Genomic DNA, 263,988 nt, shown 5'->3' with positions numbered 1-263,988 from the left:
TAACCAATAATTAAATAAAATTAAGAGTTATTTGGATAATAAATAACAAAATTAAAGGTAAAATTAGAGGTTTTATTTTATATATATACTTAGATTTTTAATTCTATCAATTTTTCAATTTTAAAATTCCTAATTTTGTTTTAAAAATCGTTTTTTTTTTTAATATATAAAAAAAGAATAAAAGGATCAAAAGAATATGGAAAAATATCGAATTCTGATTCGTTAACCGTATGGTCAAATTGAATTTTCAGATAGTATTTGCGATTCGTTGCTCTTTCAATACAACGGTGAGTTTTGCAATCGGATGTTTGTAGTTCGAACAAAATTTTACAGAACGTGACATATTTTTTTAGATCGTTTTATTAATCTTATTTTTTCTTAAATTTGTAATTTTCGTTGGTTGATATAATGGTAATTGAGGTGTGTATACATGCATTATTGAAGGACTCTTATATACAATTGATTATCATAGATTTTCTTATTTAGTCTGACTGACCGTGATTTTTTTTTTCATCTTAAAAAGGTTTTTCACGTTAAAATTTATCGTATCTTTTTCATATTTTATTTGCGAATATAGTTTATTATCGTTTCTCATATTTTTTCAAGGGGATTTTGTTTTTTTAATTATATTTATAGTAGAATTCTTATAATAAAATTATTTGTTTAATTTTTTAAATTTTAAATTTGATTATGCATAAATTAACTATCCTATTATATTGATTATATATTATTTTATTACTATGTTCTTTTTATGAATCAATTCTAATATTCATATTGTGATAAAAAAAAAAAAAATCGCAAAAAAAAGAAAAAGTAAAGAAAAAATATTTATTGTACTATTTTATTTTACTAATCATTTTTTTTTTCATTCTTATTGTATATGCAATTTTTTTTTTTCAAATTAATTTTATTTTTAGTATAATACTATTTAAATAAAATTTTCAATTTTGTAGACTATATTCAAATTTTAAATCTTTTGATTTCAAAGAATATTTGAGAAATTCATACATAAAATTATGATAAATTTTAAGGTATAAAAATATTATTTTTGTTATAGTAGTTCCATTCTTATTGTCTATGTAATTTTTTAATTATTTATTATAATCTTATTTTTCTATAAATTAATTTACTTTCATTTTTACTGTGTATATTTTTTTCAAATTGATTTGATTCTAGTTTATATATTATATTTTTTTTATATATAATATTAAATCAATATATATAATATAAATATTATTTGAGTTCGGTTGGTTACACATGACCACATTTTTTTTAAATAAAAATAATTATATTAATGGATATAATAAAAGCTTACCATTAACATTATATAGTTATTATTAATATAACTAATAAATACATTTATTAAAATTTAAAAATTATTATTATTATTATTATTATTATTATTATTAGAGCATATCTTACAGTCAACTTCATCGTTATTTAATTACATCTTCAATTTTTATTATAACAATATTTATTATCTTTACAATTAAATACACTTAATATGCAATTTATTACTTTTGTAAAGAATTAGTTACCTCTAAAAAAAAATTATAAAAAATACTATTATTTAATTAATTATATCCAAATTTCGATACTAAAAATTTTAAAAATTTAAATTATCAATAATTATTTATACAAATACAATTTAAATTTATTTTAAAATATTATGTTCACCTATATATTTTTTAAATATATCTTTTATATATTCAATTTCAACATTTATTATTATTTTTTCTAAATTTTCATATTAATCTTTTTTCAACTAGCTTTTTAATAAAATTGTTGGAAATAATTTTTTTTATTTGGACAATGTATTAGTCCAAGTTCATTTTAATCATTTAGGTTTTTAAATTTATAAATTTCACAAATTCAAATAATTTTAGTATTTGAAAATAAAATAATAAAAATTATATAATATTACTACTATTACGAGAGAAAATTGAGAGAATCAAGAAGAAGACAAACAAGGACACAAGAATATAACAATTTGGTTATCTAGTTCGATCAAAATGATCTACGTTTGGGGCACAGCAAAACCAAAAATTTTACTATGGAATACGCAAACATATGTTAAAATGAGAATACATGGATATTTATAGCCTAAGTTTATGGCAATAATATTCAAATCATATAACTAAATATACGATATAATATCTAAATCACATCCCTTATATTTTAAGATGTAATCCGTCTTCGTATTCCAACAATCTTTCACTTGAAGACTGATTGCATTTTTCACTTCAATACTTTACTTCATCAGTAGTGACAGCGCCAAGCCACTTTCTCCACTCATCGAGGCCCATTGAGGTTGAATACAACCTCAATTCATCCAAGATCACCACCTTATGTTATCCTCTAGGATTGGTCATAAACCGGCTTACTGCTCCCACTGCACGTGTTTTCCACCTCATAAAGGTATTAAAAACATCATATTTACGTTTAATAAAATATACCAATACCTTATTTGTAGCGTCGTCAATGAACGCAGTGTAGTACTGTGAGCCTCCAAAGATCGATACAGAAGCTGGTTTCCATAAGTCCGTATAGACCAACTCTAACTTTTTCTTTTTCAGGTCTCTCCCATCATCTGAGAACATCACCTTTCATTGCTTCCTAAAGATACAATCATCGAGTACTCCAATATCGACAAAATTACGACATGACAATCTTCTCTTTAAAACAAGCCCCCCTATCCTCTTCTCGCTCATGTGTCCGATATGAGAATGTCATGCATTTGTGTCATTATTTATGACCACAGAACCGATTGCGTCTCGCATGCCTTTCGTAATGTAGAGAGTTCCATATTTTCTCTCTCAAGCCACCACATTGGATCTATTGATTACCTTTCACGACTTAGTTTAGAAAACTGTCGAGTAACCTGCATCATCCAATTATCTCATGGAAATCAGATTCCGTTTCAGACCATTCGGTGTTTTGATTCGAACCATCCTTTTACCTACAATTTTCAGTGGCTTGTCATCTGCAAGATAGACAAGACCAAAACTACATGAGTTATAGGATTCCATGATTCCCATATCACTGCATGAGTAATGACGCTCTTGAGTCCAAGATTCATGACTCCGTTGGACCGCGGACCTCAGAATCAGCATATTGGATATCTCATCTGTTGCATTTGTCGAAACCCTTATCCTTCCCTACCTACCTTGCACCATTTATCAAAAAGGAACCCACTGCCTGATCTACAACAATTGTTGGGACCGACCCAACACTGCTATGAGACTTTCGACACAAGACACCTCCGCAGGTCACGAGGGATTCCCACAACCACAACCAATGCCCGATGCTGTAGAGAGTTCCATCTCTTTTCCTTTGAGCCACCACAATGGATTCCTTGGTTACCTTCCACGACCTAGTTTAAAAAATTGTCGAGTAACCTGCCTCATCCAATCGTCCTATGGAAATCAAATTCCGTTTCAGATTTGGACAAGCCTCACATCATTCAGTCTTCACTCCCTATCATTCGGTATTCTGATTCGAACCATCCATTTACCTAGAATTTTCAGTGTCTCATCATTTGCAAGATAGACAATACCAAAATTACCTGCGGTATAAGATTTCATGATTCCCGAATCACTAGTTGAGTGGAATGACGCTCCTAAGACCAAGATCCATGACTCAATTGGACCGCTGACGTTCAGAATCAGCTCATTGGATATCTCATCCGCTGCGTTTGCCGAATTCTAATCTTTCTCCGAAGCCTAGCACTGTTGTTTCAAGTGCCTCGTGCAGTTCCAACATATCACCTGACTTGCATCTTTCTTGTCCTTGTTTTTCGACTTCGACTTTGACCATTCTTGATTTTGACCATTTCCTTTCGCCTTAGATCTACCCTTATTTTTGGCACTAAGGGCAGATCCAGATCCAAATTCAGTCGAGACATTCTCCGGAAAGGTTAGTCGAACCACACTCATCGTCTTCTTGTCGATCTTTTTGTATTCGGCGTCATCCATGTTTTCGGGTTTCTCCTTGAACACCGCCTTTAGATATTTACCATACATGTAATTTTCTATCTGCATCTTCTATAAATCGAATATTGACAGCACGACGATCACCCATCTTAACTCCCACAAATGAATCTAAGACTCTTATGCCACTTGTTACGGAAATTTCAGAAAATCAATAAGAGACAAACAAGGACACAAGAACACAATAATTTGGTTACCCAATTCGATTAGAATGATCTACGTCTTGGGGCGTTGTCAAACCATAAATTTTATTATAGAATATGCAAATATATACTAAAGTGAGAATACATGTCTATACCAATAATATTTAAATTATATCTAAATTATATCCAAATTATATCCCTAAATTTTAAGATATAATCATAATTTATATCCCAACAATTACATTTTTATATAAATTAATAAATTAAAATATAATATTATGTAATACATGGAGTATTATTTATATATTACTCCCTCCGTCCCGCATACCATGTCTACGTTGTCGTTTCTGTCCGTTCCACATATCATGTCACTTTCCTTTTTTGGAAAATGATTACACACTTTAATCTCATTTAAACTTTTTAATTTTAATTAAACTAATTAGTTATCTTAATCTTAATTTATAATTATTTATATTATCCGATAATTATTTTCACTAATACATTCTTAATTATCTACTAATTACACCCCTCCTAAAATACCGTGTCTACAGTGTAACAGACACGGTATGTGTGGGATGGAGGGAGTATTAGACAATAAAATATATAGAAACAGATAATTATTATGAACTTATAAAATTATAAAGGTAACTAAGTGGAGGTAACGATTCTATAACGAATATTAAAAGAAAATAATTTGAATGTTTATGTGGATATAATGTTGACATAAGAGATAAAAAAAAGTAATATAATAGAAACACTCACCGTAGCCGATGTTTTTATTATATATAAAAGATGTGGATCCCATTATTTCGATTTTTTTGCATTTTTTCATATTTTAAAAATTAACTTAATATTTTTTAATTCTCATTTAAATACATCATTAATGATGATATAATACTAGTTAATGAAACTAAAAATGAATTATTACAATTTCTAAATTTTATAAGTATTTTTAAAAATTCTACCTCTTTTATAAAATCAATTTATATTAATTACAAATAAATAATTATAAAAAAATCGTTCTCTATAAAATGATATTCATATTGTATAGATTTTTTATTGCAATAAGTTTTAAAATATTTAAATATTTATTTTAATTTTTTAAATTATTTATATTAATTTATTTTAAAATTATCAATATTATTAATTATATAAAAAATAATAAAATAATATAACAATTCACTATTATTAATTAATTAAATATTATTATATATTAATAAGATGTTCTTAATAAAAATATGTCAACTATGTTGGGACGAAATGAGTATATTATATTCTCTCGGTCATTTAAATATATTCAAATATTTGAGTACAAATTTTAATAAAAGAATAATAATTGTTAATATTTTTTATCTCTATAGCAAAAAAAAAATACAACAAAAATAATGTATCCTTTTATTAAAAAAAAAAAAAAATACTCCCTCCGTCCCATAACAAAGTATTCATTTTTTCATTTTAGTCCGTCCCATAACAAAGTATCAATTTTTTTTTTTTAGTAAATTTAGTATCTACTTAACATTACAAATACCCTTACAAATTATAATATATTACACAAATGCCATTACACACATACCAGTAAGATTATTTTAGTCATTTCTACTTTATTTCTACCATATCCCAATATAATACTAATATTTTTAAAACTATATGTAAAAAGTAAATGGATAATTACTTTGGGACGGAGAAGTACTTTCGTATGAAAAAATACAAATTTATTATTATTATTTTTTTGTTTAGAAAAAATAAGTTTGTTTGTTTAAGTAGGAATTATAGCGTTAAGATTTTGTTTTTATATTTTGTTTTTTAGTAGTAAAATAAGTACCAAAAGAAATTGTCAGATCTTTTATAATTGACAAAAAAGGGAAAACGAATACTTTTAGACGAGGGATGGATCCGATTATTAAATGTATTTAGGTAAAACCTATTTAATTATTTTTAATACTTTCAGATTATGAAATAAAATTGATTCACGCGCCACGCGCTATATATATATATATCATACTGTGCGTACGTTCAGAGAGAGTGTTCTGAAGAATACGTACGGACCCATGAAGAGTTGAAGGATGAAGAGTTGAAGGATTGCAGCTAGAAATCGAATCGGAATGGCTAGTACATTGACCGGCGACGATCTGGCGAGGCTAAACGCCGGCAGGAAAAGTTTGGCGAAGTCATCGGGGCGGCGGAGCTTCGCGGAGGTGTTGCAGCGGCAGTCGGATGTGTTCTACAGTTTCCGAGCTAGTGTAGATGGGGAGGAGGAGGAGGAGGAGCTGCGTTCGGCGGCGATCGAGCGTCTTCCGACCTACGATAGGAATGGCGAGAGCACAATCGCCAAGGCGCTCGACGACGGCATGGTTAAAGCCAGTGAGATCGACGTTAAGAAGCTTTGCGGCAAAGATAGGAAGGAGCTGCTGGAGAAGGTATTCAAACTAGTCGATGAGGACAATGAGAAGTTTCTTCAGAGGATAAAAAGCCGCGCGTATAGGTACGGTGATGGATGAATCGAACGATTTTGCGACGCACAGTTGTGAATCTACTGTGTGATTGAGCAGCTTATTTGATTGTTCTCGTGTTGTCATTTCTGCAGGGTTGGGATCGAGATCCCCAAAATCGAAGTACGATACGAGAAGCTATCGGTTGAAGGATATGTGCACGTCGGGAGCAGAGCACTTCCCACTCTGCTCAATGCTACAATAAATGCAATTGAGGTATCTCCCGCCATTTTCTATCTAAGGGAAATTTTTTATGAAATGTTTTGGTACTTGATTACGGCAAATGCGATTATCTTCATAAGAAACCCTAATATTTGTGGCAATGAAATCTGTGATTGTTTAACTATAAGGAAAACATAGAGCAGAATTAACATTTTATCTTCAAGATGTTGAATTGTAATCCATCCCTTTGAATGGTAATCAATGGCACTGGCAGGGTTTTCTTGAAGCAATTAGGATAGTTCCTTCTAAGAAACGAAAGATCACGATACTTAACAAGCTCAGTGGCATTGTCAAACCATCGAGGTTTGTGTTTTTTCAGATTTGAGGAATCATCTTATGTTATTTAAAGTTAATTCATTCGTGATTCTTGTTTTTCTACTGAATGTAAATCATTTTAGTGCACTTGTTGTATGTCAGGTTAACCCTACTGTTGGGTCCACCTGGTGGAGGGAAATCTTCATTTCTCCTTGCACTTGCAGGGAAGCTTGATGGTAGTTTAAAAGTATGCTTTCTTTGTTATGTCTTGAATTATGCAGCATTGTGGTTTCGGATTTTCTGCTGTTAACAATAAGTTTATTGTACAGAAATCTGGAAAGATCATGTATTGTGGGCATGAATTTAGCGAGTTTGTTCCTCAAAGGACGGGTGCTTATATAAGTCAGCATGATCTTCATTATGGAGAGATGACGGTGAGGGAGACACTTGGTTTCTCGGGCAGGTGTTTGGGTGTTGGGTCACGATATGATATGTTGAAAGAACTCTCAAGGCGGGAGGCAGTGGCTGGAATCTTACCTGATGCTGAGCTTGATGCATTTATGAAATCAGCATCAATCTCAGGACAGGAAACCAGTTTGGTCACGGATTATATTCTCAAGGTTGCAATTTTTTCATCATGTACTGTTTCATTGGATCTTGCCCTTCAGTTAAGTGACTAACTGTTTCTAGTCCTTATTACAGATACTTGGTTTAGATATATGTGCAGATACTATGGTTGGTGACGATATGAGAAGAGGGATTTCAGGAGGACAAAAGAAAAGAGTAACTACTGGTATGATTTGATCACCACAGAGTAACTTTATAACCTAAAATTAATCAGTTCAAAATGTTTTAGTTTTGCTTGTGTTAATCCTATTTGATTTTCATCATATGAAATCTGCTTCATTTGCTTAAATTCGTTGTTCAAAGTGATTTATCATTACACTTTTTAGGCAAGTAATTCCATTTTTGGAGTTTTCGTGGTAATTACAATATTGAGTGCTTTTGGTTACCAATTGAATTCTTGAGTTGAGTTGAAAGTTGGGTTGGAGTTGATTTATTTAATTAATATTTGGTATATGATGTAATATGTATAATATTAAAAAAAATTAAAATGTGCATTTAATTATTTTAATAATTATATATTAATAAAATATATACAATATAGATATCATTTTATAAAGAATAAAATTTTATCTAATACAAATAAATATAAAATATAAATATCTATTTATAATTAATATAAATTATTTTTACTAATAAATATTGAGTTTTGAATGTATATTAATATAAATATTTATTTATAATTTATATAAATTATTTTACTAATAAATATTGAGTTTTGAATGTATATTAATATAAATATTTATTTATAATTAATATAAATTAATTTTACTAATAAATAAGACGTTTTGAATGCATATAAATATATTTATTTATTAAAAATACTGATAAAAATAGAAAATTTTGAATGGCCCCTTAGGAAAAAAGAATTAGGCACATGGTGCCGACTGGGCCTAAATGGTAACCAAATTTTGGTATTTCAGTGAATAAGAACTTCAAGAACCAACTACATTCTCCCAAATTGATTCTTTATGTGCTTCTATTCTTAATCAAACTGAATGACAGGGGAAATGCTTGTTGGACCTGCGAGAGCACTTTTCATGGATGAAATATCTACTGGGTTGGACAGTTCCACCACTTTCCAGATTGTCAAATGCATGAGACAAATGGTTCACATATTGGATGTGACCATGATCATTTCACTACTGCAACCTGCTCCAGAGACCTATAACCTTTTTGACGACATTATCTTACTGGCAGAAGGTCACATTGTCTATCAAGGTCCCAGAGAAACAGCCTTAGATTTCTTCAAGGGCTTGGGCTTCAAATGCCCTGATCGAAAAGGAGTTGCTGATTTTCTTCAGGAAGTGACATCAAAGAAGGATCAAGAGCAGTATTGGTACCAGAAGGACAAGCCATATAGATATATATCTGTTCAAGAAATGGCAGAAACCTTCAAGTCTTTTCACGTTGGCAAGACCATCAGTGAAGAGCTCAGAATTCCTTATGACAAATCTAAGACTCATCCAGCAGCTTTGGTGAAGAAAACCTATGGAATTCCCAACAGGCAACTCTTTCGCGCTTGCTTTTCAAGGGAATGGTTGCTGATGAAACGAAACTCTTTTCTTTATGTATTCAAGACTGTTCAGATAACAATCATGTCCATAATATGCTTCACAGTGTTCTTTAGAACACAGATGCCATATGGTCAATTAACCAATGGAGGCAAATATTTCGGAGCTCTTTTCTACAGTCTTGTCAATCTCATGTTTAATGGGATGGCTGAACAAGCACTGACAGTATTCAGATTGCCAGTCTTTTACAAACAAAGAGATTATTTGTTCTATCCTGCTTGGGCCTTTGCATTACCCATATGGATCTTAAGAATCCCTATATCACTCCTGGAATCCACAATATGGATTGTGCTAACATACTACACAGTTGGATTTGCTCCTTCTGCTGGAAGGTATGACATTCAACTAGCTTTTGTTTCTCTGTCATAATTTTCATACTATTTTAACAAGTTTTTCTTCACCAACAGCCTGTAAAATATAATTTCCTAATAGCTTTATTACTCCAGGTTTTTCCGGCAATACTTGGCATTATTTAGCATACATCAGATGTCTCTTGGTTTGTTCCGATTCATTGCTTCAGTTGGAAGAACTCAAGTTGTTACTTCAACACTAGGGACCTTTTCCTTGCTTGTGATCTTCGTCCTCGGTGGTTTTATAATTTCCAAAAGTAAGCTTTCAAAAATGCCTTTTGCATTGGATAACTTTGATGTGAAATATGTAATAGCTCACCAAAAAAGCTTAAGATATTCCTCAGATGCCATGCAATATTGATATTTATTTCTCCAATGATAGATGACTTAGAACCATGGATGAAATGGGCATACTATATTTCTCCCATGAGCTACGGACAGAATGCTATTGCAATAAATGAATTTCTTGATGAAAGATGGAACAAAGTATGCTTCTCCTTTGCATTCCAGTGATCTTGAATTTCAAATTATTTTCATTTTTTGTGTCGACTTTCAATTTCTTTGTCCATGATTTTGAGACCCTTCAATTAATACTTGTATTGTTTCTCCATGCAGCCTATGGATCCCAACAACAAGCTGCCTACAGTAGGGAAAATCCTCCTCCAGGAAAGGGGTTTCTATACAGATGAAAAGTGGTTTTGGATTTGTGTTGCTGCACTCCTGGGATTTTCTATTCTCTTTAACATATTATTCATTGCAGCACTGACTTTCTTGAATCGTATGTCCAGATCATTCCATCATTCACTATTTTACACCTGTTAAATGGAAATTATGGTGCTGATCTTATTCTAATACATTTCCAGCTTTGACTGAATCAAACACAATGCTGGAGGATGATGACAGCAAAAATAAGAATAATTCAGCTAAAGGTACTACTCATTTTCATATTCAGTATCCAGGAGAAATTGAAACTTAAATTTAAGAATTTTCTGATTATCTGGCTTGTAAGCCTTTTCACCTCATGTGTGATCTTCTGAACATCGAAAGAAATTTCTGCAATAAAGTTGGTCTCTTACTGTTTTAACAAATTGCTTGCCTACATTTGTAGATGAGGAAATGAAAGAAATAAGTTTGGACGGCTCTCCTATGCACACAGCCCCAAAAGTGATGGCTTTACCTTTTCGACCTCTGTCACTTGTGTTTGATAATGTTAACTACTTTGTCGATATGCCAGCTGTAAGTTGCTGCTTCACATTCAATGTGTACTGTTAAGTTCACTTAGTAATGATAACTATGAGTTTTTGTGAACTGAAGTGTAGAATTGTGATGACTTAGGCTAAAATGTTTTTTTTTTATATTTTTTAAAAGTAGTAACAAATATAAAAAGAATCACTCGAATGCATTTGGCATGTGTCGATTTAATCAGGAAATGAAAGCTAAAGGCGCGCAAGATGATCGTCTCCAACTACTTCATCATGTGAATGGTACTTTCAGGCCAGGAGTATTAACAGCGCTTGTCGGTGTCAGTGGTGCTGGCAAAACAACCTTAATGGATGTTTTAGCCGGAAGAAAGACAGGTGGATACATTGAGGGGAATATCAACATTTCAGGTTACCCGAAGAAGCAGGAAACATTTGCTCGAATCAGTGGATACTGCGAACAGAATGATATTCATTCACCTCATGTCACAGTTTTCGAATCTGTTTTATATTCTGCCTGGTTACGACTTCCAAAAGAAGTGGAGGAAGCATCAAGAAAGGTTGTAGTTCCTTTAAAGCATCCCTTTCTTATATAAATACAATAAATTGAATGATCTTTTTGCTATTAACCAAACTATTTTCCTTCGATGAGTAGGCTTTTGTCAATGAAGTAATGGCATTGGTGGAGCTTACATCATTAAGAAATTCTTTAGTCGGGATTCCTGGAGTCAGTGGCCTTTCAACTGAACAGAGAAAGAGGCTAACAATTGCTGTGGAGTTGGTTGCAAATCCATCAATAATTTTCATGGATGAACCAACTTCCGGTCTCGATGCCAGAGCTGCTGCCATTGTAATGCGTACAGTGAGAAATACAGTCGATACAGGCCGGACTGTAGTCTGCACAATTCATCAGCCTAGCATAGATATATTTGAAGCTTTCGATGAAGTATAGTGCCAAATCTATATATGCTTTCTTGAACTAACACAATTTCTACTTCATCATTCTCTTGTCTAGTTCAATAAACACTTGAGACTAATAATTTAGCTTGGTGCAGCTACTATTGTTGAAAAGAGGAGGGAGGGTCATCTATGCCGGGCCTATCGGTTGGCGATCTCAGAACCTGATAGAATATTTTGAGGTTAGTAAGATCCTCCTACAGTTCGTTCATCTTTAATTGAGAACATCAAGCAAGCTATTGTGATCATTCTTATCGATGTTTTGCTCCATTTCAAACACGGTTATTTTGTTGTGTGACAGGCTATTCCCGGGATCCGAAAAATCGAAGATGGATACAATCCAGCTACATGGATGTTGGAAGTAACTACAACTGCAATTGAGAATCAACTTGGAGTTGATTTTGCAGATATTTATGCCAATTCATCTCTTTATAAGTAACGCAAAAGTCTTGAATTCTTTACAGTGTCATATATTATGGTTCATTATTCTCTAAAAAGTATGATCATTGTCCATCAAATTATTTTTTCAGGAGGAATAAAGATCTTATAGAAGAACTCAGTACTCCTCCACCAGGTTCAAAGGATCTCAGTTTCCCTACAAAGTACTCTCAGCCATTTATCACTCAGTTCAGAGCTTGCTTCTGGAAGCAGTTTTGGTCGTACTGGCGCAATCCCAAATACAATGCCGTACGATTCTTCATGACAGTCGTCATTGGTACAATGTTCGGCATCATTTTCTGGCAGAAGGGACAGAAAACGTAAGTCTGAGTATTGTTTAGATTGAGTTTACTCTAAGAACTTGCTTTGTTTTTGTCGAATTCGTTATATTTTCTTCGACAGCGCAAAACAACAAGATCTTCAGAACCTCGTTGGAGCTATTTATTCGGCAATCCTCTTCCTCGGCGCCACGAACTGTGATAGCGTGCAAAGCGTCGTTTCTGTAGAGAAGACAGTGTTCTATCGCGAAAGGGCAGCTGGAATGTACGCAGCCTTGTCTTATGCAATCGCGCAGGTACCATAATTTATTCGCCGAGCAATTTCCTTAACTACGACAAAGATGAAAATGCAGCCATTTTTCTACACACACTTAACATTTGCAGGTGGCTATAGAGATCATATATGTCGCAATACAAACACTGGCGTATGATCTACTGCTGTATTCGATGATCGGATTCGACTGGAAGATCGACAAATTCCTATGGTTCTACTACTTAATCTTCATGTGCTTTGTCTACTTCACTCTATTCGGAATGATGCTCATTGCGATCACCCCCGGCCTACAATTCGGCGTCGTTATGGTCGGGTTCTTCCTCAGCTTATGGAACTTGTTCTCCGGCTTCCTTATCCCCCGAACGGTATGTTAATTTTGTTAAAATATATTTAGAAGCAATATATTACATTTATGGTAGTTATCTTATTTAACAGATTCGTAGGATTTTTGTCTTATATTCTTATGATTGGAATAAAGAATTTTCATATTCTCATAAATTTAAGTGTTTCCGTATGGAAAAATAATTATATGTTTGTGTATTGTATCGCAGAAAATCCCGATATGGTGGAGATGGTACTATTGGGGTTCTCCGATGGCCTGGACGATATATGGCCTTGTAGTCTGTCAAGTTGGCGACGTGACATCTCCGATGGAGGTCACCGGAGTTGGCCAAATTCCGGTGAGGGAGTTCCTCAAACAGTACTTCGGATATGATCACGACTTCCTGCCGGTAATCGGCTTCATGCATCTGGTTTTCGTCGTCTTCTTCGCATTGATCTTTGCCATGGGGATCAAGAATCTCAACTTCCAGAGGAGATAATCGATCGTATTATGGTACATTATGTTGAAATGAGTTGCAGATGTTACTTTGAAGCTTCGCTGTACAGGTACGTAAACACCCCTTTGCTTTTTGGCTGTAGTTTTGGTTAGGGAAAAAAAAAAAAAGGAATTTTATTAAAAATCATAATAGTAACGATAAATAATGTGGACAAAGATGTTGCAGAAAAATTTACTGGAAGTGATTGGAAATTGTTGAATAGGAGATGACCATAATTGGAACAAAGGATAATAAAAAATATATACGCTCCACAGCAATTAGTTTGGGTTTGACCTAGAATTAAAGAAAATGAATATTTTATTAAAACATTCAAAGGGTGTGTTTGTTTGGGGGTTAGGATTTTGGGCTGGAAAAAACAGGTGTTGACAGTAATGTTATAAAAAATAGGTGTTTAATTTGATACTTTTTTTGTGTGGGGGATTGGGGGAAAAAAAAATTGGATAAACAGTGTAAATTCAATCCAATCTCCCAAACAAACACACCCAAAATGTATTTAGGGTATTTTGAAAATTTAGTTAGTAATTATAAAGGATGAATTTTATTTTTTAATAAAGGTAATGATATTTGTAGTAAATAAATATTCAACGAAGGATATTAATTAAATATTAACTTTTTGATTTTTTTTTAAATATAATAATAAGATAAATTTAACCATTGAAAGAGAATAAATATTTATTGAATTTGAAAACTTTAGAAAAGAAAGTATAAAACATTTACAATTTCTCACCTCTCAAAATTAGTATATCAAATATTATAAATATTAAATAAATATACTATAAAAATATAAATAAACAAATAATTAGTAAATTAATAAAAAATAAATTAATATCATAAATGCTAAAAAAAATTAATATTAATATTAATATGTATATGTATATGTATATGTATATACATATATAAATAAATACATGTTGGGCCAACATGGACTCTCTTTTCATGATGGGCCTTGGGCAAAGGCCTCTATCGCCAGCCTAGGACATGCACTGCGTTTAAATAAATTTAGACACAACTCATAAGTAATTAAAATCATTATCATAATTATAAAATATAATATATAAATATCGTAACAAAAAATAATTTATTGAAAATTTATTTAAGTTTATTTAGCTAGTATACAAATTAGAGCTATTTTACCTTAATGTTAAGCCATGTATTAAAAAAAAATATATATAAATGGATCGAGTCTTCTATATTATAGATACGAGAGTTTTTTTTTATAAAATTATATTCCAAAAATACACAAGTGTATTTCGAGTTTCAAATATGCAAATATATGAGAACTTTTTATTGTAAATTGTGAAATTTTTTATTTATGCACAATAAAATATTTTTATCTTGATAAAAATTTGGATCATATATAAATATATGCTCCCTCCTTGTCATATCTATCTATTTGTTTACTTTTTGTATGGAGTTTTAAAATATTAATATTATATTGGGATGTAGTAGAAATAAATGTAAAAAGACTAAACTAACATTATTAGTATTGTATGATATAAAAGTAAAGACATTTGTGTAATACTCCCTTCCTCCCATATCTATATATCCATTTACTTTTTGCACGGAGTTTTAGAAAAATCAGTATATTGGAATGTAGTAGAAATAAATGTAAAAAGACTAAATTGCCCTTATTAGTATTGTATGATATAAAAGTAATGACATTTGTGTAATATATTGTAAATTATAAGGGTAATTCTAATATTAGGTTGATAGTACAATTACTAAAAAAGGAAGTAGATACTTTGTTATGAGACGGACCAAAATAAAGAAATGAATAGATTGTTAAGAGACAGAGAAAGTATGATTTACCGTTATCAATAAACTGCGAAATATATGTCTCATATATGTCTATGCTTCTTCACAATATCTTTAAAATGTTGTGACATTGTTCGATTCGAACACATGGTGTGATTATTGTTGCCATCAAGCACATCATGTGAATGGAAATCGACATAGAGGATTCACCTCATGTGGAGTGATATTCGAAACCATCATGCAACAATTCTTCAAGAATGTCTGGCATCGTACATCATTTGAAATTTCTATCGTCGATGACTCAGTCGAGAGCTTGCAAAAGAAAAAAAAAAAGAATTGAATTTAGGTGTATCGATGGATTCAAAAATTTTGTTCTTGTAACTGTTATTTTCAAATTTTCTACTATTTAAAATTGCAAAAGTATTCATGATTTCTTATAAGAATTATATTAATTTTTAAATACTCCCTTCATCCCATATCTACATGTTCATTTATTTTTTGCACGGAATTTTAGAAATATTAGTATTATATTGAGATATAATAAAAATAAAGTAGAAATAACTAAAATGACCTTATTAGTATTGTGTGTGATAGAAATGTAATGACATTTATGTAATATATTGTAAGTTATAAGAGTATTTGTAATGTTGGGTAAATAGTACAGTTACTACAAGAAAAAAAAAAAGAATACTTTGTTATGGGACGAAATAAAATAGAAAAATTGATAGTTTGTTAAAGGAAAAAAATGAATATAAAATATCGTATCAAAATTAGCATGCAAAATCTTTAAAAATAAATGACTAGCCATATACACCCTATAATTTTAAATTTTAAATTTTAATTTTAAATTTAAATGAAGAATTATATATTTTCCCATATTAATTAATTAATTAATTAATTAATAATTGATTAGTCATGTTTTTTCCCCCAAACATCATATTCTCTATTAATGTGATTTTGGGGTCATAAATAGGAGAATCTAGCTTGTGTTTAAATAGGGGAATCTAGCTTGTATTCAAATATTTTTTTGATTTTATTGAATGTTAGTGGATTTAATTATTTAATAAAGTAATATGGTTTCACACTTAAATGAAATAAATAAATAATCTCAATTTTTTTTCATTAGATTAGATCCCAAAATTAATTCAAAGCTTCATATTATATATATATACATATTTAAGAAAAAAAAAAGAAATTCAGCATGAGTGTAATTTGAATAATTTGAACTTTTTTATTATACAATCTCATTATTAATTTAGAAATTTATTAATTTATTTACAAAACATCACATTAAATTATTATTGAAACACATAATACAAAAACTTTTCGCTAAAATGGTCCTCCGGTACCGGAGTCGCCGCGCTGGCTGCCGTTACTGACGTGGCGCTAACGTGGCTGACACGTCATCGCCACGTAGATGCCACATCGAATGACCATTTTAGCGAAAAAAAATTACTTACGGGACTATTTTCAGACATGATTCACTTAAATTTCTAGAATGATAAATGAAGACTAAAAAAATAGTTTATCATACTTTTTAGAACATGTTTCAATGGATGAGATTCGGAATATTTGGTTTAAATTTATACCTTGGATATGTGTCTTTAAATTTTGCAATAACAACAACACTAATAATAATAATAATAAAAATATCAAATTAAATATATAATTTTTATTTATATAATACAAAAAAATATTTTAAATGTTACATCAAACATCTATCCATATTGCATCAAGTACTATTTTAATTTATTGTATTTTACATGTATATTTGATCCATATATACTTTGAATAAATTTCTAGGTTTTGTAATGTTTTAAGCAAAACCCAAAGCAAATATGAAAAAAAAATAAAAAATTTAAAATTAAAAGAAAATTATGAAAGTATTGCATTAAATAAATTGGTTCAATTTCCTATTATTTATTTTGCTATATATATATATATATTACTCCCTCCGGCCATCTAACATGTAAAGTATAATTAGTAAGTAATTAAAAAATATATTAATAAAAATAATTATTATTTAGTAAAAATAATTATAGATTAAGATCAAGATAAGTAAATAGTTTAATTTAAATTAAGAAAATTATAAAATTTAAAATTTAAAATGCTATTAAAGTGCATAATTATATTTCCAAAAATAGAAAGGACAAGTTACGTGGAACGGACAAAAATAGAAAATAAGAACAAATTATGTGGGACGGAGTGAGTATTAAATTCTATTCTATCATGAGTAGTTAATACTCATTTCGTTTCACATAATTTCTCTATATTTTCTATTTTCGTTCGTTCTCATAACTTGTCATTTCTTTTTTTGGAAATATGATTATCCACTTTAATCCTATTTTAAGTTTTAAATTTTATAATTTTTTTAATCTTAATTAAACTATTTACTTATCTTAATCCTAATCTATAATTATTTTTACTAAATAATAATTATTTCTACTAATACACTTCTTAATTACGTACTATACTTTACCTAAATTCTCCTATCTACAGTAACACATTTAAAATATATGGGACGGAGGGAGTAAGTCTTTACTTGTGGTCCAAAATGAGCAATTGAGGATTTGAGTTTTTATAGATTTGTGAAATTGATTCTTAATTGTTAAATTCTATTATATTTGTTGGTATTTATAAGATTTTTGTGAGGAATGCTTTGGGCTATTGTTTAGATATTTTTATATGAAAAAATATTTAGATTGAGTGATAATTTATTTATTATTAATTCAATAATTGCATTTATAATTGTATAGTTGCTCAATACTGACTTATTTTAAAAAATTTACCATAAAATTTCAAAAAGTTTGCATAGAAATTAGTGAGTTATAATTAAACCTTTTCAGAATTTATTGCAATTGAGATGTTCAAGTATCTACCTAACTTTTATTATTATTATTATTTGTTGTTTTTTCAATAAGACAATAATAAAATAAATAAAGATTAGAATTTATTTATTTGTACAATCAATTTAATGGAATAAAATATATAATCGATAATAATAAAGCACATGAGTACATTTTTGGAAATCTGTGTGTTTCATTCGATTAGTTTGGAAAGAAATTTGGTTTGAGTTTGATATTAAAATAATGTTTGACGAGATATTAATGAAAAAAAAAAAAATTCGAAAAATGTAAATACTAAATAGTTAAAAATTGGGAATTTTGAGGTAAAGAAACAAACCCGACCCCATTGGAGTTTTGGAGTGTTTGTTTGAGGGATTGGATTTTATTCATCTCATTTTTTCTCCTAAAAAAATATCAAATCGAACATTTATTTTTCATTTTTTATATTATACTAAAAATTAATTTTACATTCAAAACATCACGTCAACACCTATTTATATCACATCGTACAATTATTCAAATTCAAAATTTTTACTATTCAAATCCCAATTCAAAATCCAAACCCTGACAAACACACCCTTAGTGTAAAGTGAGGGAAATTATTCAATTGATCCTTATAGATACTTGCTATATGGACGACTGTAAATTAGGGTGATAAAAATGTTTTATTACACTATTTGAGGACTGTTAAATTTAATTTAAATTTTACTATTTACAAACTCAAAATTCAAATTTAAACATCAAAGAAACACACATTTAGATTTTATTTGTTTTTTAATTGAGATGGTTGATATTTTGTGTTTTCAAACTGAAATCAATATTGTTATATTGTGTATATTTTTTTGTTAATAAAAATATACTTCATACTTGATTAGAAATTAAATATTTTTTATGTTTAATTAATTTAAAATTTATATTACAAAAATATAATCAATATGTGTGTTATTTTACAATAAAATAAATTTATACACAATACAATATATATATATGTAATTAATGTAATCAATTTAATTAAAAATAGGAATAGAGTGAGTATATTAATTTATTACTTTTAATGTTAAATTTAATACTTCCTTCATCCCGCCATAAATAACCTAATTTTTTCTGATACATCCCATAAAAATGATCCCTTTCCATTTTTTTTTAAGTTTATCGCTCTTAAATATACTTAACAAATATAAATCAATTTTATTAAACTTCTAACATCTTATAAGTAGGACCCACTCAAAACCCCTTTATTTCTATCTCTCTTCAATTAACAAATATTTTTATCTACTTTTAAAACTCCTTATTTTTTATAAAACTAATTTATGGTAACGATAAATAAATAAATATATTTTTTTATTCATTTGTATTATATAAAATTTTATTATCTACAAAATGATATCAATATTGCATATATTTTATTGAGATATAATTTTAAAAATATTTAAAATACCAACAACACTATACGTATAAAAATAATAAAATATTATCTTAACTTATTATTAATAACTTAATAACCTACACTACCTAAAATACCGTGTCCCTAACAAAAAGCTTCATATTTGGCGGGATAGAGGGAGTAGTAAATATTGAGATATTTTAGATATTCGTTTAAATTTAGATTTAATTATTTTCGATTTGGTTTTATCCATTAGATTAATTGTTACAATTATGACTCTATTTTCATTATGAATAATAACTCAATTTTTTAGTAGATAAAATATACTAATTTGTATTTATTTGGGTACATTGAAATGTACCCCTAGTCTTCAAATTTTGTTAGTATTTCTATTTAGAATCTTGATTTCCATCTGCATTTGAAATTTGAGTATTGTCTGCGTATCTCTATTTGATTCTGTCATATTTCTCAAGAGCTATGTGTCTGATTGTCTGCATATTTGTCTACGAGTCATGTTTCTCCAGAGCTATATATTTGAATGTATTGAAGAGTTCCGTTATTTTCGACTCCGATGAGAGTTCTTTTGTTTTTGATTTCGTTGAAAGCCCGGTTGTTTCCATCTCTAATTCAGTTGAGAACAGTGATTTTGGTTTTGATGCGGTGGAGCGGCATAGGCAACAACAAATGCAATTGTTTGTCAAACTCAACTTGGTTTCTGCTATACCACTTGAATTTGAGATGAAATGTTCACATAGTTTAAATATTTAGTTTAGATTTATATTTAGTTGCTTTAGATTTGATTTTATCCATTTGATTAGGTTGTTATGATTTGAGTTTATCTATTTCATACCTATTTATAGGTCTATAACAATAACACAAATTTTGAATTTTCGTAAAATATTTTTACAATAAATAACAGTTGTTTGTAATATTTTTTTTCAATAAAAAAAATATTTTTCATATAATGCATAAATTAATACTCCCAATGTCCCTTTTCAATTTACTCACTTAAGATTTTATATTAGATTAAAAAATAATATTTAATGGTTAGGGAAAGTGTGCAATAAATTTTCATATTTTTTTTATTTATATTTATATATAAAATAATTGTATGTATAATTGTATGTTTCTAATTGAAGTAAAAGTCAACGGAATTTTTGGTATAATGTGTATAATACTTTTATTAAAATAGAAAACAAATACTTTTCAGCTGAACAAATAAAAATAATAAAAAAAATATTTTGAATTGGAATGCAAACAGTATAATAATATTTATATAAATAAATATAAATCTAAAAATATTTGTAATGAAATATTGTTCATATTTATTGAAAATAGAGATGAGTCATTTCACAATTACAGTAGACGATTTTTGTGAACGGAAATAAAAAGTATAATTAACTAGTATATTTATAAATATCAAAAGAGGAAAGAGAGTGAGAAATATATTTCATTTGGTTCCGGTTTGAATCGTTTTAAATGAAATATTGATTTGAATTTTTATTTAAATAATATTTTAATATGCTATTTTTTCGAAGAAATAATATTTTTTTCGTATTGGCACTGATGACCCTTTTTTTTTGTGTGTCTCACATGATTCATTTATATTTTTAGTAAATTTATTAATTTTAAATATACTTTAACAAATATAAATCAATTTAATTAAATTTTTAATCACCTCGGCATATGATCCACTCAAAACTCCATTGTTTCTATCTATTTCCTCAATTAACAAATATTTTTATTTATCTTTAAAACTTTCTATTTTTTTTATAAAACTAATCTATGATAATGATAAATAAATAAATATATTTTATTATTTATTTTTATTATATATAATTTATTTTCTATAAAATGATATTCATATTATATACTCCCTCCGTCCGCTTACAAAGTTTACATGTTTTTATTTTGGGACGTCCAATTATAAAGTTTACGTTTCATTAAATACCCTACTTTTTTCCACAATATCCTTACTTTACATCACATCATTACTTTTACACAAAAAGGTAAGGACAAACATGTCATTACATTACTTTTAACTAGTCACTATAATTAAAATACTATTATTTCTTAAATACCGCGCTAAAAGTAAATATAACCCTTGTAAATGGAAGGAAGGAGTATATTTTATTGAGATGTAATATTAAAAATATTTAAATACATCTTTTAATTGTTTTTTGAATCATTAAATAACTAATCTCACTATTTAAATAACTAATTTATACTACCCAATTTTCGTGTCCAAACAAAAGATTTCATTCTTATTGGACGGAGGGAGTATATTTTTATTGAAAATCTTATGAATCGAATAATGTTGATTTCAATTTGAAATTATAAAAAATAATTATTTAAATATATTTTGGAAAGAATTTTGGGTGTATTTACTTATACAATTTTTACATGATTTTACTATTCTAACTTTTTTTTTTCCTAAAAAAAATATCAAATCAAACACCAATTTTTTTATAGTTATTATATTACACTAAAATTTGATTTTATATACAAAATATCACATCACAGTAATATATATTTATATCATCAAACAACTATTTCTAACTCAAAATTTTACTATTAAAAACCAAAATAAAAAATCAAAATCATACAAATAAAGTCTTTTAACTCAAATTTTACTATGAATTAATGTCTTTTAACAATATTAAAGTAAATATTTATTTTTTTAATTTTTATATTATAATAAAAATTATTTGTATTTACTATATTACATAATTTTTTTTAAATAACTATTATTCTTCCTTCCGTCAGCCTTTAAAAGTTACATTTATCTTTTACGTTATTGTACTCAACATTTAAAATATCTTTATATTTGTATAATTTTGTTTTGTACGAATATCCTTCTATTAGTATTATAAGATACTAATTCAAGTATTTTTGCAATTTTTTTTTTTTTAATTTGTATTATATTTCGATATAATAATTATTATTTAAATATCAACGCATAAAAAGTAAATAAGATCCTTAGAGAGAAGTAGTATTTAAATGCAAAACTTCAAATCCAATTTTAAAACGCACAAACAAACACATCCCTCAATTTTAAAAAATAATAAAATGTTATAAAAAATAAATAAACATGTAATATAATATAAATAGAAAATATATTGACTTTTATACAATAGTTTAAATAAAATTAATTAATAAAAATGCGACATGTTCTAGAAGTTTCTTTTTGTGAAATGTATCTCAATATGTTCGAATATGTCCGTAAAAAGAGCTTAATTGTCTTAATCGTGTGGACATTTTGAAATTAACAGAACACATTCAATGGGATCATTTCTGAATTTAGAAAAAATCATAATGTCTTAAATAATTCCATAATAAAAAAAAAATATTATTTTATATGTAACAAAAATCCGATTTAGCAAACCAAAATAATCGGTCAAAAATTATTATTAAAATAAAGTAATATAATATCGTTACATTATTCCAAATTATAATAACTTTTTGATTACCAAAATATATCATATTACAAAAAAAAAATAATTGTTATATCAAATTTGTTATTATTATTATAAATAATACGCACATTTTAAAATACACGTATCTGGACACCAATTCTCTCTCCGCGCTTTTTCTGCAAACGATTCTGCCCACGCGCCTTTAGATCCGTGTGACGCACGCGCTGCACCGAATTTATATTACAAAAATGCGTAGAAATTGCCATAATGCTCTAAAGAGTACGTAAGGATCCATGAAAAGCTTGGGGAAGCTAATCCACACTCACACTGCACTCATTTCCTGCAGTTTGATGATAGTCTGATTGAATCGTCGGAATCGGAATCGGATTCAGATGGCGGCGAGTACCTTGGCCGGCGACGATGTGAGGAGGCTGAGCGCTCAGCTGAGTTTCGGATCGTCGGGGCGGAGGAGCTTCGCGGATGCTTGGCAGCAGCAGGAGCCGGACGCCTTCAGCCGCGTCGATCGGGAGAATACCGATGAGGAGGAGCTGGTATGGGCGGCGCTCGAGCGCCTCCCTACCTACGATCGAGTTGGCCGGAGTATGCTGTCGAAGGCGCTCGACGACGGAACGTTTAAGGCCAGTGAGATCGACGTTAGGAAGCTTCGTGGAGAAGATAGGAGAGAATTGCTGGAGAAGATCTTCAAATTGGTGGAGGATGACAACGAGAAGTTTCTCCAGGGTATGAAAAATCGCGTGGAAAGGTACGTGAGTAAAGTTAACTGATAGATCGATGGCGCCATGGATGATTTTGAGGAATCGATTAGCATTTGAATTTGATGGATTTTGGTAGGGTTGGAATGGAAATACCTAAAATCGAAGTGCGGTACGAGCAGCTATCAGTGGATGGATACGTGCACGTTGGGAGCAGAGCACTCCCCACTTTACTCAACGCCGCCATTAATACGGTTGAGGTAGAAACCGCCATTGTTAGCTCTTCTGATTGGGCAAAATTCTTCCATTTTCACAATAAATTTGCTTTGGAATTGATTGATTGATCGATATTGCTGTTGAACTTGATAATTGATGGCAGAGTGTTCTCGGATTGCTCCGAATAGTCCCTTCGAAGAAGAGAAAGATCAAAATACTTGATGAACTCAGTGGCATTATCAAACCGTCTAGGTAATTGATCTCTAATAACTCATTCCAATTTCCAATTGCTTGTTTAATCTCTACCTAGTTTCGTATTCGAGTCATGGTTTGTTGAATTGCAGGCTTACGCTTCTGTTGGGTCCTCCGGGCGGGGGGAAGACGACGTTCCTGGTTGCGCTTGCAGGGAAGCTTCATGATAGCTTAAAGGTATATATATATATGTATGTATGTATATGTTTCCTTCATTTTGCAGCTAGATATTATCGATTTCGCTGCAATTAACAGCTACTTGTGTACAGAAATCGGGGAGGATCACATATTGCGGCCATGAGTTCAGCGAATTTGTTCCTCAAAGAACATGTGCTTATATCAGTCAACATGATCTTCATCATGGAGAGATGACAGTTAGGGAAACATTCGATTTCTCAGGGAGGTGTTTAGGGGTCGGGCCTCGATATGAAATGTTAGCAGAGCTCTCAAGGCTTGAGAAAAAGTCCGGAGTTGTACCTGACTCTGAGATCGATGCTTTCATGAAAGCAGCAGCCATCTCTGGTCAGAAACACAGTTTGGTCACAGATTATGTTCTCAAGGTTGTATATTATCGATCATTTCTTTTCGTGTATGTGAAAGATAGCGAAAAGAACTAATTGTTCTAATCTTTTGAATCATCGACAGATACTTGGAATAGATATATGTGCAGAGACAATAGTTGGTGATCAAATGAGGAGAGGTATTTCAGGAGGACAAAAGAAACGTGTGACTACTGGTAAGATCTCTACTGACGGCATAAGGGCCTAAATTGTTTACCTATTGATCGATCATTCGGCTTTAAATGTTAAATGTCTACGTACTTGTTCTTCATCAAATTTGAGTTTCTAAATTGTTTGCCAATGTAAAATTTTCAATCTGTTTTGTTGTGCTATATATGTTCTTATCAGATAACTCTCTTTGTCAAGATTAATGTTGTCTGTTGAGCCAATTCTTAATCGAACTGAATGACAGGGGAAATGCTTGTCGGGTCAGCGAGAGTTCTTTTGATGGATGAAATATCTACTGGATTGGACAGCTCCACCACTTTCCAAATCGTCAAATGCATGAGGCAAATGGCTCACATATTGGATCTAACGATGATCATTTCTCTACTGCAACCAGCTCCCGAGACATATAACCTTTTCGACGACATTATCTTACTGTCCGAAGGTCAGATTGTCTATCAAGGTCCAAGAGAAACAGCTCTCGACTTCTTCATGCACTTGGGCTTCAAATGCCCTGCTCGAAAAGGAGTTGCTGATTTTCTCCAAGAAGTGACGTCGAAGAAGGACCAAGAGCAGTATTGGTATCAGAAGGACCAGCCGTATAGATTCATCACTGTTCGAGAAATGGCAGAAGCCTTTAAGTCCTTCGATGTCGGCAAAAGCATCCGTGACGAGCTCAACATTCCTTACGACAAATCTAAAACTCATCCGGCAGCTTTGGTTAAGAAAGCGTATGGAATTCCCAATTGGGAGCTCTTGCGCGCTTGCTTCTCTCGAGAATGGTTGTTGATGAAACGCAACTCGTTTATATACATATTCAAGACGGTTCAGCTAACGATCATGGCTGTTATATGCTTCTCTGTGTTCTTCAGAACACATATGCCGTATGGAAAGTTAACCGATGGAGGCAAATACTTCGGCGCGCTTTTCTTCAGTCTTACAAACGTTATGTTTAACGGTGTGGCTGAACAAGCCATGACCGTATTCAGGTTGCCAGTCTTTTACAAACAGAGAGACTATCTTTTTTACCCTGCTTGGGCTTTCGGCTTGCCTATATGGATCTTGAGAATCCCTCTCTCTTTCTTACTATCAACAATTTGGGTTTGTATAACATACTACACCATTGGATTTGCTCCTCCTATATCAAGGTATGAACATGAGAATTCTCAATTATTTTTTTGTCCTTAGTTCTCAAACTGTGATTCCCTGATTGTTTTGTAATCTTTTCTTGCAGGTTCTTCAAGCAATACCTTGCATTCTTCAGCATACATCAGATGGCTCTTGGTATGTTTCGATTAACAGGTTCCATTGGTAGAACACAAGTTATTACTTCAATGATCGGAAGCTTCACCTTGCTCATTGTCTTCGTTCTTGGTGGCTTTATAATCTCTAAGAGTAAGATCATAAGCATATCTTACATCCTTACAACATTTGCAGCCAAAAAGCACTATTTTTTGTTGATAATGATATCCTTTCTTCAATCTTAGATGATCTGGAACCATGGATGAAATGGGCCTACTATCTCTCTCCCATGAGCTACGGACAGAATGCCATCGCCGTAAATGAATTCCTTGATTCGAGATGGGACAAAGTAAGCTTCTTTAAAGTCCCTGCTCTCGAGTTTTCAAATCCATCAAACGAAATGTTTACATTCTTTCTCAATGCAGCCTATACTTCCCTTGGACAATGTTCATACTGTTGGTAAAGTCCTCCTCCAAGAAAGAGGCTTCTACACCGAGGAGAAATGGTACTGGATTTGTGTTGCTGCACTCCTCGGATTTTCGGTTGTCTTCAATGTTGGCTTCATTATTGCGCTCACTTACTTAAACCGTAAGCTTTCTTCAATGATCATCCCTTATCTTATTATATACACACCTGTTGATTCAATGGAACTTGATGTTGCTGATGATATATACAATGCATTTTCAGCTCTAACCAATGCAAACACTATTATCTTGGATGACGATGAAAGCGATAAGAAAGGTAGGTACTAGTGTTCTTCATGTTTAACATCTTCATTGAGCTCTTCATCTTCTTCTTCTTTCTCCTTAGTTTCTCTGTTAGTTTTCTTACTTACTACATTTGCAGACAAGGAAATGAAAGAAGGTTCGAATAGTCCTTCGCAGGGTGCACCTAAGAAAGGGATGGTTCTGCCATTTCAACCTCTGTCCCTTGTGTTCGATAGCATCAACTACTTCGTGGATATGCCGGCCGTAAGCTCCTTCTTTACATCTTCAACATATATACATTCGCTTCGGTTATTTATATCCTTGCGAAGGACGAAAAGCAGCTTGTGATTATTGAATGTGTTCTTCCATTGTATCAGAAAATGAAAGCTCAAGGAGCTGAGGGCGATCGTCTCCAACTCCTCCACAATGTCAGCGGCACTTTCAGACCGGGAGTACTAACAGCGCTGGTCGGAGAGAGTGGCGCCGGCAAGACAACCTTAATGGATGTCTTAGCCGGGAGAAAGACAGGCGGATACATCGAGGGGAGGATCAGCATCTCTGGGTACCCGAAGAAGCAGGAGACTTTCGCGCGAATCAGCGGATACTGTGAACAGAATGATATTCATTCGCCTAATGTCACCGTTTTCGAATCTGTTCTGTACTCGGCGTGGCTACGCCTCCCTGAAGAAGTGAATGAGGCGTCGCGAAAGGTGGCATCTTGATTTTACTTTTTACCTGAATCTGCATGGATGTTTAAATTTAACCATTTGCTTTGATGAATATGATAGGCCTTTATCGAAGAAGTAATGGAACTTGTGGAGCTTAATCCTCTGAGAAACTCTTTAGTCGGACTCCCCGGCGTCAGCGGCCTCTCGACTGAGCAAAGAAAGAGGCTAACGATCGCAGTCGAGCTGGTTGCGAATCCATCCATCATCTTCATGGACGAGCCGACCTCTGGACTCGACGCTAGAGCTGCTGCCATTGTCATGCGCACCGTGCGAAACACTGTCGATACCGGAAGAACTGTCGTCTGCACAATTCATCAACCCAGCATCGAAATCTTTGAAGCTTTCGACGAAGTATGAGATTCGCGAACTTAACTCTGTTCTTAAGTCTTAAAAACGATCGGGATTAATACTTCACCTTAATTGCTGCAGCTCCTGTTGCTGAAAAGAGGAGGCAGAGTCATCTATGCAGGGCCTCTCAGCCAGCAGTCTCAGAAGCTGATCGAATACTTCGAGGTTCGATAGTCTACTCGACTGCATCATCTATCCTCTTTTCATCGAATACCATCACCATTGTTTTCATCCTGTCGCAGGCAATCCCCGGGATCCCAAAAATCGAAGACGGATACAATCCAGCTACCTGGATGTTGGATGTCACCACAACAACAATGGAGAGGAAGCTAGGAGTCGATTTCGCAGACATTTACGCCAACTCGTCTCTTTATACGTAACAACCTCGAACTCTCTCAACCTAAAGTCCTCTGTTTTTTCATCGAAAAATACTTTCTTGCAGGAGGAATCAAGAACTTATAAAAGAACTAAGCCTGCCTCCACCAGGCTCCAAAGACCTCTCCTTCCCAACTCAGTATTCTCAGCCATTCTTCAGCCAGTGCAAAGCCTGTTTCTGGAAGCAGTTCTGGTCTTACTGGCGAAATCCGAACTACAACGCTACTCGATTCTTCATGACGATCGTCATTGGACTCATATTCGGCGTCATTTTCTGGGATAAGGGACAGCAGACGTAAGTTCGATTCGTCGAGGTGATCATAGCTTTGTTAGATCTTACAATGACCCTTCTTGTGATGTTGTCGACAGTTCGAAGCAGCAGGATTTTCAGAACCTCCTCGGAGCTATCTATTCGACGGTTCTCTTCCTCGGGGCGCAGAACTGCAACAGCGTGCAAGCAATTGTCGCCGTAGAGAGAACGGTTTATTATCGCGAACGAGCAGCTGGGATGTATGCGGCCTTTCCTTACGCATTCGCTCAGGTATCGGAAAAAAAACTTTATCAGCTGATATCCTTACATATGTGGTGTGTATATATATATTCATTCGGAATGTGCAGGTTGCGATAGAGATCATGTACGTCTTCTTCCAGACCCTAATCTATGATCTGATCCTGTACTCGATGATCGGATTCGAATGGTCGATCGCCAAATTCCTGTGGTTCTTCTACTTCATCTTCATGTGCTTCGTGTACTTCACATTGTACGGGATGATGCTCCTCGCGCTCACCCCGGGCCTCCAGTTCGGCACGGTCGTGAGCAGTTTCTTCGTTAGCTTTTGGAACTTGTTCTCCGGCTTCCTCATCCCCCGAACGGTTAGCAACTAACTAACGAACGATCGATCAATCGAACGAGATCGCATTACTCGTAGCTGAAATGATTCGATGTTGTGTGTTGCAGGAAATCCCGATATGGTGGCGATGGTGCTACTGGGCTTCTCCGGTTGCCTGGACGATATACGGGCTGGTGGCTTCTCAGGTTGGCGACATAACGTCTCCGGTGGAGATCACCGGAGTCGGGCCTGTGCCCGTCAACGTGTTCCTTAAGAAGATGTTAGGGTATGATCACAACTTCTTGCCGGTCGTCGGGGTGATGCACCTCGTATTCGTGGTGGTCTTCGGTATAATCTTCGCCTTGGCAATTAAGCATCTCAACTTCCAACGGAGATAACGAGCTCGTATCACATCGATTCGCCGTGTTGCGAAAGCATCGATTTCGGAAAAAATTTTCACTCCATATTTATAAGTTTTTGTTGTTCTTGTTTGTTTGGTGTGTTGTCGCATAAAACATCTCTATGGAGCAAATAATCTTATCCGGTCGGAAGGAAAATCGAATGAACTTCGATAGTTACAAGAAAGGAAGTTCACCTAAAAGTTTAAATTAATAGGAAAATAATACTTAATTAATTACATATTATATAGTCTTTCTTCGATATAAAATCCACATGCAAGTATCCTTTTGAGCATTTTCTTGAACTCGAAAAGATCGTCCATCCCATCTCATCTTCTTATAATCCTCGGCCTCATTCCTGTGGCCAAGAATCTCCAACATAAACTTTAACTCATCTGTGGCGAAGAATCCATCTCGGTTCTTATCAAAAACATCGAACGCTTCCTTCACAATCACCTCCATTTTGTTGCTTTTGTCGCTTATTTCCACAATGGATAGGTATAGTTGTTGGAACTTATCAGGAATTGGATTCTTTAGACCTATGACGCAACCCTTTTTGAGAAAATTGCTAAGTTTCTGCCGTTACTACCACGATGAGATATGAAAAGTAATGAATGTTGCGTCTAGAACTGGCGTTTAGAACTGAGATTAAATTATTGGTTTCTGCACATAGGAGACCTGCACTTAGTAAATACATATTAAACTTAATAAATTAATAGATCACTTAATATAAAGTTAATGTAGCTGATAGTCCATATAACTAACTCACTATTGGATTTTTAATCCAACAATAGCATTTTGAACTCGTCCATGGAGATGAGTCCATCTATCTTTTCCATCATGTTATCCAACTCCTCGTCTAAAATGAAAATTCCCATATTCGCCAAAGAGCTTCGAGCTCATATTTGGGGATCATTCCATCTTTGTTGCGATCGAACATTTGGAATGTGTTTTTGAGCTCATTTGTGTCTAGTTTTGGAATGATGCTCGATGACAATGTCGAGAAGGGCATAGTACATTTTCTTTTCTCTATCTTCTCGTTGTTGATGGCGATGCCAATTCTTGGGACGAAAGTAGTAAGAGAAATAATTTGAGATAAAACAACTCTAAACAACACAAAGCTTGACATTGTTGGAGACTTAGGATAGGGAAAGGATTTGATTCTAATTGCTCGATAAGGAGAGATACAAATGGTTTAAATAGGGTGTCAATTGGCGCCTTTTTGTTTATTTTTTTTCTTTTATATATGTATATACGGCTAAGAGAGTAGAAATATTTTTTGACAGTGGCGGTATTAGTTTAGTTTAGATGGTATATAATATGTACAAACACGACTTATGTTGGGTGGTGGGGTGTGAGTTGGCCAGAAATTATATAATAGGTCTGATTCTTTAGTAAAAATTTTTCAAAATTTACAATTTGGACTCTGCATTTCTCGAAATAAATATTTTTTTTTCTTACAAAATATTGCATCAAATATTATTTTCATATCAAATTCAAACTAATTTTTTTCCAAACTCATCAAATGGAAGGAAATGAACAAATAGTTTGTTTACTTTTAGGCAAATAAGCAAAAGAGTATAAGAGTGGTCTACGAAAATGGAGCAAAGAGTATTAAGAGTGGTTTACCAAAATGGCGCGAAACCTCCAGTTATTTTAAAATTGTGTTAGATTTTTTTTTATACTTTTAGGATTAGTTTGCGCTTAACATTCTCTTGTCATTAGTTAAAAGTGATATCATAGTTATGAATTGTTTGAATTATTTTCACAATTAGAATGTGTATATAACAATTATCATTAACTAATAATAGAACGAAATTACATACATGATTTCTCAAACTAGGTAATCATAAGACATCTCTTATTTTTTATTTTTTTGCTTTGTTATGTATATAATTGATTTGAGACTGATTGTGTTAGTTTAATGTTTTTGATTTGAATTATATTTTTATATTATTAGATATGACAAAATATGATGTCGTTAATACAAAAGAAAATATTATGTATTATATTGTTGATCTTTTGTGAATGAAGAAAGTATACGTATGTATATATTATCTGAGTGTAAATATATATTCTCCTCGTATGCGACACAGATGATCGATTTTTCTTTTTCGTCACATAAAAGATACCATTTTCTATTTTTTAGTAAATTCATTCATCTTAAATTTAATATATATATATATATATATCTAATTAAATTAGTATTAAATTATATATATATCATATGATATAGTATAATACTTAGTTCCTTTTATCCTAGATATTTTGTCCTTTAGATACGAGAATTTCGATAAAGTACAATTACAAAGTAATTAAAAAGTATATTAATTAAAAATAATTATAAACTAAAATTAAGATAGTTAAATACTCAACTATTATTTTCAACCGTCTCTAACTTTGAATTTTTTGGGTTTGTTTAGTTGTGATTTAAAATTTAATTTAAATTTTTGTTTAAATAGTATTTAATGTGATATTTTCTATATATATATATATATTAGAAATGAATAATTGTTGAAATTGACATTTGGATTTTGTGAGGTTTCAAGTTTTTTCGGAATATTATAAACTTCAAAAATCAAACCATCGGATTAGGTCTCAATAATGCTCCCCAAAGTCTGTTTATTAATAAATTTATATATTGAATTATTCATAATATAAATATTATACTAAACTTTTCAATCACAACTTAAAATTATTGAACAATTTTATATAGAAGTGTTGTCGACGTCTTGGATGTATGTGATGTCGGTTGGTTTCATATCAGGGTAAACTTAGTCCAAGTTGCTTGCCTTCGTAATAAATCGAAATTTTCTTTGAATTTTTATTTGATATTGATTTGGTTTGTAAGAATATAGCATTGTTGAGTTTGGATTGGAAATAGCAAGTGGTATCATAGCATAACAATAGCTATTTTTCTGTTTTTTGATAATTTTGAAATTGTGGTTTGTTCTTTGTTTTTTTCTAAAATATTGAAACCGTAATTTGTTCCAGTGTTCTCAATCTTGTAAACGAGGTTTGTTCTATGTTTTTTCAAAGATTGACACCCATATGCTCTTTGTTTTCTTAAAATTTGAAATCGATAGTCTGTTCAATTGTCTTGTAAAATCCTCAAAGATTTTTGAAAACAAACGTTCGAGTAAAGTGTGTTTCGGTTGTTCTAGATCAAATATTAGAATCTGCTTGAATACTGTAAATGAGAATACATGTTTTTGTGAGGATATTCACTTTGTATAGTTGATTTTCATTCAAACTATACAAACTTGTGTATTGAGTGCATAGTTTAGAAGGTCTAACAGACACACATCGAAAGGATTCATAGAAGACAGACAAAGAACTATTGCGGCGTTTGGAGTTGGTAAAATATATATTCGGTTAAATTCTGAAATCTTGAGCAATGGCTATTTTGTGTTTTTGCTCAAGTCTTCTGCTGTTTTTGTTGTGCAGTGGCTGTTTGTGCTTTTGCTTAATTTGTCTATTTTTTTTGTTGGTTGTGTCGTGGTTGTTTGTGATTCTTGCTCGAATTTCTGCTGTTTCAGTTGGGAATTTGTTTGAGAGTGATTTCTGCTTGTTGTATGCTCATTCTCTGTTGGAGTAGTTTATTAATTTGTTTGTTCAATAGGTTATTTGATCGTTTGGTGAGCATCTGGCTATATACTTGCATTGACAATTTTTTTTTTCTTGGTAAAATCTGATTTTTTTAGGAAATTTTTTTAAAATCAGTTTTTGTGAAAAATGGTCAGTCATGCGTAATAAAATATTCAACTTTTTTATAGTAAAATAGATTTTGCTATTTGAAAACAAAAAATGCATAATGTTCTAGTTCCGCAAAGATTGATTAAAGATGTTGAAGTTGAACATACAATTGTATCCCTCTAGCAAAGAGGACCGAATTGAATGAATTGGCCTCATCGTACATTATATTGAATCTTGCGGATCACATAATTAGGAAAATTGGAGTTTATGAATCGTCCAAAGATTTATGGGATAACTAAATCAAATGTAAACTGAAACTTCTCTTCCAAATTGCATTCATTTGTTAGCAAAACTTTTTAGTTATAGATTGAATCTTTCAAAATCTATAGATGAAAACTTCGATGTTTCTACCAAGCTTATAAAGTTATCAAACTAACTGGTGATAAGAATATCAATGACTATAGTTCTATAGTTCTATTAAATGCTATCCCTAATTCCTACTCAGATGTGAAATCGGCTATTAAGTATGGGGGACACTATAACACTAGATGTGGTTATATGATTTAGAAAGTAAGAAAATAGACTTACAACTTTATAAAGCTAATTAACAAAGCCATGAAGAGGTTATGCATGTTAAGGGTATATATCCGTTTAAACCTAGCAATGATGACTCTTCTTCCAATAACAATAAGCAACGAAATAATTCTTACCATAGTCAACATAAGAAAAAGTCTAAAAGTAAGTCAAAGAATAAATCTCAAACTTCCTCTAAGTATGTCAAACGGTGTTTTAATTGTGGTAATACTTCTCATTTTATTAGGAATTGTCCTAAGAAGAACATTAACTCCAATAATAACGGCAATAATGTGAGCGATCCGACTAACGAGCATGCCAACATGACTTTAACCGATAAATGTTTGGGTGATGCAGTTTGCGGTTTTTCCATTGTGTTAAGTGACTTCTTTTGATAAAAATAAATGATTATTATATTCAACATGCACTTATCACATAACACATTTTAAGAATATTTTTTCGAACTATAAAACTCTTACAAATTGATAATTTTGATTAGAAATATTTTTTTTAAACAGTAAAAACTGTAATTTAATCACCGTTTCTTGAAAATAAAATGCACTGTTTTTCTTTACTTTTTAGATACTGCATTGTTGCTGTTTTTCATATGTAGATAAATTTTTTGAATTTTAATTATGCTAATAAATCCACATGTATAAAAGATTGAAAGCAATGTTGGTTCAAACAGTGATGACATCCAATGAGAAATAATCTTCCATGCCCAAAAATGTGGAGACTTGTGATGAATTTTGGGCATATAATATATTGAGGCTCAATACACACAATTGACCCACCCGAATTGACTGCCAACCTGATCTTTGTGAGACCGTCAAATTGCTGAACCATTAACTTTGAACCAGTCTATTGATATATATATATATATTGCTGGATTTGTGAACCGGTTGGAGTAAAAACATTTAGAACACAATAGACCCTTCACTCGATTCGCTATTCTCTCAAGCCCTAGGCGATTCCGATTGATCATCTCATGCCTTCTCCGGTGAATCTGTCCGGCGAGTTGGGAGGTTCTCCTTCCCTGTAGATGTGTGATTCGAACCTTAATAGTTCTACGGTTTGGTTCGCTCGATTTATGCCTTATTGTTGGTTCGCAGTGTAACTTGTTTGCGATGTGGTTTTGGGCTTAACTTCGGCAATGTTTCCTTATGTTGGGTTTCGATTTAGCAAGATTGTTGTGTTTTTGTGGCGTGTCATTTGTGGCAGAGGTCTTGAACTGCTAGCTTGTGTAATAAATCAAAATTTTCTCTAAAATTTTGTTCAATATTGATTTGATTTGTGAAAATATAACATTATTAATTTTGGATTAGAAATAACAACGAACAACAAAAGAAATATTATAGTAAAGTATAATTAATCATAAAAATATTTATTGTGTGTTGAATTATAGTTTAAATTTTTTATAGTTACATATCAAATGATAAAATAAATTATTAAATCAATATAAAGTATACTTTATAGAACTTTTGTTGACAAACGCATTATTAAATAGTGTTACTCTATAATATTGAATATAATATTGAATAGTAGTGTTTAATATTGATAAATTTAGACAGAAGTTTTGGCTTTGATTACATAATTCATTTAGGAATATTTGGAACTTTCGGCTATAATTAATTTTTATTTAAATATTATATTAATTTTTTTATATAAAAGATATATTACATATTAATTTTCCTTTTTTTTTTTTAAATGTTTTAAAACTCTAAAATTTTCTAGCTACACAAAACTTTGTTCCTAAACCCTAAAACTTTTGCATTACTTCCGATAACAATATATTATGGTCTTATGTTGGGTTGAGATTTGGTGACTAAAAATTTTGAACGTAAATAGTTGTATAGATTAGATGTTAATGGGATGATTTAAATATAAAATTAAATGTTAATATAATATAAAAGATAAAAAATAAATATTTAATTTTATATTTTTGGTAAGTAGTAGAAGTTCGTGAAAATCCGCCAAAAGGAATACACCCTTAAAGTATTTACCTAAACAAAAAGAAAACAAATAAAAGAAACAAACAAACAAAAACTAAAACCTATTATGATATAAAAAAAATAAAAAATAAAAATTTAAAGCCTATATATTGTATTTGTCAGCCAAATTTATTCTACCTTTTCTTTTCTAATCTATCCACTAAATTTATCTTTTTACTAATTTTGGCAAAGTTAACAAATCAACATTTAATTATTATTCTTCGTTCAATACTTATTTCCAATCAATACCACTAACTTTATTACATTCTCTCTTCGTCTACTTTTATTTCTAACTAAATTTTCAAAAATATCTTCAACTACCTATCATTTTTTCAATAAATTATTCATTTTTCTGAAACTTCGTGCTGGACCCAAATTGACTATTTTTAGTAGACGAATTGAGTAATACGGAGAATACGATATATTATTCCGAACGCATTTCACTAAAAAATGTTTAACCGCCTCAATATTATTAAGATGTAATATTGGTATCAGCGGATTTGCTTGATTTTAATATGAATTTAAACTTTTAATATAAATAACATTTTAATGTAATAATTTATTAAATAAAATAATATATTTCAAATTAAGAGTCACACAAAAAAAAATGTATGAATATAGTATCAAAATATTTACTTTTATTATTATTTTAAATTATTTTATGAAAAAAATCATACTTCCTCCTTTTTCTACTTAAAAGAAGTAAATATTTATGTTATATGAAGTTTAATGAATATTGTATTTTAATAATAGTTGGTGATAATTTTATTTTAACAAAGGAGTAAAATTAATACGAATATATTGATGTAAATAAATATAAAAATAAATAAATAAATAGATGCTTTATGTTAGACAACAAAAATAAGAAAATGTAAACTTATCTAATAAGTAGAGAGAATATATAATTTTATTACAAACAATGCATAATATTTTCCAAATTACTCCTAATAATTACTTTATCCTACTTTTTAAAATTCTTCAAAGTAAGAACATTTTAATCTTTTACATTATATTTTATACCTATTTTTAATTAAATACTATTATTCTTTAATTCCGATGCTAACTCCCAACAAGACACTAGTTCTGGGACGGAGGGAATACAAACATGATCCCACTATCGCATAGGGATAAAATTAGTGATAGTATTTTTTGTGTTTATTTATTTATTTAATTAGTTAAATCTAAATTTGAGTTTTTCTACCCTAAATTATCTATCTTGTATCTCTAAACGATTTTATTTATTTATTTTCTGGATTGTCTCCAAAATGTTATAAACTTGTGTGTTTACTTGTGTAACTTGACTTTTCATTTTATTATTATAAATTTTTTTTTAAAAAAATATCAAATCAAAAACTTATTTTTTATTTATTATATTACACAAAATTTAAATTTTATATTCAAAATATTATGTCAATATATATTTATATCACATCAAACAACTATTTCACCAAAATCCTACACATAAACACACAAGTCCAGGGTTTTAACCGTTCTGTAAAAAATATTAAAAATAAATAATTATTTTTTATATTATATTAAAAATTAATTTTAAATTATTTAGACATAAATTTTCAAAATTTTAGAAGTTTTAAAAATAATAAAAAATAAATATTTGATTTGATATTTTATGGAAAAAAAATACTCCCTCCGTCCCAATATTCATTTTTCCATTTTGATTTTTTTTTTTTTTAAGTAAATGTACTATCTACCTAATATTACAAATACCTTGCATCTTCCAATATATTACACAAATACCGTTACCTTTATATCACACATTACTTTAATTATTCCTACTTTATTCTTACTATATCCCAATATAATATTAATATTTCTAAAATACCGTGTAAAAAACAAATAGATACATAATTATGTAACGAAAGAAATATATTTGATATAATATTTTAAAAAAAAATAAGTAATGCCAAATAAGTAAAAGTAAATTATATAAACATAAACGTTATGCTTGCTTGATCTGTTACAAATCTCTCTCCACTAACCTATTTTCCAAATAAGACACATCAAATCTAATACTCTCCACTAATTATAAATTAAGATTAAATAACTTGTTAATTTAATAAAAGTTAAAAAAATTATAAATTAAAAACTTTAAAATAAGATTAAAATGATACCTCAGCCTCTAAAAATCACATTTACATTATACATTGTATTTAACATTAAAAATATTATTCTATTATTATTATAAGACACTATGAAAGTATTTATACTATATTTTAATATAATACGACAAAGAATAAAAGTAAATGGGACCTTAGAGCCGAACAGAAATAGTATAATTTTTTTTTTCGAGAAAAAAAAAATGACAAAAGAAGTGAGAAAAAATGGACACAATAAATGGAAAAATGAAAAACTATTTAATCATATCACAGACATAATTTCAATTTACTTTTTACTATTTACAAACTAACCCAAAATATATCTAAACGAGGCGGTAAAAAATGGTATGTAACACAATATTAGTATTGTGGGTTTCAGCAGCAACTCCGGCTGTAAAAATACACACAAACGTTGCAAGAAATACACAATGCTGAGACACATAACAAGCCAAATACGAAACCGTGCCCCAAAATCAATGAAAAATTTTGAAGTAAAGAACAACTAGGATAGCAACAATAAGTGCAGCGATTACTGACCCGACAATCCATTTGTTCCTGCTCATCCTTCTCGACATCGAAGTCAGTACCCTTTTACTTTTGTCGATGGCGTTGTCCACATCAGAAAGCTGCAAGGAGAAAGAAAATGGTTTCATGAGTTACAATGGGAGTGAAGATACCGGGGCTGAATGAATACCTTCTTGTGAGAATGTAAGAGAGTTTCGCGCTGCTGGTGCAAATCTTCGAGGATTGATACGCCGAGCTCTTCCGTCTCTAGTGCAGCCCTTCGACTCTCTCTCAGTCTGTCAGTTGATTGATCCAGTCTCTCTGTGGACATGGCCAGTCGATCCCTTTGATTGGCAGAAGCCTGTCGATAATGTTAGGGAGAGTACTATTCTAAGAAACCCCACGGAAAGAGAAGTTGGGAATCAATGTGCATATAGTTCGATAAATGGAGATTCAAGAAATCGAGGTCGAAACTTGAGTATCGTGCTAAGATACCCAAAAATGGGAGGTAACAAAAAATACTACTATAACACAGATGTTGTATTTGAGATGTAGCTTTTTATATGTTAAGCCAAATTCAGAATTCCAGATCAAATATATATTTTTCATTTTTTGTACTCCCTCCGTCCACAAACGGAATGTCCAACAATTATTGTCCTATTTCTATTTTTATATACAAAATTTATTATTTTACCCTTACTTTATTTACTCTTTTCTTTTTTATATACGAAATAAGGACAAATTTGTTATTTTATAACAAAAACCCTAATGGCCCAAAAATGCATGTAAATATCAAATAGGACATTAGAAAATGAACGGAGGGAGTATTATACTAAAAGTCAATTTTACATTCAAAATATCACATCAACACCTCATTATATCACATCATACAACTATTCAAATTCAATTTTTTTATTATTCAAAGCCCAACTCAAAATCCAAAACCCCATAAAGAGTGCTACATATGCATATATAGATCGTATATTAGAGAAGCTAGAAGAATGAAGTGAATAATACATCACTCACCTTCCCCACTTAACTACGAACATCTAGTTTTTAGTTCAGCGCCGGATGGAAGTTTCAATTTTACTTTCTAACATGCCTCTTAGCTGTAAATCGGCATCCAATAATTTGCATCATTCATAGATGTATGTGTAATAACAATAAACAATTAAATATATGCTACAATGCTCATCAGGCAGACATATGCAGGCGTGAACATTCGTATTTCAGGGCTGAAAAAGAACATGCATGTATTCATGGTTCTATCCTCCTATCCACAGACAGATTAAAGTCTTTACTATGCATATGAAACATGTCACGTCTAATCCAAGCATACCTCATGCAGACCACCTGTCCCAGATTCTAAGTCTTCGGTTGTGTGGTTTGAATGAAGGGAAGTTAATTTCTTCACTTCTCTTTTCAACTTAGTAAGATCAGATTTATATTCCCTTAGCTTAGCAAGTAAAGTAGCTTTCAAGCTAGGTTGTAAGCTTCTAGCTTCAAGATCCATTTTCCGAATCTGGTATATAAAATCAAACATTCATTTCAGCTGCAAAATTAGAATTATCTGTGCAGTGCCTGAAGAAGGATCGAGCATTACCAAAACATCAGCTTCATCGAGTCCTGCTTGTAATTCTAAAACCTCTTGTTTCTTTTTCTCTACAGGCAATAAGAAAGTATGAACATTTGCCCCAACCACAACAATACGACTAAACACAAGAAATTTGTATATACAAAATGGCCCATAGATATCTTTTAACATGTCTACCGATACAAAATAAAGCTGCCAAATTTCAGATTTCTAAATATCACTTGGAAGAAACCATAACATAGCACATATGACATATCCTTTACAAGAAATTACAAAATTTGGACTGCTGCTAACAGAAGGCTTTAATTTACTTCGATCTACTATGGCTCTTTTAGATCAAGGTACAAATTAAATATTTATGTTGTAATGAGGCGTAGGAACACAAAAACTGTTGGATTTAGGCGAAGAAATCTATTTCATTCGAAGCACAATTCCTGAACAGGCAATACGTAGATTTTTAACAAATTTCCCCCCGGACAAAGCAACTTAAACGCTTAACTCGTCCATTATAGTCATCGGTACCAATAACAAACAATTAACTTATAACAAATTCCAACGGGTTTCTTCCAAGAAGAATCGAATGATTAGGGAGATTCAAATCCCTATTTTTAGCAGAGGAAAGGAAAAAAAAAAAAAAAAAAAAACGAACTAATCAGTTCATTCCACCACGCAATTGAATCCAACGCGTATCAAATTAAGCTCTGAATGGATGAAATAAATTCAGCTGTGAGTACCTCCATCCAAAAGAGAAGCAGCAGAATTGCATTTTCTCGACAAATTCGCCGATAACTCACAGTACTGCCTTTCATATCCTTCATAAACCTGACTCATCTTCCTCAACCCGCTGCGTTGGATTCACAAACCAGATGCATAAACCTCAGTAAAATAACAACCAAAACAGACAATTTTACTCTCGATTGAGCTTCGATTACTGCCGACAAACATAAGAAACACTTGCACCAAGCCAAAAGACATGCGTACTTACATGTAGGAGAACCTGGATTAAGCGATTTCACGCGGATCAGAGGAAGCAAGGTATAGAGAGAGAAAGTATATTCGACCTGCTTTCCGATTGAAGTTTCAACGCAAGGAAATGCAATAGAGCGGAGGCTTTTTTATTTTCCACATCGATCCCAAAAAACTATTTTATTTTCGGTTTGGCCCGTGAACTTCAACTAATATCAAATCACACTTAAGAGTTGGAATATGGCTATAAAATAATAAATCATTTTTAATATTTGGAAAATTATTATAGATATTACGTCTACGCTAAAATGTGAATGCTAAATAAAAAAAAAATGAATATACATCTTTGTTTGACCGACTCAATATGTATAAAAATGTATGTAAGGGCATTACTGATAATACATTCGTTTCAGTCAAATTATTTACAAATTTATGTTTAATTTGTATCCCTCATTTCTTGCACTTTATATATATATATATATATATATATACACGCGTGTATATATATATTATAGAGCTGGCAAAAATTTATCCGACACGATAATTTGATACGAACTCGATATGAAATAATTGGGTTTGAGTCAAAATTTTCAATTCGATTATGTATACGGGTTGACATGAACCCGACACGATAATAAACTGATCGGGTTAGGCTTTAGGCTCTCAACTCGAACCCGACATGAAAACCCGATTATAATATACTAATATTGATTAATATATTTATTATATTATTTAAAATAATTATAATTTAAAAATTTGCTCATAAATTAATTTAAACTAACTTCAATTTTAAATAATTTAACATAATTCATTGTACATACTACGTTAAAATCAATAAAAACCAACATAAAACAAAATATGACAAAATATAATTTAATTTGAATAAAAAAAATTAAATTAATTATGTATTCGAATCAACACGAATCCGACACCAGACTCGTCTTTGGGGCTGGGCCATGAGGCCGACCGCCCAAGCCCAGTCCAGGTTGGGGCCTCAAATTCTTAGATTATATATATATATAAAAGGGTATTATATATATACATAAGAGTAATAATAATATACTACAAGCTGTCTCCAGTCATTTTAATAGCAATGCGAGTATGCGACTATACCACTTTCAGTAATGATTCATTTCAATTTACCGTTAAATATTAAATTTTGTATATGTATACTTATACGGACGATTTTCTTTTTCTTACAATTTTTTCCACCAATATTTTTTTTTCTCTGCAATTTTTTTCCCACGGCCACATCCAAATTCTTCGAGTTAAATTGGAAAAAAAATACAAAACTGTGCAATTGAAAAATTGCGACATGTAGTTAGGATTTCAATGGATTTTTTAAATTAAATTTATTTGCTTAATCTTACAATATTTTAATTGAATTGATTTGTTCAGTTTTAGATTTTTTTCAGTGTTATAAGTTAACTTAATTGTTTGATTATATATATATATATATAAAGATAGATAATAGATGCAATTTTTATTTGAAAAATATTTGCAATTAATTTTTTTAATTGATTTTTTTTTTATGTGTGTTATAGATTAGCGTTTTTTTTTTCTTTTATATTCTTTACCGATAAAACAAAAAACTGAACAAGAATAATGAAACAATTGTGAATAAAATACAGGTGCTTTTGTTTCAATTCCTTAAATATATTTTGTTATTGTTTGATTTATTTCTATAGCAATGTTGCCAAGAAAATATCTTTCTGATAGTGAAAAAAAAAAAAACAAACGGATTGAGCAATTGGTAGAATCGCAAAAATGATCTCTTGATAAAAAATTTTCTAGAAATATAGGTTCAATGATGATTTGAATGCGGATGATGTTGATCAGTTGAAATCCAATGATGAATTAAATATTGAAAAGAAAAATAATATTGACGAATTTAATGATAATAATTTGGATGAACATGATAATGATGTAAATATAGTTGATGATGATATTTTAGATAAAAGTTTATGTATTTATGACTCGAGGTATTAGAATAAACTTGATAATAAAAAAATATTTTAATTGAAAATGGATCGAGAAAAGACTTAAATTTTATTTTTCCCTTTGATAGTATTTCTTGACATTTTTCAAATTTTTATTACACTAGAAAATTAAAAAATGATGAGATTTTAGATCGAAAATTGTTAGTTTATTCTAAATATGAAGATAAAGTAAATTGCTTTTGTTGCAAGTTATTTAAATCCAATAATAATAAAAATTATTTAGCATGTGATAAATTAAATGACTTTGGAAACATCATAGGGATAGACTTAGAACACATGAGAATAGTTTTGAACATATTAGTAATATGAATACTTGGAATGAAGTTAAAATAATATTTGCAAATAATCAAACAATTGATAAAGATTTGCAACAAGAAATTGGGAAAGAAAAAAAACGTTGGAGACAAGTGTTGATAAGAATTATTTATGTTGTCAAATGTCTTGCTAAAAATTATTTAGCTTTTCGATGATCAAATGCAAAACTTTATCAAAATAGCAATGACAATTTTTTAGAATTGATTGAAATGATTGCTGAATTTGATTTAGTAATGCAAGATCACGTTAGATGAATTCAAGATCAAGACATTCATTATCATTATCTCGGTTCTAAAATGCAAAATGAGTTAATTTTATTATTGGATATTGGTATTACAAATACAATTCTAAAAACTATTAAAGAATCAAAATATTTTTTTATTATTCTTTATTGTACTCCAAAGGTGAGTCGTCAGGACCAAATGACTTTGATTATACATTGTGTAAATATGTCAAATAGTATAAGAAAAATTGAAGAATATTTTTTAGAGTTCTTAAAAGTAGATGATACAAGTGAGTTAGAGCTTTTTAATGAATTAGTAAATACGCTTAGATCTCTTGATTTTGATATTGCTAATATTAGACGCCAAAGTTATAATAATGGTTTTACTGTGAAAGGTAAGCACCAAGGTAGTCAAATACGATTACTTAATATTGATCATAAGGCTTTGTATATGTCATGTGCTTGTCATAGTCTAAATCTTACTCTTTGCCATACGGCAAACTCTTGTATGAAAGCTATATCATTTTTTGGAGTTATACAACACATATATATACTATTTTCCAGTTCTACAAAAAGATGGAAATTTTTGCTTAACAATATATATGATTTAACATTAAAATCCTTGTCAAATACTCAATGGGAAAGTAGAATTAAAAGTGTTAAAGCTATTAAATTTCAAACTCCTCAAATTCGATTAGCTTTAATGGATTATATAATTCCTGTAGTGATGCAAAGTCAGAAACCAAAGCTAAAAGTTTATTAAATGCTCTCAAGTCCTATGATTTTCCACTTGGTGTGGTAATTTGGTATGATATTTAACTGTAATTAATATTGTAAATAAAACATTGCAATCTAAATCATTTTGATACGACCACACTTACACTATACTACTAACACCAATTTACATATACGTAAACGATAAACATGCTATAATCCTTAATTACTTACATCTATAACAACATGTTCACCTGCTATAAATTTTTTTTTCTTTCAGCAAAACATAACATAACTCAATAGTAACCTATTAACATTCATCAAAAGAATCTCAAACCATATCAAAACTACACAATCGACATACTATTTATAACAATACCATACAACTTCTAAACATACGTAATATAGCACAACGGAAGCAAAACAAGCCACGGTCTTGCCCGCAGGTCGTCATTTATGTACACGGTAACTCAAAATGCCTGTAAAAGTGCCATGGCTACTCCAGTCTGTCCACCAAGTCATATATCATCAGGATTATCTACAATGCATAAACTGAGTGAGATTTATAAATCTCCGTAAGTAGAAATTATGCATGATGTGAAGTTTATCTCAAAATTCTCACTATGCAGAATATGCTCTCGTTTGAAATCACCAATTTATTTATAAAATATTCTCCAGGGCCCCTAGACACACTGTTATACACCGGAAGAGCTCAATATCCATATATTCAAATCAAACGGTGGCCTACACCAGGTAGCCTACACCGGGTTTCCTCGTAAGGTTTCCCCGGGTCGCTTCTTCCCAGGTTGCCTCTTCTGAATGCATTGTTTAAGCATTGTATGTAAAGTCACAATAGACGGTGGCCTATGCTAGGTAGCCTACACCAGGTTTCCCCAGGTCGCCTCTCCCGCCCTCGGTGTATAATAAACGGTCTAATATAGTAAAACCATCTTATTTCATTTCAATGCATGATATGCATGCGTAAAGAAAATGCAATGCAACATATTTCACACTATACATATATTATTGAACTCACTGGTTCAAACTACATCAATTTTGGAGCTCACAGACTCCTTCATCATCAAATATAAGCTCAACCATATCACATACAGAGCTCACAAGCTGAAACCAATTTATATACGGAGCTCGCAGGCTCAAACCATATAATTACATAATATTAATCACATAGTACAATTTTCTGATATTCATATATTATCAATCAAACATAAATAACTCACAAAATAATATATTTATGCATTGTAGTTGCAAATGGACTTCTACTTACCCAAAATTCTCCAAAAACGTCAATAACCCTAACTCTTAAAGCCTTTTTCCTGATTCCAGTATCGTATCTAAAAATAATTAATTACAAATATTACCTCAATTTACTAAATAATTATTTCTACTCAAAACTTCATCTACTTAATAAAACAGCAATAATTCATGAACACAGAAAAATACATGAACTAGACTTTTAACAAATTCGGCGTAATTTTTTTTTTTTTTTCATCTTCTTCGCGTGGCCTTCTGCCTTTCTCCTTATCTTGTGCAATTCACAAGGGAAAGGATTTGATTGAGGTGGGGTGGGGATCATTACCCCGCCCCACCGCCTTTCTTTTTATTATTATTATTTTATTATTATTATTATTATTATTATTATTATTATTATTATTATTTTCATAATTATTATTTTATTTATTTTACTTTTTATTTAACTACTAAAATAAATTTTCAAGTGATCTATATTTACTTTACACCATTAATATCCAAATAATTTACCCAACATATTTGTATCCTACTAGAATCTCATATAAATTATGATAATATTTTCTTATTAATAAACGGGTAAGGCATATACCAAATTATAAACAATTTAACATATAAGTAATTTACCAGCACCTAAAATATGAAATATATATTGGTCAATGAGTAGTGAGAAACTCGGGTATCACACATTTTGTTTTGATACTACTGTCAAACAAATAGAAGATGTTATAAAATATTTTAAAAATTATAGAAATGTTGGATTTGACTCTAGTTTAAAAATAAAAAAAATAAAAAAAAACTAAAGTTGCTTTTAATATGGATGTTGAATGTAAATTTTCAGAAAAAGACATATTTATAGAAAAAAATAGTTTGATGAAAATGAAAATAAAGATGGAATACAATCTGATGAAGAAAAATTTAAGATTAATTATTTTTTGGTTATTTTTTATATGCCTATTACATCCTTACACGAGATATTTGAACAATTAAGTAAATTTAATAGTATTTTTAGGTTTTTGTTTACTTCTAAAAAGCTTAAATCTTTGAATGATGATGAACTTAGAAAATGGAGTGTTGTTTTTTCAAATAGTTTATCTCATAATGATTTATGTGATGTTGATTTAGAAGATTTTATTACTGAATTAAAAGTTTTACAAGTCACTTTACCGGATAACTTGAATTCGTCTATTTAAATTGTTGAATATGTTAGAGCTACTGATTGTTATCCAAATGTTTCAATTGCTTATCGAATTTTATTAACAATTCTTGTAACAGTAGCATCTGCTGAAAAATATTTTTCTAAATTAAAGTTACTAAAAACTTATTCGAGGGCATCTATGTCACAAGAAAGATTGAATGGTTTAACTATGCTATCTATTGGAAAAAAAAAATGCTAAAAATCATTGATGTTGATAATATTATTAATGATTTTGCATCAAAAAATGCTAGGAGGAGTAATTTTATGTAATACTTATGTACAAAATATGATAACATAGCGGCGGCAAAATGTATGAAGGTGGTGGAATAATCTAAAATATTAATAGTTGGCTTAAACCCTTTTAAGTTGTATTGTTTAATGTTTAATTTGTTTTGCATTAAGCATATTTTGTAAAACTGAAATATTGATATTTTTAATTTTTTAAAAATAATTATTTTTTATTTTTTTTTAAAAAAAATATATGGTAGGGCCTCTTTTTTAAGTTTTGTCCAAGGCCTTCAATATGTCAGAAACGGGCCTGTCCAACACGATAATAAACAGGTTAACACGAATCTGACACGATAATAAACAGGTCGGGTTAGGGTTGATTGATTTAACTCATTTAAAGTATTCAACCCGACGCGAATCCGACACGAATCGACCAATTGTCAGCTCTATATCAAACCTTCCTGCCACAGTGCTATGCCCAGTTGTGAGCTCTATTTCTCACCTTAACTTCCTCCGTCATATCATTCCAAGATGATGTTGATTACCATCCAATTGAGTGACTCCAATTATCTAATTTAGATTAGAGGAATTTTGCGAGCCTTGGCTGCCAAAGACAAAACTGGATTTGTCACATAAAACATCCCAAAGCCAGGCGAAGTAGTTGCTACTGCCATATAGGAAAGAACAAACAATATGATCCTACAATGGATCTTAAAGACCATCTTTCTCAACCTTGTTAATGCCTTTGGATATGTCGATACAAGCAGAGAACTGCAGGACATTCTAAATGAGAGGTATGGACAATACAATGGTGTTTTAATCTACCAGCTTCAAATAGATGTGTCAAACACAGTCCAAGGTAACATGAGTTTATCTTCTTACTTCAGGAAAATCAAAATAGTGTGGGATGAAGTACGATGTTTGGCTCCTATACCTGAAAACAAGAATAAAATGGAAGAATATATTCATAGGCAACAACTGAGTCAATTTTTTATGGGTTTAAGTGATTCTTATGACTCTTCGAAAGGTTATATCCTAATGTAGGACCCATTGTCTTTTATGAACAAAGTATATGCTATGCTTTATAGCATTGAGAAACAACATTGGAGTGTGTTTGTTTGGGGGTTTGGATTTTGAGTTGGGATTTGAATAGTAAAAATTTTTAATTTGAATAGTTGTATGATGTGATATAAATAGTTGTTGATGTGATGTTTTGAATGTAAAATTGATTTTTAGTATAATATAAAAAATGAAAAAGAGATGTTTGATTTGCTGTTTTGGGGGAGGGGGGAAATTGGATGAATAGTGTAAATCCAATCCAATCCCCCAAACAAACACACCCCAAGAAGTTCACGGCTTCATGCAAAAAGTATCATCTACTGTCTGATGAACACTCACAAGATGACTCTTAAGTAGAGCTGTTAATCATCCGAGTCAAGCCGAGCCGAGCCAAATTTTAAGTGTTCGTTAGGCTCGTGTTCGTTCGTTAAGCTTTCGAGCTCGTTCATAGTGTTCGAGCTCCGGTCGTTAAAATTTTTTATTGTTTGAGCTCGTGTTCGTGTTCGTCTCGTTTAGGCTCGATTAAGCTCGTTCAAGCTCGTTTGTCTTATTTTTTTAAATTTATATATAAATTATAAAGAAAATTTAAAATTATTTTATTTATATACTTTAAATTAATATTTTATTTATTTTTAAATTTTAATTTTATATGTATATATAATATTTGTAATAAATATATTATTTTAAACGAACGTTCGCGAACAAAGCTCGGGCTCGTTCCTTAACCAAATGAGTCTATTTATGTTGTTCGGCTCGGCTCGTTAACGTTCACGAACAAGCTTTAACCGAGTCGAATCAAGCCAAACCGAGCCGAGTTCACGAACGGCTTGATTCATTTTACAGCTCTATATTTAAGGCATTAGAAAAAAATAAAAAAAAAAGAAAAAAAAAAAAAAGAGAGAATTGACAAAAGAGACATGTTATGTGATCACTGTAAAAGACAGGATACACCAAGGAAACATGTTTCAAGTTGCATGGAACTCCTAAATGGTTTAAAGCTATGCAGGAAAAACGAAAGAACGAAGGAACGTAAAAACATATATTTTAAAATTATATTTATTTTAAAAACATGTTCTCTCGTTTTTTGTCTTTTATTTATCTCGTTGACAAAATATATTTTAGGCGTTTGCAAAAGTCGGCATTTTTGTTCTCCAGCAACGTGTTGAACAATAGTCATATAAATATGATACGCGGTTGAAGAACAAAAATGACGACTTTTGCAAATATATATGATATATTTTGTAAAAAAATAAAAATAAAAAATAAAAATAATAATTAAATATATGTACAATATATTTTTTTTTTTGGCAATTTTTTCTGAGATTAATTATTGTCTAATTTAAAAAATAAAAAGAACTTCATATACTCTGTAAAAATAGCAAGCTTAAAAATAAATATTTCATTAAGAATTGATAAGTAAAAATGTAATTGTTGGGATGATAAGTAAATAACTATTCAATAAAAAATAATAATTAAATATCGAGGGTTTGTTTGTCTCTTTTTTTTAAAACTTTTTTTTATATAATTTTAATATCGAAAAAATGATTGCAAAACAAACTCATTGATATTTCTACTTTTTTTATAATTAGTAATTGTATAATTTAATGACAGAAGTAAAAATAAAGAAAAAAAATTGACAAGTAATATTTTATTTAACAAAAAAATTATATTAAAATATTATTTAACTTGAAAAAAAAAATAAATAACGAACAAACTTGAATTCAATTATAAGCAAAACAAATAGACCGTACTGTTTTGAAGTATGGGACTAGAGTTGGAAATGGATCGATTCGTGTCGAGTTGAATACTTTAAACGGGTTAAATTATTCAACCCTAACCTGACCCGTTTATTATCGTATCGGGTTCGTGTTAATCCGGTTATTATCGTGTCGGGTTCAAGTTGACTCGTGTTGACCCGTATACATAATTAAGTCGAATTTTTTTATTCAAATTAAATAATTTTTTGTTATGTTGTCGTGTTAGTTTTTTATTGGTTTGAGCGTAAATTACGTTGAATTATTTGAAATTGAATTTAGTTTAAATTAATTTATGAAAAAATTATTAAATTATGATTATTTTATATATATATATATAATAAATATATTAATCAATATTAATATATTATAATCATATTGCCGTGTCAGGTTCGAGCTAAGAGTCTCAATTCTAACCCGACCAGTTTACTATCATGGCAGGTTCGTGTCAACCCGTATGCATAATCGAGTTGAAATTTTTGACCCAAACTTAATTATTTCGTATTGAATCATATTGATTGTCGTGTCGGGTCAATTTTTGCGGGCACTACATGGGACGAATATAGGCAAAGAAAAGCCGAGTTGAATTATCATTTATGATGCTCAACTCAAATATAGGAATAGGACTAATTCATTTGAGGGACGAAAACCATATGTCATTAGAACTTTAAATACTCCTCAATTAAGCTATTTTATAGAAATTTTTTTAAAATTTTTTCTTTTCACCGTACTTATTAATAATAATTTTTTTTAAAAAAAAAAAAACAATATTTCATACAATACTTTGTTCGTCCCCGAACAATATTAGTACGTTCTATAACAAATGATATATTTCTATATTTGATAAATTTAATTAATTTAATATATATTTAATAAATATAAATCAATTTAATTAAATTTAGAGTAAAAATTACAATGATCATTTTTTTGTCTGACTGAAATTTTTTTATCAATATTGATCTTATACAAACTACAATTTATCAAATTTTAATCTAATGGTAATTGACAAAACTGAAAATGATTATGTTGGCCTGAACACGACCGTATTAAATTATTAACAAATGTGACTGGCCTGGGCAATCCAGACAATCAACACCCGTGTTCATTATCATGTACTAAATATGTCTTGTTCATGCCCCTTTACGGTCGTGTTCTTGCGCGGATATATTCTCAACACAGCCATGTTCATGCCCATTTTTACGACCATATTCTCAACACACTCATGTTTTTTCCGATGTTCGCGACTCTATTCTTAATATGACCATATTTTGAACCATGTTGACTGTTTTGAATATGACATATTATAGGTCATATTCGTTATTTTTTTCACTTTTTTGTTTAAATTATTAGATATGTATGTTTATATTTTAATGAAAATATTTTATACAATTATTTAAAAATATTAAATTTTAATATTTAAAAAAAAATAATTGCAAAAACTTATAAAAATAATAAATTAATATATAGTTTTAATAATCATAATTATATATAAATTTTTAAATATAATAAAAATTTAAAAATAATTTAAATTTATAAATCTAAAAATAAAAAAATATAAATATTATTTTAAATAAATTTTATTGTAACTAGAAAATTTATAATCATTCATTAATTATATTAATTATTGATACATTTTCAAATTTTTCTAGTTACAATATTATAATTTTTTAAATAATATTATATTTTTTATATTTTAGATCATAAATTAAAATAATTCTAAAAATTTATTATAAATTTTGAAAAATATATAATTATAATTATTAAAATATAAATTTATTTTATTATCTTTATATATATTTTTCAGCTATACCATAAAATATTAAATTTTGATTATTTTATATTTTTAAACAATGTAAAAAATATTTTTTTAATTATAAATATACATATCTATCATATAATTTAAACAAAAAATAAACATGATAATGAATATAACCTAAAATATGGATATATTGAGAACAAGATCGTGAAATGGGCACAAACATATGTGTTGAGAACATATTCATGAACATCGCTGTTGAGAATATGGGAAGGAACATGACCTTTCTCATAACATGACCATGAACAGGGACATAAACACGATCATATTCAGTGCAGGATAATGAACACGACCTTATTATGTGAGTTACCCAATCACGTTTCTGAATCATCCAACATTGTTTTGTTCAATTCCGGCCATGGGATTAATATCATACATTACATAAAACTAACTTAAAACCTCTTTGTTTATATCTTTTTCATCCCTAAACAAATATTTTTATTTATAATTTAAATTTTTCATCTTTTATAAAATTAGTTTACGTTAATCATAAATAAATAAATATATTTTTTATTTATTTGTATTATATAACATTTTATTTTTTTACAAAATAATATACATATTGCATATATTTTATTAAAATATAATTTTTAAAATATTTAAAATACATATTTTAAACATTTTTTTAATCATATATATTATTTTTTATTTTAAAATTACTAGCTATACCCTTCATACAAATAATAATAATAATAATAAATTAATATCATAATATATTATTATTAATTAATTAAATATTATCATATTTAAAATTATATCCCTAATAAAAAAAAATATATCATTTACAACAAAAACGAAAGAGTAATTATTTGTCATTTAAAATATTATATTAATTTTTTATTTTTTTTTATGTGTATCCCAATTGATTGATTCAAATAAATAAATGATTTGATTATCATATATGATAAAAAATAAATAAATAACATATGTTTTTTTTTTTTTAATAACCGGACTCGTAGCCGCTGTCAAAATAAAAATGCGCACCAGATAAAACCCGACCAAACCTATGCAATAACAAATTGCATATTATATTATAATATGTTAGTGTGTATATAATATAAGTTGTCTATGCTAAATGTACTTCGATCCGCCAATTTTTTTTTTGATCAGTTCGTTAAATTTATCTTATTATTATATTTGAGAAAGTCAAATAGTCAAAATTTAATTATTATTTTTTATTTTATACTTATTTATAACAAATATTATTAATTTTATTACATTATTTTTTTATTCTCTTTGATTACTAGCTAAGTTTTTAAAAATACCTCTAACTATACTTTATGACAATAAAAATTGGATGAAATAAGTAATATAATTCAACAATTTATTCCCCAGCTACTGCAATTAACACTTTAATTTAGTATTCATACTTAGTTCATATAGCTATTAATCAAACCGAGCAGTTTGTGAACTCAGCTTGGTTAAAGTTCTTTTACGAATACTAATGAGCTGAGTCGAATAACATAAACAGACTCGTTTGATTAATGAACAAACCCGAACTTTGTTCGCTTAAAAATATTATATATACATATAAAATTATAATTTATAAATAAATAAAATATTAATTTAAAATAAATAGATAATACTCCATCAGTTAACCTCTAAGGTCGTATTTATCTTTTACATTATTGTACTTAATATTAAAAATATCCTTATATTTGTATATTTTTTTAAATAAATATTTTTTTATTAGTATTATAAGAAATACTTTTATAATTTTTTTTTTAATTTGTAGTACGTTTTGATATAATAATTAATATTAAAAAATCAAGATTACAAAAATTAAATTGAATCTTAGAGCCACTAGAGGTTGTATATTTTTAATTTTTTAAAAATTTATAAATAAATATTTTTTTAAAAAAAGAAACGAACTCGAACTAGTATAAACGAATCGAACACAAAGACGAGCTCAAACAATAAAAATCTTTAACGAGCCGAGCTCAAAAGCTTAATTAATAATTACGAGTCTTGTTTGCTAACATTAATAATAACCGAACACACACTTAAAATTCGGCTCGACTAGTTAACCGCTCTACTCGTTCATATAATTTCATTTTTTTTATATCCAAAACCCAAAACAAATCAAGAAAAAACAAAAAGCACAAGGAAATAGTAAAATATTTGTTCAGTCGAGTTTGTAAGTAACAGTGACGACCTCAGAATGTGTAGTTTGGCTTAAAGCCTTTGGGACCAACGACAGCAGCTTTCTCACCATTGTCGTCTTCTCCAATGGCCATGGCTTCTTCCCCTACTTCATCTTCTTCCTCTTCCTCGAACGCCGGATGGCTCAGAATGCTGCTCAGCAGCTGCGTCCCTCTCAGGGCGTTCGTCAGCGGCAGATGACCCTCCGGCGCCGGCGGCGACGCCTCCCACACGAACTCCGCCGGAAATGACCGGTAATTGTACTGCTCCACCTCCGACCCCTCAAGCTTCTTCATCCACCCGACTTTTATGAAGAATTTCGTGAAATCTCTCTTCGATTTCTCCCAGATCCGCTTCTGGACGGAGTATCCGTACCGGCCGCCGCTGTGGTCGCGCCAGAGGTCGTCGACGGCGCGGAGGTCGCCAGCGGGGATGAACTGGACTTCCGAGAAGAACACGTAGCCGCGCTTCTGGGCGGCGTCGCCGGCGAGGGCGATCAGGAGGCGGCGGGTCTCCTCGTCCGCCTGCCGGAAGTTTTCCGACGACAAATGCTGCCGGAGGAGGTCGAAGGAGACGACGTCGGAGGCGGAGGCCTCCGCCGCTGCGGAGGTGGATGGCGCGGCGGCGGAGAAGGAGGAGGAGGAGTGGGTGAAGAGGGCGCGGCGGGAGGCGGTGGAGGAGGGTTTGAGTGAGAGTGAGGTGGCGGCGGCGATGGGTGGGCAGTCGTGGTGGCGGCGGCGGAGGGAGTGGTGGTGGACGGGATTGAAGGCGTTGGCGGCGGCCATTGTTGAGGTGGCGGAATTGAAAAAAAAGATGGAATATTTGGGGAGTAAAGAATGGAGTTTGTTTTTGTGAAGATAAGAAATATGGATTTGTGGCGAGGAAGAGAGAAGGGTAAAGAAAAGGGGGGTTGGAGAAATAAATAGGCGGAATCTGATTGGCTGAGGGTCGATACTTGTGATCCTTTAATCCGTTCTTTCCGCTACACGACAAAATAGCATGTACGCAGTTCCACTTTCCTGCCTTGCCCCTTCTCCATCTTCTTTGCCTGCCATTCTTTGATTTGGTATTCTATTTCCGTTTTTGAATATCTCTATTATTTTTTATTATTTATATTATTTTTTTATTTTATATTTGTAACAAATATTTATCCTAATTTTTTAATAAATTTTTATTTTCCTATTATATATATATATATTATTTTTTAATTATAATTATAATTTTTAGTATTAATTATTTATTAATTATTATATTATATTATTATTTGTCAATATTTTGATTTATTAAAAAATTATGGAAAAAAGTTATATTATTTATTATTTAATTAAATTTAGTTTTAATTTATTTTTAAATTTTAATTTTAAGATCAAACTTGTATTTTTATTATTATAATTATTATTGGTTAATTAAAAAAATAAAATATAAAAATAATAATTAAAATAGAATTATATAATATTTGTATTTATATATTTTAAATTTTAAATTAATAAAATATATTCAATATTGGTATCATTTTGTAGAATACAAAATATTATGAATTATAAAAATATTACAAAATTTTTTTGCTAAATAGTAGAATTTTAGACAAAATCTTCCGAAAGAACATACTCGATAAATACTTATATTTGAACTAAAATTGATATATTTTAATTATATTATTATTATTATTATTATTTTTCATTTTAACTATATCAACTATTCTAAATTAAAAAAAAAATTAAAAATATAACAAAAAATTAAAATTTTAGACCGAAACAGAAAGATACACGGCCGTGTAGAATTATACATTGCTGTGTAACAACATGATCATGTATAATTATACACTGAAATATACATGGTCATGTAACAACATGGCCGTGTAACAACATAACTATGTATAATTATACACTGAAATATACATGGCCATGTAACAACATTGTCGTGTATAATTGTACATGGTCTTGTAACAACATGGTCATGTGTTAACTGCCACGTCACCTCCGTCATGTCCACGTCAGCAATTTCCGTTAGTTTTTTAACGGTGGGACCAAAATTGATAAAAAATTGTTTATAATGAGACCAAAATTGATTAAAATTGTTTATATTGGAACCAAATTTTATCAATTTTGGTTATATTAGAACCAAAATTGATGAATTTTTTATATTGGGACCAAAATTGATTAATTTTGATTATATTGAGATCAAAATTGATTTTTTCCCTAACAATAAATTAAATATAAATTACAAAAACAAAACATATATAATATATATCATATATATATATACATATATATACATAAATGTCATGTGTCCCAAGGCACATGACATTTGAACAATATCTTCCCAGCATCTCTGCAAAGATGTCCGGAAGCAAGCATCTATCATTTTTTATTTTTTATTTTTTAAAAAAAATTGTGACGTGAGGTGTCTCCTCACCATTGCGGATGATCTAAGGTTTTTTTTTTGGAATGTTAATTCAAATAATGTTTTCCAAATCCTCGTCAGTCTCGGTTACATTTACCTTTTTCGTCATTCTATTTAACATTAAAAATATTTATATTATTTGTATTTTACAAATATTTTTGCAATAATTTTTTAATTTATACTATATTTTGATATAATAATTAATATTAAAAGTCAGAACACAAAAAGTAAATAAGACTCTTAAGCAACAGCACAACACATAGGTAGTACTATATTTTAAGAGAAATTATTACTAACTTCGTTTTATTGTAATGTACTTTTTCCGTCTCACCTACCATATCCACATTGTCGTTTATGTCCGTCTCATATCTCATGTCACTTTTTTTTAAAGAAAATAATTAAACAACTTATTCTTATTTTAAATTTTTTAATTTTAATTTTTTAATTATAGTTAAACTAATTAATTATCTTGATCTTAATTTATAATTATTTATATTATAGTGTAATTATTTTTACTAATATATTCTTAATTATTTACTAATTATACTTATTCTAAATTTTTATGTCTACGGTAACGCAAATATCCAATGTGGAACGGCTAGAGTATTATTTTTGAATTTTATAGTAGGTTAAAAAAATGTTTCCTCTATCCCGTAAATTAGAGGATTAGTGTTCGGCACAAACATTAAAAAAATAAATATTTATTGAAAATTTGATAAAAATAAAAATATAGTTGGAGATTTTTTTTTGAAAATTTAGTTAGAATTAAAGAAAATGACGAAAATGACGAGAAATAATGTATTAAAGGTAGTGATATTAATAGTATTGAATAAAGGCGTTGGGGTTTGAACCCATGACCTTAAGTGCCACAATTCTTGCCGGTACAAAGTTGATACTTGGGGTGTGTTTGTTTGGAGGTTTGGATTTTGAGTTGAGATTTAAATAGTAAAAATTTTGAATTTGAATAGTTGTATGATGTGATATAAATAGATGTTGATGTAATGTTTTAAATGTAAAATTGATTTTTAGTATAATATAAAAAATAAAAAATTAAGTGTTTGATTTGATATTTTTTGGGAGAAAAAATTGGATAAATAGTGGAAATCTAATCCAATCCCCCAAACAAATATTATTATTATTAGTTTTTTCTTTTACTTTTTAGTCTAAAATTATAATTTATATTTTCCACCCCACCCCTTCCTCTATTTTTTAAGAATAGTGACGGAGTGTCTTGACGAAATACTCCTTCTATCCCAATACAATAGTCTTATTTATTATTTTTATCTGTCTCAAAACAATATTTTTATTTTGATAAATAATCATACTATAAAACTACATCTATTTTTTCATTTTTATTACACAATTGTCACTATTTTTTACACTAATACACTCACAAGGGCAAAAAAGTCTTTTATTCATACTTTTTATCAATTATCAATATAATATCAATATTCCTTAAATCTCGTACTCAAACCAATTAAGACTATAGTTATGGAAGGAGTATATATTATCTCCCAAACTTGATTTACAGCATCCAGTGCTATTCCTTATCGGTTAGAGTCTTTTTTATCGTCGTCTTGTCTGCCGGTGCCCTTCTTTCCCGTTTTCTTTGTTCAACTTGCTTGTATTTTTTATTTTTTTTATTCTACTGATTTTTTCCGCAAAACTTTCAGCTAGAACTCCGTCATCGTCATCCTCCTCGCCGGCCATCTTCATCTTCAGGTATGTGATTGTTAATTTTTTGAATAGTAAAATTTTGAATTAAAATATTTGTTTAATATGATATAAATATCTATTTATGTGATATTTTAAATATAAAATTTAATTTTAGAATAATATAATAAATAAAAAAATATATTTAATTTGATATTATTAGAGAAAAAAAAATTGAATAATAAAATTGAAAATCAAAAGTGACAAGTAAACACACATATTTCAACCATAGATCATAACTAATTTTTCTCTAGAATAAAATATTTTGAATATGTGGATAGTTATTGCATTGGTTATGATTGATTTGTCTATGCTAGTACAAGTAAAATAAGTATATTTTTATTTAATACAATATATATTAAGTTAAATAAAATTTATATGGATTGTTGAAATAAAAGCACGTGTTTTCATATTTACATAGTTTTGTGTGAATTTTTGTAATGAAATCAATAATAGTAAATGTTATGCTATGTGAATTATTTCATGTGTTGTTTAGTGTATTTGTTTTATGTTACTATATATTATATATTCTCTATTGAATCATGTAACATATTATATAATTATAATATATGCTACCAAGATATATGTAATTATATCATGAACGAGATGGGATCACCTGCCCCTCCCATTTACTTCCCTTCCTTATATTAATAATATTATATATATATATATGATATATGAATATAGATACATGTGTTCAGTTCCGATCAATCACCTTCTGTTATATGTATTTTTAAAACAAAACAAATAATAAAATAAAAAGCTTAAATACACATGACATAAGGTAATTAATCGATTCAAGAGAGAGAGAATTTTTTGAAATAGAATAACTGAATCCATATATATACATACTGTTGAAATGTAACTTGGATTTAGCGGTCTACCCGACCCGAAATCAAGGCGAAAAGACTGTTTCAATTGGCAGGGTTCCTTTTGAGCTTATCCTAATTAATAACAAATAGATTTAGGGTTTAAGGTGTTTTGGAGTGCTTATAAATAGATAGCTATGATTCCTAGTCGTATGACATAATTGTAAATCTCTGAATCAGTATAATAAAATCTCTCCGGTTCCTGCCCGTGGACGTAGGTTGACACACCGTCACCGAACCACGTAAAATCTTTGTGTTCTTTATTTGCTTTCTTTCTCGTTTTCTCATCACAAGTGGTATCAGAGCCATATCTCATTGATTGAAGATGTCCTCGTATAAGTTTGATCTGGAGAAGTTTAATGGGTCGAATGACTTCACGCTCTTGAAAGTTAAGATGAGGGCACTTCTGGTTCAACAAGAATGTGCGACTGCGTTGAAAGGAGAAGACAAATTTCCTAAAGACACGAAGGAGGAGATAAATAAAGAGATTTTGGCAATGGCTCATTTCGCAATATTACTGTCAGTTACTGATGAGGTGTTACGGGAGGTTGTAGATCAGACAATGGCTTTTAGGTTATGGAATAAACTGTGTGAGAAGTACCAAAACAACTCTCTCACGAACAGGCTATATCAGAAGCAACGTCTTTACACCCTCCGGATGTCCGAAAGTACTCAAGTAAAGGATCATCTTAATACTTTTAACCGTATCATTCTTGATCTTCAAGAGGTTAAAGTAGATGATGAAGATCAAGCCCTAATTTTACTATGTTCACTATCTGGTTCATATAAGAATTTTGTAGATACTATGCTATATGGTAAAACTACAATTTTTGTTAATGATGTGAAAGATGCCCTTATGTCCAAAGAATCAAAAAGAAATGTTTCTCTAGAAGAGAGTTCTGGTTCAGATTTGTTTGTAGGTAGGGGAAGAACACAGGAGAGAGGTAATGGGAATGAGAAGTCAAGTTCAAAATCAAAATCCTCTAACAAAGTTAAGTGTTATCTTTACAAGGAGAAGGGGCACGTTAAAAGAGATTGTCCACATAAGAAGAGAAATACAAAAGTTGATTCTAGTAACAGTGGCAGCAGCGCTGCTGTGGTACAAGACAGTTCTGATGATGGGGACTTTGGTGAAGTTCTTATAGCGTGTAGTGCTAGTACTGCTGATTCCTGGATTATGGATACTGGTGCTTCTCACCATATGACGTTTTCTCGTGATCTACTCACTTCTTTTAAGGAGTGGAATGGAACAGTGAAGTTAGGTGATGATGGGGTTCTAGCCATAAAGAGAAGTGGGATAGTGCAGATAAAATTGCATGACGATACTGTTAGGAAATTTGACTGTTGGTATGTTCTTGAACTCAGAAAGAATTTCATTTCTCTTGGCACCTTAGCCAAGAATGGTTTAAAATATCATTGTGAAGGTGAGTGGGTGAAAGTCCTGAAAGGTGCTTTGGTAATGATGAAGGGAAAACTGTAGCATGAAATTTATTTTATACAGGGCAGTTCAGTGGTGGGAACGGCGACGGTATCCTAGTCCTTGGATAAACATGATGACATGATAAATTTGTGGCACCGTCGATTAGGTCACATGAGTGAGCTTGGGTTGTCTGTGTTGAGCAAGCAAGGTTTATTTTGTGGGGATATGATAGGTAAAATTCAATTATGTGAGGCTTGTGTAAAAGGGAAGTAACGCAGGGTGAGGTTTAGTACCGGTCATCACACTTCAAAAGAAATTCTGGAGTATGTTCATTCAGATCTATGGGGTCCTTCTCCGGTGAAATCGCAGGGTGGGTGTTCTTACTTTGTCACTTTCATAGATGATTATTCGAGAAAAGTTTGGTTATACTCTTTGAAGACTAAAGATGAGGTGTTTAAGAAGTTTAAGGAGTGGAAGACCATGGTTGAAAAACGGACGGGTAAACAAGTCAAGACTCTAAGAACGATAATGGGTTAGAGTTTTGCAACGCTCCATTTGATGATTTCTGCAAGAAAGAAGGTATAGTGAGGCACCACACTGTACGACACACACCACAACAAAATGGAGTTGCAGAGCGAATGAACCAAACCCTCATGGCGCGTGCTAGGTATATGCGCATATTTGCTGGCTTATGTAAACAATTCTAGGCTGAAGCAGTTAACACTGCTAGTTATCTGATTAATAGATCTCCATCAACTTCAATTGACTTAAAGACTCCTTAAGAGTTATGGTCCGGTAAACCCTCTGATTACTCTAATATAAGAATATTTGGATGTCCTACATACGCTCATGTGAATGATGGTAAGTTGGAGCCGAGGACGGTAAAATGCATATTTCTAGGATATGCAACATGAGTAAAAGGTTATCGACTGTGGTGTACAGAAGGAAAAAATCCTGGTAAATTTTTTATTAGCACAGATGTAATCTTTGATGAATCTGTTATGCTTGATCAGCGTAGAGGTTGTGAAAGTATTGCAGGTATAAAAGATTGTGGTGCTGACCAGAGGGTGAAGTTTGAGACTCCTGATAGAGTTGTGTTAGAGGAAGAGCAGCAGGATAATATTATTGATCAATCCGATCAACCAGATCAGTCAAAACCTCAAGGGGACCTGGTTGAGGGTGGAGCTGATGACGCTGGTACTGGGGTTGAAGATTCCATAGCAGCAAGAAAGGGAAAGAGAAACATTCAGAAACTAGCTAGGTTTGCAGGATGTGTCAATACATGTGACATGAATTCTGTGGCTTATACACTGGCGGTTGGTGATGATCTTGGCTCTGATGAGCCAAAGACATATAAAGAAGTTGTGGCGAGTAAAGATGCAGAAACCTGAATTATGGCAATGAATGAAGAGATGCCGTCTCTTGTAAAAAACAAGACTTGGGATCTTGTTGCACTACCAAAATGGGTGAAGCCAATAAGATGCATGTGGGTCTTTAAAAGAAATGAGAGAATTCCTGGTGTTGAACCTGCTAGGTTCAAGGCGAGACTAGTGGCAAAAAGGTTCTCATAGAAGGAAGAAATAGATTACCATGAAATCTTTTCTCCTGTGGTGAAGCACAAAACCATTCGGGTTCTTTTGGCAATGGTGGGTGCTTTTGATCTGGAGCTGGAGCAGCTTGATATCAAAACAACATTCCTCCATGGTAATTTAGAATAATAGATTTACATGTCTCAACTGGAGGGGTTCTACAGTTCTAAAAGGGACCAGGTATGCTTGTTAAATAAATCTTTGTATGGCTTGAAGTAGTTTCCGAGGTAATGGTACAAGAGATTTGACTCTTTCATGGTGTCTAATAGTTATACTCGTAATCAGTTTGATAACTGTGTTTACTCGAAGAAAGTTTCCATTAATTCCTTAGTGTATCTGCTGTTGTATGTGGATGATATGTTAATTGCAGTTAAAAACATTTATGTAATTAATAACTTGAAGGCTCTACTAAAGGGTTATTTGAGATGAAGGATTTGAGTGCGGCAAAGAAAATACTTGGTATGGAGATCTGGCGTGATAGAAAAGCAAGACGGCTATGGGTTTCTCAAGAAAAGTATATTGAGAAAGTTTTGCAGGCATTCTCTATTGATCAGTCCAAACCGGTAAGTACCCCTTTGGCGGCACACTTTAAACTTGATCGAAGCACTATACCGGCTACAGATGAAGAGGTTAGCTACATAAAGACGGTTCCATATTCAAGTGCAATTTGAAGTCTTATGTATGCGATGGTATGTACGAGACCGGATCTCGCTTATGCGGTTAGTGTGGTGAGCAGATTTATGGCTAATCCGGGTAAAGTTCACTGGGAGCTGTAAAGTGCATCTTGTGATATTTGAAAGGAGCGTCTGATATTTGTCTAGTATATGATGATAAAGGCCAAGGTGATGGTCTTGTTGGCTATACAGACTCTGATTACGGGGGTGATTTGGTGAAACGAAGATCACTGACTTGCTTTATCTTTACTCCGTTTGGATGTGCAGTCAGTTGGAAATCTACTTTACAACCTACGGTTGCACTGTCGACGACTGAGGCGAAATACATGTCAATGACTTAAGGTATTAAGGAGGGCATCTGGTTACATGGTCTGGTGCAGAGTTTGGGTCTGAAGGTGGAGAAACCGGTGTTATTCTGTGATAGTCAAAGTGCTTTGAGTTTGGCTAAAAATCCAGTGTATCACGAGAGAACCAAACATATTGATGTAAGATTGAATTTTATCCGTGATGTTCTGGAGGAAGACAGGTTTTCTATTCAGAAAATAGCTACATAACACAATCCAACTGATATGTTGACAAAGGCGCTACCGACGGAGAAGTTTGAGCACTGCTTGAACTTGGTGAATATTCGCGGGAGGTAAAGTCCTCTCGGGGCATTTGGCAGGAAGGAGACGACTGATAGATACTAACAAACCTTTGGCGGTTGGAGAAACTCCAAGTCAAGGTGGAGATTGTTCAAAAGTAACTTGGATTTAGCGGTCTACCCGACCCGAAACCAAAGCGAAAGGGCTGTTTCAATTGGAAGGGTTCATTTTGGGCTTATCCTAATTAATAATAAATAGGCTTAGGGTTTAGGGTGTTTTGGGTGCTTATAAATAGATAGCTATGGTTCCTAGTCGTATGACATAATTGTAAATCTCTGAATCAATATAATAAAATCTCTCATGTTCCTGCCCGTGGACGTAGGTTGACACACCGTCACCGAACCACGTAAAATCTCTATGTCTTTTATTTGCTTTCTTTCTCGTTTTCTCATAACACATACACATACATATATATACATATATTATATGTATTTATATATCATATACATATATATATATATGGATGCCAACGTGACGGGTTCGGGACGTGTTTTGCAGGCCCCGAGATTCGCCCCGCCCCGCTTCAACCCGACCCCAGGACCCGTCCCGCCCCGAACCCCCTAACCCGGCAAACTTGGCTTTTTTTTTTTAATTATTATTTTTAAGAAAAGAATAAAATAATTTTTTTAAAAAAATAATTTAATACTAAAAAAAAAAGTATGCATGAAAGTACCAAAAAATTATAGTTCTAAAAATAAGAACAATCAAATATTGACGATAGTCCTAGTGATGACGGTCGACAGTAGTCCCAATTATAAAGAGAATTGGAGGATAAACAAATACATTTAGAATTAATATTCTATTTTATATTTAATTTTTTTAAATAAATAAATAATATAATTTATATTGTATAAAAATATAAATAAATGATAATAATTATTAAAATATTCGGGTTCGGGTCCGAATTCGAATCCGAATCTGGGTCCAAAGTAAGACAAATTTATGATAAAACTCGTAACCCGTCGTAACCCGTTCCGAACCCGGCTGGATCTAAGACTCAAATTCCATAACTTGCCCCAAATCAAATTTTTTAAACCCGAGTTAGAGGAAGCGTAGACTAGAGTTACAGGCCGTAATCCCATCCTTAGAGACTCGGGAATTTGAGAATTTAAAAAGGATATAATTAATAAATTATTATCTAACATCAATTGGCGATAATTTTCAAATTAAAGAAATGTACCAAACCAAACACATAAATGTCAACGGATAATCAATCTTATATCCGCTGGCCGGCCATCATTTTTCCAGCTGGTTTCTCTCCAAGGGAACACGTCGATCACACTGCGGAGTCCACAGAGAGAATGAGTGGAAGAGAGCAAGTGGTGTGCGTAACGGGAGCATCGGGTTACATCGCATCATGGCTGGTTAAGACGCTGCTGGAGCGCGGTTATACTGTTAAAGCCACTGTCCGCAATCTCCGTAAGTCATCTTCCTCGTATCTTTTATGATTATGGTGTTTACAATCGCGCGAGCATGTTTTGATATGGTTTTATGGATTGGATTGATTCGGTTTAGGAAGAACTAGAAGCGAATGATTAGGAGAGGTTTCCTGTGAAACTTGGGGGAGAAGACGTAGGTTTAAACGACTTTTTGTCGGCTAGCTAATTTAATTGTAGTTGTTGTCTGCCGGAATTTGAGATTTTTGACCTGAATTCGTTGAATTTTGAACTTGTGTCGGTGGTTTCAATGGTCACAGGGATAGTTGATTAAACAAAACAAAGAATAAGATCACAAAAGGTTTGGCACATTCTGCGAAGACGTATTGTCTTTCATGCGTAAAACGACCACCATCTTCACATAGGGTGTCAATTCTTGTTTTTGGGTCGTATTCGTGTCGGGTTGACTCATGAGGATAACGAAAAAACTGTCAACCCGAACCCGACCTAAACCCGAAATCTGACCTGAAACCCTAGATCCGAACACGACACGAATTCTTTCAGGTCGGGTTCAGGTTGACCCGAATTAGTTTCAGGTCACCCGAAATACGAATAAACCCGATACGAACCCTGCACGAAACAGACCTGAAAATTTTAAAAAAATTAAATTGACCTAAAAAATATCATTTTTATTTTAATTTTTATATTATTTTATATTTAAAATAATATAAATATTATAAATAAAATAATAATAATAAAAATTTCATGTCAACCCGAAACACTAAACACGAAACCCAAAACCTAACCTGATTTTGATATTTCAGGTTATCAGGTCAACCCGAAACACGACCCGAACACGACACGAATTTTTTTCGTTTCAGGTTTGGGTCGACCTGATTTTTTTCAAACCCGAAATACCAAAACCCGAACCTGAAAAATTTCAGGTCGAACGGGTTCGTTTTTCGGGTCGGGTTTACTTTTGACACCCCTATCTTCACAGTGAGGTGAACCTTGAAGTTAAAAATAAAACTGAAATTATGCATTGCTTTGTATGAACATTGATTGTTGTTATGTCTTTCCAAGAAGTGCAATGAAGTATGTGATTAAAGAGAATAGATGATGATTCTCTAATGTCATTCTTCTACTTTTGGCAACGTTGATCAATTACGACCACTGACAGTAAATAAATGCTCATTAAAAGAAATAAATAAATAAAGGCTGTTCTATCTAATTCATTCGGAGTAGCACAGGTGATCCAGCAAAAATTGATCACCTAAAGGCACTTGAAGGAGCTGAGGGAAGATTACACTTGTTCCAAGCTAGCTTAACTGAAGATGGATCATTTGATTCAGTAGTTGATGGTTGTCAAGGTGTATTCCACACAGCTTCGCCTTGCTTCGTTTCAGCTTCTGATCCACAGGTCTACAATCTTACTTTTGATTTTCATGCCTAAGTCATATATCCCTTCTCTATGAAATTAACTATTAGTATTAATTTAGCACGTGCAATAAGCTATAAGACATCACAGGCTGAGAAATAGATAAACCCACTGCCATTCTAGTAAGGATTGACTATAGTTAAGCCTGCATTATGCTCATCATCGCAGCATTTTAAAAGCATCTTCATGAATCCTTATTTACTTTATTTTTGCCATTAGCTCTTTGAACATACAAGTGAGCTACACATCAAATTGTGTGAGAAGCGCATATTTGTGCAAAACATGGTCCGAAACAATAATCATTTATGAAAATCCAATGAATTGTACTTCCTTTTATAATTGGATTAGTGAGGATTAATAATATAGAATCAGATACTCTACTGGACTCCCTATCCATTTTATAACTGTTTCATTTTGCTCAATTTTGTGCAAGTTTTAGTCAGAGTTGATAGAACCAGCAGTCAAAGGAACACTTAATGTTCTCCAATCATGCAGAAAAGCACCATCTGTTAGGCGAGTGGTTTTAACATCCTCTGTAGCTGCACTTTCATACAACAGAAACCCCAAAGGTGCCGATGTCCTAGTAGATGAAACTTGGTTTTCAGACCCGGAATACTGCAGAGAGATTGAGGTTAGATCAATCATGTCAGATTAGAGATCCACACTTTGACTTTTCATGAATTTAAATTACCTGTTTCCATTAACTTCAATCTTGGCCACCCTTCTATGCTGGTTTATTATATATTTTCATGCCAATAGGGAAATTGTTTCAGGTATAAAATCATAGCTATAATCTAGTTTTTACTGTAAGATAAACATGTCCATAGTTGGTTGTTAAAATGTTGATTAATCACTTCTAAAATTACTATGCTCTGAGTTCATGTACGTGCAAGAATGTATGTAATTCCTACGTGTATCTTTGATGTGCCATGGTACTAATAAGCTTAAAATGCTTCTTTCAGCAATGGTATCTGCTTTCAAAAACCTTGGCAGAGAGAGCTGCATGGGAATTTGCAGAACAAAATAGAATCGACTTAGTAGCATTGCTTCCTGGGCTGGTCCTTGGCCCTCTTCTTCAGCCTAGTCTTAATTTCACATCTCGTGTATTCATCGACATCACTGAAGGTAGCATCCGTTGGCAATGAGGTTTACTACATCCATTATTTTATATTACACATGCAGCCGACATGTTTGATCACAGATTTATATTGAATGCAGACTGAATCTTTATCATGCATATTTTACAGGGAATGAACAGGGCCCTCCATATCAATTCGTTGACATTAGAGACGTTGCATATGCCCACGTTGCTGCTTTTGAGAATCCTTCAGCTAACGGCAGATATTGTGTGGTTGGAACAGTGATAACACATTCAGACACAATGAAAATTTTGCAGAAGCTTTATCCTTCCATCAGTCCTCCCGCAGTGTAAGTTTTCCTTTTTCTATATTCATCATCTTCCTGACTGTTAATCTTATAGGCTGTGTTTGTTTGTGGGTTTTAGTTTTTGGGTTTGAATTTTTGAATAGTAAAATGTTAAATTTGAATAGTTGTTTGATATGATATAAATAGTGGTTGATGTAATGTTTTGAATGTAAAATAAATTTAGGGTGTGTTTGTTTGGGGGTTTGGATTTTGGATTGAGATTTGAATAGTAAAAATTTTGAATTGGAATAATTGTATGATGTGATATAAATATGGATTGATGTGATGTTTTGAATGTAAAATTGATTTTTAGTATAATATAAAAAAATAAAAAATAGGTGTTTGATTTGATATTTTTGGGGGAAATGTTTTTTGTAAATAGTGGAAGTCCACCAAAGTCCTTCAAACAAACACACCCTTATAGTATAATATAAGAAAAATAAAGTAATTGGTTGATGTGATATTCTTGAAGGAATAAAAAATTCTAAATAGTAGAAACCTGAGGTAAAACACACAAAAGAACACAACAATAATGTCTCATTAGAGTTTTTGCTAGAGAATTAAGCACTTCGAACGTATGTAGTATCTATGCTGCCAATTTATCAAATTACTCTGCATATATGTATGAACACAAACCTTCTATTTGCTTGCAATTAGAATTCCATGGAGGTATATATGGTACCAAACTTGCATTATGGATCATAGAGACTTAAGCACTGATTAAAACGCATATTTGCAAAAAAGTTTAGAAATTTCTTACAGTATATAGTACAATGTGTGTGTGTTATGCAGTAGAGGGACAGAGGAACCAGCTTTCCAGGTGTCCAAGAAGAAGGCAGAAAGCTTGGGCATAAGTTTCACACCATTGGAGGTAAGCCTTAGGGATACAGTTGAAAGTTTAAAGAAGAAAAATTATCTTATTCTATAAATCACGCTCATTATCTAATCCAATATAGCTTTCCTTAATTAGATTGTAAATCTTTTAAAAATTAGCTAGTTCCACTTCAAATTTGTGACTGTTTTACTCTTTCATAATAATTTGCTGATTATGATATCATTTCCTTAGAAATTTTGTGAAAGAAGGGAACATTCAAAATAGAAGATGAAAAATCAAACCTCATCTTGATTCCCTTCTCTTAAATCTGCTATTGCATTGAGTGTAGAAACAGGCATATGTATAGAAATGAAAATTGGAATCGAATTATTTCGCATCAACTGAAGGTCTAGTACTGTCCTTGAATAGCTTGAAGCTTAGAGCGCTGAGCATTTCCCTTGAGTACTGCCTTGAACTCATCTTCCAGTCTGTCCCAGTCGTCATCATCGCCTTAAACTCAGGATAACTGATACGCCCATCCTGCATACATGCATGCATGTACTTTAGGCACGCCCATCTCATTTAAATAGATATTTGATGCGATATGATATGCGTGTAAAAAAGAGTGTTACTTTGTCGAGGTCTGCATCGCCTATAATGTCGTGTAGGACTTGATGATAGTTGGCGTCTAAATGGTCGCCTTCCAGGCACTCCTGCAGCTCGTCGAACTCAATGTATCCATTGTTGTTCTTGTCGAAGTGCAGGAAGGCTTGTCGCAGAAGCTCCTCGCTTCCGACCATGATTTTTTTCATGTGCACAGCTAGCGTCATAAACTCTTCACAGTCGAGTCTCCCATTCCCATCCATATCCACCTATTTAGTCGATTAATTCCTCATTAATCAGCACAGAAGGTGCAGGATCAGACCTATCATATATTAGTTAGTATCTGTACTTACAGCCTCGAATAGTAACTGAACATCATGGTCCGGAACAGATTGTCCCAACATACGCAGACCGTCCTTGAGCTCCTGGAAATCCAAGTTTCCATTTTTGTCTGTGTCCATCATCAGGAACATTTGCTTGATCCCCTTCACTTGTTCATCAGGCAAGTTTCCTGCTACTATCTGTACATGTGTGAATAATATGTTAAGAAAAGGGACCCGTTATGGTGCTCACGGGCTGCTTGTTAGCCTTAGTTAGAACATTATAACGATATATGCAATTTGGGCTGCGTATATCATTAATTCGGCAGCGGTACTGAACAGTACATCGTGTGCTATTAGACATAACATAATATGTTAATATAATACAAACACAACACATGAACAAAACACACATGCTATAGTCTCAACAACACACAATATTACTACAGACAGCACATTGTATATGTTAATATAATACAAATACAACACATGAACTAACAACATATGCTATAGTCTCATACAGGACACACAATAGTTGATTTTAGCATATGACATACTTGTATACAACACACTTGTTATTATTGAAAAACAGCACATACCTTTATTATACACAGCATGTGCTGTGTATAATACTAATGTATGTTGTTTGCATATATGACGTGTGCTGAATATATATTGATTCAGCGTATTAACAGCAGCCTGTTAAAAAGTCGGAATCAGAATGTCAAGCATGGTGCTTAAAATGATTATACTCACTCCAAGAACCTTCTTCTTGAACTTGTTCATCAAGGAGAACTGCTTGATTCTAGCCTGGACGCCCTCGCCCAGAGAAATGTCCGGTGCACTGTCCGCAAGCTGTATCCATTCGCTTGCTAATTGGATAATCATAGAACCATGAGTAGAAGAAGTATAGTAGTATAATTTGGAGACAATATAACGAGATAAGATAGATAGAGACCTAAGACTTGATCGACAGTGAGACGTTGAGACGGGTTCTGCTGCAGCATGCCTCGGATAAGGTTCTTGGCGTCTTCACTGATTTTAGGCCACGGATCCCTTCTGAAATCAATCCGGCCTCGCACGATGGCGCGAGCTATTCCCTCTTCAGCTTCTGCATCACACTCAGACAAGATGTGATCATATGTTGTGATTAATTGGTGTTTTTCTTGTAGTTAGTAGATTGGTAGTAATTAAGATACCTGCCCAGAAAGGAGGAACACCACATAAGAGGATGTAGAGAATGACACCAATGCTCCAAACATCACATTCTGGTCCATAGTTGCGCCTTAGGACTTCAGGGGCCATGTAGTATGGGCTTCCTACTAATTCATTAAACCTTTGACCTGAATTTACATAGTATTATTGAGTAGCCCTAATCAACAGCATATATCATGATGAACTTAATTCAGCACAAGATGCATATTAATATGGTAACAATTTATGCAATACTTGTTGATTCAATTCAAGTCATGCATTGAAAACTAAGTGTGTGGATGTTTACTAAACCTAATTATTAAGATACTGATTAGGCCTATCCACTCTTAACAATTCCACATTCAATGTGGGTTTTGTTTGTTTTGTATTTTTATTTGAAGGGATATTATTTTACGTGAGTTATAGAAAATTGAACAGATAATATGAAATAATGAGTGTGTATAATATATTACTCCCTCCGTGTTTAAACTAATTAGTCATCTTAGTCATTTATATTATAAGTTAATTATTTTTACTAATACATTCTTAATTGTTTACTAATTATACTTATCATAAACTCTGGTGTCTACGGTAACCAAGACACCCAATGTAGGACGTTGGGAGTAATTTTTTGTAGAAAATGTATTTGGAAAATTTTGTGTAAAAACACACACCTTTAAGGTGTGTTCCTCTCAAGTCATTAAACCATATGTTTTATTTACTTCAACATATGATATGTATGTTGTTGTTCACGTTGAAAAAAAATATCTAGTCTGTGTTTAGATATGTTTTAATGTTTTTAAAATAGTAAAAAAAATATAATTGAATTATAAAAATATAAATCTTTATTTAGGAGGAAAATATTTATTAACTTTTTACATTAACATAAAAAATAATACTTCATTCGTCCGCTTCTAAGCGTCACATTTACCTTTTGTCACATTTTTCTTTTGCATCATGGTACACAATATTAAAAATATTTTTATATTTGTATAATATTTTTTGTACGAGAGTATTTCATATGAAAGATGGATAAAACATATATATATATATATATATAACATCAAATAAGACAAAACAAAGTACTTTCTTATGAACATTATGAATATTTGATAAAATATAAATTGGTGTGAAATATGATGTTTTATATAAACAATTAAGTTTTGATATAATTTTTTAAGTAAAAATTAATTATTTGATATATATAATAATCTTTAGCTTTAACAGTTGATATATATTAATAATAATTTTAAAAAATTGTGTAAAGAGAGTGATATAGTTAGCAAGAGCAAAGTACATATACATATAAATAGATATAGATATAGATACCTGGTTTGAAGAATATAGAAAGGCCAAAGTCGATAGCCTTTAGAGGGGCGGTTTCAGTGTTGTCTGCATATAAGAAGTTCTCCGGCTTAAGATCTCTATGCATAACGCCATGCTCGTGGCAAACCTGAACCCCCCACCCAATCAGTTATAACTACACTATCTGCTTCCTATGTAGTCAATAAAGCTTACTCGACTAACTAATTGAATTATATTACCTTGACGACCTCGAGCATCGTCTTGATGGCGGCGGCTGCGGCGCGCTCGCTGTAATGCCCTCTCTTAACAATCCTGTCGAAGAGCTCTCCGCCCTGGCAGAGCTCCATAATAAGATATATTGCGTCCTTATCCTCGTAGGCGTCTTTGTAGGCCACGATGTTGGGATGCTTAGGCAGGCGTTTCATGATCTCCACCTCCCGCCTAACGTCCTCCATGTCGACGTACGTCTTCAGCTTGCTCTTGGATATCTTCTTGCACGCCGCGCTCTCTCCCGTCTCGCGGTCGCGGCACCGGTATGTCACCCCGAACTCCCCCCTCCCCATCTCCTTCCCCAGCTCATACCTCTCCGAGATGTCATTTTGGTAGGGATTTTTGAGCACGTTGAAGGATGACCGGAGCTTGTTGCGGTTCGGGTTCTTGAGGTTGCATTTTTGAGTATGATTGTTAGGGCGTTTGTTGCGGGAGAAGGGCGATCTACGGGCGAGGGAAATGCAGATTCCCATGGGATTATTATTATTATTGATTTGATTTGATTCGATTCGATTCGATTATTATTTTGATGTGTTATGATATATATAGAATCAATCTTTTTTAGCTATTGGTATTTATAAGTTTGGTAATCCCATGGGATTGGGATTGGGATTGGGATTGATTTATGAGAGAGAAAGAGAAAAAACATGAACAAAGAGGAAGATGAAGAAGATGATGGTGATAATGAAGAAAAAGGGTAGTTGTTGTTTATGGTTTGTGTATTCCGCATTCATCTCTCTGTCTTTCAATCTATATTTTTGTCTCACTAATTACTACTATAATTAGTTAGGCTTTGTGGTTTTTCTATTCCAAGAATAGAATCTCTTGTGTTGTGTAGGGAAGACAAATATATTCCAATGGAATTTAACCAAATTGAATTTTAGGTTAATCAAGAAATTTTGGTCCAATTATAAATATTATATATTATCTCCGTCCGACTCTGAAGGTCACATTTATTTTTTTTTTATTTTGATATTTGGATATTAATTATTACTTCCTCCGTCCCATCTCTATATATTCATCTACTTTTAGAAATATTAGTATTATATTACGATAAAGTAAAAATAAATGTAAAAAAGACTAAATTAACTCTATTAGTATTGTATGATATAAATATAATGATATTTGTGTAATATATTGTAAATTGGAAAGGTATTTGTAATGTCATGTAGATAGTACAATTAGTAAAAAAGGAAATAGATATTTTTCTATGGAACGGACCAAAATAGAAAAATTGATAGATTGTTAAGGGACGGAAGGAGTATATCAAAATGTAGTACAAATTAAAAAAAATTGCAAAAATTAGTGTGTTATAGAGGGATATTAAAATATAAATACGATCTTTGAGGCCGACAAATGGAGTATTAAATAATTGTTTCAGTCCAATTCATAACCATTAGTACAAAAGATTTATATTTAAGTAATTTTTAATTATTTTATTTTATATACATTTGAAAAGAAAATATATTGAAAATAAAAAAAGGAAAAAAATAAACTACTATTATTATTATTATTTTATTATATTTATCAATTTTTATTATTAAATCAATTTTTTTTATTTATTATCCCATTTGAACATATAATCCACGGACATAAAAAAAATATTAAATTATGTATATTTAATTTAAATTTTTGTTACAAATAATATTCAGTTTTTATAATAAATATTTAAATATATATGATTCATTTTCATATATAAAAAAGGATAATTTAGAGATGTGATAAAATTAATACTATACTTGATAATTATTGGTGTTAGTTTTGTGTTTTTAGATGATTTTCTTTTATGTTATATATAAAATTTCATATTAGTAATTATTAATATAAAACAATATGAGTATTATCATATCTTTTTAATATTTTATTTGTAGTTATTAATTCTTTCATATATTTTGTCATGAATTTTTACTTTTTTTATATACTCTCCTTCTCATATTTATTTATCCGTTTATTTTTTCACAAAATTTAAAAATATCAGTATTACAGTGAGAGATGAAGTAGAAATAAAAGTAAAAAGATTAAATTAACTCGATTAGAATTGTACTCTCTCCGTCCTAAACACCGTGCAACATTTGTGTTTGGCATAAAAATTTAGGTAGGGAGTACTGAATAGATAATTTGGATATTAAGTTACGTGATTAGAGAGAGAAATGGTTATTTGTTTTTTTATTTGAGTGATGTGATGGGATAAAGTGTGAAATGTATATAAATATTATTAATTATTTCTAAATTTGAAAATATAGCAGTAAATTTGGAACAAACAAAAAATAAAATTTTGCACGGTGTTGAAACGGAGGGAGTATGATGCAAAGGTAATGACATTGGTAGATAGTACAATTACTTTTAAAAAAATAATAAAAAATACAAAAAAAAATTTGATAGATTGTTAAATTATGTATATTATAAAAAAAATAAAAAATTACAAAAAAAATGTTAATATTGTTCATAAATAAAAAATAACTTAATAATATATAACTTAATATTGAGAATGAGCGTGTACTCTACCCTTAACCCCTCCTTAATTTAGGGTTGTTTTTTTTACAAATTTTTTTTGATACAATTTTCAATATATAAAATATAGAATATTATTTTTATATTACCTATACAATTCTCTGTACCTCACATAATATATATATATATTAAATCAAAACACTAGATAATAAAACCCTTACATTTTACCAAACAATTAAATTTCAGCCCATATTTCTTACACTCAACCTCTTAATCAGACTACTTTTGAATTCTTGACATGAGAATTTAAAATAAGTATAATCAATAAATAATAATATATTAGTAAAAATAATTATTATTTAATAAAAATAATTTTAAATTAAAATAAAAATAATTAATTAGGATAATTAAATTTTTTAAAATAAAATTAAAATGTATAATATTTTTTCAAAAAAAGAAAAAAAAAATGACCGAAGACAAAAATAGAAAGATGAATGTAGTATAATAATAGCAGCATATGAGACTCTCCTCCCCTGTGTTTTCATCATCATCTTACCAAAGCAAAGAAATCCAAGAATTACCTGAAACCAACCTATGCAAAGCCCTTTCTTTCTAAATGAGTGTGTGTTTTTCATAGATGATGATATTTAAAGGGAATGGAGAAACACATGCACTTGGACTTGCACCCACAAAGTGTACCATCCCTCCTATTTACATACCATCCATTCGTTCGTTCTTTCTTTTTATGGAACACCACCCACCACCCATGCCCACTTTCAAGACTAGCAAATTCCAATGATCTATAACACAACACAACACATCTTTCAGGTTAATAATATCCAAGATACCACAACACAGCATAGTATTGATTAAAAAAAACAGAAGAAGAAGACTTGTCATGTTTTCCATGCAAACCATTATCAACGGCGGTGGTGACACATCTGGCATATAGTCGCAGCTCGAGCATTGAAGTAGGTGCACTGTTCGCACGCCCAATTACCTGAATCGTCTGTGTTTCTTGCTGATGTCCCCGTCTTAGACGACCCCTTACCCCTTCCACCACCTTTACCCTTGCTGCTGCTCCCTGCCGCCGCTGTCGTTTTTGTCGACTTGTTAGAGGATGCTTGCGGATCAACATCTGAAAGACCGTTCTCTAGTGCTCTAACCAGATTTTCAAAGTAATTTCTGGTCACGCTGTTACAGAATCATAAGAGTAAATGTCATTCACCTTCGCAGAACTGAAAACAGGCCACAACAGGCAGTTATAAGAATGATTTCCGCAGTTCCTACAATCGAAAGCCCTTGGTCAAGTAAAACATATTTATATTAGACTCCAATCCGCATAACATTCACAAATAATTTAGATGCATCAGAGCCCTCACCAATAATGGAATATATACTAACAATAATGTCGAGCATTTCAGAACCAGAAACATGACCATTGAATCTATCTTCGGCACTAATCAGCAATAGGTGTCTAACATGGAATCAAAGGTTAAATATATCATCCAACATCCTCATTGAGTTTAGGAAACCAGAATTAACACTGGTTTTAATATATTTTGCAATGAACTTCAGACACCAAAACCATCTCGGTTCAAAAACAAAATCGTGCAAGTGTCATCTCCTTTTCCAAATAGATATGCCTTCTCACTCTCTCCAATAGCTTTTGCTGACCACACACTATAGAAGTTCCAAATCACCAGACATGTATATATCTCACAGCATGCGTTAAACCAGATCAACAAGACAAAGGGATGTGAAGAAATAAAAGTAGCAATAAGTTCAAGACACTAATCAATTTGATAAGTTAATATTAGAACATGTTCATATGACTGCTGCAATTTGCTACTTAGGAAACAAGCACATAAATTCCTTGTCGGAATGTAAAACTACAAGGAAAGAATACATCCAGATGACGGAAGAAAGGAAATCGAATAACTACCAAGACAGAACACAGGTTTCCAAATGCACCGCTTTTTATCGATAAAAGCATCATGTACAGAATGGCTTGTAGGAGTATAAATATTTACCTTGTCAGACCAGCAAGCTTCGTACGGAACTCATTAAAATCCTTTGATGGACCTTCAGAATTAAGGTAGTTCATAAGCTCTTTTTCTGCACACTGATGGAGCCTTTCCAGCCCAGCTTCCGCCTCACCTAAAAATTACACAGTTAGACAGTTCACATATAACTTCAACAAACTAGAGAATGTAAACAAGTTAGGAGAGAATACAATACCCTGCAAATATTCAAAGAACTGTTTCTTAGCAACTTCATGCTCGGCTAGATAATAGCCATAGGCATATGTCCACTTTAGAACTCTCCTACATTCAACAATCTGCACAAGTTTCAAAATACATGAATGGTTATTTCATAACACAACAATTAAATACAATAATAGTTAATTGCCAAGAGAACCAGATATTTGCATGGGCAGTAAACCTGGACCACGCAGGTCATCCTATAACATAGCACAGGACACAAATACATTTAAGCAAAGTTTAATTGACAAGACAACAGAATTTTAGCAAGGAATAGGCCATAACTTGTAATTTTCCAACAATATAGTGCAAAACAGCAATGCAACCATGGCAATGTAGATACATATTGAAGAATATGGAAGAAAAGGATCTCTTTGTAGGTACACAAGCACAAAATAATGAGCCCATGGAAAACACAAAAGAAGGCAAATCATTATAGCTTCTAATTAAATAAACATATCTTAACACATGAAATTATGACACAGAAATCATAATCCAAAAGTTCTCCTTATGCTAGTCCTTGCGAAATAAGACCAGGTAAAACTATAATCACTAAGTCTGAAAGATTTCCCTTTATTTTCCTTTATTGCCCTTCATACATTGGGGGACAAATTGCCCTTATTTCTTGCTGAATAGAGCCTATTTTGATTTGCAGTTACACCTTAACTACAACATATTCGGCATTCATTTGAGGATAATAAACTGCACTTTGTTGCCAGTGAATTTAAATATATATATACATATATACATATATATATAGTCATCAAATCAACTTCTGGAAAAACAAACTGCAGGCTATGTTAACTCTAGGGAAGTGTAGGAGGGGTAAAAAGAACTACTACAGAGAATAATCAACAAGAAATAGATAAACAAAGTAATTTAAAGAATATTGTCATGGCACTCACCTGCTGCCAAGCTTCTATAATAAATTTCAATTGTGACTCGGGTTGGGATTGTACTTCACTTAGCTTCTCAAGCTGAAAAAGAACCAATATCAAATAGAAATTCATTTAAGGAAAAAAAAAAAAGTCCTGCTACGAAGAAATTACCCATCATCTTACACTTTAATTTTTAAAATACAGTAGTCTTGAGTTCTGATGTTTCCCTCTAATTATTTTCTAGTGAAATTCTAGGTACTTTAATGGATGAATCTCACAGGCGGACAGGTGACTATTAAACAGGGGATGCACATGGGGAGTGATGTGGGATGCCTTCAATGGGCATCAAGGGAGTTAAGAGCTTGTTTTTGGCGCATTCTGACTGTCTCAACTTGATAAAAATAAAATACTAAGGCTTAAGGCCTAGGACTTGAACTTTGAACAGAGGTTTCCTAAGATAAAATTTCAGTTTCGTGTTTAAAAGTAAATTTGTGTTCACATAAAACAGATAAAACTATCACCAAGTATAAATAAATTTGCAGCCGCTGCAATAAACTAAAATTCTGAAATAAATAGACTAGTTGTAACAGGTTGCTTTCATGACAAAAGTCCCCAACTATTTGCTACTTAAACATAAAATCAAGCATCTTGGAGATGCCAACAAACATTTTCACTAAAAAATTATTTTTAACTAAAATAAGATATAGCCTTGAATTTTATAACATACTCGTCATTAAGGAAAATTACCAATAGAGAGTATTGATCATTAATAGCCCTTCCATTTGAACAAATATCTTGGAGATGCCAACAAAACATGCCACAAATAATATTAATATATAGCAGCAACAGAAACTTACATGTATACTTTGCATTTGTTGCAGATCTGCTAGAGCTTTCTGCCTCGACTGCATTGAAATGTAAAAACTTGTGGGTCATGTTAGGCAACAACAATAAGTTGAATTCATAACTAGAGAAAATGCAAGCATGCCCAAGATGCCAGAGGCATGATAAATCAGACAGGATCTTACAGCTGGTTATATTATAAAATAAGACAGTCAAGCTCTTTGAAAAAGCATTAGAGTGAAGATGAACTGATCTTAGCAAATCTAGTTGAGAGCAGTTAATTAAGATAAACAAAACCACGATAGCTTATCTCTAGCTGAATACAATAATATACTAACCAGCTATAAATAGAACAGATGCATTTTGAAGAACATCCACTATGAATGCTCCATCATTGTTATGCTTGTTTATTAAGAGTTTAAGACTGTATAAGTTACTTCCGAGAATATCCTTCGTGCAGAGTGATCAAAAACTTAAATGACTTCTATTCACTTAATGAGGATGATCGGGAGAAGTTGAATGTTCCTTTCTTTTTAGTGTGATATCTAAAATTTGCAATCAATTAACCACACGAGGTTAGTTAGTTGGAAAAACTAGTGGCAAAAAGGGCTTTGTATAAAATATTCGGTTCCAAATAAAAGAATATGCAGGCACCGTAGATACCAAGCGTTGAAAAGCGTAAACGCAAAAGGGGATAAAAATAGGAAAAGAAACAGTGCTGCTTGACAATGTAATTTAACATTTAAAGTAAAAGAAACATACTGACTGATTGGATGCCCATCGTTCATAATAGTGAGTATATCTTTCTAGAGAGTTCTTGGCCATCTCTCTCCTCCTCTCAGCTTCATCATACTATCAACAGAATTAGCTAAATAAGTCAAACACAGTATACTTGAAATTATACACGAGAAACAATGGTGTGTAAGCAAGAGACAGAACATAAATCTCTCCCAATGACTGCATACCACTCCTTCTTGTTTTGCTGCTTCGTAGCGGTTGCATGCATAGAAACCGCCTGTTCTCTCACCATGGTCCGACCATGCACCAAGACACAGCCTACAAGATGGAAGAAAATACATATAGTGCTGGATTTCTCAGATTTAGAAGTACTATGTTGTACAATTCCATACCAGCAAAATTCAAACTTGCATGGCGGTGTGCAAGTCATGTGCATGCATCCCTGATTCTTTTCAATCGGGCGCTTGCACTTGGGACAAGGCTTGGAGTTGGCCAATATCCTACAAATGACAAAATCAACATTAGTGATGCATTAAAAATCCAAAATTGCAATCAAGTACAAAACCTCCATCTATTCCTAATGGGAGTCTTTTTTTCAAGGTTGATTATTAGTTTTTCGAACTTTGAATCCATTTAGATGGATGTATGTGTGGTTGGGCTCGGTGTAATCAAGTATGAATCACACAACCCAAGACTATATTTGAAACCAAGCACTTTTGCAATTTTGACGGTTCACACTAGAAGAAGCAAGTACCAAATTTAAACATTGAGCCTTCACCCACTTGGCATATATTAAAATATTCATAGATACTCAATGATCAAGCAGGGAGTTAACATACGCAAAAGTTAATTGGGAAACCCCATTCACATCATGGGAAAATGATAGAATCCAAACATCTCGATTACATAAAGCAGATAAAAACAGGAATTTCTATGTCATGCCATCTCTCCCAATTTCTCTCTCCTGCAGTATGGTTTTCTATCATTATAATAAATCCATTTACTTTTCTCAACAAGAAAAAAATAAAAATAATATACCACAATACCATCAAGTGAACCCCTCATCTATCACCTAAATGTACAACTTGACACAAAATGACATATAGCATGTTTTTCTAGTAGAGAACACATATAATCAGTCTCATCACAAAGTCAAAATTGCTTTATGTCAATCACAAAAATGATAAAAAAATTCCCACCATTTTTTGTATTATCTCCAGTAAGACAGATGTCAAGATATTGAAAGGCTGTAGCCTGTAAGCATCTTATAACCTGATATAACTAAATATTGCATTATGAAACCCAACAAACTTAACAATTAGTTCTCCAAAATCACCTTGCACAGTACCCCAAAACTTCAAATATCAAAATCTTGTAAACACCAAAAATATCAAATCCTTATGAACAAAATTGGAGAAATAATTCTCAAACAAAAGCTGAACCAATCTGTCAAATCATGAAAAAAAATAAAGAAATTCTTACAGAAAGGAATACATGAATACATAAATAGTACAAAGAGAAAGAAATATACACAGAAAACAAATAAATAAATAAAAGAGAAAAACACATTAGATCAAGACGTCAATCTACCAATTCATGTTTTCCGACTCAGCACTGTTCTTCAAAATCCACTTTGCCACAGTATCACAGTCTACTGGTCGATGCGCTTCTTCTGTGCACTGATAATTCACCAGATCATAATACTTAATTACGAATTCTGATCAAGAAAAGGGAAGCAGTTAAATACATCTAAATCCCAACTCACGTTCCAGCAGAAACTATACGAACAACTGCAAGAGACATCATAGCTTCCACTACCAACAACGTATTCCACAGCAGAATCACAACCAGGGGCAGGACACCACTTAATCTGTAAGAAGCATTAACTAGTAATCAACACATTAGATAATAGAGGCAGTCTACAGGGTAGAAAGAAAGAAACCAAGAAACACAAACACTGCTAGGTATCTTTCAACTTCTAAAACTTGGCCCAAATACAGATATGAAACCATTAACTGCTGTCAACTGATTTGTATTTCATTTACAGCAATATACGTCCAATTTGGTAAACATTTCCGATATATAATAGCATCACCATGAAATTAACTTCACCAAACTAAACGAAGAACTTCACATATACTTTTTATTACTAACAGAAAACAATACGAATATATCGTAACAAAGGGATCAAACACATAAAAACGAACAAATATACAAGATTTGATGCATCTTCCTAACTTGTAGACTAAGGCATCATCACATGTAATTCTTATCATAGTGATAGAATCAGTGACATCAGAGTAGTAGAAACACTGAAAACAATGAAATGAAGTCCAAGAGAAACCTCAACGTGTAGCACAAATATTACAGGCTTCTCTCATGCAACTATGCAACAAATAGAAATAGAAATTCTATAGCATGCCTAGGTCCTTACTACCCAACTATATTGAGACTTGAAAAACATATCAAGCATAATCGAATCTTCAAAATACAGAAAATAGAGAATAATCAGTTTGGATTTCAACAAAATAAATTATTTCATTTAAACAAAAGAGGAAAACATCTACAGTATAGAAGAGGAATATTCATTCAAATACAGTGTAGAATTTCAAGAAAGGAAGTCGACCTTGCGGCTGTCCTCAACATAAGATCTAAGAAGATAACGGTGATACTTTTCCTTATCCTCATGAGATGAGAGTTTATCAATCATATCTTGGCCAACAGCAGCACCACAGGAAGGATCAGGACACCTCAGCATCAAGCATCCAGGGCCATCATTGATGGATGTACTGATGTAAGCTAGAAGAACAAACAGGTACGACAAATTAGCTATAGCCAACTTTTAGAATTGAAAAATAGGCATTACCAAGTAGCAAAACTAAGCAGCGTAAAAAAGGAGAGACATCCAGATTAAAATCATAAATCATGGTACATCTTTTCACATAAACATAACAAAATCATAATTTTCTACATCATTTCAACATACCCACAATGAATCAATTCTCCAAGAAGGCCAAAAACATACCCGAAACAAAAAACAAACAAAAACAACGAAACACAACTCCTTCAACCTATCATACCTACTAATATTGATGGTGTACATTTCCAAAAGGTGTAATATATAAACCAACAACACCTTTCATCACCTTGAAAGAGGAATAGCAATAATATAACACATAAAATTTTCAACATTCAAAATTACATAAATAAACATCATCAAGATAAGCACATAGCACAATCATTTTATTATTTTTTCAAGAATTTGACAAACCTTTCCAACATGTGTCACAGAAAAGATGAGCACATGCAGCAGAACGTAACCATTCACAAGGAAAGTTCTCGAAGCAAATCCCGCAAGCCACCTAGTCAGACATAAAATTAAGTTATACTGCATAAAAATAACGGAAATTTTTTGAATGAGAAATAATAACATGCAACTGTGGGACCAATGTCCACAAATAGATACTTACTTCCTTGAAATTCAAATTCTTAACCGGGGGTTTCTCAAAAATACCAACAGCTTTGCGAACTTTCTCTTCATCAGCAAACCATTCTTCATGCACATTATTCACACTCCTCCATAAACAATTAAGTAATATATTTAGATAATAGAAGTGAATCAGATCAGAGTAAAAGGCCAAAATACTATAAATGCAGGCAAATTATCAGTTGTAGCATATGAAGGTTTCAAAGCATGCTTAACCTAATACAACTAAAATTAATAATGAGGATTAGCCACGTGTACATATAATTTTACCGTATTAGTAAGTATATCTATTATGGAAATTATAGTACAATAAATTTATGTAACATATATAATTATGCTAAAAATTAATATAAAATATGTGCGAGAGAAGGCTGGATAGGAAATCTGGGGTGGGGACAGATAACACTGAGAAAAGAGAGACGGCAAAAGGAAAGTTCGCCCAGTAAAGATTATCATCCAGTTCAGCTATGTTATCTCCTCACCATTAATGATGTAATATATACATGTAGAGTAATCTCAACTTAGCAGAAAATTTCCAGGGTTTTCCAAATGCCACACAAAGCTTACCAGTTATAGCGACGTAAGAGTATGCATGCTGCTTCCCTTGAAATTGAAAGGACAGTAGAGATTTTTGTGATGTCTTCCTCTTGCCGCTGCCGCATATCCTCTTCCTTTAATACAGTATAGTTCTTCTGGAACATATAGAAGAATATATCACAAAAACTGAGGAAAGCTAATGTATTTTCAAACAACTTTTGAAAGCACCACAGATTTTTGCACCACTTACTCTAGATTCAATTGTAAACTAGATTCTAAAACCATGATTTCGGTGACAAGCCATACCCATATTTCTCTGCATATACCTTTAAAACTGAACTGCTGATCTTAGAACCACACAATCAAATTCTGATTTGAAAAAAAAAAAAAAATTGCAAACGCAGTTGATCTGATAGATGCAAAATCTCCTCTACCTTAATCATCTACCTGTGAAATTACTCATTGCCTCACTAAAAGGATATTCTATAAACAATCTAACCTTCTTCAACCCTAAAGAGTCAAAATAGTAAAACCACAATAATCTAGTTCAGCAAACACAGCCAAAATCCCGTCTTCCGAGCAGCAACAATCGGCATTAATGCTGCCCAGTGCAACGGACGATTAAAAGTAACCAAACAAAAACGAGGTCGATCTCCCCCAACACAAACCATATCTTTGCACATCAGTGGTGCGCATATTAATCATCAACTTCCCCCCATTCAAAAAAACGAAAAACGACATACATACCTGCGACCGACTAGCTATCGCATCGTCACCCTCATCGGAGTAATTCGCGATGAAGTCGTAATCCCCTGCATCGTCCTCATCGGCGTAGTCATAGTTGTAATCATCGTCGTCGATTTCGTCATCCATAGCCTCTGCCTCATCTTCTTCTTCTTCATCTTCGTCTTCTTCTTCCTCCTCCTCGCCGCCGCTGTAGTAGTCATCCTCCTCGGCAGAGGCTACCTCGTTGGCGTCGTGCATATCGTCATCGGAATCCATGGAAACCCTAGCAGGATTGGGAGATTGCAGCCGGGAATCAAAGCAGTGCAGTGCGGTTGGGCACTCTAATCGATTTTAGGGTTCGAGAGGTATATAGTGATGGGGGATATGCCTTGCCTTAGCTTTGCCTTTGCCTTTGCCTTTGCCTGCCGAATGCGATGATCACCTCTCCATAAATGGTAAAGGGATTGGACTTGCGGGGACTCCAATACTAATAATAATAATTAGTAGTATAAAATATTATTATAATTTACCAATTACAAATTTTATTAATTTTTTTAATTATAATAATAATAATAATAATAATAATAATAATAATAATAATATCATATAGGGTGTGTTTCTCTGTCGGACATGTTCGCATTTTTTTTGCGGTTGATTTTGCAATTGTTTTCTTAGGTATTTCAATCAAATTATTTTATTATAATAAATTTATAACTTTCATCTATTCGTAATAAAGTATTTAATTTTTTCATTTAAATTTGTCCCATAATATCTAATTTTTTTATTTTAGTCTGTCTTAATTTTCTCTTTTTAGTAACAGTATACTATCTACTTAATATTACAAATATTCTTATAATTTATAATATATTGTACAAATGAAATGGACAAAAATGATAAATAAGACTATTGTATTGGAATAGGGAGTATATATTTTATATATTTAAAAAATAATAATTTAATATAAAAGATTATTTTTATATTATTAAAATGGTAACTAATATAAAAAATATATCAAATTAAAAAATGCAAAGAATATATTTGTTGATATTTTAAGGGTGTGTTTGTTTGGGAATTTGAATTTTGAATTGAGATTTGAATAGTAAAAATTTTGAATTAGAATAGTTATATGACGTGATATAAATAGGTATTGATGTGATGTTTTGAATGTAAAATTAATTTTTACTATTATATAAAAAATAAAAAATAGATTTTTGAATTAATGTTTTTGGAGGAAAAATAAATAAATGAATAGTGGATTCGGGGGAAAATCCCCAAACAAACACACCCTTAATTAGAAAATTTTCATTATTTAATAAAAATATATTTTTTTATAAAATATAATATTAAAAAATTATTAAAACTAAAAATTATTATTTTAATTTAAAATCAAAACTAAATAAATCTAAAATAAATACACCTTTGGTTTTTTTAAAACTATTTAATTTCTTACAAAATTAAATAATTATTTTTTTAGCAAAATACTATCTTTAAACAAATATTCACATAAAAATTTGATATAGTAAAAAAATTAAATATTTGATGTAGTATTTTTATATAAAATAATTATTACTGCCTCCGTTCCAGACAATGTGCAACATTTACTTTTGGCACGGGTTTTTAGGTTTGGTAGTATTAAGTAGGATAATTTAGAAATTATGTGATGTGATGAAGAGAGAAATATATATTTTATTTTTTTTATTTGGACGATGTGAGGGGATAAAGTGTGGGGTATAATTAATTATTTTTTATTTTAAAAATATTGCAGAGTATTTATGATATACCAAAAAAGGAAATATCGCAGAGTTTGGGACGACGGGAGTACAATATTTTAAATTAAAAGAATGTGTATATTTTTAGGGATACGTGTTTATCTGATGACATTTATTATATAAATATAAATATTTTGTAGCAAACTATAATGTTCTTTTTTTTTTTTTTTGAAAAATTCATTTCTTAACGAAAAATGATATATTGCATGTTTTTATTTTTTATTTTATTTCCGCAATTTTCACTTGATACTAAAAAAATATTCAAATTATTTTACAAAATAAACATTTTTTTTTTATTTTTTTATTTTTTGGAAAGTATTGGATAAAGATGGCATAGTCAAAATAAAAAATAAAAAATCAAATATTAGCCAAGCAAATTAAATACTTGCCTTTTTTAAAAAAGTATTTGACCAAAATATATACTATACACCTCACCATATTAACTTTGTTTTAATCATTTTATTATACTAATTAAATTTTCCATATTATTTTATGGCGTATTAAATTAGATAAAATATCCCAAAAATATGAAACTCAATGTTACATTCAAAACGTCACGTCAACATCCATTTATATCTCATCATACACTTATTCAAATTCAAAATTTTTACTATTCAAATCTCAACTCAAAAATCAATAAAAGAATTAATTTTTCAAAAATTTCAAAATTACAAAATTTATTTATACATATAAAAAGGACATATATTGTTGGAAAATTTTATTGTTCAAATTGCATATTTTAAAGAATTTGCAAAATAATGAACTACAATCATACTCTCTTTTTTATATATATAAGCTTTTTAACATTTTTATTGTTCTCTGAAAGTATTTCTTTTAATATTTTACTAATTTTGTTCGTCTCACTAAAAAAATATTAATTTTTTATTATAGTAAAAAGTTATATACGAATATCAAAATTCTCTTGCTTTTAACATAAATTATAAATATATCATTACATATGTATATAATAAAAAGGACAAAACCGTTAAAATCACCTTACACATTTTTATTAATTAATAAATTATTAATTTTTTACATTTACTATAAAAATTCATAAAATACATTCCAAATTGGAGTATTATACATAAATATTGTTTTTTAAAAAATAAGTGTAAAAATAAGAGTATATTTAGGATGTGTTTGTTTGAGGGATTTTATGGAATTTCTACTATTCCCACAAAATTTTTTCTTAAAAAACATCAAATCAAACATTTATTTGTTATTTTTATATTATACTAAAAATCAATTTTACATTCAGAACATCGCATCAATTTTTATTTATATCACATCATACAACTATTTAAATTCAAAATTTTTACTATTCAAATCCCAACCCAAAATCTAAACCCTCAAACAAACACACCCTAACCAAATCGGGAGGGTGGGCTAGTCCATCCTTACCTTATTCAAAATTCCAATTTTATTTAGATTTATGTATTGATTTGAATTATTTTTTATATTTTAAAATTTTGAATAGGTACGAATTGATATAATAAATTTTTGAATCAATCTAAAATTCAAAATTCAATATATAATAATATATTTTATTATATATATTAAATCTTTTAATTAAATTATAATATTTCTATAAAATATAAAATTCATAGTTATACTTCCTCCCGCCCAAACAAATATATTTTTATTCTCATTTTTTATTCGTCCAATGAATTTACTTTATTACTAAATTTGACAAAATTAAAAAAAATTAACACTTAAATATTACTCTATAGTTAATTTTTATTTACAAAAATATCACTAACTTTATTACATTATCTTTTCATAAATTTTAATTATTAACTAAAAAAAACCCAATTATCTTTTTATTTTTCTTATTTTTTCAATAAAATATTATTTTTTAATATTTGCACTGAATCCAAATATATAAATTTTACCGAACAGTAGGAAGAATTAGATAATTTTGACATTTTCACCTTTTATATTTATATATATATATGTAATAGTATATTTATTATTTATATAAAAACTAAAAGTATTTTGGTAATTCTGTTTAATTACTTTTATTTGTAACGTAAATAAATAATTTTTTAATGATACACAAAAAATAATAAAAATATTATTGTCAGTTAGGACGGGGAATATTAATATATATTTTTTATTTTATACATTTAATACTTTAATAAAAATATTTAAAAAGTAGAAATAAACAAAATTTATATTTTAAAATATATTGTGCAATTTTAAAATTTTTAGTTTGGTTTGGATTTTATAATTTGAATTTCGGACAATTAATTTGGTTCGGGCTGATATTTTTCAAAAAATTCAAATTTTCGAAGTAGTTCGGATTTAACAAAATCGGAATGCCCTAGTAGCCACTACCGTGATGATTTGTTTCCGTCTCTCGACTCTAGTTTATGGTAATTTTGTTTGAATCGTCGTGATTGACATATTATTACATACTATTATTTACTTTATTGCGTCAATAATTACAAAAATAATACTGAAATTGCAAACCAAATACTTTTACACGGGAAAATATGGCGCTCAGGAATATTACTTTTTCATTCAATACCATAATTATCAATTTGATCTCATTAAAAAAAAATTATCAATTTTGGTCCAACTCAAATAAAAATTTATCAATTTTAGTCCCAAATCGGTTGACTGTTACTGAACACGGCCGTGTTGAATGACTCAGAAGATAACCGGTCGTCCCAGGCAGCCAACACGGCCGTGTTGATTACCCTGCACTTCTAAACACGGCCGTGTTCCTGCCCGTGTTCTGAACACAGCCATGTTTCTGTCCATGTTCCTGTCCATGTTCTCAACACAGTCATATTCTATGCCATGTTTCTGCGCATATTCTCAACACAACCATGTTTTAGGCCATGTTCACGACCATGTTTCAATATAATCATATTGTAGGTCATATTTATTAATTTTCACTTTTTGGTTAAAATTATTTGATATAAATATATATATTTATAATTCAAAAAAAATATTTTTTACAATTATTTCATAATATAAAAAATAATCAATTTTTAATATTTTAAAAATATATAAAAATAATAATATATTAATATATTTTTAATAATCATTATATATTTTTAAAAAAATTTATAATAAAAATTTTAAAATATTATTTTAAATTAATTATTTCTATAAATTATAAATTAAATTTATTATTCAAAACAATATTTTAAAATAATACTACTTCCGTCTCACATTGGATGTCTGGCTCACGGTAGACACGAGAATTTATGATAAGTATAATTAGTAGATAATTAAAAATGTATTAGTGAAAATAATTATCATATAATATAAATAATTATAAATTAAGATTAAAATAACTAATTAAAATTTAAAAACATTAAATTAAAAAATAGTGTGTAATTATTTTCCAAAAAAGAAAGTGACATGGGATGTGGGACGGACATAAACTGCAATGTGGACATGGTAAGTGGGACGGAGAGAGTATTATTAAAAATATATATTAATATATTATTGTTTTTATATATTTTTAAAATATTAAAAATTGATTATTTTTTATATTATAAAATAATTGTAAAAAAATATTTTTGTTGAATTATAAATATATATATTTATATCAAATAATTTTAACTAAAAAGTAAAAATAATAATAAATATGACCTACAATATGATTATATTGAAAACATGGTCGTGAACATGACCTAGAACATGGCTGTGTTGAGAACATGCGCATGAACATAGCCTAGAACATGGCTGTGTTGAGAACATGGATAGGAACATGGGCAGGAACATGGTTGTGTTCAGAACACGGGCAAGAACACGGCCGTGTTCAAAAGTGCAAGGTAATCAACACGGCCGTATTGAGACCAACACGGCCGTGTTGGCTGCCTGGGACGCCCAGTACCTTCTGAGTCATTCAACACGACCGTGTTCAGTCCCAGTCAACCGATTTGGGACTAATTGATAAATTTTTATTTGAGTGAGACCAAAATTGATAATTTTTTTTTGAATAAAACCAAAATTGATAATTGTGATATTGAATGGGACCAAAAATGATTTTTACTCTATTGAGTTTTATGTCACAAAGATAAATGAATATAGTACATTATTTGACATCTTCATGAAGTTTGAAAAAGAACAAAAATACATTAACAAAGCTTTAATGTACATTGCCACTAAAAAAAAATTGTTTGGACTTTAGATAGTAATAGAATGTTTCAAATATGTGTATGCTTCACAATTTAAAATGGACAATGATTAACATAAAATAATATATTCCATTGTTTAGCAACAATAGTGTGTGTTTGTTTGGGAATTTTATTAAAAAATATTAAATGAAATATATTTTTTTAATATTTTTATCGTTCTAAAATAATAATCTTGTTTTGTATTTTATTTGTTTTAAAATAATAATTTTATTTACAATTTTAATAAATGATTCTCAATATACAACAAATTTATCTCACTTACACAATTATTGTGGAAAAGTGGGATATACCTACTATTTATTGATGAATAATAAAAATTCTAAAAAAATTATTGAAACAAAATTATTTCGGTTTGAATAATTTTATTTTATGTATTTATAAATGATATGGCTAAATATTTAAACAATGAAATGAGAAACTTACACGATTGTTATCGACATAACTTCTACTATTAATTAAAATGTGTTTGTTTGAGGGTTTTGGATTTTGGGTTGAGATTTGAACAGTAAAAGTTTTGAATTTGAATAGTTGTATGATGCGATATAAACAAGAATTGATGTGATGTTTTGAATGTAAAATTGAATTTTAGTATAATATAACAAATAGAAAATAAGTGTTTGATTTGATATTTTTTGGGATAAAATTTTGTAGGAATAATGAAAATCCCACAAAATCTTTCAAGCAAACACACGGAGGCCTATTTATTTACAATAAATCAAATATATATATATATATTATTTTACAAAGTACCAATTCAAATACTATTTTTTTAATATTTTAAAAAATTAAAAATTTCAAAACTTTTATTTAACTATATTTATTACACTACTGTTGGACATAGGCCCAATAGGACTCGAACAAGAAGGAATCGCAACAAAAAAACTGGAAAAGGCTAGAGCAAGACCTAGGACATCATAAACAACCAAAGCTTCTCGAATGTAATTTTTAGTAATTTTTATGCAATTACATCGATTTTCAATTAACATTCTTTGTCTCTTGTTAATTTCAATATATTTTAATATTATTTTAAATTTTTAATAGTTTTTATATGCAATTCCGTCGATTTAGTTATCAAGATTTGAAATCACCTAAAGGCTCTATGTTTAAAGTCATCAAAAGTATAGAATTTAATACGATGACAGACAAGCTTTGTGGAGCATTTTTGGGACCTGATCACATCGTTTGATTATCTAGCGCATAATATATTTGAACAAGGCTTGGAGCCTCACAGAAAATTCATTTTTCTAACAATTGGCACATATAGTGGGACAAAATTTGACTTTTACGAGATTATCTAGTGGAATATCAATGAACGATGTCAATGCTTACATGGAATTCATTTGTACCACCTGAAAATCACATCGGACCAAAAGTACCCTTTCAGAATGGTGGAAACTCGATGGCAAACAAAAATTATACCGTCGAAATAAACTATTGAATTATCGCAGGACCTCTTAGAGGTCAAACCTCAAGGCCAGAGCAATTGGAGTATGACCATACTACAATTCTGCCCCAGACGTTAGAAGAGTAGGGAAGATCAGGATTGGGCCCTTACGCCACAGTAGGCTTGGAAAGCAACGGCAAACCTCTATCAGAGGTGGATTTTTAACTTTTGCTATGACCCGCCAAAATAATTTGATGGAAAGTTTATGTGGAATGCACCGACACCGCCATGGGACATCCAGGTCCGTATGTTGTCAATACCCAAGGAATATGAGCGGTTCCAGTATGGGGATGATAAGGAAAATATAAAAGTTGAAGATATATATATATCATAAAATGTTTGGGATCTTGGCATATTGCAATGATCAGATATTGAATTAATAAAAAATGTTGATGTAGTTTCCAATTTTTTTTACATTTATATTTTTTTTACTAGTGAGTTTTTAAGGGTGTGTTTGTTTGGGGGTTTGGATTTTGAGTTGGGATTTGAATAGTAAAAATTTTAAATTTGAATAGTTGTATGATGTGATATAAATAGGTGGTGATGTGATGTTTTGAGTGTAAAATTAATTTTTAGTATAATATAAAAAATGAAAAATAGGTGTTTGATTTGATGTTTTTGGGGGGAAAAAATTGGATAAATAGTAGAATTTTAACAAAATTCTACAAACGAACACACCCTAAGTAGAACTCAAATATTTTAAATTATGAAATAAAGATCAAATAAATACTTACAATTAAGTCTGAGCAAACGAAGAATACAGTAAAAAAAACAATTATGTAAAGAAATTAGTAGAATGAGCGGAGCGGTAATGTTGTGCAGATCGAAGGTTTCTGATAAATGAATACAGTTAGGATGATGGTGAGCGGAGCAGAATGGTTGTGAGTGAGAGGTATATGTTTATAGTGAAGTGAACAAAGTAAATTGTAAGCATATATTATATCTAATGATAGGGTGAAATGAGGTATTTGTGCGTTGCTAAATGACTAAGTTTTTCTCAATGAGATGAGCGGATGATGATGATCAAATAACGAAACATATGTCTAATAATGAAATCAATGTAAGTAAAATGTGTGATCATACGTATTCATTTAAATCAATTTTTTTACTCGATTGATACTTGATCATAAAAGAGTTACAACGAGGCTTCAACGCACCCAATTAAGAATATTATTTAAAAGGAAAACCATTGTCACTGGATATTTCTATGACTCAATAGACAAACACTATTTTTGCTAATGACTCTACCTTTTTGATACCTCTCTTCTGCCAGGATTAAATTCAGATTACAACTAATTAGGTCAAGAAGGCTTTCGCATACTTAATTGCTACGAATTACTAACATCCGTTGGTTACACAATATCAGGCTTAAATTAGTTAATCTTTCTTTCGTTGTTCCATAGCTTTATCAAGAATCAAGACATCTTACAGTTTGGAGCTCTCAAAAGAACAAGTTAACAACAAAAAATAATCACATTGAACACTTGGATTAAATGTTTATTACATAATAGAATATGACCCTATTTAAAGAAGAATATGGACGACACAATTGAAAATTAGTTGGAATGATGTTGAAGATCAGTTGCAATTGTTAGACAGTTATGCGGTTAAGTTGTTGAAGTCCACTGGATTTGTCATAACTACCAACTTGCTCATTCTGTTGTGTTATTCAAAGGTAAGCACAGATTTTCTCCTTACTTTGACGCAGGAGAGCATCAACATCATTTAAACCTTGTTAGAATGAAATAGGTGCATCCACAACAATTTTTATTTAAATTTAAACTATTCTCAAAATAATTCAAAATATATTAATATTTTTACAGCATAGTTAAACAAATAAAAAATACAAATACAAATATGTTGTGTAATATAAAACAAGATATAATAATAAGTAATATATATATATATATATAGATAAACAAATATGTGTAATATATGCATATATATGTGTATCGATGTAGTATATGTAATAGAATGAAAATATTCTTATTCCGTCCCACCAAATTTATCCACCTTAGTCCGGTATATAGTTTTAGATATTATATAATTAGTAAGTAATTAAGAAGTGTATCAGTAAAATTAATTATAATATAATAAAAATAATTATAGTTTTAGATTAAGATGATTAAATAATTTAATTAAAATAAAAAAATTTAAATTATAAATTTTTAAAATATGATTAAAGTGTAATTATATTTAAAAAAAAATTAAATTATATGAAACATGCCGAATTTGTTGAGGGAATATATATTATTATATGTATATGTAAATGTGTACGGTAATATATATATATATCTATATATAAAGTACACTAAATAGAGAGAGATGGTGAGAGGAGATAGGTAATAGCTAAATGCAAGGAAAAATAAAGTGAAATCATTTTTATGGAAACTCAAAATAATGATACTTACATGATGTGTTACAATACTCCTCATTAGCTGTTATTAATTGTAATGAATATTTTTCGTTAAAATTTTATCAAGAAAAAATTCATTGGGACATAAATTCAAATGAAGAAAAAGAAATACGTAATTTATGCTTTCAAAATTGGCCCCCATAATATGGACATTACTTTTAATCCCGTAATCGATGCAAACTGTTTTTCTTCATCAATTTTTCGAATGGCAGTCAGTAAAATATTAGTAAATAAATCTGTTAAATTTCCTGAAGATCGTAAGTAAAGAAAATTTTTGGTGAAATATATTTTGTTCTATCTCTCTTGAAATATTCTCCTTTTATTTGATCTATACAAATTGCATTATCTTTATATAAAATAATATGAAGATTAACATTTTCAGATCTCAAACCAATTTTTTAAAAATGTGGTGAATTATTGATCTCAACCAAACACATTCTCGACTAGCCTCATGAATTACTATTATTTCAGCATAGTTCGAAGATGTGGTGGTTAATGTCTGTTTAGTGGATCTCTAGGATACCACAATACCGCTGCAAGTAAAGATATAGTCAGTCTGAGACTTGACTTTATACGGGTCAGAAAGAGACCCAACATTTGCCTATTCAATCAATTCATGTCCAAATTCTTTGAATATAATAAAATGAGATCAATTGTTCCTTAGATATAACAAAAAATATGTTTAATGCCTTTCCAATATCGTTATGTTCACATTGCACTAAATCGTACTAATAAATTTACAATAAATGCTAAATATGATATTGTATTGTTAGTCAAATACATTAGTGCGCCAATAACATTTAAATATGGTACTTCATGACAAATTATATAAATAACTTATGTGTATATACAGATTGGTGGATCAAATTCTATCTTTTAAACGTTCAATTTATAGACAAAGACAGAATTTCATTTTTCCAAAATCCTTGATTTAACTCAATTTTCAAATATTCAATAACTTCTTGACCTATTCACGAGTTTCAATTAAAATCAAATCATTCACATAAACAGTAATTATAACAAAACTTCTCCAACTTTTCCTTATAAAAACATATTGGCAAATAGAATTATTGACATATATTTCTTTAAAAAATGATTCACTAAGACGATTATACCACTTGCAATCAGATTGTTTAAGTCCATACAAAAAATTTTGTAATTTAATAGAACAATATTCTTTTGACTTCGATTTGCATGCTTCAGATATACTGAATCCTTCAAGGATACTCATATAGATATCAATATCTAATGAACCATAAAAATAGGCAATTACGACGTCCATCAGACGCATATCCAATTTTTTATGAACTACCAAACTGACAAGATATCGAAATGTTATTCTATCAATTATTGGAGATTAAATTTCATTAAAATCAATTTCAGGTCTTTGTAATTTTCAGGTGTTTGTGCAATGGAACCAAAAACTTTTCATTTTCGTAGTGAATTCAATTCAAACTGGATCGCATCTTTTTATTTTGGTCAATTTTTTCCTTGTCCACATTCATCAACTATTATAGTTCAGGATCCTAGTCATTTTCTATTAAGTTAAGTGCTAAATTATATGCAAAAGCATTTTCGATAATTATGTCAGTTCTAATACTTTCCATCAGTAACATAATTTATTAAATTTTCAATAACATCGTTCTCTTTAGGAAAATTATATTCAGCTCAACGTCTTCAGAAAGTTTATTATGATCAACTTTTTCAGTTACTACTTATTTCATAAGAATTTTGATTAACATTCAATTCATCAATCATTTCATATTGTTCTTCATTTTTTCCGAATATTTTTATCTTTATAATCTAAAGGCCTGTCACACTTTAGGTGTGCATTCGGCTCATTAGCACTTTGTATTTGTCCTTCAAGGACAAATTTTATCTGGTGCATTCTTTGTAGACCTTACTGTAACTTATTTGTTATTCGCTGCAAATGTATAATTTATTGCACTTCTAATTCACTTTGGCTATTACGAGGATCAAAAGAATTGAAAGGTATTTTCCAAGTAATTTTTCGATTGATCAGTTTGTTCCCCTATGGAAAATATGACTCATTAAAATGACAGTCAACAAATCGAACTATAAACAAATCATCAGTTAATTGTTCAAAATATTTACTAATAAATAGTGATTTGTACCCGATATATATCTCTAATCTTCATTGGGGGCCCATTTTTGTGTGTTAGAACAGTAATACTGGTACATAATTGCATACTCAAATGTTTGCAAATGAGATATATTGAGTTTTTCATTGTACACCAATTGTACTGGGGAGTAGCTATAATAACTTGTTGGTTTTAATCTTACTAGTGCTACTGCATGTAAAAATGTGTAACTTCAAACAGATACGAGAAATTTAGATTTCATCGGCATAGTTCTTGTAATTAATTGCAGCATTTTTTTATAATAATTTATTTAGACCATTTTGAATATGTATATACGAGACAAGATGTTCAATATCAATCATAATATACATACAATAAACATCAAATGTCTTGGATGAATATTCACAAGCGTTAATACAAATTTCTTTATTTGGTGATTAAGAAATTGTATCTGTAATTAATTATTTGAGCAAGCAACATCGCAAATGTCAAATTGCGGATAAATAATAAACATACATGCGACAATTGGGTAAATGCATCAATATGTACCATAAACTATTGAATGGTCCACACGATGGATCTAGATGTCCACATATGTCACCTTAAATTCGTTCTAAAAATGTTGGGATTCAATTATCACTTATGGTGGCTATGGTTTAGTTATTAACTTTTTTTTTTTTTTAGCAAACAACACAGTTAAGCTCTTTTATATTCAATAACTTTTGATTTTTCAAAGTATGATCATGAGTATTGCCTAAGCCCGTCATGTCAAATTATAAAATTTATAAACTTTTAGTCTACCAGATACATTTCAATTGCATTCACTTTATATAATATAAACCGAAAGACAGTGATAACAATTTTTCTAGTACATATTCATGTCCAACGAAGATTTTTTTAATCAACAAAAATTCGTTATTTGGCTAATTTGATATCTCAAATGATATCAATTTATACGAATATCGTTAAAATTTAGCAATTTTTTTTTTAAGATTTGCTAAAAAAAAAATGCATTTAGAATGTCAAGTTTTATTCATTCGATTAAAAATATTATAGTTCTTCCGGAGTCTTCAATCAATTTCGCTCTACCACCTCTGGTATTAACATAAATTTTTTCGAACTTCAAAGAGGGTAAGAGGAAATAGAGAGAGATAAAGAACCTAATGCTAAAAAAAAAAAAAAAACAAATGGAGTGAATTCATCTATTTAATTTAAACAAATCATGCTATTTATAAAGTTTCATAAAGTAATTAGTTGCATATTGATTTCATGGAAATTCTAAAAATGACACCTACACACTTAAATAATGTATCACAACAAAATAAGCATATTTATATTTTCTTTATGCTCGAAAATATAACAAAAAAAAACTTTGAAATGAGCTCCACGAAATATTCAAAAACAATAAAAAGTGTTATATGGATATTGCTCCCCCCTCGTCATGTAAATTTTATGCTCAAATAGTTGAACACAAATTTAAATAAAAATAAATAATAATTATTATGTGTTAATTATGAGTATGTTTCTTTTGTCCAAAAACTCTAAATTTTAATATTTGAACTCTGCATTTTTTCGAAAAAAATATATTTTTTTTCTCTCACAAAATATCATATCATATATTATTTTAATACCAAATACAAACTAAATTTTTTTCAAACTCATCAAAAGAAACATAACTTATATCTCTTTAGTTGGATAGAAAATTCAAAAATAATAATTATTATGTGTTAATTATGAGTATGTTTCTTTTGTCCAAAAACTCTAAATTTTAATATTTGAACTCTGCATTTTTTCGAAAAAAATATATTTTTCTCACAAAATATCATATCATATATTATTTTAATACCAAATACAAACTAAATTTTTTTCAAACTCATCAAAAGAAACATAACTTATATCTCTTTAGTTGGATAGAAAATTCAAAAATAATAATATTTTAATATAAAATAAAAATATTATAAATAAATATTACAACATTAATAAAAAAAATAATGTGATAAATAAAAAAATGACAAATTAATTATTATTTATTAAAATAAAAATAATAAAATTACCAATGATAAAATTGTCTATTTTGTACAAAAGTGTAATTATAGCATACCTAGAGAGAATTTCTTTGTCTTTTATAATAAAAATATACAAAATAGATAAATAAAAACGTTTTATTTTTCTTGTGATAACCCAAAAAACAACATAAATTTAGATAAATTTAGATAATGAAAGAGTAATTTTTAGAATCATGACTACCCAAACTTTCATACCCACGTAAAGAGTTACCTATTATAATTTATATATAAAATAAAAAAAATAAAAAAATAAAAAAAAGATGTGTTCGCCATATATATATATATTTTATCCATTCAAAACAATATATTTTTTATATATCTTAAGCAAGAAAGGACAAAATGTACTGACATGATCACTCGCAAAAAATAATTAAATCTAACAATGATAGCTTCAAAGAATAAAAGGCTGTTCATAGGAGATATTCTTAAAGGAAAAGCCAAAAGAATTGGATAACCAACATTGTTAGTGGTAGTATAGTATACATAAAGCCAAAATGAATTTCATTGGGAAAAAAGAAAAGAATTTCTTGAGTTGCAAATGAATCAACTAATTTCATACATTATAATGTAACTCTATATGGCAAGAATAAGAAGAAGATGGGTAAGGCATACATGTGGCGTTTTCCTTCTCGAACGCGCCAGCTCACAACATTGTCAGACAGAAATAATAACGCCAACCGTATTTTATGGGCGATGGATTGCTATTTGCTGTCTTATTTTCCCTAGTTTGCCAGCTGAATCCTCATGTCCCACACATTCGAGTAATTGAGCAGGAAGAAACCACCTGCAATGGAGTTTGAACAGGGATTTAGTTGTAATGATGTCTCGAACCAAAACAGTATTTCACATGCTTATTAAGGAGCTCAGGCAAATTTATTAGCATGTATTGCAGCTTCAAACAAGATATAGAATCATTGTTTCTGAAGAAAAGTTATGTCAGAAATCTCAGGAAACCAATTATTGGAATGCTAACCACTTCAATTCGACCATCCCGCCAATATAATCAACGTTGTACCAACTACATGTATATTGCCACCTTCTAAAACAATAAGAGAAAGATAACTTGGTTGCGAGGATGAAAATAGTGATCTCACCCGTTATATTCTATATGTTTCATTTGCCTGTCATCGAGTTTTCATTAAGGTTGAAACATGTAAAGGAAAATTCTTAAATTGCCACTATTTTATTTAAAGAAAACATGAATTGCATCATATACATGATATTTATATGTAAGAGATGCCGACATTTTGAGAGTGCCTTCAAATTGTCGGTGTCTCTAACATACCTGGACATGCACTGGCAGCAAGTTGGAGCATGAATTAGAAAAAATATTTATAATTAATAAGGCCTCAGTTACGTACTGCCAAAATCACTTTAAAGGGGAAGAAGTGGTTTTCTTTCATCCTCCACATGATGACTAGCCTGAGACAAGCAAAACAAAAATTTCAGTCATCCCTGCAAGAAAGAGCATTCGCGTATTGCACAATTGAGAGAGAGAAGTACAGAACATATTTTACCTCCTCATTGGCTCCGGCAGTCATGTTTATGAAGGATGAATTCTTCTCCCTGGTCATAGAACAGAAAATGTAGTGTATCAATAGCTTATATATCTTCAGAGGGAAGTATTAAAAAAAAAAAATTGGCGAGGAGCTTATGTTGTGTGAAATGCTAAACAGGCAATGACCAGAGGGCCCTTCATCATAAAAACACAAAAAATGTTGGTAACATACTACAGATTTGGAACAAAAAAAATTCTGAACAGAACCTCCATTGACACACATCAAACTTCTATATTTATTTTAATAACTATGTCCCAGAATTCAGGGATAGAATGTAATCACACTCTATAATGTGTCCAACCAGAGAAATAATAAGACCGGCATAGTCAATCATTCTAGTGATGGAAGTGGACCAACCAGCAGAGCGTACTGTTAAAATAGTCTTTCGAATAGGCGAGATGCATTTCCATGGATTGTAATCCAGTTGGAAAAATGAACACATTAAGATGGGAAGGCAATAAGGTAAAGCATATACCTGTGAGTATCCTGTACATCCATCATCTCAAGCACCCCATTTTGTTGTTCATCCTTGACTTTTGAAAGAGGTGAAAAGAACTGACAGATGGAATATGTACGACATTACTTCCAAAATATATCAGTATGTACATACAAATATGTTTATATATATTTATATATATATTATAATTCAGAATAGATAATTCACCAGCTTGATACCTGATGCATTGAGATAAAAACCACTGATATCCCTAACATAAAGTTTATGGTCAAAGTATGGCCAAACAAAGCAGCAGATGCTATGCCAGTAAAGATAGTGGCAACAGTTGATGAATACTTCTTCAAAATTGTATCTGCCAGCATAAGAGAAAAGAATGTATAAGCATTTAACAGAGTTATTTAGCATAGAATAACAGCGGTAAACATTTAGTACAATAAATCCACTATAAAAGAAACTAATCTCAAGTTCACAGCTCTGAATCTTCCTCTCACCAGCATATTTAAAGAAAAAAGAAGAGAGAATCCCTTGTGCAGCATTGTTACATATTAAAAGCATTGTTGCTTTTGAATGCCCTTCCAATATGTTAAAGCTGTCAGGACCTGGAACATTGGCACACTTAATTAATAATGCAATCAAGTGTGCAGTATCGACAATTTCACACTTTTGGAAATATAATAAGGGCAGCACAAACTAGGTACTGCTTCATTTTATAACAATAGAGAACCAAATATTTCCAAACTGTTGCATAAACATTGAAGGAAACCATTTCACAAGTACCTTTAATAATAGCTGTTCCTAGAATCCCAAGAAAGTTGAATATAGCTCCATACCCATACAAAAATAAGTTCTGCAAAAAGAGAATAAAAGACAAAATAATGTCAAGAGCTAAAGCATTAGAAATAGTGAAACTCAGGATACAGAAAGAATAACAACTGTCATACAGGGGAAAATAAAAAAGCATGCTATCAAGTCATAGTGGCAGCATTAAATTAGTCTTACTCAAACCAATTCAGTTGAACTTCATCATCACCAAACAATGTGTTAAACAGCATGATGGGCTAAGGCATTAATAAGGCAATCAAGCTATATTTCTCAATAACCCAGTGTTTGTTTATGTTTGTGTGGGGATTTTGATTTGAATAGTAAAATTTTGACTTTGAATAGTTGTTTGATGTCATATAAATAGGAATAGATATGATATTTTGTATGAAAAATTGATTTTTATTGTAAATAAAAAAAAAAAAAAAAATAGATACTCCTTCTGCCCGCCAAAATTATGTCACTGTTCTTATTCTAGTTGTCTGCTAAACATATGCACAATTCATTTAGCGTGTGTGTACTTTAGATCATTAGAATGGATAATATCATATTTACTATACCTGATTAAAACCCGGTAATGAATAAAGCCAGCTACACTAATTAAGCATAATTAATCCTATCTAGATGGGTAGGATTAATTTATCCACATAATATTTATACTAAAGTTTATGTTATCCTATATTTAATTAAACGAAGTAAACATTATATTAATTAATCTCATGATTATATAATCTATTGAAATAATCCTAAGAATTATAATACTGAAGATAACACATCCTTATAGTAAACAACTTTATCCCCCTACAATTTTATTACACATATTTTAATAAATAACAACTAATTTGTTACTATTTTTCCTACTTACTCCACCACCTTTTTATCAATCAATAATAAATTTCCTATAATACCTCTACTTGACTTTTTACCTACCACACTTTAATATTAAAATATTTATTATTTCTTAATCTTTGTGCCCAAGCAAACCTATATGATTTTACAGGACGGAGACAATATTTGATTTGATGTTTTTGGAGACGCAAAAAATTGTGAATGGCAGAAATCAAAACAAGTCATCCAAACAAACACACCCTTAGTTGTGTTTTGGAAATGTTTGATGTTTTGGGTTGTTTGGGAATAGCAAAAATCTGATTCGAAAATAGTATTACTCAAACTCAATTTCTGCTCATATTTTGTGCACTCATTTAAATGTAAGTACGTTTTCCTGGGGAGGGAGTGATGTAATCGGTAGGTATGACCTACAGGAGGCAAATAAAAGAGGTAGAAGATTTGAAAAACCAAAGAGAACAAAAGGCATAGACGACAGCCAACTCTATCAGATCATATCACCTGAAGATAAATGCTGGTGTCATATTGGCTTTTCAAGGCATACTCATTGAAGACCGAGGCCATAGAAGGAATCGTAACCTGCATTGCATGTTCAAAACAGAGAATGAACATAGGAAAAAGTAACATGTAAAAGGGAAACAAATTTGTTGATAAATATCAAGGCATTTTCTTGGATTAAGGAACCATACTACTTACAAATATAAATGTATATACATATGCCCCAGTTGTAACCGGAAGACCCAACGCAGTGGAACCCTCAGGGAATGATTTAAGCTGATTTATAGTAATGCCAATGAGCAACAAAGCAAGTGCCTCCCACTGTGACAAAATATATCAGTATTAAATTTCATATGTATAAATATAGCTTGCCTTACAGTCTCCTCTTAAAGATGCTCCATAAATAGAGCTCTTACTACTCCATGTTTTGGTATGCCTCAATCATCCATGTTACATGTTATTATGATTGAATATACTTCAGTTTCCATTATACCTGAATTACTGAAAACCGCCGCTTCATTATGATCTTCAGTAGTATGGCAATAACCAAAACCTGTAAATCAATAAAAATGCACTGAGATGTTGAATAGTGACTGTTTACCAAAATCACAGTTCTCTGCAAAGTTGTAACTTCCGTCTTTATATATAACAGCCTTAGTATGGAAAGAAGCACACATACAAGTGGAAAAGGGAATGAAAGAGAGAGGGATTTGATCATTTTCATGGCCCAAGCTGCCCAAACTTATTCCATTACAATGTGTTGAAAATACGGATATGAGACAATAAACAGAAAAAGAAGAGATAGAACAAAATACCTTTAGATTGCTCAACATTTTCACTGTTGCAGGGTTGAAATATAGCTGAGAAAAGAATTAAACAGTTGTACTAAAATTAGAAGTGCTTAGAAGGAAGCAAAAAATCGTAGTTCAGTATATTCAAGTGCCCTATAGCTGAAAGAAGGTACTCTTGCAAAAGATCAAAACAAAGTTATTCCTGAATAAGATAATCAAATCAAACACATAATTTATATATAGGTTGAGGTTCAACAGTGGTTCACCAGTTAATACTCAATTAAAAAACATGGCACATCAATAAAAAGCTAGAACGAAATTACACAGATCAGGAAAGATATATGCCATATGGCGCATACCTGCATGATGAATTTCAGGTAGTTATTGATAGCATATAGAAGAGCAGGAACAGCAAGAAGCACATTATTACGAGCAGCCTGCAGGAGAAGATGAATAATTTTATCAAGAAAAGGCACCATGGCAGAAGGAAGATAAGAATGTGAGACAGTCATCTTAAGATGTTCATAGAAAAACCAAACAGTTCTACCAATACTGGTGACCAACAAGCTGCCTGAAAAGTATCCAAAATGCACTTGAAGATTATAGTGGAATTCATGAAGTTATATTTAGGAATCTAATGAATCTGAAAGTACAATCAGTTTTATATAAATCAAAAAATATGTTAATAACACATAAATATAAAGAAAAAACATCATGAAGGAAAACCATAACATGACATACTTTCTGGGGACTAAAATTATTAGTCCAGAACAATCAGAACCCACCAAAAAAATAAATACAATTCAATTTGATAAATTGATCAGCACTTTCTTTCACCTTAACTCCTGTAACTCACTTTTTGACAACAAGCATGATTGTATCTATTAATTCAAGAAACATTTATTTGTTTTTATACAACTAGGCATGAACTCCTTATGTGAATCATAACTTATGTTAACTTTGCAGGAGTCAGGATGAAAAATTGAAAAGAACTTCAAAAAGGAGTAGTGATTGAAAAGGGGCTGTTTGTAGAATAAAGGTATTTAGCAGGTAAGACACTGTTGGTAGAGGATATGTACCAACAGCCAACCATGTATTTATATAATGCATAACTACTAGATCAAGCATTTTTTGTGTTTTTGTAAACATATACCATATACATATCAAAAGGTTGTCAGTTTGTCACTAAAAATTTTCACCACCTTGCATCCCCCAACCAAATGGAACACAAAAACAAACATGAATCACATCACAGGTATCTTGGATCCAGGCATTCTACCTACATGATTAAGTTCTCCCACTTTTCAACTGAGTGAACTATCCATTATACTTCAAAACATGATCACAAAGAAAATTAATGTATCATAGTCATATATCACAAAATGAACTGTAAAACAGGCAAGTGATTTAGCAAGGTTTGCTTTTTCACTTAATCTTGATCATCAGACTTCAAAATCATATCTTTTCTACTCAAATGCTTCTTTTAGTTAAAAGTTTTTCATAAAATGCTAGATGAGTGTACAAACTCACCTGAATAAATGTGGAAAATGATAGAAGTGGCTTTTCTCCAACCTTCTGCCGCCTAGCCTACAAGAAAAACAATAGAACTCTAAGAACAACACAGATTGAAAATCATTTTGATGCTCATATAGATACATAATATCCAAATCCCTCATAAGCATCAGGTTACTACTCACATTATTAACGAAATTTTGCAGGAATTGATAGGAAAGACCATATTTCCCAACTTAATGATGAATATTGACAAAATATCATAATTTTTTTTGGCGAGCTACCAAACAGAAGATAGAAGACGAATGTGCTTTTACAAGAGTTGAATCACCCTCTAACTTCTAATAACACATGCTTGTCATTTTCCTCTAGGTTTTTGCTTAGTATATCAATAATAATAAATGCTTTCCCATCCAACACTTGCCTAAATCTATACCTAGATATATATATATATATCAACATATAATCAGAATCCCAATAAAAGAATAATGTAGAGAACAATTACCTGAAATATAAGCATTAAAACTGCAAATATAACTTTTGCAATTTCTGTCAAAAAGTTGACACTAATAGGACTAAAGTTGAAGCGCCCATCCACTTTTGACATATACACCAAAATAGGCTGAAAGACAAAAAGAACTGAAAATCAGATGGGCAAATAAAAGATTATGATGATCAAGACTATTATTTAATTAGTATCACATGCAATCATGTAGAAAAGATGCTCAGAGAAACATGATACTCAAAAGTCCAATAACAAACATTTAGAAAATAATAATCATAATAATAATAATGGAGAATCAATAAATGCATACATAGGTATTAAGATATATATACATCTGAATTATTAAAAACCTTCAATATAACAGAAAAGCTGAAACTCAACATCATTCAGTTATCTACATCTAGAATCTATTTTTTTCTTTTATTGACATAATATCAATGAGAAAATGCACAAAACTATGAGCGTATTGCAGGGTTGGGCAGCAAGTAGCAACTGGTGGACAAAAAATTTTGGCAATTATGTTACAGTATCCAGTAATTTTGGCAATTAATCTTGTTATCCTTACACTCTTCACTTTTAGCCTATAGCGTTCTATTCAGTTTTGGACCTAAATAACACTAAGCAATCTTTTGCGACACTTCTTCATTTTTTTATAGGGGGATTCATTATTCCAATAATTAATAATGTATACTATAAGGACTCAAACTACTATCAGTTGAACAGTTCTTCAAAGTGTTACATAATTTTCAATTTGTTGCCCTTATGGATAGAATTCAATAACAGAACTTTACAGAAATTGTGTCTAACTTATAGGATCATTCCCTGGTGTCAAAATCTCTCATCCAGTACTTAGGTACTGCCTAACTCCAAACTTTGACAACGAAGATTCTCCCTAGAGAGTAAAAATCTTGTTACTGATGAAAAAGTTAATAAAATCTTGGTACTTAGGTACTGCCTATCTCTCATTCCCTGGTGTCAAAATCTCTCATCAAGTACTTAGGTACTGCCTAACTCCAAACTTTGACAACGAAGATTCTCCCTAGAGAGTAAAAATCTTGGAATTGATGAAAAAGTTAATAAGATCCTATACTTATTTCAGCAAAGGCAGAGTTGAAAAATCAACTGCAGAAACAATAAGGTACAAGATCCCATTGGACCAGACATAGAAAGAGGTATCCTAAGAAAGTAGAACATATACCTGCAAACCAACAAGGATGCAATCTCCACCAACCAATAAGGCATTGAGAGCTCTCTGCTTTGATGATACCTTGCTCCTATGTTTATCATAAGCTCTTGAAATAGGTCTCGAGGACGGTGATACCAGCTTGGAATGACAGACACTACACTCTATCATCCCGTTCTTCATTAAGCCACCCAACCCAACTTCAAAGTATGGGGCCGTGCAGAATTAAACCTAAGCAACAGAATTACACCACCATCAGCTCCTTCTTCACCAAATACAAATTCTCCCAAACCCCCTTGATCGCCAAATCATGAATCAATCAGCAACCAAACAATCATAAGCTCGCGTCCAACATTCCCAGCAACAAAACAGACAAACAACGGAATTTTACAAACAACTCCCAAACATAACCACACCCACATTGCTCCCATTCTAATCCACCTCAAAAAGTGCTTCAAAACCAGATCTCGTCCAAACGAAAACCTCAATAAATTCCCCCACAAAAAAACCACACCAACCCCAATCCCAATTACCCAAACGGGATCAAACAATCAAACAACCAAACAAAAACAAAATCCATCACCAACACCCAAAAATAACAAACCTGATCTACCGAAATTGAGGTCCGGATCGCAAAATCAGCGGCAATCACAAACCAAATCGACAGAAATACACATACCTGGATCAACAAAAGTCGAGCCCGATCCCGATTCGGCGTGCGATTCAACGGCACGGCAGAAGCAGCTGGATCTGGCAGACCAAAATTAAAATCCCGCACTTTATATGAGATCCGAGCAGAGGAGTCCAGCAGGATTCAGCTTCCCTGCAATCAATCCTTCTTCGGCGCAGTGTGATTTTAAAGGGAATCGAAATATATACTCTGCAGCAGAGATTTCGACACGAGAAGGTCTTCTCTAGCAGACGAACCCAACAACGGCAGAAATTGGTCTCTTAACCACCGTTTCAAAAATTTCGACCTAACAATTAATTTAATATTAATATTTTTAATTATGATTATTAAGGGTTAATTAATTTTTATATTATTGATTTTGTTGTTGATGTGAGTCCATCGCAATTTTGACATTATTTGTATTCTCTATGCCGTGGAATAGTCGGTGAGGACAAGTGTACAAGATTCGATGCATGCTGTACAAGTACGACTAGTAGCCTATTGTTTGGAGCCACGTATGGCCGAAAGCCAGCGGTGGGGAAGAGTACAAGCTTCGGAAGCTAGAGTACAAACATGAAATGTCGGCTTATTGTTTATCGCCACGTGCGATTGAAACTTGAAAGCCTCCAACAATGCAAGAGGTAAAGAGCAAAAAGTAAGAGCATCCGCAACGTAGATAACCGATTTTACAATAAAATACTCATCCTAATTTTTTAATAAATTTTTATTTTTATATTATATATATATTATTTTTAATTATAGTTTTAATATTTAATATTAATTATTTATTTAATTATTATACTATATTATATTATATTATTATTTAACAATATTTTGATTTATTAAAAAATTATGAGAAAAAAATTATATTATTTATTATTTAATTAAATTTAGTTTTAATTTATTTTTCAAATTTAATTTTAATATCAAATTTGTATTTTTATTGTTATAATTATTATTGGTTAATTAAAAAAATAAAATATAAAAATAATAATTAAATTTTGGAAGAAAAAATTATATTATATTACATTACATTGCAATGATAAAAATAAATATTGTGATGTGATATAACAATGCATTTTAAAATATTAAACGAGAAAAAATTACATTATATTACATTACATTGCAATGATAAAAATAAATATTGTGATGTGATATAACAATGCATTTTAAAAGATTAAACGAGCCAAAAATAAATTGATTTGTTTAATATAATTTTATATTATTTAATTGCTTTAAAATTTATAATTATATTTTATTTAATAAATTAAATTAAATTTACTAATATTGATTTATTTAATATAATTATATAATATTTGTATTTATATATTTTAAATTTATAATTAATAAAATATATTCAATATTGGTATCATTGTGTAGAATACAAAATATTATGAACTATAAATATATTAAAAAATTTAAATATAACAATAAATTCAATATAAATTAAAAAAACAAAATATATATCATATATATCATATATATACATATATACAATAAGTGTCATGTGTCCCAATTGGCAATGGAATAAAACAGAGATGCTGGGAAGCAAGTAATTTTTATTTTTTTTAATTGTGATGTAGCGAGGAGATGCGCTTTTGAATTTGAGTAGTTGTATGATTTAATATAAATAAGTATTTATGTGATACTATGTATGTAAAATTTATTTATTTTTTTTATTATATAAAAAATAAAAAATAGGTGTTTGATTTGATATTTTTTTTAAAAAAAATTACGTAAATAGTATTTGTCCCCCGAAATTCTCTAAACAAACACACCCTGATTCATTTTTTTAAAAAAAATCACACAATGACTTCAGTTTAAAAGACAAAAAATTATATCTGAACAAAGGTGGTCTGGTGCAGGTGAGGTCATCTTCATACTAATTTGGCCCTGCACCAGAACACGTGTTCCTCATATTACTTCACGTATCGTAATCTAAATTTTATTTTGTGTATGTATACTTTCGGGATTTTGGTTTTGAATTTTGATTTTGAATAATTGTTTGACGTGGTAAAAACTAAAGTACTCCCTTCGTCCCAAACACCTTGTAACATTTCTTCTTTGGTATGTCCCAATCACCCTGCAACATTTCCAAAATACGAAATAATTAATTATATTTAATCTCTACCCCACACATCACATCACCCGATTTCTAAATTATCCTACTTAATACTACTCACCTAAAAAATTCGTGTCAAAATTAAATGTTGCACTTGTTTGGGACGGATGGAGTAAAATATAAAAACAAATTCGAACACAAAATAAAACCAGAGGCAAAAACGGGAACACAAAAACACAACCATCATCTAAACCAAAATTTCTAAGGATTTTCCCCACCAGCTAAACAACCAAAATAAATGGAAGAAATTTGAACCCTAGATCCATAATCCAACCAAACTAACTCTAACAGACACAATCTCAAATCAAAACACAACCATATCTAAAATAATCCACACATTAAATTCGGATCTAATCCAAACAATATTGCAACAGCCTTTATACCAACGAATCCACCAAGAAATGCAAAGTTTCCATTACAAAATAAATCAATCGACATCAAAATAAGATAATAAAGAAACCCTTCCCAATTGAAAATTTCTCGTGGAATTGGAAGGAAGAATTTTGCGAACATTATATATGGAATCCCAATCTATTAGGGAAGGGAAGCTGCCCGCTGCCTGAGGAGGGAGGACGGTGATGTTTCAACAGTGGAACGACTAGGATTTTAATCCGGCCGGCGGATACTGCGCAAGGCTTCCTTCACCTGCCGGTAACTTGGTTGGAGCGGAAGAACACGGCACCATATAAACACTTCGATAAAGTATAAAAGAAATCGAGTAACAACACAAATATTGAACTAGAATTGGTTAGGCTCAGCCCCAACCTAACTCGGAAAATCACAAAATCGACACTATACACACCTAAACTAGCGACTACACAAACGAACCCGCCACAACCGTGATACACACTATATATAACCCCACACAAACACAAACAAGGCACCCGAAGGCCTACAACGTCGAGCGAGCCCCTTTCGGCTACGAACGACTACACAAAAGGGGAAAACAAACGTGTCACAGGAACTCCACAATATTACAGGAGGAAGGCACCACCAAGAAACCGCCGTGAACCGCCGTGAAAGTCACCGGAAAGAGGAGAGCAGTGGGTCGAGAGAGAGAAAGGGGAAGGCCAGAGAGTAGTGCGTAAAGAGAGAGTGAGATTAGAGAGTTTTGTATATAATGACTCTCTCTCTATATGTATATATACATGCCAAATGGAAATGGACGGCTAAGATCAAGATCTGTAATCAACGGCCCAGATCAGGCCTCGCAAAAGGATGCGGATCCTAGGCAGGTCATGGGCAAGGAGCGCATCTCAGGTAAGGGTCAGCAACGGGTGTGGTTGTGGTGTGGGTTGTATATCACAAGCCAGGCCTGATTCGATCGGGCTGCATAATTGTTGGTGTGCAGTGTATTGGGGTGGATCCGAAGGACAAAAAATCCAACAAATCCTCCACCTGATTTTTCATCCAAGTAAATGGGGTTCATCATTGTCCATATAATCTTTACCTGCACCAAAAATAATGTTATAACAAAACATTAACTTAGCCTACCTACTACTCTAAGTAATATGAGGCTAATCAAAAGTATCACAATGTATGTATGTCATACAAAATACAAATTTATTTGCAGACAAAACTTTAGTACCCATATCAGATGGGTTATATTCAGATGGGATTTTCTCTAATTTTAAAATTCCTTTAGATACAATATCACGTATAAAATGAAAACGTACGTCAATATGTTTGGTCCTATCATGAAATACCGGGTTTTTGCATAACTGAATTCCTGACTGGCTATTCGAAAAAACAGTAACACTATGTTGTAAATAACCTAATTCACTGATTAATCCTTTTAACCACACTGCTTATTTTAAAGCTTCAGTAATTGCAACATATTCAGATTCTGTTGTGGATAGTGCAACAACGTGTTGTAATTGAGACTTCCAATTTATACAAGTCCCACACAAAGTAAAAACATAAGAAGTAGTACTTTTTCTACTATCCCTATCATTTGCATAATTTGAATCCACTAAACCCTCTAATTTAATATTTTCAGTATGTTTTCCAAACACAAGACCAACATTAATTGTACCAACTAAGTATCTAAACACCCATTTTAATGCATGCCAGTGTTCTAAACCCGGGTTCGACATATACCTACTTAAACAACTCATAACATAAGCTAAATCTGGCATAGTGCTAACCATTAAGTACATTATGGAACCTATAGCATTAGAATATGGCACACGTTTCATATATTCAAAATCAGACTCTGATTTGGGACATTGATCCCTACTTAGCACAAAATTAGAAGCCATAGGAACAGAAACAGATTTAGCATCACTCATAGAAAATTTCTTAAGAATTTTCGAAATATAAGTAGAATGATTTAAAAACAGTCTTGAATTTTTCCTATCCCTAGTGATACACATGCCTAAAATCACTTTGGCATCACCCAACAATTTTATGTCAAAATTATCACACAAACACTTAGTTACATTATCAATAAGCTTTAAACATGGACTAATAATCAACATATCATCAACATATATGAGAAGAAAAATAGGTTGGTTCTTAACAGTCTTATAATACAAACAATAATCAAATTTGCTTTTAATAAAATCAAGATTTTTTTTCATACAGTTATCAAATTTGATATTCAATTGTCTAGGTGACTGTTTTAAACCATAAAAAGATTTATTTAACAAACAAACATGACCCATTTTATTTTTATCAATAAAACTTTCAGGTTGTTTCATATAAATCTTCTCATTTAATTCACCATGTAAAAAAGCTGTTTTAACATCTAATTGTTTTAGCTCCCAATCATAAAATGCAATTAGAGCTAACATGACTCTAACAGTGGTAAATTTGACAACAGGTGAAAAAATTTCATTATAATCTATTCCTTCTTTTTGGGTAAAACCCTTAGCTACTAATCTAGCCTTAAACCTAATTCCACTATCTTCTTGTTTAACTTTATAAATCCATTTACAATCAACAAGAGAACAATTAGGAGGTTTAGGAACCAAACACCAAGTCTTATTATCATATAATGAATCCATTTATTCTTTATTGCTTTTACCCACTGATTTTTATTTTCAGAATTTATGGCCTCCCTATAAGTCTTAGGTTCATTACCATCTAAATCCTCAAATACACTAAAAGTCAAAGAAGACAAATCAAAATAACCAAGCCTAGTAGGCAACCTAGGGATTCTTCTACCCCTATCTCTAATTAATTGGTAATTTTCTAATTCATTTTGATTACCACTATCAAAATCAGATTCATTATTACTTAAATTTTCAAAAACAGACTCGTTTTGATTATCATTCTCAAAATCAGATTCATTTCGATTTTCAGATATGGTAATATCATTTCCAGAAATATTTTTCTCTCTCACAGCTGATCATTCACGAATTTCAGCACTATTTTCTGTATTTTCTATCCCACCTATACTAGCAGTATTTACTCCACCTCATTTGGAGTATTATTAGAGTCTAAATTTTCAGTATCAATTTCAGATTTATCCAAAACAGATTTTTCAACATTTAAACAAGGCATCTCATTTTCATTAAAAACAACATCTCTACTAATAACAGCTTTAAAACCAGGCCTAGACCTTAACCATAATCTATAACCCTTAACTCCTTCCGGATAACCCAAGAAAACACATTTTTCAGCTATAGGGTCTAATTTGTCATTATTAACACGTATAAAAGCAGAACACCCAAACACCCGAATATTTGAAAAATCAATTTTCCTATTAGTCCACTTAAATTCAGGACAATCGTCATTCAAAGGAATAGAGGGTGATCTATTGAATATATAAGCTGCTGTCATAACAGCTTCCCCAAAAAATTTTTTAGATAAACCGGATGAAGCCAACAAGCTTCGAACTCTCTCCAAAAGAGTATGGTTCATCCTTTCAGCCACCCCATTCTGCTGGGGTGTATAGGGGATAGTCCTATGTCTATTTATACCATTTTCTTGACAAAAAACATCAAACCAGGAGTTACAAAATTCTAAACCATTATCAGTTCTAAGACATTAAATTTTCTTTGCTGTTTGATTTTCAATTTTAATTTTCCAATTTTTGAAAACATCAAACACATCAGATTTATTTTTCATAAGAAATACCCAGGTTTTTCTTGAAAAATCATCAATAATGGATAAAAAATATCTAGACCCACCATGTGTGGGCTCACTAGCTGGGTCCCATACATCAGCATGCAAATAATCCAAAACAGATTTAGATAAATCACGTGTTTCACTAGGGGGATGGGGAAATTGGACCCTATGGTGTTTACCGTATACACAATTATCACAAAAGGACACAAGATTAAATTTTACATTACCTAAGGATCCATTTTTATATAAAATTTCTAATATCTTATTACTTAAGTGTCCTAATCTCTTATGCCACAAATCACTATTCTCTTTAACATAATTTATTGTGTTTACAGGCATATTAATTGGTTCAGCACAAGTAACGTACAAATTATTACGTTTTACAACTTTAAACACAACTAAAGATCCCTTCGTAATTTTCATACAATCATTTCCCCATTTTCCCTCTAATTCTAAATCTGATAACGCAGCACAAGAAAGCAAATTATTTGACAAACCAGGTACATGTCTCACATTTTTTAATTTTAACACAAAACCAGTGCTAAATTGCAAATTTACATTACCTATTCCAAGCACATTAGAAACACTATTATCAGCCATGGAAACAGTGCAATTTTCTAAAGTTTTGTATTCACAAAAATCGATTTCAATGGAGTCATATGGTAAGTGCATCCAGAATCAATAAGCCATTCATTCATACATACATTGTTCACATTCAAACAGTCGACAATAACAGTAAATATATCACCACAATTACGATCAAGTAATGTCATATTGGCTAACTCACTAACATGCTGTTGGCTATCATTATTATTACTGTTTGGAACATTATTACTTTTTCGTTTAGGGCATTCACGTATATAATGGTTAGGGTCACCACAATTATAGCATCTCTTACCTCCTTTATTTGGAGTTCTAGACCTACTAGTTCCTCTACTTTTAGATCTATATTTATTTCTATTATTCTGGTTTTTATTACTATTATTATAATTTCCAGAATTAGTCTTTTTATTTGATCTAAAAGGAGACCTACCTCTAGCATACATGACTTCACCCTTATTTATGTATTTGTAAATCTAACTCTTTAGATTTTAACCCATTTATAACTACATCTAATGTTACATAATCACGCCCATATTTAATAGCAGATTTTACATCCATGTATGAATTAGGAATTGCATTTAACAAAACTATAGCACTATAATCATCAATATTTTTATCACCAGTAAGTTTTATATCTTGTATTAATTTTGAAAAACTGTCCAAATTTTCATCAATTGATTTTGACAAATCAAGTTTAAAACTGAAAAAATTTTCTAACAGATATAATCTACTAGAAAGTGAAGTTTGAGTGTATAGTTCATCCAATTTTTTCCATAATTCCAAAGCAGATTCTTGCTTACCTACTTTCCTAATTACATGGTCTGCTAAATTCAGTATTATAATAGAGTGAGCCATTTCATCTAACTCAGCTCTCCTCTCTAGAGGGACTTGAGCTGTATGATCTGGCTCAATTGCTCTAATTATTCTTTGAGTTACTAAAATGCTTCTTATTTTTTGTTTCCAAATTACAAAATCCATTTTCCCATCAAATGGCAATATAGTAAAACTCGAACTACCAGCCATTTTTTTTAATTTAAAAAATTTCAGAAAATTATTTATTTAATTTTCACACAAAAAACAGATTATTTTGCAAGTAAGTTTCACGAAAACAGATAATCGCAGATTATCACAAAAGAGGACAAACACAACAAGTAATTTAAGTAATCAAAAATATAACCTATCTATTACAACATAAACTCGTGACTATTCAACCGAGGTACTCGAGAATCACTCACAAAATGAGAATCGGAGTTTAGTAACCTTGGTTTCACAATAGCCTTTACAAATTTATTTTTGGGCGCAAAAATTAAATGCAGAAATTTAAACCAATAATCCAAAAACAGTAAAAAAAGTTATGAATTTAAAGGATTACCCTTGTAGCACAGCAACAAACAATTTTATTCCTACAAGACAGTAGGAAAATCACAGTAAACAAAAAACAACAAACCTATTCTCTTTTATAGAAAATAGGGGTTAGCCAAAAAATTTACAAAAGACAGAACACTAACTCGAAAAAAATTTGTTTCTCTTCTAACAAAATGTTAGAATCCCCGAAACATATTGTGATTTCACAATGTCGACACAATGAACAAACACAGAAGGACAAGGCTTAACGATTTAAAGATTTCAAACGAGATTTGGTTTGAAAATATAAAGATTTTCAAAAATATTTACCAAAACTTTTAAGATTCCAAAAAAATCTTTTAGGTTTTGACTCCCCAATAATAGATCCGCAAGGATCTTTAACAAAACTTTACAAAAATAGAGACGACTTTACCCGATTTACAATTATTATTAAAAGGAAGCTTGAAAACAAAATTCGTTTATCAAAAAATAAAACGATTTTGTAACAAACTAACCAGATCTTAACTCAAACTTAACGAAACTACACAGATCTGTAGCGATTAAGTCACTAACTACTCAAATCACACACGGCCGAGGCTAAAAAAAAAGCACAGATCGAGTGAGATCTTGGCTGGTGTCTAACCGATCTACTAGGAAAAGAATCAAAACGCCAAAAATCGTTTGATTCAACCAGATCCTTTCGTAGATCTAAAGACTTACACCCAAAAAACCTCAAAATCAAACTCAATACTCGATTTCGAAACCGTAAACCACTAGAAAGCTCTGATACCAAGCCCAATGGAATAACCTATTTCGGATTCCTTTTCACTTTCTCTCTTGTGTGCCATATTAGTTTTTTTGTCATTTTATGTTACTGGGTGTGTTTGTTTGGGGGGGGTTGGATTTTGAGTTGGGATTTGAATAGTAAAAATTTTGAATTTGAATAGTTGTATGATGTGATATAAATAGGTGTTGATGTGATATTTTGAATGTAAAATTGATTTTTAGTATAATATAAAAAATAAAAAATTACGTGTTTGATTTGATGTTTTTTAGGGGAAAAATTTTTATGAATACTGTAAATCCAATCCAATCCCCCAAACAAACACACCCTAAGTCTCTTAATTATACTTTTACACTAATTTTTCTTTTAAAAAAAAAACTTTTAAAATCTCTATATTTTCTACCTTATTAAATATTTTATATATTTACAAAAGAAATTTATACTTTTTCAGTTAATTTATTCTTATATTTCCTCCATCCCATATCTATATATTCATTTACTTTTTGCAGAAAGTTTTAGAAATACTAGTATTATAATATGATAAAGTAGAAATAAAGCTAAAAAGACTAAATCAACTCTATTAGTATTGTATGATATAAATGTAATGACATTTGTGTAATATATTGTAAATTGAAAAGATATTTGTAATGTTAGGTAGACAGTATAATTATTAAAAAAATGAAATTGATATTTTGTTATGAGACGGACCAAATGAAAAAATTGATAGATTGTTAAGGGACGGAGGGAGTAATACTTAATAAAAATAATATTATTATCTTTCTATTAAATTAAAAAAAAATATTTATATATCATGCTTATGTAATAATTAAAATTCTAAATTCAAATTTAATAACAAAATATATATGTTGTGTTTGTTTTGTGAGACAATTTGATGGGGAATAGTTTGATACAAGGTACGAGAAATTGTGTAAAAAATATAAAAATAATGAATGTATTTGATATATTAATATTTTTAAGAAAACATGTATTTTTTGTCAAAAGAACATACCATAATATTACAATATATTTTTCAAATAAATAATTAACCGATTGACCAAACTTCTTCCAAATGTGTTCAACTAAATACGTTTTGAGTTGCTGGTGTGTTTTTCTAGCTCGGAGTTGCATTCTATTAGTGTATTCCCCTAGCTCGGAATCGTATTCTATTTTCTAAGTATTGATCAATAGTTGCATACCTCGTATTGTTGTATAACCAATTCGAGTTATCATTCGTCTTCACTTGATCATATTGAATGTATCGTAATAGTACATGTAAGTATCCCTTTTATTTTCTACAATCATATTATGTATGCATCCTCTCATTATTTTACCTAGTAAATTTACGCAAAATAGTCCATAACTCTCGTATGGTTTCAAAACTCAGCGTAAATCCTCGTTTACTTTAAAAATTGCATGGCACTCTCTTATACTTTAAAAATGTTGCATAAAACTCCACTGTGATTTTAAAACTCGACATAAATCTCCAATCTACTTTAAAAAATTACATGGACCCGTCTTAAACTTTAAAAAATATTGCATAAAACTCCCCGTCATGCAAAACATACAAATAGAAAATCATCTTCTCATCATACAAAAAAGTTTTTAATGATAGTGGGGTTTTATGCAAGTATAAGAGGTATCATGCAATTTTTAAACTATAAGGTCATCTCCAACTTATTATTTCATTTTTGCAGCAGCTAGTAAAAATGTAGTTGGTCTACAATAATTTTACTTTAACCATAAGCTTCAATTTTTACTCTAAAAAATGTATTCCCTATATATTCTTTTTTATATTATTTTATATAACTTTTCATATTTATAAATTACACGATAACTTTAATTTATTTTTACATTATCACTAAAAATATATAATTCATAATTTATTTATAAAATTATATATCACTTTTTTTTAAAAAAGTTATATATTATTTTTTACAAAAATAAAATTATATATCTGTTAAAATATTTGGGGTTTTTATGGGCCTAGGGTTAAATCCTAACTGTTGGGCCCACAAATAAAATCCACGAAAAGGGAAGTGGGCTTCTAGAGGCTCATTTGAAGGAAATGCCGAGTAATCGGTCGCTTGATTAGGCGACCTGTTAATCGTTTGAATGAGTGGTCGGTCGTTTGGTCAGACGGCAGTTCAGTCGCTTGAAAGGTCGGTCGGTTGGTCGCTCAATTGGGCGACTAAGTTAATCGTCTGGTCGACTGATTGGTCGGTCGTTTGGACGAATGATTGTTCAGCTGTTTGAGGGGACTAGAAGTTGGTCGTTTGACTGGGTGACTGGTTGGTCATTGGGTCTGGCAACCGGTCGATTCCTTGATCGGTCGGTTGGTCGATCGGTTGGCTATTCCGGTGGGTTCAATCGGTGAACGGTTCAGATGTTTGTTCAGTTAGGTGATGATTTATAATTCGTTTGGAAAGGTAAAAGTTGTCTTCGAGTCGTCTGGTCGAGCAGACGGGTGCTAAAGCAACCAATGACGGTTTTTCAGACGGTTGTAAACACAAAGGGGTTCCTCTGTCAGTTATAACTAATTGTGCACGATCTGAGAACTGATTTAGAGGGCAATAAAAGGCAGTTCGCAAATGGCAAAAGACATCTTCAATCGACATCAAATTCAGTGAATTGCTTTTGGAGATCATTCTTTTACTTTTCCAGTATTTAGTGTTCTTTTCAATTTTCTTATGTATCGTACGGTGTGTAGGGATTTTCAATCTCAGACATCTTTTTAATCAAATTCGAAAATAATTTCTTTTTTGGATTTTACTTTTTTATTGTTGAAAATCTGCATCAACAATATCACTTTAAAAAAAATAAAATTATATATTATTTTTTTAAAAAATAAAATTTTATATCACTTTCAAAAAATAAAATTACACAAAACACCCCAGAACTAACAAAAATACACAAAATACTCCACTCCAAAAATGGAAAAACACTGTAGTTATCCCTAAAAATAGGGTTGGGTTCGAGCCCCAACCCCTTCATTTTCAGCCAATGCAGTGGGTTGGAGATGGTTTAAGGAGATTTTACGCTAAATTTTGGAATCACATGGGAGTTAGGAACAATTTTACCGTAAATTTATATCCCAAAAAAGTAATGGTGTTTTAATGAAGACAAATCGAGCTTGTAATACATCAAAGTCACACTTTACATCTTTTCGAACTACTTATTGGTGTTTCGCAAATAATTGTGTTTTATAACCTTGAGACAAACAAATTGATTGAACAAATGTTGCCTACGGAGAGTAAATTGCATCAGTAAAATAATACCTCATATTATATTGATGGTCATTTATTACAAAATTAGCCTCTGAAGTTTTGTCATTCAAAATGTAGTTAAAATTGGAGATCGATCAAATACATTAATATGTACTTAGTGTTTTAAAAAAAATAGATATTCAAATCCACAGATCATATGATGTTATAGCTTTCAATAAATCATGATCTCCAAATTTGAATTGTCCTTTCAAAGCAGCCGGATATTTTCTTTAGGTGTGAATTGTAAACATAAAAAATTATTTAAAATAATATGTAAAATAAAATATTTGAAGAAAATATTTTCTTTGAAGTAAAGAATAGAATTATATTCTTTCCACCTCATTTTAATTAACAAATCGTGTGTTTATTTCGTAAGATTGTTGAAAAGGAATTTCTTTTATACAAGATAGAGATGATTGTTTAGGAAATATAAAAATAATTAATACGTGTAGTGTATCAATTTTTTTGAAAAAATATGTAAGAAAAAAAAAAAAACAAAGCCATCTTCTCATAAAACAAATATTTTTATTGAAACTTCACATTTTTATAAAATTCATTTATATTAATTATAAACAAATAAATATTTTTTTATTTATTTGTATAATATAAATTTTTTATTATATATATTTTTTATTATTATATAAATTTTAAAATATTTAAATATATATTATAATATTTTTAGTTGTATATTTTAAATTTATTTTAGAACTATTAATTTTATTAATTTTATAAAAAATAATATCATAAATTATTATTATTATTAACTAATTAAATTCGAGGAGAAAATAGGTAGGAAAATAAATTGAAATAAAAATATTGTAACAACTGTAACTTCAATTAAAAAGTATATAAATAAAATTGAGTTGAGGATGAATAAGTGAACAAACTCTATAGATTTTTATATAAAATATAAAAAATTGTCTAAATAATATAAAAATTATGAATATGTAATAGTTGTTCTAGCTCAAAGTACAATTTTATTATTTTGGTCTCTCACACTCTCATTTACCCTTATTTTTTTCCCTAAATTACAAATATATCATTATATATACAATTACTTTTTATAGACAAAAATGTTTTCACTGACTAATAAAATACTATTATTTTTTAATCTACTCCCTTCGTCCCAATATAATAGTCTTATTTACCATTTTTGTCCGTCCCAAAACAATAGTCTAATTTCCATAAATACTCATATCATTGTAAAATGATCCTTACATTTTTATTATTATTACATAAATGTCACTACTTTTCACACTAATATATTTACAAGAGCAAAAAAATCTTTTACTCATACTTTTTAATACATATCAATATAATATTAATATTCTTGTCCAACTCAAACAATACAATAGTTTTGGAAGGAAAGGGGTACTATAAAACTCCAAACTACCCATTTCTACAAGAGGGAGGGAGTATATTAAGAGGGAGTATATTATTTCTACGAGAGGGAGGGAGTATATTAAGGGTGTGTTTGTTTGGGAAATTGAATTTCTAATCCACTGCTCATCCAATTTTTTTCCCTAAAAATATCAAATCAAACATCTATTTTTTATTTTTTATATTATACTAAAAATCAATTTTACATTCAAAACATCACATTAACACTTATTTATATCACATCGTACAACTATTTAAATTCAAAAATTTTACTAATCAAATTAACTCAAAATCCAAACCCCCAAACAAACACACCCTAAATTTTTTTAAAAAGATATGTGATTTGTATTTTGACAGAACAAACCAACCCTATATACCGTATATGACTATCCACACAATTTTATTTACATTTACGAAACTTAGCGCATACGCACACGTGATGTGATGAGCAACCGTTACCCTTTCTCACCCGCACCTCTCACGTGCCTCAGCTCCTCCGAACGGCGTCGTTTCCGCCGCAACCTCGACGTCTCCGCCGTCCGCCGTCGCCACCACCGTCGCCGCATTCTAAAGAAGTATGCTCCGGACTTGGCGCTTCCGCCTCCACACACACCCACCATATTCAAGCTCTCCGATGACACCTTTCAGATAAGCCTAAATCCTACTCTGAATTCCATTCAGCGATTGGAGGCGAGGCTCAATCAGTTCCTGGACTACGGCCGGGAAGCCTTTGATGACTTGCGAACTCTGGTCACGGTCGATAGGAGCAGCGGGGGATTCACAATCACCTGCAGAAGGTCAACCATCGAATTTTTCGTCGCATTGTTTATTTCCAGTTTCGTGGTGGTGGTTGCTCTTCGAGGTCTGTTTAAACCTCGAAATTCCGGCGGCGAGGTGCTGATATATAGGAGAGACAGGAGCCTCGGAGGCAAGGAGGTGGTGGTCGGGTCGAGGGAGACAAATTGGTCGACAAGCCGTAAATTGACGCCATTGAATTCGTCGGATAATGAGAGAAATTATGGAAGGGAAAGGAATAGGGCAACAATGGAGAGAAGGAAGAAGGCAGAGCTGCCGCAGTGGTGGCCTCAGGTAGTAAATTCGGTTTCTGACGAATCCATCAATAAGGAGGAGTATCAAAGGATGGTTAATCAACTTGTTCAAGGTTTGTTCCAGTTTCTCTTCTCTTCATTTTTGCATTCTCTGTTTTTCTGAATTTTCTGCAATGCTAATTTTCGTAGCATCGGATTTTGTTTAGTATTTTATAGTTTTACTTGTTTTGGGTTTGAGATGCGTATAACTGAGAAAGTATTGTATTATAAAACAAATTCTCTGACCTTGTTTAATCACTCTAATAATTCCCAAAATACCTTTATTTATACACAATCAATCAACATAATAATATATATCTGATCAAAATAATAATAATATATTCATTACAACCCACGTTCAACTCAAATGAGCATCCATTTCGTGAAGGGAGTATTATATAGTGTAATTTTGGTAATATCTTTGTGGAATTGTGTATTTCTAAAACACTAAGGGTGTGTTTGTTTGGGGATTTGGATATTGTGTTTGAGTTTTGAATAATTAAACTTTTGAATTTGAATAGTTGTTTGAAGTAAAGTCATAAATGTAATTTTTTAGTATAATATGAAATAATAGTAATTTGATCAATGTTTTTGGGGTAAAAAAATTTAATAAATAGTAGAAATCTTGAAAAATTTCCAAACGAACACAACCTAAGTAAACACATATAACAGGTTTCTAGGCTATTTGTGAAGTTGAGGTTAATTTCGAGAAGGTTTTAACATATATCGGGACGAATTGGATATCATCATATTGTTGGTAGATGAATGCTAGGTAGTTCTAGTTAAAGAGCTGGCTGATTATGTTGTGTGAGCAGCAGCATCAATGAACGTGTTGTCTAAACTAGATTTATTTCGATTTTGAATTATCGGCTATGGGATTTCTTGAAACTGGGGATGACAGTTTATACCATTTATGTAAAAGAAATGAATGTGATGAACAATTGAGCTATCGGCTATGGGATTTCTTGAACTGGGGTTGGCAGTTTATATCCTTTATGTAAAAGAAATGAATCTGACGAACAATGCAATCTTGATGATAGTTATGAATCTTAAAACACTTCTCATTAATAACCCTTTCACATGTATATGGATTAATGCAAGGAATGTAGGTGCATTACTGTTTTTGGTCCAATCTTCATACATAGATACAAATCTATATCTAAACCAGCATCACATAACAATATGAAGTTGTCTATTCTAATTTTCCTCTCGAGTGCCCTTTTCTACCAATCTAATCATGCCATGGAGTAATTCAAATCTTTGTCTTGGCAGTGCTTTTATGAAGATGTTGTCATATTGTTTCATGTGAATATCACTGACTGCTCTCTAGATTTAATTAAAAATTGCAACATTACACTCTCCAGCAATAATGGACCGGAAAATGACTGGGGAGGACATTTCAACAAATGATGTAGTTCAGGTCAGTAATTTCCAGTTAACCAGCCAATGTAATTTTTTTTTTCTTAATTTTTTTTTTTTTTCCGCCTTTATCCTTCAGTAAAGATCTATTTACTTAGGGAATTAATTTATTCTGTATTTTAGTCCTAGGTGCTGAAAGGTATTCTTGTTTGAGGTGTTTAATTGATGATATTTTTCTCTCTAGAGGACATTGGGATTTGGTAGATGAATATAGATAGCTATTAGCTAGTTTAAGGTTGAAGAAGACCTGACTTAAGGGTGCATTTACTTTGGGTGATTAGGGCGGATAATATTTTTTTATCCAACCTAATTGCATGTTTACTATAATTGATTAAAACTCGAGAGTGATTAAAGCTCGCTATAATAATACACTAATTAAGGATAATTAATTCCACGTAGATAGGTAAAATTAATTTATCTCAAGTATTAATTGTACTAAAGTTTATATTATCATATATTTAATTAAGCAAATTTTAAACATGATAGTAATTAGGTTGTATAATATATTGAAATAATATTAGAGATTAAAATTATATCCTACATAGTAAATGCACTCGAAGGGTACAAAATGCTTAAAAGTTCATCACCATAATGATTGGTATGGTTGCATCATCTGAATCTCGTATTTACTGTACTTGATGCAATTTGATACATACTCATCCTTTTTTATTTTAGGCATGACTTCTGATCCACATGCAGATAGAACTCCAATAGCGTTTTTGAATAATATCCTTTAGAAGTAGCTGTTCTATGCTACATTGCACTACCTACTGCCTGTAGTAATTGGTGTTATCATAATTTATAAAACCTACTAAACTCAAACATCTGAGTGCTCAAATATGATATATTGGTTTACGAACTATGAAGGGGGTTCTGTCATTTCTAAGTCATTGAGATAAGGGACAGTGTACATTATGCAATATAGATAAAAAAATTGTATTTTGCTGATGTGAACCTTGTTGCCTTATAAACAAGGTTATTGTTACAAATCACTATGTGATTGATACAAAAACCCGATGAGAGCTTTCAGAGGGTTATGACAACTATGGATGGTTAAGTAGGTGAAGCCGATGAGAGCTTTCAGAGGGTTATGACAACTATGGATGGTTAAGTAGGTGAAGCCGATGAGAGCTTTCAGAGGGCTATAACAACTATGGATGGTTAAGTAGGTGAAGCGTTTTGTTAAGTCCCAAGAGGAACAAAGATTTTTAAGGAATTGTTAGCCATAAGATACACCCTAATATATTCTTGGTTGCTTCAACCTTCACGACTACGTATCATTTTTATTTGAATATTCTGTCTATTGGTTACGATATAAGGTTGTAAAGCAACCTAACCTATTTCAGCAAAGTAAGCCATTCATATTGTCCCCTGTTTGCTACAGTTACGCCACATATGCAAGACATATGGAGTGCGGGCCTTCATTAACACAGAAAATGCACGAGATTCACTTTACCGGATGTCGATTAACTTTGTTTTGGACTTCTGTGAGAGGTATGCTCGATGCAGCTTTAGATAACTTCGTCACAGATGACTGGGATCTTTTGTCTTGGGTTCTTAGTTCTATCACATATTAGTGACTTGATTTGATCTTCTATAGCATATCCACTGTGTCCACATCCATTGACTCCATTCAGATTAATGGTGAAGATGTGCGAGAGTTTGTTGCTGGTCTTGCTGATAACATTGGACTTGAAAGTGCTCGTGCTGTGAGAATGGTATCTGCGGCTGTTGCAGCACGCACCCGATCAAAAATCTTGCAGGCTTGGGTGCGCTCTTTTGCTCTCGTTTATAAGCATTAATACTAAGTCTTCTAATAATGTTTTTGAACGTGTAAAGGGTTCAAACATTCATTGTATCCAGCCTCTAGAGGCCCATTTCTATGAGTTTATGAAAAGATCTGAACAAAGTACTGTAGGAGATGTGACATATATTTACGCACAAATTGTCATTGATTTTCACGCTAAAGTATATAATTATTAGAAGAACTTTTGAGGAAAATATGTTTGTGATGCGTGATTTTTAGTTTTTCTTTTTAAATCACTTTATTTGAGTTTCGATTATGTTGTATCAGGCATTAGAAGTTCAAAATAAGCATTCTGATGCACTGGCTGAGCTATTCAAAGTCTGCCTTATTCATCGAACTTTCCCTCCTGAAGAGAACTCTGTATGCATCACTGTCTCTGGCTCTTTTTCATTTTATTCTATTCTATTTTCATGTAAAGTTCAATTTTGCCAATGATATTTAAGGACATGCATGTTATATTTAAATTGTACACCCTGAATCCCTGTATTCTTTTGTTCCATAACTTTTGGCATTTATCCACTAGCCCATTGCTGTTTGCCTGCAGGATAATGCTGACTTTTACACATATCAATTTCTAGTTTAAATACTTCAAATATATAAACCTTGTTGGGTATTTTAGAGTGAATTTCTTTTTTGTTTCTTTCTTCAAAAACCTCTCTTTTGTTTCTTTCTTCAATGCCCCATGTAGTAAATATCCTGATTTGACTTTAGAAGCTTGAACTCTTGTCAATGCCAACATTTAAATAATGCCTGAAATCACTGCTTTCAGACCAATAGTCTGACCTACTTTGCCAAAAGACTTTCTCCAATGCCCTTCCTACTGCTGATGCAGACATTGGTATTTTAATCTTCTATCTCACTTGAGAATTCTGTTATGCTCTTTCTTTTTTCTTTTTTTTGATCTGACTGTTATGCTCTTTCTATAATTATAGCAGATTGAGAAAGAGCCAAAAATGGAGATTTTTCTTTTACAAATTGTAACAACGTTTGCTGATACAAATTATCTGTAGTCAGAGTACGGTGTGTTTGTTTGGAGGTTTGGATTTTGAGTTGGGATTTGAATAGTAAAAATTTTGAATTTGAATAGTTGTATGATGTGATATAAATAGGTGTTGATGTGATGTTTTGAATGTAAAATTGATTTTTAGTATAATATAAAAAATGAAAAATAGGTGTTTGATTTGATATTTTTGGGGGGAAAAAATGAAATGAATAGTGAAAATCTAATCCAATCCTCCAAACAAACACACCCTAAAGTATTTATCAAAATAGGTCTTTACGGAAGAAAGCGATGTGATGTCTTCAGTTGCTTGCTCGTTTTCCCTTATGCGGGAGTTTAAAACTAGAATTGGCACAATATCGAGAAGTAGCCGCCCTTTGCTCAATTTGGCTCAGACCTTGAAGTATTCATCTATTTCAGATGATTCAGTTTAGTAGTTCGGTAGTGGAGAGTTCAAAGATCATTCACTTATACTTATTTATAATGGTTTACTGCAGCCGGAGATGGAAATGGTAGCAAGAGGCCTTGACAAGTCTCTAAGCACAGATCAAAGAGAACATATTTTGAACTCATTCATCACCATTTGTGGCGATGACATTGACCGGAGTGTTGTGGAAGCACTAGGTTTGGTATGCCTTCTCCCACTTGAGCTTCATAACCTTAACTTTTCCATATATGTTTATGTTCCATTCTATGTGCATGGATCGAGTCAATCAATTTATTAATTTTTTTTTATTGGTTTTCCCTGTTAAGACAAGATATTAAATGGTTGTTTAGCTTTTTGTACATGCATTGTGATAATCCTAGCAACAGAGTTTAACTAACCTGTGAATGTAAGAGTAGACACAAGTTACTCAGGTAAAAATATAAGAATCTATTGTTAAGATTCACATGTTTGTTTGTTTGGGGGTTTGGAATTTTTTTTGAATTTTGAATAATAAAAATTTTGAATTGGAATAATTGTATTGTGTGATATAAATAAGTGTTGCTGTGATATTTTGAGTATAAAATTAATTTTTACTATAATATAGAAAAAAGAAATTAAGTGTTTTATTTGATATTTTTTTAAGAAAAAATTTGGGTGAATAGTAAAAATTTGAGGAAATTGGATAAAATAACACAGGTCAAGAATATTATTAATGTATTGCTTGTTATTAATAATATAATCTGAGTCACAAGAATATTTTAAACTTTCTATATTATTTACTCTGTAGATCTATTAATGATTTTCTTTTAAATTTTGTAATTTGTTCTCATATTGCAGGGCTACTTTTATTCGACTGTTTGTAATTAAACATGTTAATATTTTCAACTTTACATCTAAATGCTTAGGCCCTATGTTTAAATCTCCATACTTATTGTGAAAGTGATTTTGTTTTTAGTTCTATTTTATTTACTGCTCTTCTTCAGGTCAATTTCATGGTGTTAGCATCTTAATTAGTAGAATGACATCTCTCATACATCATCCAATTTTCGTAATTTTTTTAACTATCTCAATAAAATTGTGCTAACCAGTTCCTTTCTTACACAACCAGAACTAATCAATCAGAAGATATACTGTTAACATCCAGAATTTTGTGGAGAAACAAGTGACTATAATACAAGTCATTTCCGGGGCACTCTGAATCCCCTGGTGCAATGTCGGAAAATGCAAGTTACCAAGGCATCATTTCATCGAAAGCTACATCTCAATTCAAGCTCAGATCCACACATGGAAGGATGAAAAATACACACTTTCAGGCATCAAACTCTGTCTCCCATTCATAACAAGGTAAACATTTTCGACCGACTTTCTTATAATGTGCTAGTTTTTATCTTCACATTTACGGTAGTATAATTTATTTACCTCTTATTTATGTCAAGAGAAATGCATTGTGGCTTTTAATAGTATAACAAGAATTATGTACTAATAGTTATAATTTACTCTTCCCTTCAATCATAACTTGTTTATTATAAAAAAAAACACTCAATAGCTGTCTTGGTTTCTAAGCTTCTATATATATATATATATATATATATATATGCTTGGCTTGCACCTTTTGAAATGTGAAATCCTTTTATCCTACTCCCTCCGTCCCAAACAATGTGCAACATTACTTTTGGCACGAGTTTTTAGGTGGGTAGTATTAAGTAGGATAATTTAGAAATTAGGTGATGTGATTGGAGAGAGAAATATATATTTTATTTTTTTATTTGGATGATACGAGGGGATAAAGTGTGGGATAGAGATTAAGTATAATTAATTATTTCCTATTTTGGAAATGTTGCAGGTGTTTGGTACATACCAAAAATGAAATATTGCAGGGTGTTTGGGACGGAGGGAGTATTTCTTTTTCCCTCCGATCATAGGGTGTGTTTGTTTGGGTGTTTGGATTTTAAAATGGGATTTGAATGGTAAAAATTTTGAATTGAAATAGTTGTATGATGTAACGTAAATAAGCGATTGATTTGATATTTTGAATATAAAATTGATTTTTTTATTATAATATAGAAAATGTAAAAATAAGTGTTTCATTTGATATTTTTGAGGGAAATCTTTTTAATGAAGAGTGGAAATCCTAAGAAATCATCCAAACGACACACCCGAATTCGATATGTTTATGTGTTAATTTTAAATTAGATGAAATATAGGGTGTATTAGTTTTGTGTTTGGGTTTTTGTAGAATGTGATGTTTTGTGAGAGTGTTATACTTATTTATATAAAAATTCTTAAAAATTATAGTGTGAAAAATAGAAAATAAAATTAAAAATTACAGAACCATAACATATAACCATTAATTTTTATTTTTTTTAACCATTAATTATTTGTTTCGTGTTCATTGCTTATTATATTTTATTGCACTATTGAATAATGCGTTTGTAAATAGAATAATATAAGACTGTTATTATATATGATTTTGGAAATTTTGATAAATAATAAACAATTGAGTATTTGACATAATATTTTATAAAATGTACTTCTTCCGTTCCAAACAAAGTGCAACAGGCACGAGTTTTTAAGTGGATAGTATTAAGTAGGATAATTTATAAATTATGGAGAGAGAAATATATATTTTATTTTTTATTTGGTTGATGTGGGAGAATAAAGTGTGGGGTAGAAATTAAATATAATTAATTATTTCTTATTTTGAAAATATTGCAGGGTGTTTGGGACGTGTTTGGGACCGAGGGAGTAGTATATAATTGATGTAATTTTTTTTTCTTTCTAAAATGATACTCCCTCTGTTCCAGATACGGGAATTTAGGGCTTATTACCGTAGATACATTAATTTAGGTAAAATATAATTAGTATGTAATTAAGAAGTGTATTAGTAAAAATAATTATAGATTAAGAGTAAAATAAGTAAATAGTTTAATTAGAATTAAGAAAATTATAAAATTTAAAATGTGATTAAAGTGTATAATTATATTTTCAAAATAAAAAAGACATGTCACGCACAAAAATAAAAAATAGGACAAATTAACATTTTCTTACTTCTTTTAGGTGGTGCATACTAAATTTAATGGTTGAATGTCTTGTTCTTATGCATATACATATATATTAAAGTGGATTTGTTTAACAAAATTTGTAAGTTGTGTTTGGCGGCTAATAATTTTGAAAATTGTCTTTCACAGGTTCCACAGAAAATTATTGGATCAGTTTTGTGGCATTTTTTTTTTTTTTTTTTTTCGGTTTTCAATGAAAAATTATCTTTCCGTTCCGCCAGGGATGACTCTATTTCTTTTTTTGGTGTGTTCCATAAAAGATGATTTTTTTCTATTTTTTTTGGTAAATTTATCAATCTTAAACATACTTAACAAATATAAATCAATTTAATTAAATTTCTAACATCTTACTCCACTTAAAACCCTTTTATATATATCTTTTTCTTCAATTAACAAATATTTTTATCTATCTTTAAAACTCCTCATTTTTTATAAAATTAATTTATAATAATAATAAATAAATAAATATATATTTTTATTCATTTGTATTATATAAAATTTTATTATCTACAATATAATATATATTGCATAGTATTTTATTTAAATATAATTTTAAAATATTTAAAATAAAAACAACATTACACATATAAAAAAATAGTAAAATATTATCATAACTTATTATTAATAACTTAAGTACGTGTTTTAATAAAAGGGATCATCTTTGGCTAAACTGAGGGAGTAGGTTTTTAAGTTTTGACGGTAATATTTTAAATCGATGATAATGGTTATCTGGATGTTATGAATTTAAGATAAGTTTTATATAAAGTATTTTGGTTGGAATATATATATTATGATTTTTATTTTTATTTTTTTGAATCGCAAATAATTTATTGTAAAAGGCATATATATAATTTTGTGTCGGCAATATTGATGAAATAACGCCACGCTGTACAAGGCTTAAATAGAAAGCGGGTGCTGTTTTGTATGTATTATATAATTTAATTATTTTTTTCTATTTCTTAAAAATATATTATATTTATTTTAAGAAAAATAAACATCAGCCTTAATTATTTTTTTTTTAAAATTTCTTTCGCAAAATATCAATTTAAAATATTTTAATATTAATTTATAAAAAATATATTCTATTTATTTTAAAAAAAAATAAACACCAGTCTTAATTTTTCTTTTAATTTTTTTCATAAAATATCAATTTAAAATATTATTAAATAAAAATTAAGAATATTTTCTTATTAGTTTATGATTATTTTTACTTAAAAAAAATTAAGTGAGATAAATAAAAATAATAAAAAAATATATTTTGAGTTGAAACCGAGAGAATATATATCATATATATTGTACTAAAGCAGATAGTGTGTTTATTTATAAAATTTTGATTTTGAAAAATTTTGGTTTTGAATAATAAAATTTTGAATTGAAATAGTTGTTTGACGTGATATAAATATATATTAACGTGATGTTTTAAATAAAAATTTTAATTTTAGTATTGTAATTAATAAAAAGTAAGAAATGTATTAATAAAAATAATTATTTTATAATAAAAATAATTATAAATTTAAATAATTAAATAATTTAATTAAAATTTTAAAATTAAAAATTATAAAATTTAAAAAATTATAATAATAATATCTTTTTTAAGATTGAAAAGATAAATTATGTAAAACATACTTAAATAAAAAATATAAATATTTTACAAGACAACATGAAAAAAGTATATAATATTTATTATATTTCATTTGTTTCACTTAAATTATTCATTTTAGGTTAGACATATAATTTTAGGTATTAGATAATTGGTAAATAATTAAAAATTATAATTTAATAAAAATAATTATAAATTAAGATTAACCTGAATAACTAGTTTAATTAAAACAAAAGAAATTATAAATTGTAAATTTTAAAATATAATTAAAGTATATAATTATATTTCCACGATAATAAATGAAAATAGAAAGAGTGAATATATCAAGTGGGACCAAAAGAATATATTTTTATAAAAAAATTAACAATATAACACAAAATATAATTTTTTTAATATTATCAATCTAAAATTTCATTTCTAAGCTAAAAAAACACAACAATCTGGACGTGTAATTAGAGTTGTTAAACGAATTAAGTCGTTCGTGAACTCGACTCAATTCGACTTAGTTAAAGTTCGTTCGCAAACGTTAACGAGTCGAACTGAACAACATCAACAGACTCGTTTGATTAACAAATAAGCCCGAGTTTTGTTCGCAAATATTTATTTAAATAATATATTTATTATAAATATTATATATACATACAAAATTATAATTTATAAATAAATAAAATATTAATTTAAAATATATAAATAAAATAATTTAATTTTTTTTAGAAAAAATTGTACATATATTTAAAAAAATAAGACAAACGAACTCTAACAAATTTAATTGAATCGAACACGAACATGAACACGAGCTCAAACAACAAAATTTTTTAACGAACTAAGCCCAAAAATTAAACAAACGAACATGAGCTTGTTTGCAAACATTAACAAACACTTAAAATTTGACTTGAGTCGACTCGGCTCGGCTCGTTACCACGTGTACGTGAAATATATAGACAATGGAGGTAATATCATTACCGACATATTATTACGCTGTAACTAAAAGTCGAGATTCTACGACACAAGTCTGAAATACCTATCTTACCCTTCCTAATAATAGAGGTCGATGTGCGTCGGTGGAGCGTCATCTTCACCTTCCAAGCGGTTGCTTCGTCCCAAATCCAGCCTGTACCCCTCGTTAAACCTCGATCATCTGACCTCATCTCCACCGTCAATTCCACCTCCATCCGACGGCACCAAATTTGGGAGCATTCACCCCCTTGACAGAGATGGCCGATCTAACACCACCCTTCACCTTCACTCACATTCACATTCACAACCCTTCGCATTGCAGCAAACAACACACAATTTCCGTTCCATTTATTTCTCCCCCAACCCCAACCCCTCTCTGCATATCATTCTTAGATCTAGGGGTTCTCTAGCTGCAGATCAATGGCGGTGAATCTCGGTGCGCTAGTCGCGGTTCTGGCGGTGGTAATGGCGGTCGGTGTCGCCGCCGACAAAGTGACGGTTGTGATATCGCCGGAGACGTCTAAGGAGATCAAGGTGAAGAAAGTGAAGGGGGAGAAGGTCTGCACTCAGGGCTGGGAGTGCCAGGAATTCTCCAAATACTGCTGCAACCAGACGGTCTCCGATTTCTTCCAGTCTTACCAGTTCGAGAACCTCTTCGCCAAGAGGAACTCCCCCGTGGCTCACGCCGTCGGATTTTGGGACTACAAGTCCTTCATCACCGCCTCCACCATGTACCAGCCGCTAGGCTTCGGAACCACCGGCGGTAAGGAGGTGCAGATGAAGGAAATCGCCGCTTTCCTTGGCCATGTCGGTGCCAAAACTACTTGTACGTATTTTCTCCCCTGTTCATTTCCTATCCCTTTCGCTACTGTTGTTCTTCTTCCGTGTTTCTGTGAATCATTTGCTTGACATAATTGGATTGTTGCTTTATGAAGCTCCTGCCATTTCCTCGATTGTTGTTGTGTAGATTTGGTTTGAGTTTTTTGGCATCACAGTCAACAGCAGATTTGTAACAGTAACCAGATCCAATTACACTGTTTGATGATCATGATTTGCATATAATTGCCCTGCGTTGGCGATCTCGATAATTCGATCAACTCCTTGATGAGACTGTCGGTGATTACTACTGCTTTGTAGCATTGCAGCATTTTGGATATTTAGGGATTGTTATGTGTTATTGATAGCACTTAGGCACATACACAGTTGATTTTGATAATTCGACCATCACCTTAATGAGTATTGTTTTTGCTTTTGGCTTTTGCGGAAGAGATTTTTTATTTTTTTTTCTAGAGCTGCTAATGGGTCGATTTAAATTACTGCACCCTAATCCGATCTGTTTATTTATCGTGTCGGGTTCGGGTTTGACTCGTGTTGACCCGTATATGAAATTAACTTGAAATGTTTTATTCAAATTAAATTATATTTTGTCTATGTTGTCGTTAGTTTTTATTGGTTTGAGCGTATATAAAGAATTAGGTTAAATTATTTAAAATTAAATTTAGTTTAAATTAATTTATGAGTAAATTATTAAATTATAATTATTTTAAATAATATAATAAATATACTAATCAATATTAATATATTATAATCGGGTTGTCGTTCGAGTTTTAGTTGAGAGCTTCAACCATAATCCGATCCGTTTATTATCATGTCGGGTTCGTGTCAATCTGTATATATAACCGGGTTGAAATCTTTGACCCAAACTCAATTATTTCGTGTCGGGTAAATTTTTTGCCAGCTCTATTCTTTCCTGTAATATTGCAATGCTACAATGAGTTAGTTATAGGTTGATCAGGAATGTGTTTCAGCCAAGCATATTATTTTGCTCGTCTAGGTCGGCTTCGTTTGATTACTTTCTTGCAATGGTTGATGCAGGCGGTTATGGAGTGGCAACAGGTGGTCCGTTGGCATGGGGTTTGTGCTATAACAAGGAAATGAGTCCCATGCAAGAATATTGCGATGACTTCTACAAATACGAGTACCCATGCGCTCCCGGAGCTCAGTACTACGGCCGTGGTGCCATTCCAATATATTGGTAGCCTTGACTTGTTCTGAATATTCTCATCCATCACAACCTGCCTCCTCTCATTGACGTTTTTTCTTAAATGTCACAGGAACTACAACTACGGCAAAATAGGTCAAGGAATCAAGCAAGACCTGTTGAACCATCCCGAGTACGTTGAACAGAACGCGACCATTGCTTTCCAGGCTGCGATGCATCAATGGATGACATCTCCCAAGAAAGGACAGCCCTCACCCCACGAAGCCTTCGTGGGAGACTGGAAGCCCACCAAAAATGACACCCTGGCTAAAAGATTCCCGGGATTTGGAACCACAATGAATCTCTTGTATGGGGATAGTGTTTGCGGCCAAGGTGATGTCGACTCTATGAACGTGATCATATCTCATTACCAGGAATACCTCGACTTATTGGGCGTTGGTCGGGAGAAGGCGGGGCCCCATGAAGTGCTCACGTGTGCCGAGCAAGAAGTGTTCAATCCCTCCTACAAGTCGACTTCTTCTTGAAAGGTACACATAAGACACTTTACCATTGCTGCATTTGTGATCTCCCCTCTCTTTTGAAAAAGCCGTATAATAATAATAAGAGCAGCCGAATTTGCCGTGTCGGCTGCCCTAGTTAGTGTGTGTGTGTGAGATTATTGTTGGAGGGTAAAGAAAGAATCATTCCTTATGAAAACTTGCTGTTGTTATACGGGTTTTTTGGTGGGATGGATATGTCTTTTTATTTTCACTGCTAGTGTATATTTGGAGTTGTACAATTTGCACATTCTGTAAGTGCTGTGTAAGCTTGCGCTACTTAAGATTTATACCAAGAATTCTTTCCATTCTTTCTTTTTTTTATTTTTATTTTTTTATTTTATGATGTCGGAACCCGAAAGTGCGCACAGGCCGAACCTAATATCATGCGAACTACGTTCGATAGGTAAGTCACATTTGGCGAACTATGTATGACACTGTTTTCTTTCCATTATCTTGATGCATGTAGTTGTGGTGTTGGGAATGTTATATTAACATGTCATATGTTCTGAGATCAATTTTTGTGTAGATTATATTATACCATTGCATGCCTGACATCAATTATGGCATGTGAGGTCTATATTTTTATCATAGTAAATTAAATTAATCAGAACGGTAACAGCTGTTGTCGTGTAATTTTATGTTTGGTGCCAAATTGGTTAAAAGGTAAAATGTAAAGAATAGAAATATATAAATATATTTGATTATTGAAGAATAGAAATAAAAAGTTTTAAATGGGTTAATATTTGAAAAAAAATGGAAAGAATAACTTCCAACCAAACATTATCTTATATGCAGGTAAAATTGTTCGTAATTCTATAAGCATTGTCATATAATTTTTAAAGTACAATTAAATTTTAGGCTAAATTTCAAAATAGACGAGAAAAGTTATGAGTAATTTTATCTGTATGTTAGGAAAAGACAAACAAGAGGTAAATTGATAACAACGTACATGTAAGTTGTTTATTCAAGAAACACAACACAATACAATACAGTTTCAACCATACGTACAATAACAACCTATGGCAGTTGTAGATGTCTTATATCACCCCCTAACATGTACAAATGCACAATGCTCTTTTCTAAAGAGGGGTTGGGTTGGGTTGCAGTTATTATAGTAAGGCTGTACAGTACAATACAGTGATCAACAACAATTCTAAGTCCTAATTGCAAAGAGCTATTTATATACAAGTAAATGACGATACTACTACAGGTCTAAGCAGCTAAGTATACATACACATATACATGTAATATACTGCAGTATATAATGTTCTCGGTGTTGGTACTTACAGAAAAAGTCGGGGGGCTTGGGGGGAGACTCTTCAATGGGCGGAGATCACCAGAGGGTTTGCCTTCACCATTGCAGCCACGGCAACTGTGTACACGTTAAAATCAACCTCCACGTCAAATTGGTGATATCGAAATAAAACTAGCTAGGAAAAAAAGAAAGCACATTCGAACGAGCGTGGAACATCAAACCAATGCATCTCGAATAAAGAGAACATCAAGATCAAGATAGCCCATGTGTTGAAGAAACTAACATGAAAATAATTATAAAGCACACAATATACGTTAATATAATACAAATATAGTACATGGCCTAACAACACATAATATAGTCTTACACAACACATACAATACTTGATTTTAGCACATGACATACTCTCTTATACAACACACGCTATAATTATGAACAAACAGCGCATGCTTTTATTTACAAACAGTACATGCTGCATCCGCACGGTGTTGATTTTCTAAATTCAGCACCGTAACCTTCCCCAAAAAAGCAGTAGGAATCGTTTAAAGTTTTTAAATGATGTGATCATTTAACGGATGCAGAGTATAGCATACTTGTTTCGACAATTCTAAGCATTTCCTTGGATTGAAATATCTATTGATCATAAGTAACCTGTTTCTTTTGATACTATAATGTAATCTGATTATGATATTTCGATGTTCTTACTGTGTGTGATAGGCAGGCAGGCAAACGAAAAATGCTACCGTTAATATTTTCTTTATAGATGGAGCAGAAACAAAGAAGCTAAGAGATTAGCAATGGATAATTTATTGAAATTGTTCTCGATTATTAGAGCAAAGTTTATCTCCACATATATATATATATATATATATGCAGATATGTCATCATCTTTCACAATAGATGAACAAGAAACCAGGCTGGGGCACAAATAAACAAGAAAACAAGCAAATCAAATTCAAAGCAGAAGCTGTTACACAAATGCTACCAGAATTATGGAAAGAAATCAGAAAATTTTCAATCCTTAATATTTCCCTTTAGATTTCCATTTCCCTAAGAAATTCTCACCATATTGAAAACAAACAGCTAAATGATATGCCAGATCATTGAATCAAGAAATCATTTCTGATCTGAAAAAGTAGAACAATTACAAAACACAAATTGACATATACAACACCAGAGATCCAAGAAATCACAAATGCACCAAGCAAACGATCCATAGCAATATATCAAGAAATCGTTCCAGATCTGAAGAATTAGAACAATGACAAACAACAACAATGATAAAAACAAAATATATATATATATATATATAAACACAACATATCCATGAAATCACGAATGCAGATCCGATCCAATGCATATCAAGAAGATCAAAAGAACATGATCCTAAAGAACAAAGAAACTCAACGAACGGCATGAAGCAAATCAAATAAATCAACCGCCACAGGAAAATAATTGAACAAAGACGCAGATCTGGAAAGTAGAGAAATCATACACAAATTAGCAGAATTCTGGATCGGAGGCCTAGGATCGAAGTTCAAATTGGCGACGCAGTTCTTATGATGATTATTAGCAGAATCGACGAGAGCGTCGTACTCCTCCGCCACGGACGGACCAAGAGCGCAATACACCTCAATCCACTTCCTCTTCTGATCCTCCAGACACTCAAACCTCAGCGCCTCCATCTCCTTCCTCGAATACATCGCCGCCGGACTAGTACTCTCCTTCCCCTTCTTCTCGCCGGCGGCTCTCTCCAAAGCGTCCTTCTTCTTCCTCGACTTGCGCACCCTACGCTTGGGCTTCTTCTCCACTTTAACAACCTCCTTCGTCGTATTCGCGGCGGCGGAATGCTCGATTAGCGCCGTATCGTCAATCACCTGTATTTTGAGCTCACATTGCACCTGGCCTCCCTCGTGCTTCTTGGGGATTTCTTGAGCCTCTGCAACAGCCGGCTCCGGCTTCTCGACGACGCCTTCTTGAAGAAGGGCGTGGTTTCCATCAGAAGAATGCAACGAATTCGCCATGAGAATCGAGAGGTGAGCGCACAGACATCAGACATGGAAGGTATGCGCCAGAGAATCCGCCCGATTTTATACTAAAATTTTCGCGCCTAAAAGTACGGATTTCGGTTTTGAAGCTGAGATTGAATTTCACTGCTACAGAATTGCAGCATTAAAATGCATGACTCCCTATATATATATACTCTTGTCTTACTTAATTTTTGGAATGGTTGGCTTATATATATTTTTATATATATATAATATCAGTAAATTTTTTATTTGTTATTTTAGTTTATTAACATTAAAATTAAACAAATAAAAGTAATTTTTAATCAAATATCAAAATATTTTTATTTTTTATTTTTTAAAAATAAAATAAATATTACTCCCTCCGTCCATTTACAAGGTTTATATTTATTTTTGGTGCAATATTTAATAAATAATAATATTTTAATTATAGTGAGTAGTTAAAAGTAATGTAATGACATTTTTGCCTTATTTTTTTTTGTATAAAAGTAGTGATATGATGTAAAGCAAGGGTATTTGTGGAAAAAAGTAGGATATTTAATGATATGTTAACTTTGTAATTGGACGTCCCAAAATAGAAATATGTAAACATTGTAAGTGGACGGAGGGAGTATATTATATTCCCTCCATCCCAAACAAGGTGCAACATTTGCTTTTGACACAAGTTTTTAGGTGGGTAATATTAAGTAGATAATTTAGAAATCAAGTGATGTGACGGAGAGAGAAATATATATTTTATTTTTTATTTGGATGATGTGAGGGATAAAATATGAGGTAGAAATTAAGTATAATTAATTATTTTCTATTTTGAAAATATTGCCTGGACATACCAAAAAAAATATTGCAGAGTGTTTGAGACGGATGAAGTATTATTATATATTATATATCTATAATATACTAATTTATCTGCATACAAATTTCAAATAAACAATTTACTAATAAATGAAAAGAATATAAATTATTATTTTTTAATATTATTAATACTCCATCCGTCTTATATTTATTTATCCATTTATTTTTTATACAAAATTTTAAAAATATTAATATTATATTAGGATGTAGTAGAAAACCTTATTAGTACTATCATATAAAATTAATAACATTTGTATAATATATTGTAAATCGAAAGAGTATAATTCTTGAGACTTAATATAAAAAATATATTTATATATAAAAATAAAAAACAACAAAGCAAATAAACTCTTTATTTTTTAAAAAAATATACTACTTCAGTTCACCGTCAATCTATCTATTTGCTTTTTGCAGATTAATATTTAATATTAATTATTATATCAAAACATAGTACAAATCAATGAAAACGACAAAAATACTTTTATTGACTTCTTATAATAGTAATGTATTGGCATTTGTACAAAAAATTATATAAATATAAATATATTTTTAGGGTGTGTTTGTTTGGGGGATTGGATTGGATTTACACTATTTATCCAATTTTTTCCCCAAAAAAACATCAAATCAAACACCTATTTTTTATTTTTTATATTATATTAAAAATAAATTTTACATTCAAAACATCACATCAACACCCATTTATATCACATCATACAACTATTCAAATTCAAAATTTTTACTATTCAAATCCCAACTCAAAATCCAAACCCTAAAACAAACACACCCTAAATGTTAAAAACAATGACGACAAATACAAATAGATAAATTAACTGTGAACGAAGGTAGTATTGTATCGGCATTTAACTTTTCAATTTTTTATTATTATTTTTTAATTTTTTAAACTTTAAAATATCTCGACAAATATTTTTTTAAATTTTTTTTTATCATTCTTTCTCCACATTTCTAAATAAAAATACATAATCTTTTTATGTTACAAAATATTATACTCTTTCTATCTAGGGATGTCAACGAGGCGGGTTCGAGACGGGTTCTGCAGGCCCCGAGACCGGCCCGGCTAGAAAATATTAGGCTCCAAGACACGCCTCGCCCCGCTTCCACCCTGCCCCAGGACCCGCCCTGTTCGGGGCCAACCCGTCAAACCCGTTTTTTTTTAAAAAAATATATATAATAATAAATATTTTTTTAACAATCGAATACTAAAATAAATAGCATTAAAAGCACAAAAAAAATCTAAAAACAATCAAATATTAATCCATAAAAATAAGATAAATAAATAAATAATATATTTTTATTATATAAATATACATATATTAGGTATAATAATTTTAAAAAATTATTTGGAGCAGGCGACTAATTAAATTTATATTTAAAATTATTTAAGTAAATAAATAATATATTTTTATTATATAAATGTACATATATATTAGTTATAATAATTTTAAAAAATATATGATTTCGGGTCCGGGTCCAGATTGGGACGGATTTTTAGTAAAACCCGTAACCCGCCTCGAACCCGGCTGGGTTTAAAATTTTAAATCCACAATCCGCCCCGAAACATATTATTTAAACCCGAACCCGCCCCATTAAGAGCGGGTCCGGGGCGGGTTCAAGGCTAACCCGCCCCATTTGACATCCCTATTTCCATCCAAAATCAAAATGGTCTTTTAGAATTTTGTATAAAATTAAGAAATTACAGTGTTTTATTAATTAGTGAAAGTGTTGAAGGGTTTTTGACATTTTTGTCTTTTAATTCTATTTACAAAGTAATTGTATATATAATGATATATTTATAATTTAAGTAAAAATTAAAGCTATTTTGATATTAATGTATGATTATTTATTCTAAAATAAAAAATAAATTCATTTGAAATGAAACAGACTGTAATGATAAAAACAGTATTTTGAATTAAGACAGATAAAATATATATAAACTATTATTTAAATTAAAATTCAATATTTTTCACTTAAAAAGAAAACATCTAAAATTTATCTATTGCATCACATGTATTATATATGGGGTGGGATTCAATGGTGATAGTCAAGTTTAGCATCATGTTGATTAATGATTAGCCTTTGAATCACAAAAATAAATTCAAAGGCTTGTATTAATTTAAAAGTACAAGAGTAATTCTTACATTCTCCTAATTTATATAACCATCTCTGTCTTCTTTCTTTTTTGTGTACGTTCAACTTCATTTGGAAAAATATAGTAGAATTTTTCAAAAAAAAACTCAGGATTCTTTGAAATATGTGACAATATTTTTATATTTAATAGATAATATATTATTTGATATTTTTCAACATCTAATATAAACATGAATTATTGATTGATCTACATGAAATTAACAAAATTTCACAATTTATATTGTGTTAATGCAAATAATAGGGATTTGCAGCAATAATTAAGATGCAGAAAAAAAAAATTCATAATTGTATAAAAATACTCAAATTATTATTAATTAAAATAAATTAGCAACTTGTTTAGTTGAATTTAGCATTTACGTAAACACGGAGAAATATTTCATACTATATTATACAATCCAATACAAAATTCAGTATTTTCTAAAATATGTGACATCATGTTTTCTTAATATAAACATGATACATTGATTGATTGATAGACAATGAAATTCACAAAACCAGATGGTGCTTACAATTTTTATTTCATACGTCCTGGTAGTGCCTCATGTGACCGACATTCTAACCCAAAGATAAAACAGTTTCAGTCTTCGATGAGAGTAGCATCTCATATCGTCGGAGCTCCGGCGAATAAAGCGAGAGGAGAACTGAACTGAGGAGGTTTCCGAAAAGATAGAAGAGATGAGAAGAGATGGAGAGAATATTGTTGGTGTTTTTAGAATGAAGGGGGAGACCCTTTATATAAGCGTCTCTACTCGGTCAAAATGACATAGGATCAATTATGATAATAATTACGACCTTAATCACCGATGTAATTTATTCTAAATTCAAGCCTTCCGTTTGAGGCAGTTGAAATTTATTTTAATAACAAATTCTCCGTTTGTGACGATCGTAATTTATTCTAATTTCAAACCTTCCGTTTGAGATTAGAATAAATTCATCCAACGGATAATATTTTATCCAAAAAATACTGCAACTTCGGCCATATACCTGGGTTTAACTTAGGGCTGCACAATTTGGTTCGTCTCGAGAGAAATAAAATAGCCAAAAATATTACCAAGCCCTATATACAATAAATAAATATTATTTATTATTTTATCCAAATTAATCTAATTGATTTGGTTCACCGGCTCGTCGTATTTTTACTCACCAATTAATTGATTGCATAAATAACCGATTATCCAACAATCCCCCACATGAGTGGAAATGACCATAAAATGACATAAGCCCAGCTCAAACCCTATAGGATATTGATACATCAGGACACGTAGCTTGTGGTTTTGAACCTTTTATAGTCAACAATTACATAATGTACTGGTGGCCAAGTTGACGTGATGCATTGAACTGTTCCATGGGCGCACTTAGTCAATAATATTGATGTGTCGCAATCTCAGTCTCAACTTTGTTCTCACGTTTTGATCCGTTTCGGCCATGGATCTCGTCTTTGGATTCATAAGTGTTTCGTTTGAAGCGGCCAACATTTCACACTTATATAGATAATCCTATCTCAAGGTATCTAACTCACACGTTTAGGATCATTAAGAGTCATGGACTCAACATCACCACTTTGCACATTATAACACTTATTGCTTTTCAGAAAATTGTAATTGAGTGTTCGTGTTGTACTCTCACAACTTAGTTATCCCATTGAACCAGGACTTGGGATTTCCAAGTGATTTGGTTAGGTTACCACTGTAATTGTCTCTATCTTGTCTATTTTAAATCCATTCCCTTTAGCAATTTGTACATTTGATTTTTCTACAACCCTTTGGTTAGTGGATCCGCTAGGTTTTCTATTGACTTTACATATTCAATAGTCAAAACCCCACTGGTGATCAAATGTCTTACATAGTTTTGTCTACGTTGGATATATCGGGATTTAACGTTATAAATTATATTCTTAGCCCTTTTTATTGCAGCTTGGCTATCACAGTGAATCATCACGGGAGGTATCGATTTTGTCCAGTATGGAATATCATCTATAAAGTTCCTCAGCCATTCGGCTTCTTCGCCAACTTTTTGTCAAAGGCGATGAACTCCGATTCCATTGTGGATTGTGCAATGCATGTCCTGTTTTGTGGATTTCCACGAAACAGCTCATCCTCCAATTGTAAATACATATCTACTTGTAGACAATGAGTCTTTTTCATCGGATATCCAGTTGGCATCGCAGTACCCTTCGAATACCGGTGGATATTTCGCGTAGTGTATGCCATAATTTAGAGTAAATTTAAGATAACTTAAGACTTTTACTAGCGTTTTCCAGTATTCATGACTAGGGTTGCTAGTGTATCGACTCAGCTTGTTTACAGGGCAAACCAGGTCAGGCCTTGTACAGTTTCTTAAGTACATTAGGCTTCTAATAATTTTGGCATAATCTTCTTGAGCTACGAGATTTCCCCTATTCTTGCTCAAGTGCATGCTGAGGTCCATTAGGGTTTTCACTAAAGTTTTGTCGTAGGCATTACATTTTTTCAATATATTTTCCATATAGTGGACTGAGTCAGAATAATACCTTCGTCTTGTTCTAGAATCTTCATTTCAAGGATGACGTTGGCTAACCACAAATCTTTTATGTCGAAGTTACGACCCAACATGCATTTGACCTCATTGATCAGACTGACATCCTTAGCCATGATTAGTAAGTCATCTAAATATAGACAAATTATGATAAAACCGGAATGTGTTTCTTTGAAGTAGACACACTTGTCACACTCATTTGTTTTAAAACCATTTGATAACATGACATTATCAAATCTTAAGTGTCATTGTAAAGGTGTCTGTTTCAGTCCATAAAGAGACTTTGTCAGTTTTCACATCTTTTTCTCTTGGTCAGGAACGACATATCCTTCCAATTTCAGAACCTAGGCTTAGCAAAAGGACAAATGTCGAGAAAACCTTTGGTCCAAATTTTGTTACATATATGTTGGATAATGATCCAAAAAACGATCAAGGAAGCACAATCTAGTCCTAATACTCCTTTTTTAAATGAAGCAATAGATAGTGAAATAGACTCAATAATGCAGAATAACACTTGGGTGTTATCTAACCTACTCGAAGATTGTAAACCACTAGGTGCAAATAGGTTTTGAAAAAGAAACTCAAGGCTGATGGGTTAATTGATAAATATTGTTCCATATATACATCTTCTTCTAATTCACCATTTAGAAAAACAATCTTCACATTCATTTGGTGAATCTCAAGATTGTTCAAGGACGCAATTGAGAGAAGCACTCGAATGGATGTTATCTTGGTTATTGGTGAATATATGTCAAAGAAGTCAAAACCATTTTGGTTGAACTGAACCCTTTCTTTATAAGGGTAGATATTTTCAAAGGATATGACATTAATTGATTCTATCGTAGTTCCCTTGGTCATCCAAGGGATTTTCGATTTGTGAACTATGAAACGATAAACACTATTGTTTAGTGCATATCCGATAAATAAGCAATCTACTCTTTTTGAGCCGATAACGACTTGTTTTCGAGGTGGAACTTTCACTTTCGCCAGGCACCCCCACACTTTGAAGTCTTTGTATGTGGGTTTCTCACATTTTCATAGTTCATAAGGGGCAACATCCTTACCCTTAAGTGGAATCTTGTTCAAGATATAATTTGCAGTAAACACCGCGTCCCCCACAAGTTTTGGGAAAGTCCTGAACTTATCAACAAAGCATTCATCATTTCCTTAAGTATTCGATTTTTGCATTCCGCAAGCCATTTGATTAAGATGAATATGGAGTCGTTGTCTGATGAATTATGCCACTTTCATGTCATATTATTCTTCGGACGGGGCCACATACTCGATACCTCTATCACTTCGAACTGTCTTGATTTTATAGCCAAGTTGATTTTCTACCTCATTTTTTAAGTTCTTGAAGGCTTCAATTGTTTCGCTTTTTTTCCTTAATAGGTAAAGATATTAATATTTTGTGCAGTCATCGATAAAGGTGATGAAATATTTATTTTTACCTCTGGTTTGCACAAATTTTAAGTTACATACATTAGTGTAAAATAATTTTAATGGCTTAGTCTTCTTTTCGACAAATAAGAAGGGTAATTTTGTCATTTTGGCCTCTACGCAAACTTCACATTTATTTTGAGTGTTCACCTCTTTTATATTTCGTAAATTCATATTTGTTAATATTTTTATAGCATTTAGGTTTACATGACCTAATCTACAATGCCATAAATCAGAACACTCGATTAAGTACGAAGAAGAAACAACATTTTTATTATCAGTAAATGGTGCTCGGCGCACGGCCATTACATTCAACTTGAACAACCCATTTGTAACATAACCCATAGCTAGGAACACTTTATATATATAATATAAATTTATCTGCTACAAAGACAAGTTTAAAACCATGTCTAACTAGCAGCGATCCTGAGACGAGATTTTTCCAAATGTTTGGCACATGCAGGACATCCTTCAGAGTTAATTCTTTGCCATAGGTCATCTTCAGCACCACGTTCCCTACGCTTTGGACCTCAGAAGTTGCATGATTTTCCATGTGCAACTTCCTTCCTTTTGTATCCTTCTAGGTTGAGAAGTTTGTTTTGTCGAAGAAACATGGCAGGTTGCTCCGGTGTCAACATACCAGGCTTTCGAACTTTCCACATTATTTGTTTCGTACACAACAATGACAAGGTCGTCATTATTGAGATCATGATCAGTCTGGAGGCTCATCTCAACCAGTTAGGAACTCAGCTTCTTCTTTTTTTGGTGTCTTTCAGTCCTTAACATGGTGTCATGTTTTACCATAATTAAAACGGTTATTTGTAAATTTAGACTGTTTAGCCTTGCCCTTGTCCATTTGAGTTGGGCGGGCACGTATATTGGAGAGATGTCTGACCAAGTTGGCTTTAGAAATATCTCTATCTTTAGCCTTATGATGCTTTCTGTTGTCCTCTTCTATCCGGATTTGGACAATCATATCTTCAAGCCCCACTTGCTTTAGCTTATGCTTCAGATTGTGCTTAAAGTTGCTCCAACTCTGGGGCAATTTCTCGATCATCACTCTATTGATGAACTTTTCTGGCACTGGCATCTCCTCGTCGATAACATAGTGGACAATGTGTTGAAGTTCTTTCACTTGTTCGACGACAGACTTGTCATCTACCATTTTATAGTCCTATAAACCGGGCCACAACAAACATTTTGGACCCGGTAGTTTCGGATTTATATTTTTTTCTCAAGGGCATCCCACAACCCTTCCGCACTTTTTATTTTACAATATACATTATAAAGAAAGTTAGAGAAGCTATCTAATATGGTATTTTTTATCATGTAGTCTTCATGTGTCCACAATGCATAATTAGCATGCGTCTGCTGATCCGGATCGGACTTTGTGGTAGTTGGCCATCGTGCAACACGAACGTAGTAAATCCAATTGCAGTCAAGTAGAAGAGTATCTTCTTTTGCCACCTCTTAAAATCCACTTCAGTGAATGCTTGTGGGACTGGTATAAGGGGCATCATCCGTGGGGCAAACCCAGAAAATACAAAGCTACCGATAAAGGGAATTGACCCAAATTGAGGAGTACAACTCTGGCAACTCCTCCAGATGCGGCTCCGGCGGCTCCTATGGCTGCGGCTCCGGCGAATGTTCCGTCGGCTCCAGAGACCTCTCCAGCAGCGGCGACTTCGGTAAGAGTTACATTCTCACAAAGTAGCATCTAATTTTCAATTGTTAGTTAAATGGGTATTGCGAGAAGTAAATTTACCGTGAAACCGAGTCAATGATTAATGATTTTTCCAAAAATTAGATACGCACCGGTAGTGCCTATGGTGACCAACGTTCTTCAACTCAAAGATAAAACGGTTTCCGTCTCCGATGAGAGTGATACCTCAGATCGTCGGAGCTCCGACGAACAAAACGAGAGAAAAACTGAGTTGGAGAGGTTACCGAAAAACCAGAAGAAAAGGGAGAAGGAGGAGAAGATGTTGTTTTTCTAAAATGAAGGGAAAGACCCTTTATATAGGCGTCTCCACTCGGCCAAAATGACGCGGGATCAATTACGATCATAATTACGACTTTAATTACCGATATAATTTATTATAAATTCAAACCTTCCGTTTAAGGCGGTCGTAATTGATTCTAATAACAAAACTTTCTATTTGTAACGATCGTAATTTATTCTAATTTCAAACATTCCGTTTGAGATTAGTATAAATCCATCCAACGGATAATATTTTATCCAAATAATATTGCGACTTAGGCCATATACCCGGATTTAACTTAGGTCGCATAATTTGATTTGTCTCGAAACAGACAAAAAACCAAAAATATTAACCAAACTCCATATACAATAAATAAATATTATTTATTTATTTAATCCAAATTAATCTAATTAATTTGGTTCACCGGCCTTTCGTATTTTCACTCACCAATTAATCGATTGCATAAATAACCGATTATCCAACAAAATATTATTTTTATTACATATATATACATTCACTGTCTAACGTATAAAACACCTCAAGCAAAAAGCACTAAACAAACACTCTTTTACCAAAAATTTCTGACATATTTTTCAATTAATATTATACAAAATATACTAATATGTATATATTCATACAAAATATAAAATATATATACTCTATACACTAAAACAAATTAATAATTCAATACAAGATATTATTTTTTATATTGTCTATTTATTTTCTCTATAGTTGAAAAAATACAATATTTTAATATATATTTATAATTATATATAATTAACATTTTAATAATAATAAAAACTTGAAATTATCTTAATATACTTATTTATATATATTATATTGGGTAAACTGTTTTTTAAGTCCCGTAATTGGACCCCTTTATCATTTTAGTCCCGTAAGTGGAGCCTGTCGCAAACTAGTCCCATAAGTGAAAAATTTTCGATGTTTTAGTCCTCCGGCGCCGGAGACGCTCGCGTGGCTCGCCGGAGGTGACGTGTCCGCCAGGTGTCCCGCCAGATCAGCGACACCGGGTGGACACGTGGATTTTTTTTTATATTTATTTTTAATTAGACCAAATAAAAAATAAAAAAATTCAAATAAAACTAAAAATAAATGAAAACAAATTAAAAAAAATCCACGTGTCGCTGACCTGGCGGACACGTCACCTCCGGCGAGCCACGCGGGCATCTCCGGCGCCGGACGACTAAAACAACGAAAATTTTTCACTTATGGGGCTAGTTTGCGACAGGCTCCACTTACGGGACTAAAATGATAAGGAGGTCAGTTACGGGACTAAAAAACAGTTTATCCTATTAGATATATATATATTTAATATTATAATATAATTATAAAAAAATAAAATAAATAAAAATTAGAAATTTGGAATTTTCAATTTAGTTCAAATTTTTTCGATTATTTTGGTTTGATTTAGATTGATTTTTTCAAAAATTTAAATTTTTGAATGGATTCGAATTTCACAAAATTCAAATAAAAGATCTGAATGCTCATCCATAATTCTATACTACTTTTAAATCAATATCACATTATTTATCATATATATTAAATATATTTTTTAATATTATATATAGAATTTGTCAAAGTACTATATTAAAAATGTTTAATTCGATTCTGGCTTTTAATCAGTGAAGGACATGTTCCAAAGCACATTGAAACAAAAGCAAGTGCCGTGTTCGTTTATAAAAATAAAAAATAATAATAAAAAAAAAAAGAAAAAAAAAAGTGCCGTGTTTGCTGCTATTAAAACAAATGGCCTACCAAAATACTCCTTCCGGTGTCAGATACCATGTCTACGTTGCCGTTTCTATCGTCCCACATACTATGTTACTTTTTTGAAAAATAATTACACACTTTAATCTCATTTTAAATTTTTTAATTTTTTTTAAATTTTAATTAAACTAATTAGTTATCTTAATCTTAATTTATAATTATTTATATTATAGGATAATTATTTTCACTGATACATTCTTAATTATCTACTAATTATACTCCTCCTAAAATACTGTGTCCACAGTGTGACAGACACGGTATCTGGGACGGAGGGAGTATGAAATATCTTTTATGTGGTCCATTTATCAGGTGTGTTTACTTGTGAAGTTTTGATTTTAAATTTTGATTTTGAATAGTAAAATTTTGAATTGAAATAGTTATTTGATATGATATAAATATGTATTGATGTGATGTTTTGAATGTAAAATTATATTTTAGTTTAATAAATAAATAAAAATGTTCGTGATTCATTGTTTTTTCAATCCAACGGTAACTTTTTTAATCGAGTGTGTGTAATTCGACAAAAGATTTACAGAATATGACAATTTTTTAAAACTTGTTTTCTTGATCTCGGTTCTTCTTAAATTTGTAGTTTAATCGAAAAAATAATTTATATTTTTATTGATTAATCTTATTATAATAATAATAATAATATTACTAACAGTAAGAGAAAAATATGTTTGTGTATTTTTTATTGTCACAATTTTATTTTTTTTCATTTCTGTACAAAAGAAAAATAGAAATGAGATATGACAAATAATTTATTTTCTAATTTTGAATTTTCACGTCAAAACAAACAAGAAAAATTTATTTATTTTTATTTGTCTTGATCAAGTATACCATTAATTATCAAATTATCCTCTCTAATCTTAGTTCTTCTTTTAATAATTTCAAAAAAAAATATTAATATATATTATACATATTTATTTATATTATATACACAATTCTTTATACATTACATAAAAAAATATATATTTCCTCGAATAATTTTACAAAACAAATCCACCCCTGAAATAAAGTAATATTTAAAATATTTTATTTAATTTATTTACATAATATTTATATAATTAGATATATTTACCAACAAAAATATATTTTATGCATACTTTAATATATATATATATATGTATATTATGTCTTTACAATCAAAATACATGCAGGTATTTATACAATTTATTTATCCAATAATATAGATAAAATTGCTTATAATTTTCTTTGTGGTTTTGAAATTCAGCGTAAAATCTTTCTATATTTTAAAAATTGCATGATACCCCCTTATACTTTAAAAAACGTTGCATGAAATCCCACCACCATGAAACTTTCCTCGTGTGATAAAAAGATGATTTTCTGTCCATATATTTTACATGACATGAGGGTTTTATGCAATATTTTTGAAAATATAGAGAGCGTCATGCAATTGAACTATCTACCTAACATTACAAGTACTCTTACAATTTACAATATATTAGACAATTGTCACTACTTTTATATCATATACTAATAAGGTTATTTTACTCATTTTTACTTTATTTCTACTATATTTTAATATAATACTAATATTTTTAAAATTATATAAAAAAAGTGAAAAAATAAATAAATATCTAATTATGGATGGAGGGAGTAGTATTTCTAATTTAAAATATAAACCAAAAATCAAAATTCCAAACACTAATTTAAATTCAAAATTGGAGAGAGAAAGAGAGAGGAAGGGAAAGCGCGTGCAATGTGCTCCATTGATTTGATTTCATATTTATTGACAGGAACAAACCACACAAATAATATAAAAGAAACACAACTTTTTGTTGGTCGCTGCTGCCTTTTATCCCATCTACTCCACCGCCTCTCTCTCTCTCTCTCTCACACACACATACCCACAGTTCGAAGATCATCAGAGCAGGGCAGGCACCACTCTCTTCTCTCTTTGCTGTGTTTGTCTGGCCTCGCCTCCCCTGGCTACCCACCTCCACTTTTTCTCTCATTTCTTTATCATTATTCTTCTTGTCATTTTGAGATAAACCCTCGGATTCGCACATGTTTGTTGTGGAGGAATGGAGGCTTGAATGAATGCCAAATCGCCATTGGAACGAGTTGAAGTGCATAATAGGGCATTCAATTGCGATCGCGTTTCGAGAAACAAGGACTGATTGACTGACTTAATAATTGGTTGATTGATTGGCAGGGGGAAGAACAGTTGAATGACTCCATGAATTTCGGTTGGTATTTCTTCCTGTGTACGCTTTCTCTCTGTATTGTATTGTATGTGATTTCTTTCTTCATTCTCTTCGGCCTTTCCACTCGCCGGCTTCCTTGGATCTCCTTCCCTCTGCGTGATTCGGTTGCGTTGTCCTCGTTTATTTGTTTTTAAATGGGGAGGAACGGCCGTTTTGTGTATCGCCCTAGCTTGGGGGTGAGATTGTTGGTTGGAACCGTCGATTAGGGGGTTTCTGGATGGATTTGTGAAGTTTTCTTTTCTTTTTTCTTTTTCTTTTTATTCTGCTTTAGGTTTCTTTTGGTTGTGTTGGTGAATTGAAGCTGTGATCTCCGTGCTCCTCATTTCGATATCTAGGTGATGGAGCGATTCGGTTGTCGTTTTTGTTGATGCAGGTTGTCGGCGTGATTCAATCGGGAATCCCTTGGATATTTTGTGTGGAACCCCAACCCAATTGTTTCTTCTGATATAAAATTCTTTGCAAAACTCTTTTAGGTGTGGTAATTTTGTGATTGTTTTGGCATGTTCGTCTGTCATATTTGTTATGAAGATCCTTGCATTGTGATTGTCTAGTTTTTCTGTGTTTTACAGAAGTTGTGTTTATAGGATGTCAATCGACCCGCTAGGGTTAAAGATTGTGGAAAGATTTCTTTGTCATTTTGTGTTTGGATGAATCTCTGTAAGAATCGAAAACAAGCTCTTGTGTCTGGTTTTCGACTTGTTCTTGTAGTAGTTTTTTGTTAGATCTAAATGAGGGCATCTTCTTCCTCCTATACATTGTAATATTAATTCCTAAAAGCAAAGCTTTGATATTTCTAAAAGCAAGTAGTAGTTAGGTTAGTTGTGTATCTGTTTATGACAGGGAACCTTACTTTCTATTTGCTTAAGGCAGCGAAGCAAGGCCACATAGAGGAAACTTGCTTTATTGCAATGTTCTTTTTTGGTCTAGTTAATTTGTATCGAAAGCAATGCCAATTGTTTTGCACTGTAAAAATGTTGCTAGGCGTTCAGATTCTGGCAGTAATTTGAAATGTTCGGTTTTATTCTGAATGTTTTAGGCTGAAACATCGCCTCCATACTATTCATACTTTGAGAACAAGAGTGCTGAAGAATACTTCTTTCTGAGAAAGAGATCGATGATGCGTAAGTTCTTCTGCTGCACCTGCAAAGTAGAGGAGTCTAACCATCCCAACGAAGATGAGAATTTCAAGAACACCAGGAACAACAATGATGGTAAGTATGCAATATTCTGTTGTTATGCCTAGCTTCTATTAAGATTTAACTTACTTTCTTTATTTCCTTTGTGTGGTCCATTCAAGAGATTAGGTTTCATTACCATCTTTAGTAATGTGAAACTCCTTGAGCATATAACACATTAACTACCCAATATACATAAGCTCATTGATTTCATCTCTACTTTGTTGATTATACTTATTTATTAAGGTATGTAATCGTTATGGCTGTTTGGGAGTTTTAATGGAAAAGAGAGGAAAAGAGTTTGCTACCAAATGTGGATGGGAAGTTTTCTTAGGGAATTAGAAAGCTTTTATTCCAATTTGTTTCTCTTTCTTCCCAATCTTTCCATCCAAACTAGCCATTAGTATATGGCCCTTGGGCATCCAATGTGATTATTCAGCTCCTGATGCATTTATGTATGCATCACCAGCTCATCAAAAAGGCTCTAAGGCATCGGCTCCAGTGAAGCCAGAAGTCCAGAAATCAGCACCTCCTATTGAGGTGCCTGCTTTGTCTCTTGAGGAATTGAAAGAGAAAACCGACAATTTTGGATCAAAAGCCTTGATTGGTGAAGGATCCTATGGAAGAGTCTATTATGCTCACTTGGAAAATGGAAAGGAAGTTGCCGTCAAGAAGCTTGATGTGTCATCCGAACCTGATTTGAACAACGAGTTCTTGACTCAGGTCTAGCTACAAGTTTTGTGATTTTGATTTTTGATGTACATATTATTCTGCCTAAGTATTCAAGTTATCCACAATGCAACTAATCTTGCATAGGTTTCCATGGTGTCAAGATTGAAGCATGAAAATCTTGTTGAATTGCTTGGTTACTGTGTAGATGGCAACCTTCGTGTCTTAGCTTATGAATTTGCGACCATGGGATCTCTGCATGATATTTTGCACGGTACGTAGAAATTAGAATAGGTGTGCTCCACAATATCCTTGCTAGAGGTTTAATTATGTTTGCTACTTCAATACAGGAAGAAAAGGAGTTCAGGGAGCACAGCCTGGTCCTGTTCTTGACTGGATGCAACGAGTAAAAATTGCTGTCGATGCTGCTAGAGGATTGGAATATTTGCACGAGAAGGTTCAGCCTTCAATAATTCACAGAGATATCAGATCCAGTAATGTCCTTCTATTTGAAGATTACAAAGCCAAGGTTGCAGACTTTAACCTTTCAAATCAGGCTCCTGACATGGCTGCTCGTCTTCATTCTACTAGAGTTCTTGGAACCTTTGGTTACCATGCCCCAGAGTAATGCTTCTTTACTTGCCAAATATACTAATTTCTATAATAGTCTGCTCTATATCTATCATAATCGCAGACATATGCTTGAATGAAATTTAACTATTCTAGATGTAGATTGGCTAGCCACTTTTTTTTTTTTTTTTATTCTTTGTTTAGGATTTGTTGGGGGTGTTTAATTAAGCTGCGAATTGTTTTGAGTTGTTTTGGAATTGAATTTTCTTTAATGGAAAAAAGGTATTGGGTCTGATGTTTTTGGACAGAAAAATAATATAATAATAATGAATTCTTGTAGAGTCCACATGAGTTGCTTTGGATTTGAATTTTCTTGAATGAAAAAATTATTGGATGTGACATTTTGAATCAAAAATAGGTATTGATGTGATGTTTTTTATTTTGTTTTGGATTTGAATTTGAATTTGAATTTCTTAAATTAAATAATTATTTGATGATGTTTTAAATAGACACTAGGTATTGATACGATGTTTTTGAACAATAAATAAATAAATAAAAATCAGTGTAGCTTATAAGGATCAACACTGGGGATGGAAACACAGGTGAACACAGTCATAGTTTCTGAAACTTTCACCAGTGATTGTTCTCTCTCTAGTCTGGAACACTTTCACTTTACTGGACCTTCCAATAAATCTGTTAGTGAATATATCTCTCTCTTGATATATCTTTATGTTTATTGTTATTTGTATTTCACAATAGAAAGAAGGCTAGGAACCAGATGTTTTGCTGGAATGAGTACTTGGAACTGCTCCTGTGCTGATCCTTTCATTACAATCTCGATAAAAATTCTACTTAAATTGCACCAGAATTTGTCCCCAAACTACATAACGCATTTAATATTGTTGTGGAGCTAGTAGCCTCCGCATTCTTGCTGTGGTAGGTTACGGTTTGAATATGTAAAGTAATTAATTCTAATCAAAGAATTTTGACACTGGCAGATATGCAATGACGGGGCAATTGACACAGAAGAGCGATGTTTATAGCTTTGGGGTGGTTCTGCTTGAGCTTCTGACTGGAAGGAAGCCTGTTGATCACACCATGCCTCGTGGACAGCAGAGTCTTGTTACTTGGGTGAGCCTTTTTTTGTTGTCTATCCCTATTTACGGTTTCCATTTTGCCCTCATAGCTAACTGCTTGCCTTCTTCCTTTAGGCGACACCAAGACTGAGCGAGGACAAGGTCAAGCAGTGTGTCGACCCAAAACTTAAGGGAGAGTACCCACCCAAAGGGGTCGCCAAGGTTCCTCTCTCTCTCTCTATATATATATATACACACATGTTTTTGAACAACTATTAATATGTTGATCAAATTTCATGTTGCAGTTGGCAGCAGTTGCAGCATTGTGCGTGCAATACGAAGCTGAGTTTCGTCCAAACATGAGCATTGTGGTCAAAGCCTTGCAGCCTCTCTTGAAGTCTACTGCACCCACCCCTGAGAGCTAAGGTAACATCCGAAAGCCCCACCCCCACCCTCATCCCCATGTGGTTGTTCTATATTCACTTCAATTGCATATCTGTGCCGTATAATGCATATCTTCCGAGTGTTTTTGTGATTTCCATTCGAATATTATATGTTTTTCCCTTTTCCTATAATGGATGAGTGTTATGTGTAGCCATGATGATTAAAGAGCCAGCCAATGTCTGTCTGTCTTCGTAAACTAGAATATCGATCCATTTCTAGTGTGAGACTGAGTGATTGTGAATGGAAGATCTTACCTCTTGTGTTTGTCTGCCTAACAATTTTTTCTTGTGAATTTTAGTTCCATGAGTTATATTGACCTGTTTTCAGCTTTGAATTTTTTTTTAGAATTTGAGTATTTGATTTGATGCAAGAGAAAATGCACTCCATAAGTTAAAATGATGCAACTTACTTTTGATAAAAGGGTTTGTGTTTTAGTTTAAATGCACATATTTTGTATTTTATTTATTACATAATTTTATTACTCCCTCCGTTTCAAAATAATAGGGACATCCGATATAAGATTGACACGATAATTAAGGAATAATATTATTACTCCCTTCGTCTCACTGAAATGTTGTTATTTTTTATTTTTGTCCGTCTCAAAACAAGGTTACTATTTTCTACATTAGAAATCGTACTACCTATCTAATATAATAAATATCCTTTTAACTTGCACTATATTATATAAATGTCATTACTTTTATATTAATATTCAAAAATCTATTAATTTTATTTTTGTCTTTTTCACTACAATCTATTATAATACTAATATTTAAAAATCTACGTGCAAAAAGTAAACGACAATTTTGCACCGGGACAGAGGGAGTATATTAATAGCGGGTGTAAAAGTGTTTTTTAAAGATCAAATTGCTTTTATTTTATGTCATTATTGTAAAAAAGTAGTGATAGTTTTGTAAAAATGTGGAAAACTAGTTAGAAATAAGACTATTATTTTATAACATAGAAAATAATAAAATGAAACTATTATTTTGTCTTATAATATAGAAAATAATAAAATGAAACTATTATTTTATAACGAATGAGTATAAGGTTTTTTGTTAAATTAAAGTTTCAAAAAATAGTATACTATTTAATATATTTATCTTTTTTATTTGAATAAAAATTTGTTAATTAGATATGCCTTTACAACTAAACATCATATTTGAACAAATAAAATGCTGTGTATACTTTATGTAATAAATAAAATATAAAATTCGATATACATTGTATGTTTATAAAAATAGAAAAAATATTATATAATTATATGCCCTTTTAATTAATACATAATAATTAATTTGTCATTAATTTTTTATTATCCTTCTGTAATAATAATAAATTTCAATTATTCAATAACTAATTTAATAATATTTTCTAAATATATTTTTATCAATATATGTGATATAAGAATAATAATCTAACACCACCCGTCTATTACTCGGGCGGCTAGTCTTTACTTTTACTGAAACAAGTTATAATAATAATAATAAAAAATTCATGAGTCATGAGTTGAGTTTAAACCCAATGCCTCAGGTCACCTGCCATACTTTCGGATAGCGGCCCACGTCATCTAAAAAATAATAATAATAATAATAAAATTTAAATTAAACTATTTAATTATCTATAATTATTTTTTATTATATAATAATTATTTTTACTAATAATTATACTTAAAAACTAATTTTACATTCAAAAGATCACATCAACACCTATTTATATCACATCATACAACTATTCAAATTCAAAATTTTTACTATTCAAATCCCAACTCAAAATTCAAACCTCCAAACAAACACACATAACACAAATACATAATTTATAAACTAAGAACATGGTAATAATTTATGCTACACATGTGACTTTCGTTGATAATTGTTCGGTCTCAAACTTATCCAGCGGGGTGGAGATATTCAACAAATCTTTAAAAGATAAATTATACCAGACCCGATATATTTTATTAAAAATGCATAAAACACCTTTTATTTTATTTATCCCGTAAAATTTCTGTCTCTTAATTTAAAATTGACACAAAATACTCTATTTGTCCAAAACTAATATTTAATTGTAAATAAAAACTTAAATTATACAAATTTTATACAAATAAAAAATATAAAATATTTTAAATAACTTTTAAAATAAAATAAATAAATAAATAATTGATCGATCATTTATTTTTATAATTTTTTAAAACTCATATAACAATTTACCTCTTAAAAAAATTATAAAAAAAAAATTAAATAAATAATTGATTAATTTTTTATTTACGTAATTTAAATTTTTATTTAGAACCAAACTTTATATTAAATAAAATACAGGTATTCCGTGTATTTTTACTAAAATACAATGCATTGTTATATGATTTATCCATCTTTAAATGATTCATATAGAATACTAACACAATAACTTAGAATTAAATATTGAAACCAATTCAATTCACTCTCTCATATACGATTAACCTAATTTGCTATGCCAAAATTTAATAAGAAATTTCTTACATCCCCAATTATACAGATACTACACACATAAATACATATATATATATATATATATTTCTTATTTTGAATGAAATCCCCCATAAATATAAATAATACTAACATACTCTGGTGACAACCATTGCAGCCTCAAGAAACACAAGAAAGTTTTAAGGAGCAACAACTTACCAAGAAAATTTGTCGACAAATGCATATGCATGCTTCAAGCCGTATTCAAAACCTTGATCTCGTTGGGATTTTCGGTTTTCGGGCGATTCTGGAACCCCATCAGCTTGTTCAATGCACCGATATAGGCCCTAACGCTGGAAATGACGATATCCATCGATGCTCCTGTCCCACTGGTGGCCAAGAACAACCATATCAGACAACATTTTGAAAAATTCGTGTTCTTTTGGCTCGGGAATGTGTAAAGAAGATTTTTACTTTTTATTTAAAAACTTTAAAAAACAAAGGGTAAATTGCACAAAACCTACCCGTGTGGTTTCACAAATTGCGTCAAACTTTCTCGTGGTTTCATAAACTCTGTGTCTAACTCCCTCGGCGGTTCTTATTTAATAATATTTGACCTAAATAAGCCCAAACCGCTAATGAAATTTTTAATATCAATTTTTAAACCTCTAAAATTACAAATATATTCGATCTTTTTTATATTTAGACTAAAAAATTACTCCCTCTGCCCCGATACAATAGTCTTATTTACCATTTTTGTCTGTCCCAAAACAATAGTCTTATTTCCATAAATACTCATATCACCGTAAAATTATCCTTACTTTTTCATTATTATTACATAAATGTCACTACTTTTTACACTAATACACTCGCCAGGGTAAAAAAGTCATTTACTTTACCAACTATCAATTCCTTAAATTCTGTGTCCAACCTCAATAAGACTTTAGTTTTAGGACGGAGGGAGTAGTAAATATACTAAAAAATTGTTATTTTTCTCAGGTTTTAAGAATTTATTTTTACTGTTTTTCTTTTTTCGAGCTAAATATAAGAAAAATAAATATATTTATAATTTTAGGGGTTTAGAAACCAACATTCTAAAATTTATCCGCAATTTGGGTGCATTTAGGTCAAATACCGTTAAATAAGGACCGTGCCGAGAGGTTAGAAGCAGAGTTTATAAAACCACGAGAGAGGTGGCGCAGTTTTAGAAGTATAAAGGATTTAGCGCAATTTCGTGAAACCACATGTAGGTTTTGTGCAATTTAGCCAAAAATAAAAGCATGGGTAAGTCAAGTTCTTTTATACCTGAAAGCACGGGTGACCGTTTCTCCTGTCATAGCAATGGTTGATGTAGCAGCAGCATCCTCGGCGCGAATTAGAACTCGTGTCATGGCTATAGCGTCAATTCCTTCAGTTACTGCATTCATGGAATACTCGACAAGCGTAACAGGAACCTGCACAGAAGCTAAGAGACTTCAAATAGTGTTTCCTGAAACATATATAATATAAATTCAACATAATTGTGTTTCCGACCTTAACAATAAGATCAATGGCCTTGTATGCCGCATCGACCGGCCCACTTCCAACTGAACAAGCAATGTGTTCATTACCGTTGATGTCTGTGAGTTTGATGGTTGCAGTAGACAGGCCAAGAGATCCACATGTAACCTGTTCCCGTAAGGGAGAATATATTACTAGTTGGTTCGGCTGGTAATCAAACTTTTAAGTAAATAAGAAGACCAAATACATGCCTGTACATCCTCGAATTTCCATACAACTTTTGGCTGGAAGACTTCATCCGAAACGAGGGCAATTAGGTCATCATCGGTGATTATCTGGAACATACAAAAGATACGCATCATACCCAAATGTGTGTTAAATAAATATCAGGATAAACATGAATAAGCATTTCTACAGATCTACGATTAGATAGCTATGTAAGTATGGCAAGGCAAGATTTTTGATACTGGGTCGATGTTTGTGCCTTCAGAAACCATATCTAATTGGTCAGTCCATCAATACTACAGAAGGTGAGTGGTTCTTTCATAGGATCTAAATAATTTGAGAAGCACATGGTATAGAACAATATAATAGCTCTTAGAAGCCTATGTTGCATGCTTAGTAGAGGTATAAACAAGCCGAAGCAAACCAAATATCTCATGTTTGAATTTGCTTTCTTTAAGAAACAATAAAGTGTTTTCTTTTGGGCTTGATTCATTTAAAATAAATCAATTATGTACAAACAAATTCATGCTAGTTTGGTCAAGATTCAACTCAAACGAGATTATACAAAATAAATTAAAACCAAAGCCACAATTAACTGTATCTATATACTTAAATCTGAAAACAGCTATCTTTCATTTTAACCCTGAAGTTAGGGCCAGTGTCAATTAGGTCCATGCTCGTGAACACGCTGATTGTGTTACTTGTCAAATAGAGACTTGTTCAGGTTCAATTTGTCCATAGTTTCGGACATACTCTCACCAACATGGAGTAAAACAAACCAATGTTCAACTGTCAGGTGAAACATATAACAACTCTTTTAAAAAAGAATCTGGGATTCCAACTTAAAATCAATTTGTATTAAGTGGAGTAGTCTTTCACTCTTATATGCAAGGGGGGTTCCCATAATTTTCTAACGTAGGACAACAATATTCAACAAACTCAAATGCGTAAGTATAACAAAGTTCAAAATACCTTTTTATTTCCTGCTACACCTTTAAATCGTTGAAAAAGATTGTCAAGCTCATCTCCATCAATATCATATCCTAACTGCAAAGTCATTCACAAAAGAATAATAAAGCTGATGTATAACAGACAAATACAGGTAGTTAACTATGTGAATAAGGTTGAAAGTTGTTTACCTCCAACATTTTAGCTTTAAGGGCATGGCGTCCGCTGTATAAACAATGAGAAACAAACACATGAATATATGCCATTGATATTCACAAAAATCAACAATATGGTGAGGCATCACCCCCGATGAGAAGAGACACCCAAAAGCAAATAATATCATGAAAAGAAATAAAATATTGCAATACGTGCATATTTAGAAAATATAATACATGCCAAATAGAACTCAGATTACATTATTTCTAAGTTTATAATTTGAAGTCAAGGTAATTTTTTAACTCTCTTTCCAACTTAACCCTACACTGAATGCTTTCTTATTGTTTATCAACCCATTCTAAACCGACGAGCTAATCTAAGATTCTAAATCACCACAAAAATGGAGTAAAGTTCAGTTTGGAGTCTGAATCACAATCTATGAAAGTCATATTTTGCACATACCTGAGTTTTCCAAGAGTTATACCAGATTCATTAGAACGAAGAAGTCCTATGTCTTCTGGAGATATAATTTCATATGTATTTTTGTGTTTAAGCATTCCATCCTACAAACAAAAGTTGGCGCATAGATAAAGTTATATCGAAATTGTTCCACAAGTCTCAGCATGAGAATCATAAGAGTGAAAATTAATGATTGTTCAGAACAAGAACCATATATTATCAGATAAAAACAAGGTGTATGAAAAATAAGAGCAAGTAATGAAAATAACTGAAAATGTAAAATCGGGACACCATTCTTTTCAAATAAAACCAATAAACCATGTTATATATATGTTCAGAAATAGATTGTGATCATTGTTCTTATATTAGAAGTTTAGAAGAAGTGTTGATGATATTTATTCTTTAACAAACTGTAAACAAGTCACCATGGGAACATTGATATGGATGACCTGATTAATGAGGGTTTACCTGTCTACACTGTTCCTGATAATCTTATTAACATACCCCTGTATCTATATATTTGTACTGGACCACTATTACTATAGCTGTATCTTCAGTGCAAAACAAAAATATAATCCACAACATCCTCAGCTCAAGATTCAAAAAACTCAGGAAACAATAGCTCAAGAGTTGAGAATGTCAGACTTTTAGACAGCATTTGGAGAGCTAACTGAGGTTGAAAAAAGCCAATAAGTCATACTTTGAATGTTGAAATAGTCCAAAATCCAATAAAATTATGCCAAATGATAAAACATCATCTGTAATGGATGTAAATCAAGTGCAATCAGGATAAAAATAATAGCACCTTAATTTTCTCCTCTCTCAAATCACGTCCCACTCAATTAATTGGCAATTCTAAGATGAACCTCAAACGACTGTCTAACCATAAAAACCAGGACTCTTCTGAAGTAACAATTTGACAATTTCAAACTAAAATTTCTACTTTTGAATACGGACTGCCTCACTATTCTTCAGTTGATATCAATTTATTGTAAGAGAACACTTAATTTGTCACTAGCAAACAAATTAGAAGATATTGATTGATTTCACAGGCTGCTACAAATATATCAAAGTGGTGCAATCAGAGAGAACAGGATTGCGCATAAAAATGTTATTTATCAAAGAATAGCATATTCCTCACAGGATGATCCCTTCATTCATCACCAACCTGATGGATCCCACTTTCATGGGCAAAGGCATTTGCTCCAACAATTGCTTTATGTGGTTGTATACGCAGGCCACTGTATTCTTCAACCTGAAGTTTATTATTGAATTGATTTACAACAGGGGACTACATCATGGAAAACAGTCATTAAACTAGAACTAAACAGGGATCGTACCATCTTGCTTGCCATAACAATGTGTTTCGTATCGATCCCTGTGTAAAGGCCACCCAATACTTGTTCTCCACGGCATTTCAAGGCCATTACAACCTGCAATGAAGTCAAAGTAAATTGTTGAATTTTACAGGAGAAAACTTCTAAGCACAGGGAAGCTTACGAAAATCAAACAATTGCTTTAACTTTCTGGAGAATGAAATGCCAATGTCTAGCATCTACTCCATATTCCCTTTTGTTATTACATCTAATTGGAGATGTCCAAAATTACTCCACTTAAAAACCGGACTAAGAGTAAAACTAGCAAATGTTTCGAATGGAGGGAGTATTATAGTTTATCTAATAAAAGGTTCCGCCTTGATATGAAATCGACTTCTGTATATGAAGGGGAAATATTGAAATAGAATCTACAAGCATATACGATAACACACACCTCCTCTAATGAGGCATTACCAGCTCTTTCACCAATGCCATTAATGGTCACCTCTACCTGCCTTGCACCAGCATTTGCCCCCTGAAGTCAAACAAGTTCAGTTGTAGTAAAACACCAACTCGGTCACATATGTATTATAACAAAGAAAGTACGTGAATGCATACAGCTAAGGTATTGGCAGTAGAAAGCCCAAGGTCATTCTGACAGTGTGTTGAAATGATCACATTTTCAATTCCAGGAGTGTTGGCTTTTATATCAGCAATCAATTGTCCAAATTCTGCAGGCAAATTGTAGCCAACTGTATCCGGAATGTTGAGGGTTGTCGCCCCTGCCTTTATAACTTCACCCAGAATTTGATAGAGAAACTCTCTATCTGATCTGCAAGGAAGACAAAATAATAAAGGGTGACCGTCAATTTAAAAATATATATATATATTTATAAATGATTCCTCCTCTCAGCATCAAGGAGCAATATTAAAAGTTAATATTCCATCCAAAGCTTGTATGTGAAATTATACAAAATAAATAAAAAATTATTCCACAATATAATAGGATAGAGTGAAACTTAAGATGCCAGATTCAAATAGTAAATCAGTTTCTTGAACATAAAACAAATACTCCGGAAATTGAAGCATGCAACAACTTCAACCTACCACCAAATTCACTACTGTTTAACACGGTAAGCAATTTGGGTGTTAATGATTGCAACCATATCGGAAATATGAAGCAGGTCATTGCAATGAATCATGTTTTGTGTGAAGTAGTATAAGTATCCCTTCAGAATCAAATGGCAGAGAAAGGTAGGGGCATAAGTGATGTTAAGATTATGGTGATGGTGAAGCAGGCAAGATGTTGGGTCTAAACGCAGCAGATGAATTAGAAATGCATTAAGGTACCACCAAAAGAATGCAATATTATGAAGACAGGCTGTGTTACATGGAGTATTAAACAGTACACCAATATGAAATGCAGAATGGTACTAACACATGGAGTACAAGGGAATGCATTAATTCTTTCCCTGTCTTTCGATTGTTACATGAGATACTGAACGGAAGCAAATTCTCGATTCTTCTAAAATTACTAGAGAACAAAAAGATAATGATTTGTGTTCGTTTGTTTGTGTTTTCGGATTCATGTTCACAATGTTATTGTACAACAATATAAGATTTGTTCGTCTTGCATTTTTTTTTGCCCCATCCAACTCTTCCCAAACAAAAATATCAAAATCCAAAAAATAAAAATAAAAAATTCCCATAAACATCACATCAAATGATCATTTTCAATAAAAACCATAACCATAGTTGTTAATAGTGCGCAATAGCGGCGTAGTGTAGCGGAAAGGCAGTCTGCTGCTACGGCCGCTCCGCGATTCCGCGTTTACGCAATAGCGGTGTAGCGGCGTGTAGCGGCACTCTGCTACGTTACGCTATACCTCTATTGTAGCTTATTTGATTATTTATTAACACGTAAATAATTGAAATCTTATTTTAACATATAAAATGTATGTTTTTTATTATAATATAGACAAAAAGAACATTTATTTTAAATCTTAACTAAATTTTTAGATTCATTCCGAGAAAAGAAACAAATTAGAAAGCCAAAAGTTGCAAGATTTGATTTATATCAAGTATAACCAAAATTTGTTAGATCATTATGATAGCAATGATGTGATTGGTCTATTGTTTCAAATGATTCCAATGAGTTGTTAATTAAAGAAGTTGATAATTGTGGAGGATAAGTTAGTCTTTCACAATGATAATTTGACTAGGGGAGTTGTTGATGCTAATAGGTCTGTGCTGTGCTATCTACACTAAGATACAAACATCAATGAGAAAAAAAGTTATAGGTACTTCTAGCTCTAAAAAGGGAAATGATATTATACAGATGACAAACATACAATTAAATAAATGGATGAGAATGAAGAAGAGGAGAAAAAATATGGAGACAAAAGTAATTAAGGAGTGAGGATTTAAATGAGGAAGAAATTTTTTTATCAGATTTTGAATCTGATTAGCTTTGATATATATCTATTACACAATAGTGATCTAATTGTTTTTGTTTATATAACTATCTAATAGTTATGATCATATATATATATATATATTGACTTTTTATTGGTTTGGGTGATAATTACGAAATTAATTTATAAGTTTTTCTTATGTATTTTTGTTATAATTTTGTATATATAATAAATTTATATATATCCTTAAATATTTAAATAGCCGCTATAGCATTTTAGATATTGTTATCCGTGATTGACAACCATGATCGTAACATCAACAAGAGTTTGTATGTTTAGTACTTATCACATACAAGATTCCCAAAAATATTACAAAAAATTATAATACTATATAATATGCAATATATACACATAACAATCAAATTCAATAAAAACACAGAAAATATCTTCCCCTATAATATTTCACAACTCACTGGACATCACAACAAAACCATCTAAAACTATAATCACTAAACAAACAGACCCTTATTTCCATTCAAAATATAACCACCAGCTACATTCATTTAGAACATTACATCCTATAACTAATTTGCACTTCAATCAATTTATTATATGAAGTAGAATTTCATCATCCAGAATTTCCTTCAGGAGCCTAAAAAATCCTGGAAAAATATATTCAGCAAAAAAACTGATGAAAAAGAAAGAAAGAAAGTGGAGTATACCTTCCAGCATCTTCAGGACTAAATTCAACATCTTCACAGCCCAAACTCCTTGCATACTCTACCATACTCCTTGCCTTCTCAACAACCTGCTCCGGCGTCTTCCTCAGCTTGTATTTCATGTGGATCTCACTCGTTGCAATAAAAGTGTGAATTCTCGGCTTCTTCGCGTACCTAACAGCCTCCCACGCCCTCATGATGTCCCTCTGATTGCACCTCGCCAGACCGCAGATCACCGGAACGTAATCAGAATCCGCGTTCCCAACCTCGTGCGCGATCAGCTTGACGGCTTCGAAGTCGGCGTCGGATGAGGCTGGGAATCCAGCCTCTATTATGTCGACGCCGAGGCGAGCGAGCTGCCGCGCGATATCCAGCTTCTCCTTGGTGGTCATGGTGGCGCCGGGAGACTGCTCGCCGTCGCGAAGAGTGGTATCAAATATGCGGACGTACTTTGGGTCTGGAATGTGGTTTGGGATGTACTCGGGGCGGCCGCGGAGGGAGCAGCGGATGGCGACGGCGGCGGGAGACGCATTTCGGAAGTGGAATCGATGGAAAAGGTTCCGATTAGAGGTGAATTGATGGCGGCGGGTAGTTGCGGCGGGGTGACTGAAGATCGTCCCGATGGAAGACGCCATTGTTACGGTGGCTAGTGTTGCAGAAGCTTTTTTAAACCCTAGTCTTACTAGGGCAGGTTTTAATATGGGTGTGTTTGAGTTGGAATTCGAATATTAAAAATTTTGAATTTAATTGTGTGATGATGTGATATAAATAGATGTTGATGTGATATTTTGAATATAAATTAATTTACAGTATAATATAAAAAAATAAAAAATTAGATGTTTAATTTGATATTAAAAAAAAAAAATAGAATAAATAGTGTAAATCCAATTCAATCCCCGAACAAACACACTTGCACAGGTCAGCGAAGTAGATGAGTAATTGAAATTTGCTTCTATGATGCGATTGCTTTTAATAGTTATCTTTCTGAATTCAAATGGATTTTTTTATTTTTTCAGTTATTAAAAATTAATATTCCCTCTACACTCTAATGGTGTGTTTGTTCGGGGGATTAGATTTTATTTTCGCTATTCATCTTATTTTTTATTTTAAAAATATTAAATTAAACACTTATTTTTTATTTTTAATATTATATTAAAAATTAATTTTATATTCAAGATATCACATCAACACCTATTTATATCACATCATACAACTATTTAAATTCAAAATTTTTACTATTCAAATCCTAATTCAAAATCCAAACCCCAAACAAACACACCCTAAGAATTTTTCGCTTTTCATTTTCCTTTCTCTCAAAACAATGTATTATTTTTTAATTTATTAATTATACTATCTACAGTAAATATCACAATTTTTATATTATACAATATTAATAAAAAAATACTTCATCCGTCTCATATCTATATATCTATTTATTTTTTGCACATAGTTTTAGGAATATTAGTTTTATATTAGAATATAGTACAAGTAAAGGTAAAAAAGACTAAATTGCTCTTATTAGTATTGTATGATATAAAGGTAATGACAATTGTGTAATATATTGTAAATTGAAAGAGTATTTGTAATGTTAGGTTGATAGTACAGTTACTAAAAAAAATGGATACTTTGTTATGGGACAGACGAAAATAAAAAAACAGATATATTGTTAAGGGACGGATGGAGTATTTAAAAATCTACGTACAAAAATCAAATATTACTATTCATGTGGGACGGAAGGAGTATTTCTTTTGTTGTCCTATTGGAGGTTTGTAATCTCTCTTTCTCGACTAATTTGTTCATTTTAGTTGAACATTGAATTTTAAGTATTATATAATTAATAATTAATTAAAATTATATTAATAAAATAAAAATAATTGTAAATTAATATTAAGATGTCTAAATAATTTAATTAGAATAAAAATTTATAAATTATAAAATATAATTAAAATGTATATTTATATTTTCGAAAATAAAAAATTGAATAGGACTGACCGAAATAGAAATAATAGATAAATTATATGGGGCGGATGAACTAGTAAATTAACAAAATAATATTCCCTACGTCACATTTATCGTATTTACGTAGTTGTTTCTGTCCGTCTCACTTTTCATACAACTTTTTTTTTAAATAATTACACATTTTAATTTAATTTTAATTTTTTTTAATTTATAACTCTTTAACTTTAATTAAACTAATTAATTATTAATCTATAATTATTTATATTATAAAATAATTATTTTTATTAATGCATTCTTAATTATTTACAAATTATATTTATTCTAAATTCTCGTACTACTGGGACATAGTAAGTAGGATGGATGAAGTAATATTTTATTAGTCAGTGAAAGTGTATAATAAAAAATAATTATATATTTGGAATTTAAATAAAAGTTAGATATTTTGGTATTAGTTGATGATTATCTTTTATAAAATAAAAAAATACTTTGAAATTACAGGACGAAAATGGTAAAAGGAATAATTTGAATTGAGACGATGGGTACATCATTGTCCATATTTATATTTATTTCGGATTGTTCAATTATTAAAAAATTATTTTTTCACAAATATTATTATTTTATCACTATATCATTACTTTTATACCAAAGGTAAATATATACTACTATTTATTTTATAAATAAATATTTTATAAAAATTAAGAGTATTTTAATATAATTAAAAATAAAATGTTTGAATGCTACTAGACAAAATTGATAAAAATAGAGACCAAATAAGTATTTTTTTTTAAAACTTAATTTTAATGTATACGTGTTTCAATATGCTCTTATTTGTATTTTTAATTACTTCAATTTATTTTTTTTATACTTTTTTAAGCCATCGATAAGTTTTTATTTGACTAAACTATTATTTTATATATATATATATAGTGTAATAAAATAGTAAATATTTATTTTTATCTTTGAAATTAAATTAAAAGTAATATAAAAAATAAAAATGACGAGTATATTAGTATTTAATTAAAAGTTATTTTTATTAAAAAAATAAAAAAATTTGATTTTACTAATGAAAAAAAATATATATATTTATTATTCTCTTCCACGTCCAAATTTTTAAATTTATGTATTTTTTAAAAATTATAATTAAAAAGGTATTTTCCATTTTATTTTTTAAAAAAACATTCCAGTCTCTAGGTATAGCATTTATTTTATTATTCAAAAAGTTATTGATAATAATAATAATAAAGATAAATGGCATCGCCAAAAGTATTATTTTTATTTATTTATTTTTCCATTAAAAGAATATCTGTATTATAATAAAATTAATTATATATTAATATCAAAACATTTTTTTATATTTTACATAACGATTATTAATTCATCCTAAGATCAAATGTTATTTTATTTTTATTTGTATTACATATATAATGCTTATATTAAAAAAAATATAGCACAGAACATTATTGGAATATATGAAGTATATATTAATAGAGAATAATCTATATAATGTTAATTAATAATTAATAAAATATACATTAGTTTTTAATATAAATATTAGTCAAACTAATTTAAATATTATTTAAATTCAAGTTATATGGATACTTTTAAAAATATATATTATATCAAATATTTATTTTAAATTTTATTTTATTTTATTTTAAAAATAAAATTATATTTATTAAAAATAATAATATTTTATTGATTAATCAAAGTATATAGAATGATTTTGATATTTTACTTGTATATATAATAGTATATTTTTAATTTATATAAAATTTAAATGATATTTTGATGTTAATATATTATTTTTTTACTTTAATAAAAAAAATTATATCATTAAGTGGGATAGATAGAAAAAAAATAAAAATATTAAAATTGAAAATATTATGACTCATTAGTGATATATAATAAGTGTTATTTCTCTCCGTTAAATCATCTAATTTGATGCCTAATTATTGTAAATTAGTCTATAAATAGACCTAAATATTAGGATAAGATTTGGATGGATTTACTTTGATCTACTCTATCTCTCCATTAATCAATTACACTAACACATATACTTTACGTATTTTTTATCGGATTTTCTACCCTAAAGATAAATTTTATCTCTCTGTCATCACACACATAATATTTATGCATACACACTGTGTATGTAGGGATAGGAAGATAGGGAGTGTTAATGGGACAGAAGATTCGGTCTATACATACTTATATATTTAATATTTATTTATTCATGTACATCTATATACATAGTTATATTATATTTTATTTTGTTATATATATTATAACACGTTATCAGCACGAGATTTTGTCAAGAAAGTATTAATGTAAAAATAGCGTGTTTTTTTATATATATTTTTTAAGTTACTTACACAGGTTGCGAAATGTGTATTCGAAAAAAACAAATTATCTCGAAATTCTGCTCGAATACAACAAGAAGATATCTAAAAACTGCGGAAGCTCTACAAAAGTTTTGAGGTATTTATTCAATTAACTTTTTCAATACAATTATTACTAATATAAATTTTTAATTTTCCTACTAGCTATTATACAAAAAACTGTACCCGAAAATGCGAATATTTAGTAAATAAATATGAAAATAATGCTAGTGGTGGTGATAATTTTGTTATTGGCAAACAATGATATGTGTGATTTTTTTTATGTACTCATAAGGTACATATTTTGATAACCCTGAATGTTTATATTTTGGTAGTTCTGAATATTGAAGGTTTATATTTTAATGACCCGGAAGGTTTGTATATTGAGAACCTGAAGGTTCATATTTTGAAAATGTCTTATGATGTATATTGAGAACCCTGAAAGTTTATATTTTAAAAAACTCTGATGAGATGTATATTAAGCACCGTGAAGGTGCATATTGTGAAATCCCCCAATATTATATATTATGTACCCTGAAGGTACATATTTGAAAATTTGATGATTTTGTGCATATTGTGAAATCTCTCAATATTATATATTGCGTACCCTGAAGGTACATATTTAAAATTTTGATGACTTTGTGTATGTTGTGAAACCCCTTAAGATCGTATATTGTGTACCCTGAAGTTACATATTTGAAATTTTCAATAATTTATATTTTGTACACCCTAAGATGCAATGAGATAATATATAATTATTTTTACTCTCATATTTTGTAATAATATACTCCCTCCGTCCCAGTAAATATGGGACTATTACTGTAGATGCGGGAATTTAGGTAAAGTATAATTAGTAAATAATTAAGAAGTGTATTAGTAAAAATAATTATTATTTAGTAAAAATAATTATAGATTAAGATTAAGATTAAGTAAATAGTTTAATTAAAATTAAGAAAATTATAAAATTTAAAATGTAAAATGCGGTTAAGTGCATAATTATATTTCCAAAAATAGAAATGACAAGTTATGCGGGACGGACGAAAATAGAAAATAGGGACAAATTATGTGGGACGGAGGGAGTAATAGTTATAATTATGATTTATATTGTGCATCAACGCATACCATTCAAAAATATAAGAAATATTTCACCAACATGAAGTTGAGAAAAATTCAAGTGAACACTATAGGTAGTTCTGCGAAAGCGATTCAGGGCTCCGGAAGAGCGATAATATTTATCCCCGAATGATTAAAACTTGAAATCCAAAATATATTATATTCTAGCAAATCTCAAAGAAATTTGTTGAGTTTTAATACTATTCGCAGAAATGGATATCACATTAACACATCAAGAGAGACAAATAATGAATTTTTGTTGATTACAAAACTTATTGATGGACATAAATATATATTAGAAAAATTGTTTTAATTGTCTTCCGGATTATATTACATAAAGATTAATGAAATTGAAACATATTTGGTAAACCAAAAGTCTACAAATTTTATAATTTGACATATAACCGGTTTAGGCATCCCGGTAATACTATGATAAGACGAATTATAGAAAATACTCATGACCATAACTTGAAAATCAAATGGTATTTAATATAAATTAGTTTAAATGTGTTGCTTGTTCAAAAGGAAAACTAATAACTAGACCATCACCAGCAAAAGTGTGAAACTAAATCCCCTGCATTTTTAGAACGAATTCAGGTTGAGATACGTGGGCCAATAGATCCACCATGCCGACCATTTCGATATTTTTATGGTACTTGTCGATGCATCTATTAGATGGTCGCGTGTATATTTTTTATTCACCCGCAATTTGGCATTTGCGAGGTTGTTTGCTCAAATAATTAGATTACGGGCACAATTTTCAAATCACCAAATAAAGAAAATTCGCCTTTGATAATGCTGTGAATATTCATCCAAGACATTTAATGATTATTGCATGTCTATTAAGATTGATATTGAGCATCTTGTACCGTATGTGAATACTCAAATAGTCTAGTTGAATCGTTTATAAAGATGTTGCAATTAATTGCAAGACCTATGTTGATGAAATCTAAGTTTCCCATATTTGATTGGGGACATGCAGCTATGCATACAACAACACTAATAAAATTAAGGCCGACAAGCTATCATAGCAACTCTCCATTACAATTGGTGTACAATAAAAAGTCCAATATATCACATTTGCGAACATTTGGGTGCACAGGTTATGTGCCAGTAGCACCGCTCAAATGCACAAAAATGGGCCCCCACCGGAGATTGGAGATATATGTCGGGTATGAATCACCATCTATTATTAAATATCTTGAACCATTAACTGGTGATTTATTTACAGCTCGATTTGTTGACTGTCATTTTAACGAGTCGCATTTCCCGATATTAGGGGGAGAAACTGATTAATTAAAAAAGAAAATTACTTGAAAGTACATTTCAATTTTCTCGATCCTCGTAATAGCCAAAGTGAATTAGAAGTGCAATGAATTTTATATTTGTAGCGAATAGAAAATCAGTTGCTTGATTTTTTTTATATGCCAACAGAGTCACCATATCATATATAGCTGCAAATTATGCACCGGCTAAAATCATTGTTCCTGAAGGGCAAATACAAGTGCTATTGAATCGAGTGCACATCTGAAGCATGGTAGACCTTTAGGTTCTAAAGATAAAAATTCTCGAAAAAAAAGATGAACAAATGAAATGGTTGAAGATTTAAATGTTAATAAAAATTCTCAGGGAACAAGTAGTAACATGAATCAAATTCCTGAAGAATTGATCATAATAAAGTTCCCGAAGAAGTTGAACCATATATAATTTCTCCTGAAGAGAATGATGTTATTGAAAATTCGATAAATTATATTACTACTGGAAAATATTGGAACCGAAAGGACATAATTATAGATAATGCTTTTGCATATAATGTAACACTTGATTTAATCGAAAATGATGATAATCCTGAACCTAGATCAATTGATGAATGTCGGAAAAGAATATATTGGCCAAAATGGAAACATACGATCCAGTTTGAGTTAAATTAACTAGGAAAATGAAAGTTTGTGGACCGATTGTTCAAACACCTGAAGGTGTTAAGTCTATTGGTTATAAATGAGTATTTGTTTGAAAACGAAATGAGCATAATGAAATTGTCAGATATAAACCAAAGCTTGTTGCCCAAAGTTTTGCACAAAGACCTGAAATAGGTTTTAATAAAACATATTCTCCAGTAATTGATGAAATAACATGTCGTTATTTTGTCAGTTTGACAGTTCATGAAAATTTGGATATGCTCTTATGGACGTTGTAATTGCCTATTTATATAGCTTATTGGATAATGATATCTACATGAAAATTCTTGAAGGATTTGGTATGTCTAATGCATACAAATCAAAGCAAAAATGAATGTTATTCTATTAACTTACAAAAGTCATTGTATGGGCTCAAGCAATCTGGTCACATGCGGTATAATCGTCTCAGTGAATCATTGATGAAAAAAGGATATACTAATGATTCGGTTTGCCTATGTGTTTTTATAAAGAAAAATGTGAGAAATTTTGTCATAATAGTTGTTTATGTGGATGATTTGAATATAATTGAAAACCCAGAAGAAGTCAAAAAAGCTATTGAATACTTGAAAAAAGAGTTCGAAATCAAGGATTTTGGGAAAACCAAATTTTGTCTTGGTCTAGTGATTGAATATTTGGAAAATGGAATTTTGATCCATCAATCTGCATATACCAAGAATGTATTAAAACGATTTGCAATGGATAAAACACATTTATATAGTACTTCAATGGTCGTTAGAACTCTCGATCATATAAATGATCTTTTTAGACCAAAAGTGGAGAGTGAGGAATCACTTGGTCCTGAAATACCATATTTAAGTGTTATTGGAGCACTAATGTATCTAGCTAACAGTACAAAACCAGACCTAGCATTTACTGTAAATTTATTAGCAAGATGTAGTGCAATGCCAACTTATGACTAAAATTTGACTTATACTGCAATTTGCATAAGATTCACAGGGAATTTTTATTCGAAAAGAATTTTATAGGTAAACGACCAGATATAGCAATTTTGTGTGGTTGTAGACCCTGAGTAGTTATCACAATTATTTATACTCTTTTTACTGGTGAGTTTCCAGGTCGAACACAAGGATTTTTAAGTCATGAATTTCAACGGTGGAAATCCTGGAGAAAGCGACAAAGGATACAAGAAAGGATCCGCTTGTAGCGGGCCCGAATTTTTAACTACTGAAAGCGGTAAATAAAGCAATAAAGATGAGATGAGCGGAGACGAGCGAAGCGAAAGTGAGTGGTGGAGTGCTAGTGGTAACCAGATGATCGGGGCATGAGCGAAAGTGGGGACCAGATGATTGGGGCATAAATGAATCACGGTTACTAGAGGATCGGGGCTGGCCATTAGAGTGAAGGAGAGGTGCTGTGTCTGATCTGTGCGTTACTAAATGGATAGATTTCTCTGGATGTAGTGAACGAATGATGTAAGTGTGTTATCGAAAAAATATATGTATATTATGAAAATGATGAGAGAAAGATGTTGTAATTACATAAACTAAATTGTAAAGAACTCATCACGCTGGTATTTTTGGCCTGGGGGGATTTACAACAAGACTTCAATGACACCCAGAATTAAGATATTATAAGAAAGAAACCCTACTGCCACTAGGAATTTCTGCGACCTAATAGACCCCCGTATATCTCCCGTTAATTTTCCCAATTTCTGCCTCATTAGTGGCTTTACCCCCTGATGTTACTACTGTTTAATCAAAATCGAATTTAGCACAGCAGTTAAGCAGGTCGACAAGGCTCCCACGTACTTAACTACATTGAACTACCTTGGAACCGCTTTTGACGCATAATAAGGCTTAGATAATCAATTCTTCTCTCGCTCTATACCAGTTATATGAAATTCTCTAAACTTGATTTATATAAGTATGGAAAATTGTGAAAGAATTTAATTTGAAGAAGTGAATGATATTTCTTTATATACTACGAAAGCGGAAAGATTAGAACTACAAAGCTGTAAATGAAAGCAGTAATCTAATTTAAGAGAGCAGTAAAGACGTGACCAAGGGAGAGGGAAGACCCCTACTCCCTTGGCCATTCTTGTGGAGAACTCCCTTACAGGGTTGGAGCTCTCGGAAACAAGAAGACGACGAATGCGAAATGTATGTAGAAATCACCAAAAATTCTCGATACTTTTACATAAAGATATCTAGCCCTATTTATAGCAGGTGTGAAGAGACGGTTGCAAGTAGCTGTTAGGCAGTTCCAACCGTTGGGCAGTTAGGCGGTTGCTGGTGGTTATTCTGTTGAAGCAGTTGCTGGCCATAATTCCCAGGTTGCCCGCTTCGCTTGTATTGAGGGTTAAGGACACAGATCTTCCTCGCTTGCTGGGGCGCTGGAGGGCATCAGCGCAGCTCGGCTCGCTTGTGCTAGCTGGAATTGGAATGGCTGTACCGCTGCAGTTGAAGTACTTAGTTGAAATCTGGTGATAGTCTGCAGCGGTGGGTATCTAGACTGTCGCTTGCGCGTGGGAGAGGCTATCGCTTGCGGGCTGTGAAGGTGGCCGCTTGCCTCTCATGCCTTAGTATTTTCAAAATATGTTCTGGGCGCTTGTAAGCGAAGGTGGCTGTCGCTTGCGGCATCTGCCTTAGCTTTTCTGGTTCCAGATTACCGCTTACGAGGGCAAAAATCGTTAATAATCTCAACAACGAACTCTGGATCATGCCTAGTGATATAAATCAATATTGTATGCCGATTACGAATTATTTTGATGGTTCTTAGGCAGAAATTTGAGTAATACACATTTTTGTCAAGCTAAGAATATGCTCATATTTGGAGTCATCACCAACACAACGACATTAAAAAGACATTAAACATATTTTCCGTTATCTCCTAGGAACGATTGATCTCAGTTTATTATATTCAAAGAATTCTTGAAATGAATTGATTGAATATGCAGATTGTGGGTATCTCTCTGACCAGCATAGAGTCAAGTCTCAGACTGAGTATATATTTACATGCGGCGGTACAATGGTATCTTGGAGATCTACTAAAAAGTTATTAACCGCAAATTTTTCGAATCATGCTGAAATAATAGCAATTCATAAGGCTGGTCGAGAATGTGTCTGGTTGAGATCAACGACTCACCGCATTTTAAAGAATTGTGGTTTGGGATTTGAAAATGATAATTGTCCTACTATTTTATATGAAGATAATGCAGCATGTATAGTGCAACTGAAATGAGGATATATCAAGGAGATAGATTGAAACATATTTCACTGAAATTTTTCTTTACTTATGATCTTCAGAAAAATGGTGAAATAGATGTGTTGCAGATTCGATCAAATGATAATTTAACAGATTTATTGACCAATGTTTTACCAACTGCAATGTTCGAAAAGTTGTTAAAGAACAACGGGATGCGTCGGTTGCGATATTTCAAATGATGTCTACATAATGAGTAGTAAGATTTCAAGTGGTCTCTACATCAGGAGGAGTATCTTTAATGATAAATATCGTACTTTTTTTTTCTTCACTAAAATTTTTGTTCCAATGAATTTTTTTATAGCAATGTTTTTAGAAAGTGTATTCATTGTAATTAAATGAGACATAAGAGAGAGTGTTATATATAATAGGTGTCATTTCTTCGTGTTGTCAAGTCATCTAATTTGATGACTAATTGTTGTGAATTGGTCTATAAATAGACCTAAATATTGTAATAAAATTTGGATAAATTTACTTTGATGTACTCTATCTGCCTCTCAATCAATTACACTAACACACATACATTACGTACTTATATATTTAATATTTATTTATTCATCTATATCTATATACATAGATATATATATCTTATTTTGTTATATATTTTACTCCCTCCGTTCCACTTATCATATCCATATTGTCATTTATGTCTGTCTCATATCTCATGTCATTTTTTTTTTTTGGAAAATTATTATCCATCTTAATCTTATTTTAAAATTTTAATTTTTCTTTTTTTGGCAACACCATCTTCCCACGGTTCAATCTACTAAGAAGAAGATCTCAAGAACAAATTTAATTTTTAGCAATGGCTGGAGGTTTGTTAATTATCATATTCGCTTCCGCTAACATATTTGATTATATGTTTATTTTCTAACATTTGGTATCAGAGCAGGTTTTTGCCTCTGCTTGCTTTGAATTTTCTTCTTCTCAAATTTTTGATCAAGATTAGCTTTAATTTCTTATTTGAAATATTTTGGTTTCTTATTTTCAACAATTGCTTTGCGATATTTCTTAATCAAGATCCGATCCTGCGATTTGAGAAAATTTCATTCTATTTTCAAGGAAAATTGTGAATTTTATTTTGAAATTAATTTATGCAAAATATTAAATTTTTGAAAAAAATTTCCTGTGTTGTGTTTCTATAGAATGTTCAAATTCTTCTGTAATGTCTTCTGTGCACTTCATATCTGTGTCAACTTGTATACGCAATTAATTACCTTAAGGAAGCCATTCCATATTTAATTTTTGAGATTAATTCATCAGATCAATGGATGTTTAATTAATCATATAATTCACTAGAATAGACTTATTTTTCCAGATTGATCAGTTTGCTAGATGTTGGTGTGAATTTTCATTATAAGTTTTTCTATACATTATATCCGTCTGTCGTTGCGTTTGTATTCGCTTCTTTGCAATCCATGTATATGATTATAGAATCGTGATCAATTTGATATCGTAAGATATCATAATATGTCAATCGAATTTGTGTGCATCTTAGTCAGACATGCATGATATGATTAAATATAAATTCAGGTTGTTAGTCTTCTCACATCCATGTCCCTGCATGCAATCATATATGCATAGGTATATTTGATTTGCAAGTGAAAACAAATATGAATCAATGTATTCATTACTATTTTTAATCTTGAAATAATTTTTGCATAAGAAATTATTTTAATTCAAATGGCAACTTGATCCGAGAGGACATGTGGATTTCATGTTGATGTTTGCACCTTATATGTTGATGTGGACATGTGAATAATCATATCTGTGCATATTATATTTGTTTTATTGTTATTTTTATGAATAATCAGAACTACGGATTTATTCTAATATGTTTTATGATGCAATTAAGTTTGTGAATCAACATGTTATTTTGATCACATGCGTTTGTTCAAATTCGACTATAATTATTTGGTGTATTAATTTATAGTATCTTTGGGTAACATATTTTTGCCTGTGTGATTCCGCTGCATTTAGTATTTTTCGATTGTTTGATTATTTTGACGAGTCGATAATTAATTGTTGTTGTTATAGTTTTAATATGTATTGGACATACATATATGATGTATTTTAAGGTGAATTTAACTAGCAATAAAGAGTATAATGTATTTTATGAATTTGTTTAAACAGTTATGCTGCCACAGCAGCCTATGTTGTGTAAATTTGTTTATTTTATATGTTAGAAAGTTGTGTATGTAATTTATAAGACTTCTGATTGACCCAAAGGCAAGTCAGCGATTAAGTAGTTACATGCATGTTTAGTGACAGTGAATATTGTGATGATAATTTGGTTATTTGTGTGTGAACATAGATTTGTCCAAATATGGAGTATTATTTGACACACTACTTTATCGTCAACTTTCGATTGTCAAAACAAATTTATCATTGGCGAGTCAATAATTTGTCCAAAGACAATTGCTGATGTTGCTCGATAACTTGTAATAAGATTGCTAATTTATTTTATAAATTCACATACAGAGCACTCAATAGCTTATAGAGATGTGTACTTCAGATTGCATATTCATGATGTTTGTGATTTATTTAATTTGGGAACAGCCACAACATCCTCGATTAATTCTTTATTCATGATTTATTTGAAATCACATTAATAGACATCAATTGTAATTATCATGTACAATGTGATGAGATCTACCCACAGGAGTCTTGTTATATTTATATGAGTAATTATGATAAAATATCGAATTGTATTTCTTAATCTACCCACAGGAGTTAAGAAAAGGAACACAATTTAATAGTTTTATTGTTAAGTTTTTGTTTGAATCCAATTGAGTAAAACTTTAGCCCACAGGCAAATTTTATGTCTCTAGATTCATGTTTTAACATGTTTACATTGGTAGAACATGTAATTTACTTGTCTCGTTTATTGATGAGCATGTATATTTAATTTTGGAGTGTTTAATCCTATAAATTTCTCTGACATTAAGTGTGATGTCCTCGAATTGACTGGTGATAATTACGAAATCTGGAAGGAAATGATCCTCCTTCATTCAGGTTGGATGGACATTGATTATGCAAGTCATTCAGTTCTCCACAATGAGATTCACGGGTGTGAGGGGTGTGCGCGAGCACATAATGCGGATGCGAGACATTATCCTACAATACACATAAAGATAAATGGTCTATCAATGAATTGATGATCATGTGTGTTCAAGAAGATGAGAAATTATTGATGGAGGAATGTGAGAAAATTTAGTTTGTAAACTTAATAAATTCATATATGGATTGAAGCAAACCTCCCCAATGGTATTTGAAATTTCATGATGTTATTATCTCTTCATTCGATTTTGAAGAAAACGTCATAGATCACTGTATATACCAGAAGGTTAGTGGGAGTCATATTTGTTTCCTTGTGTTGTACGTAGATGATATTTTGCTTGTAACTAAATGATAAAGGGATGTTATATGAAGTACCTTCAAGGTACAAAAGATTTCATAATCATGTATAGACAAACTGATGTCTTTGAAGTGATTGGCTACTACGCTGGCTGCATTGACACTCGGGTTATGTGTTAATGTTGGCTGGTGGAGCTATCTCTTGGAGAAGTGCAAAGCAGTCTAAATCTGGTACTTCCACTATAGAGACTGAGTTTGTTTCATGTTTCGAGACTAACTCGCATGGTGCATGGTTGAAAAGTTTCATATCTCACCTTAAAAATATAATCAAATAGAATATACTAAAGGTGTGTTTGTTTGAGGAATTTTCCCCCAAATATACTATTCATCCCATTTTTTCTTCCCAAAAATATCAAAACAAACACCTATTTTATATTTTTTATATTATACTAATGTATTTGAATTTAATAAAATATTTTGTCATTTGTGAAAAAAAAATTACAATAATGCTAATTAAAATAATAAAAAAATACGTCTCAATTCAAAAGGATCCAACCCTTATCCAGTGACGGAACCAATTTTCGAATTTCGGGGATTGAGTCGACAAATTGGTTTCAATTTTTTTATAATTTCAACATATTTTGAACCGTACAAAAATTACAAATTTTTTCCTTCGATTCAACATTTTTTGGTGAAAAAATATATATATATATATATATAAATATGACCGTCATGTTATTTTTTCCTAGTTGGACGCTACCTTATTCGATTCTTCTTGATCCAGTAACAACAAGATAAAAAAGAAACTTAAATCGAAAAGGAGAAAAAAAAAAAAATAATAATAATAATAAAATTGTGCGGAACAGTGACTAGAGTAATATTCAAGATAAAGAACTTTGATTTTATTTATACAGACATTTTGTAATTTGTTTTTATATAAACCATTTTGTAATTTGTTTTTACATATATAATAAATATATTAATCAATATTAATATATTATAATCGATTAAAATCTTTCACCCAAACTCAATTATTTCGTATCAGATTATCGTATCAGATCAGTTTTTGTCAGCTTTACTATTCACCAAACATCAAACAACTCATCCCATATTTTTCTTTTAACATACTATACCAAAAATAATATAAAACAAAATAAACTTCCGATTCAAAATCCAAACCTTAAACAACAAGCACTGAAAAAGTATTTAAGTGATGAGCAAATATTGAGAACAAATCATCTTCTAAGTACCCTATGAAGTAACTTCAACCGGGGGGGTGCATACCGAACCGAACTATCAATTTTGATCAGTTTTTTGTTTATAAAGATTGAAACCGAAATCGAATCAAAGTTGTTCAAAACCAAATAAATCGAACCAAACTAGTTCAGTTCGGTTTAAAACCGAATAAACCGAACTTTAATTTATTAATATATATTTTTAATATACAATTAAATATAAATACTCAAAATTATAATATATATTATTTTATTAATATATAATTTCTTATTATTTTAAAAAGTTCAGTTTTTTCGGTTAACCAAAACTAAAAATTAAAAACCAAAACCGAACCGAAACCGAAACCGAAATTTATAAATTCGATTTTGCACCAAACCAAACCAATTAACCGAACAATCCAAACCAAACAGTCCGAACCGAAAAAAAATTCAATTTTTTCGATTTGAACCGACCAATGCTCACCCCCTAACTTCAATACTATTCCTCCTAGTTTCAAATGGCACAGCCAGTTCAGCTGATGTGTAAACATAAGTCATGACAATGGTAACAATCGACTCCAAATATCATTTTGGTTCATTCATCGAAATGCCGTCAAAACCCAAAGTTCAAAGTGATGCCGCAACTTATCCAAACATCTAAAGTTAACGAAGCAAAATATGAAAGAAATTTACCGCAGCCTTCTTGCCTCCCTCTCCGACTCGAGCAGTGTTAGAATGTCACCCTCTCTAACGGGTCCCTTAACATTCCTCATGATAAACCGATTCTGATCATCCACGAACTTGACCCTCACCTGAGTCACTTGCCCCCTCGACCCCGTCCGGCCTATAACCTTCACCACAATGGCATGCTTGATCTGGGAATCCATCCTACAAAAATCGAAACATTCAACACATCAATTTTATCGCACCCGACCATTTTTCATTTAGGACAAGTAATTTATAAATCAATGTATTTTCGAAAAGATAAATCAATATTTTCTACATCAGTATGGAAATCAAATCGGACAATTTGGACTTCATTAAACATTTGTATATCAAAATAGAGAAAGAAGATATAAATCCTTGACGCTTGTATCATTCCACACCAAAAACACAATTTTCCACAAGAAAATACAAATGAAACAAAAACGGAATAGTTTCAACAAATAATAAGCCAAAGCAGTGACAAGTTGAACATAATTTTTACCGAATCACAGTAGACCTATAATTGCCTCAACGTTACTTTTTCACCATACTCTGATGACAAACACACTTAAAAGTCATGATAAAAAAGCAAGCCAGTGAAATTATACAGAATAAGCTAAAAATCGTACAATCTTTTTCCTCGATTCAAAGAAAAGCGTAGCTATAGAATAACATTCAGCAAGAATAACATTCAGCAAAATACAAAATTCAAAACCAAATCGCTGATTCAAAGCAAAATTTCAATACCAAAACGTTGCTCCCGAAACAAAAGAAATTAAAGTCCGAACTCAGAGAAGGATGAGACTAACCGTAACTCACTGCAGATTGAGAACGAGAGGAAGCTGCGCCGCGCGACGAAAGAGTCCCAGAATCCTCTAAACTTTCGATGGAAACCCTAATAAGGCTTATTTATAGATCATTCATGTTGTCATTATTGTTTGTGGGCCTAAATCATGCATGCCCAACCAGTTTCCAATCAGCGGTTCGAATCGGAACCGCCGTCCGAAACTAAACCGATTTTTTCGTACTTCGGCTCGGTTCAACGTTTTTCTCGAACCGGTGGTTCAGCGTGAAAGATTGTTACTCCCTATTTCCTTATCAATTTTCTTTAACTCAAAATTTCTCTTAACACATTCTCCAAAATATTTAGTGCGTGTTTCACTATTAGATGATAGCTGTTAGCTGATTTAATTAACTGGTTTGACTAGCTGCTTCGATTAGCTGTTTGTATTAAAATGTTTGGTAAAATAACTGTTTGATATTAGCTGTTTATACATAAAATGACAATTGAGGATATTTCTATTTTATTTTTGTTTTTAATATATTCAATTATATTCTTTTGCATTTAGAATGTTTAAAATTGTTTGTTATTAGTTATTGAAAATTGTAAAAGTATTATAAAAATATTTATTTTTATTACAGTTAGATTTAAAAAATAATATATATTTATTAAAATATATAAATAGTTTTTTCTATTGAAAATGATGTAAAATATAAAATAATAAATTTTTTGTGTATATACTTATTATGTTAGTTATTGATTAGTTCATTATATTTAGAATTTTCAATCAATTTAATTTATTTAATTTATTTTTAATATAAAATTTATATAATGTAATTTAAATATAAAAATAAATTATTAATATTTATATTTTCTATTTTATGTTGAATTTAATAAATTTATATATTTTACAATTAAAATAATTTTTATATAAAAATTAATTATTTTAAATTTATAAAAATAAAACTATAATATAATAAAATATTCTAATATGATTAATAAATAATCAAAATATATTTATTTGTGTAAACTGCATAATAAATTTTTAAGGGCATCTAAGGAATAAAAAAAATTTTACAGAAAAAGCTATTTCAAAACGCGGGGTAAGTTAGCTTTTCAGAAATTAGCTTTTTAGGTCCAAAAAGCTATTTCAAAAAGCTAATTTACCAAACACCTAAATTAGTTTTTTGATTGGTCAAACAGCTAAAAGCTATTCAATAAGCTAAAAACTCTTCAAAAAGCTATTTGTCAAACACTCCCTTAATATACTACACCCTTATGATTTTTATATCACTTATACAATTTTATAATTCAAAAAAAATATTTTTTAAACCAAAACCCAAAACAAATATATTTGCTCATAAAATTTAATTTTAATTAATACTCTCTCCGTCCCTTAACAATCTATCTATTTTTCCAAGCAATAAAGTATTCATTTCCTTTTTTCAGTAATTGTAACCTGACATTACAAACACATCTCAAATTTACAATATATTATACAAATGTCATTACATTTATATCATACAATACTAATATGGTTAATTTAGTTTTTTTATTCTTATTTTTACTTTATTCAAATATAATATTAATATTTTTAAAACTATGTGTAAAAAATATGGGACTACAGAAATAGTTAATATGTTCAACCAACAATCTTTTGAATGACACAATTATCTATTAATAATAAAAATTTTAATAAAATATTATTTTTATATTAATAACACTATTCTTCTTACTTAGTATTAAAAAATAAAATAAAAAATCATCAATTCAAAAATATCGACTAACCACACTTGTTATATTGGTTAAAAATTCTCTTTTACCTTATTTTAGTTTGTGTGAAAAATAATAATTAAAAATTATGGGAATATGATTATAACATTATACTATTACACTTTATTCATTATTTAAATTTATATTACTTTTTTTTATGAATATATTATTTAAATATATATATTATGTATATTTATTATTTTTTATATCTCATAATTAAAAAATATATTCTTTTAAATTTATTTCACAAAACAAACTAAGGCTGACAAACGGATCAGGTCGGGTCGGGTTCAGGTTCGGGTCAGCTTTAAACATGTTACAAAGCACTTAACTTGAACATGATTCATTTAATTAAATAGGTTGATATTTGCAATCTTAACATGATATTTTATTAATCGGGTCAACCTGAATCTGAACTATATAACCCGTTTAAGTCTAAAATTTTTAAATTTTAATTTAAAATTACAATTTCTATTAACAAAATTTTCAAATGCATAATATATATACATATTAAAGCAAAAAATTATTTATTCAGATCATGAAACCGATATTCAAGAATCGAATTAACAAACACTACATAATACTCCCTCCGTCCCACATACCGTCTGCTACACTGTAGACACGGTATTTTAGGATTGATGTAATTAGTAGATAATTAATAATGTATTAATGAAAATAATTATCATATTCTATAAATAATTACAAAATTAAGATTAACATAACTAATTAGTTTAATTACAATTTTAAAAAAATAAATTAAAAAGTTTAAAATGAGATTAAAGTATGTAATCATTTTCAAAAAAGGAAAGTGACATTGTATGTAGGACGGACGGAAATGGCAACTTGGACATGGCATGTGGGACGGAGGGAATAGTACATAACACACTCCTTTATTTTTTATTGTTTATTTTTATAAAATTGGGCATAAATATTGAACTGTATTGATAAAATTTAGAAAATATATTTAAATTTAAAATAATATTAATTAAACAAGTTAGACGGATTATTATTTTCAGGTCGAAAATGTAAATGAGTTAAATGGATTTGACCCGATTATTAATTGAGTAAAAAATCTTAACCCAAACCTAACTATTTCAGGTTAGGTTCGCGTCAAATTATCACATCAGGTTATTTTTTACTAACCCTGAAACAAACACATTATAAACTCAATTTTTTGTTTAATAAATAAAATAATGAAATCGATAAATATAAGAGAAAAATGTTAGGTGAGTCGATTTGAAAAAGATAATGTATTGCAGGATTATTGATGAAATTGAGTAATATATTTCTATATAATTATAAATATTAAATATATAAAAATTTGTCAAATAAATTGGAGAAATCAATCTAGAGGGAACAATGAGTTGCTAATGGAAAAAATATAGGTTTTGTTTTTTTTTCAAAAATATTATTTCTCTAAAAAAAATTAATATTTAATTACTTTATCCGTTTTACCATTTTTCTCCGTTTAAAAACAATAATATTTTTTCATTATTACTACACAATTGTTAATATTTTTTACACTAATACACTCGTAAGGACAAAAAAGTCATTTACTCGTACTTTTTTTAATTATAATTTAAATGTGATATGTTATGGAATAATTAATTTCTTTTAAAAATTTATAAAAATTAAATAATATTAATAAAAAAATAAACATTCCTGTCATATTCTCAATTTTTATTTGGGATATTTTGGCCACAGTTTTTTACTTCCTCCGTAGTTTAAATTTATTATCACTTTACTTTTTAGTTGTCATCCAAATTTAGTCTCGTTTTTTAGTAAAAAAAATACTACTTTTCTTTACTAAAAAAATAAATTTTTTTATTTTTACATATTATTCTTAAAACCCGTGCTCGGTCGAATAACATGACGGAGGAAGTATTATTTTTCTAATAGTATATTTCTCTACACGTGGAGCAGGAATAAAATAAAATAAAATAAAAAAAACCAAATTTACTTTTTAAATTTTTAAGATGTGACTTAAATAAATAAGAAAAACAAAAAACATTTTTATTTTTTATCCTAATTTCCTTTACAAAGCGTTACCTTGAGATGCAATCTGTACCCCAAAAAAAAAAAAAAAAGTAATAATATAATTGTAAAAAATGACAATAAAAAAAAATTGAATAAAAAATAAAAATCAATTATTATTTTTGATATAAAGAGAATTTATTTTGTAAATAAATATAAACAAATTAAATTAAATGACTCGATCCATCGAAAGTATTACAAGTAAAAAGTAAAAGAATTAATTAATTATGAAAAACGATAAATAAAAGATAATTTATTTAATTTTTTTTAAAATAAATACTGTCATTTTTAATTTTAAATCTTAAATAATAACAATAATAATAATAATATTTTTTATATGAATTTTTGTAAATGCATAAACAAATAAAAATATATAAATTTATTTCTCTACGTTTATCTACAAACACAAGAGAAATAAGAATAAAGAAATAAAAATATTTCTCATTTATTTCACACAAACAAACAAAAAAAAAAATTGATAATTATAGTTTATATGCTCTCAATTTTTTATACCAAAACACCCCTTAAAATAACTACTTATCCAAATAAAACGAAATATGAACTTAAAATTTTTTGAAAAAAAATTGAAAAATAAATGAAATTAAAATAAATAAATGAATACTCAATCCGTTTAATACAATAGTCTTGTTTATTATTTTGTTCGTTCCAAAACAATAGTCTTATTTCCATAAAATTATTCTTATTTTTTCATTTTTATTACACAATTGACACTACTTTTGATAATATTTATGGGACGAAAAAAATAAATAAAACAAACAAATTTCGAACCAACAACTAAAATTGCAACTAAAAAACAAAAATAAATTATAAGCGTAAATTTAATAATAATAATAATAACATCTAACTATTACTCCCTTATTCCCATGTAATATGGGTCTATTACTGTAGACACGAGAATTTAGGTAAAGTATAATTAATAAGCAATTAAAGAAATATATCAGTAAAAATAATTATAGATTAAAATTACGATAACTAAATAGTTTAATTAAAATTTAAAAAATTTTAAATTTTAAATTTTAAAATATCATTAAAATGTATAATTAATTTCAAAAAAAAAAAAGGAAAGAACAAATTAAGTGGACGAACGAGAAAAAAAAAAAAAAAATATATGTGGGACGGGAAGAGTATCATTTTGTAGATTGGGCCGGGTATTTAAACCCGCTTGGTTTTTTTAACCTAGCCGCCAAATCCAATTTTATTTCCATCGGCGCCTAAATCACGAATTATTCTCTTGCTCCGGCGTCTCCACCTCTGCAATCGCGGTTCACCTGGTGCAGGCGAAGGGCCGTCGACGTCGAGGTATGCACTCTCATCAATTTTTCGCCTTTCTCTTTCTTTTTTCTATAGCGTAGTTCTTTCTTTTCCTTCATCATCTTCCTCCTCTTCAATTTCTCTGTATTTCGTCTTCCACCTCTCCAATTTCTGTATTTCTATTTGATTTTTGAGGAGTGGCGAATAAAGATTGGGGACATAAGTAGAGAAGAAAAACATACAAAACGAAACACCGGAACTAGAAATAGTCGTCGACTGTCTTCTTGCCGAACCGAAGAACTTCTGCGTCGCTAGGGTTTCTGTTGAATATAACACTAGTGTCGTCGTATGTTTCTGTTGAGGAGGACCCTTTAGTCTTTTTCTTATTTAGTTGGAGACATTCTCGTCAATTTCGTTTTTTTTTTTTTTTAAATTTTTGCTGCTGTTCTCCTCTCTGCTGCCATCGCCGTCGTCCCTGTTCGTCCTTTAACTCGTGCGTGATTTAGTTTGTGTTTTTTGTCATTCATTCACTCCCGCACTAATTGGAATGTATCATGTATAGAATTATTTGAATAATTGTTGTTCAGATTCCGAAGGTTTTGAGTTTGATGTTGTGGTTCAATCAATTCAATCATTTTCCATTCATACAAATTATAATACTATTATATTGAAGTATGTATGTATGGCACGAATGATGCAGATGAGATGAGTGCTCTCAAAGTAAGGTCCATCATCACCTTGGATGGAGTTTTTTGTTATTTTAATTCAATTTAACTAGTGTATGTAGTTTTCAGTTATGCTATTTCAGTCCACGAGCAATGGCTTAAGTGTTTGTCGCTATGATAGTTCCGATTTGTTCAATTTCAATTTGAAAGATATCTCATTACTGTTTTGTTTTTTCTATTTAGTATGAAGTCAGGAACAACCAAACATCGGCGCTGCTCCGGGTCGTCAATGGCGAAAAACTGCAGCAGCGGCGGCAGCAGCAAGGATCTCCTACAGTTGGAGCATAATTCTTCTGCTGTGGCCTCCACTTCATGTCTAGGTAACAACCTTATTGCTATCACTGGCTTGATTAGTGGAAAAGAATATCTGATTTGCAAATGCTCGCAGGTTCAAAGTTGTTCGTGTGGAATAAAGATGACTCTGTTCCTCAGCCTGGAGCACCTATTCAGAAGCCTCCTATGTTTCCTGTTCCCAAGAGTGATGGTACCCTTGATATACTATTGTTTAGGTTTTTACAATTTTTTGGTGGTTTCAAGTCTGACATAGGTGCTAATTAACTTGCATAAGAAGATAATTTCCGAAGTCGAGCATGGGGAAGCCTTGATTTTTTTTTAATAATGTTACTTTTATCAGAAGCGTATAGATTATGGTTCTTCTTGCTTTCTAGTTGTTAGGGTAGAAATGTCTATACTAATAATTTTGTGTTCGTGTTTGTTTTTCTTGGCATAATATGCATGTAATTGTGTTTTGTTTTCAGATATAAATAGTACCCCTTCCGTCTCACATTGGGTGTCTTGGTTACTGTAGACACGAGAATTTATGATAAGTATAATTAGTAGATAATTAAGAATAGATTAGTGAAAAGAATTAACCTATAATATAAATCATTATAGATTAAGATTAAGATGATTAATTATTTTAATTAAAATTTAAAAAAAATTAAATTAGAAATTTTAAAATGAAATTAGATGCATAATCATTTTCCAAAAAAGAAAAGTGACATGAGATGTGGGACGGATAGAAATGGCAACATGAACATGATAAGTGGGACATATAGACTAATAATTTTGTGTGCGTCAGCTATATATGAAGCAGAAAATTTTAATTTGTGTTTGCTTGGCATTTTATCTGTCATGAACTATTCAACCCATTTTCTTCCTGCCTTATTTATGCAACTATAAAGCTTTGTTTGCTATGTTGGCTGGATGTCATTATGTTAAAACAAGGACTTAGAAATTAAGTACTTGTTTGCTATACGATCCCACAACATGATTTAAGGTTATTTATTGGTCTTGCCGTGTTACTGGAGAAAAAAATAATCTTCAATTGAGTTATTGTCAACAACAATTCCAGTTTTAATTACACTTTGAATAGGGGATGATGGTGTTGCAAGAATGTGGGTGCAATTTTAATTGTGTTTTGGTTGACACTAAGCAGTTGAATTATATTATGCATGAAATCAATGTATGATAAACCTGAATCGTGGTTACTAAATTATTCAGTCAAAACTTAACTCCTAAATTATTCAATCAAAACTTAACTATGTAAATAAGTCATTTCTCAGGAAATAAACTTGGATATGTTCTTACATTAGTCATATATGCTATCAATGTGATTTTTTTGAGAATATAAAAAATGAAGAAAGATAACATCATCGTTTGAAGAAACTGAGGGGATTTGGAGTTTTGAAACCACAAGAGAGTTACGAGCAATTTTACAAGAGAAGCCTTTGCATAAATTTTGGTGTCCCTTGTAGCATTCCAAGATTGCAAAAATGCATAGTTTCTAGAAGATATATATGTATTTTTTTTGGCAAAATTACTCATAACTCCTATGTGGTTTCGAAACTTAGTGTAAATTACCTTTGTACTTTAAAAATTGCATGTCGTTCCTTATATTTTAAAAAATATTGCATGAAATCTCTTTCTTATAATTTTTGTTTGATGAGAAAATTTTTCATTACATTTTTTGCCTGACGGGAGGTTTTATGCAATGTTTTCGAAATTATAATGGGGCGCTATGTAATTTATAAAATACATGGGAGATTTAGTGATTTACGTTAATTTTCGAAACCATAGGGGAATTATGACAATTATACATTTTTTATTTTTTTTCCATTTTGTTTTTGTTTTTGTTTAGAAGTTATATTTTATTTATGCATGGTACTGCAGGTTTTGGAGATAGTAGTGTAGATTTTTTTTTCTGGTCATAATTTTTTTAGAATTTGAGGATAGTGTGCACGAAAAACAGCATTTGCACTTGTATTATTATTTGAAGAGACTGAGAGTTAGTTCGTCTAGTACTCTATTTGTTATGTTTATATATATCAAATTCAAATATAGTAAGAGAATGAAAGTTATGATGTCAATTACACTAGCATATGTAAACCATGTTAACTTATTGATGTAACCGACACTTTACATTCCTTGCAGTTTTAGGAAAAGTGAAGGACTTTTTAGGTGTTATGTCTGAATCTAACAGAAAGCTGTTGCACAATGCAAAGGTATACACATATCTGCACTAATTAGTAATACAAGGTGTGCAGTTTAACCCAATAATTAGTTTCTGGACCTCAAAGCTTAAAATATGCATTTTCATCTAATGCAGGAGAATCCCGAGAATTATGATATTGAAGTGCTCAATGGGAAAGAATCTGAAGTCATTGAATTGGTAATTCTTTACCACTCTTTTTATTCCTTATTGTAAGCGGTCAAAATAGAAAACTTTTGGTAACTATTTAATTTGACAGATATATTAATATCATTTGATTCGAATATGAGAATACTGAGTTGAGTTTTATGGTGGCAAAATAGTTTATGTCTAATTTGTTCCTGATATATAGTTCTGTGTTAGATAGGGATGATTGGTAATAGTTTGTGATAATTATTACTAAAAAAACAAAAAACAAAATAAAATTACGAGACTTTAGGGTCTCAATGAACAGTACTGATCTAGACTTTAGGATATTGTTAAAACATGGGACTAATTTATGCGATCGTGCAAACGTATATAAACACTGATAATCTTGAGTCTTGTATTTATATCCGTGTCAGAAATTTCAAGATGTAGGCAGTTGATTTATTATTGAAAATATTAAAAAGATTTACAAGACAATGTGCATATATGTAAGTATAGTCGACATAACATAATAATATGACGACGGGATTTAGAATTAATTTGTTTGATTGTAGGATCTGATGCTTGGCATTGCTGATCTTCACACACCGGAGGCTGTAGCGGCTGCAGAGTCTGCAATGGCTGGATATCAACCGGTAACTCGTTTTTCTGAAAGCAGCAGCGAGTCCGATAGCGAAGAGGACAATGACAGAAAGGATGAGATAAATGAAGAGGTCAGTAATCCCGACTCTAAAGAACATGTTAATTTAGAGCCGAAGGAGGATACGGGTAGTAGTAAATATTCGCGGGAGAGATCGGGGAAACAAAAACCCCCAAAACGACCCAAGATCGTCGAACTCTCTTAGAAGATTTGGTGTGATGGGTTATTTATGTATTTGTGTGATCCTAATTATTCACCTCGTTTGTTTGTTTGTTTTTCCTACTTTTGTGTTGAATTAGTGTAGAGTTTTGATTCTAGTGCATGAAATTGAGATTTATTGTTATATTAACAGAGATGAACTATTGAATTGAGTTCATTAATAGAGTGTTGTATTTGTTACTTAATTCTTATTGGCATAGGCATATCGTATCGTACTGAAAATACTGATTGATATTGATACCGTATTGAATTTTTCGGTACGGTGAAAATACATACCGGTACCGTACCGAAAGTTTCAGTACGGTACCGGGTATATATCATATATACTGAAAATTTTGATTTCGGTACAATATCGGTATATACCGAAAATATAATTATAAATTTCAAAATAATAAAACAAAATTAATAATATTACCATTTTCTATCACAAAAATATAATGAAAAAATTAATAAATTTTTAATAGTCTGTATATTTTTTTGTTATGAGATTTTTTTTAAAAAATCATTATTATTATTTATATTAATAATTAAATTATTTAATAAAAATAAAATTGGTACGTTATTATACCGAAATATTGAACTTTTTGAAAATTCATACTGATTTTGGTACGATATCCATATTGTACTGAAATTTTCGATATTTCGGTATATTCAGTAAATTTTTCCATCTCTATGTACTTATATATGTGAATTCTAGAGTAAAATGTTGGGTTGGGTTGGGTTACTTTCGAGTATTTAATCTATAAAGGCCAAACAGCGGTAACCTAAAATACTATTAAAAGATAACAATTCTCCAAAAATACAATCAAACTACATTTTTATGATTTATAATATCCCATATAATATACATGACACTAATAATTATTTGGCACTGCCAAGACCAAGACAACTACCTGGCAATGAGTGGGTTGAATACTTTAACCAAGTTAAATTTTTTTATCGTGTCGGTTCGTGTTGATCCGTTTATTATCGTGTCGGTTCATGTTGATCCGTTTATTATCGTATCTGATTCGTGTTGGATTTGTGTTGACCCGTATACATAATTAAGTCAAATTTTTTTATTCAAATCCAATTAAACTTAGTTTAAATTAATAGGTGGATTAATTATTAAATTATAATTATTTTACATATATAATAACTATATTAATCAATATTAATATATTATAATCGAATTGTCGGGTCGAATTCAAATTGAGAGTCTTAACCCTAATTCGACCCGTATACATAACCAGGTCAAAATTTTTGACCAAAATTCAATTATTTCGTGTTAGGTTGTCGTGTCCAGTCAGTTTTTGCCAGCTTTAAAGACAATGCCTCTAACATACCTCAAAATAGGAAGGCAAACAGGCAATTTCGTATTACAAAAAACCAAAAACACAAATTAGAGTGTAGAGTACATGGAGGGAGAGTGTTTTTTTTTTATATAGATACAGTAGTGCTATAAAGTATAGGAAATGTCCATGTTCATGTCAACTAAATTATTTTGTGTCGTTGTCGTTGTTTCCGCCGCCATACTGCGTAGAATTACCATTCCAGAAGGCATTTCTGTCGCTAAATCGACCATCATCATCTGTGTCGTCGTGCTTCAAGGTGTGAATGTTGGCCCCGAAGCGAGAACTTGTGGCCCTGCGGTTGCTATTGCTGCCGCTGGTAGGCAAGCTTTGGCCACCTCGGTATCTTACCGTGTTTTGAAGCGAAGGATTTGGACCTACAAAAAAAGAAATAAACCCTATTGAGTGAGTAGTAGAAACTAGAGTTGGCAAAAATTGATCAGATACGAAATAATTGGATTTGGATAAAAGATTTCAATCCGATTATAATATATTAATATTGATTAATATATTTATTATATTATGTAAAATAATTCTAATTAAATAATTTGCTCATAAATTAATTTAAACTATGTTCAATTTTAAATAATTTAACCTAATCTATTGTACATAAGTTCAAACTAATAAAAACTAACATAAAACACAAAATATAATTTAATTTGAATAAAAAATTTGAGTTAATTCTGTACACGAGTCAACATGAGTTAACCCGAACCCGAAACGATAATAAACAAATTAATACAAACCCGACACAATAATAAACGGGTTATGATTGAATAATTTAACCCGTTTAAAGTATTCAATCCGATACCAAACAATAGCAATTTTGATTTTAGGGACTTTAAGATGAGTTCAATTTACTCTTACCTTTTTTGACCATCAAAACTTACCAAATGTAACTGATACTAACAATAGACACACAGAGGGACAACAATATGTAATTATATAAGTTCTTAACATCGATATAATTCTTTAAAATTCTTTTCACAAAAAAACATCAAATCAAACATCTACTTTTTATATAATGCTAAAAATAAATTTTACATTCAAAATATCTAATTAACATTTATGTATATCACATCAAATAACTATTTCAATTTATAATTTTACTTTTCAAATCTAAACTCAAAATCCTAACTATTCACCATGCTTAGAATAGAGGCACAAACTAGACGGAGTTAATTATAAAACTTAGTACCCTTTCCATCCAATAAAAATTATCGTTAAATACTTAGTTTTCATTTAAAATATACGAGACAAAAATCATTCTATATTAAAAACACCGCATCATAAAACTTATTTCAATTCACAGATCAAAACAAACCACCCTAAATATCATTCTCTAACAAGGCTAGATTGCAATAAGGCCTTCCTATGGGACCGAATGCTGCTAGAATAATAGCACGCAACGTTTTCCCCTTCATGCATCCAATTTTAAGACTCGAATAGAATAATAGTCCAAATATCATGCAGATCATTTCAAATGCTGAAAATCGATAAATTTATGACCCACGAGTTTATGTAATGAAGAGGGAACCGAAGTACTCACTATATTGCCACATGCCATCGTCGGATTCCTGGGATGCAATTCCCGAGCTAGGGCTTCTGTTAAGGTAAGAAAGAGGGTTCACGTACGACAGCATTCTTCTTGCAAATGCCCAATACCCTTCATTTGCATCGGAAGATCCAGTCTCGACAGATGAATTACTTTGATGGTCTGACGACCCCCCTCTGTAATGGGAAGTACTCTGGTTATGTGGAACCACAATCAAGGCTTGCCGATTGAAGAGACCCAAGTCTGATAAGGTCCTGTCCAAATCTGTGTATAAAAACATCAGGCAGGCGACACACAAGTAGATGAATATCTGAGAATCTTGATGAAGTAAACATTACTCGATACGGTTGAAATTGAGTTAAAAGAACACTTAATGCAAAACCCAACATCATCCAACATAGCAAGTTAACTACCATGAAAGTAATAAGCATCATTAAGAGAGCGAAACTTCTCAAATAAGTAACAACCACGTTCCCATGGACTGGCTGCCAGTCGTGCACACACCTATACTCGGCAGCACACAGGGTATGATTAGAATTCATTTTATTAATTATTAGTTTCTTATGATTAGGATTATAGGAAGGGCAGGTAAAGCCTTACATGCCATCCCAGAACAGGCATTGTTTGGTCTAGTTTCGGTTTTGGAACTCAGCTGTACTGCTTGGGACAAGAGTATAACTGTGAGTGTCATTTTCTAATAAAATCAAATTTGTAGGTAACAGCAATCCATCACTTCATCTCATTACCTAATTATGGTCCAATTCGAGCTAATAAAAGTGAATTAAGAGACGATCCTAAACCCAGTGGAGCGCATATAAGTTATAAGCATTCATAAAGACAAGCATAACAGTATTCAACTAGCATGGAGCCTTCGAGTATAAGGACAGATTGCTTCCTCTCACCAAACTTGAAGTGCATATTTACTTAGTCTACATGATCGGTCTAAACGGTACCTTTCACGCAAAATATTAAAACTTCAAGTCATTCTCACGTTCACATGATAAATTTTGAGATCAACAAAGAGCAAAAAAAAGCCGGAAAAACTAAGTAGCAATAGTATACCTTGCTCACTGAAAATCTTGCGAGGATAAGGAATCCCTGTGCTAAAAGAGCTCAAGCCACTTGTTTCCTTTATGTAGTCTACTATCATTCCTAGTGTGTCCGTCACAGAAAATTTGGTTCGTAGGCTAGAACCGTCAGGCAATTTGATATTTAGGAAAACATCATTGGATTTACTAACAAAGGAATCAGAAGCATCAGCTTTCTCGACTTTGTTAGGGTACTCGGAATCTTTAACCCTTGCTGTTTCCATAGCTTCATCAACAATCTCTCCAGAAACTTCATCACCACTGCCTAGATTAATAGCACGTGCATCTATATTTTTCTCCGGGCCAGGAGATGGTGCTTCAGCATTTTTTGGACCTATTTCCTCTGGCTCCTGTACTACGGTTCTTGTTTCAGTTATAAAAGTAGACTCATCCGCTCCACCATTGACCAACTCATTAGCAGAACGTTCAGGAAAAGCTGTACCGTCCTGCTTCAGATATGTCTCCTGCAAATAAAGAAATGTAAACATTTAAATACAATACAACACAATTAGAGTGGATGGTGAGCATAGCCAAAAGTGACCTTAGAATCATCTTCATAATCTTTACTATCTTCTGTTGTGTGAGAATGCGAGGGTTTTCCAGCATCAAGAGATTGGCTGTTATCATCTGTCGATGGCATTGCCGCATTTGTCTCTGGTGTCACTTGTTCAGAGGGGGAAGTCTTAGGTGTTCCAGATGCAAGTGCAGCTGTCAAAAAAGCAGCAGTCGTCTCCTATACCACATTCAATGCACAATTGGTTATTGTTAAAATATATTTAGAAGCAATATATAGTATTTATGGTAGTAATCTTATTTAAGAGATTTGTGGGATTCTTGTCTTATTTAGACGATTTATATGTCACTATAAATATGTACGTATTCTTATGATTGAAATAGAAAATTTTTCAATTTCATATTCTAACATGGTATCAGAACCAAATTCTCTTCGGGTACCTCCATAACCCGTTATATCTCGTATATATTTTTATATTTTATTAATGTATTTGCTTCTATCCACGATCATGCTGTTATTTAGTCTACTTTCGACTCTAACGCCGTTGAGAGTCCTGTTTTCGACTCTAACTCTATTGAGAGCAAGGGAGTCCTGTTTTCAACTCTAACTCTATTGAGAGCAAGGGAGTCCAGTTTCCGACTCTAGCTCTGTTGTAAGTGAGAGAGTCCTGTTTTCGGCTGTAGTTCCGTTGTGAGCGAGCGAGTCCTGTTTTCAACTCTAACGGTGTTGAGAGTTTTGCTTCTGCTCTGATTCAATGGACGGCTGTACTACTTTCAGTCAATCTTGGCAAATTCAAATTCATGCGTAGAAGATCTTGGCTATATCTTTTTCGGTCACTTCTGACAAACTCAAGTTTGTTCGATCATATCTTAAGTTTGAGGGGGTGTTAAAATATATTTAGAAGCAATATATTGTATTTATGGTAATTATCTTATTTAAGAAATTTGTGGGATTCTTGTCTTATTTAGACGATTTATATATCACTATAAATATGTACGTATTCTTATAATTGAAATAGAAAATTTCAGTTTCATATTCTAACGGTTATAAATACAGCAACCATTTGCTGCACACTATTCATATCTGAAGTGAATCAGATACAATAAACAGATGAAATCATAGGAAACCATAACCTCTCTAGAAAACAGATGATCACAAATACTTGAGAAGAGGATACAAATATGACATTTCTTTTGAGGTGGAAATGATGTTTGTGTCAATATTGACTTCAGCTCACACACGACATGTGAAGTAGAGTTTATACGGTGAAAATAACGAATGATTTAATGAAGGGGCTTGGACTGTCCAGATTGCATTTAGCTGTTCGCCGAATTTGAAATTATACAAGCTATGAATACGTACTTCAGTTCAATTCTATAAGATATATTGATAGAAACATTAAAAATTAGTAAATATAACTCAGCGGCTTATTTAATAGTATAGTAATAGGACACTGATTCCCAACTGTACATCTTCAGCCTTGAAATGTGGCATGCAGACACTCCTATAATAACACAAAATAATAAACACGGAAAAATAGCAACACACAGAAAACAACTTTGCGTATTTGAGGTATTAAATATAAAATATCCTAACAAAGTAAAACATGATTTGGTGCTATGTAACAGTTTTTACTTCATCATTTTTTCATAAGATTTCAATGTTTGGGAAAAATATGAATAGTTTTATTCTGACTGTGATTAGGACAGTGAGATCAATATGAATATATGATTAGGACTTTGTTATGTGTTTACTAGTGTTCATTTTTGGACTATTAAATTTACAATTCCCCTCCAAAGATATCACATCGAACATTAATTTTCCATTAAAAGAAGCACACTCAATATTTTCATCTCAAAATTTGTAAAGCCCAAAATATCAAAAGAAAACTAGAACACAAGTAAACGCAATGATGATTCTCCAGAGAGAGAGAGAGAGAGAGAGAGAGAGTACTTAGTGAATAATTGCATCAGTACATTAGACAACAATCAAATTCAGAACTTGTTATAGTCCTACTTCTAATGACAAAATAAAGTCCTATCTTAAAAATTAGCATAAGGCTCGGAAATCATATGCAGCAATCACCACACCATATCACCCACCTGAAAATGAAGACTTAACCATGCTTTCTCAAGACTCGAAGCAAGAACATCAGCACTGACAGATCCCGCTGATAATTTGTCCATCAAGAAACAAAACAAATGAAATAAACATCCCGAAATCAATTAGTTTACAAGCACTTCACAACACAAACCAAATGAAATTCTTAGAAAGCATACCTTTTTGCCAAAGCTGCACACCATTATATCCAACGACAGTTATGCATGGAGCAGGTGTCTGAGGATCTGAAGACTTAAATTTAAGGACACAATCTAATGAAAGATGTAGGTTTTTCTACTCTACTATGAAGTGTAGGTTTACAGACTAAAGCCAACTGCGCAGTACTGCATTCAGATCAACAAGGGGAATTGTTCTTCTTATTATGTGTAGTCATCTTAAAGGAACAGGGAGGGATGGAAGAGAAAATAAAAACAATTCTATTTCACTAAGACAGAATCCGTTACAAGTTGAGTTGCATATTTGCTTTAAAAAAAATCTTTATCCCAGTTATATTAGTTAATCAAGCAAGCCTAGCTGATTTATGTTATCACAGTTGACTCGAGCCTGTATCAAACTAGGCTCGAGCTTGGTCAATTAAGAGAATGAATAATGAAACTCAAACACAACTCACTCTATGCATTTTTTTTCCCTCATGTTTGAGCTTAAGGTTGTTTACAACAAATAAGTCAAGCTTGAGTTTGAACCAAAAATTCCTAAAAAACTGCATGACATAGCGAAGAAAAAAAAAATGATAAATTTCCATTCTTGTTGAGCAGTTTGAGCTACATTTTTCTTAAATTGAATGAACCTATTAATAGTTGAGTATATTTGATGTCAAACTCACTTGCTTAACATAATTAACACACCGTATCCAAGGATTCTTGCATCAAGTCTTGTCACATTTTCAAGTTCATCAAATAAATTAACACCAACACACATCAATTAATGGAATCACAGCATAACCAGTGTTTGTATCTTCTACTTTATTTGCTATCGTTCTCTTGTACCCTTAAGCTATTTTACATTAGCCAGGGTGAAGTAAAGAGATTATTGGCTCATCTAGCATAAATAGTACCAAGGAAAAAGAATAAGGAAATTAAAGAAACAAAAGAAATTGGAATTCCAACCCCATAAGGGAAAAAATATAAAGATTTTGACAGCAAGAACAGGTCATTTCTTCATATGCAAATATAGTTAAACTATAAATCTTATTTTTAACATTACGACTATCTCTTTACAATAATGCAGTAATATAATTCAGAATCATAATACCATTGTCTTCAAGCCATCGGTTGAATAGATCAGAAACTAGCCCCACAAAACCCTGCCTTTTCTTCTAAATGTTAAGCCATGGCATCAGTGCTACCCCTACTGTTTAAAATAATTCAAAATTAACGAAGCACTTTGGCTCTACAGACAGATTTTGACCCTTCTCATATTTAAATTTGATCAAGCCAATTGCACTTCTGTTTTAGACCAGACCTAAAAAATCTACACCTGAGATGTAGGTCTGCAAGGTTTATTTCCCAGAAATTAATGGTGGTTCCTAAACCCAAGATGTTGTATCAAACGTAATGCTTTATCCTTCCACGATCTAACATGTGATTTCTTTTAACAAATAACAGATTCCATATCTGTCCTAAATGCTTGAGGCTCCACAAGTTAATTAGTAGAATACTGAACAGTTAAGTAGCATTATGTAGGCGCCCTGGTGATAGATTTAGTTCTTCACAACAACAATAGACTATTGAAGATTCCAAGTTTGAGAGCTAGCATTAAGTATGCTTTCTATAAGGAATTTGCATAAAATGAGCATACTCAATCATGACTATTTCATGATTAGGGATGAAGGTTAGGAGTCAATGAATATCATCAAAGTTCAAATTATTTTAACCACAAAAATAAATGATGTGTCATTGGTTTTATCAGCAAGAAAGGATACATATTGCAGAAAAATTAGATGCTTCGGAGCTTCCTTCCAGTAGGTGTAACAGAATGCAGTACTTCAACACTGTCTCAGACACCTGAACCCAATACAAGATCATAAAATGAGGGTATAAGAACAGTATAAGAAGATCTATTTTCAAAATTCCAAAACCTTATAATCCAAGAAACCTACACTTTGGTTGATCCATGTAGATGTTTCAAGGACCTTTGACTCCTCATTGTCGCCTGATTCAGAAAGATGTTTTTTTAAAATGGAAAAAAGCCCTTTTTATGAACTTAAGAAATCATAAACTGAAAACTTGTGTAGCCAGCAAATTAGCAACGTCAAGCATGAATATAAATGCACAAAATACACACTTAGCCAAAATATGATCCATACTTGTTCGTGGAAGTCCTAAAATTGCTGAGGGGAAACCCTAATAAATAATCCATTAAATTCCCAATAGTAGAAGATCCAAAATACTTCATAAAACTTTATTCTATCACATCACTACTCCTCTCAAATTTCATCTTCTTGAATCTCAAACTCTTAATCACTACAACAGATTACTTTGCACAAAGCGTCACCATGCAATATCTATACTATCATATTATGCACAAACCCCTTAAACCAACTGCTTTGACATGTAGCATCTTAAAATCTTACATAACGCTCCTTTTGTTTGGTTTACTAATCTAACATCCTTCTCTTCGGTTAGTTGAAGCCATTTAGAGACTTCCACACATCTTCATTGCATGCTAATTTGCCATAGGCACTTTGCATCAATTATAAACTTACTGCAACTTCATTGGAAACATTGAGGATGTGTTCTTTCATGTTTCTTTTTCCCAATTTTTATTATTTAATTTAATATTTTCTCTTAGAAAAATTATATTCAACATCTATTTTCACCATAAAAACATCAAAACAAAATACAAAAACAAAAACAAAATCACCAAAGAACACACCCGACTCTCCCTCAAGGTTTCATAATACCCACTCAAATCCAACATAAAATACATCAATATAAGAAAGAAATGCTGCTTTCAGCTGAACCTACGAAAACTAGCTCCGCTCATTGTTTTCCGAACTCAAGCATCTACTTGATCAAAGGCTTATCTGTCAGTTGACAGATTTTTTTCATGTTTGTATGCCGAACCCAAAGTCCTCTCTTCCTCCTTTCCATCAACCAAGTTTTAACTGCTAGTCTTGATCCTATGAGAAACAAAATAAAATCTGTCCATCCGGATAACAGCCACCTAAACATACAGCTCCTAGGTATTATCATGCCGCCAAAAAATATTCCATTTGTGTATTGCCCAAGTGCTTCTGTATTGACTAATACATTGGCAGTTTTCTTATAAATGGGCTTCAATTCAATTTAACCTTTTTGCTCAGGATGCACCCCATAATTTCCAATATAATTTAAACAGAGCCTTCTCCACAATTATGACAAATAAATAAATATTATATAATCAAATGAGCATCTTCATTAGCATTTCATCCTCTGACTAAACCAACACAGCAAACCATCCCTGCCCCTATGTCTAGAAAAATTCTATTAGTTTTTTTATCCTTCAACTCCAAATCACCAAATGAAACCCACAGAATACAGAAAGTAAGACCATGTAAAACACTTACCTCCAGTGTAGACAACAAAAAGTTTCTTCTGCTGTTTCGCTTCAGCAATTGCTTCTGCTATTGAACCTCTAAATGCAAGGGAAGAAAGAGAATGCTCCATCTACAAGATGATAAAAACAATCAAACATTCTGCAGTTCCCATGTTTTATGTTTATAGTTAACTTACTTTATAAAGTGAAGCATGTTAACTTTGAAATCCAAAATAAGATATAACTGATGCTAATATTTTCGGAATAAATTTAAGATGTGATACACGGCATAAAAGATTTATAAAATGATATGTAGCTGTCTCATACGAAATTCCACATCAAAGATCCCCGACAAACATGTGTCCATTTCAACACCACTCTTTAAATAGACCATAATTACCAAAGCAAGCAATTACAATGATATACAAACCACATGTACGATGCCAAGCTCGCACATCTTATAGAAGCACGTAGATAAAACAAACTCACACATTACCACAGATCTAATTGAATCAAACATCTCCTCCACAGCATGAATTCACCATCCACAGAGGAGTTCAAATTTATCTAATTTCTTACAACCAACTGTCCGAAAATCGAAATTCTACTTAAACTGTCTCTCCCAATTCAGGTCACCATGCCCTCCACAAACTAGACTACTTGTATTCCACGAAATTGAGCTGCCATCATCCAACGCCAATAAACAATCATCAATCCACTAAAAGGAATACATAAGCCCCCCCCCCTACCCCCACCCCCACGCAAATACGCATCAGTGACTTTAATTACAGACAAGAACCCCAACAATCCAAATTATTCCAACCAGTAATAAAATTCTGCTAAAAATTACTCGAATGAAATAAACAGAACGACAAACCGATCAGTTTCATACAGTCTAACAATTCAGTAAGTTCATAGACATGTGATACATAATCAATGACCCCCAAAGCAACACAGTATTAAAAAAAAACGTTGATTTCAATTCATCTCCGTAAAAAATGGCTACCTCTTCGATAATCGCGAGCTAAGAAACTACAGAAGGCAGCCGAGGGTTCCACCGGTCTAGGAAGTCTCCGACGCTTGGTTTCGCCGTCGCTTTGTTTTTTCCCTTTTATGGGGTTTTTTTCTTTTATGTTTTAAAAAATATATATATATATAGTTAGGGTTTGTTTGACCATAGTTTTTTCTCCAACACGATCTTATATATATTTATTTTATTCTAAACGTAACATTTAATGTAAATTTATTTATTTATTTATTTATTTTTTACTATTCTCTCGATAGTGTAAATATGTGTTTATTTGATCAGACATCTAAATTAATAAAAATAAATAATAATTATTTTTTAATAGTAAAAAAAATATAAAAATAAAATAATTTTTTTATTTAGAAGATTATAAAACTGCAAATCAACAGCAGGGTTTTAGAAATCAGTGTGCTCTCTTCTTTATTATTATTATTATTATTATTATTATTATTCTTATTCTTATTATTATATTTTTAAAAAAATTAATATATTATATTTATTCATTATTTTTATAGTATTATATATATTTTTATATTTAAGTAAAAAAGTATTTATTTAAATTATTTTACAAAACACACATTTTCCGTGGTTTAAATTTTGAATTGGAATTTGAATATTAAAAAATTTAAATTGAAATAATTTGATACGATATAAATAGGTATGAATTAGTTGTTTTAAATATAAAATTAATTATTAATATAATATAAAAAATAAATGTTTGATTTGATATTTGTGAAAAAAAATAAAAATTAGATAGATAGTTAAAATATTTATAAATCCTCCAAACAAATACACCTTTTAATATATTTTTGAACTCAGATTTTATTATTTGAAGTACTTATTTTTTGAAAAATATACATTTTTTTATTTTATATATAAAATCTTAATTAAATTTTCTCAAATAAAATAATAAAAAAAAAAAACGCTATAGATTGTGTTTTATTTTTTAGGTTTTGCAATGTATTTTTATATTATATTACAAATTTATTTTACATTCAAAATATCATATCAATATCTATTTATATCACATCAACTAATTATTTAAATTAATATTTTATTATTCATATATCCAAACCAAAAAACTCAAACCCATTAGCAAACTTATCCACAGTTTTAAAATATCACATCAACATCTATTTATATGACATCATACAACTATTTCTATTCATATTTTACTTTTTTTAAATCACAACTCAAAATCCAAAATTCCAAACAAACGGACCGTTAGTATAATTTTTATGAATTCATTGCGTGTGTGTATATATATTGATTATAACTATGTTATAAATTATATTTTTTTAATAATATTAAATCCCTAAAAATAGTTGGATGAACATTTATAATTTTTTTTCACCATTTAAAATTTAAAAGTAATAACAATTTCCATATCAATAAAAATATACTACTTCCGTTCCAAAATTATAGTATGGTTTTGTTTGGCACGAGATTTATGGAATATTGATATTATATTGGTAATGGGTAAAAAGTAAGAGTAAAAGACTTTTTTGCCCTTGTGAGTGTATTAGTGTAAAAAGTAGTGATAATTGTGTAATAATAATGAAAAAGTAAGGGTAGTTTTACAGTGATATGATTATTTATGGAAATGAAAATATTGTTTTGGGACGGACAAAAATGGTAAATAGGACAATTGTATTGAGACGAAGGGAGTATCTCATATATAAATATTGAGTATTGAATAAAATAAAATAATATTTAATTAATATAAAATTTCAGATTTATTTATTTAGTGTTTTAGTTTGAAGTAATTTTTTTTCCTATGGTACAAAGAATAGGTAATATACAAAAATACTTCTTCGGCTAATTAGGGTGCTTTTGGGTATGAAAATTAAGATATAATAATATTTTAATGAAAAATTAGATGGGTAAATATTTAAGTAAAAATATTATAAGAAATTTATTAATAATTGTTAAAAATGTGAGATAATAAGTATAAAATATAATGATAAATTGATTATTGCTTATTAAAATATAAATAATAAAATTGTGAAAAATAAAATTATTTACTATAAATATATTGTTTATAAATTTAAAAGGACAACAACAAAAAAAATCTGATATAATTATAGTAATATTTTAAATAATTAGACAAACAAATACATTGTATGTGCAAAACTTATAATATACTTATGTTAATAATGAATTTTTATTATTGAATGGTTTTTATATACTTTTTTTTTTATCCATTATGTGTTTGTTCTGTAAGATAATTTAAATGAATATTATTTGATGTAATGTACGAGAATTGTGTAAGGAATATACAAATAATTAATGTATATGACAAATTAGGGGATTATTCAATATAGATTTTGTAGGATTTTATTGGACTTTCAAAATCCGGGTGTATTTAATCAAGACTTTTAAAAGTCTTATTCAATCGAGATTTTTAAAATTTTGAGGTATTCAATATAGATTTTTAAAAGTCTTTAAAAATATTGACATATTCAACCATCCATACAATTTCAAAGTCTATGGATTTTAATGGAAAATTGTGAAAATTTTGTATAGAAAATAATCTATCTTGATGATCACAGAATTTGATGGATTGTTAAAATATTGTTGTATATATGATCTATGATAATATTTATTGCTATTATTATAATTTTTAATAAAAATAATAATTTAAAAATAAAATATATTAGCAAATTATTATGAATTTTCTTTTAAATATTTTTTTTCTATATTATAAATATAATTTTAAAAAATATTATTATCACAATAAATATGTATTACTGTCGTTTTTTCTTTTCAATTATCGAATATACTATATTATCATTTACGATACGGTAAAATAGATATTTGAATATATATTTTTTGTTGAATCATTAATTTATATTTATTTATTTATTTTAATATTTTTTTCAAAAATCGTAAATTATATTTTTTATTTTATTTATATACGGTATTTACTTTTTATGTAAAAAAGTTATATAAATAATAATAATAACTAATAAAGAAATATAAAACTAATTTGATATATTGAATGATAATATCATACTAAAATTATAAAATTAAAATTAACAATCTAGAATATAATAGTATTACAGATGTTAGAATACTTCTACATTATTAATACTTATATATTATTTATTAATATTAAATATTATTTTATTAATATTTATTTATTATATTTATAAAATTTGTTGTTTGATATAAATTTATATAATTAATATATTTATAAAAAAAATTATTTTACAATCCTATAAAATCCATATAAATTCATAAAAAATTCAACAAATTCGTAAAAATCCATCTAAATCGATTACCAAAATTCATCAAACTCAATTACCAAAATTCATCAAATTCAACGTAGACTCTGTAGATTTTTAAATCCACATAAATCATAGACTTTTTAAAATAAAAAAAAATCCATAAAAATACCGATTGAATATACTCCCTTAATATTTTTTAAAAAATCCATGGAAGAAAAAAATTGGAAGAATAATTTTTTTTCCATAATTAATCTATCAAAATCCATGTAAGAAAAAATTGGAAGAATAATTTTTTTCCATAACTAATCTATCTGTTTATTTGTTTTTAAATTACTATACTTTATATTTAATTAAAAAAAAATACTCATATTTTACATAATATTACAAAGAATACAGTGAGACACTCAAATCAAGTTAGAAGTAAAAAAGAGATTTTTATATTATATACCTACAAAATAATAATTTTCTAAAATTTATCTTCAATAAATAAATAAATAGTGGATGAAATGAGTATTATTAAATATGTTGTTTATAAATTTATGATATATATATTTTATGATACGGCAATCAAAATTAAGAGGTTTTGGAAGTTTTGATCTTGCAGTTTTTGATAAAAATAATTAAATTTTTAAATATATATATATATAAAACAATAAAAAGATATTCTAATAATACAAAAAATAAAATAAAATCTAATTTATTATTAAATACAACTTACAAGGCAACAGATAAAATAACCATATCTCCCTCATTTATTATATGCGGAGTTTTGACTTCATTAGTATGTACAATATTAGTAATTTTTTTTTTTTTTTCAAAATGGGAGCCGCTACTTCAAAGTGCACACTCCGTAAACTAGGCTAGACAGACAAGTCATACTAGGCTAACCTGTGTGGCAGGTGACCTGAATCATCTGATGCGTGGTTTGAACCCATGATCCAACCCTCGCACCACCGGCCGTCTTACACGACAAGTAACTTACTAACCTTTGTGGTGGCTGTAAACAACAACAATCCCAAAATCTAAATTTTACATTTTGATTTGGGATTTCAGATAGATATTTGTAAGATTTATGGTTATGATTATGATTACGATGATTCTGAATCCTGCAACAACTTTCCTCTCATCTGTTCACCCAACAATCCGCCCTCCTCTTCTTCATCTACCATCATCTTCTCACCAGTGGTTTCATCACCACTGCACCGCGGGAAAGGAAATATTAAACTCAAATATTCAAACCTTAAAAGGAACTGCACAACACACGCTCAAGAAATAAAAAAATAACATTTGTTTGTCGAGCCTAGTTTGCAGGGTATTAGGTTCGGCCGGGGTTTACCAGCGCGCTATCGGTAGCTGCTGCGGGTTCCCACGTTATAATAAAAAAAAAAAAAAAAAAAAAAACATACCTTGAATAAACAATGATCCCGATAGCCACAGAAACAAAGGCCACGTAATACATCCAATCCACCTGAAGAAAATGATGACTTTGAATCAATGTATGTATAATCATACTTGATCCCTATATTTACAGATTACTATGATCGGACCTTTTCGTTGTACGCAAATATTCGAATCAACACAGCCCACATATCTGCAGTGAGCAAAGACAGATTCAGCATGGTAGATCCGCTCATCTGCACCAAATTACACAAATCCTTCCTACCATCAATGCAAAATTCTAAGGAAAAATTGCAAAAAATGCCATGACACTTTTTTTTCTATTTTCGCAATTAAGGACATTATGTGTACTCCGGACATTATTTTCGCCCTCCGGCGCCGAAAAAATGGACGTGACCATTACGTGCGCCTTCTTCTTAGCATGGTCGGCGCATACGTGGACGCCGTTGCTGTGTTGTCGTCCGCGTGGGCCGTCGGACAGGTGACGTGAAATTATCATTCTTTCACTTTCGCAAATTAGAACATTATGTGTACTCTAAGTATTATTTTTGCCATTTTGTTCCGAAAAAAACAATTTGTTCTAGGTCGTTGGATATGTGACATGAAATTATTATTTTTTTAAAAAAAAATTATATATTTTTAAAATTTTAGTTTGGCCCAATTGGACCAAATTGCAAATAACTAATTGTACTAAATTGAAATAAAAAACTTAGAACAAACTATTTTTCCAGCACCGAAGGGCAAAAATAATACCCGACGTACACAAAATGTTCTAAACTGCGAAAGTGAAAGAACAATAATTCCACGTTATCTGTCCGACGACCACGCGAACGACAACACAGCAACGGCGGCGTCCACGTATGTGCCGGCTATGCCACGAAGGGGCACGTGCGTTTTTTCGACGCTGAACGGCAAAAATAATGCCCGGAGTACACATAATGTCCTAAATTGCGAAAGTGAAAAAAAAATATTCGAAAATGATAATTGACCTACATACAAGACATTTTTTGCAATTTTCCCTTTAAATTTAAATTTAAATGTAGGAGAAAATGAAAAATAACTCAACGGACTCTACTCTACAGAGTGGGACAGATTAGTAATATATGCTTAGATTTAGTACCTTCAGTAAGATGGGAACTCCCGAGTAAAATAGAAACATGGCCAAAGAAAATCCCACAAATGGAATCACCTGTACCAAACACCAAATTGTTTTAAAGTAATGCAATCATTTTACATGGGACAAAATTGATACATTAATAAGAACATTGGATAATCTATGTCAAAATCAATAAGAACATCAGAACTAGAGCACCATGAACTTCATTAATCGGCTTCCAACTTTCTTGACGGACTAGATATTGTTAGATATAATATTCTCACTTCTTTGTGGAGACCTCGACATAGACACTCCTTCGACTGCATATGTTCATTCAACTACTTAATGCAATCATGAAAACAGTCGTAAATTTTTCTAAGGAATATAGTAAGAATGTTGTCTAAAGAAGTGATTTCCCAGACACAATCAAGAATACTGGATTAGACGAGATATACTACTGAAAGTGGTTTTCAATGTTAACCAACAGCACACAATTTTCGTAGCATAAAGTTATCGATACTATCCATGGCCACTTCAATTCAACAGAAGGATTTGAATCCACTTAGAGATGGATTATATAAATTTCACAACCAGCATCAGAGTTGAGAACGAGACTCGACAATTTGGTCAAAAGAATGCTAGTAGCCACAGGTACCATACACACAGTTAATATGCCCCAATAATTACGAAAAGGAAGAAATTATTAATAATATGCATGTGCATGAGAGAGATAGAGAGCTACCGCCTCAGGTGACCAATGAATGGATTCAAGCTCATGGCGTTCGAGTATGCCTCTGCCTACTGTTAAGAACAAATATAGTTTCATGTCCAAAATCCATTAGAATACACTAAGGTTAAGTGATCGCCAGCAGGCCGAAAATAAAAATATGTCATTGCCAGCAAAGACAAAAGGATACATTTGAAAAGCACTGATAATGGCACCAAATATGCCCAAGAATGCCATTAGTTCAACCAAATCACCACTTTTAACAAAAAATTCCTGCATGGAACCAGAACAAAACCATCAGGCGGACGAAAATACCGATCTTGTGTGAGGCAAAAAAAAATGTTATTCTAACTTTGAAGAAACATTCCCAAATAATTACGAAAAGTCAAATCGAACAATCTGCAAGCACCACAATATTCATACGTCTGCATACCTCACTGACATTAGCAACAGCATAAAGAGTTGCCCCAGCAATTACAAGCAAATCACCTTTAATTGGGTCCACACCACCTGTAGCAATGACAATAACCATGTTCAGTCTGAAAATGGACAACAACCAGAAAGGACATAGAGAGCCAACTATGTGAATGTCTCAAAATAAAGGTGTATTTGTTTTTGTTTTAAATTTGAAGATTTTTTTAATGGAAAATAGGTTTAGAATGCAATACTTCAAATGGATGATACATCTTGGATATTATGTTTTGAATGGTAAATAATTTTTTGATGTGATGTTTTAAATGAAAATTAAGTATTGGATGTGAGGTTTTTAAAGGAGAAAAACATTTTACTTAAATTGCATTATGTGAAAACAATATCGGAAACACAAACAAATGTACTATTTTTGGATAGAAAAGGATTACATAGAAATTACGAAATAGAAGGAAAGAAGCACATTTGTCATGGGGATAAGCTAAAGGAGGTGAGATGTCAAGATATGACTTCCGGCTGTTTGAGATTAACTTTTCTTCTCCTCTGGTTCAGCCATTCTAATCGAAGTTAGCCAAACAATTCACTAATAGAAAATTCTTTTCTGCTCAAACAGAGGTTAGAAAGGTAGGCAACGGTACATCAGGCTGTCTGTCATTCTTTCTAATAGCTATCGCGACTAAAATATAAGGCATTGTCCATTGTCCACTAAAGCATTTATGCAGTCCTCGAGATCTCAGCATAACAAAATACAAGTAAAAAGACCTACCTATTAGAAACTTATGATTCAAGATCTACCATCATTACAATTATGGACAAAAAACTCAAGAATTTGAAATGCACTGCAACCAGGAATGTTTAAGCAAGTTCAACGGATTTATCATAAAATGCAAATGCACCACACACTTGGAGAATATTAATTTTTGTGAGACATTACCCTATAATCCGCTGAATGTCAGTGTGGAGATTAGTTATCTGACAAAGCTCTAATATGGATTAACAGAAGAAAAGTAAGTGCAAGAGAGCGACAATACTTACTTGTTCTATCTGCAGAATGCACATCAGAAAAAACAACTACTACAAGACCAACAATACAGATTCCTACACCAACAAATTTTTTGAATCTATAATATGTCTTCAAGAAGAACCAGGTAAGAAACAGAACACAAGGTATTGTCCAACAATCCAGCAGCATGATACTTGTGATTGAGGTGTACTGGTATGCCTTAACAACTGCCATTTCAAGAAAGAAATTTGTTATTATACAGAAAACAAAATTAGCCAAACTAATAAACTGCTTGATCAGGAATTCCTTCAAGTTTGTTCCTAATTCACCACCAACAATGAAGTGAAACCTTGTCCCAAAAGTGACAAACATTTGATTAAAATAAATTATCGTTCAATGCTATATTTATGTCGAAATTATACGGTATCACAAAGTACATTTTCAATTTTAAGTGTAGATATTATAAGAGTAAATGCAGGATCAGGAAACCTAAACAAAGAAATACCGCTTCCTACCTAGAAAAGCCAACACATCAAACAATCTAGAGGCAAGTTCAGCATACTAGAGAAAATAAAATAGTGTCCATGGATTATCCTTTCAGAAAATAAGGGTGAGAAATCTAGAATTTCACATAATCATCTGCTGAAAAAATCATACAAGTATTTGAACATTTATCAAGGCTTATTGGATGTGTTTTGGTGTCTTGAGAATATTAAAACATTAAAAGTGAAATAGAATTTGATATAAATAAGTGTTTGATGTGATGCTTTGCATAGAAAATAATTAAAGTATTAGTTTTGATTTTTCAAATGAAAATATCTGTTGTCTTTGTAAAAAAAAAAAATTCGAAGTGAATTGGTCCGCAGTAAAGAAGAACACATGGGTATTTACTTACCAAGAAAGTTTCCTTCCACATCAACTAATCCCAACAAGACATAGTAATACCATTTGGCCTGCTTAAAACAATTGAAGCGTGTAAAGGTCATGAAGTTTAATTCAATATCTAAGGCAGAATTTTCAGATTTCGACAAAAAGATGAGTGCGAAAACAATTTCTAAGAAGAAGAAGCAGGCTTTCTTTCAATATTGATAGGTGTGCTTGTCAAATTATGTGCATAGTAGAGGTTAATGTTCAGAAAATGTGACCTGACTGAGAAGCGGCGAAAATGATCAGAAAAAAGTACAAACTGAAGCAATAATTTTGGGATTTGAAAAGCAAAAAGTAAAAAGTTCTACTGTGTAAAAAAATTGAAGTCCTGCAATCATTAATGCAGAGAAGCTGAAAGTAATATTGTAAAGGAGAAACTGTAACTCGAATCGCCATTAGCAAATCAAACGCAAACATTTAGCAATTCCGGCCAATCAATTCCTCGAACCACCAAAAGAAGATTCAACCAGCTGACCTTGAGCGCCTGCCTCCGGTAGAGCATGATTCCCCCATAGACCAATGCCAACAGCACATAATTGATAAAAGACTGAGAAGTTGGAGCATCAATTCCTACAATCGAGTACCCAAAAATGAAACACAACACTTCCAAAACTAACAAAAAAAATAAAAAAATAAAAATAACGAACTACCTTTCCTGGAGAGCACAGAGGAAGAAAATCCAGTTGAAGCGTTGAGAAGCGATAGCAACTGTCCTAGGCCGAGGCCGATCAGCGTGGTTTTCTTAACCGAAAATTCCTTCCAGCGCATCGCCATAGCCACCGGATTCCTCCGGGAACTGCGCGAAGCAACTCTCCCCGGCCGATGAGATCTCAGACGGGTACAGGCATTGAGCAGCCGTTGAGCTCCGATCCAGTAACATGTATCTACGCTATACATTGACGTAGCTGTACGACTCTCAGCCGTATTTATACGCTCTACTATGTATGTAATCTACCCAACCGATCTCTCACACCTTGCATCAAATCAACGGTTCAGATTTCATCTGTTTGTTCGTCGTTTAGTTTGAACAATTTTTTTAAAACTTATTTATAGTCCAGTTGCTTGTGTTTTTTCAGTGGAACAAGTTTTAAATGATTCGGGTGTGTTTGTTTGTGGCTTTGAATTTGAATAATTGTATGATGTGATATAAATAGGTGTTGATGTAATATTTTTGAATGTAAAATTGATTTTTAGTATAATATAAAAAATGAAAAATAGGTGTTTGATTTGATATTTTTGAAAAAAAAATTGAATGAATAATGTAAATCCAATCCCTCAAACAAATACACCTGAAATATACTCCCTCCCCCTCCTCTCGATTAGAATTGTCTAAAATAATTTCAATATTTTTATTCTTTTATATATATATATGAATTATACAGATAATACTCTATCTTTTTTCATTTTTAATTTTTATCATATGAATTATACTGATAATACTTTATCTTTTTTTTTTTTTATTTTTAATTTTTATCCGTGGTCTAGAAGAATATGATTTTCTATTTTAGTAGCTATAATATATATCTAAAATAACAAATATCATTATTTTTAAATTTTATTACAAAAATATATATTTTATATTTTTACACATATAATAAAATTAAAACACATTTAATACCTCGTTAATCTAATACCTATCTACCTCACTCTTACTCGTTACTCACTCACATTGGCTTCGATTAGGGGTTATAATCCTCGCAATTTTTTTTGCCGTCCCCGTCGTCCTTCTTTTTCCGCTCATTTCGCCGGTGATGTCGCTCGCTCCACATTCTTCTATGACGGCATAGGGTTGTTCCCCTCGATAGAGATCGTTTGCAGATGAGTTTTCTGAGTTGTTTAGCTATTCTGATGATTTTTCTGAATCGGCCACCGTCAATGCCTTTTCTGTATATGATTTCTCTGGATCTACTACGACAGACGCTACTCTGATAGAGATCGTTTGTAGATGAGTTTTCTGAGTTGTTTCGCGATTATGATGATTTCTCTGAATCGGCCACTATCAATGCCTTTTCTGTATCTGATTTCTCTGGATCTATTACGACGGACGCTATCCCATGGTGGTCCATAGATTCGCTACTGATTCGGAGTTGGGCCTGGAACCAGAGGTCGAATTCCAGTGTTGCCCTTGTTTGAGCCAAGCGATCGTTGTTTCAGATCCCTTCTTCGTCCCCAAGGTAGGATCGAAGCGGCTCCATTGAGCTGCTCTTTTACCCGTGGAGTTGTCATCAACATGCTTTGTATATACTGCCCTCTCGCTGTCGAGCTATCAGAGTACTATATCGGAGGTTAGCGAATTTCATTTTCTTTCAAACTATGGAAATAGATGTTGTTTAATTTTGTTGACCTTAAAATTTTTTGTGAACATACTGTAAGTGTGATTGTTGATTTTTGTTAATGAACTTCTTCGTTTGTTGTTGTTTGTAGGCAAAATTGAAAATTATTTGGGTAAGTGATTTACTATCCTACATGTTGGTTGGTATGATCTCTACAGGTGAGGTATAATCCGATATACTTGTTGCGAAATCTGTGACATAGTTGATTGTCCCTGATTATGTGTATGTGCAAAAAAATGTGTGGCAAGTAATTGTTGGTTTTTGGTGTCAATAGTCTGAGATGATGAAATTGTTAAACCACTGTTGATTCGAATCAGTATGTGCCTTACCGTTGCATAAAAAAGATTTTTTTTAGATTTATACCTATTAAAAAGTCATCGCTCGTTCAACGTGAGCACAAACTCTTATTGGATTCAATACATTTTTGAGTTTAGGCATTCAATGATCTATCCATTGAGAGAATGCTTTAATGTTATCTGTTGTACTTGATGATGATTTTATAATTTGAGAGCAAAATTCTTGTGTCTCTGAATTACCTCATTGATCATGAACATGTCCAATACTAAAATGAGATGGCCTGAAAATATTTACTACCCACGCTCGGTGATGATTTTATAATTTTAGAGTGCTCAAAAAATTTAGGTGCAAAACATAGCAGGGTAACACAACCATAACTAAATTTAAAGAGATTAAATTACAACTGCAAAGTATTGTTTCAATGCAATATTTTGTGAGTTGTAATGAAACTCATATAAAAATGGAAAGTAGTTACAAAAACTTTCCTATAGCTACTAATTACAAAAGACATTAATGCTTACAGTGATTAGTTCTTCGAAACTTTATGCTTCATTTGCTTCTATTAAGGTATCATGGGATGCCTTGATCAACTCCCGATAAATCTCTAAGTTTGTCGGGAGTGTATTGTTTCTTATTATCGTGGACTTACCAATATGAGGAATCTTGTAGTTGTTTCTTGTTTTTTCGTCATTGTACTTAACATTAAAAATATCCTTACATTTGTATAATTTACTTAACAAATTCATTGTATAAGTATTATAAGAGACTTATTATTTTTATCTTTTTATATTAATTTGTATTACGTATTAATGTAATAATTAATATTAATATAATAAAAATATAACACATAAACTAATAACACATGATATAATTTTATACAACACATGCATAAGTTGATTATATCATATGATATAGTCATGTATAACACGTTAAAGTATAAACAACACATCTTTATCATATATTACACAATCTGTTGTTTGAGATAAAAACACTTATTATTTGTATATTTTATTGGTGATGATTGATGCAAAAATCAACACCGTAATAGAGCCCAAATCAGCACCGTAACCCCATCGATAAAAAAACATACTTTCCAACACCGTAATAGCGCCCAAATTAACACCGTAACCCCATCGATAAAAAAACATACTTTCACCTGGACGGAGATAGTATATGTGCATATTATTTAATATTTTTAATAATCAATTATTTAATAAGAAAAAAAAAGAACAAATTACAAATAAATAAATTTATAGTATCTTATTTTAAAGCTAAAATTTGTATTTATCAATATTTTTATTTTTATATAAAATATTATTTTCACCCTCCACCTTTCCTCTGTTCATATTGTTGATTTTGTCTAAGGATAGATAAATCTATTAAAAATATCGAAATATTGATTTATCGTACTATATCGTACCGAAAATATAAAAAAAAAAATTTGTATATCGAAATTTTTGGTACAGTATCGGTATGAATTTTCAGAAAGTTCGATATTTTGATATTATACCGTACCGATAATATTTTAATTAAATAATTTAATTATTAATATAAATATAAATTTTTTATTTTTTAAAAAAGTTTATCCAACAATAAGTCAGTAACTAAGGCTAAGGGGTAAATTTAGCAGAAAAACTGTATCCATAAATTCTCAATTCTCCTCCAAATTACTTCACGCACAGTCACAAACACAATACCAGACATGACTATGCATGCCGTCCGCCGCACCCACAGACCTGCTGTCCGTTCGCCGGTCGTCTGCCACCCGCCTACCTCGCCGGACCAGCTCACCTCGCCGTCTGACCACCAGCCGCTGACCGTCCTTTTGTAAGACATAGAGAAATTTTCTTTTCACCAGATTATGGGGCTATTTATATCATAAAATATTTTTCAAATTACCACTTTTAGCCAAATGAAATCTGCTCAGAAAGTTGTCTTTCTTTTTTTTTTTCATTCCTCGATTGGTACCGTATTCAATTTTCGACATATATTATTGGATAACATTAAAATTATACACCAAGTATAGATATATAATTATATGTGTATTACCCATAACCCATGTTTAAATAATAATTATAAAATTAACAATAATGAGAACTATTTTTTCCTCTAAAAACAAGAAGAAAAAAAAAGTGGAACAGTGACTAATGGTTTAAGCAATTGAATTTTTCGGAGCTTTTAACAATGATGAAAGGGAAGTGGCATTCCACGATTCCTGCATTTTTTATTTGGTTATGGAGTGGAGCACTCATATAAATTTTTTTCTCTAATTTTTATGTTTTAATATGATTTCTGCTTATTTTACTTTCTGAGGGTAATTATTATCTTTTTATTATTATTTTTTTCACATAGTATATTAACTATATTTTTTATTATTTTTTTTCATAATAGAGTTTGAATCTTCAGGTTTTTTTTTCAACTCTAAATAGTGAGATGTTTGATGAGTACTCAAGCCGAAAGCGAACAAAGAAAACTTAACAAAGTTCCCTGTAGCTCCTAAACAAAGAAATCAATATTGGTTGTATTGTGAACATTAAGCAATGGAAACAAGCAAGCGATCGGTATTTTCAAATATTCTAAGGCTGAGATTCCTGTTACTCATGGAAGTACGAGTGGGTTGAAAAATCATTGAATGAAAATGTGTAAATTAAGTCCATTGTACGAAGAAATTGGAAATGAAAGAAAAACAATGTGTTTTGATGAATGAATATCTAGAAATTGGGCAAGAAAGTTCATTAGTTTTACATTCCTTCGGTTAAAAAAAGTGTGTATTGAATCATTTTTTTTTATTGAAAATAATAACATTTTAAAATTTTTTTATTTTTATTATTGCAAATAGTAACATTTTTGTTGTTGTTGTTGCAAAAAAAAAATGTACATTCAAGCTTGTTGAGTATGTGATTAGTGATGAATTATCCTTCCGAGCAGTTGAAGGAAAAAGATTCATAAGCTTTGTGCATGAGTTACAACTAAGATTCAAGCTTCCTGGTCGATGAAATGTTGTAGGTACGGTTTATGATTTATTCTTAGAGGAGAAATCTAAATTGAAACTTGCAATAAATGGTCAAAGAGTGAGCATCACGACTGACACTAGGACATCCATTCAAAACATTAACTATATGGTGATTACGTCTCACTTTATAGATAGTGGATGAAAATTGCACAAGAAAATTATTAGTTTCACTAAAATTACTTGTCATTTTGGAAAAGAGATTGGAATAATTGAGAGATTGATGGATAGAAAAAGTTTTTTCAATAGTAGTTAATAATGCATCTTCTAATGACACTGCTATTGATTATTTAAAAAGGAGACTGAAAATGAAAGATATTGATGTTTGATGAAAAATATTTGCATTTGAGGTGTTCGGCCATATTCTTAACTTAATTGTTAAGGATGGTTTGAAAGAACTTGATGCATTGATTAAATCCATCAGGAATGCAATTAATTTTATTCATTCTTCACGTTTGAGATTGAGTAAATTAGAAAGTTTGCAATTCAAACTAAATTTTCTAGCCACTTTTAATTTTTATTTTTATTTCAAATATTAATATATATATATATAAATTTATTAAAATTTAAATATTAATTTTAAAAATTGGGCCGGGCCGGGTACGACCCAACCTTCATGAGCCCTAGCACGGCCCGGTTCATTAACTGCCAGGCCAGGCACGACCCCAAAATTTTCGAGCCTATTTTTGGAGGCCCAAGCACGATTTTTTTGTGTCGTGCTCGGACCGGGTTTATTTTTGCCGCCCCTAATGCTACTTATAAGATGTTTGATGTTGCATTGAAGTATCGAAGGGTGTTTGATAGGATAATAGGAAAATGAGTGTCTTTTATGAATTATATTTCTGAAAAGAATGAAAAAGACAAAGAGAGAGCAGGGCCACTGAATGAGGAGGATTAGGAGAATGCCAAGGCCTTTATACACTTTTTGAAGAAGTTCTATGATGCCTCTTTGGAATTAAATGCATCCAAAACTCCGGTTGAAATTATATAAAAAAAAAAAAAGGTGCAAGATCTTTGAGATCCAACACTTAAAAAAGTTGCAAGTGCAATGAAGTTGAAATTTAATAAGTATTCGGGGAGTTGATATAACATGAATCCTTTGATTTTTATTGTCAATGTTTTGGATAAAAAAAAAAAACTTCAGGTGATTAAAGCGAACATCAATATATTGAAAGGAAGTTCTCAAAAGATTCAAGAAATTATTGATACTGTTAGGAATAATTTGACAATTTCGTGGACGGAGTATAAATTAATGAATGAAATTCAAATGCGGGGACATACTATGAATCTAGAGTGAAATAGTGGAGATGGTTTTTTCAACGGTGGTGGTGGCCTTTGTAATGAATTATTTGAATGTGTGAATGCACAAAATGAAGAAGATTATCTTGAAGATATATTTAATAAAGTGGACAAATACTTGGTGGATGATATTGAGAAACGATCTAATCCATGCTTCAATCTACCTGAGTGGTGGAAGGGAAGTGAAACTAAGTATCTATTCTTTCAACCATTGCAAAGAATATTTTTTCAATTCCAAATTCAACGGCCTTTAGTTTGGGAAAACGAGTTGTGGATCCTTTTACAAGTAATTTAAGTTCTAAAATGTGGAATTATTGGTGTGCACTAGTGATTGGTTGAAAGACGATGAGATAAACTTCTATAAGGATCCAACCGATGATAATCTAGAATTTTATAAAGAAATTGAAAAAATCGAAATAGGTAAGAGATTAAATTAATAATATTATGTTTAAGTAATATTCATTTTAAATTATTTATGTTTGTACAATGTATTAATAAAATTTTTATGTCTCTTTTATAGGTACAAAAAATATTTAAGATCATTCTCTAACTTCGATTCTGGCTAAAGAAAGTTCGTCTCTCTAATAAACTTATAAGTTTAGTAATTTTTATTTATTAAGTCTATTAAAATATTTTGATGTTTCTTGATGAAAAATTTCATGTATTATTGTTAAATGTTGGCGATGACCATGATAGGGAGTTGAAGTATTTAAGTGTTGCTTTTTCAAAGTAAGTGATCCTCTTATTTGCAAATTAAGTTATCTTATTTTAAATTCATTCCTCTATTATACAAAGTTTGATTGAACTGATATTTTTAATTCTTTGGCAGCATTGGATGGTAAGGTATTGGAGTTGTGTTTTCAAATTTTAAATTAGATGCTCAAGTTGTATTTTTAATTGAATTTATTATTTGGATATTTCTATTTTTTTGGAGTTCGGGTTTGTGGAGAATTTTGATGCAATTGAAAGGGATTATGGTCAAATACTCGAACGCTGAAATTCCTTGAAATTTCGAAGATGTTTTTTTTTTTTTTTTTATATATTTGATTATGGTCGAATATGAATTTTGTATGGAATGGCCGAATGTGATTGATTTGTGTTGTTTGAAATGAGATTGTGGATTGTTTTTCGAATGGCCCACTGATCGTGGCAATGGATTGATTTATGATGTTTGGAAGAGATATATATTATCAGTTATTTGATTGTATTGATTATTTCTTAAGATTGTTTAGAAATTTTTTTAAATTTTTTAAAGATAAATGCCAAAATTTTCGGTATAATCGGTAAATACTGGTATCGTACCGAAAATTTTGGTATATCAAAAACTTCGGTATGGTTTCAGTATAATTTTTAACATTCTGAATAGTTCGAAAGGTATACAGTATGACCGTTTCGGTGCGGTATGCCTAATTATGTCCTCATATTTTCTATCTTATTTTATTTTTAAAAAGATTACAAATGCTAATTATATTTTACTTTTTAATATATAATTTATTTAATTTTAATTAAACTAATTATTTTTACTAATATATATTGAAATTATTTACTTCTTTCGTCTCATATTTCATATCAATTTTTTTTAAAAGGATTACACTTTAATCAAAATTTATAATTTATAATTTTTTAAAATCTTAATTTGACTAATTGATTATTTTACATTTAAACATAATTATTTATATTGTACTCTAATTAATTTTACTAATATATTCTTAATTATTTACTAATCGTAATTATAAACTCTCGTTATTTAGAGAAATTACTTCATTTTTTTTAATTGTATACTTTTAATTATTTTACTTTAATGTGTGTTTCTTGAGGGTGAGTTTGAGAAAAAATTTTTGAATTTAATATTAAAATACTATTTGATAAAATATTTTGTGAAAAAAAAAATCAAAAAAAATAGAGTCTAAATATTAAAATTTAAGAAGATTTGGCAAAAGAAACACTCTAATCCAAGTATTTTGGAACAAATTCAAGAAAGAAAATTTTGCAAATTTGTGAAGGCTACGGTGACTCTTCGAGTCAATATTTTTATTTAGATAATCTTATAAGATATTATAGAGAACTGCATTTTTTTGTTCATCGAAAAATACATTAATTTACTTCTAATATAAATTTTCTTTTGTAGTGTGTACTTTTTTTTTTTATAATAAAAATAATAAAAAAGTATAACTTTTTCCTATGAAAAATAAGTTTATTTTTTTTGTCATTATAGACAAAATAATAGTAATAATAACAATAATTTTTTTTTTTTTTATAATATGATAGATGGAAGAATTAGAAATATCTGTATTCTGACTAGAGTTCTCACTTCACTTGTGTTGGGCAAATATTATATAGAAAGCTCAACTGATTAGATCCGCAATCAAAGTGCAACAACTCAATATTTTATTTCAAAACAATAGTTTCATTTTTTTTTATTTTCATCCGTCTCAAAACAATAATTCTATTTTAAGAAAGAATCATATCACTTTAAAACTATCTCTATTATTTTATTTTAAAAAAGAATCATATCACTTTAAAACTATCTCTTTTCTTCTTTTTTTTTAATCATTACTACATAAATAATATTATTTTTTACACATATACATTCACAAGAATATTTTAATCTTTTTACTATAAAATTTACGTTCACTTTCAACATAATATTATTATTCTTTAAATTTCATATCGAAAAAAAAAAGTAATATTCTTAAAATTCGGAACCCATTACATTCTCAAAGACGTCAAAGAATCACTAGTATTGTTCAATTTTAATTTGAAATTAATTACTTTTATTTATTTAAAGTTTAATTGAAATAATATTTTGATATAAATCAATATATATATATATATATATATTGAAAAGATATTGACAGTGTTACAATCCCAAAGGCACCAAAGAAATTGTAGAAAATTGGTAAATATAATTGAATTCTCACTTGTGTTTGTGTAATGATCTGTGGAGTTCAAACCAGTATTATCCTTGAAAATGTAGGGAATAAGCTTGCTTATATCCCTAAGATGTCAAAAAAACCCAAACAAACAAACAAAAAAGGGTTTTATATTCCTAAAAGCATGCATCAAAGAAGAAATTACTAGCAACATCCAAGATAAGATTATCAACACAATAGTAGTAGAGAATGAATGAATGACTGATAGATAGATAATTCTGCAATAAACGTGTTAAAATATATTTAGAAGCAATATATTATATTTATGATAGTTGTCTTATTTAAGAGATTCGTAGAACTCCTGTTTTATCTAGACAATTTGTATATCACTGAGATAGAGAATTTCAGTTTCATGTTCTAACGGAACAAAAAGAAACAGACTTCGGGGAAAATAAAGATCTCAATCATTATTCTGTACAAAGTTATATGCACACATTAATGTAATCAATGTAAAACAACAAATTACTTATATAAAGGCACAAAGGAAAAGTAGTAGTAGAAACTAGTAAGATCTTGTTCACCTATGGACTATTAAACAAATAACATGTTACCCGAAAAAGCCCTATTTGTAACATATCATATCCTATCTTATCCTATCCAAGTCGTGTCTCGGGCAATGCTAATTCGCATGTTACGCCAAAGATTGCATGCATCTCATCTCGTACACAAACCGGATAAAAAAATATTTCATGAAACGGAAATAACAAACAAGTCGTCTAGTCTGAACAGCAAAACAATGCATCTGCAGAGTATTACATAAGATCACACAAAACAATACAAAACTGAGGAACAAGGTTTAACTCTCACATTCCAAACAATATACAATATCACATTGTACCGGGAACTTTTAAGGGGCACACACAAAGAGCGAGCAACGACCAAAAATTATAGTGCAGTGGTAAATGAGAACAATACAAAAGCCTTGAAAAGAAAAGAATGAATACACGCCAATTATACAGACAGATATTCGACATTAAAGTTACAAGAGAAACCAAACCTTATATAGCTTGCCAGATTTGTTTTGTATATGATGCTGCTGCTGCTGTAAGACCACAGTTTTATGATCAACTCTTTTTTTTTTTTTTCTTTTTCTTATAAGTAGCAGAACTATACGGCACTGCAGTTTCTGCTCATCGATACCCGCCACCTTGTGGGTGTTGAGGGTAACCAGGCCCAGCCATATGATTATAGCCCCCAGCAGGAGGATACCCCATCGGCTGTTGCATGTTCATTCCCTGGCCCATACCCATGTTCATTCCCATACCCATATTACTGGGTGGCGCATTCATTCCCATTCCCATACCCATACCCATACCCATACCCATCCCCATTCCCCGACCAACGGGTTGGTTCATTCCATAGCCTCCCATGCCATAGCCAGCAACAGGGCCGCCGCCGCCACCCATGCCCATATTTACACCAGGATTCATCATTGGATTTGGAGGAGCACGGAGAGCACTAGCACCAGCACGGCCCATGCCTGAACCGGACCCCATGGCTTTGCCCATGGTAACAGTTGATGTTGCTGTGGTAGGGGTCTGTTTTTCCATCCTTTTCTCCTTGCGATTTATAGAATCAAAGTCAACCCCAATATCAGCCAACGGATTTGCTTTTGCTGCACAAGGAAGACATTACTTATCCAACGAAGAAAATCTAGATTCAATGGAAATATAAAGTTTTTAACTGTGAGCACTTACGTCCAGAAATATTCAGATCAACCAGTCCGCGGCTCAGTGTGTCTGCCCAAACAGCTGATTTTGTCTCAAACTTGGATTTCGATGGTTGAGGAGCCGTAGCAAGGGCCATTGAAGATGAACTGCTTGATACTGGAGCCACATAGCTACTAGATTGCATCTGTGGAGCTTGAGCACCCATTTGTGAAGTGGCAGAAACTCCCATGCTCGATTGAGAAGGAAAATTGTGGTGGGTTGGGGTTCCAGTAGAGCCAGGAGGAACCATATAACCAGAAGCCGGGCGTGCAGATAGAGACTGGGAATTGTAAGTACCATAGAAGTTGGGATTTTGCATGTTCGGCTGCATGGAACCACCTTGAGAATGAATACCCATTTGTTGTGCTTGACCAGCTTGAAATGGAGAGTTTGAAGGCATCATTTGGGCTGGAAAACCAGTTTGTGAAACAGGTTCTACTGAAGAAGAATATCCCATATGCGGTGAAGGCGGAACATGTTGAGGAAAACCGGAAGGTTGCCCAGTTTGGGGTTGGAGACTGCTTGGCATTGCATTGTGGCCAGTATAAGATGACAACTCTGCTTGCGATGTCTGTTGATGGGTTTGATAAGGAAAACCATTGTGAGGAATAGATTGGCCACTTGGAACAAGATAACCAGCTTGTGTTGATGGTTCAGATGGCGGGAGAATGTCTGCTAATATGTCAATCTCCTGGCTAGGGGCTGACAGCTCCTGCTTTGGAAACTGAGCGGCTGTAGGTTGTTGGACACCAGAAGGACCAGATGACATGAAAGATGCATCATTGAAAGTTCCACCAAATTCACTTGTTGCATTCGGAGGAGCTGGCTGGGGTACGCCAACTTTATGACTTGAGTTTGCATTGAAGGAATTAGCAGCTGCAGTGAACTGTGACGGAGCCGATTCATTTTCTGTTGAAGGAAGAGCTTTAAATGGACCATCCCCAAATGGATCATCAAAGGGCTGCAATAAAGGCAATACATTTCATTAGGAAAACATTACAATGTTCCGGTACAGGAATCCAAAGCTGTCAATGAGGAATCATGTCAAATTGAGATAATAGGAAGTTTGAATTGTTCAAAATATTTGTTATGCACAAGACCATAAGATAGACAACTATAAACTAGTTTGCTAATATAATTGCACACGGACACATCAGGATAACAGCATGCTGTATATCGATATAAAACAAAATCAGGGGAAAACAAAAGGCGGATCTGAGAAAAAGCAAAGTAATCATTTGTCTGATGTCAACATATAAAATTCCCTATAGCATTTACCAGAGAGAGAGAGAGATACAGCAAACAAGGGATATAGTAGAAAGCCAGACCAAGAAAACTAAGGACTATTAAATTGTGATCGTCAGGATGACAATAATGATATCAAGGCATAACACATTTTACAGTTTCTTGGTATCTCATGTCAAATGTAAGCAGGAGAGACTATTTTCAAAGTTGAAATATAGATGAGGAAACAGGTCTAGTAGTACCACCCAAGCATGAGTTTCAGATGGTGAAATTTGTTAATATAACACGCATTCCAACACATTTTCAAGGATGGGTAAGGAATAGATCAGCATCATAAATTCTCAATAATTTCTTGAATTTCACATTGAGAAATCGTCATTGAATGCCACACAATTCTCCTCATTAAACAAGACTCAAAACTTGTTCCCAGAAGACTATAAACTATTAAGGAATAAAAAGAAGAATCAATGGAGAGTATACCAGCCAGCAAACATGCCAACTAATCATAATGCCTAAATCGACCATGCACAGAAGATTGCATCCACTAATGAATAAACCGGGTGAATGAAATCGATGCTAATATCACCTGCATATTACCTGATTTCCAGCTGGTGTAGCTGCTGGTGCAGCATCATATGCAACCCCGGAATTAAAGCTTGCTGAGCCATTAGCTTCAGTGGTCATGGTAGAGTGACTAACAGGCACAACAGACAATGCATTCGGGGAAAAAGCATCAGACAATGAGCCTAACAAGTCCATTTCTGCAGCAGCCACAGGAACAGTGGTACTTGTAGTCGGGGAAGCTATTAAAAAAAATTAAAAAAGAAAACTAAGAATGAGCCTTGAAACATATGACTGCATACGACTACGATAAGTTGAAATGAGAGAAATTACAGTCAATCTGAAAAACCCGTTAATAAACATTACCAAAGATTTTGAATGGTTTTGAGAAAGCAGCTACAGGAAACAAATTTCATATATGAATCAATATTATAGGCCACAACCACAAGATTTGAAAGACATACAAGAAGTTTTGAGTTGAAATGCATGTTAAAACTGAACAATGAGTGCATATTTCGTAAAAGTACATCAACGCATCATGCTCCCAAAATACAATCAAGTTTCACTGCACAGTTGAAGAACTGAAATTTAGTACCAAAGCAATACAGACACCTCAGTTCTTCAATTATTGATAATTTCACTTTTAAGCATTTAGCTGTGCCATAATGCTAGGATCATCAACATTACAATAAAAATATTAGCTAAAATCAGTTTCACATTATAAATACCATATAAACTATGAACTAACAGGATAATGTTCATTATGTAATCTCCTAAAACCTTTTCAGGTTTCCAAATACTATATAATATCTGAAGAAAGTATGAAATGACCCTTTAGAGAAATAAAAGTAGCTTAATTCACCTTTTCCCATGTTCATGATAGAAATTTATCAATCATTCACTCGATATGATTGAACAGGCAAACAGAACAACAAAACAATTAAAATGCATAGAATGGATGTTTGTAGAACCTTCAAGTGACCACATCATATGAAAGTCAACAAGCCTTCCAATCACTATCATTACCATTTTGAAAAATACTCATTAAATGTTCAAAGCTCATCTTCACAATTATAAAATTTTGGATAGCCTAGCTGGGTGCTCCTAATTATCCAGTTTTAAGTAATAAGTCAAACAAACAAAAATTTTACTGTATAGATTTCCAAGACCATGTTAAGAAGCACTGGGGATAAAAAATGGCTCAATTTTACAAACTAGGTCCACTACACTAAAACGGAGTAGAACTATAGGATACAATAAATATCATCACTTCTCTGTTTGGAAGGTAAGGAGATTTTTCTTATAACCTATAATGTAGCTATAAAGATTTAGGAAGCAGTAGCAAAGCACTGCTACTCAACCTAGACCAAAAGAACCAAAAATAGCCCATTAGCCACTAATAATAATACCCCATCATTCCTCTACAATTCAGCATAAAGATTTAGGGAGTTTGATCAAGCACCTACTGAACCTATATCAAAAGAACTAAAAACCCCATTAGCCACAAATAAGACCACACAATTCAGCTGCAATTGAGTATAACTTCTTACCTGAAGGGGGCCCTCTTGGATCAAATTCATCGAAGCTATCAAATTCCTGGTAGCTATGCTGAACAGCAGATGTCGGAGGAGAAATGGTAGGTCCAGACACTGAAGTAGAAGCAGGAGCAGGTGGGGAAGCAGGGGCAGCGGTTGGAGCTGCAGTAGTGGTAGAATGGCCATCAACGGATTCTTGAGGTGCATTTGGTTCCTTATCCCTGTCAAGACAATGAACTTAGAACCAATTCCAGCTCATGGGCAAGTTAATGGACATAGATTATTACCTGTCATTATAGCTAGGGCTGCGACCAGCATTAACAGCATCATCATAACTTGGAGGAGCACCAGAACTTTGACCAGAATATTTAACATCAGCCTTCTCACCCATCGTACTGACGTGGAGATTTAACAAATCATGCAGCTTAAATCAGTCATTTTTATAGGGACAAAAATAAAGAGATGTGTCGAAACAGCTCACTAAACCTACCTTCCTTCTTGAGGATGATCATCTTCTTTACCCCCACTTCCTCTGCAAACAATGAACCACAAGTAAAAAAATTACTTAATAAATGCAGTATTGACAAATTGTGCAACATATATTATGAAATGTCTAAAGAAAAACTGAGAACAGAAAATTTTGGTAGCTCAAGATCCATGAACATGCAGGGCTTGTTAATTGAGACTACATTTTGTGACTTCACTTAAGGCTTATTCAATTGAATGCTCCATTTAGTATGTAGTATTAACTTCCTAGGTATGTGCCATGAAATGGTAGGGTGACAGTGGATTAAGGATCTGGAGGATTTCGAGCTCTGATATTTGCTTCTGCAACATCATTTAAGATAGAAATGCAAACACTTCTCAAACATTCACTTGTTACTGTACTGCTATATTTGAACCAATACAATGACGATGATTTCTCAGCATTTAGGAGTGGCCCTAAAAGAGGCCAGATCAGTCTGACCTGCAATGACTCCATCACACCATCCGCAGAAGACTAATTTTCTTCAATGGCCGTCAAGTACTTTTCAATTCACATGCAGTTAATCATATAATGATTGAATCAAAACAAACAGCTTAAGGGGTTAAAAACCCAATATAGTTATAAGTCTTAAATTTAAACACTTTGGACTTATTGGCCCACAGTTGAATTCAACCAAGTCTGTTTCATAAGTAAAGCATGTCAAATTGTCAACCGCAATCCAAGGAACATATCACTTAACCAGAAATGCATATCACATAAAGAATCAACTGAAAAATGTAAAGCAACTGCTTCAGTTCTATAGTATTGAATACAACTACTTATTGCCATCTAGTTTCATAAGAATTCTTAATATCCTAGTAATCATTTTCCACCCTTATCATTCTTAAGGTAAAGCCTTAAATATGTGCGCACTTAGAAAACTTCACCTCATAATCTGATTAGAATTGGGGTTATAAAAATTAGACAAACCTTGACGATTGTTGGCCATCATCCTCATTTGCATTATTCCTATCTCGATCAGCACTTCTCGAATTGTAGTTATAATCATCATTGTTTTGACTTCTTCCTCTGTAGTCATCATCCCTATATCCATCTCGGCCATAACGCTCTTCATAATCCCTACCATACCTCCCTCCCTCGCGGCCATATGAATCTCCATACCGACCATATCTATCATCATCTCGGGAACCCCATTCTTTGTCTCTTCCATTGCCATTCCGGTCATCATCCCGGTACCGACCTTCATAACGATCATCGTCATACTTGTCGCCATACCCTCCATATCCCCCAGAACCTGGCCGATACATACTACCTGGGGAAGCACTGTGATACCTGTTTGAAAATAATTATAAATATGTACCTTCATATGTTAACCTAATGATCGTTCATATAGTGCCTACAAAGAACTATTGAACAATATAGAAGAATGAAACAAATTGCAAAGAAAATTATTGACTACAGTTAACACTATTATCCTGAATAAATAAATAAACAAAATACTTGCATACAAAATAGTTAGCTTGCAGTCCCAGTTGCCACAAATAAAGAAGATTTATGTTTTAAAGTCATTGAACTGATCAAAATATGTTATTCTGGACACAATTAAGCATGGACAATCCAGAATAGAAGAATTCTCAGAGAAGCTAAATAGATACATATCATAGTTATTCTTGAAAAAAAGCATAAAATTATTTGAAACTAGTCCTTGTGGAAAAAAGAAAAGAAAAAAAAAGAGAGAGAGAGAGAGCAATTTTCCTCGCACCAACTTCTCCTCTCTCTCTCTCTCTCATTACCAACAAAAGAAAGCTTGATTGCTAGATTAAATGGATGGATAGAAAATAGCCCATCCAAATCCCTACCTCACATAAATTTAAAACCAAATAATGGATTTTTATGTTTCTGCTGGCAGTGAAAGCCCAAGCATCAACAACAGATGAAGTGGCTATGTTGATGCAAAGAAGGATATACCAGTAAGAAAACAAACCATCACTTTAAATTTAAGTATAAAAGTAACAGAAACAGGATTTACTAATGGCAAGTTTTTTCCTATTACAGCCAAAGAAAGAAGGGAACTCTTTTCATCTTTTTATTAATGCTAATATAGGATGCAAATAAAAATAAAAAATGACAAAGGCAGCCTCAAAAGGGCAGGTAAAATAGCTGGAAAGCTCATCATAAATATGGCAAACACGGAGTGGAACAAAACTTCCATTTTTCACTTACTTATCCCTATTAGCAGCAGCCTTCTGGCGAACTTCTTGTATCCTTTCCTTGTCATTTACAAGAACTACAAGACTTTGAGATTTCTTTCTAACATTGCTTCCCTGGTCTTTCCCACTGGAATCGATATATTGAAAATCTGACAATGTCTATCACAGGCAGAGGGGGGAAAAAAAAGGATAAAGCCACTCATCAACCTTTATTTCTTTAAACTCGGAAACATAAAATAAACTAAAAAACAACAGATAAAGAAACTAACAGATATTTGATATGCATGTTCCCTGATGTCATCTATAACTCGTTCAGATCCATGCCCCACCAAGTACTCCAAAACAGTCAAAGCCTACAGAAGGAAGAAAATCATAACTTGTTAACAAATTATAACAGAAAGAAATCAAAGATTTTGAAAATTGTGGAAATCACACCTTGTATACATGCCGCCAATTCTTTCCAGTATCATTTATACGCTTCCAGATTACTGACATAATCATCTGATATTCATGGCTGTTGAAACAAGAAGTATGAGTGCCAAATAAATTTAATATGATCCCCACGAGTACTCTAACCTCAATAAACTTACTAGTTTCTAGAAGCATGTGCAATTTCAGCAAGAATCGATCCATGAGGGCCCCAGGGCTCATTGCTAGTCGCATCAAGAACCTGAAAATGGAAACAAAGAGCCACTGAACACCAACAGAAACACTAATACAGCTCAAAAGATGCTTAGATATAACCAACAAAAACTCATTCTATCGTGAATTATGTTCTAACATCATTCCAGAACCTGAGATATCAGATGTCCAACCACCCACCCCACACCGCCTCACAAACCTCTCTCCAAACATTAACACACTACAGATTGATCCTTTGAGATCAATTAATACACATCCAGACATTCATCACATTCCCCAATACTCGTCCAAAATTGCTTAAAATCATTTTCATGGATCTCAGAACATGAAAGATAGAATTGGAATTGGCAATGCAATAAGAAAGAAAAACAAAATTATCCACCTTCTGTTCAATCGAAGGAACTTTAAGAACTTTCTTGTTGACCCCTCTCTTGCTGCAAGACAGACATAGAAGATTCATAACAAGTGAATGACAAGTGATATGAAATTATGAGTAAGACGACATATATCAAATGGTCAGTATTAATTACTACCACAATTAACTAAAACATAAGTGTTTTTACACAACAAAGATTTCTCAAGCTGGATACATTAACTTGAGTAACAAAGGGAATATGGCTTTTCGAATTTCATCGAAACTCACATGTCACGAACAGTTTGATCGATCGCCTTCTTCATGTCACCCTTCCCTCAGGAGAAGCAAAATCAGCAAACCTTTTCGGCGTAATTAATTGCCTGCACAGCCAAATGGCAAACCATATGCCACTGTCAATCGGATCACCGATTCCTCAAATCACTACAAGTCTATAAAAGCTTTCGATTGATGTTAATTTCCACGTAAACACATTTCAATCGCCTCATTAATCCAGATCAATTCAATCATCAAAATACAAAAATATATCAGCCAATAAACCATCCACCGCCAACGAAGAACAAACCCTACAATAACGCGAAAACGCAATCACACACCCGAAAGAGCACAAACAGAATAAAAATGATCCAGGAGCAATAAAAAGTCCTCAAAGCACGCACGATTCTTAACGTGATGGTAATCGAAAACACAGATCTGACAAAAACAGCAACGAAATTCAATCAAACGAGCTGGAATTCACACACGTAGCTGGGACAAATTGAACAACGAACCCAATACCGACAACCGAAGATCCCAAATTACACAATCAATTGAAATCCCAAGTTCTTGAAAACAAATGATAATAAAAACAATAAGTTAGCACAAGAAAGAATCATACCCGGCGGAAACTACGAGCGCCTCCTCGAATCGAATCCAATGCAGAGCAGATCTGGAAGAGAGGGAGAAATGGGGTTGATGGGTGTCGAAATCGAGAGAAAAGGGGAGGAAAATGGGGTGCGGTAAAAGCGAAACCGAAAGGATACCCAGCAAAGGAAAGGAAATTCGTCGAGTTGGATTCCAGAGCTGTCTTTTTTCCCTAAATAATTAATCGCCAACGCCAATCCAATTTTAATTATAGAAATAATAAATATATACTCCTACCAATATAATTATGTATTTAAGACTACGCGAGTAAATCTCGGGGGATTTATTTTTTATTTATTTTATTAATAAAAAATTATATTAGTTTTTATAGCATATATAAAATAACAAATATATATGCTCAAAAATCTTGTCATTTCCATATTATATAAAATATACTTTCCCCTTTACAAATCAAAAAGACTTTTTTTTTTTTTTTTTTCCTGAGCTTATTTAATTAATTAAAAAATAATAATATTTTATTAATTAATAGAAATATATAAATTTTTGATATTTTTTATTTTTTAATTTTATGTATAAAATAATTATATATGTAATTATATATTTGTAATTTAAATAGAAATTAAAAGTATTTTAATATTAATGTATAATTATTTTTTTAAAATAAAAAATATATATATTGATGTGGGACACGACTACAATAAAAATAATATTTTAAATTAGAACGGAATGAATATATTAGCATATTTTTCATATTATTATACTTTCGCAATATTTCAATGAAAAAATCAAATAAAAAAATACAATAAAATAAACCTCCCAATGAATAGTTCATTTATTTAATTTTTACTATTTAATAATTTAGTTTCCATTTAAAAATAGTTTATAGTTATTTTAAACGGATAATTTGAAATAAATACACTTTTCTATTTTTGAATTTTACCTTCAGTCCCTATATATATTTGGCTAACACTGCTTCTCTTTTAAAAAAAATTTGGCATTAATTTATTACCTTTATTTTATTTTCATAATTTTCATTTATATTTTTTCTATCTCTTCGTGTCTGGCACATAATTTTTTAGTGTGATAATTTTGTTGATTGATTACGATGGTATTTTTAGGGCTCGCAAGTGATTCCGGTAAGTAATTCACAGTTGCTTTGGTGATTGTTGTTTTGTTCTAGATTATGATTACAGTAGTTACTATGATGATAAGTATATATAGAAAAAACTTTGTGGGTAGCTGTGATGGGAAGACACTGGTAAATGAAAGTTTTGATTACGGTCGTATTATTAGGGTTTGTGATCGATTTATGTAAATATTTCACTATTATTTTTTATAATTCTTGTTTTGTTTGAGATTATGATTACAATGGTTGCTAACTGGGTTTTATTATTATATTTCGTTAAGATAGTATGTATAGAAAAAAAAAACTGTGGGAGAAAGAGAGAGTTCTGTTGCGATTTTCTATTAATATGCATATGCATTATCGGGATATTTTTTCAGGTATAGTATACCTATATTTATTAATCTTATACCCTTATTGTATGATATTGTATGTTATATTTGTTTGAAAATACTCTATTTTTGTTGGTATATACTATAATTATTCATCTATGAACCTTGATATTTATTTCATGTACTTATATATTAGATAATATTAAAATTGTGTTGTTATGCAACAGTATCCGCCAAAAATGATAAAAGTTAGAAATAGTTTTACTAGAGATTAAGGTATGTTTTTCACCCTGATGGTAGAGAATTAAAAAGTTGGAAACAGTTATGCGGTTAATCTGTTTGAGCAATTGCACGGCTATAACTCCCAGAGTGGTCACTTCACTTGCCTTAGAATGTAAAGGCGCAGATCTTTCTCGTTTGTCTGTATTGGCTGGAGGGCATCAGCACAGCTCAAGCGGTGTTGTCATCGTTGGCTGGTAATGGAATAATTTGACCGCTGAGAGATGAACACTTAGTCAAAATTCAGAGCGGTCCAATTTCGCTTCTACAGCAGCGGATGTCTGGTCGCTGCCGCTGGGGCAAGCGGTAAAAGCATCTCTTGCCAAAATGGAGTGTCTTTGCTTGACTTTCAACACTTAACATTTCTGGACCAAAAATATCGCTTAAAAAAAGCCAAAAATGTTAATAATCTCAACCGACGAACTATGGATCATGTCAAGCGAAATAAATCAATAAAGTATGTCATAAATCAGATATTGTGATGATTTTCACCTAAAAATTCAAGTAATACACAGTTTCGTCAAACGAAAAATTAGCTATTATATGGAGTTATCAATCGTACAAGTCCCACTTCGAGGATTGGCAACAATAGTCTGTTCATATCATATTTTACCATCAAGCAACAATTATACAATATGCTAATTGAAACACATATTGTATACCTAGTCATGTAACTTTATTTATAGAATGTTTCCAACAAGAACGAAAGTATATGCAAAAAAAAAATACGCGTACTTTGATGAATAGAAGTAATGAATTCTATGAAGATATATACAAAAAAGAGTAAAATATAAATTAATATAAAAAGTAGAGAGTGCAATATTTTATCATAATATAATATAGAATGACTAAATTTAAATGGATCTTAGCTTAGAAGAATTTAAGTTCCCCTATTTTAAAATCGCTTAGGGTTATGTTTGTTGATGGGGATTTTGTTTTGAAATTTGGATTTTAAACACTAAAATTTTAAATTAAATGTCTTGATATAATATTATAAATATAAAATTAACATTTAATATAATATAATAATAAAAAATAAATATTTAATCTGATTTTTTTAAATAAAAAATATAAATATAAAAACTCAATCCAAAATCTAAAAACACACCCGAGGAGTCTTGAAAAATAGTTAAAATAAATAATTTCTCATCCATTAAAATTAGTTCACTGTGGTCTGCAAGGAGACCAAAAAATTAATATTTTATTGAAAAAGTGATAGATAGTTGATGGTATTTTTGAAAATTTAATTAGAAATGGAAGTAAATGAAGAGAGAAAAAAAAGTAATAAATTTAGTGGTATTTGTTGTAAATAAGTGTCGAATATATGATAATAATTATATATAAATTTGTTAACTTTGCAAAAATTAGTAATGAAATAAATTTAACAGACAGACTAAAAAGAAAAATTATAATAAATTTGGCCGATGAAAAGAATAATTGTTATTTCATATGATTTTTTTAATATTTTATACTATGATAATTTTTATTATATATTTTAACTAAAAATTAAATATTGGTAAAATATATTTTAGAAATATAACAAATATTTAAAAATAAATTTAAATAGAGTTTCTTTAGTATCAAATGTTCATTTATACATAAAATATATATATATATATATTAAATTCATTCATTATTTCAAATTTATAAAATTACAAGAAAAAAAAAGGGTTAGAAAACTGTTTGACTCATAAAATATATATTGAGCAAATGTGTGTTTATTATAATTTCTAACTAAAATTAATATTAATATTAATATTGTGAATTTATTATCGATTTTTTGGATTTATCGAACAATATCTCGTAAATAAAATATACAAATCAATTAGCAGCGGAAACAATTAAATCAAATAAACTTTAATTAATCTAAACCGAAATCGAAATGAAATTATCACTAATCAAACTAAAGGCATAAATCATATTTCTGGAAATTGATTATCAAATCAAACAACAATTGAAAAAACCGAAGCCACCGACGACGGCCTCTCCGACGAACAGTGGCTCCGATCGACTTCCGACGGCTGCTCCTGATTGTCCGGCGACGAGCAGATAGACGATGGGCTTGGACTAGGGAATATAGATTGGGCTTGGATATAGGTAATTGGGTTTGGAAATAAATGATTGGGCCGATTCGATGGGCCAGACTATGGAGTGAACCAACTCGTTGGATTACGCCTCAAACAACCAAAATTCCGAATAATTAATATACAATTTTTAATAAAAGATATATTATTTCATATCATAATACACCACATTAAAATATTATTTTAATAAAAAAAAATCAAATGAATACTATGAAATTATTTTCAAACAAACAGGCTTGTTCACTCTCATTTTTTATCATTTTGAACCCGCCTATAATTTATATAAAATAAATAATCCTTCCGTCCCACATAATTTGTCCATATGTTACATTTTCGTCTGTTCCACATAATTTGTTATTTTTTTTTTGAAAATATAATTATACACTTTAATCACATTTTAAATTTTAAAATTTAAATTTTATTTATTTATTTTAATTAAACTATTTAGTTATCTTAATCTTAATCAATAATTATTTTTATTATATAATAATTATTTTTAGTAATACAATTCTTAATTACTTATTAATTATAAATTACCTAAATTCTTGCATCTTCACTAATGCATCCGAGGGAATAATATTATTTTACTTATTACATATCTATAAATGTGACCATAAATAAATAGTTTGATAATATTTGACATATCTCAATAACTGATTGTGACATCCCGGCCCGTAAGTCACATAAAGACGGGCGCGTTGAGATTATAAACCGGCCACATGTACAGGTCAACACGAGTCATTCGGGTCACACATCTTCAAATTATTTTAAAGTTCTTTCAATAAGATTTCTTAAAAGAAAAAAAAAAAAAAAAAAAGAATGTGCACATTGTTGACATGAGTAATCTATTCAATTCATTTAACATCTAATCAACTTTAAATGACCTAATATTGATTTATCCACACACAGAAGTTGACCAAACAATGGCTCAACTCCGGGTATCACACTAATAGCAAAAATCTTTAAAATCTTTATATACTAGAAACAAACATAAACCATTGCAAAATATTATATTCAATTTTGTTAAGTATTATTGGGTGCGTTCTTTTTGTCAAAAACAAGCTAACGTATTTTTTCTTTAAAAATAATATATTATATGTATTCATTATTTTTATATTATTAATACAATCTCCTATATTTCATATAAAAAAATATTATTTCAAATTATTTCACAAAACAAAAATACCCTTATTATTTAGCACGATTTTTGTTTGTTTGTTTGTGTTTTTTCATATAAAAGCATCATGATATCTAACTAACATGGTTTGTAATAAAAAATACGATATATTTTTAATATTAAAGTGAAATAGATACAAAATAAAATAAGAGTATTATAAAAAATTTATTAAAAAATTAATAAAAAATAATGGAAATAAGTAAATAATAATAATAATAATAATAATAATAAGTAGCAAATTAGTATCTATTTATTAGAATAAGAATAATAAGCTGGTTGATGAATAAATTTGTTTAATATAAATAAATTATGTATAAATTTAGTAGGCGATCAAGAAAAAAATAGTGACATAATTTTAAAAGACAAATGAATATATATATTTTTAAAAAAATATCATATCAAAATATTATTTAAATTAAAAATTCAAATTAAAATTCAACTTCAAATCAAAATCAAACCCTAATTTTGTTTGAAAATCTCGACAATGATTTATTGATAACATTAAGAATATTTATTCAAATATTAAATGTGTGTTCTTCTTATGTTTTTCACATATATATATTTTTTAATAAAATTAATATATTACATATTATTTTTATATTATTTTCTATACATCATATTAAATTTTTTTTTTTCGAACTATTTCACAAAAAAATCCCACTTTAAATATAATACAAATAAAACTAAATAATTTATTATATGTTGACGAAGGTCAATAAAATATGTCAGCTTATAAAATACAAAAGTTTATTTAACAAATTAAATGATAAATAATACTATAATTTGTTCTGGATTTCAAATTACTCAAATCATTAATATTAAGTTGTTAGGAGCTTTTAATAAAATATGGTCTCTTTTCTAATTAAAAAATATATATTTATTTTTGATCTAAAATTTAAAAAATAATAGTATTTTAATTATACTAAGTGATTAAAAATAGTATAAGATAATTTATTATTATTATTATTATTATTATTTTTGTAAAGTATGATGTGATGGTATAGTAGATATATTTTTTAAATAATTACTTTGTAATTAAACAAATAAAATAGAAACGTATCTACTTTGTCCGTGAACGAAGAAAATATTATTTTAATATACAAAATTATTTAAATCAAAACTTCAAATTCAAATAAATTTTTTTATAATTAACTCATTTTTATTATTTAATTGGTTAAGATTTATAGAATAATCTTCCGAAAATATATAATTTTTGTTTACTGAAAAAAATATCCGTGTATATATATATATATATGCATATAGCATTTTATGTATATATTTTTAAAAGTTTTTATTTTCTTTTTAAAAAATATTATATCAAATATATATTATTTTACAATATATAATTAAATATATAATACTTTATTAATTTTTAAAAAAAAATGTTCAGAAATTAGAAACCATTGTGTAGAAGTAACGTTAATATTTAAAATAGCTGTCGAGTTGTTGGAAATTTGGTAGCAAAAATGGGCCAGTGTTGTTCTTGTTTCCAAATGGATTGGTGATAGTTGATTATAATATTATCATATCATTTATTTTATCTTATTATTATTATTATTATTTTTATGGCGTGAGAAACTGCAATATTATTTTAGTAGGGTAAAGAATTAAAATTAAAGATAAAATAAAAATATGTGTTTGTTTGGAGGATTCTCTCCTAAAGACACTATTTATTTCATTTTTTTTTTCTTCAAAAATATCAAATCAAACACCTATTTTTTATTTTTTATATTATGATAAAAATTAATTTTACATTCAAAACATTATATCAACACCTGTTTATATCACATCATACAACTATTAAAATTCAAAATTTTTACTATTCAAATCCCAACTCAAAATCCAAACCCCCAAACAATGGTGTGTTTGTTTGGGGGATTGGATTGGATTTACACTATTCATCCAATTTTTTTCGCCCCCCAAAACATCAGATCAAACACTTATTTTTATTTTTTATATTATACTAAAAGTCAATTTTACATTCAAAACATCACACCAACACCTATTTATATCACATCATACAATTATTCAAATTCAAAATTTTTACTATTCAAATCTCAACTCAAAATCCAAACCCCCAAACAAACACACCCCAAGGGAAGGTACGGGAAAATTTGGGTTTGACTTTGGTTTTTATTTGAATTCTGAGGTGGGTTTGAATTTATGTGTTTATTTTGTATTAAGGTTTGAGTTGGGTTTGGAGAGTTTTGATGTGTATTTGATGGTAATGAATATAATACTACATCTGTCCGATTCTAAGGATTTATTTAATTTTTGTGTGTTGATATTTGAATATTAATTATTATATGAAAATGTAGTTCAAATTAAGAAAAAATTGCAAAAATACTTTCATTAGTGTCTTATAATACTAATGCAAGAACATTTGTACAAAAAAAAATTATTCAAATGATATTTTTAATGTTAAGTACAATGATACAAAAGATAAATGGGATCCTTGGAGGCGGACGGATAGAGTAATATAAATGTGTATTAATTTGTATAATTTTATTATAAATTTATATTATATCTATATATATTTTTTAATTTTTATTTTTTTGTATTATAAAAAATTTTATTCTCTATAAAATGACATATATATTGTATATAGTTTATTAAATTATAATTATTATAAAAAATTTTAAAAAAAATTAATGCGTGCTACGGTGCAATACCATTTTTTGTGTTCATTTTTTTTCTATTTTTTTTCAAAAATGTTATTTTAAAAAATTACATTTGGGGTCATGTTTTTATTATGTGGAGACTTATCAGCAATTTGAGATTTTAATTATGAAAATAAATATATAGTTTCTGTATTTAATCTAGTGTTTGTTTTTGTGTTTAACTTGTAAAAACATCAGTTAATAATAAATTATTATTTATTTACATAATAAATATATTATTAAGTAATAATAAATAATTAAGTAAATAATAATAAAAATTGAGTGTGAATTGTAAATATAAAAAGTTCTTTAAAATAATATTATCTTCGTCCCATAAAATCAGCACAATTTTTTTTTTTTATATGTAGATGAAAAAAACAAAAATGCTCTTATTAGATTGTGTGATATAAAAATAATAATATTTGTATAATATATTGAAAGTTGTAAAACTATTAATTATGTTACGAAGGTAGTGCAATTACTAAATTAAAAAATAATACCATTGTTTAGGAACGACACCAAAATGAAAAATTGTATCCTTCTCATGGGACAGAGGGAGTGTGTAAAATATAATATTTGAAGAATTTTTTTTTTGAATAAAAAATAAATTATGGATCAAAGTAAAAATAATATGTAATTGTATTTTTTAAAATAAAATTGTATAAATAAGAGTCCGTGGGTTGAACATGACTTAACAACAAATTGATAGTATTTTAATGTAAAAAATAAAATTATAAAAAGTATTTTGAGGCACAATCGGACACTCTCGATCTAGTTATGATTTCATAAGCTTCATCAACCATCCCAAATTATTACATAAATTTGCTTTAAAATTGTTATAAAAATAAATGTGAATAATTGAGACAATAAAAAATCAAATAAGTCTTATGTTGCACGTGAATTCCTTAAAGTGAATTCGATCTGCCGCCAATCCGCTTTTAATGATAGATCAATAATAATTTGCACAAGATTGCGCTCAATACAAAAATTTATTGAATGTGTCTCAAAGAGTAACGATTGTGAATTTTTTTGATAATAATAATCGGGTTGGCACATAATCGATTTGTTTCAAATACGTGCAGTGTAGACTTGATCTGATTTTGGATTGAGAGTAAAAATCTAGGTTTGGACACAGTCCGTACTGGGCTGGGCCAATACAATTTTTTTACAAATATTAATTTTAATTATATTTTCCATAATTTTTTTATTAAAAAATAAAATATATTGTTTTAAATAAATATAATAATAATAAAATAATATTGTTATTGATAAATCCGTCATGGTTAGCCCGACACGATTTGCAAAAGCTCATATATAATTTGATTTTTTAAGTGTGTCGGGCTAACCAGACCCAATAACATTTCGGCTCTGCTTACTTGTAAGATTTTACTAATAATTTTATTATTCTAATTTTTTTTTTCCTCAAAAAAATCAAATTTTTATTTATTTTATTATACTAAAATCTAATTTTACATCAAAATATCACGTGAATACATATTTATGTCACATCAAATAACTATTTCAATTCAAAATTTTACTATTCAAAATCAAAAACTCAAAACAAAACCTCATAAGTACACACACCCGAATTCATGTCTGACTTATAGGTCCAAATTTTGTATGATGCTTTGATCGAATTTTCGAATCGTGCTTATTTTCGCTTACTCTACTTTAACCTAAAAAAATGTACTAAAAGTAAATGGTAAAACTGTACTCTACTTATTTTTGTTTCATTTTTATTTATTTTTTTGTCATGTTTTGAAGATATTATTTTTTATTACTACTAATAATAATTGTAGTAACTGAAAAAACAATGTGATATGGTAATGTTAGGAATGACGAGAATGACATTTCATCAACTATCCAATATGCCCTAGCTACTCCATTTTTATTTTTTTTATTTTTTTTTAAATTTTCCACTCTCTTTTTTAAATGATTAAAAAGACTTTAGTTTTTGGATTTTTGTTGTCAGCATCGCCAATACAACGAAAAGTATCCAAAGTAACATCATAGGTTCAAACTCCCGACGCCTCAGGTCATTTGCCACACATGGTTCGTCTAGTGTGACTTTTCAGTCGGGTTTGATTTGCAGGGTATTAGGTTCGACTGAGTGTTTACCCAGTGCACACTTTCGGATAGCGACTGCGGATTCCCATGTAAAAAAAATAAAATAAAATAGAAGTATCCAAAGCACCCACTAACACATCACAAATCATTTAATTAAATATCTGATTAGTTAAGAGCCCATTATTTAATTAGCACATATCTACTACTTCAATGGTGTGTTAAGTAAAGACAATTGAAAATGGCAAAATAAAAATTAACAATTTTTTAAATTTGTTTAAATTTGAGAATTCAATAAACGAACTCCATTCTTCCCAAATCAAGGATTTTTTAGGATTTTGTATTAGATTAAAAATAATAATATTTTATTAATTAGTAGAAGCGGTGAAAGATTTTTTTGCATTTTTGTTATTTGATTTTATAGTATAAAATAATTGTACATTGTATATTTATAATTTAAATAAAAATTAAGGTTATATTGATATTTGTGTATGTTACTTTTACTAAAATAATAAATAAATACTTTGAAGTGGGACATACGAAAATGATAAAAATACTATTTTGAATTGAGATGAATGGAGTATTATTTTTCATTTTTCACTTTTAATCCTCTTCTTTATACGGAGATATTGAAAAAATCGGAATTGTGAGAGTTATAAAAATATATACTTTTGTATATATGTTTGAATAAATAACAAATGATTATCGGACTGTTTTTTATATTGAATGTGGAGTGTTGATTTCCTGGGTAGGAGATAAAGTCGTCGGGTGTCTGTTGGCCGTCGTCGGAGCTGCTTTTTCGTCATATCGGTTTCTTTGTTCGATAAAGTGAACCGAGTTGAAATTAGATTCACATTAGTGTGTTGGTTGCGTTTTCAATTTTTTTTAAAAACGATATAATATATTTATATATTTTTAAAAAATGACTAATAAAAATTACAGGAAACTATAACAATAACCATAGTAAGAATAATTAATAAAACCCTGACTCCGGGTCATGGGTTCAAACTCAAGACCTTCGAATCCTTTCTGTCACACATGGTTCATTTAGTGTGATTTGTTTTATTAAACTTAGTTTGCAAACTATTAAGTTCAATAGTGTTTACCAGAGCGTTCTAAAAAAGTAACTACTACAGATCCTACGTCATAAAAAGAAAAACTTCACTTTGTTTAATCATAGAGTTTTGAAGTTTTGAAATTTGAAAAAAAAAAAAGTATAATAATAATAAGAATTAAATATTTAATATAATATTTTGTGGAAAAAAAATTAATATAATACTTTTTAAAAAAATTACTTAAAATAAATAACACTAAAAATTTTAAAAATATTTATGTAAATAGATCCCTAAGTATATATACATAAAAAGTGTTCATTTGTTTATGGGTAAATTGGACCTCTTTATCATTTTAGTCCCGTAATTGGATGCTGTTTTAAACTAATCTCGTAAGTGAAATTTTTTCTCAATTTAGTCCTCAATGCCTAGGTGGCATCTGCGTGGCAAACTGACGGACACGTGTCGGCCATATCAGCGCCACGTGGATAATTTTTTATTTTTTTAATTTTATTTTTAAATAAAAAATTAATAAAAATAAAATTAAATGCATAAAATATATAAAAATAAAATTTAAAAATTTAAAAAAAATAAAATTTAAAAATATAAAAAATTAAAATTTAAAAATTAAAATGAAAAAAAAAATTATCGACATGTCAGTCAGATCAGCACCACGTGGATAATTAATATTTGACTTGACGTACATATGGATAATTTTATTTTTTATTTTATTTTTAATTTTTATATTTTATATTTTATTTTTAGTTTTATGTTGTAATTTTTTTATATTTAAAAATAAATTTAAAAAATCCACGTGGCGGACACGTGTCAGCCACGTGGCATGATCTGGCCGACACGTGTCCGTCAACCTGTCACGCAGATATCACATAGGCATTGACAACTAAATTGAAATATTTTTTCACTTACGGGACTATTTTAAGACAGTCTCCCGTTACAAAATTAAAATGATAAAGAAATCCAGTTATAAGATTAAAATGATAAAGAATTACAAATATGCGACTAAAAAGTGAGTTTATCTTTGTTTATTTTTTTATAAATGTCAACTGTTTTGGTGAATGTTTATGAGCAGTTTCTAACAACTTTTGACATTACGCAATTATCCAACAATGATTAATTAACAGACATATATATATATATATATTCATGTAAGATTAGATTGGAAAAGAAGATAAAAATATTAATAGGCTGATTAAAAATTTGATTTTATTGTTAGTAAAAGAAAAAAATGCTATGTAATTAATGGTGTTATCATATAATATATATTTGATTAAAAATAAATTTATCTATATTCAAATATTTTTTAAAAAATTATTCTTCAATATGTATTCAATATGAATCTTATTTTAGAAAAAATAATTATATAATACAAATATATATATATTTGATCTTGTAAGTAATAGAAACTTTAATGTATATATATATAAAAGTATATATATTTTTTTATGCCGTGGGAACCCGCAATAATATAAATATATTATTTTTATATGAAATATAAAAATAAAAATTATAAATAAATTTCACTTAAAATTTTATTTTGAGATGTTTAAAATAAATCTTAGAATCATAGCGTCAATCGCGCCGTATATTATTATTATTATTAGTATTAAATTAATTTAGTTTCAAACTATATATATATATATATATATATAAAAGTGGGAGAGCAGCCAATAAATTTTTTGTGGAAATCAAATAAGAAAATTTATTAAGAGTTTATGAACCCATATTGGGCCATAAAGAAACAAAGGAAAAATGAGTAACGAATACAAAGAAGAACTCAATATCGATCGATCCATCAAACCCATCTACTTACTATACATAATATGTATGATATGATGCGTACGATGAAGACAACCTTAAATGAATCAAAATATTCAAGATGGATGATCTCAAACAACTATCTTTTTTGTTTTTTTGCAAGCATCAATGATGCTTGCCAGCTCGAAGATATAATAAGAAGAACATGCATGATAACAACTGAATAAGTAGGTACAAATTGGTCCAGGATGCGAAAGATGAATCTCTGTGATGCTCGGAGGACCTTATTGAAAATAATAATTGTCCTAGACACTCGATGCTTGAACCATATACCTGGGAAGCCCCTTTTTATTTGATGATTGAGGCTTGATACTGCAAAAAGAATAATGCAAGCTAAGTAAGTACATGAATAGTAGTGGCAATCAATCGTACAAAAAGATGAAATATATATTTTTAAAGCTTTATACTTACACGAGTGTTTCCCAAGTATGTGTGTTGCGCTACTTGAATTTAATAATGAGTTGGAGGTGGGGGAGAGGTGTAGATGTATACTGGTGGGGGAGGTGACTTTACGGGGGGAGGAGGTGAACTGTAGTGGTAAGGGGGTGGAGGAGATGGGGAGGGGGGAGGGGGAGAGGTGTAATGGTAAGGTGGTGGGGGAGATTTTACGGGTGGAGGAGGTGACGTGTAGTGGTAGGGAGGTGGGGGAGATGGGGAGGGGGGAGGGGGAGATTTGTAAATGTAATGGGGTTTGGGGGAGGGTGGCGGGGGAGAGCTGTAATGGTAGGGTGGTGGAGGAGATGGTGATGGTGGGGGAGGTGATGTGTAATGATATGGCGGTGGTGGAGATGGTGAGGGTGGTGGGGGAGAGGTGTAATGGTAGGGTGGTGGAGGTGATTTTACGGGTGGAGGGGGTGATGTGTAGTGATACGGTGGTGGCGGAGATGGTGAGGGTGGTGGGGGAGAGGTGTAATGGTAAGGTGGCGGGGGTGATGTGTAGTGATACGGTGGTGGTGGAGATGGTGAGGGTGGTGGGGGAGAGGTGTAATGGTAGGGTGGCGGAGGTGATTTTACAGGTGGAGGGGGTGAGGTGTAGTGGTATGGTGGTGGGGGAGGTGATGTGTAAACGTACGGGGGTGGTGGAGATTTATAGATGTAATGGGGTTCAGGTGAGGGTGGTGGTGGGGAAGTATAGTGGTAAGGCGGTGGAGGAAAGGGCGATGGCGGTGGTGGAGATTTATAATAGTACGGTGGGTGTTCGGCTTTCACTGGTGGTGGCGGAGACTTATAGATGTAGGGAGGTGGTGGTGGAGATTTGTAAATATAGACGGGCGATGGAGGGGGTGGAGACTTGTAAATGTAAGGAGGTGGCGGCGGGGACTTATAAATGTAGGGAGGTGGCGGTGGAGACTTGTAAATATAAACAGGTGATGGAGGCGGTGGAGACTTGTAAATGTAAGGAGGTGGCGGCGGGGACTTGTAAATATAGACAGGCGATGGAGGGGGTGGAGACTTATAAATGTAGGGAGGTGGTGGTGGAGACTTGTAAATATAAACAGGCGATGGAGGGGGTGGAGACTTGTAAATGTAAGGTGGTGGCGGCGGAGACTTGTAGGGAGGTGGTGGTGGAGATTTGTAAATGTAGGGAGGTGGCGGCGGGGATTTGTAAACATATGTCGGTGAGGGTGGTGGGGGTGACTTATAGACGTAAGTTGGGGCTGGTGGTGGTGGTGATTTATAAATGTAAGGAGGAGGTGGTGGCGACTTATAGACATAAGGAGGTGGTGGGGGAGATTTGTATACATATACTGGAGATGGTGGTGGTGGTGATTTATATACATATACTGGTGTTGGTGGTGGTGGAGATTTATAAACATAATGTGGCGAGGGTGGTGGTGGAGACTTATAGACATAGGCTGGGGTGGGTGGTGGCGGAGATTTATATACATAATGTGGCGATGGTGGCGGCGGAGATTTGTAAACATAGGTTGGGGTGGGTGGCGGGGGTGACTTATAAACATAAGTTGGGGTGGGTGGTGGTGGGGATTTGTAAACGTATACAGGGGATGGGGGAGGTGGTGATGTGTAGTAGTATGGGGCCGGGGTAGGCTTAGGTTTCTCGCACTCGTGGTAAGGGGTCTTTGAGGCATAGGCAAATGGCTTAGCATAAAGGACAACCTCGTACTCTGTCTTGGATTTAACCCGAACCTTAGCGCCATCCTTCCCGTCATGAACATTTAAGGCAATGCTGCACTTTGAGTCCTTCGGCGCTGCGTGAAGCTTCGCGATGCAAGCCTTTGCGCCGTACTTGCCGTAGTCGAATCCTTCGACGGTCACGCTGTATTTGCCGTTGATCTTTGTCTTGCCATAGACAATAATTTCTTTGTCACCTGCCTTGCACGTGACCTCGACAACGGCACCTGCATCACCATCACGTGTGCAGAATATCATTAACTAAATTTGAAAATAATAATCGTTATAGATGGCTGCAACTATATTTTAAGAATCTTACATAAAATAGTGTTATTGTTTAATTGCATGATTAGGTTCATTTCTAACTTGGTCGTGGAATACTATTGGAGCATGGAAAATATATTAAAAATAATAATGAGTTACTTTCTAAATAAATATTAATTTATTAGAATAGACTAATATATATATATATATATTTATCGATGTTGAAATTGTTCCACTTTAATTCACCTAATCCTTCAACTAAAAAGAATAAGTGATGTAAGATTAAATATTCACTATTAAGCATTCCAATAATTGAGTGATTATTAGTTAAAAAAAAAAAAAAATTGGGAATATTCTTTGCTAAAAAAAATTAGTTTCCATCTAATATTACCAATATTTTAAAAATTACGTGTAACATTTTTTTATTTTTTTTATTTTTCACTAAGAAACAATTAACTTAATAGTAATATGAATAGTTATAATTAACAAGGTATGACATGTTAGTCTTGGAAAGAATTTTATGGGTTAGCATTTTTATGTTTCTAATTAGAGAAAAAATCAAATTAAATTATATATGTATATTTAAATAAAAATTTGTTTGTACCTTTGAGATGTTTCTTGTTGTGTGACTTGTCGGGATGCTCCCAATTGTAGCACTTGTAGCAATACACTTTTCCGGTGACTTTCACGACGAAGGGGTGGTGGTGCGGGTGTGGAGGGTAGTAGTGAACCGGCGGCGGCGGAGATGTGTAGTAGTAGTGGTGTGGCGGAGATTTTGCTGGTGGTGGTGGAGATTTATAGTAGTAATGAGGTGCCGGAGATTTTACAGGCGGCGGTGGTGATGTATAGTAGTATGGTGGTGGTGGAGATTTATATATGTAAGATGGTGGCGGCGGCGATTTGTACAGATAGGGTGGTGGCGGCGGCGATTTGTATATATAGGGTGGTGGTGGTGGTGGAGATTTATATATGTAAGGTGGTGGCGGGGGCGGCGATTTGTATATATAGGGTGGTGGTGGTGGTGGAGATTTATATATGTAAGGTGGTGGCGGCGGCGGCGATTTGTATATATAGGGTGGTGGTGGTGGAGATTTGTATATGTAAGGTGGTGGTGGCGGCGATTTGTATATATAGGGAGGTGGTGGTGGAGATTTATACACATAAGGTGGTGGTGGTGGTGGTGACTTGTACACATAGGGTGGTGGTGGTGGAGATTTATATATATAAGGTGGTGGTGGTGGCGGTGACTTGTACACATAGGGTGGTGGTGGTGGAGATTTATATACGTAAGGTGGTGGTGGCGGAGATTTATATACGTAAGGTGGTGGTGGTGGCGGCGATTTGTATACATAGGGTGGCGGTGGTGGAGATTTATATACATAAGGTGGTGGTGGTGGCGATTTATATATGTAAGGTGGTGGTGGTGGCGGCGATTTGTATACATAGGGTGGTGGTGGTGGAGATTTATATACGTAAGGTGGTGGTGGCGGCGATTTGTACACATAGGGCGGTGGTGGTGGAGATTTATATATGTAAGGTGGTGGTGGAGGTGAGCTATAAACATAAGGAGGCGGTGGTGATGGCGACGGCGGCGGCGGCGATTTGTACTCATAGGGTGGTGGTGGAGACGGTGATGGCGGCGGCGGTGACTTATACTCATAATGCGGCGGCGGCGGCGGCGATTTATATTCATAAACCGGCGAAGGAGGTGGTGGCGGCGACGAGTAAACATACGGGTCGCCGGAAACCATATTTGAAATGGCCAAAATGGCCATTACCACTAGAAGATGCGGCGGCGCTCGGCCCATGCCGCGGCCGGAACTCCTCATTGAACTCCGCCGGAAAGCCAACTGCTCCGCCGTGTGCGTCGGCCGCGACACCTTTTTTATTTTTGGGGGCCTAAGAAAATAAATATATTTTGAGGACAAAAGATGGTTGTGAAATGTCGTAATAAGTGTGTGTATATATAGGAAAAGAAAATTGAACAGAAACAGTTAGTTAGCAAAGAGCTGTCAATTAAAAAATTAAATAAATAAATAAACCAACTGAGATTCAAATTGATTTTGTCCAAAATTTGCAAGCAATTAGAGTAATAATAATTAAAAAATAATAATAAAAATCATTACAGCTGGACGCATTACAGCATTTTGAAGCCCATGTTCAAATCATCTTCTATTTTTTGGTATCAACTAATACTTACCTGCTACAAATTAAATTAAATTGATATAGTATATTATATATTTTAATTTATTGATTTTTTTGAACTTTAAAAATTATTTCCACTTTCTACCCATTGTTATATATGTTTATCTTATTCCCACGTCTCATGATGATTTGTCACTTTTTTTTTTTTTAACTGAAAACAATAAATAATAAAATATAAATTTGTTTTGTTGGAAATGATTTTATTTAGGTAATATTTTGCAATTTCCCAATCAGACAACTGGTAAGAAACAAAAGTGTATTGCCTTTAAAAACATAGTTGATAATTTTTATTTATTTATTTTTATTGCTATTGTATACCGTATATGTACTGTATTATTTTGACTACAGTTGTCATTTAAATATATACCAACTTAGTAATATAATAAGTGGGAATTATTTTTTATCAAGAGAATTAGTTAAAAGATGGAGCTGTCGAAAACTGATCCGATACGATAATTCAATACGATAATTCGATACGATTCGACACGAAATAATTGGGTTTGAGTCAACGATTTCAACCCGATTATGTATACGGGTTGACACAAACCCAACACGATAATAAACGGGTCGGGTTTGGGTTGAAACTCTCAACTCGAACTCGACACGATAATCCGATTATAATATATTAATATTGATTAATATATTTATTATATATATAAAATAATCATAATTTATTAATTTTCTCATAAATTAATTTAAACTAAGTTCAATTTTAAATAATTCAATTTAATTTACGCTCAAACTAAAACTAATAAAAACTAACATAACACGACAATACAACAAAAATTTATTTAATTTGAATCAAGAAATTCGATTTAATTATGTATACGGGTCAACACGAGTCAACTCGAATCCGACATGATAATAAATGAATCAATACGAACACGACACGATAATAAACAGGTTGAATTAAGGTTGAATAATTTAATCCGTTTAAAGTATTCAACCCGACGCGAATCCGAGACAAATCGATCCTGCCAGCTCTAGTTAAAGGTTAGTCAAAACTATGAATTATAATGCCACATTTTATTTGTAATATATATATATTAATAATTTAACAATGGAAAAATATAAATAAAAGAAGAAAAAGGGGGCCCACAAAAAAATATATATAATTGAAGTAAATTTCCATTTATAAACATAATTATAATAATTCCTTTTTCTTTTTTCCAATTAGGAAATTGGATTGGGACAATTGCTGTGTGTGTCCGTACAGAACAATGCACAGAGCACTAAATATGATCACTACAAATTGGCCTTTAGGGTATTGGATTTTTGTTGTTTGTCACATTGAAATATCTAAATTAGAAAATTGTAAATATTTTTATAAAATATTTGTTTTTGACAAATTAGGGTTAGATTTATAAAAAGAAATGTTAATTTTAAATAATAATTTTAAGAGATTGGAATACGGATGGCATACCGTTCCATATCGGTCGATATCGATATCGTATCAAACTTTTCGGTATGACGAAAATACATATCGATATGGTACCGAAATTTTCGGTACGGTACCGGTATATACCGTTTATACCGAATATTTCAATTTCGGTAAAATACGGAAGATACCGCTTATACTGAAAATTTTGATTTTGGTAGATACCGGTATATACCGATTATACCGAAAGTATAATTTTAAATTTTAAAATAATTAAAAAATTAATAAATATCAACATATCGAATTTTTTGGTATTTTCGATATAAAATAGTACGATAAGTCGGTATTTCGGTATGTTCGGTAAATTTATCGCCAAATTGGAAGGGCATGTGATTTCTCAATTATGAAATATGAAATGGAATGTCATGCGAAAGCATCACAATTTTTTTTGCAGCTTTTTTGTGGGGAAATTGGTCAACATACACAAATATAATGAGAATAATATTTATGTATATATATATATATTATTTTTTTTTATTTATTAGTAAATATTATATTTATAAATTTGTTTTTATTAGTATAATGCGTATATTTAAATTAACATATAGTGAATTAAGCAATAATGTTATAACATTTACTTTATTTACCTAATATCTTTTTTTGGTATAATTTCAATAAATATTGTAAAAAAATATATTATTACACACATATATAATATATATTTAATTTATTTTCAAAAAAAAAAATTAATATAGAATATATATATATTTTATTACTACAACTCTTCTTCATACATAACATTAAAAACACATACATAAACAAAAAAAAAAAAAAAAGAAAACATATAAAAAGGCCTTGTAGATTGTTGTATATAACATTAGTGTTTTTCTACTGAACAATTTTCAAATATTTTAGACCTCTCATGGTCGTATTTATCTTTTGCGTTTTATATTTAACATTAAAAATATTTTTATATTTGTATAATTTTTTTTTATAGATATTCTTATATTAGTATTATAAGATATTAATACAAATATTTTTGTAATTTTTATTAATTTGTCCAGTAAATGATGGTCTGATGGTATGGGGTTGAACTTGTGACCATAAAATCATGGGTTTAAATTATACATGATTCGGCTAGTGTGACTTGTCTTTTATATTACACCGTACTAATAGGGTTATTTTTGTTTTTTTTACTACAATCCAATATAATACTAATATTAAAAAATTTACGTGCAAAAAATAAATATTATCCTTCCAATTGGACAGAGGAAGTATATTTATACTAGAATCCGTTAAACCCCGTCTCCACTTTTGATTATTTTTTATTTAATTTTTCATATTTGCCCACTACTTTAATTGTATATTTATATTTAATTTTATAAATATAATTTATTATTATATAAATGATGTGTTTATTTATAGAATTTTATTTTTGTATTTTGACTTTGACATATAATGAGAATTAATAATTTTATATCAAATTTAATTAAAAAGATAAAAAAATATATATTTGGGAATATTTACAATTAACCTTTAGTTGATAGCTTGTTTAACTAATTATACATATTAGCTATTTGTGCTAAAATATTTGTTAAAATATTTACTTGATATTAGTTATTTGTACATAAAGTGATAAATTAAAATTATTTTATATTTTATTTTTAAAATGGTTAGTTGTATATTTTCTGTGTTTAAAAATTTTAGAATTTTTATTACTAATTATTGAAAATTATGAAATTTTTATTAAAATATTTATTTTTGCTGTTTTTTTTTACAATATTTTTAAAGAAAATGAATGTATTTTTATTAAATAAACATGACTGTTTTTTTCATTAGAAATAGTATAAAATATAAAAATAATAAATTATTCTTATATATATTTTTCATTAGACTAATAGTTAATTATTTTGTTTATTATAATTATAATTTTAAATCAATTTTTAATATAAAAATATATATAAATAAATAACACATTTATTTCAACAACTTTAAATTTTTACAAATAAAATACTTTACATATAAAAAATAATAACTTTAATTACCTTAAACATATAAAGTTAAAACTTTAAGTTATAGAAGAAAATAATTAATGAATCTTTTTATATTGATACAGATAATACTCTCTCAGTTCCATAAGAATAGTCTTACGAGGGTTCGACACAAAATTTAAAGAATATCAATATTATATTGATAGTTAGTAAAAATATAGGTAATTTTTTTTTGTATATAGTTATGTAAAAGGTATTGAAATTTGTGTAATAATAATGAAAAAGTAATATAAGTTTTATTGTAATATGTTTATTTATAAAAATGAAATTATTATTTTAAGACGAACAAAAATGAAAAAGTAGAATCATTGTTTTAGGAGAAAAAGAATAAAACTTAAATACTTTAAATATAAATCAATATATACATATGTGATTTTTACCATTTTTAATTATAATATCATTTTATTAAATAATTTTTAAAAAATTTATTTATAACAAAAATATTAAAATTGATTTGAAATTATGAAATTTTATTTGAATGTTAAAGAAATAATATTATTTTAAATGAAAGTGAAATATTTATATATATAATAAACCATAAGTATGTATAATAAAAAAAAAATAATTCCAATATTAATAAAAACTAATAAGTAAAAAAATACTATTATGTGTTAAACTAAAAATAATAACAATATAAATAAATAAATTTTTATTATTATAGATTATATATAAATTTAGCAAATAATAATAATAAAAAACTTAACATAATTTTGATAAACAAATCGACATAGACATATTATACACAACATAACATATTTAAAATATTTTATTATAACACAACATATATGTAAAAGTAAATACCATGCAACATTTCATTTTTATTTGTCCCAAACTCAATGCAATATTTCTAAATTTAGAAATATTTAATTACATTTATATATACATTTCATTTTATCTCATCACATCACTTAAATAAAAATAAATAAATATACATATGTCTCTCGAATCACATCACATAATCTCCAAATTATCTCAATTTACTATACTTAATGCTACACACCTAAAATCATATGCCAAACTCAAATATTGTGCAGTATTTATGACAAAGAAAGTATATCTTTTTATTCAATATATTGATTGGATCAAATCTGCAATCCAATCAGCATCATATTCGCGCCTTATAAAAACTTTTATTCAAATTTAAGTACCAATTATCATATAATAATAATAAATAGTCGTAATATGCTAATAAAGTATACTTTTACAACAAAGAGCAAATCAATTGATTTGTTTATCCAATCAAAAATTTTATACATGAATATGACAAGAGCTTTTAGCAAAATTACTCTATTAAAACAAAAAATAAACTGCATGTAAAATAATACTCTCTTTATCCCATATTTACATATCAATTTGCTTTTTTACGGAGTTTTAGAAATATTAGTACTCCCTCCGTCCCAAAAGAGACGTCTTATTGAGTGTTGGCACGGGAATTAAAGAATAATAGTATTTAATTGAAAGTGAGTATAAAATAGAATGTAAAAGATTAAAATACCCTTACTTTTTGAATGATTTTAAAAAAATAGGTTGAGTAATAATTATGGGTAGTTTGGAAAAGTAGGGATAATTTTGTTATAAAGTGGAGACCACAATTACTAAATAAAGAAATAAGACAATTGTTTTGGGACGGACGAAAATAGAAAAACAAGACAACTCTTTTGGGATGAATGGAGTATTATATTGGAATGTAGTATCAGTAAAGTTAAAAAGACTAAATTGCCCTTATTAGTATTGTATGATATAAAGGTAATGATATTTGTGTAATATATTGTAAATTAGAAAGGTATTTGTAATATTAGGTAGATAGCACAGTTACTAATAAAAAAAATGAATGCTTTGTTATGGAACGAACGAAAATGGACGGAAGAAATACAATACAAACATAAATGTTGATTCGAGAAGTATTATTAATAATATTAGAAAAGAACACTACGGACTTTGTAAATTGTTCAAACAATTAAACTCATTATTCAATTATATTTTTTTAATGTATTAATTTATTTATACTATTTTTATATTTAAATTTTATATATTCATTATTTTAAATAACAATAATTAATTTTAGCAATTTAATAATTGTATAAATATTTTTTAAATATATATTAATACGATATTTTGTATAAAAAAATTAACAAAATAATCTATTATATATTGCAAATGTTGGAACTGGGTCAACTCAACAGTATGATATTGTCCGCTTTGGGCTAATCCCGCACGGATTTGTTTTTGGATATCCTCCGAAATGCCTCATACTAGTAGAGTTCACTTAGGACTTATAAGGTGTGGAATTTTCTTCACAACTTTCGATTTGGGACTTGGGTTTGCACCACAACAGCAAATAATCACACTTTTAATTATATCAAATGTTAAAGTGTCGTAACTATAACTAATCGATGAGCAGTGAATCTTATGGTATGTTTGTTTGAAATTTGGATTTTAAATAATAAATTATTTAATTTGAATAATTATTTAATAGGATATAAATAAGTATTAATATAAAAAAATAAGAGTTTCTTCTTTTGTGATTTTAAACTAAAATCAATAATACTTATTCAGTATATTTTTAATAAAAAAACACTATTTCTATTTTACAAATCATCACATCAAATAAAAATTTAAATTAAAAATCTATTTCAAATTAATTTCAAATCACAACTAAATAAACCTTGATTAATATATTGTAAAAAATCTTGAAAAAACTTCAACCAAACATCCCCTTAATATTGGTTTAATTGAAAACAATAATGTAAAATATATATGTGGTACAAATATTAATCCAATTTCAAATTGTTTTTGGATTATCAATAAAGAATATAAATATATATATATATATATATCCATTTAATTTTCTTGGCACAAATCATTCCCATTTGAAAAGTCATTTAATTACTAGAAATGCTGCTGAATCACATCACATGGAATTGCATGTTAAGCCACTGTATGCTGGTACATACATACATATACATATACATGTGCATGATTATTGTATAATCTAAAATATAAAATTGTAAAAGTCAAATTCCATGGGATTTGATCAAGGGAAACTTTTGTTTTATTTTGTTGAGAATGAAAAATTTTGGTTTAGGTTTGATATTAAAATAACGTCCGATGAGATATTTTGTAAAAAAAATATATATATATATTTTTTTTTCGAAAAATGCATAGTTCAGATAGTAAAATTTGATAAACTTTGGTTAAAGAAACAAATCCAGATGTGTTTCGTTTGGGTTTGGGTTTGGATTAGGAATGCGAGAACAATAAATTCCTTATTTGAAATAGTATTTAAGGTGTGTTTCTTTAAGGGGTTGGGGGAAATTTCGGTTTGTGTTTGGCTTTTATTTGAATTTTGAGGTGAGTTTGAATTTATATGTTTCGTTTGTGTTTAGGTTTGGGTTTGAGTTCGATGGATTTTGATGTTTATTGATTTGATTTTAATAAATATAATAATATAAATGTGTATTAAGTTGTAATAAATTTATGTTATATCTATATATATATTTTTAAATTTTTATTTATCTGTATTATAAAAAATTTTATTCTCTACAAAATGATATATATTGTAGATATTTTATTAAATTATAATCATTATAAAAAAGTTTATTTACATTTATAATTTAATTTAAAAAATAAAAAATAAAAATCAAGCGTATGGTACTAGGCTTGCACCTCAAAATTATGCCGGAGAAACACACCCTTAATATAATATACTTCATAGATATTTAATATGATATTTTAAATAAAATATGTAGTATTATTTTAATAATATATTAAATAAAATAAATATTTGATTGGATCATTTTAGAAAAAAAAAAAAAAAAAGTGAGCTAGTTTTTAGGGAGAGAATTATAAATTACATTTATAATAAAGATGAGACATAAATATGACATTTGACTTAATAGATTCAAATTATAACAATTTAATTTAATGGATAAAAGTAAATTTAAAATTATTAAATATAATTTAAAACTAAATAATTAAAATATTTCGATATGTCCCCTCAAACTCAAAGAGTGTTGCAAAAATAATTTTAATTTACAAATAGAGATTGAATATGACACAACCAAAATTGTCCACATGTCAAAATCAGAATCAGTGTTCTCAATTGAGTTAAAGTCGAAGACGGGATATACTGACAACGGAATGTTGGTCACGAGACTCACAACAGAGTAAAAAATGAAACTCTCAACGGAGTAAAAAATGAGAGACTCTCAATGCAATAAGCAGTAGTACTTTTTACAAAATCACAACAAATGATCAATGACCAAACTCGCAAAACAACACAACGTAGAAGATAACAAGACGAGGCAGCGTGAGAAGATGACGGTGAATGGTGATGATCGAAGATGACTGGAAGTAGGAGAAACAGTGCCGACAACTTGGAGATTAATACGCAGGGGCGGAGGCACCAAGGGACCCAGAGGGGTCCGTCGCCCCGAAAATAAAAATTAAGGAATTTTTTTTTACCTAAAATTATATCCTAGTGATGGTTTGAGGGGATGTTTGAGATATGTTAGAGATATTTTAAATATTCGGTTTTAAATTTAGTATATTTATATTTAGATTTGATCTTATCTAGATTTGAGTCTATCAAGTATGTTGTATAATTGTCTATCGACCCCTTATTTTAATAATTAATAAAACAATTTCATTATTTTCCACCAAAATTTTTAACAAATACGTAGTGTAATAAAGTAATATAATATTCATTTTATTTTAAAAAAATAATATAAAAGGTAAAAGTACTAATATTTTAATATTTAGTTAAAAATTACTTTTTTTAAAAGAAAAATATACAAAGTTTTGATTTGAATAAACTAAAATAAAAAATAAAAAATTTAATAGTTGACCGTGAAAACAAAGAAAATAATAAAAAAACAATAAAAGTATTGACCATATAATTACTTAAAAATGAATAATTTGATTTGCTATACTGTAGATACGGTATTTTAGGAGGAGTATAATACTTAGATAATTAAGAATATATTAGTGAAAATAATTATCCCATAATATAAATAATTATAAATTAAGATTAAGATAACTAATTAGTTTAATTAAAATTTTTAAAAAAAATTAAAAAGTTTAAAATGAGATTGAAGTGTAATCATTTTCCAAAAAAAGGAAAGTGACATGGTATGTGAGAGGGACATAAACGACAACGTGGATATGGTATGTAGGACGGAGGAAGTAATACGGAACGAGAAATTTATTTTGTAAAAAAAAAAATTATTTTTGAAAAAAATATTAATATATTACACACTTGTTATTTTTATAAATTATACATAATTATATATATATATATATCCTCTTTTAAATCATTTCACAATACAAGAAACTAATTATCATCTTTAAAATAAGTAAAATAAAAAAAGGCGGAACATGTAGTAATAAATAAATAATCTGGAATGGATGTCATGCTCATGCCTGAACATTACACATTCTCTGACACTGTCTTGTGCACATAAAAATTAATTCCATATTTAAATATATATGCTTGTCTATATATATATATAAAGTAAATAAAATTAACATAATTGAATTTTGATGTGTTTTAAGGAAGAATGTAAATTTTGGTCTTGCAATTTTATTTTTATTTTATTTTTTATTATTTCAATCTTTTAAGTGAACACTTTTAAAAAATAATATTTCATATTATTTATTATTGATTTGATAGTATTTTATATGAATGGAACCAATGATGTTTGATCATTTTGACTTTTTTTTTTTTTAGAGGTTGCTATTATCAAAAAAAAAAAAAAGAAAAAAAAAAGAAAAATCCTTTTCCAAAAATTTATTTTCACTTTCCTCACTTTTTTTTTTTTTTAAGTCTGTTTACTAAATTTATCTCATTACTAATTTTGGCAAAGTCAACAAATCAATATTTAATTATTATCTTTCATTCAACACTTATTTACAACAAATACCATTAACTTTATTACATTTTCTTTCTTTATTTATTTTACTTTTTAACTAAATTTTCAAAAATACCCTCAATTACCTATCACTTTTTCAATAAAATATTCATTTTTCTTAATTCTCGTGCCGAGCCCAAATAGACTAATTTTCATGGACGGAGCCATCCCTTAACAGTCTATCCATTTTTCTATTTGGTCCGTCCCATAATAAAATATATATTTCATTTTTTTAGTAATTGTATTATCTACCTAACATTACAAATACTCTTTCAATTTACAATATATTACACAAATGTCATTACTTTTATATCATACAATACTAATAGGGTTAATTTAGTCTTTTTACCTCTATTTCTACTTTATCCCAGTATAATACTAATATTTCTAAAACTCTGTAAAAGAAACAAATGGATATATATATATATATATATGGGACGGAGAGATTATAAGATTTCTAGCATTAATATAAAATATTATGCATAATATTTATTTCATTCAAAAATCGAAATTACAAAATCAAATGCAAACTCATATATTCTTTTAAGAGAGAAAAAAAAAATACATTTAAAGTATGAAAATAAAATTGAAAATGCAAGTAATAATTTTTTGTGTTAATTATTTTATCATATTACTAAATTACATTAGATAATAGTAATATATAATTATAGAACTCTAATGTCATAGTATAGTAATGATAAGATATGTTGTTTTGTATTTTTGTTAATAATATATATATATATTATGAAAATAAATACTAAATACAACATTATTTTGTATGAAAAATGACTCGATTGCAAATATTTTATTATTCTTTCTAATTTGTTATGTTTTAAATTTTTGCAATTTTTATTTCTTTACATACAATTATTCTTCTTTTATTATTTTAAATACAATCAATAAGATCATTCCAAACAAAAACAAAGAGAAAATTAATAAAAAAATATTAAAATGATATTATCTACCATTTTATATTAAAAATAAAACAAGCAAATAAAATAGGACTGAAGTAAAATACTATAAAATAGTATAAAAATATGATTAAGAAAACATAGATAACAAATCATACATGCTCTTTTTATTATTATTATTATTATTATTATTATTATTGAATTACATTATAAATAAAAATCTTAAATTTCAACATCCAATATATATTGTTAATTAATAGTATAATAAAATAAATAAGTTCAAATGTAATACAATTCCACTGATATATATTTATTTATAGGGTAAACTATTTTTTTAGTCGCGTAACTGAATCTCTTATCATTTGAGCCTGTCGCAAACTAGTTCCATAAGTGAAAAATTCTTGTTGTTTTAGTCTTTCAGCGCGGGAGAGGCTCACCGGAAGCCACGTGTCCGCCAGATTAGTGACACTTGGCAGACACATGAATTTTATTTTATTTTTTCAATTGGACCAAATATAAAAATTAAAAAAAAGGCAAAGAAAATTAAAAATAAATATTTTTACAAAAATTAAAAAATAAAATGAAATCCACGTGTCTGTCAAGTATCGCTGACCTGGTGGACACGTGGCCTCCGGCGAGCCACGCGGACGTCTTCGGCGCCGGAGGACTAAAACAGCGAAATTTTTTTACTTATGAGACTAATTTGTGACATACTCCACTTACGAGACTAAAGTTCAGTTACGGGACTAAAAAAAACAGTTTACCTTTTATTTATAATTATAAATTACTATATTTTTATTGGTTGTTGCAACGAACAAATAAAGTAATTTAAAAGATAAAATAAAACTACAATGTAGAAAGAGCCAATAATTAAAGGGTGATTGGAAGAATCAAATTAGGTGGAATTTTATGCTCAAATAATACCAATTTAAAATCCACTTGGATCAAATAATTAATTGTAATTTTGATTTAGATTTAGATTTTGATCTTATCAGTTCCATTTTCCTTTTTAGTTTAATTAAATAAAATTAATAATGAAAAGTATATAGAGCACAAATTAAAATAAATTTGTAAGGTGAAGCACATCTCTGGAAGCAACATGCTCAAATAGTATATATATATATATATATATTATAAATTTAATTGTTGTCAACTCCTAGCTAATTGAAGATTCTTTTCTAACTGGGATTTTTGGGCTCCATTATATAATAATAATAATAATAATAATAATAATAAACCCCCGACGCCTCAGGTCCACCTGCCATATATGATTCGCCTAATATGACTTTTCTGTCGTGTCTGGTTTGCAGGATATTAGGTTCGGCCGGGATTTACCAGAGCGCACTTTCGGGTAGCGGCTGTGGGTTTCTACGTCATTAAATAATAATAATAATAATAATAATAATAATAATAATAATAATAAGTTAGCAGAGTATTAGGTTCGGTTGAAGATTTATCAAGTACGCACTTTCGGATAGCGGCTGCGGGTTTCCACATCATAAAAAATAAAATAAAATAATAATAATGATAATAATAATAATAATAATAATAATAATAAGTCCGTAAGGGATGTCATGATGGTGTGAAGAGTGAACTTATGACCATAAGGTTATGAGTTTAAATTCCGGTGCCTTCGGGTTCCCCACGTCGTCAATAATAATAATAATGAATATTTTTCTAATATTAATTAATTTGAATAAAATTAAATTGATTTTGTAATTGATTTCAATTTTAGTTAATGATCTCAATTAGATTTGGCTCCATATGTCCAATAATATATATTTTAAATATACGCGCAATATTTGTATTTTAACATATTTCTTCCGTCTCTTATTCATCTATCAGTTTATTTTTTTGCACAGATATAAAAATAATGATATTTGTGTAATATATTGTAAATTGTAAAGATATTTTTAATGTTAGTAAATAATACAGTTACTAAAAAAAGAAAATAAATACTTTATCATAAAATAGACCAAAATAAAAAAATTTGATAGATTGTTAAAAAACCGAAAAAATAATATATATATATAATATGACATGGAATTTTTATTGCATATTTCATATTTTTGTACGTATATTTAGCTCAAATGAATATGAACTATGCAATATAATTTATATTCTATCCGTCATCGAAAATTATGCAAAATAATTTTTTTATGACAATCTAGAGAAAAATAAACTTAATTTTGAATGACAAAGAGAGTATAAGATTCATATAAGGGTTATGTATATCCAATTTATATAATTATGTATATCTAATTTATTCTTTTCCAAAAAAATAATAATAATTTATATTCAACGTTGATTTGATTTATTAATGATATTAAAATTAAAATAATTAACTAATCAAATTTTAATAATTGAAATTAAGTATATAGCCTAATGAATAATAATGGTTGGGCATTAAACATATATTTTCTCTATCCCTTAACAATTTATTTATTTTTTTATTTTTTTATATCCTATAACAAAGTATTCATTTCTTTTTTTAGTAACTGTATTATCTACAATTTACAATATATTACACAAATGTCATTACTTTTATATCATACAATACTAATAAGTGCAATTTAGTCTTTTTTACCTTTACTTGTACTATATTTTAATATAATACTAATATTTTTAAAATTTTGTGTAAAAAGTAAATAGATATATAGATATGAAATGGGGGAGTATTTGAAATTAGTATTTGTATATATATATATATATTGGTCTAGTCGGTAGGTCATCGGTCGGATGGTTAGCGGTCGGACAGACAGGTCTGATGGTCAGCAGGTCGGACAGACAGGTCTGATGGTCTGCAATCGGATAAAGTAGATCGGCTGGTCTGCGGTCAGATAGGCAAGTCAGTTGGTCCACACGTAGATACAGAGGTCGGTTGGTGGGTGCGGCGAAGGAGTCTTTTGGTCTAGCGATCGGTTGGGCTATTTGAGTTCTGGAACTGGTGGAGGCGTTTGGCGAGGCGGTTGATGTAACCGACTAGACGACGTTTCAAAACGTTTTGTCTTGGGCGGTCGACGGCGGTTGCTGGCGACGGTTCCAAAACGTCTTTTCAAATCAGTACAAAGGTAGGTTAAGGGCTAAATTGTTATTTTCGAAATGATAGGCAAGGTAGACTTTTCAAATGGCAGATCCATACAATCTCGTGTTTATATGATATAATATATATAAATTGTGAGAAGGTTTTGCTACGTGTTACGTGGCATCTTAATAGTCGTACGATTATGATAGGAATAAATAAGATACAAAAAATATGATAATCACATTATTAGTTAACAAAATATAATTTATAATATATTTTAGCAACCCAATTATTGGTGCAATTCAAAATTTTAGCTGATCAAAATATTTATTTTAATGTTAGTCTAACACTCCATTGACTTCTAATTTGTTTTCCCCCACCCTCATGTGATTATTATTATTATTTTATTATTATTATTTTTAATTTTACTGGAGGAGGAAGAAGAGCAAGAGGATAAGATAATTATATACTTTTTAAAATTATAGTTTGAGTTGTATTTGACATGAAATTTAAAAAATATTGATATTATGGTAGCGGGTAAAAAATACGGATAAAAGACTTTTTTGTCCTTGCAAGTATTACTGTAAAAAGTAGTGGCAATTGTGTAATAATAATGAAAAAATAAGGGTAATTTTATAGTGTATATAATTATTTATGGAAATGAGACTATTGTTTTGGGACGGACAAAAATGGTAAACAAGACTATTGTATTGGGACGGAGGGAGTATTATAAATTTTTGGTTATCAGTATGGTATTGAATTTTTAAATACTCTCTTGTATTTTAGTAAAAATGTACAAAATATTCTATTTATTATGTGAAACCTCATTGGGTTAATTTAAAGTTTGCACGAAACACCCTCCTTGTCCAAAATTGATATTTGATTCTAATAAAGACTTAAATTATGCAAGTTTTATAAAAATAAAAAAGGTAAAATATCTAAATATTTTTCTTTGAATAAAATAAATAATTGATTAATTCTTCTTTGTATAAATTTTGGAGACAAATTATTATCTGATTTTTATAAAAACTATAAAAATAAATAATTAATCAACTATTTATTTATTTAATTTATTCAAAAAATTATTTAAAATATTTTGTGTTTTTTATTTATATAAAACTTGCATAATTTAGGTATTTATTTATAACCAAATATCAAATTTTGACAAGAAATATGTTTTATACAAATTTTACATTAACACAAGAGGGTTTCCCACATAAAAGAAAATATACTGTGTTTTATGCATTTTTCTCAAAAATACAATGAAGTGTTATATAATTTACCCATTTTTAAATTCAACACCTTATCCTCTTATTATTATTATTGGGTTTACTCACTTTATTTTTTTAATTACACATTTGTTTTTTATAAATATTATGAAAAAATACAATATACAGTATACACAAATATTAATATAATATACAATATATATATTTTTTATTGTCTCAAAAAAAATTCAACAAATTTAATATAAAATATTATTTTTATATTAGCGATATAATATTCTATATCTAATATAAAAAAATATATCGATATAAAATCACAAAATAAACACAATCAATATGAGATCCATATATATATATATATATATTTATCTTTATTGAATTTTTTCCAATTAAAAAAAAATAAAAAACAAATTACGACATACATTTACCTCTTTAAATAATTTCATATTTTTATCATAAACAATATAAATAAATATGTTAATTATATACTTTTATAAATTTAGTAGTTTTCGCATCCCTCGTTGTCACCTTACTCGAATTGTTGGTTATTAATAACAGTAAAAATATTTGAAAATTGTTATACTATATATTGTTTGAAATCTAGGGGTGGCAATTCGTATTTTTGGGTCGTGTTCGTGTCGGGTTGAGCCATGGTGATAACAAAAAAACTGTCAACCCGAACCCGAAATCTGACCTGAAACCCTAGATCCGAACACGAACGAATTCTTTCAGGTCGGGTTCAGGTTGACCTGAATTAGTTTCAGGTCACCTGAAACCCGAACAAACCCGATGTGAACCTGACACGAAACAGACCCGAAAATTTAAAAAAAAAATTAAATTGACCTAAAAAAATATCATTTTTATTTTAATTTTTATATTATTTTATATTTAAAATAATATAAATATTATAAATTAAAATAATAATAATAAAAATTTCAGGTTAATCCGAAACACGAAACCCAAAACCTAACTTGATTTTTATATTTTAGGTTATCAGGACAACCCGAAACACGACCCGAACACGACACGAATTTTTTTCATTTCGGGTTCGGGTCGACCATATTTTTTTCAAACCCGAAATACCCAAACTCCAACCTGAAAAATTTCAGGTCTAACGGGTTCGATTTTTCGGGTCGGGTTTACTTTTGACACCCCTAGTTTGAATAAATGTGCATTCATTTAATGCTTTTAGATAATTGTATTTTTTTTATAGGATAAATTATAATCCCTCCGTCCCAAAAGTATAGTTTTATTGTGTTGGATACGAAATTTAAAGAATGTTGATATTATATTTGTGGTTGGTAAAAAGTACGTGTAAATGACTTTTTTGCCCTTGTGAGTATATTAGTGTAAAAAGTAGTGGCAATTGTGTAATAATAATGAAAAAGTAAGGATAGTTTTACGGTGATATGATTATTTATGAAAACGAGACTATTGTTTTGGGACGGACAAAAATGGTAAACAAGACTATTGTATTGAGATGGAGGAACTATAACATTCCCTTGTGTTTTTAGTAAAAATGCAAAAAATACTATGTGTTTTATTCATTGTGTGAAACTCCTTGTATTAATGTAACGTTTGTACAAAACACCTTTCTTGTCCAAAACTTATGTTCTAAATAAATACCTAAATTACATAAGTTTTATACAAATAAAAAACAAAAAACGTAAAATATCTTAACTAAATTTTTTTAATAAAATAAATAATAAATAAAGAATCAATCATTTTTTACGTTTATAATAATTTGTCTAGAAAAAATTATAAAATGAAGGATTAATCAATTATTTATTTATTTATTTTATCCAAAAACTTATTTAAGATATTTTACGTTTTTTTATTTTTATAAATTTACGTAACTTAGGTCTTTATTTATAACCAAACATCAGTTTTGGACAAAGAGGATGTTTCGTGCAAATTTTATATTAACACAATAAGGTTTTACGCAATAAATAAAATACACGGTCTTTTGTACATTTTTTTTTTTCTCAATGTGGTGTTATATAATTTACATTCTTTATACTCCCTCCGTCCCAATACAATAGTCTTGTTTACTATTTTTGTCTGTCCCAAAACAATAGTTGTATTTTTATAAATAACCATATTATTATAAAACTAGTCATACTTTCATTATTATTACATAATTGTCACTATTTTTTACACTAATATACTCACAAGGGCAAATAATTCTTTTATCTGTACTTTTTATCTACTACTAATATAATATTAATATTTTTTAAATCTCGTATCAAACACATCTCAAACTATAGTTCTGAAACGCAGGAAGCATTAGGCACGAGCAATCGTTTCACCAAGCAAATATATTTGGCGAACAAATCCAAAATATTCTTTTAATATATATATATTTTTAGTTAAATAACACTTTATCTATTTACATTACATATATATATATATATATTAGTTTTGTATTTTTTATAACCAATCAAATAATGACAAATTTCAAAATTAGATAATAACTGTAACTTAAGCATGTGGGCACTCAAACCCCAT

The 263,988-nt window shown here is 30.5% G+C and overlaps 19 protein-coding genes and 1 long non-coding RNA gene across 28 annotated transcripts; 8 read left to right on the top strand and 12 right to left on the bottom strand.

Moving 5' to 3' along the window:
* Positions 1-6,234: 6,234 nt before the first annotated feature.
* Positions 6,235-13,613, top strand: LOC127242653 (ABC transporter G family member 34-like). 3 transcript variants are annotated; one of them, XM_051262285.1, is made up of 20 exons: positions 6,235-6,329; positions 6,360-6,614; positions 6,717-6,837; positions 7,058-7,146; positions 7,261-7,345; positions 7,428-7,718; positions 7,801-7,891; positions 8,728-9,628; positions 9,743-9,903; positions 10,029-10,132; positions 10,262-10,463; positions 10,755-10,882; positions 11,073-11,405; positions 11,501-11,791; positions 11,901-11,984; positions 12,104-12,237; positions 12,333-12,560; positions 12,643-12,814; positions 12,903-13,157; positions 13,344-13,613. In XM_051262285.1, exons 1-20 carry the CDS (start codon positions 6,235-6,237, stop codon positions 13,611-13,613), a joined length of 4,290 nt encoding a protein of 1,429 aa, XP_051118242.1. The 3 variants fall into 3 exon arrangements, with proteins under 3 accessions (XP_051118242.1, XP_051118241.1, XP_051118239.1); XM_051262284.1 differs by adding an exon at positions 10,510-10,575 and having other exon boundaries at positions 6,235-6,614; positions 10,262-10,424; positions 10,770-10,882; XM_051262282.1 differs by adding an exon at positions 10,510-10,575 and having other exon boundaries at positions 6,235-6,614; positions 10,262-10,424.
* Positions 13,614-23,404: 9,791 nt separating this feature from the next.
* Positions 23,405-29,682, top strand: LOC127242644 (ABC transporter G family member 39-like). The gene is made up of 20 exons (XM_051262265.1): positions 23,405-23,795; positions 23,885-24,005; positions 24,125-24,213; positions 24,306-24,390; positions 24,483-24,773; positions 24,859-24,949; positions 25,186-26,086; positions 26,173-26,333; positions 26,426-26,529; positions 26,606-26,768; positions 26,868-26,921; positions 27,027-27,151; positions 27,265-27,597; positions 27,676-27,966; positions 28,045-28,128; positions 28,206-28,339; positions 28,406-28,633; positions 28,708-28,879; positions 28,957-29,211; positions 29,297-29,682. Exons 1-20 carry the CDS (start codon positions 23,425-23,427, stop codon positions 29,564-29,566), a joined length of 4,323 nt encoding a protein of 1,440 aa, XP_051118222.1. The 5' UTR covers positions 23,405-23,424; the 3' UTR covers positions 29,567-29,682.
* An 8,495-nt stretch (positions 29,683-38,177) lies between these two features.
* On the bottom strand, positions 38,178-41,181 carry LOC127242743 (vesicle transport v-SNARE 12-like). 2 transcript variants are annotated; one of them, XM_051262423.1, is made up of 6 exons: positions 41,024-41,181; positions 40,773-40,882; positions 40,048-40,106; positions 39,784-39,966; positions 38,635-38,805; positions 38,178-38,566 (listed from the first exon to the last, which is right to left on the bottom strand). In XM_051262423.1, exons 2-6 carry the CDS (start codon positions 40,867-40,869, stop codon positions 38,414-38,416), a joined length of 663 nt encoding a protein of 220 aa, XP_051118380.1. In that variant the 5' UTR covers positions 40,870-40,882; positions 41,024-41,181; the 3' UTR covers positions 38,178-38,413. The 2 variants fall into 2 exon arrangements, with proteins under 2 accessions (XP_051118380.1, XP_051118381.1); XM_051262424.1 differs by having other exon boundaries at positions 40,773-40,914; positions 41,024-41,159.
* A 12,302-nt stretch (positions 41,182-53,483) lies between these two features.
* On the bottom strand, positions 53,484-54,609 carry LOC127242524 (tetrapyrrole-binding protein, chloroplastic). The gene has a single exon (XM_051262077.1). The coding sequence runs from the start codon at positions 54,502-54,504 to the stop codon at positions 53,734-53,736; it is 771 nt and encodes a 256-aa protein (XP_051118034.1). The 5' UTR covers positions 54,505-54,609; the 3' UTR covers positions 53,484-53,733.
* A 9,574-nt stretch (positions 54,610-64,183) lies between these two features.
* Positions 64,184-77,648, top strand: LOC127242542 (phenylacetaldehyde reductase-like). 2 transcript variants are annotated; one of them, XM_051262109.1, is made up of 7 exons: positions 64,184-64,450; positions 65,658-65,827; positions 66,285-66,476; positions 66,808-66,970; positions 67,093-67,273; positions 68,063-68,141; positions 77,625-77,648. In XM_051262109.1, exons 1-7 carry the CDS (start codon positions 64,228-64,230, stop codon positions 77,631-77,633), a joined length of 1,017 nt encoding a protein of 338 aa, XP_051118066.1. In that variant the 5' UTR covers positions 64,184-64,227; the 3' UTR covers positions 77,634-77,648. The 2 variants fall into 2 exon arrangements, with proteins under 2 accessions (XP_051118066.1, XP_051118065.1); XM_051262108.1 differs by lacking the exon at positions 77,625-77,648 and having other exon boundaries at positions 64,186-64,450; positions 68,063-68,279.
* Positions 68,395-72,249, bottom strand: LOC127242735 (calcium-dependent protein kinase 24-like). Its single transcript, XM_051262410.1, has 8 exons — positions 71,746-72,249; positions 71,531-71,654; positions 70,207-70,350; positions 69,966-70,118; positions 69,764-69,879; positions 69,041-69,208; positions 68,717-68,956; positions 68,395-68,624 (listed from the first exon to the last, which is right to left on the bottom strand). The coding sequence occupies exons 1-8, from the start codon at positions 72,247-72,249 to the stop codon at positions 68,472-68,474; spliced, it is 1,602 nt and encodes a 533-aa protein (XP_051118367.1). The 3' UTR covers positions 68,395-68,471.
* Positions 74,885-84,166, bottom strand: LOC127242541 (probable E3 ubiquitin-protein ligase ARI7). 2 transcript variants are annotated; one of them, XM_051262106.1, is made up of 15 exons: positions 83,722-84,164; positions 83,005-83,129; positions 82,421-82,526; positions 82,222-82,312; positions 81,577-81,749; positions 80,716-80,820; positions 80,541-80,629; positions 79,343-79,450; positions 79,178-79,268; positions 78,975-79,064; positions 78,227-78,274; positions 77,397-77,468; positions 76,469-76,568; positions 76,261-76,387; positions 74,885-75,421 (listed from the first exon to the last, which is right to left on the bottom strand). In XM_051262106.1, exons 1-15 carry the CDS (start codon positions 83,974-83,976, stop codon positions 75,148-75,150), a joined length of 1,854 nt encoding a protein of 617 aa, XP_051118063.1. In that variant the 5' UTR covers positions 83,977-84,164; the 3' UTR covers positions 74,885-75,147. The 2 variants fall into 2 exon arrangements, with proteins under 2 accessions (XP_051118063.1, XP_051118064.1); XM_051262107.1 differs by having other exon boundaries at positions 75,374-75,513; positions 83,722-84,166.
* Positions 84,167-98,061: 13,895 nt separating this feature from the next.
* LOC127242657 (CMP-sialic acid transporter 3-like) lies at positions 98,062-106,787 on the bottom strand. The gene is made up of 16 exons (XM_051262291.1): positions 106,504-106,787; positions 105,840-106,055; positions 104,642-104,758; positions 104,155-104,211; positions 102,984-103,061; positions 102,649-102,693; positions 102,327-102,386; positions 102,032-102,154; positions 101,837-101,914; positions 100,448-100,517; positions 100,162-100,269; positions 99,889-100,022; positions 99,689-99,768; positions 99,172-99,220; positions 99,016-99,076; positions 98,062-98,438 (listed from the first exon to the last, which is right to left on the bottom strand). Exons 2-15 carry the CDS (start codon positions 106,005-106,007, stop codon positions 99,029-99,031), a joined length of 1,215 nt encoding a protein of 404 aa, XP_051118248.1. The 5' UTR covers positions 106,008-106,055; positions 106,504-106,787; the 3' UTR covers positions 98,062-98,438; positions 99,016-99,028.
* A 13,681-nt stretch (positions 106,788-120,468) lies between these two features.
* LOC127242636 (uncharacterized) lies at positions 120,469-127,797 on the top strand. 2 transcript variants are annotated; one of them, XR_007836844.1, is made up of 8 exons: positions 120,469-121,226; positions 122,517-122,572; positions 123,956-124,065; positions 124,172-124,340; positions 124,646-124,738; positions 125,876-126,007; positions 126,914-127,149; positions 127,649-127,797. XR_007836844.1 is itself a non-coding variant. In XM_051262253.1 (7 exons), exons 1-7 carry the CDS (start codon positions 120,509-120,511, stop codon positions 126,917-126,919), a joined length of 1,284 nt encoding a protein of 427 aa, XP_051118210.1. In that variant the 5' UTR covers positions 120,469-120,508; the 3' UTR covers positions 126,920-127,350. The 2 variants fall into 2 exon arrangements, 1 of the variants encoding a protein (XP_051118210.1); XM_051262253.1 differs by lacking the exon at positions 127,649-127,797 and having other exon boundaries at positions 126,914-127,350.
* A 3,904-nt stretch (positions 127,798-131,701) lies between these two features.
* LOC127242637 (chitinase-like protein 1) lies at positions 131,702-134,270 on the top strand. The gene is made up of 3 exons (XM_051262254.1): positions 131,702-132,247; positions 133,297-133,456; positions 133,536-134,270. The coding sequence occupies exons 1-3, from the start codon at positions 131,842-131,844 to the stop codon at positions 133,945-133,947; spliced, it is 978 nt and encodes a 325-aa protein (XP_051118211.1). The 5' UTR covers positions 131,702-131,841; the 3' UTR covers positions 133,948-134,270.
* Positions 134,271-134,896: 626 nt separating this feature from the next.
* LOC127242581 (uncharacterized) lies at positions 134,897-137,241 on the bottom strand. The gene is made up of 2 exons (XM_051262161.1): positions 136,713-137,241; positions 134,897-135,334 (listed from the first exon to the last, which is right to left on the bottom strand). Exons 1-2 carry the CDS (start codon positions 137,239-137,241, stop codon positions 135,282-135,284), a joined length of 582 nt encoding a protein of 193 aa, XP_051118118.1. The 3' UTR covers positions 134,897-135,281.
* Positions 137,242-149,782: 12,541 nt separating this feature from the next.
* Positions 149,783-154,469, top strand: LOC127242635 (PTI1-like tyrosine-protein kinase 1). 2 transcript variants are annotated; one of them, XM_051262252.1, is made up of 9 exons: positions 149,783-150,199; positions 150,591-150,690; positions 151,254-151,428; positions 151,862-152,115; positions 152,209-152,335; positions 152,412-152,685; positions 153,630-153,762; positions 153,843-153,929; positions 154,013-154,469. In XM_051262252.1, exons 3-9 carry the CDS (start codon positions 151,332-151,334, stop codon positions 154,130-154,132), a joined length of 1,092 nt encoding a protein of 363 aa, XP_051118209.1. In that variant the 5' UTR covers positions 149,783-150,199; positions 150,591-150,690; positions 151,254-151,331; the 3' UTR covers positions 154,133-154,469. The 2 variants fall into 2 exon arrangements, with proteins under 2 accessions (XP_051118209.1, XP_051118208.1); XM_051262251.1 differs by lacking the exon at positions 150,591-150,690.
* A 2,125-nt stretch (positions 154,470-156,594) lies between these two features.
* On the bottom strand, positions 156,595-165,005 carry LOC127242634 (2-isopropylmalate synthase A-like). The gene is made up of 12 exons (XM_051262249.1): positions 164,330-165,005; positions 161,812-162,025; positions 161,648-161,728; positions 161,218-161,310; positions 161,046-161,132; positions 159,881-159,981; positions 159,454-159,487; positions 159,287-159,361; positions 158,341-158,424; positions 158,123-158,257; positions 157,895-158,043; positions 156,595-156,978 (listed from the first exon to the last, which is right to left on the bottom strand). The coding sequence occupies exons 1-12, from the start codon at positions 164,959-164,961 to the stop codon at positions 156,843-156,845; spliced, it is 1,821 nt and encodes a 606-aa protein (XP_051118206.1). The 5' UTR covers positions 164,962-165,005; the 3' UTR covers positions 156,595-156,842.
* A 15,091-nt stretch (positions 165,006-180,096) lies between these two features.
* LOC127242753 (40S ribosomal protein S28-2) lies at positions 180,097-181,159 on the bottom strand. The gene is made up of 2 exons (XM_051262440.1): positions 181,039-181,159; positions 180,097-180,412 (listed from the first exon to the last, which is right to left on the bottom strand). Exon 2 carries the CDS (start codon positions 180,409-180,411, stop codon positions 180,214-180,216), a length of 198 nt encoding a protein of 65 aa, XP_051118397.1. The 5' UTR covers position 180,412; positions 181,039-181,159; the 3' UTR covers positions 180,097-180,213.
* A 4,860-nt stretch (positions 181,160-186,019) lies between these two features.
* On the top strand, positions 186,020-190,496 carry LOC127242760 (uncharacterized). The gene is made up of 6 exons (XM_051262446.1): positions 186,020-186,137; positions 186,998-187,134; positions 187,203-187,298; positions 189,248-189,318; positions 189,423-189,485; positions 190,007-190,496. The coding sequence occupies exons 2-6, from the start codon at positions 186,999-187,001 to the stop codon at positions 190,295-190,297; spliced, it is 657 nt and encodes a 218-aa protein (XP_051118403.1). The 5' UTR covers positions 186,020-186,137; position 186,998; the 3' UTR covers positions 190,298-190,496.
* Positions 190,497-191,643: 1,147 nt separating this feature from the next.
* LOC127242625 (plant UBX domain-containing protein 11) lies at positions 191,644-201,568 on the bottom strand. The gene is made up of 10 exons (XM_051262234.1): positions 201,443-201,568; positions 200,468-200,567; positions 199,019-199,071; positions 198,842-198,923; positions 197,079-197,144; positions 196,902-196,969; positions 194,827-195,018; positions 194,260-194,749; positions 193,192-193,461; positions 191,644-192,019 (listed from the first exon to the last, which is right to left on the bottom strand). Exons 2-10 carry the CDS (start codon positions 200,565-200,567, stop codon positions 191,790-191,792), a joined length of 1,551 nt encoding a protein of 516 aa, XP_051118191.1. The 5' UTR covers positions 201,443-201,568; the 3' UTR covers positions 191,644-191,789.
* Positions 201,569-205,422: 3,854 nt separating this feature from the next.
* On the bottom strand, positions 205,423-211,197 carry LOC127242688 (uncharacterized). 2 transcript variants are annotated; one of them, XM_051262336.1, is made up of 12 exons: positions 210,924-211,192; positions 210,749-210,843; positions 210,242-210,299; positions 209,379-209,573; positions 208,348-208,424; positions 208,105-208,187; positions 207,930-207,981; positions 207,212-207,280; positions 206,241-206,327; positions 206,100-206,161; positions 205,786-205,890; positions 205,423-205,690 (listed from the first exon to the last, which is right to left on the bottom strand). In XM_051262336.1, the coding sequence occupies exons 1-12, from the start codon at positions 211,168-211,170 to the stop codon at positions 205,675-205,677; spliced, it is 1,146 nt and encodes a 381-aa protein (XP_051118293.1). In that variant the 5' UTR covers positions 211,171-211,192; the 3' UTR covers positions 205,423-205,674. The 2 variants fall into 2 exon arrangements, with proteins under 2 accessions (XP_051118293.1, XP_051118294.1); XM_051262337.1 differs by lacking the exons at positions 205,423-205,690; positions 205,786-205,890; positions 206,100-206,161; positions 206,241-206,327 and adding an exon at positions 206,767-206,995 and having other exon boundaries at positions 210,924-211,197.
* A 709-nt stretch (positions 211,198-211,906) lies between these two features.
* Positions 211,907-213,229, top strand: LOC127242530 (uncharacterized). Its single transcript, XR_007836834.1, has 2 exons — positions 211,907-212,558; positions 212,698-213,229. It is a non-coding gene; the product is annotated as an uncharacterized LOC127242530 (long non-coding RNA).
* A 7,699-nt stretch (positions 213,230-220,928) lies between these two features.
* On the bottom strand, positions 220,929-229,986 carry LOC127242597 (clathrin interactor EPSIN 2). The gene is made up of 14 exons (XM_051262178.1): positions 229,785-229,986; positions 229,178-229,269; positions 228,917-228,968; positions 228,483-228,562; positions 228,328-228,406; positions 228,162-228,245; positions 227,906-228,051; positions 226,652-227,014; positions 225,686-225,727; positions 225,483-225,590; positions 225,211-225,416; positions 223,697-223,902; positions 221,843-222,815; positions 220,929-221,760 (listed from the first exon to the last, which is right to left on the bottom strand). The coding sequence occupies exons 2-14, from the start codon at positions 229,210-229,212 to the stop codon at positions 221,276-221,278; spliced, it is 2,859 nt and encodes a 952-aa protein (XP_051118135.1). The 5' UTR covers positions 229,213-229,269; positions 229,785-229,986; the 3' UTR covers positions 220,929-221,275.
* Positions 229,987-242,421: 12,435 nt separating this feature from the next.
* Positions 242,422-246,708, bottom strand: LOC127242642 (extensin-2-like). Its single transcript, XM_051262263.1, has 3 exons — positions 245,380-246,708; positions 242,790-244,738; positions 242,422-242,690 (listed from the first exon to the last, which is right to left on the bottom strand). The coding sequence occupies exons 1-2, from the start codon at positions 246,602-246,604 to the stop codon at positions 242,829-242,831; spliced, it is 3,135 nt and encodes a 1,044-aa protein (XP_051118220.1). The 5' UTR covers positions 246,605-246,708; the 3' UTR covers positions 242,422-242,690; positions 242,790-242,828.
* Positions 246,709-263,988: the final 17,280 nt, after the last annotated feature.

This window comes from Andrographis paniculata, unplaced genomic scaffold, assembly GCF_009805555.1.
Source record: "Andrographis paniculata isolate CXL003 unplaced genomic scaffold, ASM980555v1 Contig87END, whole genome shotgun sequence".
NCBI classification, from domain to species: domain Eukaryota; kingdom Viridiplantae; phylum Streptophyta; class Magnoliopsida; order Lamiales; family Acanthaceae; genus Andrographis; species Andrographis paniculata.
The sequence above is the reverse complement of the archived record's forward strand: the minus strand, read 5'-3'. Positions and strand labels throughout refer to the sequence as shown.

What these genes read in the sequence shown, in the direction of transcription:
- LOC127242635 (XM_051262251.1), top strand. Translation starts at nt 151,332, where the DNA reads ATGATGCGTAAGTTCTTCTGCTGCACCTGCAAAGTAGAGGAGTCTAAC. An exon ending in TTTGGTTACCATGCCCCAGA is followed by an intron (nt 152,686 to 153,629) that starts GTAATGCTTCTT and finishes TGACACTGGCAG; the next exon opens with ATATGCAATGACGGGGCAAT. An exon ending in CACCCAAAGGGGTCGCCAAG is followed by an intron (nt 153,930 to 154,012) that starts GTTCCTCTCTCT and finishes TTCATGTTGCAG; the next exon opens with TTGGCAGCAGTTGCAGCATT.
- LOC127242688 (XM_051262336.1), bottom strand. Translation starts at nt 211,170, where the DNA reads ATGTATAGCGTAGATACATGTTACTGGATCGGAGCTCAACGGCTGCTC. An exon ending in ACCGGAGGCAGGCGCTCAAG is followed by an intron (nt 210,300 to 210,748) that starts GTCAGCTGGTTG and finishes TGTTTTAAGCAG; the next exon opens with GCCAAATGGTATTACTATGT. An exon ending in CTGTTGCTAATGTCAGTGAG is followed by an intron (nt 208,188 to 208,347) that starts GTATGCAGACGT and finishes GGTTCCATGCAG; the next exon opens with GAATTTTTTGTTAAAAGTGG.
- LOC127242644 (XM_051262265.1), top strand. Translation starts at nt 23,425, where the DNA reads ATGGCGGCGAGTACCTTGGCCGGCGACGATGTGAGGAGGCTGAGCGCT. An exon ending in GGCATTATCAAACCGTCTAG is followed by an intron (nt 24,214 to 24,305) that starts GTAATTGATCTC and finishes GTTGAATTGCAG; the next exon opens with GCTTACGCTTCTGTTGGGTC. An exon ending in TCACAGATTATGTTCTCAAG is followed by an intron (nt 24,774 to 24,858) that starts GTTGTATATTAT and finishes AATCATCGACAG; the next exon opens with ATACTTGGAATAGATATATG.
- LOC127242597 (XM_051262178.1), bottom strand. Translation starts at nt 229,212, where the DNA reads ATGAAGAAGGCGATCGATCAAACTGTTCGTGACAT. An exon ending in ATTGGCGGCATGTATACAAG is followed by an intron (nt 228,246 to 228,327) that starts GTGTGATTTCCA and finishes TTCCTTCTGTAG; the next exon opens with GCTTTGACTGTTTTGGAGTA. An exon ending in CTACACCAGCTGGAAATCAG is followed by an intron (nt 222,816 to 223,696) that starts GTAATATGCAGG and finishes CCTTTATTGCAG; the next exon opens with CCCTTTGATGATCCATTTGG.
- LOC127242657 (XM_051262291.1), bottom strand. Translation starts at nt 106,007, where the DNA reads ATGAAGAACGGGATGATAGAGTGTAGTGTCTGTCATTCCAAGCTGGTA. An exon ending in GCATCCTTGTTGGTTTGCAG is followed by an intron (nt 104,759 to 105,839) that starts GTATATGTTCTA and finishes TTTGTCTTTCAG; the next exon opens with CCTATTTTGGTGTATATGTC. An exon ending in GGCGGTTTTCAGTAATTCAG is followed by an intron (nt 102,155 to 102,326) that starts GTATAATGGAAA and finishes ATTTTGTCACAG; the next exon opens with TGGGAGGCACTTGCTTTGTT.
- LOC127242542 (XM_051262108.1), top strand. Translation starts at nt 64,228, where the DNA reads ATGTCAACGGATAATCAATCTTATATCCGCTGGCCGGCCATCATTTTT. An exon ending in ATTCATCGACATCACTGAAG is followed by an intron (nt 66,971 to 67,092) that starts GTAGCATCCGTT and finishes CATATTTTACAG; the next exon opens with GGAATGAACAGGGCCCTCCA. An exon ending in TCCATCAGTCCTCCCGCAGT is followed by an intron (nt 67,274 to 68,062) that starts GTAAGTTTTCCT and finishes TGTGTTATGCAG; the next exon opens with TAGAGGGACAGAGGAACCAG.
- LOC127242653 (XM_051262282.1), top strand. Translation starts at nt 6,235, where the DNA reads ATGGCTAGTACATTGACCGGCGACGATCTGGCGAGGCTAAACGCCGGC. An exon ending in TGGAGGAAGCATCAAGAAAG is followed by an intron (nt 11,406 to 11,500) that starts GTTGTAGTTCCT and finishes TTCGATGAGTAG; the next exon opens with GCTTTTGTCAATGAAGTAAT. An exon ending in TATTTGAAGCTTTCGATGAA is followed by an intron (nt 11,792 to 11,900) that starts GTATAGTGCCAA and finishes AGCTTGGTGCAG; the next exon opens with CTACTATTGTTGAAAAGAGG.
- LOC127242735 (XM_051262410.1), bottom strand. Translation starts at nt 72,249, where the DNA reads ATGGGAATCTGCATTTCCCTCGCCCGTAGATCGCCCTTCTCCCGCAAC. An exon ending in CACTGTCGATCAAGTCTTAG is followed by an intron (nt 69,880 to 69,965) that starts GTCTCTATCTAT and finishes TTATCCAATTAG; the next exon opens with CAAGCGAATGGATACAGCTT. An exon ending in TCAAGAAGAAGGTTCTTGGA is followed by an intron (nt 69,209 to 69,763) that starts GTGAGTATAATC and finishes ACACATGTACAG; the next exon opens with ATAGTAGCAGGAAACTTGCC.
- LOC127242753 (XM_051262440.1), bottom strand. Translation starts at nt 180,411, where the DNA reads ATGGATTCCCAGATCAAGCATGCCATTGTGGTGAAGGTTATAGGCCGG.
- LOC127242642 (XM_051262263.1), bottom strand. Translation starts at nt 246,604, where the DNA reads ATGAGGAGTTCCGGCCGCGGCATGGGCCGAGCGCCGCCGCATCTTCTA. An exon ending in CAACAAGAAACATCTCAAAG is followed by an intron (nt 244,739 to 245,379) that starts GTACAAACAAAT and finishes ATGGTGATGCAG; the next exon opens with GTGCCGTTGTCGAGGTCACG.
- LOC127242760 (XM_051262446.1), top strand. Translation starts at nt 186,999, where the DNA reads ATGAAGTCAGGAACAACCAAACATCGGCGCTGCTCCGGGTCGTCAATG. An exon ending in TCCTGTTCCCAAGAGTGATG is followed by an intron (nt 187,299 to 189,247) that starts GTACCCTTGATA and finishes CATTCCTTGCAG; the next exon opens with TTTTAGGAAAAGTGAAGGAC. An exon ending in AGCTGTTGCACAATGCAAAG is followed by an intron (nt 189,319 to 189,422) that starts GTATACACATAT and finishes CATCTAATGCAG; the next exon opens with GAGAATCCCGAGAATTATGA.
- LOC127242625 (XM_051262234.1), bottom strand. Translation starts at nt 200,567, where the DNA reads ATGGAGCATTCTCTTTCTTCCCTTGCATTTAGAGGTTCAATAGCAGAA. An exon ending in TTTTGTTGTCTACACTGGAG is followed by an intron (nt 199,072 to 200,467) that starts GTAAGTGTTTTA and finishes TTTCTGAATCAG; the next exon opens with GCGACAATGAGGAGTCAAAG. An exon ending in ATTATGAAGATGATTCTAAG is followed by an intron (nt 194,750 to 194,826) that starts GTCACTTTTGGC and finishes CTTTATTTGCAG; the next exon opens with GAGACATATCTGAAGCAGGA.
- LOC127242581 (XM_051262161.1), bottom strand. Translation starts at nt 137,241, where the DNA reads ATGGCGAATTCGTTGCATTCTTCTGATGGAAACCACGCCCTTCTTCAA. An exon ending in CCAGAATTCTGCTAATTTGT is followed by an intron (nt 135,335 to 136,712) that starts GTATGATTTCTC and finishes ACGTGTACACAG; the next exon opens with TTGCCGTGGCTGCAATGGTG.
- LOC127242524 (XM_051262077.1), bottom strand. Translation starts at nt 54,504, where the DNA reads ATGGCCGCCGCCAACGCCTTCAATCCCGTCCACCACCACTCCCTCCGC.
- LOC127242743 (XM_051262423.1), bottom strand. Translation starts at nt 40,869, where the DNA reads ATGAGTCAGGTTTATGAAGGATATGAAAGGCAGTACTGTGAGTTATCG. An exon ending in TGCTTCTCTTTTGGATGGAG is followed by an intron (nt 40,107 to 40,772) that starts GTACTCACAGCT and finishes TATTGCCTGTAG; the next exon opens with AGAAAAAGAAACAAGAGGTT. An exon ending in GGACAGGTGGTCTGCATGAG is followed by an intron (nt 38,806 to 39,783) that starts GTATGCTTGGAT and finishes CATTATCGACAG; the next exon opens with GCTTCTGCCAATCAAAGGGA.
- LOC127242636 (XM_051262253.1), top strand. Translation starts at nt 120,509, where the DNA reads ATGAGCAACCGTTACCCTTTCTCACCCGCACCTCTCACGTGCCTCAGC. An exon ending in CAACAAATGATGTAGTTCAG is followed by an intron (nt 122,573 to 123,955) that starts GTCAGTAATTTC and finishes TGTTTGCTACAG; the next exon opens with TTACGCCACATATGCAAGAC. An exon ending in GTTTTGGACTTCTGTGAGAG is followed by an intron (nt 124,066 to 124,171) that starts GTATGCTCGATG and finishes GATCTTCTATAG; the next exon opens with CATATCCACTGTGTCCACAT.
- LOC127242541 (XM_051262106.1), bottom strand. Translation starts at nt 83,976, where the DNA reads ATGGATTCCGATGACGATATGCACGACGCCAACGAGGTAGCCTCTGCC. An exon ending in TGCAAGTTTGAATTTTGCTG is followed by an intron (nt 79,269 to 79,342) that starts GTATGGAATTGT and finishes TCCATCTTGTAG; the next exon opens with GCTGTGTCTTGGTGCATGGT. An exon ending in TTATAGAAGCTTGGCAGCAG is followed by an intron (nt 76,569 to 77,396) that starts GTGAGTGCCATG and finishes AAACTTGTGCAG; the next exon opens with ATTGTTGAATGTAGGAGAGT.
- LOC127242634 (XM_051262249.1), bottom strand. Translation starts at nt 164,961, where the DNA reads ATGGCGTCTTCCATCGGGACGATCTTCAGTCACCCCGCCGCAACTACC. An exon ending in AGTCCTGAAGATGCTGGAAG is followed by an intron (nt 162,026 to 164,329) that starts GTATACTCCACT and finishes TCTTCCTTGCAG; the next exon opens with ATCAGATAGAGAGTTTCTCT. An exon ending in TTAAAGCTAAAATGTTGGAG is followed by an intron (nt 159,362 to 159,453) that starts GTAAACAACTTT and finishes ATGACTTTGCAG; the next exon opens with TTAGGATATGATATTGATGG.
- LOC127242637 (XM_051262254.1), top strand. Translation starts at nt 131,842, where the DNA reads ATGGCGGTGAATCTCGGTGCGCTAGTCGCGGTTCTGGCGGTGGTAATG. An exon ending in TGTCGGTGCCAAAACTACTT is followed by an intron (nt 132,248 to 133,296) that starts GTACGTATTTTC and finishes TGGTTGATGCAG; the next exon opens with GCGGTTATGGAGTGGCAACA. An exon ending in GGTGCCATTCCAATATATTG is followed by an intron (nt 133,457 to 133,535) that starts GTAGCCTTGACT and finishes TAAATGTCACAG; the next exon opens with GAACTACAACTACGGCAAAA.